The sequence below is a fragment of the Corvus moneduloides genome, chromosome 26, assembly GCF_009650955.1.
Source record: "Corvus moneduloides isolate bCorMon1 chromosome 26, bCorMon1.pri, whole genome shotgun sequence".
Taxonomy (NCBI): Eukaryota; Metazoa; Chordata; class Aves; order Passeriformes; family Corvidae; genus Corvus; species Corvus moneduloides.
The window spans coordinates 2661696-2882021 of NC_045501.1; the positions used below are offsets into that span (position 1 = coordinate 2661696).

A 220326-nucleotide genomic window follows, 5' to 3' on the forward strand; every position below is an offset into this window, starting at 1 on the left:
TTTATTTAAAATCTTTGTGTGTGTGTGAGCGCTGTGAACTTTTGGGTACAGCCACGATTTTCGATAGTCTGACATCAGGTTGTGGGAAAGAACTGAACTAAGATTGGGAATGTTGTCAGAAAATGTTGATTACTGAGGCTGTGGGTGCCTTTGATCCCAGCCCTGCGCGGGTTGCCAGGGCTGGGAGCACAGGTGTGTGTCAGGGAATGGTGTTCCCTGGAGCCAGGCTTGGCGGAGCCGCGGGAGCGTGGGCTCCCAAAGTGCGCTATTAGGAGTAATTGCAGCATGCAGAAACCTCTCTTTAGGCGGTACTAAAACAGCTCTGAGAGTCAGCTCCAGTGCTCCTGAGACTACGTGTTCACTGTCACTTGTCCTTTATCATACAATCATGGAATGCTTTGGGTGGGAAGGGACATTAAAGCTCATCCAGTTCCACCCTCTGCCACAGGCAGGGACACCTTCCACTAGAACAGGTTGATCCAAGCCCCTCCAACCAGGCCATGAGCATTTCCAGGGATACGGCAGCAAATACTTAAAGAAATTCCAAAGTTTATTTGGATTAGCACTCCAAAGTGTTATATATGATGTGAAAGCTAACAGAAATTGTTACAGAGAGAAAGGATTTTCCTGCATGAATTCTCATACTTGTTTAACTTGGCTGCTGCTATTTTTCATGGTTATGGTGGGCTGGTAAATGTCAGAAATATCACAGGAGCAGCTTCCTTTCCTCTCGCTTTTTGTTACAGGCACAGTGAGTCAGAGTTTCTTTTCTCATTCCTTGAGTCAGTGGTGGGACGAGAGGGAAATCTGCCTTGTCACCTCTGTGGTTCCATTTCCTTGTAGCCACGAGTGCCAGAGCCTGGCAGGACTGTGCACAAAAGCACCAAGAGTAGCGGTGGGCTGCCATACCTGTCCATACCCAGCAGCTGCCTTTCAAATGGAAGCATTTCCTTTGGGTTTAAATCCTGCAGTCCTGATCCAGAGTGAAGTCCCTCAGAAAACTCAGTTCACTGAATTCTGCTTCTTGTCTTGACTTTCTCTCCATACAGCCATTTCCCCCTCTTATCTTCATCAAACCTCCTGAAAATGTTGTATTATCCAGTTAGAGAGGATTAATTTCCAGAATTGAGCCAGAATCCACGGGATTTGGGGCCTTGGGAAGCGGGAGCAGCACAGAGCGCCCCCTGCAGGCCCGGCTGCTAGCACAGCCATCGAATCCGAGGCATGAAATAAAAAGAAAAACGTGCCGATTTTTGTATTACTGAAGCTGTTCTTTCCTTGTACGAACCATGTCCCAGGCCTGAGGCTTTAATTTATTTTTGAGAGTGTTTTGAGCAGTTTGTGTCACAAATCCTAATTGGTATTTCCTGAATTGCCATCAGAGGATGCCAGAGAGCCGACCCAAATGGGCAGACACACTGTCTGTCACCCACAGATAAATCTTGTCCCTCGTTCAGAGCTGTGGGACACGCCACTGGAGCAGGATGAGGCTCAACCACAGCATTCCCTCATGCTGGCACTGAAAACGTGTCCCACTTAAAAGAAAGCAGAAGGGATGGATATTTGAGAATGTTCCCAACAGATAAAGAGCACAAATGGCTCCTTTCTGGGATTACAGACATTCTTCCTAGTTAAACTGTGCCTAAAGAAGGTATTTGATCCCAAAGTCCGTTATAGCTGGCTAGTGCTGAGGGGGTTTGGGATAGTCAGCCCTGGTTGATAAGAGAGAGGAGTAAAAGGGAGCATAAGGCAGAGCAGTCTCTGTTACTTGAACAGAGCCGAAGAGTCCTGTTGTGACTCCAAGGAGATGCAGTTCTGCTTTGACTTTACAAACCTTTGTTTCCCAGGGAAATAGTTTCTCTGACTCATCTCTTTCCTGCTGTGCTGAGAATTCAGCTTGGATTGTAACATGGAACAGTCTGATGTCTTTTAAAATAATACCTTGTTATCCAAAACGATGATGTTTTACCTGTCCTGGCTCTCTTTGCCAACCAAAGTGTAAGTGTAAAGCTGTGTGACAGCATAAGAAATGTCTGTGATTCAGGAGGTGTTCAGGGAACAATGAAGCCTGTGAGACCCACCCAGGGTATGGGACAGGGCGGCAGTGGAGTCACTCCCCTGCTATGTGGCTGACCCTGTTCAGCAGCTTCCTCAGCCCTGCAAACCAAACACTTAAATGTGGATTTGTAAGTTTGAAATGGCTGAGATATTTCAACCTTTTTCTTCCTCTGTTGAGCCCAAGTAAGGTGAGCGTGGTACATGAAGTGGGGCAGGTTTAGTAACAAAGCTTGAACCTTGCCTGCACCATGCCATTCTCCACCCAGAGCTCTGACAGCACGGAGCTGGGAATGACCCTACGGAATAAGGGAACACACTCCTCCATTTGGAACTATCAGATAAAAGACCTGAGCTCAGATTTTCCAACATGGCAGGAGGAATAATCCCAACAACTGAATGTTGGGTTAGTAGAACTTTCATACTCCTCACTCATTTCCTGATCTAACCCTTTGCTTTAATTGAACAAGATTAGACAGTGCTCTCATCTGGAAGCTGGGAAAGGGCTGCCTGGATAGGATTGATTTCTCATTCAGTGACTCAAAGGAAAGTGGTTTTGATTTGACAAAATTTTCATGAAATTTTGAGGTTAATTAATCCTGATTTTTCACTTCAGCTGCTGAATTAGCAAATCAACTACTTGCACATCCCTTGCAACATATGCTATGAAAAAGGGGTTCCCCCATCCCTTTCTCTTCCCCATAGGTGTCACCCTTGAGTTTAATGTGGATGCGTTTATTCATCTCCAGGATTTTATCCAGTCATCATAAGATTTAGGATTCACGTATTACTTTGGAACCATATTACATAATTCACACAACCTTAATTTCTTTGTGTATCTCACTTGCTACACCTAAATGTAAATACAATATTAATATACCAAATAGACTGCTGGACACAGAGTTTTCTTTGCACTGCAGAAAGGTAAAGCTTTATTTGAGGAATTGTTGTGCAGTAGAGTACCAAGTGCACTGCAGAGACCTGTGTGTAAGCACAGTGATCACAGTGATGGACAGCATGAGAAGGGAGAAGTAGATAACTTTAGGAAAAGCATTTGGAGAGCAATCTGTGGGTGGGGTACGTCACAGCGCGTGTGGGCTTTGCGTTACCACGTTGTGGGCCGGGCTGCTCCCATGGCACTGATTGGATCAGGGAAGCCCAACGAGTCGGTGGTATCTTAGCACACTCTTGACTGCCCTGTGCAAAGAAAGAAGAAACCATTGCTCCAATAGGGAAACCAAGTGTCTCTTTGCAGCGCTGACACTTCAGACTCATCCACTATTTAAATACCCATTTGTTAGCAAAAGCATGGGAAAGGAGCTTAATCTGTCTCTGGAACTGGAGCCAAACCACTTAGAAATTAAGAGCTTTGATTGTGAGTGGTTTAATCCCTGCTGCAATTGCAGATGTGGAAGCCATAGCACAAGGTTAGTGTGAACAGGAAAAGGGATGAAACACAAAATGTGAAAGCTGTAAGTTTGGATCCTCTTTGGAAGATGTTTCTTACCTGCCTTGTCACTAGATTGACCATGACAGTAGGAACTGGAAGAATAAGAGTGGGAGGACATTCCTCCTCCTTGGAGAGCTCCTTGAGATGATCTGTGAAATGAAAGGAGTTTTAATGAAGGGAACAATAAATACATAGTGACATCATGTGCAGTGCATGTAACAGCACAGCTTTTCCTGTATCTTGCAAATATATTTTTATATATAGTTTTTCATTTCATTCCCTCCAGATGTATTTTCCTAGAAAATTGTAAAAGCAGAGACAGCAAGAGACTATTGCAGTATAATTCTTGTACTCTCACAGTCCAGTTTGTGCTTGTTCCTCTACTGACAGAAGGGATTTCATTACAGTTTGGTTTGGCACAGTGATTCCTCTCATGGAATTCACTGCACACAAACAGGTCAAGAGGAACTGATTAACTCAAAACCTGACAGTAACAATCTCCTTTGTGTTTCCCTTGGTGTTTGACGTGCTTATGAAGTTTCTGATAGACACATTTCAATACAGATGCCGTGAAAAAAAGCTGCTGAATTTAGATTTCAGCTACAGACAAGTAAAATATTCTGCTCTGTCTTCCATGAGTGCCAAGAGAGAAAAGGTTGTGATAGAATTTGTGGCCTTATTTGCAAACAGAGAACGTACACAAGATCCTGCTGCCCCTCCTGCAGCAGTGCCCGGTACTGCTGGATCTCCTGTTCCAGGCGCATCTTGATGCCCAGGAGCATCTTGTACTCCTGGCTCTGACTCTCCACCTCACAGCGGATGCTGGCCAGCTCCTCCTCAACGCAGTTGATCTGCCCCTGGATTTGTTGCAGCATGCGGCCATAGCGAGACTCAGTTTCTGCCAGGGAGTTTTCCAGAGAGCTTTTCTGGAAGGGCAAACACAGGAGTTGAGGAGCAGAGTTCTATGGCTCCCTGCCCGTGCCAAAGAGGGAAGGGCCCGCAGATCCTGCCCACGTACCGTGCTGAGCTGCGCCTGCAGTTCAATCTCCAGGTTCTGCATCTCGCGCCTCAGCTCGGTGAGCTGGTGGCTGCTGGTCTGGATGTCCTGGCTGCTGGAAGTGACCTGCTGATTGACTTCTTGGATCTGCGGAGTCAAACCCCAGAGACACCTTCTGAGCCACAGGGGAGCAGATTTGCTGAATGAGAACTCAAGTCTCCAGGGAGCCTCTCACTTTCAGCCAGTGCCGGTACCAGGGTGTCTGAGCTGTCCCAGCAAAGGAGGCTCCACTCTGGGCATTGCTACGTACCTTCACCTCATACCACTGCTCCACCTCCTTGCGGTTCCTTGCAATGATCTCCTCGTATTCATTTCTCAGGTCGTTCAGGGTCTTTGTCAAGTCTTCTCCAGGGGCGGCATTGACTTCCACGCTCACATCGCCACCAGTTTGGGACTGGAGCTGCCTCATTTCCTGCGGGGAGTCAAGGGAGAGACACAAGAGCACACACAGGTCATTTGTTGTGCTGGGGACTGTGGGCGAATCAGTACCAAGGTACAAAGGAACGATAATCCCATGGCATAAGGTGGGATTGACTTGATATGTGAAGGTGGGAACCGTGAAGAATCAACAGATTATGTCTTTGGCTGTGCTATCTATCATTGTATTTGTCATAGGTTAGCAAGCTAAGTCTCAGAAGTGATGTTCTTCTTACAGCGTTCTCTGTGACCTGACAGAACCTATCAGATGGCCAGTTTGAATAGGGACAATTCTTATCTCACAGAAGATAAACAGTAATGAGTATTTTGGACCAAACCACTACAGTATTGTACCTCCTCATGGTTTCTCTTCAGAGCAATCAGCTCATCCTTCAAAGACTCCAGCTCAGATTCCAGTGAAGACCGAGTGGTAGTGAGACCATCCAGGATGTTTCTAAGGCCATTGATGTCAGCCTCCACGGTCTGACGGATGACCAGCTCATTCTCATATCTGTACCAAAGGAAAGCAAAGCATTGCACATTCATTTCATTACACTGCGTAGGCTTGATCGTACCACTTTAGACAGGGCATCATCCACCTGCATTCATGAGTCTCATAAAATTAATAACAAAAAGAGGCAAGGTTCACAGGGAGGTACTCACTTCATTCGGAAGTCATCGGCAGTCATCTTGCTGTTATCAATGTCCAGAATCATTCTGTTATTGTCCACAGTGGCAGCAATGATCTGCAAAAGGGAAGGTGGAGAGGAGTCTTGTGTTCTAGATTTCCAGGACAAGCAGAAAGAAGACACAAAGCTTTGCTAGAGTGTTACTGTTGGTCTTGCAATTGTTTTATGGAGTAGTGCAGGGGCCACAGAAAGTTCTTGAATTGCCACGCCACAAGGACTGGTGTCTGCAACGTTTTGGCTTTCCAAAGATTTTGATGAAAGAGTATATTGGTGGGGGAAAGAACAGAAGAACATTTATGTTGGGAAATGGCCAACCCCCGTGGGTTCTGCACTCTGCATGTAGGAAGCAGTGTGGGCTTTGCCCGTGATGCCGTAAGTAATCTCATTAGGAAAAAAGTTGATTGTAAGGGAAGACCTTGGTCCTTCCCCCTGCTGTCTGTAGGAGTGTGCAGGGACAAAGAGAGCTCAGATCCTGCCATCCAGGTGCTTTAGCTTTGCACTCCATCCAGCTGGACTGGGTGGGAGCAGAGGAAAGCACTGTGAATCTCACATGGCTGGTTTGGAGCCACCTGCACAACGTGGGATGTACATTCTGTGAGCCAGCGTGTCTGTGGCTGGCGGGGCTCCTGGTGCCTCGGGCTGTGTGCCCGGAGCACGGCCCTGTTGCCTGTGGGCTGCTGTGAGGGTTTGCTCACCCAGGGGATGGGAGGTGCGGCTCAGCAGGTTTGTGCCTGCGGTACCACCAGCACGGCGGTCCCGTGGGCGGTAGAGCCCAGTGCTGAGGATGGAGGGAGGAGGAAGGAGCAAAGAGGAAGGCCTTAGAGGAGAGAAGAGCATGTGGGAGATGGAGGCACATGTACCAGGATGATCCTACCTGATTTTGGAGTTGTTCGATGGTCTGGTAGTAGGAGCTGTAGTCCTTGGAAACGCTGGGAGCTTGTTTCCTGTACCACTCCCGGATGTGGTGCTCAAGCTGAGCGTTCTCTTCCTCCAGCCTTCGCACCTTGTCCAGGTAAGCCGCCAGGCGGTCGTTGAGGTTCTGCATGGTGACCTTCTCATTGCCGCTCAGCAGCAGGTCTCCCCCAGGGCCGCAGCTCCCCGCAAAGCCCCCGCCAAAGCCCCCAGCAAGGCTGCCCATGCTGAGGCTGCCCCCGTAGCCCCCGCAGGCTGCCCCACCGTAGCCGCCCCCGCCGATCACGGAAGAGGCGTAGCGCCGGCAGGACACGGAGGAGCTGCGGCCGCTGCTGCCACCACAGGCGCCTCCTCCTCCTCCTCCTCCGCTCCTGTACGAGGTGCTGGATGTTCTCTTGATGCTGCAGCTCATGGTGAAGGGATCAGGTAGCCAGCCCCAGATGCAAAGCTCTGCACAGCAAGATACAGGAAAGCAAAGTGCAGCGGGCCGTCCTCGCTGGTGGCTATTTATACCTGCCTGGGTGGGTGTCACCTGCCAGGCAGTCCAGCTTCCCATGGGGTTTGCCAGCCACAGTGCTCATGCCAAAAATGATGTGCTAAGGGGAATTTCTTTTGGGGCTTGGGACGGCCCTCCCCCCAGGTACTCTGTTTGCATGCTGATTCACACCAAGCCTCCACTGCAATTTTGGGTGGGTGGCTGTGAGTTAGATTTTGTTGGAGATAGTTTGTTGCTGGCTACTTAGTGAGAGAGACTAATTTTAATAGTTGTTCTTTGTTCTTTGGAGTAATTTTTTTTTGTCCTGAAAATGGGTGGTGAAAGCACCACCTAATCGCTCTGCTTTAATTTCAGAAGTATGAACTCAGACACCCTGTGCATGAGTCTGGTTTAAATTAGCCTGAAGAACTGCCACTTCTGGAAACAGAATCTCTAAGAATTTAGGTACTTCCCTCAAAAAGAAAGCTCAGTGTGGGGACTGTCTCTCAGGGTACTTAGATTGTCGTAAATCACAGTAGAATGAGCTTAACAGCAGCAATGTTATTTCTGTTCTCACCAAACTCTGGTGGTATCACTTCCCGGAAATCCTCCTGTCTCATGCAGAGAGCCATGGGCATGCAATGATGCCATTTTAAAGTTGTGAGTTTTTAAACATTTTTGTGCAAATTTCCAATCACTCAGAGATTATCTAAGCTGAAATACGTGTGTAAAATCTATATGGCTGCATTGGCTGTACCCTGGGAGAGGAAAGAAAGGATTTGGCTTGGCCAGATGGAGGCTGAGATTGTTATTAGCTGGCTCTTGAGGATGGAGGTAGCAGGACTGTTTGAAATACAGACCAATCCTGTTGTCCATGTAGGAAAGGGCACAGTCTGGATTTGAGTGAGTGTGTTTGGGCTGGAAACTAAGGGGAAATTTTTAACTGTGGGAGGCAGCAGGGTCTTTGAAGAGCTTCCATTACAGAAGCTGTGGATGGAGTAGAGAGTTTCAAGTCTGATCTTGGTCAGTTGATGTTTGGAATTTTATCCTTGTATAACAGATGCAGCTGTGATGACCCTCTAGATCCCCCTTACCTTCAGTCTTTTGTCCCTTCGTGCTGAACAACTGCACCATTTCTGTAAGGGGGCAGGTTGTGATGAGCCCTTCTTTGGAAAGGAAACTTCATCTTTAAATAACTTTAGGAAAATGTGAATTTTAAGCCTGAAAGACAAGGGGCCTCATTATGTAAGGGTTGAACTTTGATGGCAATTCATCTCTATTTGGAAGTTACAGTTTACCCGTTCGTTTTGTTGTTGGTTTCTCCATTTATGCTGTTACTCACACACACCCTGCAGTTGTGGCTCAAGCAAGACTTTTTTTCTAAGCCACAATGATTATGAGATCCATAAAAGTTACTAATGCGTGTTATGGCTGACTGAAGAATCATGGAAAACCATTCACCCTCTTTCTTGACACACCACCATCCCCATATCACAGATAATGTAATCCTTTGATCTGCGTAATTATGATTGTTGTTTTATTGGTAGCTCTCTAATTATCTGCACGTCAGAACCAGGTGCTTTGCATATGTATTGAGACTGAGTCATCATTATTAAAAAATAAAAATTATTTTCTCACAGGGTGTGATTCCTTAGTCATATTTTCCTCATTAGATTGTTGCAATGCACTTTTATTCTCCCCTATGAGATGTTTATTGCTGATGGGTGTTAGTGCCAGAGGTGTTGATTTTATATCTCCTCCTCAGCATTGTTGCATCACAACGCTCGACCCAACAATTTCTGACATTTCCCAATGCTGTAATTTCATATTATCACCAGGTGCCTTTTCTTTTTCTCTCTATCCCTCTCTTCTTTTTTTGAATAGGTGGTCTAACCATCCTTACTGCCATAACTGCATCCCAAACACTTCATCTGTAGACTTTCTGTTCTGTAACTCAGGGGTATCTCTGTGTCTCCATGTGCATTTCTGGCCACTGTCCTGTGTACATGGCCCTTGGCCTGAGTTGGCTAAGTCAGTTTGGACCTGCTGATTTACTTCACCAGCCAGAAGAACCAGGTCTGTTCAGGAGCCATTACCTTTCATAGTCCTTGCAATGACAGAAGGAGGTCAGATGTTCTTAGGTAGAAGGTGTTGAGGCTCCTCAGCTTTTCAAAGGGGCTGTAAGAGCTTTGAAATCACATCTTCCCCTGGCAGACCTTTAGTGCACCCCATGGACCTCTGCAAGTCAGAAGTTTGTTTGAAGTAGGAGTGCTGTGAATCCTTTCCCAGTGCTGTTTACTCACTGGGGAAGCTGGATGCTGAGCCCCAAACAGATACTCCGAATTGGCAGAATAACCAAAAGCAGCCTGTGGTTTCCACAGAGGCTGTGATGCCATTACTGGATGTATGTCTTCAGTCACACGAGAGGGAGAGGACAATCCTAGAAACAATTACTGGCAATTAATTGTTTTACAGTAAATGAGTCAAATGTGGTCTTGGTAAGAAGAGTGCTACTCCCAAGAATTTCATCAGGAACTCCATTTGTGCATTCCTCATGTGTCATCCATTGTCCTGCAGCATCGCTCAACCTGTGCATTTGTTCATTCAGAGCTGAAGGATTTCCACATCCCCCCATTCTGGCCTCATCTTTCTCTTATATGACTCCATGGGATGGGCCCATAAACTTGCAGAAGTGTAGACCTACAGAAAATCTTACTAAGTGTGAGCTATTTTAATTCTGCAGTTGTTCTAAGTCATTATTCATAGTCCTTCCAACAGCTGAAAAAGGAGAAATTTAGAGATAATTCCCAAGAGAAATTAAGCTCTTCCAGCAGAGCGATCCTTTCCTGTTCTCTTTCTCTCTACCTACCTCCTGTTACCAATGATGGTCCCTAATTGAATTCTAAATTCCTCCCTGCCAAAGCCTTTTTTTCCTGTGCTGTAGATCTTTTCAGAACACTAAGCAACTGTATGGCTTTTTCTAAGAACATGGATGAGAAGTGAGCACCAGGAGCAGGCAGTGGTATCAGGATCACAGAAATAGCACAAGGTTTCTGGAGCACCTGCCAGCCCTAGATGGAGGCTGTGGGTCTTGCTGTGCCTTTGGCACACCTGTGGTGTGCGTTGTCACTAGGACAGGCCTTGCTCCATCCCTGGGTGGGGTAAGTCCCCCATGGATCAGCAGGAATGCATGGAAGGTGTTGTGCTATCAGCAGCAGGACTCCACAGTGAGCTGATCCTGCTGCAGAGACTGGTGCCCACTCCTGAGGACTCTCCCCAGTGCCACACACTGCAACAAGGCCTCACACTCCCAAACTGGCTCAGAAATGGGGACAGACACTGCAGCTCTGGAGTTCCCGAGAGTTCTCTGGATTAGGACTGTATTTTTGATCATTCTGATGCTTCTCTGTGCTTCTGGAACATTAGAAAGAAGCAAAATAACCTTTAAGTGCTTAATTATATACATTAACTGTAGTTTAAGGTTCCATAACTGTGCCTCAAAAGAGATGTCTCCTTCAGCTGCTTCGGCTATAGTAAATACAGCTGAGACCTGAGTGAATTCTGGCAGCCTCTGGAGACCAAAGTCATGTTTGCATTTGCTTTACATCACTTTCTATACTGTTAAAACCTGAAATGAGCATTTTATTCCCTGTAGACAGGCTTTTATTCACACAAATTCCTGATGTTGGACTGATAAAAGCCAGTTTTTCAACATGAGTAGAAAGTCTCTTTGTGGACACTGACTGCAGGCTGCAGTCAGGGTGCTGTGCTGGCAGAGCCAAGGCATGTGGTTACTGAAAGAAGACCTAAACCAAATCAAACTCTTGTAAGCTGGTTTGATGAAAAAGTGTTTAATTTCCTTACCCTAACAGATCAATCCTTCAGTCTGAAATGAAATGGGAAATACTAGAAACCAGGTTTAATCAGTGGGGAAAGGACCAACAGGCACCTGTAAGTGACACATGACTGATTCCATGTATCTTGTGCACAAGTCAGAGACTGAAAAGGGGCTTCACTGTGATCTTCAGAAAGCAAAATATGTCTAAAGGAGCTGCCCTAATTTAGTATTCCTCTTTCATCTCTAATTTTGTTGCACATTTTATGTTCTTAAGCAGTGAAATATAGAGAATGCCTTCAGTGAAAGGAATGCATCTCTCATTTCTCTTAAGGCAGAATATCAGCCAGCTGCGTGTACTAACAGAAACTGGGTTCTTGGTATTGTATCCGTATTTAAATTGAAATTTCTGTTGTAAAACATTGGAATGATTTTGGTGCATGACACTGAAGGAAGCAGACTCATTGTCTTGCTGTCTGTTTTTCCTAACAGAAGTCAGCAATATGTAATTCTCTGTGCAGCCAAAGGTGTAGAAATACTTGTGAGGAAGCACCTTCATACTGGAACAACCTCTCCTGAGTCACACCTTCCTTCCCACAGGACTCCAGCTGTGATGAGATTAATGGACTCAGATAAGTCACAATAGTACCACTGGGCACAGTTTAGTAAATTAACAGTTAATCTCCTGATAGTTACCCATCATTTGTATTTTCTTTCTCCTTTCACTCATATCATTCATTCTCTTTAGTACAAGTGGCAAGGCAAGGGGCCAGAGAGCAATCCCTTAGTGACCATTAAAAAACAAAACGGTAAATGGTTTTCAGTGTCTCAGGAAGGAGAAAAATTGTGTCAAGGACTGACAACAAGATTTCTGTTTTCAACCTTATACCTCTTGCTTGTGAACAGAGACTTCTGCCAGCCTCACCCAGCAATTCCTTAAGGCAGAGCCTGGTAGTTGTCACACCTCACACAGCCATGCTCACGCTTCCTGATACTTCCTTTCACTCTGTGATTTCATCTCAGCACCATGTCCATTTTCCTAGTGCAAAATGGATTGTCCTGAGACCACGTACCCCGTACAACTGCACAGCCCATATTTGATGGATGATCTGGATAAGTCCCTGCGTGCGGTTGGTTAAATTTATTTTCTCAGACATGTTGCGATTTGCATTGCAGAAGTAAAGCTTTATTAGAGCAGAGTTTCCAGCAGAGCGTGAGCCCTTTAATGAAGAATGATTTGCCAAAGACAAGTTGAATAAACCAAGCATTGCAGGGTGGAGGAAGGAGTGCTGGGGCAGGTGACCAGGCTTGTCTTCCAAACCCTTCCCGCTGCCTCAGCCATGCTGCAGAAACTCTCGGGGGTCTCTCACCGCCCATAGTCGGTGCATCTCAGCTGGACGGTGCCAGGGTCACTGCTGCTGCTCTAGCACACTCTTGACTGCCCTGTGTGAATGCAGAGCAAATCACTGCCCTGAGGGGAAGTCTGAGCGTTCCTTTGGAGTGTAGTTCTTACACTTGACACAGTGTCAGCACCAGACATGCAGAGGCTCCACGCCCAGCAGCACCCTGGGCGCTTTCTCAGAACTGCATTTTTTTATTATTCCAGTGAGAAAAAAAGTATTTCCCATCCCATAAACTTTATAAACTGTATTTTATATTTAGGCAGAGGGAAGAGCAATACTTGCTGTATTTTAACCCCTAATGCCTCTGTGACAGAGTAATGAGGTTTCTCACTCCTGGGTGATGGACCTGGGAACCTTGCCCAACCCAAACTACAAAACTTTTTTCTGACCAAATACATTGCAGCCATTGGGGCAATGTAACCCACTAATAATCACATGCTTACAAAGTGTTGACTTACCTGACATGTCCCCACACTGGGAATGAGAGTAGGAAGCAGAATATGATTGGGAGGATTTCCCACCTCCTTGGAAAGATCCTTGGGAGGCACTGTAAAAAAAAAGAGAATTCATCAAAACCTGCTAACATTGGATATTCAGTCGAAAGAGATACTGATGTAGCTTCAGGGACAAAAAGAATCTATTAGCAAGTACATGAGGATTTCTTTTTATTCCCTTGCTATAATATGAAATACATACACAAGATCCTGCTGCCCCTCCTGCAGCAGTGCCCGGTACTGCTGGATCTCCTGTTCCAGGCGGGTTTTTATACCCAGGAGCATCTTGTACTCCTGGCTCTGACTCTCCATCTCACAGCGGATGCTGGCCAGCTCCTCCTCAACGCAGTTGATCTGCCCCTGGATTTGTTGCAGCAGGCAGCCATAACGAGACTCAGTTTCTGCCAGGGAGTTTTCCAGAGAGCTTTTCTGGAAGGGCAAACACAGGAGTTGAGGAGCAGAGTTCTACAGCTCCCTGCCCGTGCCAAGGAGAGAAGGGCCCGCAGATCCTGCCCACGTACCGTGCTGAGCTGCGCCTGCAGTTCAATCTCCAGGTTCTGCATCTCGCGCCTCAGCTCGGTGAGCTGGTGGCTGCTGGTCTGGATGTCCTGGCTGCTGGAAGTGACCTGCTGATTGACTTCTTGGATCTGCGGAGTCAAACCCCAGAGACACCTTCTGAGCCACAGGGGAGCAGATTTGCTGAATGAGAACTCAAGTCTCCAGGGAGCCTCTCACTTTCAGCCAGTGCCGGTACCAGGGTGTCTGAGCTGTCCCAGCAAAGGAGGCTCCACTCTGGGCATTGCTACGTACCTTCACCTCATACCACTGCTCCACCTCCTTGCGGTTCCTTGCAATGATCTCCTCGTATTCATTTCTCAGGTCGTTCAGGGTCTTTGTCAAGTCTTCTCCAGGGGCGGCATTGACTTCCACGCTCACATCGCCACCAGTTTGGGACTGGAGCTGCCTCATTTCCTGCGGGGAGTCAAGGGAGAGACACAAGAGCACACACAGGTCATTTGTTGTGCTGGGGACTGTGGGCAAATCAGTACCAAGGTACAAAGGAACGATAATCCCATGGCATAAGGTGGGATTGACTTGATATGTGAAGGTGGGAACCGTGAAGAATCAACAGATTATGTCTTTGGCTGTGCTATCTATCATTGTATTGTACCTCCTCATGGTTTCTCTTCAGAGCAATCAGCTCATCCTTCAAAGACTCCAGCTCAGATTCCAGTGAAGATCTAACCAGAGTCAGGTCATCCATGAGATTTCTCAGGCCATTGATGTCAGCCTCCACGGTCTGACGGATGACCAGCTCATTCTCATACCTGTGTCACACACACAGAGACAGAGAAATGGGAAATGAGATGCTGACAGTCAATAGCACACATCCTTCTAAGATCATTATTCCAATAAAACAAGATGACTAAGTAATACCACCCAGGGCAGTCCTCCCTTGTCTTCTGAGATGATGAGAGGGATTTGACAGACATGCAAGGTTCACAGGGAGGTACTCACTTCATTCGGAAGTCATCAGCAGTCATCTTGCTGTTATCAATGTCCAGAAGCATTCTGTTATTGTCCACAGTGGCAGAAATAATCTGCAAAAGAGGAAGGTGGAGAGGAGTCTTTTTGTGTTCTAGATTTCGAGGACAAGCAGAAAGAAGGCTCTAAGCTTTGGTAGGGCCATATGGAAGGGTAACGATCCAGAGTTACTTTTCAGGGAAACTTGTGCTATCACAGACCATCCTGCCAAATCCATGCTCTTCCCTTTCTCAAGATAGGGGCAGTCCCCCATGTGTCCAAATAAGTGTTTGCAGCCCTTTCCATATAACGTACTTCTTCACAGTCTGTTCACTCTGTTTTCTGGGTACTGTGTGATCTGATTGTAATGAAAGACCTTGGTCCTTCCCCCTGGTGTCTGTAGGAGTGTGCAGGGACAAAGGGAGCTCAGATCCTGCCATCCAGGTGCTTTGGCTTTGCACTCCATCCAGCTGGAATGGGTGGGAGCAGAGGAAAGCACTGTGAATCTCACATGGCTGGTTTGGAGCCACCTGCACAACGTGGGATGTACATTCTGTGAGCCAGCGTGTCTGTGGCTGGCGGGGCTCCTGGTGCCTCGGGCTGTGTGCCCGGAGCACGGCCCTGTTGCCTGTGGGCTGCTGTGAGGGTTTGCTCACCCAGGGGATGGGAGGTGCGGCTCAGCAGGTTTGTGCCTGCGGTACCACCAGCACGGCGGTCCCGTGGGCGGTAGAGCCCAGTGCTGAGGATGGAGGGAGGAGGAAAGAGCAAAGAGGAAAGAGGAAGGCCTTAGAGGAGAGAAGAGCATGTGGGAGATGGAGGCACATGTACCAGGATGATCCTACCTGATTTTGGAGTTGTTCGATGGTCTGGTAGTAGGAGCTGTAGTCCTTGGAAACACTGGGAGCTTGTTTCCTGTACCACTCCCGGATGTGGTGCTCAAGCTGAGCGTTCTCTTCCTCCAGCCTTCGCACCTTGTCCAGGTAAGCCGCCAGGCGGTCGTTGAGGTTCTGCATGGTGACCTTCTCATTGCCGCTCAGCAGCAGGTCTCCCCCAGGGCCGCAGCTCCCCGCAAAGCCCCCGCCAAAGCCCCCAGCAAGGCTGCCCATGCTGAGGCTGCCCCCGTAGCCCCCGCAGGCTGCCCCACCGTAGCTGCCCCCGCCGATCACGGAAGAGGCGTAGCGCCGGCAGGACACGGAGGAGCTGCGGCCGCTGCTGCCACCACAGGCGCCTCCTCCTCCTCCTCCTCCGCTCCTGTACGAGGTGCTGGATGTTCTCTTGATGCTGCAGCTCATGGTGAAGGGATCAGGTAGCCAGCCCCAGATGCAAAGCTCTGCACAGCAAGATACAGGAAAGCAAAGTGCAGCGGGCCGTCCTCGCTGGTGGCTATTTATACCTGCCTGGGTGGGTGTCACCTGCCAGGCAGTCCAGCTTCCCATGGGGTTTGCCAGCCACAGTGCTCATGCCAAAAATGATGTGCTAAGGGGAATTTTGTCTGAGGTAAGTAAAAGGCATTACCATTCAGTGCAAATATGTCTTTGTTGATTCACACCAAGCCTGCACTATAATTTTATGTGGGTGGCTCCTTGTTGGATATTTCGTTGAATAATATAGTATCTCTCAGTTTCTGTTAATTTGGCAATATCTCGCTGGTAGCGGCACCTAAGGAAGTCTCTGCTTCATTGTCAGTCTCCATCAGTCTTTATGTTTTGAAACTCAGTAGTTTAGCTTTGGTCTTCCACCTGAGATCACAGACATGATTTGTGACACCAGCTGCCTCCAAAGGACTCTTCATTCATTGATTTATTTCAAATTTACATTAACCTTATAGAAATCTACTTTAATGCACCAAAATAAAAACGTCTAAGACTGCATTCCCATGTCTGTTACAGAAGAAAACTGAACTCTGAATTTTTCACTCTGTATTGAATAAGGTCCTGCTGGCATTCAGCTTTCTCTGAACATGCAGGATGTGGATCACGGTATCTTTTCTCTTCAAAGAAAACTGTGTGTAACAGCCGCAAAACTAACATTGTGCAAGGGAAAACATATTAAATCTTTTCCTATCAAAGATCTCTTAATTTTATTTTAACGGTTTTAAATGGACTCAGAGGAAATTGAGAGGAGAAATATTTTACTTTGCATATTTTCGTAACTATATTTAAATAGTAATGTCTCAGAATACATCCTTGAATTATATAATACAGTGAAAAAATAATTTTGATTAAAAGAGCCAATGATTAGATCTGAAAAAATGTCATCATTACCTGAGCTCATTAAAGTGAAGGGTGTTTTGCAACCATGACAGAATATCTTGCATCACCCAACAGAGAGTCAGAAACACTTGTGTACTTTTTTCCACTGCCCGTGCAATAGGGAATGTGCAGTGAGCTGCTTTTTCCATCTTTACTAATCAAGCGTCTGTGAAACTGAGAAAAGCCTTGAACATAAATAAACTTTTGGATTTCCAGATGTGCATTAAATATCAGCACTGCAGCTCCCATGTAAGAGTCACTGGGCTGTGCAAAGGAAGCACAATAAGCTGGTGGGACCTGCTGTGAATTGCCGCCTCAAAATCAGCCTATCCACAGAGAGTGAGGATGGATTCAACCTAGAAGTGTTTTGGGAAGAGGTTCCATATTACAGAAGAAGAAATAAGCCCACTCCTCTCTCTGGCTGCAGTTGTGCAGATTTGTTCACCCTTGGTAACTCTGTTACCCCTGAGGCGCTGCCACCGTCGCTGCCGGGCTCAGCCCTGGCTGGCAGCAGGGCCGTCCTGGGATGGCACCGGCTCCGGCAGTGCCAGACACGGGGGAAGCTTCTGGCAGCTTCTCACAGAACCCCCCCTGTATCCCCTGCTACCCAAGTCTTGCCACACAAACCCAATACTGGGCCTCATAGATGTCAAATGATCCTGGAAATCCTTCCTTCCCTCCACCTTGGTCTCTCAGTAGCTGCTGCCTCCATTCTGCCCGTTTTAACCCCTTCTGGACTTCACTGTATGATGTGTAGCACTTAGTGCCTGTTGAGCAGCAAAGTAATTAGGAGTCAGGGAAATAAATACTCTTCCAAGGTTTGTTTAAAGCATGGGCTGACATCTGTGGAGGTCCCTATCCCTGTCCCTGTACCTGCACCTCTAGGAGGTGACAGTGCAATTGTCTCCCTCAGAAGGCTCTGGCATAAGCACAATTCATTACTCTTAATCCTCAGATCATTTACCATGAACACCATGGCTCTTTCTGAATGGTGTGTGTGTAGTCCAAGTTTCTAAACTAAAGAAGGAGAAATCAGCATTACCAGAATCTCACTATTCCTGCTCCATGTCCTTGGCAGCATTTATGCAGCACAAACTCTGTTTAACAAGACTGCAAAGGCTCGTTCATGCCAGCACAATGCCAGCACACTTCGGCTTGGTGTGAGTCAAGTGTTTCTGTTTCCCTGAACGGTTTCCAAGTGTTGAGAAAGTTTGCATGGCAGTGTGACGTGTATTTCTGAAAATCGATTTTGTATCTGGTCTCTCAGTCCATACTTGTGTGCGTCTATTGTGTTACACAGCAGTGCTGCTCCACTTCCGTGCAACCCACATTTTCTTTCACTCTCAACTCAACCTCAGAGGCCCCTCCCTTGCATGCAGCCCTGCACCAGCAGCTCAGCATGCAAGGCTGTGTGCAGGTGAGATGTACCCTCCCCCTGGGCAGCCTCACTGGCATTTTGGCCCCTCAGGTCCTGGGATACTCTGGTAGCTATATCCAAAACAGAACGTTCTAGACCCTTTTACGTGTACTTAATTTCTCACAGGTCAAAGGCAATTACTGTCAATTTTAACATTTTATGGAAATGAACTTTGTAAAGTTCCTGTAAATTATATTTCCCTTTCATTTCTTATAATTTCAAACCGAGATCCCTTATCTGTGCATTTCCAGGTTAAGGTTTTGTGAATTGAAACATTTGTTTCGTTTTACAACCACAGCTCTGTCATTATTAGTGTGTTCCTTTGTGGACACTCATGTGCTGCCAACACCATTAGTCATTGAGCACTGAGGCTCTGCAGTCCCTTTAAGGCTGATATTCAACTCTCGGGTCTCAGAGCTCAGCTCATGAGAATATCTGACACATTATTAAAAAACAAAGGCACAGCCCAAGAAGATTCTGATCTGGCCTGACTGCTCAGAAATAGTGTTTTAACTCTAAATTTTGTTATCAACTACTGGAGTGTATCATCAACCTTTCTACGTGGAGGTGTGTCTTGGCATGGCTTTGTGTTTTCTTTTTTAAGTGTTTACACCTACAGAAGGTAAGAAAAACCCCACACAGGATTCTGGTTGCATCAAGACAGAAATTAAATTTTATTAGAGATATTTTCCTGATTCAGAACAACCTGAGTACCAAACAGGTTGGGTCTGTAAAGCAGCAGTTTAAGTGCCAGTGACTGAAGCTGCAGAGCTTTGTGGGCAGAAGCAGCACAGAGCATGCAGGGCAGGGGGAGAGGTGGCATGTGTAACTCCCAGGAGCTGTTCAGAGCATCATCTTTCCTTGGGAATGTGGGGAATGCAGCAGATTTGGGCCAGTTTCTTTTTGAAAGGTCTTGCACTGGAGGATCCTTGATGTATATTCTTAGTCAAAAGATTTTCTTCCATATCCTGTTTAGAAACAAAGCAAGCATGAGCTTCATCAGTGCTGGCACTGAACGTCTGAGCCACCAGTATACCCCAGATATTAGGATTGTGTGGGAGTGACCATAAGCATTCCAAAAGCATAAAGGAGAATTCCAGCATGGAACAAAGGCTGTGGGATTTATGAGGTTCTGAAGAGAATGAGACAGATGAAGAAAACCAGCTGGGGTTAAACTACAGGATCAGCTGATATCATCCACAAAATGGAATAGAAATGGACTGTGTGCTCTGGAAGTGGAGTTGATACTTTGTACACAAAGAGGAAAGAATTGTTAGTAACAGTAAATCTAACATTTCCCAGAAACTTTAGTTTATCCTCAGTACTGTTTGCCTCTGGAAGAGTATGTTGGTATAAATTAGTCAGGATGTGACTGAGAGAACAGTGTGCCCATACTGTAGTTCTCACCTTGGCTTTCACCGCCACTCCTGCAGGACTGGGACTGGGAAGATGAAGAGTAGGAGTGGGAACTGCTGATGCCTCCTGAGGTTCTTCCACCTCCTCCTCCTCCTACAATGCATCCACCGCCACTTCCTCCTCCCATTCCTCCACTTCCTCCTCCCATTCCTCCACTTCCTCCTCCTATTCCTCCTCCACCAGTTCCTCCTCCCATTCCTCCTCCAATTCCGCTGCCACCACCTCCATATCCACCACTCATGCTACCACCTCCTCCTCTTCCTCCTCCAGAATAACTACCACCTCCAGTTCTACCACCTCCCATGCCTCCTCCCATTCCTCCTGATGGGATTCTGCAACGAGAGAGAAAGAAGGGGAAAAAAAAGTTAATCAATATCACTTTGCCATGTGAAGGCAATTGAGCTGCAGCTGCTGCCCAGGAGCCAGCACCTCTCTGGGTCGTACTGCTGGTTAGAACCCAGCATGCACAGCAAAACAACTGAAGCAGTGCCAAACATGATCCTCTTTTTCAACTTCAACTTGAATGCAAGAGCTTTTGCTTTTCCCACATTCTGCCTAGGGGTTCCTTGCAATATTTGGCACATACATCACTGTATGGCTCAAAATCAGAAGAGAATGAAGCTTTAGTTACTCTTTTAGGCACCACTTCCAAGCAGAAGCTGGCACACTGCATAAGTGAAGCTGAAGTAGCTTGAACTTTCAGAAACTTTTATAAAGGTTTGGAAAACTTTGGTTGTTTTTTGCTTTGTTTTGTTTTTTTTTTTTGCCTACAGTCTTTTCCTGCCTGTTCAGTTCCTGGCTTCTCTGCAACCAGGCTCTTTTACATGGGTTTCCCTGTCCAGCCCCAAATCGGTAGTTCAGAATTTCTGCATTAATTTTTCTTCACATGAGCTATATTCTGAACAGAATGAAATATCTCACACCTGGGAGGTGATTGGCCAAGACATCTGCATCAGTCTCATTTCAGTACAAAATATTTTGCAAGTCTCAACTGTTAAATTTCCTGCCGGTGACTGACCCAGCAGTTGGGTGCCACACAGCGCCGTGTTCTGTCAGAGTACGTACACAAGATCCTGCTGCCCCTCCTCCAGCAGCACCCGGTACTGCTGGATCTCCTGCTCCAGGCGAGTCTTGATGCCCAGGAGCATCTTGTACTCCTCGTTCTGGCTCTCCATCTCGCAGCGGATGCTGGCCAGCTCCTCCTCCAAGGGCCCGATCATGCCCTGGATCTGCTGCAGCTGCATGTTATAGCGACGTTCCGTGTCTTCCAGGTTGGATTGCAGGGAGTCCACCTGCAAAGGGAAAACAAAATGCAGTGTTTATGGGAATGTGGTGACTTTAACTTGTTTTTGTGGGAAAACAGAAGATCTTCAAAGATCCTCAGAAAAAAGTGTATCTTTGAAGAGAAGTAATCCAGTATCCCATCCTCCTTGGATGGATTACTTGCTGGGTGTAGCCCTTCTTCTCACATACAGACTGTGTCACAGGTGAAGCAAATGCCTTTCCTTACCATGCTGATCTGTGACTGCAGCTCAATTTCCAGGCTCTGATATTCACGCCTCAGCTCAGAGATCTGCTGGTTGCTCGATTGTATCTCCTGGCCACTTGAGTGGACTTGTTGATTAACTTCTTCCATCTGAAAAATTAACATACAAAATTGAGGCATTTTTGATAATTGGAAAACATTGTGGGGTTATCATAAAAGCATCAAGAAATCAATTCATAAGAATAAAGATGCCATGCAGACTGTTTATTTCCCACAAGCCACTCTGCCAACACCCTGGTAATTCACTGGCTGCTTGAATACAGAGGCTCTACCTGCTTTACCACATAGGTGATATTCCAGGACTGACCTATTACAGGAAACTATAAGTAATTTGAAGTTATTGTTCCTTAAATAACATGTGATAAGTTGCCTTTCACCTGCTGTAAATAGGTCCAGTACTTTGTGAAAGATTTAATTACCAAAGCCCCCCTGTGCTTTACCTTGGTTTCATACCAGCTTTCCACCTCCTTCCGGTTGTTCTCAATGAGCCTCTCGTACTCGCTGCGCATTTCATTTAATTTTTCCATTAAGTTAATGCCAGGAGTAGCATTGACCTCCACATTGACATCTCCACCAGACTGGCTTTGCAGTCCTCTCATTTCCTGAAAAAAAATCACAAAAACCCCATGAGGTTCTCAAAGGGAGAGAGTGGCATCAGTTCAAGTAAAGGGAAGAAAAAGGACATAGATCCTCACACAGCCCATGACTCCAGCGAAAGGGCCTCGCCTGCTCTTGCCATGGAACAATTCTGCCATTCCTGGGGCTCCAGTGCTCAGAGCCAGGCACCACATGCACAGTGACCCTGGTGCTTCCTCCACAGGGTGGTAAGGAATTCTATGCAGTGTGCTCTTTGTGGGAATCTTTTCTTCTCAGTGGGAAATCCCATTGCAGAGAGTACAAATGCTTTCTTTTGACTCCTCTATATATTCTATCCAATTTTCCTTCCATGAGTTCAGCAAGCAAACTATAGTTGGTACTGAAAGCCATTCATCCCCCTTGTCTCACATGTTGACCTGGTGTCTCATGAGACCTGCTGTGGGCAGCTATGCACTGTACACAATCCTCAAAATCAAAGCCATGTTGTGACAAGTTGGGTGATCAAAACCAGTGGCCAAAACCTGGTTACTACTGGTGGAAAAAGCTAGGGGAAATTCTTGGAGTGTTGTGTTGCCTTTAGTTACTGAAGTGTGAAGAAACTTACCTCTTCGTGGTTCTTCTTCAGGAAGATCAGTTCCTCTTTCAGGGATTCAAACTGTGTCTCCAAGTCAGATCTGGACAGAGTCAGTTGATCCAAAAGTGGGCGTAATCCATTGATATCACTTGCCACACTCTGGTGGAGAGTATATTCAGTCTCATACCTGAATGACAGACAAGAAAGAGACTAAAAGTGCTGCCAGACCTCTTTGTTTGGTATCTCAGTTATGGACAGTTCCCATCTTACATCTCTGGTCAATTCTTAAAAGGAAGGACCCCATTCTCTTTCTGTCTCCAATAGCTTTGTTTGATTTCAGTACAGTTTCTCTCTGTGAGATTTATACCATGAAGATTATGCTTACAAATCTACATGCAAGGAAGAAGAAACTTAGAATGGAGTCCCTTAAATGTGTCTCTTCAGGAACTTGCCTTGAGAAAAATAATAATGAAAACCCAAAGCAATCCTTCTCAGAATGTTTTTCCCAACAATTCTCTATTCTGTCATTGGATCCAAGAGTCTCCAGCTTTTACAAAGATTAATTTTCAATGGAAACTCATGGGGATAAAGGGAGGCAAAGTGGATGGAGCCAGGAAGGGAGTAACTCACTTCAGTCTGAAGTCATCCACAGTCATTCTGGTGTTGTCCATGTCAAGAAGCATCCTGTTAAGGTCCACATTTGCACCAACAATCTGAAAGGGAGGGGGCAGGTGTTATTCTGCCAGTTGTCTTTTCAGTCCAACAACAGAGAGAAGAAACACTTATGCACAAGCACCTTGCAGAAGGGGTTTATGGCAATGTCAAGCCTGACTAGATCTGCAGGAGCTACTGAGAGAGATGAGTTTATTGCTTCCAGATAAAAGAAAGTGCCTTTACTGTTAATTTTGGTTTACAGATACCCAGTAAAAATACCTTGTTGGAAAGGATAACTAAATAAACTCTTCATATTCAAAAAAGAAAAAACGAACAAGCAAAAAACCCCAACCAACAAAAAACAGTGGAATAGCAGAATTTCCATTACATTTGAGAACAGCCACATTCATGCAAGAGATACATGACTTAAATGGCTGAGGGCTGGAATGAGACTAACTGCACATGCTGGCTCACCCTGTATATTCACAAAAATATCCAATTAATATGGCAGTAATAGCAGGACACAAGCAAGAATTATATCTGCTGTTCAAGAGTGAAGAATGAGCGAGCAGCAGCCCAGCACTGAAGGGAGCATGGCACAGGCCATGTGATGGGGCACTGGTGCTGATCTGCCACTGCACCCAGCAATGCTTCCTGCACCAAAGACGTGTGCCAGAACACGCAGACAGAAGCTGGTCCCCACATCCCCACACCACTCTGCCTCCTGACTAAAGCACAGGAAGGGGAATATCACCCCAAATGGGGACCTTGTGCTGCATGAGGAAAGTGCCATTCCAATAAGAACCGTTTCCAAGTTAGTGAAAGTACATCATACCTGGTTTTGCAGCTCTTCAATTGTCCTGTAATATTGGCTGTAATCCTTGTTCTGAGAGGGAGCTTGATTTCTGTACCACTCCCTGATCAGCTGCTCAAGTTGGGCATTTTCTTCCTCCAAGCGTCGCACTTTATCCATGTACGACGCCAGGCGATCATTGAGGTTCTGCATGGTCAACTTCTCGTTTGTGGAGAGCAAGCCAGAATCCTCCCCAAAGCCCATGCCACCAAAACTGCCTCCACCATAACTGCCACCACCACCAAAGCCACCACTACCCCCAAAGCCACTAAATCCACCTCCACTGTATCCACCACCTCCATAACTACCTCCCATTCCCCCAAATCCACCCCCTCCTGATCCAAATCCTCCTCCCATACTTCCACAGCTCATTCCTCCTCCGTAACTACCACCACTCATTCTCCCCCCATAGCTACTGCGGCTGATCCTCCCGCAGCTGCCGCTGCTAAAGCCCCCTCCATAGCTGCTCCTGGAGCCTCCTCCACCAAAGCTTCTCCCAGAAAAGCCCCCGCTGCCTCCAGAAGAGGTGTATTTTCTCGAGGACACCGAGGAGTATCCACCAGACCTACCCCCTCCACCACCTCCACCACTGCATCTTCCACCACCACCACCACCACCACCACCTCCTCCTCCACTGCTAATTCTAATGGTACTGCTCGAAGATTTGGTGCCACAGCTCATGGTGACAGCAGGGAAGAGTCAAACCGCAACCCCAAATTTAGCTACACAGCCTGATAAGCTTCAGGACTGCAAATTTTCATCCCCAGCTCTCTCTATTTATACATTTGACACTGGGTGTCACCATCAGGGTGTTTCCTTCTCCCAGGGCATTTACCAAACTTTTTGTTTGTGCCAAGAATAATGTGCTGAACAGTATTTTTGTGCAGCTATCTCAGGCAATCCAGCCCACGGCTGGGCTTCTGAGGCTTGGTTAAGGTTGAACATCTCACTTCTTTTTGGGCAACATTCTTTTTATTTAGTGTTTTCTGGAATAGGTACTTTCTTTGCTAACGTTTTGTAGCTGCTACTGCTCAAGACGGTTGTTTGTTCTCTTTTGCTCTTTCTAATTTTGTGCATTTAAGATTTTCTACACAGCTTATGTTCCATTTCTCATCATAAGTGCTAGTGCAAGAGTTTTATTAATAGGATTGTGTGAGTTGTCTGTAAAGATTTTCCAACTCATGTATCCCTGCCAGCACTCAGAGAACATCTTATTTAATATGAACAGGCTATTTCAAGCAGTGCAAAGGGATTCTTATTTAAAAATCAAAATCCCTCCTTTGTGAAGAAAGCGCTAGGGCAGCACACAGCCAGCCAAGTCCTTGGATTCAAAGAGAAAAATAATATTGGTCTTTTTTCACTAAAGCACTGTTGATCTAAAATAGAAGAAAGATCAAGGATGCTATAATTGTATTTTAAAGTCAACTGTATCCCAATCAGAAGTTGTTTTATTGCAGACAATGATTTAAAAACTAGTGTGTGGGAAGACTTTTTATCATTTAATATAAAGCAGCTCTCTCTCTCTATTGTTAATGTGTCATATATTGTAGATGATAAAGTAATTATATCTACTGTTCTTAAAGCAAAGATCCTTGAGATTATAATAGCATCCTGAGAGAAAAGCTGAAGGACTTTTTACACGAATCAGTAGAAATCAGAACGTTGAGACCACAAAAGAAATGACCCCACACTTCAGTGTTGCCCTGATCCCCAGGAGCTGCCTCTGGATGGAAGGGTTTCCATCCTCACTAGGTAGGTTGGATGCCAAAGATGAGGATGTCTGAAGGCAGATGTGCAAATAACAGCACAACACCAGGTGTGTATAGATGGTCCCAGTTTGCCCAGGAGAACGTGCACGGTTTCCCAGTGACAGCTCTGTTCTGTCTGAAATGTCTTCATCTCCTCTCTGTGGGGTTGTGGAGCCTTTCATGACTGTAGGTAGCTGTGAAATGTAGCAATCTCCCTTAAACCTCAGGTGCAGGAGCAGAGGGCTCGCCTGAGGAACTCCATTTGTGCTCTGCTCTCATTGTCCCAGCCAAGACCTCTTGGAGATGTCAATGCAGCAGAGTCCTTGCTTTCCAAAGGCCGCTTTGGTGGGATATTGATTGTAAATTCAGGATTATTTAGCATTTTCTGACCACATCCATTGTCCTGGCCTTTGTGCCATGCCTGTGGCAGCATTGCTCTATTGCTGCTTACACAATCGCTTTCAAAACCTCCCGATTTTATCTTGCTATTTGATCTCTCAATGGCTGAAAGATGATGAAAGATTCCAAGCACTTTGGTGATGGAATAATTTCTCCTGATTCTCAGCTGGAGGCTGGTAGTGACACCTCAGCAGCATAAACAGTTTCTGGGCTCTAGTGCAGTCTGTTATTGCTGCAGAAAGATGGAGTTTGCTATAGGCAAAATGTTTTTTCTTTTTTTGTGCTGTTTTGCCTCTGGGTTTGGGTAACGTTGCTTTGGTCAGTGAGGCTCTTTGTCACAAACTCTGCTGCGGTGAGTAAAATTGATTATCATGTCCAAATTCCCATCAGTGATTCCAGGGATATTCCTTAGAGATGCTTTTCATAGCTGAGCTAGAAGATTTGTGGGTTTGTTAGTGATAGTGAACACAAAATTCCCTGGAATGATTAAAGGAAGAGTAAAAAATTGCCAAAATAATCTCTTAATCTGTTTCTGTATTTTCTGAGAACCCACAGGGTTTCCTATTTTATTTATTGGTGTCTTTTTCCATGTGTAGCTATTCACTGCAGGGATTTGTCCATACTGGAGAGTTCTTCTGATAAGAGCAAGTCTTATTGCAGGCTTGGAAAAAAAAATTATTATTTTATAAATAATTTTTATGTATTTTATATATGTATTTATTATATTTTTTTAAAAAATCTATTTATATCTATTTATATGTATTCCTGCAGCTGAGAACTGCCCTTGAGATGTTTGGTTTCTGTCACAGTCACTGTGTGTCTCTTTGGAGCAGGACACTGAAGTGCCTGAAAAATACAGGTGAACTATAAATACTTCATCCTCCTGTTAAGTTGCACACACTGAATTCCCTCCTGGCTGATTTTTTAAAAATTTTTTGATTATTAAATAACTGACTGCAAATACTTGTAAGCCAGAGAAGATCTGTTCTGTGCACAGGATGAATTTTTCATTTCTGAGCTCATTAAAAGAGCCTTTAAAGATTTTTGTTCTCTGATGCTTTTCTCTAATGTATTATATGGATGACGTGAACTTAGGGAATTACCTAAAAAGGAACCGTCAGCTTTAGGACTTTGTCTCTTTCCCATATATGATGCACATTTGAATCATTAATGTTTCTGTGTTGATGCAGCATCCATACCTTATATAACATTGCTGTTTCCCAATGGGAGCAGGGTAAGGACCTTTATTACTCCAGCCACCAGCACTGCCCAGCCTGCAGAGTGCCAGAATGTTCTGACTTCTGCTCCGGCTCAGCGCATGCCACGGTTCAGCCCAGCCAGCGTTCCTTCACTCTCTCCCTGTTATTGTTTTCTTTTCAATCAGGCCTCTGTGATCAGTATCAAAGAAGTGTCTCCCAATCACCAGAGTGATGACAAACCCTGGGAGCAGCCCATGCTGCAAAACTGAGAGACTTTTCCAACAGGCTGGAGCTGCTGCGTTCCAAACAGACCTGGAGAAAATGTGTTCTCACTTTTGTGTCTGTGTGCTGAAAAACTGGAACATTTCTCCTTAGTTCAGTGTCATTCTGATGCCTCAGGCAACTGCTAGAGTTTATGCTTTTAGTCTATTTAATGACCTCTTCCCATCACTCTTACCAGAAATTTTTGTAAGAAGAGAGGGTTTATTTTCACCTTGGAGATGGTGTTCACTCCTCATTCCTGCTTCAGCTCAGACTGTTCTAGTGAAATCAGTCATTTCCGAATAAATTTAGGTTAGAGCCAGCAAAGTAATCAAGGACTCCTAAGGCAGCAGTGGGTTCACCTGTGAAGTTTAACACCTCCAGCACTCTTCCAGCACAACCTTTTGTGCAGAATAACCTGAGCCTTCCATGCAAGGAGGTTAATGGGAAGAGCAGCTGTTCCTCAGATCCTAAAAATGCACACATGGGCTTTGCCATGTAGCTGTGAGAGCTGTGGGTCAGAGTGTGAGTGCCCCACAGCTGGGGGCACTTGGCAGGCTGCTAATTCCCTCCTGTCAGCTGTCAGCATTTCTAGCACTTTCTGAGCCACAATCACAGTGGTCCCACTGTCATTTCCCCTGTCTCCTCCAGGGTGAAGGCAATTAGATTGGAATAATTCTTTTTGTTGGTACCAAAACAGAACAGCTGGAGGGCATGGTCAGAACACCTGCCAAGGTTCCTGCCTCTCTCTGGGGTTTGGGTGCCTTGGTCCGTTTGGACTGTGCAGCCTCAGAGCCCCTCGGAGCTGCATGGCTCTGGTCAGTGCAGTGTCCTGCGAGATGGCACATGGAGGCTGGGATCCCGGCCTGCCTGTGGAGGCACTGGTGTGGCACATTCTGTTGCTGCAGCTCATGTGGGGTGGGGAAGGAGGACATCCATGGCATCTGCTGTGGCACCTCCCTTGCAGCGTGGCCCAGGGAGGAATGTCCTACTGGGCTGAGCTCTGTGGAGGATTTGCACGCTCGGGGACAGCCCAGGGGGGCTCTGCCTTTCCCCCCCAGCGCAGTGACATGACACGCTTGCTGTACTCATTCTGCAGCCCATTAAGATGGCCTGGGTAGCATTTGGCAATTAACAGGGATGACAATGAATGTTCAACAAAAGAGACATCAGCACAATATACACACGGGCAATTTGGAAATTACATCTGTGCCTTCAAATGGACACATGGATTGCTTGGGAGCTCTGAAGCCAAACATGCAGGAGTGTGTGCACATGAGGTTTTGCCTAAGGTTGCTCTGAAGGACTTGTTCCAACACGTACCGTAACTGCCTTCTCAGAGCACTAATAGGAACACCAGATAAGTATCTGAATTGCAACACTTTGTGCTCATAAAATTAAAGCTTATTATGCTGATTAATGACTAATGAAATGCATGCAAATAAAAAGTGCAAAGTTCTCCTCACTCCTCAGTATTGCTGCTGCCCCACTTTGAGCCTGCCCTGAGCTTTGACACCTGACACTACAATAGTTGTATTTCTTATTCCTGCTTTGCAATGGTTTGGGTTTTCTAGCTCTGTTCCTCCATATAAGTCTGTTGTCTCAGTAAGCAAATGCCAGTGATAACCCAGGTGCAGATCTTGTAATGCAAAATTTAAAAAGGAAAGAATCCTCAAACTGGCATTTTCTTCCTAGGTCTGGTAAGAAACCATCTAATTTTAGTCTGCTTTTTGTCTGTAATGAGTGCTTATGCCATGATTAAGAAGGGGATTTTGTGAGTTTATTGGTGGTTTGTATTTATTTTGTCATATACCATAACATGCAATAAACCATATTGGGAAGCTGATTTACATTGTAGATGGAAACTCATTAAATGTATAAACATTATAAGAACACCTTGATAAGAAAGCCACAGATGTGAGGTAAGGAAGAAGACAGTACAATCAATGCTGAGTAGCAAAAGTAGTAGTAGTATTATATTATTTATCCTCATGGCTCAGAAATTGTTACTTATTATAACATATCAAAATAAGCATTTAAATCAGCAGCAGAACTGTGCTGAGTATTGCAACATGCTGCGTCCTCGTACGTGTCTGTGCTCAGTGCTGGGTTCTCAGCCCCTCAACTACCTCACTGCCCTTGCCACGCTCCAAATTCCAGTTTCTGCTTTGCTCCCCCAGGGGTCGATTCAGGGGAATTTCTTCTGCAAGGTTAAATGCAGAGATGCCTGAGAATTAGATAACCAGCAGTAAAATACTAAAAGTAAGTTATATTTTTGGAAAGAAGAACCGGAGCAAGAGGTGCCAGTGGTGCCCAGAGCTACCACAGTGGCACAGAGCAGCAAATTCCAGTATGGACAGGCTGCTCCTTCAAGTAAATGGTATCCAACCACCCCAACAGCCTCCTGGGTGTCACTGTGAGGCCAAAGGCCAGGTGATGGCCTGTGAATCACCCTGGGACAGCCAGGAAGCAGGCACTGAGCAGGAACGTTTTTGAGGTTAATCTGGCAGGCTCCCTAGGGGAGGTATGAGAAGCAGGGCTCCTGGATTGGGAGTATTCCTTAATTTGGGCTGCTAGTTGAGTACCCTGAACAGACAGGTCTGAGAAATAGCTGTCACCACCTGCCAGAACTGGAAAATGAGCAGAGCAGTTGGAGAAAGTAGGCTCAGGGGACAGGTAGCAAAACAGAGACAAGTGTGATGCGGTACTGCAAGGGGTTAAAAATGAAGAAGGTGATTTTGCAACAGGTGGGAGTTCGGGGTGTCCAGGCAAACAATCACCACCATTGCTGTGGTGTCAGGCCAGGTGTTTCAGCACGTGCTTGTGTGTGCAGGAGTCCTTCATGCAGGTGAGCTGGTTCCTCCAGCCCCCAGAGAGACACTGGTCAGGGAAAAAAAAATTAGATTTTTTTTGTTTGTTTTCCAATATTAATTCGTGGCTGAGAGCCCAGCATAAGGCAACACTGTGAATCACTGGCACACATCTGCCTCGAACTCAGGAGTTTAGGATTCCCATTCCCACGGTCTCCCACTCAGTCTGTGTTTCCCAACATTCTCCCATGGGTGATGCCTTCCTCAGAGGGAAAAAACAAACGTCGTGGTTGTAAAACTGAGAGAAGTAATCATAGAGTAATAGTTCTGTTGGGGCTTAAGCAGGTGAGGGGAGAAGCGCACAGGAAGAAGGATGTGTCTGTGAGCAGGTGTCGTGTGAGAAACCTTCTGGGTTATTTTCAAGTGAAATTCCCAACAGAGCTAATATTTTAAAGAGGTTTTATAGGGAATAGTCAGTTCCTTAAACCCACCCTCTTGTCCCTGATAGAAGTCAATAGCAGAAGGGTTTTGACTGAGTTTCCATATCACAGGGACCAGTAGAGCATTGCTCCTGGCAGTGCAGACTGCAAAGTTTCGCCCAGTGAGTCTTAAATGGTGAATATGTCACTGAAAACTGTGGGTTTTACGGGTAATCTGACACGTCATTGTGTATTCCACAGGGAGGGCTTGATATTTGTAACTGATTCAAACAAAAATCTCTGTTAAAGGGACTTGGACCAGACATAGATTTCTGGTTGCATCAGAGAGAAGCAAAGATTTATTATCTATTCCAGAGGAACACCAATCACGGTAGAGATTAACTCAGGTAACAGTGATTTGGAAGAGAAACAGATGGAAGAAGCAGACAGGACATCCAGAGAGCTCTGACGAGCCCCTGGAGTGAGCAGTGTTGAGTAAGTTGGCCAAGTGTTCGCTCCTGCTCATGGCAGGGTGTGTTCAGCCGTGCTCAGTAGAGTCTTGCTTGGTCCAAAGGCCTCACTGGGAGGCGGTGCAGTGGAAGATGCTGGTCTTGCTGATCACTCCTCAACCTTTCTAAAACTCCCTGTTGAAAGATGGAGGAAAGCAAGAATTTCTTTGAAGAATTCAGCATTTGAAACCTTATGTTACTCTGTAAGTATCGCCTGTGCAGTTCTCAGTGCACCAGGGCTGTTCCCAGCCTTCTGGAAAGGTCCAGACAGTGTTGGGCCTGAGTTTGTACAGTGTGTGTGCAGATTTACTAATTAACTACATTGGTCTGCTTTTGTTCTCAGCCATGGGAGTGCAAATCACTTTAAATTTAGAGTGGCTGCAGCAGTACAAACCAAATACAGATGAACTTGGAATCTGCATTTATGTGTGTACAGATATTTACAGCAGATTTTTATAAGTTAAAGATAGATGGCACATAATACATTTTAATCCTCCCTACTAAGCATTAATATATGTTGGAGTGTTGCAGGGCAGAGGGGATGTTTGATCAGAGGAGTAAATTTTTACAGAGGAGTTTGCAACGTCTGTGGAGGAGGCTTTTAAAAACTAGAGCTCATTGACACTAAATTTTACCAAATAATCTTCTGTGAAACAAAATCCTCCTGAATTCACTGCCTTGTTTTCAGCATCAGGAGTGTCTGCGCAGTGTTCCTGCTGTCTGCACTGATGGCTTCAGGCCCTTTGGGCGAGAGCCAGCTCTCATGTCTTGACTGTCAGTCTGCAATGGAAACTGTGTTTGGGACAGAGCCTGACTGAACCTGGTCATTATAAGGAATAAATGGAAACCTCAGAGCAGGACCATTTTCCATCTTTTCATAAAAAATCAAAAGTGGAATTGAACCTTTCTGAAAATTACATCTTCCTGCTCCGTTTTCAGGCTTTTGTCTGAGGTGCTGCTAGGACCTGGAGCCTTACCCATTCTCATGTGTTTTATGGCTTCAGACACTTCCTCCATGGTTGCCCCCCTCTCCAGTGTTTTGTTTCCTTCCAGGCAGAGCTTCATGTTTTCAGCACCTCCTGGAACCACAGCCAGGAAATCAGATGGATCAGACCTTTTGGTCGCTCTCCATCTTTTGCTACTTCAGTATTTTGCAGCCAATGCCCATTATATTTTAAATATCTGGAGTGTTCCAACTATTCTACCCTGCTTTAACCAACCCCTGCTTGATGCCAGTCACATTTCTAACCTCTGACTTCCCTAGTTCCTTGCATACTTTGGATTTGTCACTGTTTTCCCTTTTCCCCCTCCATTTCCTCTTTTCACCCATCCTCTGACACAACCCTTCCTGCCATCCTTCATGCTGCTCATGTTGATTTGTCACTGTCTAAGAACAAATGTCAGAGTAACCTTAAAACAAGATTGGGGAAAAAAAATAGCAAAAATATTTCCTGGAAGGAAGTTGCTATATCCTTTCCTGCTATTCAGAGAGAATCGTGAATGGCAGGATGTATTTTTTAATTCCATTTTTACCTGGGCTTTCACAAGAGTTGCCAGGCTGGGACTGGGAAGATGAAGAGCGGGAGAGGCAGGATTTACCCCCTCCTCCTCCACCACTGCCACCTCCTCCACCTGAAGTTTTACCACAGGTTCCTCCTGTTCTTCCTCCACTCCCTCCTCCTCCACTTTCAGAAGAGGAAGATCTTCCATAGGATCCTCCAGTTTTTCCTCCACTGCTTCCTCCACCTGAGGACCAACAGCTTCCTCCTCCACTACTTCCTCCATGACCTCCTCCTCCTGAAGATCCACTGCCAGCTCCTCCCTGTGAAGTGCTGTAAGGAGGAAGGGGTGTGTCATTTCTTTCTTACCTTTCATTTTTCCAAATAATGGCACTTCTGGATGGTACTTAGGGGAAGAAATGGCAAACTGCAATTCTAAATAATTTTGTAGAAGTACAGCTTTTTGTGCTGCCAGCTAAGATTTAGATTCCATGTTAATTCTTGTGTTTGTAGTAAATATGTTGATGATTAATCACTTGCACCAGTCCCTAAGACAAATTTTGCTGCTATCCTCTTTTCCTGATTGCATCGATGGAAAGTTAATTAAATGATGTCTGTACCTAATGCCCTGCTGCCCCTCCTCCAGCAGCACCCGGTACTGCTGGATCTCCTGCTCCAGGCGAGTCTTGATGCCCAGGAGCATCTTGTACTCCTCGTTTTGGCTCTCCATCTCACAGTGGATGCTGGCCAGCTCCTCCTCCAAGGGCCCGATCATGCCCTGGATCTGCTGCAGCTGCATGTTATAGCGACGTTCCGTGTCTTCCAGGTTGGATTGCAGGGAGTCCACCTGCAAAGGGAAAACAAAATGCAGTGTTTATGGGAATGTGGCAGGATTAGATCATTCTTGTGCCCAACATGAGAAAAATCCCATGTGCTGTTGGATGCGCCAAGGATCCTCACTGAATGTCACAGCTGACCTCCTGGCATCGCAGCAGCTCCTGAATTCTTTGCAGATCAGGGATCAGGAGCAGTTGTTACCTACCAGACTGATCTGCGACTGCAGCTCAATTTCCAGGCTCTGAAATTCACGTTTGAGCACAGAGATCTGTTGGTTGCTTGCCTCCATTTCCTGGCTACTTGAGTGGACTTGTTGACTCACTTCCTCCATCTGAAAAATTAATGTACAGAATTGGAGTTTCTGAGTTTTACTTACAGTGCCAACAGGGCAGTTTATCATGGAACCATCTGGAACACAACAATTTGCAGAAGGGCCACTGGTAGAATGGGGCTGTTAAACTTGCTTATGTGGCTCTGCCAGAACAATTCAAGCCCATTTGTGATTTACTTCATTTTGACCAAAGGGACTCTACCATTATTTCATAAAAGCAATGGATGTTGTGTCATTCCTCTACAGGAAGTTCTTACCAAGAGCTGTCACCATTTACCTTGCCTTCGTACCACTTTTCAACCTCTGCACGGTTTTTCTGAATAATAGCTTCGTATTCTTGCCTCATCTCATTCAGTTTTTTCAGCAGATCCTCTCCCGGGGCAGCATTCATCTTCACATTCACATCCCCATTGGACTGGGACTGCAGCAGTTTCATTTCCTGTAGAGAAAATCCAGGCCCAAGGACAGTGAACACAAATGGAGCCTTTCAACGACATATATACATCTATATCTATATTCGGGGGGATTGTGTTGCAATTATTTGGCCTTGCCTTTCCAGTCATTGCTTGTTGAGGGGGCTGAGCTCAGGGGCACCCTGGCACAGCCTGGCCCTGCCCCTTGGTTGGTGTTTTGAGCACAGGATGTCACCTTCCCACATCTCCAGTGTGCGTTTCAAGGAGCTGGCTCTTACCTCCTCGTGGTTCTTCTTGAGGTCGATGATCTCCTCCTTCAGAGACTCAAACTGCATTTCCAGGTCGGACTTGGTCAAGGTCAGGTTATCCAGCAAGGGCCGCAGGCTGTTGAGGTCACTCTCCACGTTCTGCCGGAGCCCGCTCTCCATCTCGTACCTGCGCCAGGGACAGTGCAGAGAGGTCAGCCCTGCTCCTGGCACCTCAGTCCCCCTCCTCCTAACATTATTTATGGAAAAGTTCACCTATTCCAGTATCAGTCTTGTGTCTGTACTTCAGAGCATCTCTCAACAATCAGGAAATCATCAGCCAGTACTTAACATTTAATAATTTATATTACTTAATAATGTAAAGTTATTATTCTTTATAATAAATAAATGTAAATTTTAATATTAATATCAATTTTTAATATTAAATATGTTATGTGCTCTTTCATCTCTTTCTACTGCAACTTTGTACGGGTTCCATCTATCTGGTTAACCTGATTTTAGTGGCAGAAAATCCCAATTTTTATATTCTTAAAAATAAAACTTTTTAAAGCTCTGGCTCTGTAGCCATAGGCAGCATTTCTGTCAAAGATCACTCTAGAAATTAAAAATTTTGAAGTTTCACAAATTATTTCAGTTGTGCTGCCACAGAAGCAGGAGGAAGCCAAGTCCCCGTGGATTGATATTTGTTTATGGAATGAATCTATGAAACTAAGTTCAGGAAAGCAGGAGGAAGGAAGTCAGTGCCCAGAAAAGAGCAATATATATTTACTTTATTCTAAAGTCTTCTGCAGTCATCTTTGTATTATCTAGGTCCAAAAGTACCTTGTGGGTTTCCACAGCCGCAATCAGAATCTAGAAGAGAAACAACATGTTAGGAAAACATTCCCTGAACCTCTCGGTCTGTCAATGCTTAAACTTCTTCTGGCAAAGAACATCCTACCTGTTTTTGAAGTTCTTCAATTTTTTCGTAATAGTGGCTGTAGTCCTTTGGGCCAATAGGGCCTTGCTTCTGGTACCATTCCCTGATTAACTGTTCAAGCTGAGCATTTTCCTTTTCCAAGTTCCTGACTGTCTCCATGTAGGAAGCCAGGCGTTCATTAAGGCTCTGCATGGTCAGCTTCTCGTCGTTGGAGAGAATTCCTACATTCCCTCCATAAAAGCCACCACTGCCAAAGCTGCCACTACTGAAACCAGCACCACCTCCACCAAAGCCCCCTCCAAACCTTCCCCCAAAGCCGCTCCCACCTGACCTGAAGCCTGTTCCCATGCTGCTGTGGCCCATTCCCCCTCCATAGCATCCACCACCCAGTCTTCCTCCACAGCTGCTGCTGCTCATTCCTCCTCCGTAGCTACTGTGCCTGCCATAACCACCACTTCCCCCACTACAGCTGCTCCGGGAGCTTCCTCCACCACAACTGCTGCCAGAAAACCTGCCACCACCACTCGTCCTGGAAGTAATTGTCCTTGAGGAGGCCGAGGAATGCGAGCTGCTCCCTTCACCCCCTCCACCGCTGCTCCCTCGCAGGCAGCTTTTCAGGGGCTGCTTGGAGCTGCAATTCATAGTGGCAGCAGGAAATAACTCAGCTGAAAACTCAAAGCTGGTCTTACAGTTGTTCTGGAATCATAGCTCCAAGTTCCAGCCGGCCTCCTCAGCATTTATACCTTAGACAGTGGGTGTCGCCGTGGAAGGGAGTACCTGCTTTCCATGGGCAGTTGCAAGCTCTAATTTGCCAAAGGGAGATGTTGGCAGTGTCAGGAAGCTTAACCCTTCCTCTAAGTGTTTGTGACCATTTGTTTATTAACACAAAACATGTAATTTCTGTTGGGTGGCTCTGAATTAGGGAGATCTCTGTTGAGATCTGGTACAGTGGCTTACAGTCATCCGAAACAAACTCATCCCACTCACCTCATCCTGATCCCATCCCTCTCAGCACAACAACACACTGCCACAATACAGAACAGCAATGGATGTTCCTGTCTCTCTTCTAATGCTCAGATATTTGTCAGGAATTCTGGCTAATTTTTTTATAGCTAACTGATATTTTCATAGGTTTATGGTTATCCTATACTGTATGCTCCTTATTTTTAGTCTTTTATTGCTTTATGCCTTTAGAAAGCCTATTGCAGGATGCATGTTGTAGGTACACAGAACCACTCTGACTTCTTTATAGTATCTCATAAAAACTCAGTGAACAATGGGAAATATCACGTGTCGGCCATTATTTCAATCACACCTCTGTAATTGTGTTTTATAAATAACAAATTAATTATGAAAAATGGTATTACAACAACTACAGAACTGCTCTGTGTCAGGCTGAAGGAAGGAAGTGTGGCAGGTTGTTGCAGGTACAGGATGGTTGAAAGACCTGGGAAAGCTTTGTGGCTTGGGGCTGGTCTCTCCTGACGTGCCTGGGAGTGTCATTGGTCATGTTCCTGATGGGAATTCAGAATTTTATCAAGATGTTTTCTCTATGCAGCACAAATACAATACCTGGAGGAGAAAGGTAAAGTTCCTGGTTTGGATTAAGTCAATAAACTACATTAAAATAGCATTTTTTCTTCAGATTTGTTTTCCATTCACAGACACAACATGAACAAAAGTAGGAAATATTTGTATCTTCCATTTTCTTCTTTTAGGATCTTTTAAGATTAAGGTCTTTCCTCAATGCAGTGGATAGTTCAGCTGCACATCTGCCCTGGGAGCCCTCACAGCACCCTGAGCCTCAGACTGTGACATTTCTGCCCTGGGTACCTCTCACCCCTTTCCTCCTGCCCGGGCCCGTGATCCTTAGCAAATCCCAGTCTGTTACCTGTTGCACCTTGTAGAATTGGAACTTGTGTGATACCCAATTTCCTGTATTGATTTGGGATATTATTGTTTTCTCACTCAGCCTTTGTGATGGTGGTTGTTGCTAATTAAGTTTTGTTTGTTACAGCAGCTGTTTATGGAAACAGCTTTTGGTACAGGCCCCTCCCAGCACACCCTGGCCCACGCAGAGGACGTCTCACATTCCACCTGCTGCTCCACTTCATCTCTGAAACATCTGAGGGAGCAAGGCCTCCCTGCATTGTAGGAATTTAAATGGTTCACTACAACTCTTGGTGGAGTCTGGGGGATAATTTTCTCCAGTGAGAAATCCTTTTCTCCCTAAATGAATGAAATTCTCTTCTATACTTTCAGCTACTTTGGCTCAAGAAGCAGCTGGGTTATGTCCCATTTAACTGTTGCTTTCAGCTGCTGACACCCCTGATACAGGGACATGGAAACAAATGTATCTTGTTCTGAATAATTCTGCAGAAGGGTTTTGTTGGTTTGTTTTGGTTTTTTTTCCCTGGAAAGATGTTTATTGCGTCTTTTGTATCAGTCATTCCTTTTAGGAAGACCAACCTTCCTGTCTTCCCTTAACAAAAGAACATTTTTTGATGGTTTGAATATCAGTGAGGATGCTTGTGTGCAACTTCATAGCTTCATTTTTAATACATGAAAAAGAGATTTAATGCCATTTTTTCCCTAGAATTTGAGCAGGCAACATACTTCAAGAATGAAACTTAGCTCCTTAAAACTGAAGAAGCCTGACAGATTCATCGTGTCTGGAAATCCTGGCCAGGATCAGAGATAGAAGTTATGGAACAAATGGTTCCTGAAAGGAATGTTTTATTTCAGAGCTGCTGTAAGGTGGAAGCTTTTATGAAGTTTATGAGGTGGTAATTTTGTCTGCAGTTATGTCTCATAGTATTGTCCAGGCCCTTGCAACACACTGAACTTCCTGTGTGATCTTAGATGATGTTTCCAGCAAAATCCAGAGATGCTGCTGAAGTGCAGCTGGAGGCCTGGGAAACTTTCATATAAAAGCGATTGCAATCAACTCTGCAGGAACTGGAAGGATCTGCAGGGGTACCTGTGAAATGGGACAGTGAAACGTCACAGAATCTGGGGCTGGTGCTGCTCACTGCAGCAGAGCCAAAACCTGGGCAGAGCCAGACTGGGGGAGGGAGAAGGACGAGGAGGAGGAGGAGAAAGATGTCTTGGAGGCAGGTGGCACCACAGTTGTTTGCAATGAGGCCTCTCCCTTTTCCTGTGATGAAACTGTTAGAGCTCCTGCCCAAAGAGGAGGGTGGACTATTTAAGCCTGAACGGCTCACCCAGCGCTGGCAGGAATTGTCCCAGGATGGGCAGGAATTCACTCAGCATTTCAGTGGCAGGGTTCCTGTGTGCTCTGCACAACCCAGATGTGTGCTGGCTGAAGCAGAGGCTGCGGGAGAATGAAGCCCTTTTCCTTTGGGAGTGTGGCAGCAGAAAGGGGCTGGGGCATAGCTCAGGCTGGGGGTGTGGGTGAGCACACACCGGCTCCTCTCAGCCCCCAGCACCACCTTTCCCAGCTCCACATCCACACCGTCCCCACTGATGTGTCTGGGAGAAACCACCAAGGCTGCTGAGCACATTTGTGGGGTCACAACTGGACTATTGTCCGCATTTTTGGTGCTTCACTGGGATCCTTTTCCATCCTTCCTACTTCTGGTCAGGTCTTGTCAGGAAAACTCAATTCTTGTACATTGCTACACAGAGAAAAACTATGAAATATCTACCTGGGGAATATGGCTCATTCTCGTAATTATATGTTATAAACTAACTCCCATTATATGATCATCAGGTAGTTTTATTAACACTGGATAACCCCATAGGATTTCTCCATAGTAGAAAAGAAAGCCAGGCCGTGCAGTGTGACTGTGTTGGAAGGTGAACATCATTCTTGTTTGTACTCTGCTCCTTCTTCCAGTGAGATTCAGCTGCCTGACACTTAGCATGAAACTGTTCTTTTCTCCATTAAAATTTAAATGATGAGGATTTTTTTCTTATCCAATAAAAAGCTAGATGTTTGAAAACTGAAAATCTGATTTAGATCAGTTGTAACATATTGGAGCTCAATCATATTTATTGTTTTAATAGTGGCCTTTACTGAGAGTTCTAAGCAAAAAGTCATTCCTACCCAACAATTCCTAATTGTTCACTCTGTAGTGAGGGCACAATGTGTTTGGAATCTTTTTTTTCTCTCCCCACTAGGCACAGCTGTGGGTGCCTGGCAGCAGTTCCATCCAGAAATATTTGAGGTTGAAATGTTGTCAGTTCCAACAGTTTCCAGTGAAAAGTGTGATTTTCTATACATGTATTTTTGTAATTAGAAATAATTCTGTCAAAAGATGGTGCCTCATTCAAACCATGACATCCAGGCATGGGGCTCCTCACCAGTGTGCTTGGGTTCGTTCCCACAACCCAGAACATACAGTATGGTTTTAGATCTCACTGATATTCTGTGAAAATCACCTGCAAGTGGTGGCTTTGGCAGTGCTGTGTGAAGGGCTTGACTTGAGGATCTCAGAGGGATTTTCCAACCTAAATGATTCTGACTCCTTTATGCCAAAAACTATTTAGGCTTTTTTTAAGTGAAGGGTTTTAAAATATCTGTTTTGAAGTGAGAGAGTAAGACCCCGCCTCTCTGCGCTGTTCTGCAAGACAGGGTGTAATCTTGGCGTCCACCCACACCCCAAGGTGTGTGGTCACAGGGAATATCCCTGCAATCTGTCCCTGTTGTGTCAAATGGTCCTAATGCAGCATGTTCACCCACTGGTCAGTTAGAGCTGGACTCGGCATGGGCAGGTGACCTGCTACCCTCCAGGGAAGGGCAGTCAAGAGTGTCCAATCCAGCAAACATCCTTCCTTCAGGAAAAAGCGTAATTCCTGCCTGCATTCTACCTGATCTGTTACTCATTCGCTATTGCAGAGCCGAGTAGTGATGAAACATTAAAGAGCACCTTCAAAAGCTCCACCACCCAACAGAGCGATGGTGGTTGTGATAGGAGCAGTAATTAGGTGAGTCAGAGCCATAAGAGACTTTCAGAGCACAAACCCTTTGGTTTGGAACTGCTTCATTGTGGCTCTAAACAGCTCCTGGCCCAGCTGACTCTCTGGGGTCTCAACTGCTGCTCCATTGGCAGGACCCTCATTAGGAAAGGGTCATTACAGCACATTTACAGCCCCTGAGGCCACCGTGGGTTTCACTGTGCCCCCACCTAGCAACACAATGCAAAACATTCCAGTGCCGCTTGGAAAACAAACAGGTATTAGCAGATAGGTGAGCGAGTTTCAGCCTGGCGTCCATCCCACGCACCCCCACACCGGAGAACATCTGGGGTCTGTGGGAGGCAGGGGGACACCTGCACCATCCCTGAACAGTCACGCACAGAACCGGGACATGTCAGCCTCACTACGAGTGTGACCATTAAATACCGGTGGAGCTGGAGCAGGATGCCGGGGCTGGTAGCGCGTTCCGTGTTCTGCGGCACTGGGGTGTCCCCAGTACATCCCGCAGACACCACTTCGCCCGGCTGCCTCTGCTGGGAGGGGATGAGCCAAGCCCCCAGCTCCGGCTTTGCCGCTCGCCTCTGCCGCGGGCGCCCTTCGGCAGCTCGGTGGGAGCCGAGTGCCCTCTAGAGAGCAGCGCAGGGCCGGGGATCATTCAGCTCCTGCATCTCCAAATAATCCCGTGTGGTGGAAGGCAGAATGTGTCGGGATCCCTCGGCTAGGTGGGCACAGGGCTCGGTGGGCACAGGGCTCGGGGGCACAGAGGGAGCGCTGCCCACCCCACTGCAGGGCAAGGGCTGGGCAAGGGCTGGACCCGGCTGAAATTGCTGCAGACTGGATCAATGCATTTTTATATAATCTTATTTTAATCACGTATTATTGTACTTCTGTTGGATAGGCTAACAGCAACTACTTCCACTTAGACCGTCAGGATTAGCGCGTCCACAAACTTAGTGTCTCTGAGCTTCTTAGGAAATGTGAATCCCGCTTTTGGCAGAATCTCAGACTTCGGTCTCAGATAACGCGGTGTTTGCACATCTGGGGCAGAGCAGGGACCGGACAGGCCGGGGCCAGGCCGGGGGCTCGGGACCAGGACACTGACAGGTCAGCGTTTCCTTTGGCTCTGCCAGCTGGGAACAGCTGACACCTTATGGGGAGAGCTGGGAAGTGCCAAGATTTCCCAGGCACTTTCTCCATTTCCTTGTTCTTCAGCACAAGAAGCATTTGCATGTCAGTCAGGATTATTAATTATTCCAGCTTTATTTCAGCTAATTATTCCAAATTTTAATGTGACTTTAAATACAGAAATACAGTGCTAATGGCAAACCTCTGCTTCAGACTCGGTTCAGACTGGACAGGTTTTGGATTGGCCAGTTTTGCCCTGTATTCTCAGGCATGTTCAATGTCTCTGTCCTCTGGAAAAAACAAAGTAAAATGAAACAAAACAAACCCAGGATAATATTTTAAGTTTCTCTTTCCTCTGGGAAAAACAACCAAACCTAACCCAGTGTAAGTATTTTCACAGGTGCTTCAGGTAGCTATTTCAGTCTGTGGTACAAGAGGGGCAGTGCCGATGGAGCAGAAGGTGAAAACTCAGGTGCCAAATTCCCAGGATTTTAGTTTCGATGAGCATCTGCCTCTCGCTCCCGGAGGATCTGATTCACACTGTTCTGCTGGGAGGAGCGAGCAGCAGCTCCGGGGCTTTGTTCAAGGGTTTGGGCAGCTGCAGGGAGAAATTCGAGTCTGGGAAGATCAGGAGGTGACCCTGGCCCGTCCCCACGATGGTGCGGTGTTGCCGGCAAGGACCCCCAGTTCCTCCCCGCTGTCGGGATCAGCATCTCTGGTCCCGGCGCGGCCGCTCCGGGAGCGCCCGTCCCCGCCGCCTCCCGGCCGCCAGGGATCACTATTGTCCCTTCTCCGCTTCCTCACAGCCAAAACTCCGCCCTCCCTTTGCCCCGTCCCGGCTCCCGGCTTATTGCGGCGCAGAAACCGGCCAGAGCAGCGGTAGAAATGCTCTTATGCACGCGTGTGGCACAGTCAGGAGCGGGGCTTGGGGAAATGAATTTGCTTTTATGTTTCAAATATTTTTTAATTTCTCGGCAAAGGTGTCCAAAAGATTTCACACGTGTTTAGGTGTGCGAATTCTTTGTGTCGTGTCACATAAGGTACAAAAATGGCTTCCAGGCCATCAGCTCTTCCCATCCTGTGGGTGTCTGCACAGCTGTGGATGTCCAACCACGCCTTGGCTATCTGAAGAGCAGAGGAGGTTGCTGAGAACATTTGCCATCTCAGCACCTGCTGCTCTGCTGACAGGCACCCAGGAGAAGGGGCACTGTGCCCCCAGGGTCCCCCCCAGGCAGTGGTTTGACACAGAGGAGGTGGGATTCGTTCTGCCGAGGGGCAGCACCACTCGGACATGCTCACACTGCACTAGTCCGGGAGACAGGTGGGGCCAGGAGACGCCTGCTGAGACGTGTGTGACAGACATCATGCTCCCCAGCACCACCACATCTCCCAGTTTAACACCTGACACATCTGGAGAGAAGCTGGAGATGTGCACCAGAGGTGGCTGCTAAGGTGGTACCTGTGTGTGGATACACACCTGACTGAGCCTTGGCACAGCAATTTCTGTCACTGTTCTTTCACTGACGAGTTCCAGCTCTGCTGGCCTGTCTGACTCCTCCTGTGTCACACAGGAATGGGCAACACCTGCCTCAGGCTGTGACAACAGGGAAGAGCTGGACAAGACCTGCCAGGTCAGTGAGGCCATTCTCTGGCTCCCACTGGCAAAGCAGCTTTGTTCCCAGTACAGGATGATCCTGACCAGTTTAGGTGCCCCTTGTTGATGGATCAGCACCTGGTGTTCAAAAGGAACTCAGTTTCAGACACAGGTTCTTGATTGCATCAGGCAGAAGCAGAGTTTTATTAGAGACATTTTTCACCAGCAGGTACATAAGTGACCTGACTAACTCAGGTAACTTCTAGAGGTTACAGCATTGCAGAACAGAAGAGCAGAACAGAGGAGGTGGCTCCTGACACCCCCTTTAGCTACGTGGCCAAGCATCGCTGAGTTACTTCTACTTTCTCTGCACAGAGGGTGCAGTGAACACGGAGTGTTCCTGGGTTGTCTGTGGGTTTCCCTGTCACCTTCCAGTCCGTTTCTCCTTAATCACAAATTCTCCTGCAGGTCACTGGAGAGAAAACACAGCAGCATTATTTGATTGAAACACAAGTAAAATCCTTCAAAAAGCAGAAATCGGATCTATGTGGTGCCCTTGATTCTGGAATGCACTGCTAAGCTGATGCAGTTGGCAGCAACTCAGGAAACCCCACAAGTTCCCTAAATGATTTGCTTTAATGGGAATTTTCACTTGTAAAGCTATAGATTTACTCTTTTCACTCTTTCCAGATTCTTTTGCTAAGCTTTGGCTGTCATCTTCTTTACTTCTTCTTCCAGATCTTCCCTTTATGCCTTATTCCCCTGGCCTTCTCTTCTGCATTTTACCTCTCCTTCTTGTCTCCTGTTTACTTCCTGCATGTTCATGTTCCATGTTCAGTCCAAGCTCTCTTTAAACCTATTTCTCAGTGACACCACCACTGTAACACATCCCCCCTGTAGCACAGTGACTCTGAGAGGAGGCCAGCGACATGTCCTAGGAATGTGCTGCCTCCTGGCCTTAGTGCACAAGGAAATGAACAAAGCCAGTTTTCCTTTTGTGAAAACACAGCTCTTACCTTGTATGTCTCCGGTCTTGCAGGGCGGGACCTGGGGCTGGCAGTGGGCAGCTGAAGTTGTTGTGTAGGTGTGGCTCGTCCTAATGACCCCTCCACCAGTTCCGATTCCTCCTCCGTGACTAGTGGGATAAATTTGGTGAGAGAAATAGGGACTTTTAGAACTTCACATCACTGCTGACTACATGACAGAGTCTCAAACTATGGCCTTTATGGGGGTTACAGTATTTTACACTATATTTTCTTTCACTTTCAGAGTGGCTTTGCATTTGTCCTCCCCCTTGGCAAGGACAGTTCTCACCCATCTCACTGTAAAAAAGGGACTGTCACCAATGCTGACATAATGCCAGGAGTGACAGTATTGTCACCAGCAGATTTGGTGTTCTGCTTTGCAGATCCCAAGGACTGACATTTAGTTCTGATTGGAATGTTCATCATGAGGAAGTTGTTCATGAGGCAACTTTTTCATCTCAGAGCAAGCCTTAAGAAGGAGTAAAGATCAGGTTGGATACCCAGTCTGTAATACACATCCTTGATATTTTCATTTATTCTCTAGAATAAAGTACCTCTAGAGAGGTACTTACATGAGGTCCTGCTGTCCTCCTTCCAACAAGCACCGGTAGGTCTGGATCTCCTGCTCCAGGCGGCACTTGACGTCCAGTAAGGTCTTGTATTCTTGGTTCTGGCACTCAATTTCCGCTCTTATTTCAGCCAACTGCTGCTCCACGCACGTGATTTGGTTCTGTAGCTCACCGAGAAGGGTGTTGTACTGGCACTCTGTTTCAGCCAGAGATGATTCCAAGTTATTTCTCTGATAAGATAAGATAAGCAAAAAACCAACAGTCATTTAAGTGTCACCCTGCAGTTTGTTATTTCAAATCCAAAAATGAACGAGCCATTCACCACCTTCGTGCTGGTTGGCAGGTCTGGCTGTTCATGCTAAGAAACACAGCAGTAACCAGTCAGAGCTGTGAGTCAGCTCACCACCCACCTGGCTGAGCTGGGCTTGGAGATCGATTTCCAGGGTTTGCAGTTGGCGTCTCAGTTCAGTCACCTGGTTGTTGCACGTCTCCACTTCCTGACCGCTTGTAATAACTTCCCGATTCACCTCCTCAATCTGAAATCACCAATCCGGCATAAAGAGCTTCAGGGGATATCTGGGTACACTGAACTTGCTTTTACAGGAGCAGAACATGGTGAGCATTCAGCAAAAAGAAACAGGGAGCAGGGCAGGTTCCCTGTGCACACGGTGTTCCCACCGGCTCCACTGCTTGTTCATTTTAATGGGCTATTAAATCTCTTTAATCCAAATGGGGGATATCTCTGTTCCAACAACACACCACAAGGCCTTGTGGCAAATGCTGCTGTTCCAGATGGGACATAACAAACTGGTCAGACAGGCCTGTGGCTCCTGTGGAACACAGCCTATAATGAGTGCTGCTCTCGGGCTTCGCTGAGAGGCAAGAACTGGTTATTGTCTCCATGTCTGGTCTCTGAAAGGCTCCTGAGCCCGGGGGTGTGTGTCAGTCTGGTTTGCAGCATAAGTGTGTCGCTTACCTTGCACTCGTACCAATCCTCGACTTCCTTGCGGTTGCGCGCTATCAGTGTTTCATACTGGCATCTCAAATCCTCCAAGATTTGCCTGAGATCAGGTCCAGGGCAGGCATTGACCTCCACACTCACGTCTCCAGTTGACTGTTTCCTCAGGCAATTCATCTCCTGGAAATAAATGCCAGATCAGATCATACTGGCTTTTGGAAGGCAGCACAGAAGAGCAAAACTCAGTGGCCAAGAACTGCCCTCCCTGCAAGATTTTCTTCCCTGCTGTGGCTGTGAAAGGCACTGGAGGATGGTGCAAGTGTTTTCCCAGCAAATCTGTTGGCTCATTTCTTTCTTCATCCACTGGAGTCAGCAGCACCTTTCCACCCTCTGGCACTCCCAGTGTCAGCACAGCCCCGGGAGCAGCACTGCCCCTGCCAGAGCTCCCTTCCCTTCTGAGACAGAGGGGTCTGAGCCCAGAAAGTTTGGTGGGAAAGCTGTGGCCTGAAAGTGGATAATCTTTTAAATTCCACAGTGGCGAAGTTTTCTGCCAAGGCCCTGGTGCTCGTAGGGTTAGGGCAGGACCTACCTCCTCATGGTTCTTCTTCAGGCAGCAGAGCTCCTCCCGCAGCGACTCCAGCTGTGCCTCCAGGTCAGACCTGCACAGCGTCAGCTGGTCCAGCACCTGGCGCAGCCCGTTGATGTCGGCCTCCACGCTCTGGCGCAGGGCCAGCTCCGTCTCGTACCTGGGGTGTGTCAGAAAGCATAGATTCAGGATGGGGATGTCCCACATGGGCTCTGTGCCACAGGATCTCCTTTCCCAGCTCCATGCTTTGCCCTGCATTTTGCTGTCCAAGCTGAATGCACCATGCCTTGGATTTCTGCACCACTTCCTGTCTGTTATGTGAAAGCTTTTCTTCCTCATGTTTTTTCTCTGCTCCTGCTCACTGTGTATTTGGTATCACTTACTCAGCTGCATTTCTGCTTTGTTGATCCCATCGGCATTGGTCTGGGGCGAAAATGGGCCACTCCCTGAGGTGCCCGTCCCCAGCCTCACCACAAACGCCGTTGCTAAATGTTTTACCCAAGAACACTAATTAAGGGAGGGCTGGTGACCAGGAGCAAAACGCCTTTCATCATCCTGTCCTACCGCAGTGATGTGGGGAGACGTGTCTGGAGTCTCTATAATTAGTGCTCTGAGCCTCCCAGGGAGGTGGAACAGAGCAGGGGGGAGGCAGCAGGTTCACAGAGGGGCACTCACTTCACACGGAAGTCGTCAGCAGCCATCCTGCTGTTATCAATGTCCAGGATGATCTTGTTGTTATCAATGGTTGCGCAGACAATCTGGAAAACAGCAAACCATGAGAGATGTCTCCCGTCTCCTGTTCTACTCTACAGGTCTTTCTGCATTGTAGTTAGGTAGCAACTCTTCACAATTCCCTTTTTCTGTTACCTTCTTACTTAAGTAACTTTGTCCCTTCAGCAGAGAAGTTGAAGGTGGTGGCTTTGCCTCCTTTACTCACAGAAGAAAAGAGATAAACCACGTAGAGCTGGGAATTAAAGAGTTGTGAGATGGGACTTCCCAGTTTCAAGATCTGAAGGCAAGTTCTAAAGATGCTTCAAAAAATGAACCTAAAGAACCTTCCTTAAGATACTAAATCTCAACTGACATTCAAGCTGGCATGTTCTGGGCTTCAGACTTAAGGACCTTCAGGGAAGATGGTGGGAAGGTGTCTTTAAGCCTTAGGATCAGCCATAACTTTCATTGTGGACTTACTAATATCAGGCTGTTTGTGCCACTGTGACAATCAGTTTCAATTCTCAGCTTTTCTCACCCAGATTTTATAATGTTTCATTTGATAAAGCATTCAATATATATGTTTTTGATCATTCCATAGCTCGCTTTGCTTTTCCTGTGGGGCTGACACCACTACGTTTCCTCAGAGTACATTGCTAATACCACATTTACAGTTGTATAATCAAATACAATGTACCAAAACATCCTTTCTCTTTTTCAGAGTGTTCTCCCACCCATATGACCTCGCAGCACCCATCCTTGATGTGCCCCCACACTCAGCAACATCATAGGGGAATTTGCCAAAATTTCTGTTTGCAAAGACATTCAGAAGCACCAAAGTTCCCTCCAACAACTGCAGTAGGTTCTAAACACAAATTCAGCAGTATGCTTTCAAAAGGGGAGGAACAACCCAGAAATTCAGCAGTATGTTTTCAAAAGCGGAGGAACAACCCAGAAATTTGGCAGTAAGCTTTCAAAAGGGGAGGAACAACCCAAGGGGAGATTACCTGGTTCTGAAGATCTTCAATCTCTTTGTAGTAGCAGCTGTAGTCACGGGGCTCGCAGGAGAGGCCCTGTGTTGCATACCACTCTCTGATCCTGCACTCCAACTCAGCATTCTCCTTCTCCAAGCACTTCACTTTGTCCAGGTAGGAAGCCAGGCGGTCATTGAGGTTCTGCATGGTGACCTTCTCATCGCAGGATGAAAGCAAGCAGTCGCCACCAAGACCACCAACAACCACACCACCTCCAAGGCCAAACCCAAGGCCATTGCCATAGCAGTTGCCACCTCCATAGCTCCCACCAGCCAAGCTACCAACACTCAGTCCCCCTCCATAATTCACTCCACCGCAGTAACTCCTTCCAGAAAAACCTCTGCCACTGCCTATGCCATAGGAAGAAATCCGTGCTCCACCACCACCACCAATGATACAGCTGCCACCACTGCTCCTGCCTTTGCTAGATACAGTAATAGTCTCCTTAATGTTGCAACTCATGGCGACAGCGGTTGGAAATGCAAGCAGAAGCCCAAAGCAAGATGCACAGCTTGATACGAAATCAGACTGCGAGCTGTCCGTGGCCGCCGATCCCTATTTATACCTTCCACAGTGGGTGTCACCACTGCTTCTTCTTCCCATAAGGCTGGCTACTCCAGCCATTGGTGCCAAGAATAATTTCTCAAAGGGAAGTTTCCTTTCAAGAAGCCTGGTAGACAAGGAAGATACTTTACATGTCTCTTGCTAATTTCAAAAATACATTAGCAATAATGTTTTATGAATCATCAGCTTTTTGTTTATGATGCAAACTTACAGCATTAAGCCAGGAAAAACACTGTCCTAAATTACATAGCAGGAAGAAATCATTAAAGGTTATTGCATCAAAGAGCTCTTTATCTCTCATTAATTTATTTTCATTTTATTTTGAGTTGAATAAGCAGTTTTCATGCAAGGTGCTGAGGTTGGAATATGTAAGATGAAAAAGAAAGAAGAAATACTAAGTTTGCTTTTCGAATGATGTATGAAGAATGATGTAAGAACTCTGGAAAGATCAGAGACACAGAGATTAACCTTTAAATCTCTCCACTGGCAAAATGACAAATCTGAAACACTCTGCTGCAAGACAAGTGAGACCAAGGAAGGATCTCTTAATGCAGACGGATGAAAGGTTCTTCATACATGATTGTGGCTCTCCAGTAATTCACAAAGGATTTGTTTCATTATGTGGAGAGTGCAAGGGAAGGTAAAAGTGTTTTAAATATTTCCTGTTGTTCAGTGAAAGATAATTTCTGTACTTCTCCTCATTATGGATTGTAATTGTTGCTGGGAAAGGGTGGTTTTGAAACAGTGGATGGGAGTGGAAACATCCTATGGCCAATTTCTCTGTCAATACATACTGCATTTTAAACAGAGCTTTGGGATAGCTGTCCTGGGACATATAAAGACAGAACTGCTGACAGAGCTGCAGAGCAGTCACTGCCCTGGGCAGTTCTACCTGGGCTGGAGCTGGATTTGGTACAAACAAGAGGCTCTCTGTCAGTAATGTTTCCAAATATTAACTAAGCAAGGAAAAGAAAAAGTAAGAATCCTTTCACACTTTTGTCATCAAAATTCAGGCTGCGCTTCTTTTCATGTGATGTTTTGCTGACACTCCAGAGCACTGGCCTTCTCCCTAGGGAGCCCCTTTTCCAGTGGCCATGGAGCAAGGGAAAGGCATTCCATGGCTTTCTGAACCCAACTGTTCCTTGTAAGAAATTCCCCAAATCTCCTTCACCAGGAAAAGTGAGTTCAAACTCTTGCTGAAATCCTCACTCAGTGTCAGGATTGTGGATTGGAATAGCTATTGTTAGGGCAGGTATATGATCCCATTTACTTTAGGACTGAATTGTCCCAGTATTCATGAATTTACTCATCATTTTATTGTTCTTACTCTTATTTCTGTTACAAAGATGTCTCCCCTTTTCTTTGCCTCCTTGGATGTTCCTTATCCATGCCATGAAAGGCAGAAGCATTGCAGTGATATCTCCAGCAGGCTGGGGACAGGTGTGGAGAGGCTTCCCAACGTGATTTACTCCAAGACAAAGCACTCACTGCTGGCAGAGCTGCAGCTGGACCCCGACACGGTGGCTGTGTGTCAGCCTGCCCTGTCTGACGCACCGGGCCTCCCTCTGGCCCAAAACACACAGAAACAAAGCTCAGAACAGGTAAAAGCTCTAATAAAGTTATTGTGTATAGGAAGGAATTGCTGGATTTCATTCCTAGGACAGGAGAACATAATTGGGAGTCAGGGTGTGGTGGCAGGAGCGAACCGAAACTGCTGTAAGCTGCGTCGCTGGAAGCTTCGCCTGGTCTGCGGATGATTCCTCAGGAGTTTCCCAACAGCTGTCTGCAGCAAGCATCTCTCCTGAGTGAGCACACATTCCTTCCCCAGCTCTGCAGTTATCACACGGGCACATCAGTGTAGTGCAGGCAGAAACACGGGATGACTTGTACTCCGTAGGAGTGGACGGTGTCTGCACCCCAGGGATGCTCCTGCTGCTCCGAGACACCTCGGTCCCCTCTGCCCCTCACACCTCTGTGTGCCTGCAGCAGCCACCTGTGCCCAGGAGCCTCTCTCTGCACACACTTCCCTCTGTCTTGGTATTTTTCCTGTTTATCTCCAGGAAATGAGGGCACTAGTTAAACTGAGACAAAATTAAGTAATTGTTCTGAGACCTTAAAAAATTAAATTAAGCTTTCCCTCATGTTTTCATTCAGTTACTTGAACTCATAAGCTTCCTGGGTCTGTCTCATCAGCACAAAGAAATAGGGAAATCTTATGGAAATGTAGTTTCCAAGATTTGCAGCTCCATAATTTGCAGCTCTTTAATAAATGACGTGTTTCCAGGATGTTTTCTGCTGGGGAACTGTTAATCACAACCTGCCTCTCTTGAACTGCCTTCCAGACTCATCCTAACTTGTAGGTCCACAAACAACATCACAGCATCCCAAGAGCTGAGGCTGTTCCTCCCAGGGCTTTCCAGAGGCACATTCATAATTTCTGGATCATTAGAGTCTTTCTGGCCATGTCATTAGGTCTCTTTCACCTCTCAGGAATTCAGGACAGCTCCTTTGTGAAAGTGCATGCTTTAGACCTGCTGGATGTGGTGAGAAGGGTGGGAAGGTCTTTGATGCGAGCCCAGAGAATCTGGAGGAGCAGCTAGATGTCAGTAGCAGTTCGCAAGAGGAGGAACCAGCCCACAGCTGGTGGGAATCTGCTGGGGCTGCCAGGAGAGACTGGGAAGCTTTTACATACCATAGGTAGCCAAGAGTTTCCAGAAGACTGGAAACTGGAAGAGTCTCCATGCAGTGTTTTTATATTTTTAGAAACAAGAGGTGAGGACTCATGGATTGGGAAGGATTGAGGCCAAAAAGGGCAGCAGTGGGTTATCTCACTGTCTGTCTTTGCACTGAACAAGGCAGGAGGAGACACTGGGAATGGAAAGGGAAAGATCTGCTTTTCAACTTCTCAGCCAGAGCTCTGAGAACAACTGGAATATCCATTGGAGTCCAACGCAAGGAAATTTGCCATTAGAGCCAAAATATGTATCTCTTTTGATCTCTTGTGAAGCACTGGCCATACCTGTCTACTGAAAGAATTGTGCATCAAGTCTGGGACTTCCTGTAGGGCTGGAACTGAACTTCTAATAAGCCTTAATTTAGTCCTGGTTTAAAAACTTATACCTTTGGCCACTCTTCTGAGTCATTGCAGGTGTTCCAGTGCTGCATTATCTTCTCTTGCCCATGGATAGTATTAAACTTAGTGTCTGGTAGATGAAATAAAGAAATATCACTGAGACATCTCTCTGTGGCCTCTCACAACAGAAGGACACCTTTCACCTGCTCTCCAAGATATTAGTGGTTGAGCTTCTTCAGGCACTTGCTACCATGTTAAGTCTATTTCTGTATCATCAGAGAAATTGGTGTCTCTATAAAAGAACTGGCAATCGAAAAGTGTGCCACACTATACTGTATGTACAGTCCTGAAGTGGTTTTGTCTTTGTACCTGTTCTCTTCCTGCCCTGAGTCTGGCTGTTCCATAACCTCCAGCCTTTGATGGAAAAGGAATAACCAGGAGTTTTGCTTTACTGGGTCATCCCACAAGTGAATGTGACTCTGTAACAGCCACACCACAGTTAAAACCACCACTGCTTGGCATTCTGGACCAACAAGTTAATCCTCAGAACACCATCATAATACTTTGAACTGCCAGTTCTCTAAAACCAGAGTGACTCTGCCAGCTCACTGTGCCCCACGGCTGCTCTGGCAGGTCAGCACCAGGACAAAACCAGCTCAGCACCAGCTACATGGCTGCTGATCGAGGCCAAGTGTAATCGAGTGACCTGCCTTGCTTGTGACAACTGGGTGGCTCTGGGTGTTCAATAGCCCTACCTGGCTTTTTTCTCCATTCTGTTCTCTGTTAAGCTGCACTTTTTCAGCTCCCACCCTGCCCTCTGCAGCTCCCCAGACAAGGTGTGTTTAACGCAGAGATGATCTTTCAACCACTCCTGATTTTCAGGTCGAAACTCTTGGCAATCCGAGGATGACCAGTAAATGACTCAGTCACTATGTGAAAAGAGAGGAGATAAACCTTTTGCCTCCAGTCCTTTTCCCAATGTGAAGATTCCTATAAAATGAAAGGGATAGGTTGGACAATAAGCCATGTCAGCAGAAACTGAATCAGTTGTGGGAACCAAGATTTCATCCTCAACAGTCCCCAGGCTGGGAGATGGAGCATGAGAGGGCTCAGCCCGGATGTGTCAGCACTAGACTGGGACCAAGGCAAACTGTCTCCAGATGTTCCATCACTGACTTTGGAAACTCTTCTAAAACTGTGTTTTAGCCCAATGCTGTGTGAGAAGGACACAGGCCTCTGCCTGACCTGCGGGTCCATGGGGGTCAGGGCAGGTGTCACACAGGAATGGGCAACACCTGCCTCAGGCTGTGACAACAGGGAGGAGCTGGACAAGACCTGCCAGGTCAGCGAGGCCATTCTCTGGCTCCTACTGGCAAAGCATCTTTATTCCCAGTGCAGGATGATCCTGACCAGTTTAGGTGCCCCTTGTTCATGGATCAGCACCTGGTGTTCAAAGTTTCAGACACAGGTTCTTGATTGCATCAGGCAGAAGCAAGGTTTTATTAGAGACAATTTTCACCAGCAGGTACATAAGTGATCATAGCCCTGGCTGACTACAGCAACAGTCGTGGTGCTGGGCCACACAGACTGGAATAGCAAATAGCAAAGTAAAGCAGAATGTGGCCCAATGCTCTGCTCATCCCTCTGACACATTGCTTAGCACGGCTGAGCAACACAGATGAGCACGCTCCGTGCTCTCTGCAGACACATGCAGTAAATATTCTCTCTCTTCATCCATAGCTCTGCTTCAGGCTTCTCTTGTTGGATATTCTTGTTTCTCTGCTTAATCACAAATCCTTCGGCAAGGCACTGGAGAGATCAAAGGAAACATTACTGTGTTTATAGCAAAAATAGATTCTTTCCCACACTGGCATTCCCTACACGTGATCGTTTCACAAGCCAATTCAATTAGAATTTCAGATAAATACTGCCCCTTCCTGGGAAGATCTGATGGCTCCTGCCAGCCAGGCAGATGGATCTGTCACTGGCTGCAGCACGGGCTGCATCAAAATGCCGAAAGGTGGAAGCTTCAGACACTGCTCCAGCAGTGATCTGGATGAGGGAATGGCATTGGGGTCCATGCCAGATCAATGCCCCTGCTCACGTCATTCTCCTGGACCAACTGTCACTATATTTCCTTCTTTCCTTTTCAGTTTGGCTGGAAGTTTCCCCTTGAATTATGACTAGTAGTTATCTGCCAGTATTCCCATGATTCCCACTTTTTTTTGCCCACCTGATTTCTGAGTACTTTTCCTCTCTCCTGCTCTTTCCTTTGTCCCACATCTCACGTCAGTCCTTTTTCCATGTTCTCCATGGCTTGCCTGCCTGCTGGCTCTGTCCCTCTCCTTTCTATCCCTCTTCCCTTTGGCAATTCTCATGCATCCCAGCAGAGTCCCAGCTCCCAAAACCTCTCCTCTCAGCCACTCCTCTGTTGCTCCTGTCCTGTATTTCCCAGGGGCCCCAAAATAAAACTTTCAAGTAGCACCTATAAGCTACGTGGGAAAGATTTTTCTTCCAGCCCATCAGTGTTGCATTAGAGCAGAGACTGTGGAAATGTTTAGAGTGGGACTGTTCTTACCTTGGATCTCCGCAGCTGCACAGGATGGGATCTGGGCAGACGAAGTGTAAGTGTGGCTTGTCCTAATGATGCCTCCTCCTCCTATTCCACTGCTTCTTGCAACTCCTCCTCCTAGACCTGAAGACTGACCAATTCCTCCTTGCTGACTGAGGAGACAAGAAAATAACATTTTAGTAAGGGAAATGACATATAAACTAGAGCTACAGATTTTCAGTGTCCCTTTTGTTCTCAGTCTGTTTCCCTTTTTGGCAGAAAACTGGCAGAATGTTGCAGTGACCATTCTCCTTGTGGCAGCAATTGGCACAGGGGAGGAAGCAAGTCACCATCATGACACCAGGCAGCCCAAATAAGTCAGTAAGTGAGAAGGAGCTGGGCAGGTCCTTCACTTTGCTCTTATGTTGCAATAACCAGGACACAGGTATTTTATTATATTTTTTTTGCTGTGTCTCAAGCCCACTTACATAAGGTCCTGCTGGCCACCCTCCAGCAGGCAGCGGTACGTGTGGATCTCCTGCTCCAGGCGGCACTTGACGTCCAGCAGGATCTTGTACTCTTGGTTCTGGCACTCCATCTCTGCCCGCAGGTCAGCCAGCTGCTGCTCCACACAGGTGATCTGGCTCTGCAGCTCAGCAAGGTGGTTGTTGTAGCGACACTCTGTCTCTGCCAGCGAGGACTCCAGGTTGTCCCTCTGAGGAGTGACATGGGACATAAGACAAATATAGGCAGGAGAAACACTGCATTTAGCTATGACTTCTGTGAGATGGCTGAGGTTTGCAGCAGCTCACACTCACCTGGCTGAGCTGAGCTTGGAGATCGATTTCCAGGGCTTGCAATTGGCGTCTCAGTTCAGTCACCTGGTTGTTGCACGTCTCCACCTCCTGACCACTTGTAATAACCTCCCGATTCACCTCCTCAATCTGAAATCACCAATCCGGCATAAAGAGCTTCAGAGAATGTGCAGTGTAAGTTGGATCAAGTATTAAGGAAAGAGCAGAGAAGTTAGAAAGAGCAAAGACATAAAATGAGAAGGGTTTGGGTGAAAACTCTCCTCCTAATGGTAGTATAAACCTGGCTGGTCATTCCTCTTTCTCTTCTAATAATGCTGCTTCCAGTTCTTCTCACCACTTACTGCTTTGTAGAAAATTCCTGCCTCAAGTCCCTCCAACATGCAGAGCTTCCCTCAGCCCATGACAAGGATGCAGGGTGGTAGTGTCCCTCCCTTGTGTCACTTGGTCAGTGTGAACCAATGCTAAACGTTCTTTCAGTCTGTTGTGTGGTTTTTACATGCAATAAATCCCTGCGGGACCATCGCCTGGGTGTTAGCCAGGGAAAAGTCAGAGCTATGGGAATTTACTCACCTTGCACTCGTACCAATCCTCAACTTCTTTGCGGTTGCGTTCAATCAGCGTCTCATACTGGCACCTCATCTCCTCCAGGATCTTCCTGAGGTCTGGGCCAGGGCAGGCATTGACCTCCACGCTCACATCTCCAGTCGATTGCTTCCTCAGACAGCACATTTCCTGGAAACACCATCCAGATCAGATCAGATTTAAAATAAAGGAAAAAATAGAGGGAGCCAAGTTCCCTCACAGGGAGCAGGGCCCTGCAGAGCCCCTCTCTGATGGACCTTCACTACTCCTGGGCCACATGATGGTATCCATCAACTACGGCCCTCCGCAGCAGCACCCCGGGGTTATGGATCCCACAGGAGCGAATGCTTTGTACAGGAGAGGGCAGGACCTACCTCCTCATGGTTCTTCTTCAGGCAGCAGAGCTCCTCCCGCAGCGACTCCAGCTGTGCCTCCAGGTCAGACCTGCACAGCGTCAGCTGGTCCAGCACCTGGCGCAGCCCGTTGATGTCGGCCTCCACGCTCTGGCGCAGGGCCAGCTCCGTCTCGTACCTGTGAGGGAGGAAACAAGAAAGAAAGAGCAGTCAGTGTCTGACACCACCAGTGTTTCTGAGCTCTGACAGGAAACCCCAAAACCTTCCCCTCTGAGAGACAGCACATGCTGGAACAGCAGCCTGGCTGAACCCTCACTGCTCCCAGTCTGCAGATCCCTTCTGCTTCTTTTAACCTCTACTCAAAACCAGCTTGGCATGCCAAACTTCCCCTCCTGGAACTGCCCCTAATTAGGGCAGCTCTAGAGGCAATGGATGAGAGAGTTCTGCACAGCCTCCAGCCTGTCCTGGGTCACAGGAGAGCAGCTGAGAGCTTTGAGGGCAGTGACAGAGGAGGGGACAGCCCCGGGTACTCACTTCACTCGGAAGTCGTCGGCTGTCATCCTGCTGTTATCGATGTTCAGAATGATCTTGTTGTTGTCTATGGTTGCACAGACAATCTGGAAAAAGAACATTTGTTCCTGGTCTCTGCTCCATGTCCTTGGGCTCAAGGCACCCATTGCCTGCTGCAACCAGACCCTCTTCCTCCCTCTCTTTTTTAAAATCCTGGGTATCAGGGATGGGGAGCTGAGGGGTGCAGCACTCAAAGGGATGTTCAGGGAAGTGCAGTGAAGACATTAAAATGATAAAATTCGTGGTTCAGGTGCAGAGTCCAGGAGATGTAATTACTGTCCAGCACCTGCCACAATCCACCTCAGCCTCTTAAATCTAAATCTTATGAGATTTAAAGTTTTATTTGAAGAATTAATGACAAGCCTGTCTCATTCTGTTCCTTTCCTGGATTCTTTTCTCTTTATTCTTTGTGCATTGATGTCCGAAATTTTTGCCAAACACTTTGCAAAAGTTTTTAATTTTAAATTGCCCATTCCAAATGTGTTATGGCAATGTTCTCTTTTTTCTTAGTTTTAATTAGATGCCCTATATTTCCCAATTCTACCTGAAAGAGTAAACTAATAAGAAAAAGGAAATAAAGTTTAACTGGAATTCTGCAAGAAATAGAGTTTAACTGGAATTCTGCAAGACTGATGACAATCATATAAATTCAGGCAAATTAATGTGATCCATTATTTATTTATCTTTTAGTTCTTTTCTTGCCATATATCTATTTGACCACCTCAGCACAAACTGAATTAAAAAAGACCACTGAGCCCATCCAGATACATTCCATGAAGTAACATTTTCCCCTTCAATATGTGTGATGAATAAAAGCACCAGAAACAGCCCAAACCCTCCAGTTTTACCTCTGAGCTCTGAGCTTTCCACAGGCAGATGCTGTAATGGCTGTTTGCAAAAAGCAAATTTTACAATTTTACAACAATGATTTGTTACTCCCAATAATGGACCCAGTTATGAACCAGCACCAGAGAGAGCCTTGCAAGGGAGAAAGCAGCTGAGAAAGGATGTTACCTGGTTCTGAAGATCTTCTATTTCTTTGTAATAGCAGCTGTAGTCCCGTGGCTCACAAAAAGGGCCCTGCTTGGCATACCACTCCCTGATCCTGCACTCCAGGTCAGCATTCTCTTGTTCCAGGCACCTCACCTTGTCCAGGTAAGAAGCCAGGCGGTCATTCAGGTTTTGCATGGTGACCTTCTCGTCACCAGAAAGAAGAATGCCATCACCAGCAAAACCACCTCCACCAAGACCCATACCCATGCCACCTCCCATGCCACCGCCAAAGCGAGCACTGCCACCACTGAATCCCATGCCTGGACATCCTCCGAGGACAGCGGCTCCTAAGCCACCTCCAAAGTTTCCACCGACCAAACTGCCAGTGCTCAGTCCTCCTCCGTAATTCACACCACCACAGTAGCTTCTCCCAGAAAACCCTCGGCTACCGCCTATCCCGCAAGTTGTGTATCTTCCAGAGGACACCGAGGAGATCCGCGCTCCGCCACCACCACCACCACCAATCACACAGCTGCCACCGCTGGTCCTGCCCCTGAGAGAGCCAGTTGTCTGCTTAATACTACAGCTCATGGCGAGGCCCAGCTGCAGCGCCAACCCACAGCCCAAAGCAAGATGCAGAGCGTGATACTGAGTCCGACTGCAGGCTGGCGGCTGCCGCAGGTCTCCATTTATACCTTCCAAAGGGGGTGTCACCTGTGGGGTGTTTCTTCTTCCCACGGGGCTGGCTAGTCTGGCTGTTTATGCCAAGATTAAATAGCCCATAGGCAGTTTCCCTCTAGAAATCCCAGTTCACAAGGAAGATACTTTACATGTCAGCAGCTTATTCCAAAAAGTAAAATAGTGTTTTATGAGTCATCAGCTTTTTGTATGATGCAAACTTTGCAACAAGTCAAGAAAAAAAGTTGCCCTAGATTATGTACAAAGAAGAAACATTGGTATTTATAACATCAAAGTGCCTTTTATCTTTTATTAATTTGTATTTATTTTATTCTTAGTCCAATAACCATTTTTATATCACATGCTGTGGTAGAGCTTGTGAAACGAAAAATGGAAAATGAATAGAATTTCTCACTTCTGAAAAGTGTGAACAGTTGTTACTGTAGTAGTGAACAGACCAGGGACACTGTGGTGTGGATGCTGGTCACCTGGCACAGCTCTAATACCTGCTTTACTCTGGGATTTCCAAAATCACTGAGGTAAATCCCCCATCAATTTAGTTCCCTATTTATGGCTTAAATTTCTTTAGTCATGCAAACACAAGAAGTCAAGTTGCACACACTGCAAAGCTCAGTGTCCCCTGTGGATGTGTGACACAGGGGTTGATGTCACCTGCAGTGTATGAAGGACCTTGCTGAAGTTATTTTTCAATTGCTTTAATTGCTGTCCATGCTTTCTCAGTTTGTGGTGATGGTAGATAAAGAAAGAGATGACAGGAAAGGGAGTATCCACAGGCGATATATCCAGATCCCTGGACTCAGATGTGACCCCGCGGGTCTTTGCCATTACTAAGATTGTGCTGCACACTGAATAAGAAGGAGAAAAGCTTTCTGCATTTCTTACTGAGTTTGTCGGAGCAGTAGCAGGCGTCAGCACAGCCTGGCTGGTCAGGAGAGCACAACCTCCCAACCAGGCAGGCAGCAGCCAAGGGAGCATTCGGAGAACTGGCTCCACCAGTGCCAGTGTCCTTCTCCAGCCGACTCCGTAATGAGAGGATATTCTGCTCTCCGGGGGACGACGGCTTCTGTTCCCTACAGCGTGGAATTTTCATGCAACTCTTACTCACAAAGCAGCCTTTGACTCGAGGATGTCCATATGTACAGGAGCAGTTGTGATAGATCCCTGTTGGCAGCGAGGGTGACACTCAAGGAGCTCTGAGAGCAGCATCACCTCCGGGAGAAAGAGCAGAGAAAACCCACACTTGTACCCTCAGCCACCTCTTTACTGGTGGGAAGTTGATGACTGCTGTCACCATGGTAGGAGAGTGTCCCCAAGCCTGTTTAGATAGGATTGTCTTCACACCAGCATGAGTTAAAGCTTTCCACTCTCCAGTGGGATAATTTATTTCTTTACTTAGATCAAAAATGATAAAAAGCCGCCTACCCAAGGCTGGCAGCACCCAGGAATATTCATTATTCGTATGGTGCAGGGAAATAACTTGCTTAAGGACAGAGCTGAAGTCTGTCGGAGCTCAGATTCCTCGCTGAGACTGCAGTGCCTGAAATACAAGTCCATCCTCCCCCTAGATGCAGCCCCCATGCTCCCCACACAGCCTAGACTCACAGTCGGGAAAATCATGAGCAAAAAGGAGGAGAGGAAGCAAATCTGGCTTTCATCTGTCATTTTGAGGAATATAATTGAAGACAGGGTGTGGCTGTTGGAGCCAACAAAAATTAATATAGTGCTTGCTTGGAGCTTCGCTTCAGCTGGGGAGGTTTTCAGGAGTTACCCAAGAGCAACCTGCAGAGACGAGGCTGGGGGTGCCTTTCTTTCCCTTGTAGAATGTTTAGGAGGAGACATTGCAGATGTTGGGCATTTCTCTACGGGTGGGAATGGAGCACCCATCCCTCCCTCCTTCAGCAGTTCTCTGATGGGAAGAAGGAACAGGTCTTGCTCCACAAAACAAACAGCAGCAGCACTGTACAACCTTTCACTCATGTCCTGGTGGAACGATCCACAGACTCCCAAACCCCATTTTACCAGTGAAGATTGGACATGACTATACAATTCTTCTGAAGAACTCATATTTGGGATGCAATGGCATTCTTTGGAGTTTTTCTGGGCTCCTGCCAATTTCACTGGGACATGGAACATGTGTCTGATACAGCAAATGCACCCAGAAGCCAGTCCCTGGCTAACCTGACCATATCCTAAAAACACACCATGGTGTTGTCCCGCTCCTCATGGCCATGTCAGGGCTCCAGGGCTCAGCACCGAGACAGGCAGAGGCTGTGTTCCCTCAGTACTGGCTTTTTTTCCCCACTAAACTGATTTCTTTACCTCCACTTTTGTTATTATTGTATTCCTATAGCCTTGGGACACAGCCTTGGGCCAGAACACAGGGAAAGGACTGTGCAAGTCTAAGACATAAACGTGTCCCAAAAGGATTTACAACCTCAGTGAAGGACTGCAGGAAATAAACGGTTTCATGCAGATGGAAGTGCAGGAAACCACAACAGCCCTCAGCCAGGACGATCAGCAGTGGTGACACACAACGTCAGTGCCAGTGCTGCTGAGTCTTGTGGGCTTGATGGACGAGAAGAGAGAGTGCAAGTGGAGGAAGAGGGGATAAGGGTGAATATTGGTGCACAGGGATGGAGGAGGCAGAAGGATGCCACATTCGCAAGGGGTGCTGTGGGCAGGACAGTCTGGTCCTGTGGGAGCTGTGGCTGTCGCTGTGCCCAGCCTGGTTCCACATGCTCACCTCGCTTTGCTTATCAAAGCTGATAATGTTTTCTTGTGTCAACTACAAGAAAGGTGTGTCTGGTTCTACAGAACTCTGCTTTCATAAGCATTGCCTCGGTGATGTTTGTGCAACCACACTGGAATATGATTTTATCTTGTCACTTGTAATTACCATTAATAATTTGCATAATGGCCATTAGGCATCACTTATTAAACATTTCTTTGATGTGATACTGAGCCGGCTCCAGGCCCCATACTCCCATCTTTCAAATGCAGACTACAACTTTTTCCTGGCTAGTGACTCATTGGTTTATACCACCATGTTTAGCCAGATCCTGTAAGGCAACTGAAATAATTACCACAGTGGGTTTGGTAACAGCACAGGCTTAAATACGCCTCGGAGACCGAGAGAATGACTCTGCTTCAGTTTCTTTCTTGCTGAGTGTTCACATCTGCAGACTCTGAGCATCTGCAGTGCTGAAGGAGAAGTTCAGCAGGACATGGAGGTGGACACAACCAGGTTTCTTCCTACTGAAGTTCAGTCTCCCCTGATTCACTTGATGAAGGGTGTTGGATCCTTCCAGTGCCTGCCAGATGCTGACAGTGCAGTCAGGCCTCCGGCACATGCATCTCTGGTGGCACTGAAGGTTATCATGGCAGAGGAGAGTCCGGGAGAATTTGTTAGGACAGATAGGAATAGTGATGGGTGATGAAACTACAGCAATTCCACTCTGCATGGAGAGCTGAGCATGGCACAGGATGGGAGGAAAACCAAGGCTTCAGCCTGTGGTCTCTGCTGCACAGCCACAGGATCAGCCTGACAACCTGGAGTGTTCTGGTGCTTCCTGTGCTCAGGCACCGTCCAGTGGTGCAACAGCGCCAGGCAGGTAAAGGTGCAGGGCAGCCAGGACTCCCCAGACTGTCTTCTTTTATCTTCATATCATACTTGTACTAAAAAGTCTCTTAATTTCAATACACTTTCAATATGTGGCTCATACTGGCAGTTTAGTTATATTATTCAGTGCACTGAGCTGAAAAATCTCCTGTTGGGTTACAGCAGCAGTTTGCTCATCCCTTGTAATTCTTTACAAATGTTACACAAGCCAATAGACAAAAATCTAAACCCCACAGATAGTTACTGTGGGTGTTAGACTGTACCTGCCTGCATACTGTATAAAACAGGCTTTTGTAGAGAAATTACAGTTTATGCATCACACCAAAACATGGCCTGCTTTTCCAAACACACCGTGCCTGTAATCAGAGATAATTGCCTGTGCTGTGCAGTCTGGAACTCATAGCTGATTTCCAGCATTGGTAATTTGCAAAACTAGTTGTTTTCTTCCCATTTCTTCACTGATCTCTTAAACCTCTGGTGTGTTAACTCCTCAGGGATTTTCCCTGATGGTGGTGTGATTCCCATGTGCCTGCTCTCTGTATGACACAGACACATCTGCTGGACTGTCACAGTACATTTCATTGCTTACCAGCCCGAGTGCTGATACCACCCCCATCTCTCTCTGGGGCACCCACCCTTGCTCTTTGTTTCCTTGGGTTCCTCTCTCCGTCCTGTACCTTCAGCCCAAGTCTCTCTGTCTTGAAGATACTCATTTGTTCTTGCTTTACAAGATTTGCATGTTACAAGAGGACAGAACGAGCTCCTATGGGCTGCACAACCCTGAGCTGTGTGGGGAACACGGCAGACATTTGCCTGCAGTCCAGGTCCCAGGTCATTCCTGTCCTGTTCTCCCATGCACTGTGTCCTCTGCATTCCATTTATCTTCCCTTCCCTGTCTCTTCCTGTGCTGTCTCCACAGCCGTCATCATTTCCCATCGCTGTCCGGGTTATAAACACTGGGCAGGGAAGGCAACGTTCTATTTCTGCACAGATGCAACACTCAGAGCTGCTGTGTGACCTCAGAGCTGCTGTGTCAGCACCAAGCTGGGTTAAATCGCCCCGAAATTCTCAGCGTAATTAGTGCTGCGGGAATGGGACATGCAGAACTGAGCAGGGAAACTAACACAGAGCTTGTCCAGGAGCTCATTAGAGCAATTACTCCACAGGGCTAACAAGTGTCCTGGACAGAGCCCAGGAAGAGGCCATTCCAGAACTGTCTGAGCTGTTTCTCTCTTTAGAAACAGGCACTAATTCAGACTCATCGTATCCCCCAAAGCCTTATTGTTAGAAGCCTTCATGTCAGGCCTCTGTCTAAGGTTAGTCATCAAACCCCATCCAACATTTCATGAGAGAAAGGCTGCCAGAGCCCCACAACAAGGAGCAAGGGTTGTGCCACCACTCCCAGCCCATCTGACCCATCGCTCAGACACTGCTGCCAGCAAGGAGGGACAGGCTGGATCCTGAGCCTTGGCTTGCACATGCAGCAAAATGCAGTTGTGTTCCTAAATGTGTTTGTCATTCCTTTCTCTGGGGTAATAAAACACCAGCAGCCTTTTTTTTCCTGGCTGTTTATTGTGTCTCACTTTAAAAAAAATTCTCTCCCACATATTAATTTGTCTCACCCTTTTATCTTCCCACATGTTGCCAGCTGGTTCTTCCTGTTTGCCTTTTTTACAAATCCATTTAAAGGTTCTTTATTTAGTGTTTTCTCTGGGAATTGTTTTCCTCCACCAGAAGGGTGTGGAGAGTCCAGCAGAGCCTGGCTTTCAAAATTCCTGCTTTGGTATTATTTGAGAAAACTTGTTGTCCTTGATTTTGTCCTGTGAGTGTGCATCTGTAATAACTCAAAGGTGTTGTGTAGTACATTATACTATGTGATATATTATATTATATTATATTATATTATATTATCACACGCCTGCTTTAGTGAAGACTCCCATTTCTTTCTGAGGTCTCTCTTGGTAGCAGACTGTCAGTCAGACAGCCCTGAGACTCCCTCCCTGCCCTCTGCCCAGCCTCCCTGGATGTTTCTTTCCTCACCACCTTCTGCTTCATGTCTTGGCTCATGCTTCCTCCTCTGGTAGCAAATATCCCTTTGCACAACATTGTCTGGTCCTTTTCCTCCACCCTCCATCCCCATCCTCAGCCTCTGAGTTCAGATGGAGCACTGATGGGAACATGGCTTTTTTTCCTTTTTTCCTGTAGTGATATCTGTGTGGATGGAGATTGAAGGTGGATTCGTAACATTTTTTTTAACACTTGTATATTGATTACTTGTCAAAATTATTTCTCAGGTTCAAGGCTGTGTCAGCAGGAGTAAAGTTTTATTGGAGACAAGCCTTGGTCGCTGTTAGAGAACTGCCACAACCCAGGGGAGCCTGAGCGAGGGGCAGTGGTGGGATCAGAGCGGGGTGGCCGGGAGGTGCCATCCTGCGGAGTCCCTCTGACTGCTGCTGGAGCACAACTGAGAACTCCCAGGTTATTTTTGCCTTGTTTTTCCAAATGACTTATTCTTCAGAGAGCTCCTCAGGGGATGTGCAGTGGGGCTGGCAGGGACTCTCTGGTCTGCAGTGACCTGAAGGAGAGTGGGAAGAATCACTTTTTCAGGGAGGTCTGCATCCTGTGCCTTTCTCTTACACCCCTTTGCTTTTGTACTGATCTTTCTCTTCCCCTCTTCTCCCCAGCTTTGCTAAATTTTTTCCGTGTTGAAAGACTTGCGACTGACTGATTCCCCTGCCAGTTCCTCATTCCCATGTTGTGCAGAAAGTCTTACTTAAACACACATTTACTGCTGGGCACCCCCCAGGGTCAAACATAATTTCTGCGCTGAGGTGTATAAATAAATATCCCATAGCTGTATCCCCTGCACTGCTTCCCACCATCCCTTGCCACTGCTTCCCAGCACAGCCCAGTTAATCCCAGTGCCCTACCACCAACAGTCACAGCTGGGATCCTGAGTGTCTGGCTCCAGCCCAGCCGCTCTCCAGGGTAAAGCCCCTCCAGCCGCTCTTCATCACCCAGGAAAGGGTCATCCACCTTGGAGACCTCTCATGCTCCTGTTCCCAGGTACCCAGCACTAAAGAGGCAGCTCACGGTCCCACTTCCCCGGAGGCCCCCTCACCTGGCAGACCCTGGCCCGCGCAGGGCTCAGGGCAGGCAGGGCTGGCACAGGCTGGCTTTCAGCCCCGCGCTTCTCCCGGCTGATGTGGCACCGACTCCTCTTCCCGCCGACCCTCTGAGGAAAGAGACAGCTCTGGACACCCAGGCCCCCGGCACTCCCACCCTGAAGATCTCCCCCTGCCCTGCTCACTGGCTTTAGCTCTGTCTCTTCAGTCACAGCTGCTGTTCCCCCTCCCAGCCCCGAAGGTCAGCTGCAGCCACCATCCACCCCCTCCCACCTGGCTTTTGGCAGCTGATGCTTTTCCACCTGACTCTAAGGATTACCCCGGGCAAGCACTAACAGTGCCACTCCAACCCTTGCAATAGGTATTTTGGAATAAAAACTGACTTTTCATGTAACTAATTTAGGACTGGAGAGTCCAAGGGAGCCCACGTCAGGGCACCACCATTCCAAAGCCTCCTTTTCCAACAAAACAGAAGGAGTAGGTGGGTGCTCAGGCCAGTTTTGTGTGTGTGCAGCCATGTCTGGGATTAACAGCCTGGCTGTTTCAAAACCTCAGTCAATGGGAGGCAGAGCCAGCTGCTTTGCATACAAATTAAATGTTCCAAAACTTTAATTAAAATTGTTGTGTGAAACTGAAAATGTTTAGATAATTTATCGTTTCAGTTAATTTAACTGCTAGTCCCTAATCCTGTCTCACCTGGCAAGCCAATAAAACTCAGTTACATGACTGTTTGTAGGAGACCTTGCCCAGCGCCTGGTGAAGTTGCCTTTAAAGAGCTGCTGAACTGTGCCAGGAGCTGGGACAGCTTTGGGGGCTCTCCCAGCCCCTTCCCTGGCCCAAGAATGGTCTTTGGTGTGCTCCCTGGACATTTATTAGAGCCAAATCCTCAGATGCCTCATGGCTTGCTAATCAGCCCTGTCTGGTAACAGGTCAGCACTGGTTCCTCACCACAGTGTTGCTTTTACTACCAGGACCACGAATTTTCATATCCCTGCAAGGCAAAGCACAGAGATTTTGGGGTGCCCAGCTCTGTTTGCGTACATGATGTCGTGCTGGCCACCCTCCAGCAGGCAGTGGTAGGTCTGGATCTCCTGCTCCAAGCGACACTTGACGTCCAGGAGGGTCTTGTATTCCTGGTTCTGGCACTCCATTTCTGCTCGGATCTCAGCCAGCCGTTGCTCCACGCAGGAGATCTGGTTCTGCAGCTCAGCCAGGTATTTGTTGTAGCGACATTCGGTCTCCGTCAAAGAGGATTCCAGGTTTTCTTTCTGAGAATAGAACGAGCACACAGGTGCCTGGGTTTGCTGTGGATACTACCTTGGTCGTGAGAGCTGGAGCTGTGAATCGTCGTGGCATCACCTACCATGGTGAGCTGGGCTTGTACGTTGATCTCCAGGGCCTGCAGCTGACGTCTCAGCTCAGTGACCTGCTTGTTGCTTGACTCGATCTCCTGGCTGCTTGTGACAACCTCCAGATTCACCTCCTCTACCTGCAAGGTCAGAAAAGAACAGCCCTTTCCTCACCTCCCCGGTGCATCTCGTGGTGGCCAGGACCTCCCCACACCCCGCAGCGCCCTGAGCATGTCCAAGGCTGACACTCTGTTTATTCCATTCTGACCCTGTGACACCATGGTGGCCCCTCTGCCACAGACAGGACACAGAAAGCGGGCAGTACAGTTAGATCTGTGCATGTCTGTGACTCATCCCTCATTTTTCTCTTTCCCCCCACAGCCAGGGCTGGGTCCCACTCTGCGTGGACGTGGTACCTTGCAGGCGTACCACTGCTCCGTCTCTTTGCGGTTGCGCTCCATCAGGGTCTCATACTGGCACCGCAGATCCTCCAGGATCTTCCTCAGGTCTGGGCCAGGGCAGGCATTGACCTCCACACTCACATCCCCAGTCGCCTGTTTCCTCAGACAGCTCATTTCCTGCAGGGAGTATGTGACCATATCAGTAATATCCATCCACCCTTTGGGGGGGCTTTCCTTCTTCTTCTTAATTCCCTAAGAGAGCTGACCTCCTCGTGGTTGGTCTTTAGGCAGCACATCTCCTCCGTCAGAGCCTCACACTGCAGCTGCAGGTCGGTCTTGCAGCTGGCCAGCTGGTCCAGGACGGGCCGGAGGTTGCAAATGTCAGCATCCACGTTCTGCCGGAGACCACACTCGGTCTCGTACCTTAAACCACAGGCAGCAAAGAAAGGTCAGCATGTCAGCAAAGCAGGGCAAGGCCTTCACTTGGGGGAAAAAATTTAGGATCAAGTTCTTTCGCTTCAGACATGCAGTGCTATGAACATTGTCAGTGGTATCAGAGATCTGCATTTTACTCTGCAGTGTGACAGGCAAAGAGTTGGGATTTCCCCATCACCACCCCTCACCTGCCCTTCCATGGGCCAGCAGGGGACTGTACTCACTTCACCCTGAAGTCATCAGCAGTCATCCTGTTGTTATCAATGTTCAGAAGGATTTTGTTAGTCTCCATGGCTGCACACAGGATCTGGAAAAGAAAACATAAGGAGAATACGTGGGCTTGCAGCTTCCTCTGGCTCCAGAAGACCATGGAGGAAACACCTACCTGGGGTGTTTTATAATCATTCCATATATTGAGGTTATTAATCAGTTATGTGGCATCACAGCAGAGAAACCCATATGCCAGGTGGGTGGACCCAGCCTTGCTGAAGCATCAGTGCTGAGTAAATGCAGTCCCCCTCCCACAGACCATCATTTCATATAAACCCTGGCTTCGCCTGCCCCTCCAGAGCCACTGCCTCTGCCCTTCAACAGGGCTCTGTGCACATGTGAAAGCAAAGCCCAAAGAAATACTAGGATTTTCTTGACAAACAAGTATTTACCTGATTCTGAAGGTCTTCAATTTCCTTGTGGTAGCAGCTGTAGTCCCGTGGCTCACAGCTGGGCCCTACCTTGGCGTACCACTCCCTGATCTTGCACTCCAGGTCGGCATTGTCCCCCTCCAGGAGCCGCACCTTGTCCAGGTACGAGGCCAAGCGGTCGTTGAGGTTCTGCATCGTCGCCTTCTCATTGTTAGCGAACAGGATCCCATCCCCGCAGCCAGCGCCAGCCCTGGGGAAGCCACCACCACCTCGAGTGCAGATGCCTCCACCGCTGAATCCCAGGGCAGAACAAGCCCTCTGGGTGGCTCCGAAGCTCCCACCAGCCGCACTGCCAGTGCTCAGCTGCTTCCCGAGTAATCCCTCGCTCACACTGCCACCGGAGAAGCTGCCAACCACAGCACCCAAGTCATAGGCAGCGTGTCTCCCCGAGGAGGCAGAGGAGACCCTCCTGCCAGTGCCAGCCACGTTGCTGCCCGCACTGCCCCTGCCCTGGGCGCAGGTGGTGACGACCTGCCTGACAGCACAGCTCATGGTGCGGGTGCAGAGCCGACAGAGCACAAGGCAAGTGCTCAGGTCGCTGCAGGATCCGACTGTGATCCCTCTGTCCCCTGGTCCTCTATTTATACCAGTCCCTGTGGATTGTGCCACTGGAGAAGGGTTGTTTATTCTTCCTCCTTGTGACCTGGCTAGGAGGTGATTTTTTTTTTTCAGCCGGAAATAATTCCCCAAAGGCGTTTGTCTCCAGAAATCCCACAACAGAAAGATGCTTTGGTTAACAGAAGCGTGTTTCAAAACTACATCAAAAATGTTACTTCCTGAATCATCAGGTCTGACTTGTGATGACAACTCAACAACAGTGACACAAAAACCCGACGATACCCAAGAGTGCCCGGGGAATGAAACACCACAGCAATTATACATCCCTGGCGTGGGCGAGTCTACACGGAAAGTGAAAGGTGTGGGAAAGGCATCCTCTCTGATGGAGCCTGTTCGACCCCTTTGTGACCAGAAGCGAGGGTGTCCCCTCACTCAGCTGGCCTCAGTCTCTGGGACCAGGGCCAGGAGACCACTCTGGGCCATGTGGCAAGGGTCTGTTCTGTTCCACGTGGCCATCGGTGGAGTGAGGCCCTGGTCTGGGTCATTAGACCTCAAATGCTCTAGGAGAGCACAGAGGAATATTGCACTGGAATGTACCAAGGCTGGGTTGTCCCTTCTCTTTATTCTACATCCATCAAAACATCCCTTTGCAGAGGTCTGGGTTGCTTTGCTGCTTTCAAGGGTAGACAAAATAGTCAAATATTTACCCAAAATACCAAAGGGTATTTCCTGGGCACCGAACACTGAATATTCACTGCCACACAGGATATTTCATAAGGTTTCTGAAACAGTAATGTGGAGAACTTCAGGAGATGCATGACCCTACAGAGGTCTGATCCAGTTCCAACCAGCACCATGAAAACTCCCCAAACACAATCTAGGTGTTAAATTTAGAAAGGACAAAAGAAAAGATCTTTTAAAAAGTTTATTAAACTTATTATTTAGTACTGGAATGCTGAATTGAGGAAGAATGAAAATAATTAAAATATTTTGTCATCTAAATCTATCATTTTATTAATAACATTAATATAGCCATGCTAATATTGGCTGGCTCTCACCCACGTGTGGTTCAGTTGTGGGTTTGGCATCCAGGTCACCTGGACACGTGTCATAAAGAATGTGTCAGGTGCAGCCTGGCTCACAAATACTGCTTCTGCCATTTGGGCAAGTTCATTAAGCTTGATTTTATCTTGACACTGCAAATCCAGCACTCCTGAACTGTGGGGTGGTTCTGTGGGTGCCCATCCTTTGTTAGAGCCATCATCAGGAAGCGAAGCTGGTGCCAGGGTGCTCTGCTGCCGCAGCGGTGGCCAAGCCCTGCCTGGAGCCAGGGATCAGGGTCAGGCAGGGCTGCCTGGAGCCCACCTGCAGCCTGGCCACAATCATTCCTTTTTCCATCAAAGAATTATAAAATTACTGCTGAGAAAACATTTAATTTCATTTAATCGAGATTTATGTGGTCCTTCATTTTCGAAGGGCAGGTTGGACGGGGCTTGGAACAATGTGACCTAGTGGGAGGTGTCCCTGCCCATGGCAGGGGGGTAGAATGAGATGGTCTTTATGGTTCCTCCCAACTCAAACCATCCTGTGACTGTGTGATTTTTTTTCAATGAGGAAAAAACCCACAATGCATAGAAGGCTTTTCTCCAATTTCTGCAAAGTAAGCAGAGATGTCCATGTTTCTTTCTTACTTTTGGAACTGCAGACCTTACCAAAGGTGATGAGAATTTCTACAGCTTTTGTAAAGGAGAACAGTGATTTCACTCATGATTTTCCTGGAATTGTGTGTTCTTCATGGCAGCTCTTTTCCTTTCCAAAATTCAAATTTTTTTTAAACCAGCTCTTGCTTTTACATGAGAACAGACCTCAAGCCCTGCCAGAAGTCACAGGCGTCATTTTATTAAAGTGATTTTCACTTTGTGATGAGGAGATCTGATGATGATGGGATCTCCATGCCTAATGGAAGGCTCTTTCCAGAATTAACTTTGATTGACTTCCTGGCTGGAGTCTACAGATGGAAATTTACTCCCCACATCCTTGCAGGCAGCCAGGGGCGATGCTCTGATGCGCTGTCCTTGGCTGACTTGGGAGCCCCTCGAAGGCAACGCTGTGCCCCAAGGAAGGAAAAGGAGCAGAGGAATGACAGGGGAGCAGAGGAATGACGGCACACGAGGATCTCCCGCGGGCATTTCAGGAACAGCAGCGCAGGTCTGACCAGGAAAAATTACTACTTCAAGTAACAAATGAGCAGAAGAACCTCCCCCAGGTGAAGGTGTTGCTCCCACATAATAAGCTTTGTAAAAAAAAGAAAGGAAGGGATTATACTTCAGGTTTCCGTCAGCGTCCTGGGCTGTGTGATGGAGAGTGGGGTGGTGGCAGAGGATGGATGTGCTGGAGTTATTCCCGAGAGTCCTCTACAGCAGAATTATCAGACTCAACAGGGCAATGGAAATGAGGAAGATTAGATTTCCCTGGAGGGAAATCCTTTGGGAGTCTCAGGATATTTTTTAAGGCTTAAGACTGTTTCTTAGGCTAATGCAGATGAAGTATAATGTGCCCCCTAGAAGGAGATCCAGCATTTCACGTTATTACAAATACTCCCTGAACCACCAGCTGTTTTCACATCCAAGAGGACTTCCCTGGAGACTCGATGGCTCAGACAAGGCACCAAACCCCAAGTACCTGCTGGTGCCCAGGCACAGGGAGGGCCAGGAGAGGAGCTGGAGCCAGGCACTGCCAGCACCCGCCAGCCTGGGCAGGGAGAGGCTCATCCCGAGGCAGCCCGAGCTCCTCTCTGCTCACTGTCAGCTGAATTTCCATGTTACACCTATGGAAAATCCTGGTATTCTCAATTTACAAACTATTTACAAAGTATTTACAAAGTATTTGCTTATCTGGCTGGTGATGTACCTGTCACGCCACTTTCTGTCAGCCTGTTATTGGCTGTACTGACACTGATCTCCATTTCACTAGTGACACCAGGTGCTCCAGGGTCTGATCCCAGCTTTGCAAGTCGCTCCAGGCAAATCGTTCAGCTCCTCCAAGCCTCAATTTCATGCTTTGTAGGATGGAAACAATAATAACAACAATCCTCCTCCTCGAGGGCATTGTAAAAACAACTGTCTGAGAAGCACATGGGGCTTTAAAGATTGGAAAGATGATACTTATTTCAGTATTATTCATTGTCAATGTTCTTGCTATTTCATATTACTCTTGACACAGGCACATCCCATAGATTTCTCTCTGTGTCTCAGTCAAGAAATAGTTTCCAAGGACATTCACAGTTTCCATTTTGCATTTTGTTTTCCATTAAAGTTTCACCATCATTCACTGAGGACTTGCCTCTGTAACTCCCAGCTGAATCCTAACGAGGCTTTTCTTCCTGTGCTTGCAGCTTGCAGCAAATCTGAAAAGTGCTCTCCAAAACCAGTGTTTGTCCATCTCTTGGAGAGACAATTTGTCCATGTTTCGCAGACACAAATGTGCGTAGCAAAGAGTAAATAACAAGCAATAGGTTACCTAATAGCTCTGTGGTATTTTCCTTCTTTAGAGCACTGTAAAGTCTCATAGGGATCACTTGTGCTGAGCTTGGACTTTGCTCTTGCCTGCCATAACAGCGTTACACTGAGCTGTATGTGGAATTAAAGCCTTTTTCATTGGTGCAAATATACGTTGATGAATATCCCTGATACGATCCTCCCAGGGGAACTGAATCCATTGACTACAAACCAGGTTCTTCCATCAGCTCTCCCAGCTGTTCTCCCAGCTCTCCTCAGGATTTCATCTCAGGCTGCTCCTGCTGACAGATGTAAGTATCTCAGCATGGGGTGACAGATACCAGAGATGACTAAGTGCTCTGCTGGATCAATCTCTCCCCTGTGCCCTTTTGGCTGCAGAAGGGGCCATGTCTCTGTGCTGCCAGAAGAGCCAATTACTCTTGGACTGATGTCTTCTTTTAGTATCCTACTTATACTTAATCAGTTATATTTGTTGTTTGCAGAAAGCTTTTCTTTATTCATACACTTGGGGCATTCTGCAGATGGTTCAAGACTTAAAAAGCTGCCATTTACAACTAAAATACAACAACTCTCTTCTGGTGATGCCAAAAAAAAACAAACAAACCAAATAATGAGCACATGAGCAGTTTGCTCAGGATTTCCAAGCTGCAGCCTTGCCTGCTGCCAGAGAGTCTGAGATAGCTTGAGGCTCAGGTATATTTTTGCTGGATCTGGTTTTCATTTTTGAGATAGCTCTGGTTCACTTGCCCTGGAAAACTTCCTATTTCTCCAAGGAAGGTGTGTCATTCCAGCAAAGGGAGAAGCACAACACAGTCCATGAACTCTGCACTGTGCTGTGTCTCATTTCCTGCCCTTTTCTGTAATTGCTGAATGATGATACAGAACGATAGTATCTCACACTCCCTTGTCTGGAAAGACCTGGCAGGTTCCCCACTTCTTCGATCTCCTTTCCTCTCCGTTGCCTGTCCTGTCATGCCCAGCGTGACATCATCAGCTCTTTCCAAACTTACTGGGGCCAGGGAGCACCCTGGGAAGTGCTCAATGGGACCATAACGCTTTGGGGAGACTGAGGGAGAATGAATGAATCACCCAAATGATGAGCGAGCTGAGCCTCAGCTGCAGGAGCCTCTTGTCTTTTGTTATAAGGGAAGCTGATTTAATGCAAACTGTTCCCTTTCCCTTTGATCTGAGCCCCAAATCTGTATCCTTCAGGTGTGGGATGAACATAAGCCCATGGACAGGGCTCCCAGCTACCATAGACTAGAAAGCATGAAGCTGGATCGAAGTGATTCCATCGGGTTTTGGATTTAAAACAATTTCCTCTCCTCTCTGGCCGTCCCTCTGTCGCTCTCCAGCAGGCGAGTGGGCACAGGCACAGCCAGAACCTGCTGCTGCCCAGCTGTGTCACTAATCCTGAGCGGCAGCTCAGCCTCAGGCGGCGTTTCTACCTCACATGTTTCAGGAAGGGTTTCAGCAGTGATCTGCTACACACAACAGCAATAAAAATTATTGCTACTCATCCCCGTGCGGATTAAGCAATGGTTACTTTAGTTCCTCTCAATTGCAGCCCTGGGGCAGCATGAATAGCCCTGTAAAATTTTTCATACCTGATAGTGTGATTTAAAGGCAGTCAAAGGAGACAGCAGGCCTGTAGGGATGAGGTTTGCCAACCAGGCGGACGCTGGGCTCATGTCTCAGAGAGAACACCTGACAGCAGCAGTCTTGGTGAAGCCATCTAAGTTCAGCTTACAGGAGACGGTGACTTTTTGTGATCCCATGAGTTAGAGAACTGAGCTGTATTTTAATTATCAGTCCCATGGCACCTTGACCTCAAACCTTATCTTTCCATAATTGCCTTCATTTTGTATCACACAGTTTATGTCTTAGCCAGTCCCATGTACTTACAAGCATGGAATTCATTAGAAAAAGTTGTTTCCAATTATGTTTGTCCCTGGCAGAACCCCTGTCCCTCCAGGTGGAACCCATGTCCCTCCATTCCCCCCCCTCTCACTGGCTTCTTGTGGTTTCTTAGGACTTTCCCTGGCATGAACACAAAACCCTGAGGCTTTGAGGGATCACGTGTCAGTGACAGACAAGTCTGCAGTTGCAGGAGCAAGGAAAAAAGCTTTATTCAGTATGTCCAGAGACACCTGCATGGAATGAGGGCAACACAGGCAGCAAGAGCAGGTGAAGGGAGCATTCTGGGACACAGCCTGACCACGCACAGCCTCAGGCACTGCTTAGCTCAGTTTGCTGCTCTCCTGGGCCAGGGGCTGTCCTAGCGAGTGGTGAGTGCAACCTGCTCCCGGGAGGAGACCACCTTCCCGTCCTGCACCTCCTCAACGATCGTGCGCACCTGGCGGGATGATGTCATGACTGCAAAGAAAAGGGAGACAATTATCCATGGCAGGAAGGAGGGAAATTTCGTAACACATTATCAGATATTGCACATTCTTCAGGAGCTGGTGGAAATTCCACAAGGGAATGGAAAATGCTGTTTAAAACAACCCTACTTTGACTGGGAAGGGGAAAGAACCAGGCTGAGAGGAAAGGAGGGTTCTTACCATCTCTGCCAGACTGTGAGGACGTGGTGGAGGAGTACTGGGAGGAGATGCTACAAGAGAAGCACAAAACCAAAGAGATGTTAGGGACAAACATTGGTTGTTGCTGTTAGCCAGGCTCTGTGTTCAGGCAGGAGAAAAACAGAGAAGGCCCATGGAGGTGAAAGTGTTGCTCCACTTGGCCTTTCCTGAGGGACAGAGTAACCATGGCCCTTTCCAGCAGGGAAAGGGACCCAGTGCAGCATCCCACTACAGCCAGAAACCAGGGGCAGAGCACTGGGCATCCATGGCTGGTGTGAACAGAGAAACCAGCCCTGAAAGCTGTGACTGGACTGAAGCCCCAGGCATTTGGTGTCTATCACCCATCTCCTCCCACCCACCCACCCAGCAAAGCCCCTCACGCACTGGGCGTCCTCGCCCTCCAGGAGCCGGCGGTACGTGGCGATCTCCTGCTCCAGGCGGCACTTGACGTCCAGCAGGACCCTGTACTCGTGGTTCTGGCGCTCCATGTCGCAGCGCAGCTCGGCCAGCTGCTCCTCCACGCTGGTGATCAGCATCTGCAGCTGGGCCAGCTGGGTGCCGTAGCGCGCTTCGGTGTCGGCCAGGGTGCCCTCCAGGGCCGCTTTCTGTGGGACGGGGACGGGCTCAGGGGGCAGCCGGGGTGGGCACAGCCCTGCGCCCCCCGCCCCCGCCGGCAGCCGAGCCCTCGTACCGTGCTGAGCTGGGACTGCAGGTCGATCTCCAGGCTCTGGATCGTGCGCCGCAGCTCCGTGATCTCCGTCTTGCCGCTCTGCAGCTGCTCCGTGTTGATGGCCACCTCCCGGTTCAGCTCTTCCGTCTGCAGCGAGGCAAAGCCGTGCCCTCAGAGCCCCAGCAGCGGGCACAGCCCCTGCCCTGCGCCCGCTGCTCGCCGCCAGCTCCTCACCTTGCTGAAGAACCACTGCTCGGCATCCCTGCGGTTCTTCTCCGCCAGGCTCTCGTACTGCTCCCGCATCTCCGCCAGGATCTTGGTGAGGTCGATGCCAGGAGCAGCGTCCATCTCCACACTGATCTCCCCACCCACCTGCCCGCGCAGGGCAGTCATTTCCTGACACAAAAAGAGACACAACACGTCAGAGTGACCTGGCATCTTCCCATCATGAGAAATTTCTTATTTGCAACCAGCACAGGAGCCCCACAGATCTCCTGGAGGTCTGAAGGATTATTTCTCTCCCCCTTCCTGCTTGAGTGTCTCCTGATGGCCCTAATTGCAGAGACTCCTGTGCGTTTGGTCTGACCCTTTCCCTGGTGCACAAGGAACGTTTGTAGGTCCCAATTTGAGCCTGACTCCGTGCTCACCTCCTCGTGGTTCTTCTTCAGATAAGCCAGCTCCTCCTTCAGGTTCTCGATCTGCATTTCCAGGTCAGCTCTGGACAGGGTCAGCTCATCCAGGACGCGGCGCAGCCCATTGATATCGGCCTCCACGCTCATGCGCAGAGCCTGCTCCGACTCAAACCTGGGGACACACACACAGTTGCATACACCCACCTGATACAGCATTTTTCCTGTCTTTTCCTTCCCCAGCTCAGTGTATTTCTCCCAGGAATCTTTAATTCAATGTGTGTGCACAGCTCTCACAGTGCAGAAATATCAGTGCGGTGCCCAAATTTCCCACTCCAGGGGAGCAACCCCAGGTGCAGGAAAAAAAAGCCTTGAACAGCCAGGCTTTTCTCCCTTTTCCACAAAAGCTCTCGGAGGTGTTGGACTCACTTGGTTCTGAAGTCGTCTGCTGCCAGCCTGGCATTGTCGATCTGCAGGACGATGTTGGCATTTTCAACAGTTGCAGAAAGAATCTGATGGGGGATAAGTGAAAGAGTTAAAAAGTTGTTTCAAACACTCTAAGTGATCCCATCCAGAGAAGGGCTGGAGCAGTGCTGCGCCTCCTGCCCGTGGGGCTGGATTTCCACACGGGCTCTGCAAAGGCAGAGATGGGGTGCTCGTTTACATCTCCCATCAGCACAGATTCAGTCCTCTGAGAACACTGCCATGGGCACATGGCCCTGCCCAGCTGGCATCTCCAGGTGCTCACACCATGCTGAGCCCTGGCAGCACTCCAGGCTTTGGGAATGGGAGCAGCCCAGCTAAGAAGGAAAAAAGGGTTGAGGAAGGAAGGAGTGCCTTATGCCTGCATCATTTGGCTTTCATAATTACACCTGAGGTGCAAGTATTTGCTCTGGGATTATGAAAATGATTGGCCATTTAGTGAGCAGGAATTTCTGTAGCCACAAGCTAATGAAAAGCTCTGAGTTCTCCTGCTTCAGGGATATGCAAAGAATAATCCAGGAATATTGATGTGGTCATTTCCTAGCTGTGGTGGAGAGGGAGGGAATGGTCTGCCTCCCCCTGGAGCAGGAGCAGAGGGTTTCTGTGAGACCCAGAAATTCATCACTCAAATCCAGAGACAGCTCCTGCCTCCAGATGTTTCTGTGCTCCATCAGAGCACACCCCGATGTGCTGGAATCTGCAGAGGAGCTTCCTGCATCAAGGCAAGCCCTTTCCCCCAGGGTGAAGGCCAAGAAATTTTAGGAATGTGATTTCCCCCAGGGGCTGACCCTGCCCCATTTCCCAGGAATTTACTCTCACAGACCAGGTATGTCATTGCCCAACCACCCACACCTCATTCCCTCAGTGAACCTGAGCTCACTTGGGATGAGTGATGAGGGCTGAGGGATGGCGGGGCAGGGTGGGGCAGGCAGATTCTGGTGTTTTGGCCAAAGGACTTTTAGACAAAGGTCTAAAGTCATCCAGGGAGCTGCTAAGAATAAAGAAATTACCTTGGCCATGATTTCATCTGCTGCATTTTAGAGCAGGGCACACACCTGATTTCAGCACCTACTACAGCCCTATGTGTTCCAACCCTGGACTGGACTTGTGTCTGTAACTCCCAAAGAACAACCATCCCATAGGACAGTTTCTTTCTATTTTAACTTCTACCTTTAGCCTCCTCGAACGGTAGGGGAAAAAAATCTGATTTGTAGGGTATTTGTGAGAATGACTATTCATCTTCATCTGCATATCACTCAGGAGTGAATAGGGCCAAGAAACAAGTCCCTGCCTGCTGAGAGCTTCATCAGGAGCTTAACAGGTAGCAACTATGGGGCACAAGTGGGGCAGGAGGTGACAGTGTGGCAGCAAGTAGCATCAGGTAACCTGAATCACTGTCTGACTCCTTTCCTGCCCCACCTTTCTCCCTACACTGGAACAGTCAATAGAAGCACCGTCCTGGTGCCTAGTGATCTGCTGCTCATAGTGACTGTTATTCCAAAGCTCTGGTTTTCATTTCAGACTAATTGCCTGCCATTTGATAATCCTCTTCCCTCTAGCTGTTAGGAACAAGGTCATCTCTTTACAAGCGACTTTGATGAAGATGTCACATTAATCCCAGCATCCTACCTTGTTCCTGAGCTCCTCGATAGTCCTGTAGTAGGGGCTGTAGTCACGGTCAGGACCAGGTCCCTGCTTCTTGTACCACTCCCTGATCTTGACCTCCAGGTCGGTGTTGGCCTCCTCCAGGGCTCGCACCTTGTCCAGGTAGGCGGCCAGGCGGTCGTTGAGGTTCTGCATCGTCTCCTTCTCCCCCGCCGGCAGGATGCCATCGCCGCCTCCAAAGCCTCCTCCAAAGCCGGCCCCAAAGCCGGCCCCAAAGCCGGCCCCATAGCTGCCCCCAAAGCCCCCGCCGAGGGCCCCTCCTGCGCTGCTGCAGTAGCTGCCCCCAAAGCCACTGCCGAGCCCCGAGACCACGCGGGAAGAGACCGAGTAGCTGCCAGAGCCCCCGTGGACGCTGGGGGCCCTGTACCCTCCTCCCCCAACACGCACGGAGGAAAGCCTGCTGGAGCCTCCCCCCAGGCTCCCGAATCCCTTGAGGGACGTGGAGGAGGAGTATTGCCTGACAGTGGTGCTCATGCTGGAGGCTGGAGGTGGAGAGAGAGGCGGCTCGGCAGCGCAGCAGCAGCAGCAGCAGCAGCGAGTGCTCGCTCTCCTGCCTCGGGGCCCTTTATAGCCCGGCCAGGAGGCGTTGCCACACGGGTTTTTTTTTGTTGCATTCCCGGCGATTTTCATCACTCACAAAACCTGAGCCAACTTCCAGAATCGTCATTTTTGCCTTTGTTCTATTCATGCTTTTTGTCATATTCCACTAGAAGCTTTTTCTCTTACAAAGGAGCCTTTATGCTTCTTCCGTTTCCAAGTAAATTGTCAGGTGTGATTAAAAGGAGGAGGCTCCTTGCTCAGGGCTATGATTTAATTCCCTCTGCACTGTGAGCTTTGTAACAGAGCAGTGCAGGCAGCATTTGAGAGAGTAGCTCAGCATCTCTTTTACTGTGGCTTTTTGTCCCAGCTACAGATTCCTGTCCCTGCTTGGGCTGCACACACACACCTGCAGGGACAGCAGCCGCGGTGTGAGGCCCTGAATGCACCTCCACAGCCCCGTGAGTACAATGGTGCTGGAAGGAACTTGGCTCCCAGTCCTGGAAATGCAAGTCCGCTCTTTTATCTGCAGGGAGAGGGATGATCAGCAGTGAAAAAGCAATGAAAAGGGAATTCGTGCTCCAGGGCTCACTGGAGTCTTCACTTCAGAGACCACCCAAGAGTAGGGGACTGTGGAAAGGCAATAGGATGGTTTGTGTTCTTTGTGAACAAACACTAGCAAACCATCCTAAAAGGACAGGGTATGGCTGCTAGCTAGAAATTATGAGATGTCCAGGAAAAATGTGGGATAGCATAAAGTAGATGAAGGACATAAGGAAAAAGCTGCTGGTGTGTAAGCCCTGTGAACAGGAGCACAAAGCTGACAGTAGCACAGATGGACAATTCTGTCTGTTGTGACCAGGCAGGACAGCTTCACTGTGAGTTTGGAGTTTAAGGCTCCTATATAAATGGAGCTTTACAAGAGACAGCGATTTTCTCTGGTGAGCGAAAAGGCTCCAGAACGGAGCGCAGTGGTGTGGTCAGGCCCTGCTGTCGCCTCTCCGTGCTGACCCACAGGCAGAACCCACCAATCCAAGTGTCCCTGGCTCATCGTGCGGGGTGTGGAGGAGAAGGGATTGCTCATGTGTGCACACAGTGGATTGTTGGGCCGTCTCTGCAGACAGGCCCCAACAGCCCCTTCCCAACAGCCAAGTTCTTCCTTAGATCATTTGCCAAAGGAGGGGAAAGAGGGTATGGAAGGAAGAACAAAGGTACATTGCTGAGGAGCTCATAGGGCACAACTCCCTCCCCTCCATCTGCAGAAAGCTGGAGACGGTACAGGAGTGGGATGTGTCCTTGGAATATCAGGAGTTGGCTGCTATGGAGAAGCAGTTCCCTATCTTCCTATTTGCCACTGGTAAATGGAGACAAGTCCATGCAACTTGGAGATCTGGAGGATCAGAGTCTCCTCTGTGTAGGCTCTGGCCTTTTCTGTCTCTTGGAGTCAGCATGTTCATGTCGTGTGAGCGCCAGGCACGGGGCCAGGGGACGCCCACTCGCTGCTCACCCTCCCCAGGTGCAGATGGAAAAGGTGCAGCAGCGCGGGGGCGGCAAGGACGTGTAACTCCCAGGAATGTGCTTCGTCCCCATCTTCATTTCCTCACCTTTGCCCGGGCAATGCTGTGGTTTGTCCTCTCTGATTGCAATGGTGATGTGGGGAAAGGGGAATGTCAGAATGAAAACCGGTACAGAGCCCCTGGGTGAGTCCAAATGCTCAGCCTTGCCCTGAGCAAAGCCCCTCAGTGGTGCGGGGTGTCACACTGTCACACGGTCACCCAGCACTGTATGTGTCACACAGGTTCTTCCTGTGTGGGGAATTGCCTTTTCTTTCATCTTTTGTTTGCCACTGAACTGCTGTGCATAAAAATACACATTGCCCAAAATATCTGTGATACTTTGGTAATGCCACGGGGCAGCAATTAAAACCATCAGCGTTAATTAAGACTTAAAACTACATTAACCACTCAAGAATGTTATTTCCATGACCTCCCATTGAACACAACCACAAGGACTGCATATTGTTTCTATCACACTCTTTGAAGTAAAAGGCTGAGTATTAAACCAGATCCTGCCTCTGTTCTTGAGCACGTGCACGCTGTGAGCCCATTTTTAATATATTTCAAAATCGGAATTCCAGTTCTACGGCATAACAGTAGCTTCATGGTAGCACAATGGTGTTTAAACCTACAATTCGGTCTTACTTCGGGGGAAAATGGAGGTGAAGTTCTGGCTCCAAAATGGCATATCAGCAGACACAGATACTACCTGGATAAAACCACTTTTATTTATGCCTCTTTTTTTATGTTTATAAAGTTTGCCCTGGAATCATAGAAAAGTTCCCTAAAATGAGCTGAAAACCACACGTTAATGTCTTTTTCTAAAGTGATCTTTTCTGTCAGAGGAACTCAGTGTTGCCTGAGCAGTCAAACCATGTTTCTGGACTAAATTCCCACTTTCTGAGACCTGCCTCAAGCTGCCACTGCCTGTCAGCGTGAGCCACCCCTGCAGCTCCCTCCTCAGCGGGTTTCCTAAGGTCAGGGCTAAGTATTAATGCTCGAGGCAGGAGAAAATTGACATATATTTTCCACACCTCTCTCACACTGTGCAGTAGCAGGAGTAATTAAAACAGGGGATTTCATTAGCAAAGTGTTATTTGTTGTTTCTATAGGAACACAGGTGTGCCCAGACTTTTACAGGAGGAAAATATACAGCAAGGGTGAATCCCTGTGCTGGGTGTTGCAAGGGCAACAGCCAGAGGGGCACAGCCATGGCAGGGGCCTCGGAGGAGCTGCAGGAGGTGTCGGTGCTCCCTGCACCACCCATGGGACAGCGGGGTCCCTAAAAGGTGACCTGGAAAGGGGGTGTGGTCGTGCAAGCTGTGTCTGTCCCGACCCTTCTCAGGCATCTGAGCTTGAGTGTTTCAACCCTGCCTTTATCCAGCCCTGGGACATGAATTCCCCCAGGGAGAGTCCCCGAGTTGCTCTGGGCTCCTTCCTCAAGGCTGTGGGAGCAGAGGGAGCACAGTCTGCAGGACGGCGGAGGTGCTGGGGCTGGGAGTGCCTCAGGTTGGGAATTGTGCCGCTACTGCCCCGTGGATCATCCATGATGCTCCATGGGAACGTGCAGCAGCCTTTTTCCCGACCCCACTGATCGTTAGCATTAAACCTCAAACCCGAACCGTGTCTCCTCCGGTCGGTGGATGCTGGGGGTGCTCGGGGCAGCCAATGCCCCACGAGGGTCACGGGGGTCTGCTCCGAGGGGGCAGGGGGGACACAGCCCATGGCGCTGGGCAGAGCTGCAGGGCAGGGGCATGGGGGGCCTCGAAAGCGTGGAGCCCTGCCAACCTGGCTGCGGGGCAGATGATGCACTGCAGGCATCATTCCAATGTTTGGGGGAAAATAAACAATTCTCTCTTATCTTCTCCTGAATTCCAGACGGATTTTCTGGAGAAGGGTCATAAAGCCGTGTGGCCAGCTCTGCTCTCGCTCTCACTTAGTCGCGTTGCTCTGATTCACCTCATTGATTTAGAAGTTGGATTTATGAAGTAATAAATGTGTCAGAATGCAGCCAAGAATGTGTCTGAACTGGCTTTCCAGGAACGCAGGGCCAGCTGACGGCAGTGGGAACTGCTGTGTCAGGAGCAGCCACCGGCAGCCGGGGAGTGCCACAAGAACTCCCAGAAGAATTTTAATCCTTTTGCTTGCACAGACCATACCCTCCCCTTCCCATCACTGTTTTCCTCACCCTTCGGTGGTGCCTTTGGAAGCAGGAACAAAACTGAGCTGATTTTTCCTGTCTGGAGGGACAGCAGCCAGTGGATCCCTGCCCTGCCTGCAGCTTCAGACCATTTGACCCCAAAGCTTGGGATCCAGAGTGGGGGGCAGCTTCTGGGGCAGAGCTCAGAGCTGGGGGGTGGCATTTGCAGGGTCCTGCCTGCATCACTTGGGCTTTGTTGACTTGCTTGGCCTCGCTGGGTTAAAGCTTCAGTGCTGCTGTCACTGGGCATTGCAGCAGGAGAGCAGCACTTTGTCTGACCTGTGAAACACAGGGATTCTCACAGGTTTCACCTCCCACCATCTGTGGGATCAGTTCCTTTCTAGACTCCCCCCCACACTCTCTCCCCTGAAGCTGCCAGGTCTCAGGAGTTACAGAGGTGTGGGCGTGCAGGCCCCACCATCGAGGTACCAAGGATGGAGAATGTTGCTCCTTCGAGGGAGAAGCTTTGTCCCACAGCTGCAGGAGTGGGACAGCCTGAGAGCATTTAGACCAGACCTTGCTTTGCAGGACTGCAGAGACAAGCTTTATTTGATTTCTGTGTGCAGCACAGAGCTGACAGAAGGGTGAGAGAGGGTACGGCAGGGGGTGATAGTGGGAGAAGGTGCTTTTTATGATCCATACAGCAGGAGCACACCAGCTGGGATCTGCTTTGCTGTGCTGGGTGAGGTTTGCAGCAGAACAGGCAGTGCCTCAGTGGGCAGCCTGTGTGATCTGCTCCCGGGAGGAGATCACCTTCCCATCCTGGACTTCCTCGAAGATCGTGCGGATCTGGCGGGTGGTTACTGGTCCTGCAATGGGGAAAGAAGGAACCATTATTTCCATGACAGCAAGGAGGAAGTGTGCTAAAGATCTTTGTCTTGAAGATTTATTACTACAACCACCACCTCAGAAACCCAATATAGCACCACATTCCCCCTGCTAAATTGTACAGATTCAGTCTGCTCAGATAATTTCTGACACGTGTTTTGGTATATCGTAAAAATGGCTTATATCAATTCACTTTTGGGAAATATAACAAAATAGTAACTTTAGTAGAAAAGTAAAAGGAGTCTGAGCTAAGAAGGTGGGTGAGGGTATGAGAGCTGTGTATGATCAGAGCTTCAGCCAAGACCTGTTCTTACCTTCTTTCACAGGCTGCGAGATGTAATGGGAAGACATGCTATGGGAGGAGAACAGAGAAAAGGTGGTGACAAACAGGAAAAGAGTGAGTAATCTCCTAGACAAAATCATTGTTTAAACCCTGCCTTTATTTCTTGTACCAATACACGACTAAAATGCTTCTGGAAACTGCCAGTGTCACAACTGAAGGAAAAAACTGGTACAAATGGATGTGTGACACAGGGATTCAGACACCAGTGCAGCACCCATCCCAGCTGCAACAAGCAGCAACTGCTCCCTGCCCAGGATCACACAGACATGGGAAGATTGGAGGTGGAAGCCAGCGGTGCTGCAGGGCCATTGTAACCACTGGGCTGTTGTGGACTGGTGAGACTGGAAATGGAGACCCTGTTGCATGCAATGGGTCAGGGAATGGGCTGAGAGAACCCTCTAGGGGATGCTGGTGGCTCATTTTCTGATTTCTTTGCTATGACCCGTCTCCTCCCACCCACCCGCCCAGCAAAGCCCCTCACGCACTGGGCGTCCTCGCCCTCCAGGAGCCGGCGGTACGTGGCGATCTCCTGCTCCAGGCGGCACTTGACGTCCAGCAGGACCCTGTACTCGTGGTTCTGGCGCTCCATGTCGCAGCGCAGCTCGGCCAGCTGCTCCTCCACGCTGGTGATCAGCATCTGCAGCTGGGCCAGCTGGGTGCCGTAGCGCGCTTCGGTGTCGGCCAGGGTGCCCTCCAGGGCCGCTTTCTGTGGGACGGGGACGGGCTCAGGGGGCAGCCGGGGTGGGCACAGCCCTGCGCCCCCCGCCCCGCCAGCAGCCGAGCCCTCGTACCGTGCTGAGCTGGGACTGCAGGTCGATCTCCAGGCTCTGGATCGTGCGCCGCAGCTCCGTGATCTCCGTCTTGCCGCTCTGCAGCTGCTCCGTGTTGATGGCCACCTCCCGGTTCAGCTCTTCCGTCTGCAGCGAGGCAAAGCCGTGCCCTCAGAGCCCCAGCAGCGGGCACAGCCCCTGCCCTGCGCCCGCTGCTCGCCGCCAGCTCCTCACCTTGCTGAAGAACCACTGCTCGGCATCCCTGCGGTTCTTCTCCGCCAGGCTCTCGTACTGCTCCCGCATCTCCGCCAGGATCTTGGTGAGGTCGATGCCAGGAGCAGCGTCCATCTCCACACTGATCTCCCCACCCACCTGCCCGCGCAGGGCAGTCATTTCCTGACACAAAAAGAGACACAACACATCTTCATGCAATCCAAGAACCAGCATATAAAATGTTCCTTTTGAGGAACACTTTAGGAGAGGGAGCATTTGGGGCCTGATCAACAGGGAACAAACTGGGGTCTTTGCTCCATGACCACAAATAAAATAATTCAAATTCTTGAGAAATCCCCACTGGAGTTACTTCTCCAGAGAATAAAGCAGAGCCTGTAGCTGGTTCATTTCTCAGGGAACAAACCTTTCCAGCCAGAAGCTGCGAGGGTTGTTAATAAACCTCTAACAGCCACAGTGGGTATTACTGACATGGCAAGTGGTGAGTGGGAGTTCTGCAGGCTCCAGGGAGAATGTGCTGCTGTCCAGAGTGTATCCCCTCTGCTGCCTCACCAGCACTTCTCACCTCCTGCCCAGCAGTTCAGAACTCAGTGTAGCCTTAAAGGCTGGACTGGAACTCAAGTTTAAGGGCCCAGGGTGGCCTTTTTAGAGCCCGACTCCGTGCTCACCTCCTCGTGGTTCTTCTTCAGATAAGCCAGCTCCTCCTTCAGATTCTCAATCTGCATCTCCAGGTCAGCTCTGGACAGGGTCAGCTCATCCAGGACGCGGCGCAGCCCATTGATATCGGCCTCCACGCTCATGCGCAGAGCCTGCTCCGACTCAAACCTGGGGACACACACACAGTCAGCAAAGCTGCACGAGCTCCTGCCAGCTGGGCACACAGCACCCGGGTTTGCTGTTTGCTCCCTCCACACTGCTGTTGGCATTGTGGCAGTACTACATGGCCCCATTGACCACTTTCCTATGGGGAATGCTGAGGAAAGTGGAGGAAAACTGATAAAAAAGTGTCCACCTGAGTCCATAACATCACCCTGCTCCTGACACCACCAGGCCTTGGTACTGGCCCTGGGCTCTGCACACACACATTAGGTGCACAGAGAGGCACAGGGCAAGGTTTCTGCACAGGAGAGGCTGTGCCACAGATGAACAAGCAATAGCAATAAAATAGTGGGTTTGGATGGAAGCAACGCAATTCCTGGGTGCCTGTAAGACTGAGATAACCATCTGCTTTGGAAATTGCACCCTCATTTTGAAGGCTTTGCTTCCACATTGCCTTTCTAGGGTTTGGATGGGATTTTCTCCTGATTTCATCAAACTTCCCTGCACACTTTACTCTGTTTTTCCCTGGAAATGTGGCTTACTTGGTCCTGAAGTCATCTGCTGTCAGCCTGGCATTGTCAATCTGCAGCAAGAGGTTGGAATTGTCGACTGTGGCCACCAATACCTGGGCAGTGAAAGATAAAGTGTCAGGAATTCCTCCTGGCTGAGTGTTGGCACAGGAACAACAGTTTTGGGGAAGTTTGGCATTTCCTTAGCAGAAGTGTGTCTGGAATCAGGACAAGTGAGATGCAGCTAAGACTGACTGCAAGAAGCAAGTTACTCCAACCTCCCTTTCCAAAAATCCATCAGTAAATGCTTCAAAAGGAGAGTGAGGCCACATAAGATGTGTGAGACCTGATGGTGGCCTTTGTCCCTATCCTTCAGGGCAGGTGCTGATTGTGATAAGGTCAGAGGGACCAATGAGGTGTCTGTGCTTGGCACACCTTGTTCTCAGATGGATTTAATTTGTTGGCAGCAGAAATGGATCAAAAGGCAGCGAGCAGGTGCCTACAGATTCTGATTTTCATATTACCAAAGCAGGAGCAAATAACCCACACTGGGAGGAGATTCAAGTCAGAGTTCAGGAGAACTCTGTTGAGGACGGGGAGGAAAACGGACTCCCTGCATCCTTTGCCAGCACTCCTGCAGCTCCAGCTGTACACGGCTTCCGGAATTGCTGGGGGCAAGTCATACATGGGAAGTAACAGAGAACGATGTAAACTTGAGCATTTCCTCCAAAATGGTATGCTGGGACTCAAATCAAAGGGAGAGGAATCCCCCCAAGCTGCCTGGGCTGGGGCCTTTGCACCAATTCCAGCCCTGGGGCAGCAAGTGCTGAAAGAGGCAAAAAACCTGTTATTGGACAGTTCCATTTTTTTATCATCTAAATCTCCTTAGTAGGAGGAGCTGAAACAAGTTTGCAAATTCTTTGCCTGAATGTTTCCAAACCTGACATCAGTGTTTCACAGTTTGCCCACAGCTGCAAGTTTCCCTGAACCTTCATTTTAAACTCCCAAGAACACACATGATCAGTGCAGACTTGTCTGTATTCTTCATTTTTGTGTTACATCCTCTTATATCTGTTCCTCCCAGTGGAAAGCTGCCACTTGTCCCAGTTACAAGGATGTAACCAAAAGCTGACATTGAGACATTTCCAGCCGGGCACTCCACATATGCCACTGGGACACTTTTTACGACATAATTAGTGCTGACTAATTACAGAGGTAACAGTCATTGTTTCTGCTTCCTCTCTGACACACAACGTCCCACTGTGTTAATCCCAGCATCCTACCTTGTTCCTGAGCTCCTCGATAGTCCTGTAGTAGGGGCTGTAGTCACGGTCAGGACCAGGTCCCTGCTTCTTGTACCACTCCCTGATCTTGACCTCCAGGTCGGTGTTGGCCTCCTCCAGGGCTCGCACCTTGTCCAGGTAGGCGGCCAGGCGGTCGTTGAGGTTCTGCATCGTCTCCTTCTCCCCCGCCGGCAGGATGCCATCGCCGCCTCCAAAGCCTCCTCCAAAGCCGGCCCCAAAGCCGGCCCCAAAGCCGGCCCCATAGCTGCCCCCAAAGCCCCCGCCGAGGGCCCCTCCTGCGCTGCTGCAGTAGCTGCCCCCAAAGCCACTGCCGAGCCCCGAGACCACGCGGGAAGAGACCGAGTAGCTGCCAGAGCCCCCGTGGACGCTGGGGGCCCTGTACCCTCCTCCCCCAACACGCACGGAGGAAAGCCTGCTGGAGCCTCCCCCCAGGCTCCCGAATCCCTTGAGGGACGTGGAGGAGGAGTATTGCCTGACAGTGGTGCTCATGCTGGAGGCTGGAGGCGGAGAGAGAGGCGGCTCGGCAGCGCAGCAGCAGCAGCAGCAGCAGCGAGTGCTCGCTCTCCTGCCTCGGGGCCCTTTATAGCCCGGCCAGGAGGCGTTGCCACACGGGGCTTTTCGACACCCCTGACAGCCAGAGCCAAATTCCAGAATCATCATTTTCCTCTCCTTGATTTCACATCTTTTGTCACATCTCAGCAGCAACACTATGGCTCACATGGGACTTTCTTCCTCTTTCCTTTCCGGCACCTGGTGTGATCCAGGTCCCTGCTCAGGGCTATGTTTTGGCATTCCCAGTGTCCATTCCAGCTCTACTCGCTGCTCTCTCATGAAGTAACACAAGGGAATCCTCTGTCATCCACCAAGTCACCTGCAAGTATCATTGCAAAAATCTACAAATCTATTTATTTGTTTTTTAAAAGCATCTAAAGCCAAGGAAAGCTGCTGACTTAAGAGCTCTGAGCATCCATAATCTTTATATGGGCCAAGCCAAAGCCAAATGGAAACTTTCCTGTCAGGACCTTTATCGCAGGACAAGCACAGACCTGGCAGGATTTGTGTACTGATACAGGATTTGGCAGAAATCTTATAGCTCAAAAGAGAATAAACTCCAGCAATTTCTGTTTATGTACCAGTCTGAGCTGAATCTCCCTACGGAGACTGGAAAGTCCCTGCAGTAGTGGTGTTTCAGTCGGTTTAAAGGGCAGATGAGTAATGTTTCCCAGTGGTACCTGCTTTGCTCCATCACCTTTCCCAAATCCCACAGAAACAGCCTGTGACTTCTAAAAATGTGTAGGAGCTAAAAAATCCTGTGCCACAATTTCTGCTCTCTCAACACTGAGGCAGGGTTTAATGCTTAAACATTCTAAATCAGAGGAGAGGGACTGAAACTCCATCGGACACCCACAGCCAGGGCTAGTTACTCGCAATTCCTGATGGGAAGAGAAGGATCAATCCTTATCAATGGGAAGACCGTGATCTGTCTTTATCAATGGGAAGAGTAGAATAAATCCTTATCCATAGGAAAAGTATGACCAATCCTTATCAGTGCTTGTGCTCTAGGCTTTTTCCTACAGATTTGCAGCTGAATGCCAGTGGTAACTCAGCAGGACCAGCATCACCTCTGTCAAAAGTGCTGATGGGCAAAGCCCAACACATCCAGCACTGGGGGACCCTGCAAGCCCCGAGGGTTTGACCGGGCCAGCACAGAGGGGAGGGACAGTGCTGACCACACTTGCCCCAGGCTACTGAGGGACTAAGCAGAATGATTACAGCAACACACCTGGACAGGTATTGGCATGAAAAAAAAGCAGCAAAGAAGCAGGAAATGAGGCACTGCACTGTTTTATTCCTTCCTGGGAAAAAAGCCCTTCACTGATGCGACGCCAGCTCTTGCTGTGTGCAGTGGAAAATCGCACACCCAGCCCGGCTTGCCTGGCTCCATCCATGGCATTCTCAATAAAAGAAGTTATTTTTGCTTTTCGCAGAGGTGCCTGTGAGGTAGCGAAGGAGTTATAGGGATTAGGAACCCTTTTGTGTTTTCCCTCCCGTTGTGATCTCCTTCCTTCCCAGCCCCCTCCGGCTGTTTTCACATTATAATGCACTTAACTGATTTTGGAGGTGCTCTGATGTTCCCAGAGCCTCACCCTCGGTAATTCATGGTGCCTCCTTTCTTTCATGTTCCCCGAAGGACACAATAACAACAAGGCTTTATCTGCCTCCTGTTAGATCTCAGGACTTCACAGCAGTCACACTCCCTTTAGCAGCTCCAGGAGTGTGGGGTGACTTTCTGGGCGGCCACCAAGCTTAACCAGAGAGAGACTCTGGATCCTCTCAGTCGAGGGCTCTGCTCTCTGGACAGCACTGCCTCACTCCCGTGGGCTTCAGATTTCTGACTACCCAAGCTGCAAAATCTGGGAGTTTGAAATGCACAAGTTCCTCATCCCTCAGAGAGCTGGGGAAGGAGGCACAACCTCCTGGGCACAACCTCCTGGGCACAACCTGGTTGGCAAAGAGCAGAATGAGCAGAGGACGGTGCTCAGCTTCCAGCACCATCCTGGGGCAACCTGGCAGGCGGAAGATCAGATGTTCCTGGCCTGCTTCCCTCTGCGGTGGGGGGTACAGGATTACCCAACAGCCATCGTGTGAGAGCTGTGCTCCAGAGTCATCCCAGGCCACCCCTGCTCCCAGTTCTTCCAGATGTGCTCCCTTTGCTCTTGTTTGCTCCAGCAAACACCCTCCTGCTCCAGGCAATTCCCATGTTGGCCCTGAGCCTCCCACATGGGCTAAAACCTGTGCTGTGAGGTCTGACCCCCCTCAGGTCACCCGCACATTTTAGGCCAAGTTACAAGTCAGCCTGAAGGTGACAACTGCCCTAACATGAGGCAAAGCCCTTCCACAGCCCATGGGCTGGGGAAACCTGGACTTATGGCTTTTCCTTCTGTATTATCACAACCTCAGCTCATGTTTCAGTTCTTTTACCGTGTGTGGCAGATGTCAGACAGACTATCTGGAGATTGTCCTGCAATATCAGCTTTTCCCTGGTCTTTTTCAACCAATGCTTTTGCTGGTCAGCTGCTTCCCTGGCCCCTGACTGAGCTCCTGAACAACAATCCCACACCAGCCCCACTCTGACATCAGGAGCCCTCAGCACAGAGTTCCCCTGCGCTGGCTGTCAATGGGACATCAGGATACAGAGGAGCAGTACTGCTTCAGCTATTTTATGTACCAGAAGAATTCAATCTCCCAGGCTCTCCTGAAGCTCGCACCCACAACAAATTCCCTTGAGATAAAAGAAAAAAGGAACACATCATAATGCTCGGGAGATGGTATCGGCGTCTGTTCCAGCAAGAAGCATGCCAGAGATGCTATCTCTGCCTCGTGTGCTGCAGTGGGGAGGAAAGAACTGAACTCCTCCGTTTGCTTAGGAGGGGAGGTGACCTTACCTGTTGGGGTGACCATGCTGCACACACAGTGCTCAGAGTGGGGAGGGCTGGTGTGAAACGGCCATGGTCAGTGTGGTGCGTTTGCCTCAAACAGTAACATCTAATTGTGCTTTTAATGTCATGAATAAGAGCTAATTAGGAGTCATTGGGTTTCCCCTGTGGGCCAGCTTCTCCCGAGTGTGCCTCCCACAGCAATTCCCAGCTCAGTGGGAACTCACTGAAGGTTGCAGCCCTGGGAAAGGTGTCTCCTGCGTGTGAGGAATGGAAGGGACAGGCTCTACCCTTGCTGATGGGTTTGCCCTGTAAGTCTGAACAACACAAAATAGGTAACAAATATATCAAGGTGCGGAGTGACATATGATGTCTTTGTTTCTATCTCAGCTGTCGATTCTTTACCATCTGCCCGGACATGTCCTGACGGCCCCCTACATTTTCTGGAGAAAGCGATCCCAGATCCTATTACCATGAAAGGAAACAGTGGCTGTGTGTGCAATGGAAACTCCCTCTGGGCAGCGCAGGGCACTTTGCCATCAGCCAGCGAGCCGAGCCTCTGCTGCCCAAGCTGCAGGGTGAGGGTGATGCCCACCCTATTTAATCCCCTCCTGCCCACCCCAAGAGACTGAGAGATGGACAGCACAGCCCAGCCCAGCTGCTGCAGAGGGGAGGAGGCAGCAATGGAGGCAGTTGGGTGAAGAGGAGGACAAGGGGAGCGACTCTGTATTGTCCTCCAGGCTCCAAACTGGAGCAGTGAAGCCAGACCTTGCTGTGCCAGTGGGACCCTTCAGCTGCCCCATTGGTGGCCCCATATCAGGGCCACTCTCCTCTCCCTCTCCCTCTCCCTCTCCCTCTCCCTCTCCCTCTCCTCCCATGAATGTGGAACAGGGTGATGTTCCTCCATTTGGCCCAGGTCCTGAGTGGTTTGCAGAGCATCAGACAAGGTCCCGGCTCATGGTGTTTCATGAGCCACCTCCACCAGTGAGGGCCATGCTGGGGCACAGATCTGCTCCCCAGCAGGGACACACTCTGCCTGTTTTGGCACAGTGTGTTCCAAGGAGACCCCTTCAATGGAGTGATTCCCGGGGAATCAGCACTGCTGACAGCCAGTCCATAGCTCCGCTGCCCTTCTGAGTGGCCAGGCAGCGTGGGGCAGTGAGGTTCTCTCCGCTGCATTCAGGGATCATGGACCCATCTGGCACGAGATGGTCATTCCACGATTGTCAAAGCTCTTCCCCCAGTCCCACTGCAGGTGTTCATCCTCATGGCCACCCAGGCACTGTGACAGCCCTGTGCACTGCCAGCCCACTGCAGGCTGAGCACGGCCTCTCTGCTGGCACATCTTAGCAAGGAAGATACTGAACAAATTGTGATCACACCAGTCCTGTCTCCAAGGGCTGGCTCAGCCCTCTTGCCTCTGCCTGGGGACAAGGGACCCATTCCAGCAAGCCCAGCACTGCACAGTTTGGCTCCCTGTGGGCTGTCTCCAGTGATGTGACAACTCGTACAGTCCAGCCCAGGCTCTCAGGCAAGTGACAATGTGTGGAACCATGGACCACATCTGGGGATTCCCTGGTCCAGAGCCCAAGGGACAAGCTGCTCCGACACCGTGTGGGACCAAGGCTCTCCCTGTGAATCTCCCTGAGCTGCAGTCAGAGGTGTGACCACAGTCACTCTGGTGGGTGGAAGAAGGACAGACTGACACACCTCAGGGTTCGTTTTACTCAGACAGAAGAATATTCATTACGTCTGAGCAGAGCCAAAGTCCCAAGCCACCAGGAATTGCTTGAGCTCTATCTCCACAGCAAACTCCAACCTTTGGAGTTTCCCACGTTAGTTTTTCAGCATCTGTTTTCCAGGTAGCAGCAGCTCTTGCATTTTCTCATGTCTCATTCTTCGGTGTGGCAATACGATCACACCCTGTCTGCTCATTCCTCTCCCCTCACTGAGCACAGCAGAGCCAGCAGCAAGTCACACATACATTCTGCTGACTGTGGGCAACAAACAGTGGCTCCCACATTCATCCTTCACCCACACCCGTTGCACCCCCAGGGCAAGGTCTTCAGCCGAGTGGGAATCCCGGCTTGGGACACCCGTCATGGTGGTGGTGGGGTGAGGCAGGTACCAGCATTGCCCTGGGGACACTTGCGCTCACAGAAGGGAATCGCAATTTAATCCCCGTTCTGGGGTGAGGCCAGTCATGCCAAAGGACCCCAGGGGGATATGACAAACCTGCTGGTGGTGACAGGGACTCCACCAGCCCTATGATTCCTCCACAGGAGCCTCTGCTGGCATTTAGTGCCCTCCTGCATACAGGCTGTGTCCCGGCCCCATGCAGACCCTTCCCAGCAGCACAGCCCCGATGACCAGGAGGATGGGCAGGAGCAATGGAAGCAGCCCCCACAGACTGTGATTTCCAGCTCCTCCTCAGTGGAACTCCAGCTCTGGGCTCAGTCCCCTCTGGAAGAGGGCTGTGGCCTGGCCCCTCAGGTAGGACTAACACTGCTGTGTGTTCTGGATCTCCCCTGCCCTCCCTCTCTCTTGCTCCTCAAGGGCTGATGGTTGTGGCAGGTGCTGCCTGTGAGGCTGTGCCATGGCCTTGGTGCAGCAGGGCCTCATCACCTTGTGCACTTGAGACGACATTGGGGCCATGCTCCCAGGAGGCCACCACAGCTGCTGGGAGGGTAAGGGGCTGCCCAGCCCTTGTGCTGGGGAGATGTACCCCAGAGCAGTCCCTGTAACCGGGCTGTGCTGTCGCTTCCCACACTATGGTAATGACTTGGCTACTTGTTAATCTGTACTTGGCAGGGAGTTTTATGGAGTCATTAACAAGACTGAAACAGTCGGTGCCTACCAGAGGCCCCTGGCAATAAACCTGCCCCATCCCTCCCTGGCTTCCCCCAAGGACCTGAGCCCCCCACCCACAGCCCTGCTAAAGCCCATGTCAGGACCCCGTTCCCACTCCTGCTCCCTTGCCATGCCCACGGCACTCCTGGCCACGGGCCACTGCTCCACCCTGGAGCTCTAATGATACTAATGATTTTCTGAACACGAGTTGGGAGTGCAGAGCCAAGGCCCATCAGCCGTGTCTGGCAGGAGGCGATGGCTTGCCTGGACCTGGCACATGCTGGCCCCGCTCTCGCCTGGAGCGCGGTGAATTCTCCAAGATGTAATAGTAATTACATGTCGCAGCTCTGTAATCAGCTTCACCTCTGTTATTACTCTGTTAATCCGAACCTCTGGCTCAGCCCAGTGCTGCGGGACCAGTGGGTGCTTGGGATAAACTCCATACCCTGCTCAGTGTGTGAATGTGGTTCTGTACCACCAGGGCTGGGCTGAGACTCTCAGGCAGAACCGAATGGTGGGACCCCAGTGGTGCCAATGGTCCTGGTGTCCCGATGGTCCTGGTGGTACTGATGGTCCCAATGGTTCCCATGCCCTGGCTGCTCAGTAGTGCCGGTGGTGCTGGTGGTCCCGATGCCCCTGTGATGCCGATGCCCCCCACCCCGCGGGAACCCCGGGTGTGATCGGACTGCAGCTGGACAGCTGCGCTGCGACCTGCCCCGGAGACCGGTGCTGGGATCCCTCTCTGGGCTGTGGGCTGGTGCAGAGAGACCCGGTGGGACCCCTGGGGAGCGGGGGGATCCGAAGGGACCCGCTAAGACCGGAGGACCGGTGGGACCGGGAGGATCCGGGGGTCCCGGAGGCACCTGGTGGGATATCGGTTGGGATCCGAGGGTACCCGGTGGGAGCGGGAGGATCCCGGGGTCCCGGTGGGAGCGGGCGGGACGCGCCGGGCGGTGCCCGGGGGCGCGATCGCTGCGCACGGGCGCTCCCTGCTGGCAGCGGAGGGCGCGGCGGGACGGGGCGGAGCGCGGCGGGGACGGGGCGGGAGCGCGGGGGTGCAGCGAGGAGTGCGGGGCAGTTCTGGGGTGTGCAGGGCTGCTGGGGGTGCTAATGTGTGCAGGGGTGTGCGGGGCAGTTCTGAGGTGTGCAGGGCTGCTGGGGGTGCTAATGTGTGCAGGGCTGTGCGGGGCAGTTCTGGGGTGTGCAGGGCTGCTGGGAGTGGTAATGTGTGCAGGGGTGTGCGGGGCAGTTCTGGGGTGTGCAGGGCTGCTGGGAGTGCTAATGTGTGCAGGGCTGTGCGGGGCAGTTCTGGGGTGTGCAGGGCTGCTGGGAGTGGTAATGTGTGCAGGGATGTGCGGGGCAGTTCTGGGGTGTGCAGGGCTGCTGGGAGTGCTAATGTGTGCAGGGTGTGCGGGGGATACTGGGATGTGCAGGGCTGCAGGAAGGTTCTGGTACTAAGGGGGGGTACTAAGGTGTGCAGGGGTGTGCACATGTGCCCTGTGGGCAGCCGATCCCTGCCTGCATCCTGCCCGCGCTGGTCCCCGCGCCCCAGCAGCGCCTCAGTTCCCCAGCAGGGTGGGCAGCCCCCGGTGCCGCTGCCGCAGAGCCGGGCCCGCGGTCGGAGCCGCCGCACGGCCGGGGCGGGCGCTGAGCCGGCAGCTGCGCCCCGCTGGGCAGAGCCGGGCGGAGAGGGGAGGAGAAGGGCGTGAGCAGGTGTGTAAGATGAGCACACTCGTGTGTTCGCCTGGCGTGCGCAGTTCTGACTCGCACCCGGGGCTGATCCCCACACACAGGCTACGGGGAGAGTCTCGCTGGCACTGGGCACTGCCGGGGAACACGGGTCTTGGCAGTGTGGACCCTGCTCTGCTGCAGCCCCGTGCCTCTGACCGACTCCCAGGTGCACAGCACAAGGGTGAGAGCCCGGGCCGTGGCATGTGGGAACCGTGCAGGGCTCCTTCCCGAGTGATCCCCCCTGGGGATGCCCCCAGCCCCTGGCCCTGCCACTGTGCACTGCTCCAGCTCCCACTCCCACTCCAGCTCCAGTTGCACAGGCTCCACTGAGATGGGTTGGACCTTGTCAGTCCTGTGCAATGGCTCTCAGTTTTGATAGCCCCATGAGCCAAGACCCTTTGGAATCTGCTGGCCCACAGCTGCCAGGAATATGTCCACTGGCCCAGTGATAACGTCCCAGGGATGATCCCTGTGGAATTGGTCATGGTGAGGGACACCAGGGGCACAGACCAGACCGGCTGTGCCCTGCATGGTCAGACCCCTCACAGAGTCAGGCAGGCACCTTTCGTCTGGGTCTGCTGAAACCGTGGGACTGGGACACCGCTGGGATCCCAGCACAGGCAAGGCTCTGTCCCCCGGGGAGAGAGCAGTGTCTGGGTGTTCAGTCACCCCATGGGATGTCCAGGCTGGAGAACACAGGGCCCCACACCTGCATGAGCCCAGTGGTGTGCACCCACCCAGCACCCCGACTGCGGGTGCTCCCCTCTACATCATCCACCTCGCTGCCCCCGCGGTCCCCGTGAGTCATGGAATGCATTCCTGGGGCAGGAGGGGACATGTGCGCTGCAGGAACAGGCCAGGTGGGTCATCCTCTCCCTCCCACGCCCGGGGCAGGGGCGGCCCAGCTCCAAGCTGAAACTTGTCTGACAGTAATTACAGGGGAGATGAAGACTTCAGAGGATTCACATTCCTTTTGGGCCACGCCTGGGAAAGAACTTTCACCATCAGCCAGCTCCTGAGAAATAACTTTCCACCTGCGTGGCCCAGCCGCAGCCCTGCCCAGGGAGCCCAGTGGGACTGGGGCGCTCCTGCCAGCCCCATTTTGGCTTTGTTTCTCTGCAGAGAGCCCCGACCCCTCTCCTGCTGTCCCAAGAGCTCCCTCAGGCCAGGGTGCTGGTGCCTTCTTTCCCTGTGTGGGGTCAGTGCAGCTCAGTGCACAGCACAGCTGGGGTCTGACCGCCCTTCCCTGGGGGTCAGAGTAGGTGGTTGTGGTGACTGGAAGCTGAGGGGGATTTGCATCAGTGTCCCCAAGAGATTGGAGCCACATGGGTGGCCAGTCAGGCCCTTCCGTTGGAGCCTTGTCAGGCCCTTTACCTTTGCTTTGGCTGGGGACAGCTCCCCAGTGACTGCCCAGGACCTGGGGCTTCGACTCAGTGCATTGTGAGGAGCTGGGGAGACTTGGGGGACACGTGAGACTCCCTGGGTGAGGGACCATATCTGCTCAGGGCACTCCTGTCACCCACAGCTGGCACACAGCCTTCCCAAATTACAGACTGGGCTGGACCCACCAAGCCCCTTGGACATGTTCTGTCCATCCCAAATGCTTAATCAGCTGGGAAAGACCTGGGATCCCTGTCCCCTGAGCCTCTCCCTGTCAGCCATGCACATGGAGAGACACAGGCAGCCAGTTCCTGAACCAGCTTTGCCAGAGCCTCCTGCCTCCTCCTCCAGCTGCCACTGTGTTTCCCACCCTGTGCTGGTGACCCCGCTGTGGGATTGCTGGGAGGCTGGAACTGCTGTCCTGCCACTGGCCCTGGCCAGACGGTGCTGCAGCTGCATGGCAGCAGCTGTGGAAGGGATGTGAGCCTTGATCAGAGTGCAGGTCTGTGCTTGGTGCCACTCCATGGCTCGTTGGCAGCCCCAGGGACACAGGTCACCCCAGCCAGGCCAGCGTGGCACATGGCGCAGCACCAGCATTGCCAGCCAGGCAGCAGCTCCTTCATGTCCTGGGCCTGGGAGTCGAGCTCCATGCACGGGGTGTGAGTCCCATGGCCAGGGCTGACCAAATTCGCACTGTGGGTCCGTGCCTATGTCCCCTCCCCTCGTCCCTTGCATTGCTGATGGGGCACTGGGACACCAGCGCTGTGGGGGTTCAGAGCATCATCTTTTCAGGGTCCCGGGGCTCTTGGCTGCAGCCCAGCAAGGGAGAGAGGGGGCATTTCAGCCTCCAGCACACCCCAGGAGCTTCTGGGAACAGGAAGCGTCAGCAGAGCACCAAGTCCAAAGTGTTTTGCAAGTAGAAGGGAGCGGGCGGTTTCCTTATTTGGCACCGCGGCGGCGGGGCGGCACACCTGGCTGGGGCACACCTGGCTGGGGCACACCTGGCTGGGGCACACCTGGCTGCGGGCACCGCCTGGCAGCGCCCGCGAGGGCGGCGGCGCTGACGCGGAGATGGGAACGCGGGCAGGATCCGCCTCGCTAATCACAGCCCAGCGCTGGGCGTGGGGACAAGCCGCGGCAGGGACGCGGCCCTGGCAGCCAAAACAACGCCGGTGACACGCCTGCAGCTCAGCTCAGCTCAGCACACCCAGCCTGGGGGTCTCCTGCCCTGGGGCTGTGTGCTGGGGGCCGCTGGGCAGCCCCTGTTCCCTGTGTCGTGTTTGTTTCCAGTGAGGCTGACGGGCTCAGAAAGAGCCCCTGAGCAGGGAAGGCTGTGGTGGGGAGTTTAATTCCTGCTCCTGGTTCTGGAGTGAAGGAAAAGGGAGAAATGCAGCCAGAGTCTGCCCTGGAGCAGGGGGGTAGTTGGGTCCCAGGAGCCAGGCAGTGCCCACCTCTGATCTCAACCCTACAGGGTTTGAACAAAACCTGGCCCCAGCCTGGTGGGAACCTGCTGTAGGGTTGAGGGGTTCAGGGTCAATATTACCCACACAGCTTCAGGGCCAGTATTAGCCCTGGCACCCCAACCCTGGGTTTCCCTGTGCCCCCAAAACCCACTTGATCTGTCAGCCCTTCCTGCCCCACACCGGTTCAGCCGCTGTGGCTCTGGCTCTGGCAAGTGCAGGACCGAGCCTGTGGCACAAGCACAGCAAAACCTGCCACAGAGCCACATGCTGAAAGGCTCCATCTTGACCTGGTTTTCCCAGGAAGCTCCATGCCAGGGGGTGAGTGCAGTGGCTGCCAGGAAGGCCACGCACACAGCAGCTGAGCAGTATTGTTACATGGAAATGCCGCTGCTTAGGGGTCCCTGACATCTCATAAGCAAAAGAAGGGGCTGTTGCCGAGTGGTTTTATAGCTGCACCCCCAAGACAGTGCCTGCTGAGGTTTCCCTGTCCCCCTGCCAGGCTGGCACTCACTGGATACCCAAATAAGGGGCCAGGCAGCTCTGGGATAAACACACTGCTCCTGCACCTTTGGGGTGCCAGGGGAGCCCCAGGAGTGTGAGCAGGCACAGGGGGCTTGGCAACTGCACAACATGGCAGCAAACACGAGCTGTGGCTCTGAAGGACCTTGAGCACCCCAGGGACTGGTGTCCCCTCGAGTGTCCTCTGCCACTGCAACCTGTGCCCTTCCCTGACCAGCCTGTCCCAGTGCCTGTCTGGGCTTTGGGAACGGGGGTCCTGGGACCCCTGAGTGTGGCCATCCCGGCCCCCTGCTCCCAGCTCCAGCTCCCGGCCTGGCAGGGGAGTGCCATGGCCAAGTGTTTTGTAAGAGGCAAATCCCTGCAGTGCCAGCATCATGCCGGGACGGGCAGCTGGGCTGGGCTGGGGCTGGCAGCATGCGGGAAGGAGCCCTGGCCCACGGCCAGTGTTTGGCCCCCGGGGAGTTGGTGTAGGCGGGGGATGAGTGTGCCTGGCCTTGGGGCAGGGAAGGGGCCGGGCTGTGGCTGGAGCTGCGTGGGGATGTGCTCACACCCCGCACAGGTTTTGCCTCGTAAGTGAAATACGAACTGGAGTGAGGCAGGTGCTGACCAAGGTGTTCAGCCTGACCTGCCCCTCTCTCTGCTCGAGTCAGCAGAGTGGGGACAGCTCTGCCCTGTGCTCGCCATTTCTGCTGCTGTTACCCCAAAAATCTCCTGGCCCTTACCCCAGGATCAGCAGGTGGTGGATTCAGCCTGGTGTCCATCCCCTGTCACACCAGGGCAGGATCAACTGCCTGAGCTGTTTGGCAGCCAGGCTGGTTCCTCCCTTGGCAGGAGGTGAGGGGCACGGGGGCAGTGCACAGTGGGCAATGATTCTCCGGGGAGGGCAGGAGCTGCTCTTCCCATGGGCTGGGGCTGCTCCTCTCATGGGCCTCGGAGCCCGTGGACATGGAGAGCTGCTCAGTAAGGCTTGTACCCTCTACCCTTGCTGTGCCATGACAGGGGACTCTGCTGTGATTCCATCGTGTCAGGCAGCATCAGCAGCACAGGGCAGGAGTCAGGGCACCTGGGAGGAGGGTGTCACTGTGCTTTCCAGTGCATTCAGGTTATTCCCACTGCTGGGCATCCACCATGCACCCATCCTGTATCCAGAGATGTTGCCAGTGCTGGTACTGGTGGTGAGCTGGCACATGCCAGGAACCCAGCTCAGGAGGGCCCTGCCTGGCACACAAGATTCCAGCAAAGGTTCATCTCAGAGTCTCTCCATGGCCCGAATTCTCTCCCTGGCATGGAGCAGGGAATTCCCTCCAGAATGGAGAGGAGCTGCCTGGCTCAGGCAGAGTGGAAGGGCAAGATGAAAGCAGGGGGCTGCAGGGCAGGACAGCTGCATTGCACTGCAATGGATCATAGAATCATGGAATCCCAGAAGGGTTTTGGTTGAAAGGGACCTTGAAGCTCATCCAGTTCCACCCCCTGCCGTTGGCATGGACACCGTCCACTAGAGGAGGTTGCTCTAACCCCCATTCAACGTGGCCTTGAACACTTCCAGGGATGAGGCATTGAGAATGGATGGAGCAGGGCTGGAGCCATGCAGGGCAGCAGTGGGAGATGAGTTATGTCCCCAGCTGGACTCCATGTCCCAGTCTGCTCCTTGGCCGTGCTGAGCCTGGTACCTTTGCCCCTTTCTGTGGCACTGGAGCAGTTCTGTGTCCCATGGCCCAGGTGTGACAAACTGCAGCAAAGCAGTGTCTGGCAGGAGCAGCTTCACTGGCATGTGCAAACAGACTGTGTGGGGCTGACAGGCAGTGCTGCCATGCAGGGATGATCCGTGCTCCTGGCACGGCCCGATGCCGAGGCTCTGAGTCAGCCCCGCCCTGGCTGCGCCTGGTGCCAACAGCTCCTGAATCCATCAGGAGATATGGAATGAAAATCTTATCATGGCTGTGCCTGTCCCTCTCCCAGCTGCTCGAGGTGCCCTCGATGCCTGATCTGGGCCCTTCCACTGCAGAAAACCCTCTGGACCTGCTCCCTGTCACTAGCAGGGGCCAGCACTTGCTGGGGCTCCCAGAGGTTCTGCAGGTGTCTGATGGAGAGCGGAGCCGTTGGCCTGAGCTGCTCCCACCCTTCCTGGTCTTTGTGATCACTGTTCCCGTGTCGGGTTTCCTCCAGGCTGATGCCAAATCCCCAGCTGAGGGCTGGGGCTGTCGGACCCCAGTGACCCCCACAAGGTGGATGTTTATTCGATACATTCCTTGCGATGTGAGCACGGAGTGATATCTGCGCGGGGCATCGACCTTGGCCAGGGGAATCCCCATGGGTGGAGGAGAGAACCCATGGGAAAGACTCAGGAAATGGCCGGGGCTGCAGTGCACAACACCCCTTCTCTGCAGGAAACCCATGAGGTCTCCAAGATCCTGGAGGTCTTCCCTGAGAGAATTCCCCAGCACCGGCCCGGAGGGACAGAGCTGAGTCGCTCCATCGCTGGTGCACAGGTGCCGGCAGGGAGGGCTGCGCGGGCAGAGCCAGGTCCCGCTCACCTGCCCCAGGTCTGTTCCTGCTCACCTGCCCCAGCAGCACGGCTGGGCTCAGCCTGTGCTTGGAGCTCTCCTGGCACCTCGCGGAGAGCAGTGGAGTAACAGGAGGGAGGGAGAGAGGGAGGGGGCCCTGCCAGGGGAAGCGGGAGCTGAGCGGTGCGAGGGAGGGTGAATAAATACCCTTAAACGCAGTGGTTGTAACACACCTGGGGCCACGTCAGTGCCTGGAGGTCACTGGGTTGACAGGAATCGGGATGTGCCCATGGCCGGCCCTTGCTGTGCACGCAGGGGAGAGGCGTGTGGGACCCTCTGAATGTGTGTCACACCATGTCCAGTGCCTCCATCCACAGCGTCCGACAGCCGGGACCACAGCGAGCATCGCGCAGGCCCCGACTGTAGGTGAGCAGTGGCCAGTTCATGCAGCACCCCGGGGTCTGCAAATGTGAGATGTGAATGCCAGGAATAGTTGTGTAAGGAAAAGGAACGTAGGACTTGATCAGGGAATCCCTGCGCTGCCTCGGGCAGCCAGGCTCACCCTGCTGCTCTTTCCAGGAGCAGGTTAATCACCAGGGCTGACGCCTGTGAGTGCTGCCCGCACTGATTAATGGGATCAAATATCCATCAAACATCCAGCTCATCCTGAATCCCCGTCAGTGCAGTCACACAGAGGCTGCAGGAGGGATGTTGGAGGAGAAAAGCTGGTTTCTAGGAATGTCCCGGCCCGGAGGGCATTGCTGAGCTGCAGTAAAGCCGAATGCCAGGATGATTCCTTCCATTCTGCTGCACTTCCCAGGTGGACTGGGATGGTACCAAGACCCCCTCACCTCAGAGCACATGGTGAAATGGCCTTGCAGGACCCAACAGAGAGAGACCTGCAGTAAGCACAGGCTTGTCACCCACCAAGAGCCCCCAGGAGTCCCAGGGCCACTGCTGCGGGACCCCCACACACAGCCTTGAGTTGCATCACACTGTGGTCTCCAGGTTTGTTGTCTGCACACACGCAGGGGTACCCGGGAGCATTTCCCCATGAGATCCCCGGGACTGGCAGGTGCTGGGTAGACCCTGTCCTCACCACCAGTGCATTTCCTTGTTGCACGGCTGCGTGTGCCACTCACTGCCAAGGAGCACAATGGTCCTCAGGAGCACCCCCAGACCCCAGCACGACTACGATGCCTTCGAGTTGATGCCATGATGATTTTTTGCCTTTTCTTTTGTACCCCTTTTACACCCTTTTTACACCTTCTGTATTCTTAGTGCTTTTTGCCTACATTCTTGGCCTTGTTTGTCAAGCTAAGAGACTAAGCATCTTAGAAGCTTTGTAGCTAGGGATCAGTGTGCCCCAGACCCCAAGGTCCTCTCCAGAACACATTCTGTAAACTAAGATAGAACCATCCAGGAGAAGGTTCCTTGGGGAGGGGGGCTCACTCGAGCCTCTGGTTGGGTAATTTTTGACAGATATGCTAATTAGTAAGACCTATAATGTTATACCAGATGTTTTGTGTGGTGTGCATTGCAGTGTGCATGGAGGTGCATTCGACCTGGACGTAGTGCACCTAAGGATCCTTAAAATAAGTACCAAGGTAAAATCCCTTTTTCCCTTCTAACCGTGTTTGACTCTTGATTTTAAGACCAGGAAAAGGCATCACAGTGAGCAGTGACAGCACAGGTGTCACAGGACGCAGGCGGCTCTGGGCTCCCTCTGCTCCTCCTGCTGCCCCTGAACGGCCTCTGGCAGCTCCCCTGGCACGGCCACGGCCCCACGCACCGGGGCTGCTGCGCCGGAGCCCCCGCACAGCCCGGGGGGACAGCGTGGATTGTCTGCCAGGCGCTGGGCACGAAGAGACGGCAGCAGCTCGGAGCTGCCTGCCGAGCTGCTCCTGCGGGAGACCGGCATTGCCACCTCGTGGGGAGCCGCGAGCGGCACCTCCTCGGGCAGGACAGGGCGGCACCAGCACCCAAAGACGGGCAGAGGGGAGGAGGGTGCCGGGGCTCAGCCGCGGGGCCAGCCGAAGCCACTCATGACTGCAGGTGCCAGCTCTGAATGCTGCTCACAGAACAAAATCGGATGTTAACACTTCCCAGACAGTGCCCAGCCCTCACCAGTGATGGGTTCAGCTCTGGTGTCTGACACACACTCGCCTCTTCTGGTGTTGGACCAAAGGCTCTGGGGGCCCAGTGACGAGGACACAACTAGGATGTGTTGTGTGGACTCTGCAAATCTGAAGTGACACTGATAAATCGACTCTCTGGGGTATCCTGGTTCAGCAGCAGGGCCAGTCTGCCCAGAGCTGACATCAGACTGAAGGTACCAATGGCTCTGCTCGAGTGTTTGGTGTTGAATATGAAAAGCCGCCCTTTGGCTGCAGTGAGGACTCAGAAATGCCTCCAGCAGAAAGATGGAGTGCAAACCTCTAATTGCTTCTCCTGTCTGGCTGCTCCACCATGCGGCTGCTAGAGACGGCTCCTTCTCTGGGAGAGGAGGAAAATATGATCAGAAAAAGAGGAGAGAGAAGAACCATCTGCTTGTTCATGGTGGTCGTGGAGCAAATTCGCATTCTAATAAAAATTTCAGCCAGTTCTCCAGTTGCTCTGTCACACATAGAAGAGACAGATGCTTCAGAAACACCAGAGAGATACAAATAGAGCAACGCAAACAATTCCCTCTGCCCGGTGCAAGAGAAATCATTTGCCTTTATCTTAAATAAAAGCCCCAAAAGAATGATGCAACATCCGACCCGTGTGGCGTCTGCCAGAGCCGCAGATGGCAGCAAACCCAGCTGCCAATAACCTGTCAAACCCACATCGTGCTTCTGAGATGGCGCCGAAGCAGGGCAGGAACACCTACACAGGGAGCTGGGGCTGCAGGGGATCCAAACGGAGCTGAGGGGCTCCAGATAAAGGATCTTCAGCCCAGCAGGCCCAGGCTTCCCCGGGACAATGTTCCCGCTCCATGGGCAGCTCTAACCCACTCTCAGAGGAGAGCTCACACTCTGTCTGGATCTACGTGGCTTTTGACCCCATTAATTTCCAGAGATTTACTGTCCTTCGTATCGGGAGTCTCAGGGTATTTTTAGCACCCGTACCACGTCTCCAAGTGGGATGTGATGTTCCTGTGCCAGCAGTCCCTGTGCTGTGCTGAGCCACAGCAGGGAGACACCCTCCAGTTTGGGGGGTTTATCCACGGCAGCACCGGGAAAGCCATGGAATGTCTGTGTTTAGCAGCTCAATCCAAACACTGTGAGCTAGGCTCCAGGCCCTAAAATTAGGACTCAGGAGCAGGATTAAACCTGAGATCACCAGTTCCCACTGACCCTGGTTCAGGCCCTTTTGGGCTCACTGCTCTCCTGAGCTGACTCCCAAGAACACCTTTGTCTCTCATTACAAAAGGACAGGGACTGCCCCTTCCCAAGCACTGGGACTGGGGTTACTGGGATGTCCTGACCCACCCAAGCCTTTGGGACCCCCGGCAGCCAGGGTGGGATGGGCCAGCGCTCACGACAGACAGCAAAAGGAGCTGAGCTCACCCTGCACAGGCTGAGGTTTGCCAAGGCCTGACAGACTGAGCTGAGGTGCAGTAAGTGTCAGGGGACTCATTTCCCTCATTTAAAGAGAAAAACCTTCCTTTGCTGTCAGATTCTGGTGACACCTTCAGCATTTCCCTTTGGCAGCAGAGCCCCAGGCCCACTCCAGAACTGTGTGTCCTTCGAGCATCTCCGTGCCAGCAGCCTGGAACAGCACCCTCCTCTCTGTCAGCACGTAGCTCCCTGCATGCTGCAGGTGCGATGCCACCGTGGGGACAGCCGGTGACAAACCCCTGGGAACAAACCCACATCCACGGGCGAGCTCTGAGCATTCCCAGGCTGCAGCTCCAGCAGGAGCCGTGCCCGGAGCGCCGCAGTCGCGGGGTGGTGACCAGGCTGTGCCGGGCTCTGAGAGGCCAACCCAGGCTGAGAGGGCCACCCTGGGCTGGGCACAGCGGTGTCACCCCAGGCTGGGATCACTGCCTGTTCCTGACACCGGGAGATGAAGCGCTGGACCGGCAGGACCTGGGGCCTCTCCACACGCACGGGCAGCCAGGGAGACACCTGGAGTGGCCACAGGAGCCCCGGATGGCTCTGGGCAGCCCTGGGCAGCGTTGGGCTGTCGTGCCGGATGGATGCGATGGATGAAGGGATGGGAACAGGCAAACTGCATCTGGCTGCCCCCGGCTCCTGCGGCCATCTGGAGGGTGATGGTCACCACCGCTGGACAATGTGCGGCCAGTGAGGGGTCAGTGAGGGGCCGTCAGGAAAGGGGTTCAGTCTTTTGAGGGTCCCAAGGGGATTTTGGAGGGGGTTAGAGTGCCCCAAGGAGATTTTAAGAAAGTAGAGGAGGGGTTGGGGGTTTTTGGGACTCCCGCAGAAGTTGGGGGGTCCTGGAGACGTTTTGGGAGGGGAACAAGGGTATCTTGGGGAACGTTGGAGGGTCCCAAGAAAATTTGCGATGTCTAGAGGGGATTTGGGGTCCCCGTGAGGGTCTCGAGGGCTACCCTGTTCTTTGGGGGGAGTCCCAAGGGGATTTGGAGGTGTTTGAGTGGTCCCGGGGAGCATTTTGTGGTTCATGGGGGTATTTTGTGGGTGTCGGGGTGGGGGGTGGGTGTCCCAGGGGGATTTTGGTGGTCTCGGAAGGGTTTTGGGGCCCCGGGGGGTCTCGGGGGCGGCGGGGGGGAGCCGGGGGGTCCCGGGGGTCCCGGCTCCGGCCCAGGCCCCGCACTGCGCACGCGCCACCCCGCGCGCCGCCGGGCCCCCCTTCCGCGCATGCGCCCCGCTCCCCCAGCACCCGCCGGGGCGCGGCAGCGTTCGCCCAATGCGTCCTGACGCCCCCGCGCGGCGGCCAATCACAGCTCCCGTTGGCCGTGCGTGATGACGTCACGAGAGGGCGGTATATAAGCCGTCGGCGGCAGTCCCGCCCCCCTGACAGCGCCTCGAGCCGCCGCCGCGAGAGCATCCTCCGCCCAGAGCCGCTCCCGCCGCCAGAGCCTCCCCCGTCGCCGCCGCCGCCGCCTCCGCCGAGGGAAGGGAAGCGTATCGTATGTCCGCTATCCAGAACCTCCAGCCCTTCGGTGAGGCCCTTTGTGCGGTGGGGCCGGGGGAGCGCGCGGGCCCCGCCCCGGTCCCGCCCCGTGGCGCAGTTACTATTCCGGGCCCGGTTGCGTCAGCCACGGAAGGGGGGGGGGGGGGGTGGGCGGGGCCCAAGCGTGACGGGCGGGCGCGGCGGCCAATGGGGTGGGGTGGGGGCGGTGCCCGCGCGGGACGAGCAGGCGCCTGGGGGCGGGACCGAGGCGTGACGGACGGGCGCGGCGGCCAATGGGGCGTGTCCTGCGCGTGACGGGCGGGCGCGGCAGCCAATGGCCTGGCGGCGGGGGCGGGGCCTGACGGCGCTCCCCGCAGACCCCTTTGCGGATGCAAGTAAGGGTGATGACCTGCTCCCGGCCGGCACTGAGGACTACATCCATATAAGGATCCAGCAGCGCAACGGCAGAAAGACCCTCACCACAGTCCAGGGCATCGCGGATGACTACGATAAAAAGAAACTGGTGAAGGCCTTCAAGAAGGTAGGGCTTCGGGCCTGGGAGGGCAGCAGCCACGCCCAGCAGGGATGTTTATATGGTGCTAAGGAGGTTTTTGTGTCTTTGCTGCAGAAATTTGCCTGCAATGGTACTGTAATTGAGCACCCCGAGTATGGAGAAGTGATTCAGTTGCAGGGTGACCAGCGCAAGAACATCTGCCAGTTCCTCGTGGAGGTAGGACACCTTTGGCCTGCTGGTCACTAAAATAAACATGGGTTTTTTAACACGGGTCCCTGGGTGTGGGCGGCGTTCAGATGCACAGAGGCGTCACTCCATGCTGTGAATGCATTTTCTGTCTTGCAGATTGGACTGGCTAAAGACGACCAGCTGAAAGTCCACGGGTTTTGAGTGCCTGTGGGCCACTGGAGCTTTATGCAAGATTTCCTTACCATGAAATTCCCACCTGTCCCTTGTCATAAGTTTAAAACCAGCCGGTTTGTGTAATGTAACGATCTTGGGTCCACTCTTGATCTGGACTGTTGTAATTGGTGATGTAATAAACTGACACGAGCCCATGCTATCTCGTCTGGCTGTCCCTCATTTCCCAGAGGTAACGCGGGCGGTGGCACCATCCAGCCTGAAGCCAAAAGTTCCAGCTGTTCCCAGCTAAGCCCAGGGATTCGGCCTGTCCTGATGGCTCCTCAGTCCAGCTGCACTTCCATCCTGACAGAGGGGAATTGTGTCCTGCCTGGTGTGAGGCCCCGTGCCGTGGCACAGGGACGTGGTGCTGTCCTCCTGGGCAGTGCTGGCTCCCAGAGGCAGAGGGATTTGGGGAAGCCTGGCTTGGAAGGAGTGACAGAAGAGTGACCTGGAGGCCAATGGCAACAGTTCAGGTGCTGGTACCTGTGAGCCCTGAGGTACCAGGCACATGAAGGAACGGTCCCATGGCTTATTGTGGCAAGGGCTCGATGTTGGACTAACATAAGGAGCATCGCTGGAGCTGGAGCTGCAGAGCCTTGTGTCAGTAGCACTGCTGCCTCGCACCCTGTGCAGTAACATGGCTTTGGTTTCATTTCTAATGTTTTGTTGTAATGTATTTGAAGTCTTATTTAAATAAAACTGGTTTTCAAAAGCCTGTGCGTGGTGGGTTCCATTGCTCCCAGCAGCCAAAGCACCTTCCCCTCTTGCCATCTGTGCTGTGGCCTCAGTGCTTAGGGGCCCGGTGCAATTCCCTGCTCTGGGGGCTCCTTGGGGCCCTGGGGGTTGTTCCCCTCTCTGGCCCAGTGCAGAAAGAGGAAGCTGAAATCTCTTTGCTCAGTGTTTGCTGCTCCTGCCTGGAGCTGAGGGAAAGCCGAGGAGTGGGTGGGTGCTGAGTCAGTCCCTGCCCTGGCTCTGTAACCCTCGAACAGGCCCCTGTGCTGGTTGTGTTCCTGTAAGTCCCGGGGTCAGCACTTCTGCTTCCCGAACACTGCTCTGGGGAGGAGGGGGAGGCGCTGCCACCCGGGTCAGGCTCTGCCACAGGTCAGGGGCTGAGTGCCCTCTTTACTTTCTGAGCTCAAGCTCAACAAGCAAGAAGGAAATCTCAGTAAAATGCACTGGTTGAGGGCAGCAATGGTTCTGGGGGCTGGTGGGTGCCTCCTGCGCAAGAGCAATGTGAAATGCACTGAAATGCCTAAGAGTGCACAGGAAATCACTGGGTTTCCCTCCCACTTCCCCCAGCCCATCTGTCCTGCAGCGGGGAGGGCTCGAGTGTCCTGGGAGGCTGCTCCCACCCTGGTCACCTGCTCCTGGCAGCCCTCAGAGCAGGTCACGGCTCTTCATCCCCTGCCACAATGACACCCGTCTCCCACGTGCTGCTCGGGAGCACCGAGTTCACTTTCCCGGGAGACTTTGCTCTTGGAAACCAAATTGCTGCAATTACGCAAAGCAGCTTCGAGTGCACGGAGGAGGCAGGTGACCTCCAGCCCTGCCCATACCTGTGAGTGACCTCCAGCCCTGCCCATACCTGTGAGTGACCTCCAGCCCTGTCTGTGCCTGGAAGTGACCTCCAGCCCTGCCTCCACCTGGAAGTGACCTCCAGCCCTGCCCATACCTGTAAGTGACCTCCAGCCCTGTCTGTGCCTGGAAGTGATCTCCAGCCTGCCCATATCTTGGGGAGCAGGTGCTGGCAGTGCCAAGGCCGGCACTCACACCAGGGGGTGTTTGTGCCCACAACCTGACGCAGCCCAATCTGCTCTGCTCTGCTGCTGCTGTGCCAAGAATTCTCGTGCCCCCCGTGTTGGAGCACATCCAGCCCGGATTTCTCCCTGCTGGCTTTGCCAAGCTGCCCACAGATTTGGCGGCTGCCAGGACAGCTAGCCCCAGCCAGGCAGGAGTGAGGGGTGCTTGGTCCATCCTCCAGCTTGACCTTTGTCCACCCATAGAAGGACCCAGCCCGAGTGCCCACGGGCCCGGTGGCAAACCTGCGTCAAGGCAATGCCAAACCCGTGGCCCTGGAGGGAGCGGCCGCTGTGTCCCCATCACTCTGATGACTCATTTGGTCCAGATTGAGCCATTAAAACCCAGAAATTGGAAAACAATTTGTTTGTTCCTTGTGCAGTGCACTCGGTGGAGCGAGCAATCGATGGCCGCAGGGTGCCGGGCACCGCTGCCTTCCAGCCATCCAAAGCCCATTTGTTTCGGGGCTGTTTGAGGAGCACCGACACGGCTCGTTGGGAACGCCGTGGGGACACGGGACAGTGACGTGCCCCAGCCCAGGATGTTGTTCACGGCGTTTATTGCAGGAGGGAGACAAATGGTCTCTACAAATACACTGATGGGGGGTCAATACAGGCAGCAGGAACCGTCAATATCGAACGAGGGAGTGGGTGGCGACAGACGAGGATCTTCGGGGGGCTCTGACAGCGAGCAGGGCCCACTCCTTCCACAACACCCCAAAACTTCTCAGGGTGCAGGGAGAGATCCAGAGCTGCAGAATGGGCTGCTCCAGGGCCTGTGTCCTGGTGAGGGGCCTCACACACACACAGACACAGCCCACCAGGTCTGTGCAGCCCCCAAACCCCCGGGGGCACAGAGCCCTTGTGGCACAACACACGTTACAAATGTGTACAAACACCTGGGTGTCGGTGTGTGGGTACATCCATGTGTGTGTGTGTGTGTGTGTACAGACACACAGATACATCTGTGCTCATGTAATACAGGTATGTATACACACACTTGTTTATGCACGTATATACCTGTGTGTTTATATAGATATATACATATATATCTATATTTATATGCGTAGATACGTATGTATGTATATGCATTATGTATAAATGCGTACAGATTTAGATATATGTGTACAAATATACATATATATACATAATCCCAGAATCATTTAGGTTAGAAAAGACCTCCAAAAATGCATATATGTATGGATACATATATATAGAAAGAGATATGTCATGGTATTCCTTATGCATCCATCTCACTGCACACACCCTTCATCACTCCATGACATACAATTACCCCATGCAGTCGTCATCTGTATAAACACACACGTGCACACGTGTGTCCATGCCTGTAGCTGTATATCTGTGCCCACGTGTACCTGTTTACATAGATGCATAAGCCATGTTATCTATTAGAAATGCATACATTATATATTATCTGTATTTTGTGCTGTATAGAATGTTATATATTATACTGTATTATTTATCCATTTATATATTCATATATATACACACCATTGCAGTGTATTATACTGCATAGTTGCTGTCTATTAAATAAATATAATAATAATAATAGTGTCATATAATTATAGTATCATATAATAGCAGTGCCCACCTAAATAAGTACCTGCACTAGTGTATGTGTGTAGGTATCACTGGGGCTCTAACTGTGCATGTGGATGTGGGGGTGCCAGGGGCGGGTGCCTGTGAGTGTTCAGCTGCTCGCAGAGCTGGCCTGGTCTGTACAAACGTGCAGCCAAGGCACCGTGCCCTGGTAGCTGCACCTGGGTTTGTGTTCACGTATGTCCATAGACAGGCAGACCTGTGTGCATGTGTAGCTAGGAATGTATATGGACACGTGTGTCCCTACGTATGTGTGCATATGGATACGACTCTGTCAAGCTGTGTGTCTGTGTGGTGTGTGTGTCTGTGTGTCTGGGAGCACACACAGCTGCCCGAGGGCCCCCCCAGGGGTGGGTGGATGTGTGTGGAGCCGCCCTGGGGTGTGGCAGCCCCGGCAGCGCCTTTAAAAGCGGGACTGAGCTGGGGTGATGTTGGAGAGAGACACCCGCTGAGACACCCACCAGGACACCCACCGGGACACCCTGCTGAGCCCCAGAACCCACACGTGAGTCTCACAGGGCTCTGGCACTGTCCAGAGGTGACTTGGGAACCAGCTGGGAGACAGAGATGGAGAAAACTTGAGGAACAGATGGGAGGGACAGAGCAACTTGGAGACCCACTGGGAGGGACAGAGGGGATCTGGGGCCTCGCCATGCTCTGGGGATGAGAACCCTGCTCCCCAGCTGTTGGAGTTCAAGGAGGATCTGGATGATGCTCTTAGCCACGTGCTTTAGTTTTCAGTATCCTTGCAAGGAGCGAGGAGTGGGACGCGATCCTTACGGATCCCTCTGCCTTGACTCCGATTCCAGGGGAATTGGGGACCAGCCAGGAGAGAGGGATGGAGAAGACTTGGGGAGGAGATGGAAGGAATGGAGGAGACTTGGGGACCCAAAGGGAGGGACAGAGGGGACTGTGAACTGGCCATGGCCTGAGGCTGAGTGCCCAGGCCACCCTCAGCGCAGGCTGAGCATGTCCCCGTTCGGGGGCTGCAGCTCCCCCGCTTCCCCAGCCCTGTTCAGTCTCTCCCCAGCCATGAAGGTGATGCTGTGCCTCGGCCTCCTCCTCGCCCTCGCAGTGACCACCTGCCAGTGCCGGCCAGCGGCAGCGGCGCCAGGCACCAGGGGGGACCCCCAGCAGCCCCCCCCCAGCCTGGTCCGGCGGGACTGGCCCCAGTACCTGTCCCAGGAGCAGCAGCACCTCTTGTCCCAGTTCCTGCCCCACATCCTCACAGGTACTGGGAGCTCAGGGTGGGCAGCCCTCGGGGGGCACAGCCCGGCCCCTGTGCCAGCTCTAACTGCTGCCTTTACCCTGGCAGAGCTGAACAACAACAAGGCCTTTGTGCATGAGGACAAGGGGATTGAGGCTTTGCACGACCACTACTACCCCGACTGGATGGACTTTGGCCGCCGCAGTGCTGAGGACGAGGCCGGTGCTGCGTAGCCGCTGGGCTGGCCTGGCCCCACAGAGCACCCGCACACTCAGTGCATGTCCTTTACCACAATAAAACTCTGGCACTATGGCCTCTGCACTCCGGGCTGTGCTGGGGAGAGCCTGGGAGGGTGGGCAGCAGGGATTTGCCCCCAGCCCCACAGGGATGCACAGGGCAGAGACCGAGCTGCTCACAGCAGCAAACACAGAACGTGGCAGGAGACGCAGCACACACGAGCTGCTCTGTAAATTCACATTTATTTTCCAGGGGATGGGGCACAGCTTGGAGGGAGGGACACAGCTGGGGGGAGCAACAGCTGCGCCCCCAGAAACATCCCAAGCTGTGGGTACTGCTACTATTGCTACTCAGTGGGCAGGAAAGAGTTAAAACACCATTCCCCTAAAAAGCCAGTCCAGTCCAGGTGCTGGCCAGGGGCCCAGCCAGGGTGCAGGGGTCTTGCCCTGGCCCCAGCGGGTTGCCCCAGGACCCACCCAAGCCCAGACTGAGCGTTGCCCTTCGCTGCAGCATCTGGACAGCCCCAAAGGGCCAAGCTGCCCCTCGCTCCACAGCCAGGCTCAGCAGAAGCAGGAACAGTTTTTATTGCCAGAAACTGGCTCCTGTGAAGGGTCCATACTCCCCAGCAGGGACGGGGTCAGGCAGCACCCCCTGTACCCCCCATCCATGGGGAGCAGTGCCGGGTTCTGTCCTTGCAGCCAGAGCAAAGCTCCCCATGCTGGTGCCAGGAGTGCTGACAGATTTGGGGCAGCACCAGCAGCTGAAGCTTGTCCTGTCTCCATTCCCCCATGGATGGGTGAGGAAGAGGATGTGTCTCACCCTGAGCCTGGGGGTCTCTTCTCCAGCAGCTTCACTTCCGGCTGCCCTGGGCCCCTCTGAGCCCTGGCCGGGTGTAGGACGTCTCCCCTCTGGCCACCACCTTGTCCAGCCCCAGGCGCTGCAACTTCTCCACCAGGTTCCAGCTGAAGATGCTGCTCCTGGGTGCGGGTCCATCCTGACCCCTGGGCACAGGGGAGGGATGGGGCTCAGAATTCTGAGGGTCCTGGGAGTGGAGTGAGGGGGCCAACCATGATCCAGTCCTGGGTGCCAAGTGGGAATCTCGCCCCAGCAAGAGCCTGAAGAGTCCCATGGGGGTGCTCGGGGGTCCAGGGCCAAGCGCCAGTGTGGGGGGAGTCTGTTCTGGTGAGGGGCTGCCGAGGCTCAGCCCCTCAAAGGGCCCACAAGAAGGCACGACGGCATGATACAGACTGGAGGAGAAGAGAGAGCAGAAGTGGGGATCAGTTGGGGGACCCTGTCCTGGGGGATGTTGCTGAAGAGGCCAGGCGTGGCTGCGGGCAGAGCAGGACCCGCTTTTCCTCCTTCACCTAACGAGCCGTGGGCTACAGGAGCCTCCCACGCTGCAAACTGCTCAAGCAAAGCTCACAGGGGAGTGCTGGGGGCTGCTCCTCAGCAGCCAGGAGAGATTGGGACACAGCCACTGCTCCACAAGCATTTCCAGACACCAGGGTTTTGTCTAACAGTGAACTCCAGCTCATGCCAACCCCCAGCGAGCCTTGGGGGGGCTCATTAGGGCTAATCACCGGTGCTCATTAATGAACGGACAGCCCAGCAACCGGCTGGGAAAAGCTCCTGGCTGCTGCCCAAGTGTGGAGGAAGGAAAGCTGTGTCTGTTCCCCAGAGTGCCAGGAGCACTCGCTGCTCCGTGCCCGGGGTGCTGCCCCTCCGGGCGAGCCCACCCGAGGAAGGCTCTCCATCCATCAGGGTGCTGCAGTGCAGAGGAGGGGGGCTGATCCCAGCCCCGGGCACACAGACACCCCAGCAGCCAGATTTGGGGATGTTTCTTAATGCTGGCATCTCTCAGAGCATCAGGGGCTGCAGGCGGCCCCCGGCCTGCCACTTCCTCACGCTGCAGGGAGCCGGGCACGGGGGCGAGGAGGAGAGAGCTCGGGGCGCACAGCGGGGCGGGGGCTGGTGCAGGCAGCGCAGGCGGCGGGGACCACGCGCCTTACCTGGGTGTCACCGTGGTGAGCGCAGTGGTGGGGTGGAGGATGTGGCAGGTGGTGATGGTGAAGGTAGACGGGGTCTGGGGGAGGTTGTTAACAGAGAGGAACACTGGAAGGGACAGGAGACAAGGGGTCAATGGGAAGGGGGGCAGGACACGGGCGGAGAGCAGGCGGGACAGCCAAAGCTGGGCTGGAAGCTCCATGCACAGGGCACAGCTCCAGCAGCAACTGAGGTGTGGTGCCTGCTCAGAGGGGGCAGCGAGCACAGGTGGGACCAGGAGATGCCGTCTGTCCCAGACCTGCCCCTTCCAGCCAGCCGAGGGGCAGCAGGGGCTCGCCAAGGTGATGGCAAGGGCTCATCCCGCCGGGGCTGCCCGAGAACAGCCCTTGCGCAGCTGCAGGCGGAGCAGCCCCGCGGGGACAGCGGGGTGGCAGGGACAGGCTGCTGCAAGAGGGGAGAGCACGGCGGGAGGCGAGGGGCAGCCTCGACTGGAGGACAGGGGCATTGCGGGAGCTGCGTCCCCACGGTCCCCTCACCCCACGCTCACCCCTGGGGCGCTCCTTGGCTTTGGCGGGTGTTGAGGTAGGGAGCAGCTGGAAGGAGCTGGCATCCACATCGTCCTCCTCCAGGTCATTGAGGCTGTACACCTCCTCCAGGTCGATGTCCAGCTGCCTGAAGTCTTTGGTGAGCACCCCGGGCCGGGGCACCAGGATCCCACCCAGGTTGGGCTGTGCCAGCTGCTGCCAGTGGTGGAGTGTCACAGAGCCTGGGGGGGACACAGCCAGGGGGAACTCAGGTGAGGGTGTTGGACCCTCAGAGCACCTGCAGCTCTGCACCCCCTCTGCCCCTCACCTTCCAGTGGCTTCACAATCTGCAGTTTGTCAGGTAAGTAGGTGAGGGAGCCGAGGGAGAAGCTGGAGCCAGCAGTGAGCTCTGAGCCCCCCGAGTAATTGGTGCCAGTGGAGACGATGCTGCCCTCGGGGGTGAGGAAGCCACTGGAGCTCGCCCCATCTCTGAGCCGCCAGAGCTTGCGCTCCCGCTCGGCCTCGAAGAAGGAGCGCTCCTCGGAGACGTGGCTCTGCTGCCGCACCGACAGCCGCTGCACCGCCGCCTCCAGGTCCTGCCGCCCCGGGGCTGCCCGGGAGTCCTCGCTGGCCCCCTCGGCCCTGCTGGAGGGCACAGCGTTAGGCTGCCCGGGGCTGCAGTCCCACACTGCACCTCAGGCTGTGCTGGGCCCCAGCCAGGCCCTGCTCTCCCTGCCCCGGGCTGGTTCCTGCTCCGGTGTGACCAGCAGCTCACCAGCATCCCAGCTCCTGTGCAGGGGCAGCCGCTGTCCCACCCGGCCCCATTTCCCCTCCACCCTGGCACTCACCGGGCACCCTCCGAGCCGGAGCAGTTGGTGTGGGGGGTGCTGGCCCCCCCAGAGTGGGCAGCCGACAACTGCTTGGAGCCTGGAACGTGGTGGGGAGACTCAGAGCAAGACCTGGCTTTGGCTGTCTGGTTCACGGCCTTCACTGTCTCGAAGACGCGCTGGTAGCTCCTGTGGGCAGGAAGCGGGTGGGGGTGAGCCGGACCCTCGTCCCATGGCACAGCAAGAGCCACCGATAACAGCACTCACTTGTAGTCCGAGGAGGAGCTGTCTGTCCTCTTCCTCATCATCCCCTTGATCTCAGCAGCCAGAGAGTCCTGGGGACAGGGGTACGCAGTGTCAGTAGGGGGGAGAGCAGGGGCCCCCACCCTGCCGCCCGGACCCCGCGCTCACCACGGGCAGCAGACTGGCCGCGCTGTAGCGGCTGACGGTGCTGTTGGGCATGCTGCGGCTCCGCAAGCTCTTCACCTCCTCCTGGGCTTCCTGCAGCATCCCGCCGCACTCCGCGTACTTCTCCTGCAGATCCCGCAGCTGCGGGGACACGGGCACAGCCTGAGCACGGCCCCGGGGGTAGCGGGGCAGGACCTCCCACCAGGTCGGACACTCACGGCTTCCCCCGGGCTCACCTCCATCCGGAGCTGCTGCTGCACCTCCTTCGCCGCGGTCAGGTGCTGCTGGAGCTCCTCCACCTCGGAGCCGTACTGCGGACAGGAGCGGCCAGGTCAGGGCGCTGTGCCCGCACCCCCTCCCCCCGGCACGGGCAGGGCACCCTCACCGTGCGACACTTCTGCTGCAGCTCCGCGACCTGCGCCAGGAGCTGGGTGATCTCCTCCTGCTGCCGTGCCGCGTCCTCCGCCCTGTGCGCCAGCTCCTCCGACAGGTGAACGACCTGCTGGCTCGCTTCGGCTGGGGGAGGGCCGGGGTCCGTCACCGCCAGGGCACGGGCCCCAACCCCAGCCCACGCAGCTGGGCAGTGCCTGCCGGGCGGTGCCTGCAGACCCCCGAGCCCTACGTACAAAACTGCTCCACGCAGTCAATCATCAGCTGCTGCTCCTGGTCCTCGTACTGACAGGTCTCCGTGGCGATGTTGGTGGCCTGGGGGAGAGGGTTGGCGGGGCTGAGCATGACAGGCAGGACCTCCCGTCTCCCCCGGGGGCAGCTCGGGTCCCCCCATTGAGAGCAGGGCATAGGTGGGCACTGAGGGGCATCCGTCAGCTGGCTCTGCTCACCTCCATACGGAGCTTCTGGTTCTCCTCCTCCAGGCACTTGAGTTTCTGCTGCAAGGTGTCGTACTGGAAGTACTGCTGCAGGGACAGCGAGGACTCGTGCCTGTGCAGCCTGGGGACAGCAGGGATGGCACTGAGCACCCGCAGTGCGGGAGTGCGGGCAGGATGGGGCTGCCCACCCAGACCCCTGCCCATTCCCCCAGCTCCCAGGCACCTGCAGCAACCAAGCTCTGTGGGGTTGGACCCACAGCCACCAAGGGAGGGAAGGGAGTGTGGCCAGTGCTGCCCTAGGGATGGTGATGGCTCCTGCCCAACACCTCTGCACAACCCACAGGAATAGTTCTGCCCCAGGTGAGTGGCAGGACAAGGGCTCCCACTCACGGTGTGGAGGTGGTGGTGGTGGGCTCGCTCTCCTCCGTTGTGGTGGTGTAGAAGTGGAGAAGGTCGTCCCGCATGGAGACCTCATGGCGCAGCTGCGCAATCTGGAGAGACAAGGTGCTTCAGGACACGGCCCAAGGGGACCACAGCTGCCCCCAGGGGGGCATGCAGGGGGCCAAGACCTGTGCCCAGGAACTGTTACCTCCTCTTTGGCCAGTTCCAGCTGCTCCTCCAGCAGCTCATTGCGCTCGGTCAGGCTCCGGTTCTGCTTCAACAGGGACTGCCCAATGCGTGCTGCTAACTCCAGGTCCCGCTCTTTCTGCAAGGGGCAGGTCTGCCTCAGCTGGGATTCATCCCTTCCCCAGTCCCTACCTACCCCTGTGTCGCCAGGGTCCCACCAGCCCTCACACAGGTGGGATCTTCAGCATACCTCATCCAGCAGGTTGGTGACAGCATCGATGTCGTGGTAAGTCTTCGTGATCCTGACCACCCGCTCAGCGCACAGGACTGGGGGAGAGGGCCAGAAGGTGAACTCCCACACTGCTCAGCACTGTCCCCCCAAGGCTGCTCCAGGCTGGTCTCCAAAATGGACCTTTTCTCTGCTGGGCGTCACCTCGCGCAGGCAGAGGCGGGCAGGGATCCCCACAGCCGTGACATCACCATGGGAAATGAGGGGCTCACACCCAACCCTGCCTGCACCTTGGGGTGGCAAGAAAAATGCTGGGCCCCCTCGCTGCCCCCATGACCTCAGCACAGGCACAGTGCCAGCCCCACTGCAGGACTCACAGGCAGAAAGGAGGGATGGGGAAGGGCAGCAGCAGAGACAGGATCGGAGGTGACATCTCCAGCAGAAAGCAGGCTGGAGCTCCAGTATAAATAGCTGTGGGTGGCACCGTGCCGAGCCGGGCTCACAGGCGGCGTCCCCTCCAATCTGTCCCTAGCCCCCTCCCCCAGATCCCCCCCGAGAAGCCAGCCCTGCCCTAGTTTCTCTCTGGGGGAGGGGATGCTGCAGCCCGCACCCACCCGATGCCCCTCCAGCTGCACAACACAACGATCCACAAAGCAACAGAGGCAGAGGCAGCTGCGGACAGGACGCTGCAGGAACGGGCAGCTGCCCACCACGCCAACACCACCGCGTCAGGCCGGGCCCCAGCTACAGCTCTGCCTCCCCCCGCTGCTCTCTGGGCCTCTGGCAGGCAAAGGAGGTGCAAGGATGGAGACGTCGGTCCCCGCGGTACGGATCCTGCCAACTGCGCCCGCAGGAGCTGCCAGGCAGCGCCGGGCACGCACCCAGACGGCGGCGCTGGAGCCGTGCGGTGCGAGGGAGCCGCGAGCAGGCGCAAAGCCCCGAGCCCTGCCCGCACCCCAGAGCCTGCTTACAGCCCGGGACCTGCTGTACCCCGCACCCTGCCCACACCACACAGCACTCACGATGCTCTTTCTGATGCTCTGCTGCCCCGAGGATGTGTGCCTCAGTTTCCCCTGGCAGAGCAGCGCTGGCTGTGCTCAGGGCCCCCCACCCGCGTCCCCAGTCACAGCCACCCCCCAGTCGTGCATACGAAGTGGGTTAACGGGGAAGCTCAGCCACACAAATCCCATTAGGCCTCCCCAGCTGGGGTTGTGTAATGGTGAGTGTGTTGTCATGGCAATGCCCCCACTCGCCACCCCGGTCCCGTCCACTCCTCACTGCCCCGGGTGCTCCCCCACACCCCAGAAGGCACGTACCCCAAACACGTCCATGGGAAAAAGAACCAATCCCAGCCTCACCCCCCTCCCTGCACCCCGACAGGACCCGCTCTCCGCGGGGGTCCCCAACTGCACCTCGTCAGGCCCCTGAGCCATTAATTGGAAATAATTAGAGCATGAGCATCGTTACGGTTGGAGCGAGCGGCTGGCCCTGGGAGACGAGCCTGCAGCGCTGGCAAACATGTAAACATCCATCTGCGGGCCCGATCCGGCGGTGCGGGAGGGGAGGACCCCATTCCCACGGGGGGAGGGACGCCCTTCCCCACGGGCACACGCAGACCTGGCAGGGCCCCTCGCCCCGTCCCTCCGTCCTCTCCCCCCCACTCCCGGTGGGGGGACAGGTTCCCTTAGGGTCGGGGTGATCCTGGGGGTCCCCAAGGGACCGGGCGGCGGCAACCCCGGGCCAGAGAGCGGCGAGGGAGACCGGGGTTGCGGGAACGTACAGGTGGGAAACAGACGGCACCTGCCGAGGGAAGACCCTGCCCTGACCGCTCCGGACCAGCCCCGGCCCCGGCGAGACCCCGGCCCTGACCGCTCCGGACCAGCCCGGGGGAGCCCAGCACTGCTGCAGCCGCATCCCGATCCCCATCCCCGGGGCGGGACCACCCGGGCCGCCCTCACCTTCCTCCAGCTCCCTGGCGATGGGGTCCGCGCCGCCGCCGCGCTCCGCGTTCCCGTTCAACTCATCGTAGGCGGCGGGGCTGCTCCAGATCTCCATCGTGCCGAGCCCACCCAGCCGTGCCCAGCCCAGCCCCGCCGAGCGGAGCCGCTACGGCCGTTCCCTCCCCTATTTATAGGATCGCCCCGTCCCCGCGCACCTGCCCGGCGCATCCCCCAGCGGCGAGGCCGGGGCTGGGGCCGGGACGGGGGCGGGGTCGGACGGGAGCGGAGCGGGGGAGATGCGGGGATCGGGGGATGCCAGAGGCTGTCCAGGAGTGCCCGTTCCCCCCTCTTTCCCGGGTCGCCCCAGGGACACGGTCCCCATCAGGCACCCTAGGACCAGGCTCCTTATTGGGGCATGCACCAGGACAATTCTGCTCAGCCCAGGGGGGCTGGTGCAGGTGGGCTCTGTGTCCCACCTCTTCTCCCAACTCACAGCCCGGGGAGTCTGGGCACACGGGCCCCCATGGGTGGTGATGACTGCTGAGGGGACACTGGGGGTCCCTGAGCAGCAGCTCTGCAGGGTTCATGCTATGGGTCTTGCACAGCCAGCGGCTTCTGACCCTTGGGAAGGACAGGGAGAGGTTTTGAGCCCTTCACACAAAGTCATGACCGTGGAGGGCTGGGGTCCCTGTGAGGGTCAGGGTACATTTTTCTGGCCAGCCCTGCTCTGCCACCCCAGGCCTGGTCCCCCCATCATCACCCACATCACAAACCCTGCACCTGCAGTACCAGTGCTGGGACCTGCCAGGTCCCTGAACAGGGAAAGGGTTTTTCCATCCCACTCCAGTCTTTCCATTCACCACCCCTGGCTCAAAGCATGGGCTGGCATGAGCCTGGTCCCCTCCATGCCCCACTCAGGATGCCCCACACTCCCTGGCTGGGACCCTCTTGTCCCCGCAGCCACACTGATGCAGAAGCAGCACAGTAGCAGGAAAACTGAATAAATCATGGTGCTGAATTATGGAGGAGCTGGCAGGCACGTAGCACAAGCCACGTGGGTATGATGCTGGTAATGCCAGCATACTCCATCCTCATCACCTGCCCCAATGCCCTTCCTTGTTAGCACCCAAATAATCCGTGAATGGGTGCAGCTGAAGCTGCCTCTCACCATCCCACATCTTTGCCTCCTTGACCCCTACCTATTGAGATCCTGACCCCAACCACATCCTGCTGTAACCACCAGCCCCCTCCGGAGTGGGGACTGGAGCAGGTGCCCTCAGTCCCAGCCTCTCCCTCCTCCTGGTACTGGTGCTTCCCCTGGTGAAGTCTGGGATACAGCCAGCACCACCAGCTGGGCACCCACCCTCCAGGGACCCCAAGGACTCAAGCATGCGTCTCAGCATGGACAGGCAGGAGCTGCTTCTTCGTAATCCCCTGCCCCAGGATTTGCTCCTCTGGGCAGGTTCCCTATGCCTGCACAAGCAGATTACAGGGGGCTATTTCTGACGGCAGCTTAAAGGTTTTGGTAAAGGAATGACGCCATGGGCCCCCTCTGCAGCAGCACATGCCAGGGGCACTGGAGGCCTGGGTATCTGTGACCTGCAGGAGTCTGGGACTGAGAACCACTGGCCCCATGGAGCAGGGATAGGGTGCTGGGCTCCTGTGGTGGTGTGTGCTCCCTACCCTATGGCACAGAGACAGGGTTTGGGGCTCAATCCCTTGTACTGTCACTGCAGGGGGCAGTGCTAATGGTGGGGGCACACCTCACCACCTGCTGAGCAGAGAGGGGAGCAGCCAGAAGGGGAAGGCTGCAAGCACAAGCAGGGCATGCTGAGAATTCACCCCCAGCCCAGCCTGGCGTGAGCAGGTGGGTGGAGGCCTCAGCCCCATCTGTCTCCCACTGCCCCACATCCATCCCCCAGCCCTCTGCTCTGATCCTGTCCCCATCACACGCATGGCAGAGGCAGAAACAAAGCAGAAATAATCCGTCTGTGCCCCCCGCTGAACCCCAGCCTCACGCCAGGAATGGGCCACGTCACAGTGCCATGGGCATTGCCCCTGCCTGGCCATGGGGGCTGCAGGGGTCTTCCCCTGGGATCCCCACAGCTCTGGGGGCTTTGCTGGCAGCCGGGGCCCCAAGCCCCGCTCCAGGCTGTCATGTCTGAGGGAGCAGCAGCCCTGGGATTCCCTGGCTTTCACCTTCTGCCAACCCAACCAGTGTCCCACCCCTGTGAGCCAGAGCACAGTGCAGAGGAGCAGGGACATGCAGGGGGTCCCGAGAAATGATGGGGGCTCTCTCCCAGCATCTGGCTCGGCTCAGCGGAAGCTGCTCCCAGAATTAGCCCGGGATGTTCTGGGTGAGGAAATCCAGCCCGTCAATCTCATTAGCAGCGATTAGCTCCCAGGCTGTCCTCGCCGTCATGACCCTGCGCAGACGCTGGGCCTGTGCCCACCACCCTCACCAACCCCGCCGCCCTCGCAGCCCACGGGCACTCACGGAAGTACTGCAGGGTCTCCTCTATCTGCTGGGGGGTGAGGGGGGCTATGGGCTGTGGGGGGCCGGGGGGGACTTGCAACCAGTCGCTGTGGTCGTAGCCGAAGACGGTGTCAGCCCGCAGCGTGTAGCGGGGCAGCTGCTCGCCCAGCAGGCTGATAATCTCCACCTCGGGGACATCCTCGCTGCACAGCTCTAGGGACAGAGGGACACGGTGTCAGCCCGGGGTGAGGGGCATATGGGGGGAGTGGGCTGCACGGGGGGTTGTGGCAGGTGGGCACATCCTGCACCCCCCAGCCCACTCTGTCCCCTCCGGATTTGGGACTGGTGCCACCAGCTGGGTCTGTCCCCAGAGCCACTCGTGTGGAGACTGGGGGGTCCCCCGCAGGGTGGCACTCAGGGACCCTTGCCCCAGCTCTGCCCTGCTCCCCCCTCATCGCCGCGCTGTCTGCGGGCAGGGTCCTGCTGCCATCTCCTGGCCACGCTCTGCCCGGCCGAGCGGCGCTGGGGACAGCGGGCGTGGGATGCAGCGTGGGGTGAAGGATGCCGGGACAGTGGTTCATCTCCGGCCACAGAATGGGGACAGGATGAAGGAACAGCCCAAAGCAGACCCAGCTCCTCACCCCGCTCGCCCCGGTTCCCCCAGGCGACCCACTGGCACCCCCGGCTCTACCCACCGGTGATGGTCGCAGCATCACGGTGTGTGCCCGTGTCTGACCCGTGGGACACCGGGTTGGTGTGGGGACAGGCAGCGACAGGTGAGTCCGGGCTGGGCTGGAGGTGGCAGGCGGGTGGGCTCTGGCTGGGGAGGGTCTCTCGTGGGACCGGGGTGTCCAGTTTGGCTGGCGTTACGTGGGGGCCTGGCTGCCATGGGGAGAGGCACCGTCCGCCCTGGCTCCCTGGAGCTGCGCTGGCGGGCAGCAGAGTCCCTTCTCCGGCTCTGCCTGGGGGGAAGGAGCTGTTGGGGTGATGCTCTAGGGATCAGGGACACATCCTGAACCCCCATATCCCCCAGCATCCTGCTGTAGGACAAACACCTTCCTGGGAGGCAACATCTGCCAGCCCGGGGGCCGGATGGCATCTCCAGGGCTCAGGTGTCCCTGCTCCCTGCCGTTGGGACAGGGGAGCTGTGGGAACAGACTCCAGCTCAGCTCCGCCCCTGGATATGGGGCAGGTTTAGCAGAGGCAAGGGGTCAGCGTACCTGCTCTGCGGTGGCTGCTACGTGACGCGGGGGGCTCAGCACCAAAGCAGCGCCAGTGCCGGACAGGACAGGACCCTGCCCCGCCCCGGGGATTCCTGCTGTGGAGCGAACAGGGAAGGAGCTGTCGAGCTTCCCGGCAATGGGCAGACACGGGAGTGGTGCCAGCGAGAGCCCTGGGGAGCTCCACCTCGAAGAGCAAAGTCCACCTGTGAACCTCCACTCTGTCTGCACCAGGATGCAGAGCGGGGACCTGCCGTGCAGTGCAGGGCAGGGCTGGGCAGCATCTGCGGCTGCCCCAATCCAACCATAAACACATCATGAGACGGGCCATAAATCCAGCATATCCCTGCTCTCCTGCCACCTCCAGTGGCACTGGCTCGGGCTGCAGCCACTGCTGGCACTGCTGCCCCTCTGCCCTGTGGGGCAGGAACCTCTGCACAAGCCCCCTGCCCCATCTCTACCCCTGCTCCCACCTCTACCACCTCCCCGTGGGGGCTGTGGCACCAGCAGCCCCTCGTTCCTGGCTGCAGGCTCATGCCAGGGCATTGCTGCCCTCTCTCCTGGCACAGTAATGTGTCGCTGCCACATGCACAGCACCCAGACCAGGCCACCCTGCACCCCCCCGGCACACAGGGACGGCGCGAGGCAACATGCAGCTCCCAAAGCACACCCACAGCCTTCCCCAGTCCTCTGCCCCATGGCACTGGGTCCGCTAGACCTCGGGGCCCAATCCTGCACCGCGATGCCAGGAGAACAGCTCCCCAGCCCCAAGCCCTCAGACCCTCTTCTCCCCAGAGAGGGACAGGGACCCACCGTGTGTAGGTGCCGCGCTGCCGCTGGCTCCGGGGAGGGAGCCCGGCCGGTGAGTCAGCTCAGCCGGGAGTGCCAGAGCCCTGCGTCTGCTTTTGGCCCAGCTCCTGCACGTACATTCACTCTCCTCGGGGGAACCTTGTTCAGACACGTGCGAGCAGCTCCCATCGCCCGCTGCTCCCATCGCCCCCCACTCCCATTGACCCCGAACCCCACTGTCCCCCCTCCACCAGCGTTCGGCTGCCGATGACCCGGGGACCTGCCCCACGGGAGCTGGGCGAGAGCAGGACGGTGCTCCCGGCACCGATGGGACAGGGGCCAGGAGGAGCAAGGTCCCGGCTCAGTCCGCCCCGGGTTACCTGTGCAGACTCGCGCCTGCTGCTCCCTGCCCTGCCCTGTGCCGTCCTGCAGCTCCTGCCCGGGCACCTCCCGCGGAGCGGCTGAGCGCCGTGAGAAGGGGAGAGACGAGGCAAATTCTCCGGGGGCTGCGGCAGCCGCCCTCTGTGACACCCCCAGGGGACGGGTGGGGACCGGCTGGGCACGGCCCGGGGCTCGCCCGCGGGAGCTGCCCGGAGATTTGGGGTACCCGAAGGCAGCCTGGGGGAACGCGGGACACCATGAGAGCCGGACGCAGAGCGCACCCGGTGACAGCGGGCACCGGGTGCGCCCCGGAGGTGGGGCGGGACACCGCGGGAGCCGAGGGCTCGGTGCGCCCGGGAGTGCGGGAGATGCCGGGTTTTTCCCAGGGCGGGGAATCCCCACACACGCTGGGCGCTGCTCCTGGCGCGGCCGTGGCTGCGGAGCCCTCGGATATCGCTCCCGGGCCCTGCCGATAACGAGAGCCGCTCCCCGGCAGGGGCGGAGCGCGGCCGAAGATGCCGGGACCCGCAGTCCGTCCCACCGCTCCCGGAGCCCACCCGGGGATGCCGCTCCCTGAGGACCCCGCAAGCAGCTCCGGTTGCTCTGGTCCCGGTGTGCTCTGGCTCCGCTTCCCCCAACAATCCCGGACATGTCCGCTGGCAGCTCTGCCGCAGTGGGACTGGGGATACCGGGACGTGCATTCCTGCCCCAACGTGCACGGGGACCACATCCCTGCCCACGGCTCCAGGATGGCTGCAGGACCCGACCCCTCCTAGGGCAGATGTTCTGGGGCATCTCCAAACCCGCTGGCACTTTGGGGACAGCCAGAGCTGACAGCAGGAACACCCCTGTGACCCGCAGCAGGGCTGACTGCGAGCCACGAGGTGGGGCCCAGGCCCCCATTCCCGGCGCACAGGGCTGGAGCCAAGGCCTGTCACTGATTGTCTCCTGCTCTGGCAGCAGCCACAGCAGGCCCAGGGCTGTCTGGCCCCCAGCCTCATCCCACGAGCCACCCCAGACCCATTGCCCTTGGGAAGTGCTCTGGGTTCTGCTGGGACTGCCCGGAAAGCAGCTGTTGTTTTGCTCATCGCTGGTGCTGGCACGGGCTGCGGCAGGAAGCAGATCCACTTCCCCAAGCACTGGGGTTGGCTGCGGCCACGGCGCTGAGCTCAGGCAGGATGTTCCCCCCAGTCCCACTTCCCAGACCAGCTCCTGCTGCTTTGTCCCCGCTTGCTCCTGTCCCAAGCACAGCGCATGAAGCTCGGTGTCCTGCCATGCTCTGTGGCAACCCGGGCCCATGGCCAGGCAAAGCAGGTGCCAAGCATGGGAACGAGCCCACCAAGAGCCCTCTGCCCCACGGAGGGACTCACCATGGGCCCACAGAGGGCGATGGCTTCGCCTTCCCCTGGCTGCCCCGAGGGACCGTCCCCAGCCGACAGAAGAACAGGCTCAGGGCAGCACGGGGCTGCAGGGGTTATTTTATTCTTTGCTTTGGTCTATACAAAAACAACTTACAGAAATAATAAAATCTTCCATTCCTGACCCACACTCCAGTAACTGTCCATCCCTTTCCAGCTGGAGCGTTAAACCACCATCAGATCTAAAGCCTCTTTAAAAAATGCGTTAGATAAGGGAGGAGGGGATGGAAACACACCACTCACCAAAGAGAAGGGAAACGGGTTAAAATGTGCAACAAAGATCGGTACAAGGACACAGTTCCTAATGCTGGAGTCACTCCTCTATGGGGACTGGCAGGACAGGGACACGAAGTCAGCTCCCAGTGGCTGATGGGAAAGAATTAAACCTCAGACACCCCGAAGGTCCTGGGACACGGACCCTTTGCTTTCAGCAAACTCTGGGTTGGCCTGATTCAGTTGGAGTTTGCAGGAAGCAAAGGGTTTTTTTTCATGTCAGATTCCTCTCCTAGAACACTAACACGCAGAACAAATCGTGGGGAAGTTAGAAAGCACAAACTTAAAGACGGCAAAAGCCGCTGGCACCATATTAAAAATAAAAAAGAAATATATATTCATAGAAAAGACTATTTTGCCAAAGAAAGATCACTAACGGTGCAGGGTTTGTGTTTTAAAGCTTCAGAAACAGTATCTTGGATGCTGGATGCAGCAGTAGGTGCTCGAAGCAGTCCCAGGAGGAAGGACCTTCTCCACAGACCCACAGCGAAGAAAACAAATCGAAAAATAAAACCTCTTGTGGGAATGGAAAAGTTTTGTCTTCTCAGGCACTTCTGTCTCCCAAGTCCTTCTCGCGAATGCTCAGCTCTGGGGCCACCCTCTTCTGCATGGAGAGAACACCTGCAGTGGCAGAGAACTCCTGTCATCCACCGAGGGGCGATTTGGGAGGAGACCGGAGCCTGAGACCCCCTGAGCCCACAGCTGATGGGGACATTGACCCACGGCAGCGCCAGGGACCCCGTGGCGGCATCAGGGACCCCCCAGCATGCCAGGTGCCATCAGCCAGCCCTGCCTCCCCCAGCCACTCATCCCGCCGCAGGGCTGAGCCCCTGTCCCAGGTGCGCTGGCAGGTACCTGGTGCGGGGCTGCGGGCAGGTTAGGCGAGCATGTGGTCAGCGAAGGGCGCTCGGACGCCGTCGCTGTAGGCATCCATGGGGTAGTCCCCATCCATATCCATGTGCATGTCGATGGGGTCCAGGGGGATGTCACCCGAGTACATGGGGCGGTACCCAGGGTCCAGCTCTGCAGGGAAGGGATGTGGCAACCTCAGCTCCCACCGGCCAAAGACTTCTCCAGATCTCAGCCACCTCCTCGCCCCCACCCCACCGCCCGGGGCAGCATGTGACAAGTGGTGCTGCAAAAGGGACCCCCCACTCCCTGGCCCAAGGGCACCAGCCGTGTGTGTGTGCTCCCTGGGAGCTGAGCATCCCACCGTGTACCCCCCATCCCCAGCAGACTGGGCTGGCACTTGACTGGCAGCCACCTGAAAGAGGTTCTAAAACCAGCCTGCCTTGGTGACATGAGGCAACTGCCCCCCCAAAACCCAGCCCACGGGGAGCCTGCAAGCCATACTCACCATCTGAGTAGGGCTCGTTGATGGGGATCATGCTCTGAGCCTACGGAAGAAGGTGGCACAATTGAAGGGATTCATGCTCACGATGCTCAGGGGCCATGTGGTTGGCAAGCCCTGTCCCAGTGGGTGCCATGACCCAGGAGCTGAGGCCACAGCCCACCCACCTCCCGCCTCCCACTGTTTGACTGTCACTACTGCCTGAGCTCTGGCTGGAGGTGCTGGCAGCAGCTTTTGGAAGCAGAATGGGGCCATCCCCTGAGGCCCTGGCTTCCCCAGAGAAAAGATCTTGCTGGGATGCTCACCGCTTCCCAGGCTGCTGGGTCATGCTTGAAGAGGGAGTTGGTGAGCTCCACGGAGACACGCTTCCTGTAGTCAGGATTCTTGTCCTCCGAGATGCGGAAGAGCACAGCGGCCGCATAGGTGGCTGTAGGGATTGGCAGCAGCCTCAGCTCCTGCTGCCAATCCCTACAGCCCAGAGTCCCAGAAACCCCAGCTGGGATGGTGCCAGGAGAGCCCCTGGCACAGCCCCTGGCATGGCAGCACTCACCTGTGCCCTCATTCCGCGAGTGCAGCAGCTCCATCAGAGGAGCCGAGGCCCCCTCGGCATCGATGGCATCTGCTGCCTCCTTGTCCTGGGCCAGCTCGCACAGCACGCCGGCTGCCACGCGCTGGATGTTCTCCACCGGCGAGTACAGGAGCTGTCAGGAGAGATCAGCGGCCGTGTGAAGCAGCCAGCAAGGAGCCCTTGTGCTCTGGGCACGTTCTGATCCATGGGGCCATCAGCCCAGGGCTGCAGCTCCCTGTGCAGGCTGGGCAGGAGGTGGCCCAGTGCAGCCCCCGTGTCCCCACAGGCCTGACCTGCACGAAGAGAGGGATGGTGTTGAGGCGGAAGATCTCCATGCGGTTCATGGGGTCCCGGGCCAGGATGTGCAGTGCCCCTGTGCAACCCTCCACGATCTCTTCCATCTTCACTCCATCCTGCCAGGGAACAAGAGCTCAGCCGGAGCCCCCACATACCGGGGCACAGCCACCTGAAGTGTGGGCACAGGGTACCCCCGGGGACAGGCTGGGTTTTGGGGTGCCAGGCTGTGCTGGGAGCAGGGCAGGGGGGTGGGGACTCACCGTGTAAGGCTGTTGTGTGCCGGCAGCCACGTGTCGCTGGGCGTCCTGGTGAGCCTTGACCAGCAGCTGGACCAGGCGGGGGATGACAGCGGCCTCCTGCAGCGGGGCATGGTTGGCCGGACACAGGGCCAGGTTGCGGATCAGGCCTATGGTAGCCTGGAGGAGAGGAGGAGGGAGGAGAGATTTGTCTCAGCTGTGGATCAGAACAGCATGTGTTCCCCAAGACACCCACTGGCTGGACCCCTCCCCATCTGTCCCACCCCATCCCCTCTGTGGTGCAGGCTGACTCAGCTGCGCCCAGCACTGGATCCATCCCCTCCACAGGCTGAGCATTGATTCCAACGAGCACCGGGCACGAGCCACTTCCATCATCAGGCGCTGTCAGGGACATGACCCAACAGGAGCAGCCACCATCACTCCATGCACGGCACCAGCTGCTGACCCCCTCAGCAGCCCATCCCACCACGGAACAGCAGCCGGGTGCTCGCTCCAGCCCAGGCACCAGCCTCATCCTGCCCCCAACCTCCCTCTGGCCCCTTACCTTAACCAGCGGCCACTGGTTGGGCTGGTTGAGGAGCTTGACAATGGCAGGGATGCCGTAGTTGAGCCGCACCGAGTTCTGCGCCATCTCGGCCTCGGGGTGCCGGCTGGTGAGGTGCCGCAGGGCGCAGACGGCCGGCTCGGTGATGTCCTCCTTGTCACCTGCCCGCAGAATGGTGTGGATCAGGGCCTCCACCCCGTTTGACTGTGTCACCAGTGTCTTGTTCTTGCTGTTGTTGCAGGTCAGGTTGGAGAGGGTGCCAGTGGCACAGGTCAGCACATTCACATCATCAGAGCTCAGCTGGTTCACCAGGATCTTGAGAACGCCATCCAGGCCCTCCTGCAGGAATGGGGACGGGAGGTGAGAGCAGCACACACAGCCAGACCCAAGCTGCAGCCCCGCATCTGGCCCCACGTGCCCCCAGCAGGCAGCAATGGGCGGTGTTCCTGACTCCCACACAGCTCCTTTTCCATCCCCCCACGGCTCCTTTTCCATCTCCCACAGCTGGAGCTGCTCCTTCACGGTGAGCCCCAGCCACTCTGATGTGCAGTTTCACTCAGAGTTTAATGTCTCCAGCAGCTTTTCCCTGCTGGAATCACACTTCCCATGCCCCCGCCAGCACTCCCCACATGGTGACAGAGTGACCCCAGTCCTGGCCACGCTGGCCAGCAGCCAACAGAGGGACAGGAAGGAGTTAAAGCGCCACGACCACGTCCTCCTTCAACCCTTCAGTCATCAGAGCCAGGGATGGTTCTATGACAGCCAAAATAGTTTCCAGGCTGCATCAGAGCTAATCCACATGGAGCGGCCCCAGCAGATGGGAAAACTCATCAGGAGGCAGCAAAGGGCTGGAAGAGCAGACCCAGAGCAGGGCTGGGGTCACCTCTGCACTGGCTGCAGGGCACAACAGTCTTGGCAGCTGCTCTGCTGGCAGCTCCCACAGGAGCCGGGCAGGCGGCCAGCCCAGGCCAGGCTGACAGGGCTCCCGAGCCAGAGCAAACTCCGGCGACACCCGCTGAGTGACCGCAGTGGCCTCGGCCCCACACTGGGGACACGCAGGAGTGCTGGCAGCCAGCTGGCATTGGCAGGGCCACGGGCAGTGAGCAGCCCACTGTGAGGCAGGGCAAGCCCTGCTGCAGGGTAACTTGGGCACAGCGGGGCATCCCCTCACCGCGCCAGGCACACGTGCTGCTGCAGCTCATGGAACGGGGAACACACAGCTTTGGACTCAGCCTGGCATGAGCAGCCCAGCACCCGGCACGGCCACGGCTCCGAAATGCGGCGCTGAAGCACAGCCAGGGGTCCCGCAGACTCACCTGTTTGGTTGCCACGTCAGAAAGGTTCCGCAGGGTCCACAGGCAGTTCTGGACCAGCCTGGGGCTGGAGCTGGTCAGGTGCTTGCCCAATGCCTGCATGCCACCTGTAGGGAAGGGGACAGCCCTGTGAGCACCCTCAGCCATACCAGCAGGAGGACGAGTGAGCGGCAGCAGGGCTGCATGGGCTGGGCATTGGCCAATGCTCCTGTACATGGAGCAGTCTCATGGCTTGGCAGAGGCCAAACGTGGTGTGTGAAGAGCTCTCGGACAGCCAGGATGGATCCTGCCCACACACAGTGCCAGGAACATGCCTCAGTAGCCTTCACAGCAGGAATCCAGGCCAGCACAGGTGGCTTCACCCGGCTGTGCCAGACATCTGCCCATCCCCCAGACCCACGGCAGGATACATCCTCAGCCGCATCACCCTGACACCACCATCCATCCTCCTGCAGCTCTGCCCCAGCCTCTCTTACCAGCCTCAACGATGGCAGGTTTGTTGCTGGGACACACCGACAGCACCTTGAGCACGCGGCTCGTGGTCCAGAGCAGCTTCTCATAGTTGTAGCTGCGCATGATCTGCACCAGGGCCTGGGGTCCTCCGTTGGCCAAAATAATCAGCTGCAAGACAGAATCCCAGAACAGTTTGGGTTGGAAGGGACCTTAAAGACCACCAAGTTCCACCCTCCACCACAGACAGCAACACATTCCACTAGATGAGGTTCCTCCAAGCCCCGTCCAACCTGACCTTCAACGCTTCCAGGGATGGGGCACTGAGAATGGAGGGTTGGGGTGTGGCAGCCCTGGGCTGCTGGGACTCCCTCTCCGGATTCCCCAGCTCATGCCAGGACACAAGCCAGGCAGGAGCTCCACCCCCTTGGCATGCAGGAATGCTCCGGTCACCTCGCCAGGGACACACGAGATGGTGGGGTCTCCACCACTGCCTCCTGCACATCTGTGAGGTGCAAAGCTGGGCAACCACCCCCCTGCTGCCCTCCCCATGCCGCAGTCAGTCTGGGATCCCCATCCCACCTTGCTCTCCTGGTTCCCGTAGGCCAGCAGCTGGAGGCAGTCAGTGGTGATAGCCAGGAACTTGGGGTTGTTCTTGTTCAGCAGGGGAACCATCTTCTGCAGCCCGTCGGCCAAACGCACGGCCATCTTGGCCCCCTCCTGGTACAGCAGCAGGTTGTGCAGGGTGGTGATGGCGTAGAAGAGAACCGACTCGACGGGCGAGCTGCGGGCGGGCAGCACAAACCACATTAGCGCAGGAGCTACACCAAACTCACCAGGCTGCAGTAGAGCTCCCAGGGCTGCCCCCGAGCCCAGCATCCACCAAAACCCTTCAGCAAGGCCCCATGCAAGCCCACCGTGCTGCATGGCCCCAGGGAAGGGACACGTCAGAGCCTGAGCCCCATCTCTGTGGTCAGGGCAGGGGGGGATGTAGCTGCTCCCCTCCTCCTGCCCCCATGCAGGCTCCTTACGCAGCAAACCCTAGGGGTTTTCACAGGCTCACAGTCTCCCACTCCCTTGTTTTGGTGAGCAGGAGGACCCATGCTGAGGGCAGCATGAGCCCTCCCTTCCTCTGCTCCCAGCCCAGGAGGGGCTGCCAGGCTCTGCCATCCCCCCTGGAGTCCCCACCACCACTGTGTACCTCAGCATCCTGACGAGGGCCGGGATGCCACCAGACTTAAAGATGGAGAGCAGGCCCTCGCGGTGGTGCGAGAGGTTGTGCAGGATGCTGGTGGTGCAGCGGGCGGTGTCCAGGTCGCTGGTGCTCTGCATGGTGCGGACCACGGCCGCCACGATCTGCGGCGACTGCATCAGCGCGCGGCGCGACGCCTCCTTCTTGGAGAGCTGGTTGACGATCATGGCTGCCTTGCTGACAACCACCTGGAGGGAGAGGAGCCAATGTGTGGGAAGAGGTCCCACAGCAAGGACAGGCTGCAAGGTGACATGGGTGGGCAGAGGTGGGCTCAGTCCTGGTGCAGGGTGGAGGCAACCAGGAGTTTGGCCAAGAGGAAGGAGATAGACATGGCCACAGAGCCTGACAGGGATGGGAGCCCCTCTGTGCAGCAGCTGAAAGCCCAGAGACACCTACAGCAAACGTAGTTCCTTACCGGGTCCTCATCGTTGAGCAGCTTGGTGAGCTCCGGGATGGCACGTGTGGCCAGCTCAGCATCATCCTGGTAGTTGATGAGGTGCACAATGGCTGACTTCAGCATCTGGGAGGGCTCTGCCAGGCGCTGCACATTGGTCTGCTGCCCCTCCAGCTGGGTGGTGATGAGAAGCGAGCGGTCCTCCACTGTCTCGGGGTACATGGCAGCCCGGACACGCTGGGCACGGGTCATGGCCAGCTGAGCCTCCATGTCCGCTGCAGGGGTGGACAGGGAGGCAGCGTTAGGCTCTCTCCGAGCAGTGCTCCCAGCCCTGCTTCCCAATCCCAACTAGATGAGCAAGAGCTTAGCGCAGTAACACCGGCCACGTCAGCAGTCCCAGCACGCTCTGCACAGAGCTGGAGCTTCAAAGCGTAAACAAATACGGCAGCACAGAGATAAGACAACACTCAATTAGGCAGCATGATGAGGCAGTTGTCACACAAGGCCCATTAACTAAAAAATTAAGGATATTTGCAACTTGGGACCAGCTGGCACTGGAAAAAAGGAGAACACTGAGGCCTTCCCCATCGAGGACGCTGAGGTGTGATACTGCAGTAGCCACCCATGGTCCCCACCTCTGCAGCAAAGGGACTGCACAGGGTCCTGTGGGGGACTCTGATCCCCGCGGGAGCTGGCAAATAAACCTTCCAGGGCCTATTGCTGACAGGGAACTGCACAGGCAAGCAGAACAAACCAGCCCCCTTTGAGGGGATAAAGCTGGGGGAAGCATCTCCTTCGCTGCAGGCTGCGGCTCCGTGTCGTCCTTGCCTCAGCGGGAGAAGCCGTGGCAGTGGCGCGGTGTTACGGCACACACTGGCAGCTCTGTCAGCCACACTGGGACAGGCTTCCCAGCAGGCAGACAGGCAGTAGAGCAGGTGGCAGATCTGTGGGCCGGGATCAGCTGTTCCCATCTCAAGCCAACCCGCTGGCGCGCTCGGATGTGTGCGCAGCTCAGTGCCAGCGCAGGCTGGCTGCACCACCCCCGCACGAGAGCCTCTCGGCGCTGGGAAGGAGGACAGGAGGGAGCGTATTTTAGGCAGCAACAACTCCCAGGGTGTGGAAGCCAGCGTGGAAGAGTGCCCAGAAGCAGCATGGCTACGGGGGAGGAAGAGGAAGGCAGGAGCTGAGCAGCTGAGCCCGCGGATGTGCTGGGCCCCACAGCCCCTTACCTTGTGCTTGGCTCTGGCCCTGGTTCCCTCCTTGGCAGTAACTCGTGGTGGTCGTCTTCTTGATGGTGTACTGCTTCCCATACACCTCGTCATCGTCCCCGAGGCACTTGCTGCTGACAGAGGGCACCTGCGTATTGACGCCGGAGTGGATTCCGGAGTCGTAGGTGTAGGTCTGCTGCCACTCCGTCACCTTGATCGGCTGCTCCATCATGTTCATCACCTCCATGGCTGCTCTGCGGGGTGGAGAGGGGAGAGTTTACATCTCCAGGAGAGCCCAGGTTACCACAGGACCCTCTTGCCCCTCTCCTGCCCCTGAGTGGCACGGCAGCCCCCAGTGCAGCAGCTGGCCCCTGTGCAGCCCACGAGCAGATGGAGCCGATCCCTATCTGCCCTCCTCCCCCACAGGAGATGAAAGGCGGCACCGGGATGACGAACCCAAAGCTCAGCACTTTGTTGCTCGTGTTCAGACATGAACCGTGGCTGCATCTCACAGCGCTGTGTCTCACAACACCGTGTCTCACCACTGCCACGGCCAAGGTGTGGGCAGGCTCTGCCTGGCACAGTGGGACACCACAAGCTCCAGGGTCCCCTGGCTGCCCATGAGCTTTTTTAAGACCCCTTTCCAGAGACAGGACCTGCAAAGAGCCGGAGACACGCCAGGAGCTCCAAGCTCCATATGGCTGGAGCTCCAAGCATAAAATGAACTTTTTTAGAAGCTTCCTGGGACACTCCTAAAGCACCTAAAATAAGCAGGCAAAGCCACTGGCTCAGCTATCCCATGGGTGCTCAGCACCACAGGCGCCCACGGTGTGGTCTGGGGCTGGGCACTCCCCACTCAGCACTGGGACAGGGCAGCCCGGCACATCCCAACACTCAGGACAAACCAGCCAAGGTTGCTGCGAGCAGGGCTGGGCTTTCCTTGTCTTTAATTTGGGGATACAAGGGGAGGGAGGATGGCTCACGGATTAATGCCTGAGCTCACTCAGGGCTGTGAGTCACCAGCCCTGCATCCAGGCCTCCGGCACGGCCTGGGGGGATGGAGGCAGGCAGGGAGGGAGGGTCAGAGGCAGGCAGGGAGGGAGGGATGGAGACAGCACCCGCCCAGCCCTCCGCTGACCCATCACCCAGGCACCCGCCAGAATTCCTATCCCTTCCCGGCCGCGCAGGAGTGGAATGAGTCAGAGTTTCAGAGGCGATAAGCAGCGAAGGGAGCAGCTGCCGCCCGGCATACCTGGGCGCAGCAGCACCCACTTCCAAACAGCCTAATTACCACCTGCACCGGCCCCGATTCCTGCGCCGGGCTGGACCGGGGCGGCCGCGCGCCCCTGGCTCCGCTCCAGCCGCGGGCACAGCACGGAACCCGCAGGGACCAGCCGGGCTGGGGCGGCAGCCTCGGGCCCCAGCACCCTCCTGGGGGAGCGAGGAGACGGAGCTGAGCCCCCCGCCAGGCCGGCGGCTGAGTCAGGGCGTCGGGTGGTGGCCGAGGACGCGGCTCCGTGGGGCGTCCCGGCGGGGCACGGCGCGCACGGGCTTGGCACGGCTCGTCCCACCGCTGCCGGCTGTTCCCAAGGAGCGGCTGAGCCCTCGGCAGCTGCACAGGCCGGCGTTCGCAGGGAGGAATCCCAAGCCCTCATTCGCGGGGGCAGCGGCCAGATGGGAATCAGAAGCCCCGCCACGCTCGTCCCCCCCGGCTGGGTGCATCCTGCAACCCCCCGCGTCCAGCCCCAGCCGCCTTCCCGGAGCCGCGGCAGGGCGCTGCTCCTGCCAATCCGATATTTTTTGAGCTGTCAAGCAGCACTGGCAGACTCAGAGCAGCTATAATGGGCTGTGCATAATGCACGGTGGTCAGGCGATGGAGGGACCCGCTAATGGAGGGCGGTGGAGGCAGGGCCTTCCCGCGGCGGGTGGGAGCTGGGACAGGATCAGTGGGGCAGGACAGCGTGTGACACATGGTGCCAGGGGCGAGAGGAGAGGCAACTCTGCTCCCCACCCCGCGTCGCAGCAGGGATGGGCCGGGAGAGCCCCAGTGCCGAGCTGGGAGTGCCGCGGTGCTGCACACCCGCACTTGTGTGCTGCTGCATTGGTATTTGGGAGGGCAAGTCCTTCAGCTGGCTCATCCCGGCCATGGTTGGCAGAGTCTCCAAATTGTGTCGGGAAGCTCAAAGAGAAGCAATAGTCATGCCTTATGAAGTGTGGAAGCGGTAGGCAGGAGAGGGCTCTGTGGCACTGACAGGGCACGTCACCACGGTGCAGGAGCTGGGTGAGCCGGCACCCATCCCACATGCAGAGCCCCAGCAACAGGGCCCCAACACTCCAGGCAAACACTGGAAAGCTGACCTGGACAAGGTGGGCAGGAGGAGAGAAAAGATCACACGACCAGAGCCAGGGCAGGGACCCCGGGCAGCAGCAAGACAGATCTGGCAGGGGCTGATGCTGCTGCACCACTGCTCAGCAGTGACATCCACTCCAAAATTTACAGGCATCAGACAGGCACTTAATTTTCCAAACCTCCAGCAGCTGGGCTCAGACACCATACAGAGCCTTGCATTATGCATGAGCCACCCCTTCCGTCTGCACCGCGGCACCCAGGGACATCAAAAGCCAGCACAGCTCCTCGAGCTCAGACATGAGCTCTGGTGATCGGCCCCAGACAAGCTCCAAGCAGGAGAGCGGGACCAGGAGCCACGGGCACTTCACTAAACACAGCATTTGTCCTTCCCCTGAGCATCCCCCTAACAGCGTTTGCTCATCACCACAGGGACCAGAGAGGCCAACAGCACCCGAGCTGACAGGGCCAGCGGAGCAAATGTCAGACACTCCTATGGTGAGCAGTGACATTTTCTGAACCCTGTGACAAGCGTGCCCTGCTCATCACCCAGCGAGGGGCAGACACTGACACAAGCTTCTCCCCCATCCTCCACAGCCTGGCTCTGTCCTCAGGTGTCCTCTCTCCTCCTCAGCAGACTCAGTGACAGCGGCACCAGCATGATGGTTATACCTGGCTTCACCTTATCAGGACCCATTCCCTGGCAATGCTTCTAGGGAAGTGCTGTAGCTGGGCAGGACCCTCATGCAGGAGGGAGAAGCAAGGAGTTATTTCAGGCACACGTGAAAATACCCACACTGGAGGGTCAGCCATGAAGCAGGGGGCATGTCTGGGTGGGCTCCAGCCCTCCCACATCAGGCCTGTGGGCAGGACAATTGCTGCTGAGCCCAGCCCTTATCTTCCCCCCCCCAGGCTGGCAAAGCAGGAAGGGGAGAACAGTGAGGGCAGAACAGTGCCACCAGACCTCACCTGAGCCCCACTCCACACAAACCTGGACCCCAGGGAAACATGACTCGCTCCTGGGAACAGTGAGAAAATCCCCCAGGAAACAGTGGGGCAGATGGGGGGGACCCCTCAGAGGGGACAACAGGTTTGGGGAGAATCTCCAGCCTGCTCCCACCCTATCTTAGGGAAGGGGCCAAGATACCTGGGGGGCTTCAGCTATGGGATGCAGGACAGGCAGGGGCTTCAGTCATTCAAGCAGGGCACTGCCAGGAAAACGTTAATCCCTCTCCCACCACTTCCCGCAGCCAGGAAGGCAGAGGAAGCTCCCGCGGCTGTCGGGCACCGGCCAGCGGCTCATCCGCCCCCAGAGCCATTTGATCGGCGTCCAAGCAGCACCGGCCCCCCGGGACACCGTCTGCGGAGGAAGTCTCTGGCAAACATGCAGCCCCAGGCCTGCCTAGCCCTTCTCACCAGCTGCTGTGAAGCCTTCAGCCTCACCAGGCAGGACACAGCCGGCAGACAGGGCTGAGCTGCCCAGAACACCAGCAGGAAAGCCACGAGCACTGCTTCATGCAGAAATATCTACTGCCCAGGGGCTTCTCAGGGAGCAGCAGTCCCTGGGGCGAGCAGCTGTGATCCCCAGTGTGGGGTCGCTCCAAAGGGAGCAGGTGGGGGGCACAGGGCACCCTCACAAGCCCCAGGCAGGGGCTGTGCAGGACCAGGCACTGGGTCCCAGGGTCAGTGGGTGTGAGGGGCAACCTGAGCTCATCACGTGCAAGTGTGGGTGCCAGCAGGGGCCTGCTGGAGCCCCCCCAGAGCCCCATCCTCACTCACACCCTCCAGGAGCAAAGTGCAACACTACTGGGGGGGCCCCTCATGCAGCCGCAGCATGTGAGGGGCTGAGCTTGGTGGTGGGAGCGTGCGAGTGGCTGCAATTACAGTCACTGAGGTTTTTAAGGAAAGGGAAGAGGCAGTTAAGGCAATTCAATAAATGCAGCACAAGAAAAGACTCTATTTTAGAAGCACTTACACTACACACAAGCCATCTCCGGTCCCCGCTTCCTGGAGCAGCCGGGGATTAGCAACTGCCCGCTCAGACAGCCCTGGCCTCGGCAGCCACAGCAGAGTCTTCCCACAGACAAGGGCACGCAGAGCCTGATGCACTCTGAAGAGATGCACCTTGAAGTCCCCCAACACCCACAACCCCTGGCCAAAGCTGCTCTGAAGCGACACCAAAGGCTGACGAAGCTGGGGCAGCCGCTAACGAAGCCCCTGCAGACGCTGTACAAAAGCTTCAGTGGTTTTGAAGAGGATCCTCAGGAACACACAGCAGGAGCAGACAGAGAAAGGAGCTTGTCAAGACCTCACCCGCATCAATGGGAAGCGTTCGAGTCAGATCCTGGCACCAGGAGCCCTTTCAATGGGGCTTTACAGGGAAGATGAGTGGAAGAATTCAAAGGAGAACGAGAGCAGCTTGAAGTTTAATGAGGAGGAGACAGCAGTGGGGGATCAGCCTCTCGTTAGAGCAGGCAAAACCACTGGCCTGGCCTTGCACACAAAGGAGCCCATGGCCTTTGTGCATGGATGTTCCCAGGTCCAGAATGTCTCCTCGCTGCCCCATCAGCTCTGACAACTTCGGGGCACTTCACAAGGGCAGTGGGGTGCGGGAGCTTCAGATCCAGGCGCCTTCACTGGAGGGGGCTCTAAAACCTTTTTTATATTTCATCTACCATGGTGTTGTTACATCTGAGCTGCTGAATGTCCCATGCAAAGTCCCAGCTCCTGTTACTGGGGGTGCTGCACACCCTGACCAGGCTCTGGCAGCAGAGCAGCCCCAGAAGGCGGCAACTCTGCCACGACCTGCTGCGCTCAGCTGATGCTCTCCATCAACCCAGAGCATGTCCCCAAAATGCCTCGCCCGCACCTGAATTAACAGCTCCTGACAGCTCCAGCACACGCCAGGCCCAGGCTGTGATGTTTTGGCACGTCACATCACAAAACGACACAGTATTATCCATCAAGTGCTCTCCCACTGCAAGCGCACGCACAGCACTGGGCATGACACCCACCCCCCGCTCCTGTGCAAGGGGCAGTGCCCGCAGCAGGACCCTCAGCCCAGGGAAGGTTTTCCCAGGGACACTCACCTGCCAAAGACCCATTGTGGGGTCTCTGGCAGCGCATCCCCCTCCCCACATCCCCAGTTGCTGGCACAGACATCTCCAGCTGCAGAGGCACCAGGAGCAGGATGACCCACATGGGTTCATCCCTTCCTCAGTTAGAGTTTGCCGATTTCATTAGAATCGTGTCAGGGAAAGATGGGAATTTGCCACTTGTCCATGGAAAGGCGAACTGGCATGGTGAGATTAATCACAATTACTCCATCTGGATAAAAAAATCAAAATCATTATTTTGTTTCAATGAGCACAAAGAACAAGTTGTTCTTTAAGAACACTATAATTGCAGGCTCTGGACCTTGCAGGCTGTTCCCAGCTCCAGCCACGGCATCCAGGACGCAGGGTTTGCCACCTGGCCCTGCCAGAGGAGCCAGGACAGTGGGGAGGGGCACAGAGGTGCTGAGCCCCGGCTTAATTTCTCCATCCGGTTGCATTACAGCTGCAAAGTTCAGACGCTTCACAAGAAATTATCACCAACAGCCGTCAGCACCCGGCCTGTTGGAGCAAGTTAATGATTTGTCACCAGGGCTCTGCCCGCGCGTCACCACGATTACGGCAGGCTCTGCCAGCAGCCAAAGGTCTCTCCCCCCCGCGCGGATGCACACGCGTTTTGTCCAGCCACCCACCCCCAAAAGCCACACGGGACCCCAGCGCATCCACCCCACAGGTTCTGTGCCCCTCGACAGCACCGGGGCAGCCCCCCTGGAGGGCACTGCCACCGCCACCCCCTCCCAGTCTGATCAGCCAAGCGTGGGATATTGGGAAAACACCGAGCATTCCTCCGCCACCAGCCCCGGGTCTGGGAAGGAGGCCGAGGACTCGCTGGGAACAGACAGCACAGATGTCACGGGCTGCCCGACAAGCCCCGGCAGCCGCGGCACAGGGCTCCTGCCCTGTTTCCAAAGCGATTCCGGAGCCGAGAGTCCAAGGCGTGCCAGGATGCCTCCAGGCCCGCCAGCAGCCGCAGCAGAACCCATCGAGGCTGGTGTATTTAGAAGGGTATTTCAAATCTCTGCTTAAATAGAAACATCTTCACCTCCCCCCCGAAGCGATCGACGAGCCGGGTGTGGCTGCAAAGCCAGCCCTGTTTAAGCACAGACCTGGTGTTCAGGTCAAGTTTTAAGCTTTTTTGGAGAGGCTGCACCTTCCCACCGCCTTGCCCACCACTTCATCAAATAGTGTCCATGAGCAAAGAGGGGTAAAACCAGCCCTCCCAGAGAAGAGAATGCGATTCAAGGCACCAGCGCAGCCCTGGTGTCCTCCCGAGCTGCCATCCCCAGCTGTTTCCATTCACACAGACCCACTTGGGACACCCCACAGGACTGAGAGTGACCACCTACCCCCAGCTCTGAGTGATGCTGGGTGCCCACACACCCTGTCTAGATGGGGAAGCATCATCTGAATTCCGAGGTAGGCTTTTACTACTGTAATAGATACTACATTTCTTTTTAACTTCTGTTAATTAGAAACCAGTCTAATGTAAACCTTCAAAACCAGCAAAAGCGTCGGTATAGATGCTGCAATTAAAGTTCTGCAAGTTCTCTACGCAGAGGCTCTGCTCCCCCAGCCTGCAGAGCGGGGCCAAGGGCAGCTTCGCTCCCAGGCTCTGCCATCTGCGAGCGGCAGCGCGCCCGGCAAAAGCGCCGTCTTAAATCCCGGAGATCTGGAAGTGTGATAAAAAGCCAAATCCCATCAAGCGCTCCCACACCAAACCACAGTCTTGAAGGGAAACCGTCCTCCCGGGAACGAGCTGAGCTGCAGGAGCCGTGCAGCTGTACCGCAGTGCCTGCCCGGCTGCGAGGGCTGAGTAAGGGTTTCAGGTGGGGGAAACAAAGGGGTGAGTTAATGGGATTAGGGCAGCAGCGAATGAGACACTGAAATGCGGCACCGGGACCACAGGGGACATTCCCCAAGGTCCCCGGCTGCAGCCCGGCCACGACTCACCCGCGCTGCCGCGGAGGCTCCAGGCACGCTGCACAAACTACTCGCACACCCAGCCCCAGGAGACCCCTCCCAGCAGCCCGGCTCGTTCCCCCCCCCCACCCCCGGGGATGAACGCGCTTCCTGGAGCCGGCAAGGACACGGCACATCGCCCAGACAATAGAATGTAACGCCATTGTCTGAGGGAGGGCCCCGCGCGGCCGCCCCACCTTCCCCAAGCGCCCTGAGCTCTGGGGACCCACGGCTGTCCCTGCTCCCGCACAGCAGCCACGGTGCTAGGAGGGAGCAGCCACCGCGGCCAGGAGCTCTGTGCCTCCCCGTCCTGATGGCCAACTTGTTTAAGCCAAATTAGCAGTAAAATGTGTTTTTCATGACACTTCAAGGAAATCCTCCAAAACAATGAGCGATCACAGGCTTCAGATGCGCAAACACAGTTCCAGTGGGTGCCCTGCACCCTTCCAGCCAGCTCCGACACCGACAAGGACACAGAAATGGACCCCTATAATTTTCCCATCGCCGTTTCCGGCTGGGCCGGACACTCCGAGAGCGGAGCCTGGAGCAGCCCCCGCGGACACTGCACCTGCCCTGGATGCGGCGACAGCCCGGAGCAAACGCCCCCGGCACCGCTCCAGCCCCATCCCCGCGGCAGCTGGCAGCGAGACGCTGCGCCCCCGGCTCCCCACCAGCCGATGGCAGACGGACACCAGACCCGCGAGCGTCGGGGCTGGCACCAGTGCCAAAACCAGCACGACGTGGGCTGGAGCAGGAGGTGAAGCAACCGAGGGGGCTGTGACACGGGGCGTCCCCAGCCCCCACCACCCTTCTGGTATGGGGAAGCTGAAAGGGAACATCAAATCAGACATGGGACTCACCCAGGCACTCCAACAGCGTTACGGGGAAGCCGGGGGTGCGAGGACTTACAGCCTGGCTGGAGAGGGTGCAGGCTGACGCCTTCACACCCGTGCAGGCACGACGGTGGCGCAGGTCACCCTGTCCCGTCCCCAGCAGCAGGCGTGCCCTCCTGAGCGTTCACGCTCCTCTCCCAGCACACGTCTCCCCTCGTTGCCCGTATGACAGCCCACGTTTGCCTTCTCCGGGCAACTCCCAGCAACATTTCAGCATTATCCTTTCATCTGTGCTGTAAACCTGATTAATTAAGCTAATCACTCAGCGAACGCAATTAGAGCGCTCTCTCCTCTCTAAACATCAGACGAACAGCCAAGTTTCGCTCCCCCCGCCGTTTCCCGGTGCGGATATCCGCTGCCAGGGGCTCAGCTGGGACCCCCCGTCCACAATGTGCCCAGCACCCCTAACCCGCGGGGGGCTGTCTGGGTGATGTCAGGTCACCCGCATCCCCCTCTGCCCTCTCAGCCCCCAGATCCCACATGCCCGGCGGTAGGCGAAGGGTAGCCCCGGCCCCGCGGGTAGGGACGGCGAAGCCGAGGCGTTCCGCGGTGGCCTCGAGAACAGCACGCAGTGTCCCCAGGTGTGACTCTGGGCACGGAGCAGCCCAGTTTGCGTAAGAGCCCCACAGCACCGGGCGAGCGCCGTGCCAGGGCCTCGCCCGCCCAGAGGCAGCTCCGGGCGGGGCCGGGGATGGGGACAGAGTCGCCACCTCACACCGGAGCGCGGAGCCGCGACTCCTAAACTGGCTCCCGCGGCACTGGGAAGGGGTTGGGACAGCCCAGGGCAGCCCGGCCGCCCACGGGAGCCCCGGGGACCCGCCCAACTGGCCCCGCGCGGGACCGGCCGAGCTCATGGGCAGCCCTGCCCCAGACGGCGGCAGCGGAGCCGAGCCGGGACGCACGGTACTGCGCGGTCCGGACACTCGGGTCCTCCCCGCCCCGGGCGCGGCCGCTCCCCAGCCCCGCACGGCGCAACCCGCACGGCGCCGGTGCACCTCAGCCCGGAACGACCGACGGCCACAGCCCTGGCCCCGTTCCGGCCGCTCCAACTCCACTCACCGAACCGCTCCCCGCCGCGATCTCCGCCAGCCCGGTCCTCCGGACCCGTCCCCGCTCACCAGAGCGATCCCTGCCCGGTTCCGCTGGCCTATCGCCGCTCACCGTCGCCTCCCCACGCCCGATGCTCGCTGACTCGGCTCCAGTCACCGTCGCTCCCCGTGCCCGGTGCCCCGCCCCGCCCCGCTCACCGTCGCTCCCCGTGCCCGGTGCGCCGGCCCCGCTCACGATCGCTCCCCGTGCTCGGTGCGCCGGCCCCCCCACCGTCCCTCCCCGCCCGACCCCCGGTGCCCCAGCCCCGCTCACCGTCGCTCTCCGCCGCCCGCCCGCTCCTGCCCGAACAAAAGGCGAGCAGCGCCCCGCGCCCCGCCCCGCCCGCCGCAGGCCCCGCCCCCGCGCCGCCCCGCTGCTATTGGCTCCCCCGCACGCCCATCAACCGCTCGGCCCGCCGGGCCCCGCCCCCGCCGGAGGTGTTTATCCGCTCCCCATTGGCGGGGGCGCGGCAGCCCCGCCCCCCTCCCGCAGCTGATTGGACAGCGGGGCGGGGCGCGCGGGGCGCGGCGGCGGGAGAGGAAGGGCGCGGCAACGAGGGGACCACCTGGGTGACGTCATTGGGCGTGGCCAGGTGGGGCTGGGGCGGGGCCGGGACCCGCCCCTGGGCAGGGCCGGGGGCGCGGAGACCCCCCCGGGCCGTGCGGGGACCCCCGGGCCGTGCGGGGACCCCCGGGGCTGGAGCGCGGGGGCGGCAGGAAGAGGCGTTCGGGAAGGGCTCGGGGCTGCCGGCGCTGCGTCACACCGGTCCCGCCGGACCGGTCCAGCCGGGTGCTGCCGCCGCGTTCCGGGCGAAGCCGCCGTCATCCAGTGGCCGAGTCATCCATTGGATAGGTTCCAGCCCACCTCGGGACCCCCAGGTGTGGGGAGTAGGAGGATTCGACCCCGGGTGAGGATAAGGAGGGAGTATCCTGCACCCCCGCTGCCTGTACGGTCCCCTGCCACGTCTGGCTGTGAGCGCTGCCAGGCGGGGATTCTCAGCTCCGGAGGGAGGTGAGAGACAGAGCTTCCAACGCCCCGGCAAGAAAAAGGGAATTCATCGCTGAGCGCTGAGCGGGAGATCCGGAGCACAGCGAGAGAGCTCCCGGCACAAGGAAATGGGCACACGGCACAGCACGGCAGGACATGGCAGGGCAGGGCACAGCGCAGCTGAGGTGTCAGCCAGAAATCTCATTCATGCTCCCTCTTGGTCAAGGTCGAGGGTGTCAGGGAAGCGCAATGATGCCTTCACCGTGTAACCCATCGCTTCCTGCGGCCTTGCCCCTGCGTCCCCCTGCATCCCATCTCCATGTCCCTAATCAGTCACTCTGCATCCCATCTCTGCACCCCTGGCACTGCCCCGCAGCTCGACTCTGCGCGTCCTGGGGGACAGGATGGTGGCCATGCTCATGGTCACAGCCCCTGCTGGAGTCACACCACCGCTCCCAGAGCTGCTGCTCCTGCCCGGCACTCCCAGGAGTGATGGATGCAGCCAGCACCTGCACATTCAGTGGCTGCAGGTGGGAGCAGGAAGCGACCCCGGGCACCCCAGCTCACGGCTGCAAGGGGCTTTGCCTGGTGCCAGTAGGTAAGTGGGAGCAAGGAGCCGTCTTCTCCACGTGAGTGTGGGGCTGGGAAGGGGACACGGTGCCCAGGTGTGTGTCAGAGCAGGGCGGAGGCCCCGTCGGCCCAGTGCCACCCTCGCCCAGCTGTTGGGAAGATCCGTAGGCCTTTGTCCTCTGGTCTGCGGTGCCAGCGCTGGGCTGAGTGCTTCCCGCTCATCCTTGCGCGAGTGCCGCTGGCCACACCCCACCGGGCTGGCGCTCCCCACCCGAGGTGGCTGTGACCCGTCGGTGACAAACCCCACTCCTCCCAAGTGATAGGACAGCCCTGCCTCGGTGCAGGGGTGCAGTGGGTGCTCCCTCCCAGTACTGCTTCCCCAAGCCCTGAGCTTTGCCCACGGGTCTGGGGGCTCAGCCCCTGCCCTCCGCCCAGTGCCCTGCAAAGCTGGAAAAGCCCCGGTGAATAGGGGCTCCAGGCAGGACAGGGTGGGGTGCTGGCAGCCTCTTGCCACCCCCTTCCTTCCATTCCCATCCCTTCCCTCCCCCGGGGCCAACGCTGTGATTCAGCCTCTCAGTTTCAGTCCTCACAGCCAATTTCCAAGCCGAGCGGGAGCACGGCAGGGAGGAGCGAGCGGCCACACGCTGCCCGACGCCTCGTGCCTAGGACTGGCACAGGCTTGTCAGCACCAACGGCGACCCCCAGTGGGCCCCAAAACGCCCTGATGCAGGCAGGAGGGCGGTCATCCCACCCTGACACCCCCCACCTTCATCGGGAGATGCAGGCTGCACCCTCTGATCCTGGAGCAGGATGATGCACCCGCAAGGAGCACTGTCACAGCGATGCACCTCCAAAACACCCATCAGGTCATGTATATCACACCCCACAGACCCATACGGGGTAGGACACACTGCCCTCTAGTCCCCTGCAGCTCCCTACCCCACCTGACAGCCTCCCCTGCACAATCGGGGGGTCATGGATCCCCATAAGGCTCCCAGTGTGCTTGTGGCCCCCTCAGGGAACCCACAGCCTCACAGGAGCCTGGCTGCTCTCATGGCCTCCATGGGTCCCCAGCCCCACAAGTTCCCCCCAGGTCACCTGTGGGGACATCCAGGCTCAAACTCATTCCTCCCTCTCCCACAGCAGGGCCTCTCCCACCCTGAGATTCTGGATCCCATGGTGGCAGCACATGGAAGGTGGAGCCAGCCATGAAAAGACCAGTCTGGATTTTATTAAAAGTTCAGCACCAGTAAATATATAAAAAGAGCAACTGTGCAAGAGGGGAAATCTTAAATTAACGGAGCTTAAGGCTAGAGAGGGCTGGTGAGGCAAAAATTCAAGGCACAGGCAGGGCACGGGCACCACAGCCTCACCGGGCTGCAGCCCTGTGGTGACACACGGACGTGGCACACCGGGAGCCCCCTGTAGCACCAGGCCGAGGAGTCCGAGGGGACCTGGGCTATGGGAGCTGGCAGATTGCCTGGGAGGCCGGAGGAACAGGAGCAGGACCCTCAAGGAGCCTCGGGGAAGGGGCAGGACCAGCTCCAGCAGCACCGTGCATTGCTCCCAGAGTAGGGGCAGCCCCCTAAGCCCCTCAAGACAACACAGAGGTTGATCCTGATGCATCGTCCACAGATCCTGGGGAGCAGCTGACGGACACAAAAAACCCCAGTGCTGTGGGGCATCACTGCTGGTCAGGGCTCCTGGGGTATTGGGGGCAGAGGTGGCCCAGGGGAAGCTCCTGGGCAGGCAGGGAAGTTCGGGGCTGCTGGTGTTCCACTGATGGGAAGTGGGCTGTGCCAGGGCAGCAGACATCCAGGTGGCAAAGGCAGCCCTGCTGCAGGATGCTAGGCAGGATCGGCCCTTCCCCACGAGTCTTTCTACCAGTGGCTGGGAGGAGCCCAAAGCCCGACATTCCCGAGATGGCATCACAGAGCCACCACCATCCAGCTCAGCTGGTGCCGGGTGCCCCTTCACCTGGCTCATCACAGGATCTCTGCAAACAAGGAGAGTTTGGTGGCACCAGGGATGTGGGCAGCAGACCCCCCCACCCTACAGCACGGCCCCCAGCCCTGCTATCAAGAACCTTGGTCATCTTTGTCTCCTTTGGTCTTGGGCTCCTGCCACCACTCTGCGAAGAATCCCTCCTCGTAGTCACCTTCGCCCTCGAACTCGCCATCAGAGGGCAGGTCCAGCACCTGTGGCCCCTCACCGCCATCCACCTCCATCTGCAGCACGGAGGGCAGGAGGAGGCAGGGGGGCTTAGTGGCCTCATCCGCAGTCTCTGCTCCAGGGCTGGTTTGGGGGGTCAGACCCCCCCACCTGAGGAAGGTCCCTGCAGCACCCACACACACCACCCAGCACCCCCATAAGCACCCCCTTAAGCACCCATCGGGGCCATCAGGTACCTCGTCATCATCCTGCAGGTACTGCCGGGCGAATTCCAGCATCTTCTTCTGGGCGGCCGTCTGGTTGTGGTACCGCACGGCTTCCTGGGCACGGCGGGGGAGAGCGGCTGTGTCAGGTGCCGGTCAGCACAGAGCCAAAGGACGGGGGGCTGGGGGGTCCTCACCGGCCGTGGCTCGAAGTCCTCCTCCCGCAGGCGCCACCGCTCGCGGTGGAAGCGGTAGTAGACCAGGTTCTGCTGCATCACGGTGTCCCCCGGGTCGAAGAGCATGTAGCTGGAGACGCTGCGCACCGCGTCCTGCACATCGTTCACTGCGGGGAGCAGCGCCAGGTGACACAGGGGTGACATCCCTCCCGGGGCCCACAGCACCCCGGGTGCCCCGGGGCACAGTCCCCTGCTCCCGCTGGCACTCACGCTTGTAGTAAGCGAACTGCAGGTAGTGGTACATGGTGGCCACAAACTTCTCCACAAAGTAGCCACCCACGTTGGGAGTGAGCTCGGTCTCGCAGTCCACCTTGCATTGCAGCACGCTCACAAAATGGTCTGGGGGGAGATGTCAGGTGCTGCACCCCTGATCACCTCCCCAAGTCTGCCGTCCCCCAGCCCTCCACTACCTGCGATGGTGGGGTAGAAGTCCTTGAACTCCTGAAGCTCGTAGGCGCCCTCACAGCCAGCCAGACAGTCCTCGTACGCCTTGTAGTACTCGGCCAGTGCCTGCTCCATGTCGGCTGCGCTGCTCCGGAAATCCCCGTTGTTGTACAGCTTCACTGACCGCACGAATATCAGCTGCCGAGGACCACTGCTTAGTGAGGAGAGCCGCTTCCCTCGGGGTTTGGCAGGACCAGGTGTGCTCCAAGCCCTGGGGAGCTTCTCTCCTGCCCCAGCCCCATCCCCTCCTTACCTCATAGGGCTGAGCTTCCAGGTCGACCAGGTATTCATCCACATCCAGCATCGTCCTGTAGTAGTTCAGGTACCTCAAGGTCATCTCATGCTTGGGGTTCTTTTGCAGGAAGGTGTGGGCAGCAGACACAGCTTTCTCGATCTTATTTGACTGTGGAGGGAGGAGGAGCTGATGCAGAGACCTGAGCCAACACTGCAGCCAAGGGGGCCTCAGCACCCAGCCAGACCCCTGGGCTGCAGGACAGAGGAGTGATCCTTGTGAGGAGCAGCCCTGAACCCACAGTGCACAACTGTCTGCTGGCAGCGATGAACAGACAAGATCTCGGAACAGGGACATTGCAGGTAACTCCAGCCACACCAACCTCCCCATCTGTGCCCATGTGGGCGCAGGGACAGCTCGGCCCCTCATGGGCCCCCACATCCAACCAAGAGTGATCCATGTGGTGTGAGGTGGATCCACATGGTGTGGGTTTGACCCACACATCCCCTCTTCTCCAGCACTGCCACCAAACCTGGCCAGCCACCCCTGCTGCTTTATGGGCTCTCAGGTTGAAGCTTCAGGGGAGTGAGACAGCAGGGAGGGGGGTGGTTTGGATGACCCATCCACGAAATGGGTTTGGGCCAGAGCAGCAAGAGGAAAATGCATTAAGGATGAAGCCAGGCTGTCCCTCGCTGCTGCCAGGTGAGTGGGGCTGCAGCACTGAGCGCTAAAACAGCACCCACAGTGGCAGGCAGCCAGGGACCAGGACTCTGACCAGGGGACTGTCCCCTGCCAGAGACACCCTGGCCAACACATGGGCACCCCAGGGGGATGCCTTATGAAACCTCCCTCCACAAAACCTCCCTCCACAAAACCTCCCTCCATGTCTGCACTATGAAGCTGAGCAAGTCCTTCCTCCTGATGGAGCATCCAGACACGTGTCCCATCACAATGACAGAGGCACTGGACCCTCCAGCTCAGGCCCCTCAGCTGGGACAGCCCCTGTGCCCTCTCCCCAGGCAATGCTCTGCCTGCCCAAGGAGACCTTGGAGGACCAGGGCAACACAAGGTGGGGTAGAGAGACACAACCACAAGGGCTCCCCAGTCATGGGTACACCCCTCACGTTCTGCCTGATGTGTCCCAGATGATGCTGACGTGCCACAGCTCAGGGGCAGGATGGAGGAGCTGGTGGGGAATGCCAGATGGGGAGGGAAGGAAAGGGGAAGCACCTGACAGCAGGGTGCAGGATGGGGGGAGAAGGGTTCAGGGGGCGCAGGGATAGAGGGGAGTGGGGTTCAGAGGGCGCAGGCTGACAGTGTAGGAGGGGGCACAGGATGGGGATGCAGGATGGGGGTGTTGAAGAGGAGGTCTAGGATGAGGGGCACAGGATGAGACACGGGAAGGGGTGTGCCCAATCGGGGGCAAAGTGGAGAGGTGCAGGATGCAGGGGAAAGGTCAGAGTGGTGCAGGATAGAGGAGCAGGACCCCCCCACTCCTGCCCCCTGCCATTTGCATCGCCTCACCTTGAAGAGCGCATAGTGCAGATACTGGTAGGGCTGGCGGCGCTGGAAGTCGCGCAGGGTCTGCGCGGGGGGGTAGCGCAGCTGGAACACGGGCAGCTCACGCTTGCAGGCGCGCAGGCAGCCGGCGCGGAGCAGCAGCCGCTCGAAGAGCCGCAGCTCTCGCTCCCACTCCCACGCGGGGTCCCGCTCCCCGCGGGGCTCCTCGGCCGGATCCTCTCCCGCGGGGGGCTCCCCGGCGCAGCGGCGGTGGCAATGCGCCTCGCTGTCCCGCAGCAGCCTGTGGAGCCGCAGACTGGCCTCCAGCCCCTGAGCGCTCTCCGCCCATTGCGCATCCGCGTACTGCTCCAGCGCCCGCGCGTAGGCGCGCTGCAGCGGCTCCAGCGCGGCCGCGGGGAACCCGCGCACGCTGTACTGCTCGTACTGCGCCGCGCACAGCCCCGCCGCCAGCACCGCCAGCAGCAGCGCCGGCAGTGGACCCGGTACCGGCACCGGCACCGCGCCGCCCATCCCCGCTGCCGCGCACTGCCCGCGAACCGCGCAGCGTCCCCGCACCGCCCCGCGCAGCGCTCCACGCCGGGCCCCGCGCAGGGGGCGGGCGGCGGGGTGGGCGGTGCGTGGCGGGCGCGCAGGGTCTTAGTGCGGCTCCGCCGGCCCCGCGGGGTGCGCGCAGGGGCTGCGCGGGGCGCTCGGGGGGTGCCCGGCGCTGCGCACCACGGAGTGAGTTCCTTCAGTGGCACCGTGCGCGGGCGGGCCCCTCCGGGCCGGCGGTGCCCGGAGGTGTCCCCGCCGCTGGCCGGTGCCAAGCCCGAGGCTACACGCCCTGTGCCGTGCCAGATGCCGGCCCCAGAGCTGTCCCATGCCAGGCCTCGGCATGGCCACACTGGCCCCTGCCCAAACCCAATGCTTTGTCGCTGGCTGGACGGTGGCACGGAAGGATGGATGTCACAGCGCGGGGCAGGAGCCAGGACGCTGCTGAGGTTTCTGCCTGCGGAGCAGAGGCTGTTGGCAGTGCCCAGTGCCACACACGGCTGTGGTGCCACCACCCCTGTCAGCACTCACTTGGTGCAGAGTGAGGCCCTGACCCCGTGCCATGGGGAGAGCCCCGAGTTCCCTCAGGCTGCTCCAGGCAGCGCTGAAGTTGCTCAGCCCCGGTGGGGTGTGTTGGGGGGCTGCAGAGCACCTCGGGGCTGAGCTGAGGGAGCTGGCAGTGCTTTGCTGGAGCTGTTGCTCTCACTGGTAGCACTGAGCCCCAGAGGAGCTGGGTTGGGGTTTGGGTTCAGGTTCAAGGCCTGTTGCATTTCTCACCTGGCACTTGCCAAAGGCTCTTGCCACGGGACCTGTTTCCTGCTGATGGATTTGGGGAAGCAGGGATGTGTGGGCAACACCTCCGTGAGCCTTTGAGGCTGTGTTTGTCTGGGAAGGACTGCTAGGAGAGTTTCACTTTTTAAATCATTGCCATTCAGTAAAGGCTCTGCCAGCAGCAGACTCGTTATTAAAACACTTATTTCCTTTTATTTACTCTCCTGAACTGCTGGGACTGGGCAGCAGCATCTTGGGTCAAGTGCAATGACCTGGCAGCGGCAGAAGGAGGAAGAGAAGGAGGAGGAGACACAGCAACTCTAGGACCTGGGGCCAGGCCGGGCCTGCAGCCGCACAGCCGCTCCCCAATGCCTCCGTCAGCTTTTCCTTTGGAGGAGGAATTGCCCAAGGAAAAAAAAAAAAAGAGAGAGAGTAAACAATGAGAGGAGGAAAAAAAAAATAAAGAGGAGAGTGAAAAAAGAGGAAAAGGGAAGAGAGGGAGAGAAAGAGAAATAAAAAAGGAGGGGGAAAAGAGGAAAAAGAAAAGAGGGAAAAAGAATAGCCCCTCCCGCCGTGAATCGTTCTCTGCCGCGGTGTCAGCTCTCGGCGCGGCGGGGGGAGCGCGGCGGGGCCCGGACACGTCTACAGAAATTCCAAGAGGGCCGGGCTGGGCGGGCGGAGGGGAAGGGAAAGCGAAGGCAAGGGGCGTCCCGGGCAGGAAAGGGGCGTCCTGAAGCCCCCGCCCTGCTCCTTCCCCCCGCCGGGCCCTTCCGCCGCCTCAGCCCCAGCGCCATGGCCGTGGCCCCGGGCAGCCGCTGCCTCCTCCTCCTCTTCCTCCTCCTCCTGGGCATCTTGGGGGTCCCGGCGCTGGGCGACCCCGGCCCCCTAGAAGACGTGGTGATAGACAGATACTATATTCCCAAAATCTGCCTGCGGGAGGCGCAGATGGGGGATTTCATTCGCTACCACTACAATGGGACCTTTAAAGATGGCAAAAAGTTTGACTCCAGGTATCGCCTGCGGCTCTGTGCCGGCTGCATGCGGGGGGCAGCGACGCCGGGACCCTGCATGCCTCCCCCAGCCCCTAGCCCGCATCCCGGGGCAGGCAGGCAGCTGCGGGGACCCCGCATGCGTCCCCCAGCCCCGGGGCAGGGGCAGCCAGGCCAGAGCAGGCTGCTGCCTGCGCCAGACAACGCCCAGACCCTCCAGCTTTCAACCCAAGGAGGGCTTTTGGTGGGTGCTGGGGTAACACAGGGAGCCCTGTACACGTGTCAGCCTGGGCGGCCCGGCCTGGCCTGAAGCAAACCCCCAACCCAAGCTGCAGCCCCTTTCCGTAGCCCCTGCCCATGCTGCCCCACCAGGTCCCGCAGAAGCCCCCAGCCCTCCAGGGAGCCTGCTCAGGCTTCAGCTCCGCAGAGCTGTGGGATAGCCTGTCCCGGGCGCAGGCAGGATTTGGCCCTAATTGGGACGTTCTGCACTCAGGAACACGTATCTGCATGTGCTGCCCAGGCAGGAAAATGCTTAAAGCACTTTGAGACGTGGCAGCGGCGAAACCCTTCATTATCCCAGAGGCTTTGCTCTGCTGGGCTCAATGTCCCTCGGCCCCTGCATCGTCCCTGCTCTGCTCACGCTGGCTGGAAATCAGGGTTGGAGTTGGGGCAGCCCCTGGTTTGCAGCACCATGAGCAGGGAGGAGAACTGGGGGCACAGAAATAACTGGGGCAGTGCTGGGGCAATGTACCATGTAGCACCATGTAGCAATAAAAATTTCCCAGGCAGGTGTTTTTTGGAGCTGTGGAAAGCAAAGGCGTTCACAGTTTGATGTGTGTTATCTTTCATGTGAGAATCAATGGGGGAGAAAATAACTGCAGTGGGAACCTGGGGACACTCACTGCTAAAAGAATTCTCTGCCAGGAGTACATCTGCTGCCCCAGTAGTTTCTTGGAGTATTTTAAGGTTTAAAAATAAAACCAAATTTGCAGTTTAAAAATGAGGCTGGGATGTCATCTTTCCTTCTCAGTGCATAAAGCCCCAGTGTGCCATTTGCAAAATTATTTGGAAGCAGCAGGAAGCCCCAGAACTGCCGGCCTCCAGCCCAGCTCAGTGGGTGAGATCTGGGGATGATGTTGATAGCTTCTGGGGGTGCAGGGTCAGGTTGAAGTCCTGACCAGTGCCCCAGGGGCCAGCTGCCCTCCAACAACAGGGTATTGAGCCCACCAGGATCCATGTTTTGAAGCTATGGGCTTTGCCTGCAGCACAAGGACTCGCAGGCTGTGATGGGAGACCTGCACCCCGGGGAGGGGGCAGCCCTGACCCCCCACTCTGCCCCACCTTTTTCCCACCTCTGATGGATCTGTCCCTTTGCCCCAGCTATGACCGAGGGGCCACGGTGGCCGGTGTGGTGGGCGTCGGGCGGCTGATCACGGGCATGGACCGGGGGCTGCAGGGCATGTGCGTGAACGAGCGGCGTCACCTCATCGTGCCGCCCCACCTGGGCTACGGCAGCATCGGCGTGGGTAAGGGGCTCTGGCACGGGGGGCTGAGGGAGCAAACCCCTCAGGGCTAGTGTTAGCAGGGACAGGGCTCCAGTGCCCCCCTGGTAGATGCAGACTAAGGGTGGCTCCATGGCCAGGGCAAGTGGTGCTGAAGTGGGGCTGCCCTGGGAATGAAGGGTCCTGCCCTGGCCAGACTGTGCTGCTTGCCCAGGGGCTGGCACGGGTCTCCAGTAGCCCTGAGCAGCGATGGGTTCAGGGGAGGCTTCAGGGGACAGAGCCTGTGGCTGGCCTGGGCTCCGTGTTGGTCCCACTTAAGGTGCTCTGTCCTTGCTGCTGCCCCTTTAGCGGGGCTGATCCCCCCAGATGCAACCCTGTACTTCGATGTGGTCATGCTGGACATCTGGAACAAGAATGACAAGCTGCAGATCACCACCCTGTCCAAACCTGAGCGCTGCAACCGCACGGTGGAGAACTCGGACTTCGTGCGGTACCACTACAACGGCACACTGCTGGATGGGACCCCCTTCGACTCCAGGTATGGGCCACTGGATGCACCCTGGCCTCAGGACATGGGGCTGTAAGGCTGGGATGTACCCTCTGCCTTGACATTGAGCCACTAGGGGTGGCTGAAACCCAGAGACACCGGCCTGGGCACACAGTCAAAGCAGCCTCACCCTGTACTCCCCCCTGGCTCCCCAGCAGGGCTGGTGCAGCTCCCTGACCCCCCAAACCAGCTTCTGGCACAGCACAGCCCTGGCTGGAGCTGCTGGTGTGGCCTCAGAGCCATCCCCACTCTCATTCTCCACCACCAGTTACAGCAAGGGCAGCACCTATGACACCTACGTGGGCACCGGGTGGCTGATCAAGGGCATGGACCAGGGGCTGCTGGGCATGTGTGCTGGGGAGAAAAGGAGCATCATCATCCCCCCGTTCCTGGCCTATGGGGAGAAGGGCTACGGTGAGCCAGGCACCACCCCATCGTGCCGCCCCTTCCCTCCCATCTCTGACCAGAGCCCCCAAGTGCAGTAGGACCCTCCTTCAGGCTGACCGTGTCCTCTCCCAGGGACCGTGATCCCACCGCAGGCATCGCTGGTGTTCAGTGTGCTGCTGGTGGATTTCCACAATCCCAAGGATGGTGTCTTCCTGGAGCACCTGGAGGTGCCGGAGTCCTGCAAGCGCCGGGCTGTGACCGGGGACTTTGTCCGGTACCACTACAACGGGACACTCATGGACGGGACACTCTTCGACTCCAGGTGTGGGAGGAAGCGGCCGCATGGGGCGAGCCCCTGATGTCCTCTCCTGCCCCACGGCTGCAAGAAAAGGCTGGAGAGGGGACAATGGGCATGAAATGGGCTAAAAAGGACAATATCTGTTTGTTGCATCTCTAGGAGCAAGGTTTGGTTCCTGGGGGACCAGGAGGGGATGGGAGAAGGGGTGTGGGTTGGGGTGTGGGGTGTAGGGGCTGGGGGGGACTGATGGTGCTGGGGGTTCTCTTGCTGCAGTTACTCCCGCAATCAGACCTACAACACCTACATTGGGAAGGGCTACATCATCCCCGGCATGGATCAGGGCCTGCAGGGGGTCTGCATGGGAGAGCAGCGGCGAGTGGTCATCCCCCCACACCTGGCTTATGGGGAGAACGGCGCAGGTAAACGTGCAGAGGGCTCTGAGGGACGAGCACATCGAGGGATGTGGGAAGAAGCAGGGAAAGGCTTTACGAGCCCTGCAGCGCTCCAGCAGCTCTCCTCATCCTTCTCTTCCAGGAGATAAAATTCCCGGCTCAGCTGTGCTCATCTTTGATGTCCACGTCATCGACTTCCACAACCCTGCGGACCCAGTGGAGATTGAGACCACGTTCCGGCCCGAGGGCTGCAATGTCACCACCCGAAACCGGGACTTTGTCCGCTACCACTACAACTGCTCCTTGCTGGACGGCACCCGGCTCTTCTCCTCGTGCGTGCCCCGAGTATTCCCGTCCTTCCTGGGCCCAAATCCTGCCTGGCACTGGGGGTGGGCAGGCACCGGGCAGCACGGGACCATCCGCTCTGCAGCAGGCAGCAGTGGAGCATCAGCCGCAGGGCAGCAGAATGGGGCAGCAGGAGGAGGATTCAAGGGACACAGTGGGATGGACGTGGCGATGGCATGAGGGTGTGGAACTTCATGGCATACCAGGATGGAGGATGTGGGATTCTGGGCCATGGTGGGATGGAAGGGTTGGGATTTCAGGGCTGCCCACTAGATCTGAGGGACTTCTCTCACCTGCACTGTTTTCTCTGTGCCTCCTGCAGCCACGACTACGGGAAGCCCCAGGAGGTAACTCTGGGGGCCAACAAGGTGATCGAGGGGCTGAACAGTGGCCTCCTGGACATGTGTGCGGGGGAGAGGCGGGTGCTCATCGTCCCCCCACACCTGGGCCACGGGGAGAGCGGAGGTAGGGGAGCGGCGGCCGACGTGTGCAATGCAAATTGGGGGGTTCAGCCTTGCTGGGCCCCCGCTGGGCTCCATCCCCCCTTGCCCTGCCACGGCTGTGGGGCTCAGGGCCAGGGCTTTGCCTTGCTCCCCGTGGTGCTGGAGCCTTTGCTGTGTTTCCAGCCCGGGGGGTGCCTGGCAGCGCCGTGCTCCGCTTCGAGGTGGAGCTGATCTCCATGGAGGAGGGGGTTCCCGAGGGCTACCTCTTCATCTGGCATGGGGAGCCGCCGGCCAGCCTGTATGAGCAGATGGACCTCAACAAAGATGGGGGGATCCCTGCTGATGAGGTGAGTGGGTCCCACATGGTGGGGTGCAGGAGGAAATGGGGGCACAGGGGACCCCACCCCAGAGAGCAGCACTTGAAGGACACTGCTGCCCCTGGGCACTTGGGAGCCTGCAGAGCTGTGCAGGAAGAACACTCCAGCCCAAAGCAGTGCTGCTGGGTGCGGGCAGTGTCCCCGAGGGCAGCCTCTGCTCCAGTCCCTGCCTGTCCTTGGCGTTGGCCGTGGTCTCCCTGCCCTGCCCAGTGCTGGCTGCGCAGACCCCAGCAGCATCTCTTCCCTCTCCCCTCTCCAGTTCTCCACCTTCATCAAGACCCAGGTGGCGGAGGGGAAAGGCCGCCTCATGCCCAGCTCCGACCCGGAGAAAGTCATTGCCGACATGTTCCAGAACCAGGACCGCAACCAGGATGGGAAGATCACACCTGATGAGCTGAAGCTGAAGTCGGACGAGGACCAGGAGAAGATTCATGAGGAGCTCTGAGGAGCAGTCCCCACTGTTCCTGGAGACAGGACTCATCCTGGCCATGTCATGGCCAGTCTCCCACGCCGGGAATCTGCCCCTGCCCCTCCCAGTCCTGCAGGGGGGTGGGTTTTGATTTTCACCTCTCATTAACTGAGGGTATTTTGATGTGTTTTCCTGAGCAGGAAAACTCAGCCCCCAGCTAATAAACCCAGACAAGATGTCCCCTCCCTAAGCCCCTTCATCCTCCACCACTGACTGCAGGTCCAGCTCCAGCCCCCCTCACCTGTCCATGCTGCCTCAGGGGGCAGGCAGGATGTAGGGGGGCTCCCCCTCACCTCCACCACACCATTTTGTAGTTTAGGGTTGGGGTTTGGGTTTTTTATAGGCACACTTAGAATTCTTTAGAGAGAGGAAAGAGAACCCTTTTGTCCCAGTCCCTGCTCTGTCCCTGCTGCCATCCTCCCTGGTACGAGAGGCTGAAGGGGGCTCAGGTTCCCAGGGTGAAACCCCGATACTCTGCAGGCATCTGCTGTTACATAAGTCTGGCAAACCCCTCATCAGCTGGGAGAAGAGAAACAGACCCTCGTCCTCCAGCCCTCAGGGAGCAGCATCATCCCCCTCCATGCCCTCCCCACCTCCCAGCCCCCAGTGACTGAGACAAATCAGACCAATTTAGTTTCGAGCCTAAATGCAGGTCACAGCCTTGGGAGTGCTCAGGTTCTCCGGCTGGGACCAACACAGCTCTGGTACCTGCCAGCTCCCAAAGCCTCTGCACAGTCTGTCCTCCACAGGGACAGAAGAAACACAGAAGCACAGCAGTGCAGAGCAAACCCTTCAAACGGTGACTCTGCCTTGCACCAAATAAATAATTCCTCCAGGTTTCCAAGGAGTTTGACTGTGTCTGGTTACTTTGCCATGAAACACTTCCATGTGTTGGGGTAGCGGCACAGGGACCAGCTTTACCAGTGCCCAGGGGGATTCCAGGCTCCAGCATCTCCTGGGTCTGGCAAAAGAAACCAGAATTCCCCCCTGGGATCCTCCACTGAAGCCAACAGGACTTCAGCTCCAGCACCCAGTGAGGGCTGGGGGGCTCTGATGGGATGAGGAGCTGGGGAGCAGAGGCAGCTGCCAGCACCAGCCCCCTCAGTGCTGGGTACAAACCACCCGTGACCCAGCTTTAGCCAATTATGCTTTTATTCAAACACAGAGAACGAATCTGCTCTTCCCAAAGTCCCACATAACCAGAGGTTATACAGAAATAAAATGGCTTTTTCCTATTGCTGCTCTGAGAGCCCAGGATCAGCCCAGAAATTTAGTACACAAACACGGTCAGGTAAAACATTCCTTAAAACCCAAAATTCTGCCACTGGCCTCTCCTCCCCCATGCCCACCCCTCCTCCTCTGATCCCTGGCAGACGAACTTACTTCTGGCTTTGGGCAGCAGCAGCAGCTGAGCTCCAGGGCCTTCAGGGACGGCTGGTAAAGCATTTTTTCCACAGTAAGAGCTGTACTGGTGCGAGAGGGACGGGTGAGCTGAGACACGGGGCCAGAGAGCTGCTGGTTTACATGGGGAATGTGGGGCTGGGTGATGTGATGTCCAGCAGGGCCACACCAGCCCAGCGGCTGGACTGGCACCAGGGTCAGCCTGGGAGCTTTGAAGCCCACAAAAAACAGGACGAGAGAGAGACTTGCTTTCTTAGCCAGGGACACAGTGACACATCTAAACCGGGTCTGTCCTCGGCCCACAGTGAACTGTCTCCATTCCACCCCCAGTTGCTGAAGCAAGTGCAGAACATCTCTGTCTGAAAGATGGAATGGTTTGTCGTGGCCTCAGGAGGTGGAAGCTATGAATTCCCAGTGGGATGAAGTCCAAGTGGGATAGAGTCAGTCTGGGCGGGAAACTGCAGAGTCAGGCAGAGTTAGAGTAAAGGGAACGGAAAAGCTTCCTCCATCTCAACTCTCCTGCTCCAGGGCTGGCTGAGGGCATTAGTGAGGTCGGGACGGAGCCCAGCCAGCACCAGCAGGTCCCCTCCAGCTCTGCCACAGGAAGGACATTCCCTGCCCAGTGCCTGCTGTGTGGCCGGAGCTGGGACACCTCCCCAGCTCATGTCTCGGTGAGGATGTACCGCAGAATCCCATTGACCACGTCCAGGGTCTCGTCACTCTCCAGCACAATGTCATAGGAATCCAGGTACTTCCCTCTCCGCTCTTCCACCTGCCAGGACCGTGAACAACCAACAGCTGAGGGTGAAGACGTTGCACCCACAGCTTTCACTACCCAAAAGGGGGTCAATAACTGCCCTGACCATTTCCCAGACACAGCAGGAGCTCAGCAGACACTCCCAGGTCCCTCCGCACACCCCACAGGAGCTCGTACGAATCTCTCACATGCCCAAATCACTGGGGCAGTCCCCTGCCCCTCCCTGCTGGCCCCAGGCCTGGCACCTGGGGAAGGCTGCTAGGGAAGCACCAAACTGCTCCTCACACCCACCTTGTCATTGAGAAAGCCAATCTTGAGGATGTTTTCCACATTGGGAACGCCGTCTGCCATCGTCAGGTCACCCATGGAGTCCCCCAGCAGGATGATGCTTGTCCTTGTGCTCACCTGCTGGAAGTACCCCGTGCCCTGCAGCACGGTGTTGTTCTTGTTGTAGGTGTGGATGAGGGGTCCCTTGAAGTGCGTGAGGACTCCCTGAGCACATGGGACAGACAGGCAGACAGCTCTTAACCTGATGGTATCACTGCTAATCATGGCCCAGCCCTCAGTCCCAGCCCCAACCTCTCCCCTCACACACACAGATGCAGTGCAAGAACTCACATCATCACTGAAGTCCATGTAGTTGGACACCACGTTGACATTGGAGTAGAAGACGTTGGCCTGACGGATAATCTCTTCCAGGATATCACCAACGCCAGCAGAGAAGATGAACAGGGGGACGTTGTTCTTATGCAGCTGATCAAAGAACTCCTTGAAGCCATCCCTAGAGCAGGAATGTCCATTGCACAGGGCTGTGTCACCAGCCCCCAGCACAGTGCCCGGTGCCCTGGGCTGGCAGCATGCTCAGCCCAGCTCCTGCTCCTGCCCAGCACTTCCCAAACAGAAGCACACGGGTGAGCTCTGCAAACAGCGTAAGCTCTCCGTGGCACCAGCGCTCCCGTGGCCCTCCCTGTGCAGAGAACCCCAGAGAGCTCTGGGTGCAGCAGCTGGGCGGGCACTTGTGGGAACACAGAGCACTCCAGCCTTTTGCCTGGCATCTCCTGAGCACATCAGCCCAGAAATTTAGTACACAAACACGGTCAGGGGCACAGGGCACAGCCTGCCCGGACATACCCATGCGAGTGGGCGCTGCCAGGACCCACGTGGGAGATGTGCAACAGGTTGGACTGGTTGGGAGGATGATCAGACCAACCTGTGACAGCCTCAGTCTGCCAGGACACAATTCCATGCAGAAGTGGAACTTGGGCTCATAAAAAGCCATCTCCTCCCCGAGCCTGGCAGCACCCTGGCAGAACCCAGCTCCACGAGCCAGCCTTAGGGCCGCAGCTGCCAGGTCAGCTTTAGCAGCAAGTTCTAGCACATTTTTGTCCTGTGGGTGAAATCTGCTGCTGAGCCAAGGGCCTGCATAAGGCCTGGCAGTTGCAGTGCAAAGAACACATCTCTGCTGGAAGCAGGGAGCTGCGCGCTGCCCCTGCACCCCACCCTGCAAATGGGGAGCTGTGCCCAGCACTGGCCCCTCAGCTGCTCCTTGCCAAGGCCGAGAGAGGGGATAGTGATTTCAGAGCAGGAAGGGAGCAGCCTCCAGCCAAGGAGCGAGCTCAGGCTGTGGCTCATGTTCTGACTTTGTTAGAACTCAGCCCAGGGAGCAAGTGAGGGAGGCTGGCACTGGTCACGCTGTGGCGTGGTGACAGCACAGAGACCTGCACGGGCAGGAGAGAAGGGCTGTGGGCAGCCAAGCTGTACCTCAGCATCACATCCCTGTGCCCAAACCTCAATACCGCATCCCTGTGCCCGTACCTGAGCATCGCTTCAGACTCTCGGACGATCTGGGCTATGTCACTTCTGTGGATCTTCTGCTGCACCAGCAGCTCATGGGCCTTGGTCCACCTGGGGAAAGGCAGCAGTGACAGAGCTCCCAGGCAGAGGCCCTGAGCAGTCAGAAACAACAACTAAACCTTGCAGGATTGTTGCCAAGCACAGGGATGATTCAAGCCTCATGTCCTGTAGGACAAGGTCAAGATCATCACAAACAGCACTCACCACTCCACCATGAGGGGACATTTCTCTTCCAGGGTCTGGTTGGGATCTATTTCAATGGGATAGTAATAGTGGAGCAGATCCTTCAGCTGGAGTGTCACACAGAGGGAAAAAGAACAAAGTGAACATCAGGTCTAAAGAGACTATAAACAAAACTAGCATTTCTTAAATCATCCAAAACACCACTCTTCCTAAACACAACCAAAACTTTGTCACTGAGCATCTTCCCTCTGAGCACACCTGGAACTCTTGCCAGCCTAGCTGGCTCTCACCTTGCTCCAAATGCTGCAGGTACAGACACCCCTCCCCTTCCTCCTTCCATCAAACTGTAACACCCACAGCTGCACATGCAAATTTGAGTTCCCTTTTTAACTTCTCTGTCACTGCTGGCTGAAATGCAGCCTGGGCACTTTCCCACTCCATCCTGGCAGCCAGCACAGCTGGGAGAGCTGTGACACCAGCCAGTGCGACCTCCTGATGACGGGTGACAGGTACAACAGTCACCGAGCCAAGACATGGTGCCTTACACACAGCACCCACCTTCTTCTTGCCATCCTCACTGATAACACGGCTGGTATCAAGGATATCTGCAAAGAAAACAAAACACCAATGATATAGCACAGAAATATAAAAAAAACTTCCTAACAGCAACTCCTGCAGTGCTGGCTCTTCCCAATACAGGCTGTGGTGACACCACGACCTGAGCACAGGCTCGCTGTGGGGTCCCATTGCAGTGGCTCCCACTGTGAGCCCGCAGCAGGCACCGACTGCAGAGCCTGGCCCAGCCAGGACAGCAGCCTCAATGCCTGTGGGCAGTGGGATGAAGGCAGCCAGCCCAGGAGTTGGCTCCTGGCTCCTGCAGCGGGCAGTGGGCAGCTGGCACCACGCAGTGAAGCCCAGAGCTGCGTGGAGGACAGGATGGAGCAGCCAGGCTTGGCAGAGGAGGGCACAGAGGATGACAGGAACCACGTCAAATACAAACACAGAAACCAAACAGAACTAGTGACAGTGAAAACAACACTCACTGTGCGATGTGGGGCAGCGCCTGCCATTGCACCCAAACCTGCTCAGCGTCATGTCAAAGTCAGAAATGACCTGGAAGAGGGGAGAAAACCAAATTCGTGCACAACCCAGTGCATTCTGCCCTGGCCAGAGTGAACCCGAGGTGCTGCCAAGGTGCTGCCACCTGCGAGAACGTGCACCCGGCACCACCGGTCTCCCGTGGGCACAGACTGGCAGCGACGACGTGGTCGCTCCTACCAGCCGCGAGGCAGATGATGTCCTCACCCTCCCACCCCGGAGCTCTTATCGGCACCGAATGGCTTCATCCTGCCTGGGCGGAGCAGGGGTTTGGGGACTGCCGCAGTGTTACAGCCTCATGACTGCGAGCCAAAAGGTCCGTCCGGGGGTAGCCGCCAGCCCCGTCCTCCCTTTCCTCTGAGGCTTCTCCCCCTCCAGCTGCACCCCTCGCCGCAGGTGCTTCCTTGCGGGGCTGGGAGAAGTCAGGCCGGGGCGGGGGACGAGGAAGGGGCAGCTGAGAAACGGACCGAGCACGGGCGATGCACCGCCTGCCCCGTGGTACCTGCAGCTTGGCCACCCCCTGCTCCCGGAGGGACTGGATGATCTCCCGCACACGCTCGGGCTGCCGGATCCGGACCGTAGCTTTCTCTAGCTCGGGCACCTGCAGGCAGAGACCCCGCTCGGTGCCGCCCCGGGGCCCCCCCAACTCCAGGGGGACCGAGACCCTCCAGCCCCCGCTGTCCCTCCATCCCGGCCGCGCTCCCCCGCCCAGCGCCGGGCTCCCGGCCCGCAGCCCCGCTCACCATCTCGCCCGCTCCGCTCTGCTCCGCTCGGCCCGGGCCGCGCAGCCGCGGGGAGGAGCGGCCGCGGGGGCGGGACCGGAACGCGGCCGCGGGGCCCGGGGGGACGGGCGGTGCTCGGGGGGCGTTCGCGGGGTGCTGGGGCCGGGGAATCCTCCCGCGCTCCGCCCCGCGCCCGACCGGCGACGGCGGTTGCGTGTCCCTCGCGACGAGCCAGGAGGGCGAAAGATGCATTAAAAAAAAACAGAAAGAAAAAAAGAAAAAAGTCACCGGCGGGGCCGTTCGTGCCCGCAGGGCTCCCGGCACTGAAGCACTCCGCAGCCCCGGGAACACTGAGAACAATGAGTCACGGAACACTGGCGGGGGCAGAAGCCCTCAAAGAACCATCCCGCAGCATTGCCAAGGCCACCACTAACCGATGTCCCTAAGTGCCACATCCACAAGACCTTTAAACCCCTCCAGGGGTGAGCATCCACCATTACTGCCCTTGGCAGTGCCAGGGCTGGACAGCCCCTCCGGAAAAAAAGTTTCCAAAATTCCCAATAAACAGCCTAAGCCTCCCCTGGCACAACTTCAGTGACAAAGCAGTGGGGACAGTGTGTGTGACAGCACTGTTACGAGCTGAACTATACCTCAGCTTCCTCCTAGGCGAAGTGGCACAAGACCCTTCAGCAGTGGTTCACGCCCACATTTTGGGGCTGTTATACGAAAATTTTACAGGAGAGTTATTACTGAAGAGTTGCCAGGGGATCGATCACATGGCTGGTTTTGCTCCAAGCACCCATCAACACGGTCAGGTCCGGGACCCAGCATAACCCGGGCTGCAGGGAAGCAAAGGCTGGGGGCAACCACAGAATGCTGGCCCCTGCATCTGTGATGTCATTATGGGGCACAGTCCAGAACCAGCAAGGGGGTTCAGGGCTGGATGTTTGGAGACAACACCAGAGTGCTCCACACACCTCAGCAAGGTCCACTGCCTCTGGTTCCAACGTGGGGGATAGCTTTGCACCCACCAAATATTCATCCTCCAACATGGAGCGGAAGATGAGCGATAGGAGTTGTAGCATCTCCAATGAGCTCCGCCTGGAAGGGAGATTCTGTGATGTGATCATCAGTGTGGATGGGGTGGAATTCAAGGCTCACAAGCTCATCCTCTCTTGCTGCAGTATCTACTTCAGGTCAGTACTTGAAACACAAGGGAATGGGGACAAACAGTATTCCCTGATTGAGGTCATCCTGCCTCAGCATGCCTCCAGTACTTCCACCTGCACTGAACCTCTCATCAAGCAATTTCCCGTACTCCTCAGACCTCCCTGAACACCAGGATTAATCCACAGCCCAGCACATATCAGTGGTTCTGCCAGTGGTGTCGGAGGAGCCCCAGACACAGCGCAGGGCTGGAGCCTGGACAGCCTGGGGGCAGCTTTGCCTTCCCCACACCCTGTGATTCTCTGGGGTTCAAGACCAAGTGTTGGTGCTGCACCTGGGTTGAGGCAACCCCACCTTGGTATCAATTCAGGCTGGGGGATGAATGGATTGAGAGCAGGCTTGGGGAGAAGGACTTGGAGTGCTGTTGGGTGAGAGGCTGAACACGCCCCGGCTGTGTGCACTGGCACCCAGAAACCCCCCATTGTCCTGGGCTCATGTCCACAGTGTGGGCAGCAGGCGATGGGGGGATTCTGCCCCTCTGCTCCTCTCAGACAAAACTCCCTGCCCTGCTGCCTCCAGCTCCAGAGGCTGTGTTTCCTTTTCCAAACAACCAGCAAGTAAAACATTAATCAATAAACCATGGAGCCTCCCAGAATGGCTCCTACCAGTGCCAAAACTGGTGCCTTGGAGGCGGGGGGAACACAGGGGATCCAGGGGCAGGGTTTAACACAGCAACACCATATTTTCAGGACTCTGTTTACCAACTGGGACAGCGCAGACAAGATGGTCTATCAAATTCCTGGCATTTCAGCTGAAATGATGGGTCTCATCATCAATTACGCCTACACCAGGACAGTACCGATCACGGAGGACAATGTCGAGAGTTTGCTTGCTGCAGCAGATCAGTTCAATGTCATGGGCATCGTCAGCCTGTGCTGTGAGTTCCTCAGTTCCAGGCTGTGCTTTGAGAATTGCATTGGCATTTGCAGACTCACTGACTATTACCACTGCCCCGACCTGCGCGCAGCTGCCTGCGTGTACATCCTGCATCACTTCGAGGAGGTGTCCCAAGTGTCCGAGGAGTTCCTAGACCTCTCCGCCGAGGAGCTGGCACACATCATTGAGAAGGATGAGCTTAACGTGCGGCGAGAAGAAGCCGTGTTTGAGGCTGTGCTGAGGTGGATTGCGCATGACCCGCAGAACAGGAGGCAGCACATCGCCTGCTTGCTCAGCAAGGTGGGTGCAGTGCACCTTTGAAGCTGTCCCCAAAGGCTGCTGAGGGGGAAACCCTCAGTACTAGTGCTCCAACCTCCTCCTTGCATGTTTCAGGTTCGACTGGCACTCCTACAGTCCGACTACTTCATGAACAACGTCAAAGCTCACGAGTACGTGAAGGACAATGCCAACTGCAAAGATCTCCTCATCAGTGCCCTGTCTGAAATCTACGACCTGAACTCCTATGGCCAGAATTCCTCAGTCAACTCCAACCCACTCACCCGGCCACGCCTGCCCTACGCCATCCTCTTTGCCATCGGCGGCTGGAGCGGGGGCGGCGCGACCAGCGCCATCGAGACCTACGACAGCCGCACTGACAAGTGGCTGAACATCCCCTGGGAGCAAGAGAGCCCCGTTGCCTATCATGGCTCAGCTTATTTGAAAGGCTACGTCTATGTTATCGGTGGATTTGATGGCACAGATTATTTCAACATCGTCAAACGGTTTGATCCACTCCAGAAGACATGGCAGCAGGTAGCACCCATGCACTCACGGCGCTGCTATGTCAGCGTCACCGTTGTGGACAACTTCATCTATGCCATGGGAGGGTTTGATGGGTACATGCGGCTCAACACAGCAGAGCGGTATGACCCAGACACCAACCAGTGGACCCTGATCACCCCCATGCACGAGCAGAGGAGCGACGCCAGTGCAACCACACTGAATGGAAAGGTAAACTAACCCCAACTAAGAGCAGCTGGGGTTGCAGCATGAAGAGAGTTCACATAAACCTTCACTAAATTCGTAACACTTAAATTCGTAACAATTCATTAAATCCTGGAGCTACAGATATAAAGCAGCCTGCCTGGTGTGGCAGAGATGTGACCAGGAGCACAAAATCTCTTCCACAGCTGCTGCCCACCTGCTGCCCGACAGCCCTTTTCCTGGCCATAGGTGCAACACCAGGCCTGTCTGCTTCATGCAGCTCGGAAAATCAAGAGTCTAGGTCCTGCTGGCATCAACTCTTTGCACTGCTGCTACTTCAAACCCAGGATGACAAGACCATTCCCATTCTAAAACAAAACACCCCAAAAATCCTGCAACACCATTCATTTTCTCTTCAACATATTTCCTCACTAAGGGCCTAACCACCCCACTCACACTTTCCCACCTCTCCTGTCCCCAGGTGTACATCTGTGGTGGGTTTGATGGAGATCAGTGTCTCAGCTCAGCTGAAGTGTTCAACCCCACCACAAACCAGTGGTCCCTGATCGCCCCAATGAGCAGCAGGAGAAGCGGAGTTGGGGTGATGGCGTACGGGAACCAGGTGTATGCGGTAAGGGCCAACACCACCCAGCACTGCAGTCCTGTGGGTGGCTGCAGTCCCCAGACCTCCAGGGTGGCCGTGTGTTTACATGAGGTTTAGGGAAGTCAGGAGCCAGAATGGTTAATGCACTTCCCAAGAATATTATCACCCATCACATGCTTTTGGGTATGAAAATGGTGTTTGACAATATTTAAGCAGCTGCAGCAAAGAACATAATTTCTGCCACTGCCAACAGCACCAGCAGCACAGAGCAGGGGCTCAGGCCTGTTCATTCATTGTTTATCTTCTCCATGGACTGCATCCAACCTCTGGAAAACTGTCAAAATTGACAGTTGCATAAAGTGCTTTGGAAAGCTCCTCAGAGTGCAGGCAGCAGACTGCAATAAGCAAGAGCCATGTTCGGAGATCTCGTGTTCTCCACCATGCTCAGCCTGCAGCCAGGGAGGCAGGAGCAGTTCCCATCTCAGGGGTGCGTGACAGGATCTGGCTGAGGAAAGGCCCCTTTCAGCTCTGTCCCTTTGGTGTTCACAGGTTGGAGGGTTTGATGGGAACAACCGCCTCCAGAGCGTGGAAGCGTACAACCCTGTCGCCAACGCTTGGGACGCTGTGCCCTCCATGCTCAATCCACGCAGCAACTTTGGCATTGAGGTGATGGACGGCCTGTTGTTCGTGGTCGGGGGCTTTAATGGGTTCAGCACCACCGTTGCCACTGAGTGCTACGAGGAGGACACCAACGAGTGGTACGACGCCAACAGCATGGGCATCACCCGCAGTGCCGTCAGCTGCTGCGTGGTGCCAGGGCTCTCCAATGTCATGGAATACATTGCCAGGCAACACTACTACCACCAGCACAGCTCCTCCACGGACATCTTGTTCACCAGTTCATCTCGGAGCTCGCCGTTGTAAATAGTTCCCCTTAGCTAGGAGTGTTGTGATCAGCCATCACTGGATGCTTGTGTAAATAGTTCTGCGTACCTAATAAAGTCTTCTGAGCATCCCATCACTGGATGCCTGTGTAAATAGTTCTCTTTAGGTAATAAAGTCCCCATGGCAGCAAGGGAGTATGTTCTCTTGTTCAAAAATAGAAACAATTGTAACAGGCCAAAGGGATCATTAGGATTTAAAACTTTCACTAGACAGCACCGCTGAACCTGAGTATCAGCCACACCCACACAACAACTTAAAAAAATCAAAAGCACAACAGAATGCTAGAGAAATAAAAGGTTTATTTTCATTAATTCACCTCTTACAATAAACTTTAGTACAGTGTATTTAAGGTCAAGAACAGGACAGCAGGATCTGTTTCAAAGGGCTTATGACACACACTACTTTACCTCACAGGTAAGGACAGGAGTGCTGCTCCCTGGCAAACTGCTGTCCCTCTCTTAATGTGCCAGGAGAGCAGAGCTGCTGCAACCTACAGTGACATGGATCCACGAGGAGAATCTGGCTATTAATGGTTATCAAACAGCTCGTTAGTTCCACACTCTACATTCATATTAGTAACAGGGTTAGATCCTCAAGAGCACCTGTTTTATCAGATTCCACCCAGGACTGTCAAACAGGAGATGGCTTTTACCCCAGCCTAAGGTGGACAGAGCTGAAAATAAATCCAAGCCACTTTCTTTACGCTTGCTTTTCAAAGCCCATTGGATGTTACAACATCCTGTTACAAGGCTGTGTTAAGAATAACATAAAAAGTTGTAACTCCTTGGGACTGGGTTTGTTGTCAGCCACCAGGGCATTCCACAACACACAAGATGAGCCAAGACTCTGGATTTTAATATTTACTGTAATAGAGAAAAATGCCATTGCAATAGTCAAGCAGAATGCTGGGCACAGTCGTTCACAGCACATGTAACATCGGGCCACCTGCTTCAACTCTGGAGTGGTCTCCCACTATGTGCAAGAGAGTCTTATTAAAAACACATACAACCCCCGGGTACCAATGGATTATCCAGGTAGTTATAAAATATTATGTACACAAATGGCCCCTGGGAGTTACTACAGCGACTGCCAGCACTTGCCAGGTGCCAGTGGTACTTTGAGCAGAAAGTCAGGATATCACTCGTGTGTTTTGGGGCAGGTATCAGGACAGGTGTAGAGGTATGATTGTCCTACAGAGGAGGAAAACTCCCCCCAGTGTCCTTTTCCCTTAGTGAGGCCAGCAGTCAGCCTTCTTACCCCTACTGAACACACACTGGGATCCTGCTGACAGCTGACCAGCCACTAGAAACACACGGGAAGAATTCCCAGGCTTTTGTTTATGGGATCATTTGATAAACACCCAGCAAGCTATGGTGGTCAAGGGCCACAAGGAATTGTTAGAGATTCACGGGCTCATGGGCTAAACTGCAGCCAGAGCCATGAATGCAATTCTCCCAACACCTCAAGTGATGTAAGGGATCGTTTGACCTATCAGTCACAAACCACATCAGTGCCACTGGTCCACTGGAATTCAAAGCTAAAAAACCCCAACTGCTTAAAACTATCTCAAAACAGGCAGAGCAAACATTAAGAGCAGCCTGCGCTGCTGCCAGGCACCCCCAGAGCACACAGAGGGACAGCACGGCACACACGGCATGCGGCTGGCACACACGGGTTACCTGTCCAGGGATGGGGCTGGGCTGACACTGTCTCTCAGTGGAGTGCTTTTAGTAAACGCCACAGCTTGTCCGTCAGCCCAAAGTCCTCCTGGGGAGTGCAATGTCAATTTTACTTCGAAAAAGCAAGACTGCAAGGTTTGTTCTCGCCTCTTTGCTGCACAGTGCCATGCATTAAATATTCAGCTCCTATTCCAACTTAAAGAACCATCTGGGTGTTTCTCCTTACAAATTGTCCCTATTCAATGATAGACTACAAGAGGACTTGGAGAGAGCTGTGGTGATGTGACCTACCACTCTCCAGCTGCCTGTTAAATCCCTCCAGCTGGTTCAGCAGGGTGGAGGGCATGAACTCCTCTCCGTTGCTTTGGTGCAAAGTCTGGGAAAGTATCCTAAAATCAGCTCCCACAAATTGCTGTTACATTGATGCACTAGAGCATTTGCACACTTTATCACAAACTGCTGCAGGAGCAGCAATTCTGCACCTACTCCAGCCAGCCCTGCAAGAGTCCATGAGCCAGACTCCATGGATCAACCCCCAGCCTACAGGCCTGCAGCAGCTGTTTGGAAACAGTCACCTGCAAACATCACCTTAAACTCACCTATTTCCTCTTGCATGAAGCCAGCAGCATAAATTTCACCTGCTCCAACAACCCAACAGGCAAAGAAAATACAACATGGTTACCACAGAGGAGTAAACTGAGACAAACTGTTCAGAATTTCAAGTTTGGTAGTTTTTTTAACTAAGGCTGGACACTCTCTCACAAACAGACAAGTTATTGATATCAAAGTAGCCCATGAACCACAAAGTGGAGCATTAAGGGACGTACACATCAGAGAAACCTTTACACACCGAGCGGTGGAAAGACTTACCCCGAGTTTCAGATATGATCTGGGCTGCCTGTTGAACTGGAAAAGGAGAAGGAGCAGCTCAGAAAGCAAAATAATTAAAACCAAAACAAACCCCAAAATGGTTAAAAGTCCTTTGCAAAGATGTCACCCACATCAAAACCACCAGCAAATCATCAATGAACCAAAAACAGTAACAGATTTTCCAGAAAGGTTTGTCTACACAAATTTTGTAATACCCAGGCTACTCCTCCCATTCCCTTCCCTAAGATCCTGAGTAAGACTGCATGGGAAAACCTGGAACATTCAAATGAAGGGAAGGATGGGGAGAAAAGGAGGTAGGAAGTATGCACTGAAACCATTGGTAAATGAAAGGCTTCTGGAGCTTCCTGGACTGGGGAGAATAAGTGCTCAGTGGGACAAGTAACTGAGAAGCAGGGATACTCCAAAGGGAATATTCCACATTCTGTTCCCTGGGAGTGCAGCGGGAAGCAACCCAGAGCCAACCAGGCCACTTCCATGTACAGCCACCTCAGAACGCCAAAAGGTGTTTAAATGAACTTAAATCCCACCCCCACAGCAAGTGGGGAAATTCAGATACTTGGAGACTCTGAAAGCCCAGCTCTCCCCCCTGCAGGAGCACTCGTGCCAGCTTGGTACAGAGCTGCAGCACAGCTGCTGGGAGCCCCTTGGGACAGCACACGGAGGGCAAAGGTTTCTGATTGTCAGAGACAGGCTGGGAACAGCAGGGGCTCTTCCATCACTTTTCACTAGAATTAAAACGTGCAACATTTGAGAAAAGACCTATGAGTAGCTCAGGTTTCACTATATTCCCGTGAAATAATCCCACCCTCGCTGATCCACTCTGACAGGACTGAACAACCAGTGTGGGTGGGTGGCTCATCACTGGTTGTCACTTCTTCACTCAGGCTGTTGACCCAAGTTCTTAAGTTTGAGTCAGAGACAGACTCAAACGTGCATATACACCTGAAAAAAATCCACTGCCTCAAGCTCTCTTTTAGCAAGTGTCGTGTCCGACCAATCATCCATTTATAAACAAACTCTGCAGCCTCTCTACAACACACAGATAGAAAATATTTAATACACATAGAAACATCCTGAAGTAGTTTCATAAAGAAAGATTGTGCTTTTGTTTCATACAGAACTATTGCACTTGCCTCCAGCTTGGGAAAGCCAAGTACACCAACACCAATCCTGTGAAGTTTAGTCACTGAGGAGAGAATCAAAGGAATGTCAAGAGATAAGTGCAAATGAAACAGGTGCTTTCAAGCACACACAAATGTAACCACTAAATTATTAAGAGAGAGATCTTTGATTTTCCAAGTAGAACTGTTAGAGACTAACTCTACAGAAATCCTTGGAACCAAAGATCTGAGGAGAGAAGTGACAGGCTTAATGTTCCCGGAGACATTTCACAGCCCGATACAGGCTACAGCTTTTCCCTGGGCATCATTAAGGAATACTGTTGGATTCACGGAGTGTCTCAATTACCACCCACCCTTCACTTCTGAGCTTCTGAATTTTCAGGACACAACAGATGCTGGTTTTATGCATCAAATCCAATCCACACCCTCATGAATTATAAACACACATCAAGCCTAACAAAAGGGTTTATTTCCTAGGCTTATCAGGAGCGATACTGCAGACACTAGCACTCGATCTGGGAGCGTGGCATCCTCCGTAAGCTCAGGGAGTACCGGTGTATCTCCTGCATCTGCCTTTCCTGCATTTGCCTTATTCTATCTTTTTGCCACATGAGATTTTGTGGCATGGGGTACCTCTGTGTTCCCTGCAGGCACCTGAAGGGGATTCTCACATGGCAGGCAGTGGCTCTGCAGCGGGGCTGCGGCATTGGGGGCAGGAGCATCCAGCGCTTCCGCTCAGCGCAGTAGCGATAGGCCTCCTTCCTGTACTGCTTGTCAATGTCATCACTGTTCTTCCAGCCTCCGATGATAAACACGTCATCTTTGTAGTAACAAATAGCTGCTCCTTCAATGCTCAGGACCTCAGGGGGCAAAGATTCCAGGATTTCATCCGAGGCCCTGCTGGAGATCTTTCCCTTGGCCTCCTCGTTGTCTATGGGGTAACTCTTGGGGCAGCACGATGCCGTGTGGTAGAAGTTGGTGTTGGCAACAGACATCTGGAAGGAGCAGTAGTTGTCGATGAGGGGCAGGGACTCCACGTCCTGCCACTGCCTGGTTTCAGCATCATATCTGATAATAACGGCCCTCAGCCCGTCCTCGCTGTCACTGTCAACTGGGGTGCGGGCGGCCACATACACAAACCGGTCTTCCACGGAGACAGCTTTGACATCCCGCAGGATCTTTGGTGCCGACTCCAGGTTCAGCCATTTGTCCTGCTCAGGATTATAAATGGCCACATCTTTAAAGCCTGGACTGAAATTGCCGTGTCCACCAATACTGTACAAGTTGCCTTTCACTTCAGTAAGGCCAAAGGAATGCTTCCTGGTGATTAGATTTGAGACCTGCTCCCAAATATTTCTGTTTGGATTGTACCTTTCCACAGTCTTGGCAAACCCTGGTTCCATGGAGCCAGCCACATACACGTAGGACTCTGTCACGGCCACGGCATGCCCGTCCAGGTGGTTGTGGATGTGAGGCAGGTTGACCCACCTGTCCTCGTCGATGAAGTAGCCCACACACTCACTCAGGTAGTCGCCGCCCTCGGACACGCCGCCAATCACCATGATGACGTCCATGTTCTGGCCGAAGCGCGGCAGCAGTGCTGTGGGACAGGTGGAGTGCTGCAGGTTCCCAGACTGCAGGTTCTCAGAGCGCAGAGCATGGCTCTCCACAGCCTCGGACACCAACTTCACACAGTTCTCATTGCTCGACACCAGCCGCTCAGATTTGACATGGCGAGTCAGGTACGTGGGTTTCATCTGAGACAATCTTAGCAGCTTAAAGAGATCTTCAAAGTACCTCTCTCTTTCCTCAGGATTTTTCTGAACCCACTTCAAAACAGTCTCGAAGAGGATTTCTTCAGAGTCCACCGTGATCTCCGAGTCTGAGAGCCAGTCCCGGACAAGGTGAAATGGCAAAGTGTAGAACTCCTCATCTTGGATCACTTTGTGGAAATTTCTCCTGATCATATCCTGTGCTTTGAGTGCCAGCTGATTCAGGGAATACATGTGGGCCAAGCTGTGAATCGCCACACAGTTAGAGAGGTTCAGTTTCTTCTTCAGAAACTCTCCACAGAAGTCCTTTAACCGGGTCAGCAGAAACCTGCAGGACAAACAAGGGAGTTATACATCCCTGCAGGTGCTCAAGGCCAGGTTGGACGGGGCTTGGAGCAACCTGGTCTAATGGAAGGTGTCCCTGCCCATGGCAGCGGGTGGAACTCGGTGAACTTCTAAGGTCCCTTCCAACCCAAACCAGTCTGTGATCCTCTGACGCCGTGGCCCGGTCCCCGCCAGCCTCCGCCCCGGCCGCACTTACCTGTCCGCCATCTCCAGCACCTCATGGACGTTGCCGGGGCTCACGCGGATGGTGCCGGTGTACATGAAACCGATAACGGCCTCCACCGTGTCGGGGTCGGGGCCGCCCTCCGAGCTCCACTTCTGCAGCTCCACGCGGCCCGAGCGCGACTCCGCGAACCCCCCCGAGAGCAGCGGCGTGAAGTATTCGGTGGCGGCGGCCAGCACGGACCGGTGCGCCCGGTACTCGCGAGCCATGCCCGCGCCGCCGAAAGCCAGCGTGATGTCGCAGTACAGGCCGTGGCGGCGCTGCTCGTTCTGCCGCCAGGCCAGGTCGGAGCAATGCGCCGGGCACCCGAACTCCTCCGCCTCGGCGTCCCCGTCCGCCCCGCCGCCGCGCGGGCCTCCGCGCTCCGCCTCGACCGCCGGCGGGCCAGGACCGGGGCCGGGACCGGGACCTGGACCGGGGCCGGGCTGCGGCTGCGGACAGGCCGCGGCCGCCGCCATCTTGTCCGACATGGCGGGTGGGGCGCGGCGCTGCCCCCTGGCGGGGAGAGAGCGCCGCTGCACGGAATGGCGGCAGCGCCGTGAGGGGAGCCGGGAGCGGGGCAGCGCCCAGGACCCGCCGAGACGCCTCTTCCGCTCAACTCGGGACCACGATGGATCCCCGTCCCCTCAGTCCGAAAGCCCCCGGGACCTCCCGGGACACCGCGTCCCCTCAGCCCGGAGCCCTCGGGACTTCCCCGTATCCCCCATCCCCTCAGGCCGGGACACCCCGGGATCTCCATCCCCTCAGCCCGGAGCCCTCGGGACTTCCCCGTATCCCCCATCCCCTCAGGCCGGGACACCCCGGGATCTCCATCCCCTCAGCCCGGAGCCCTCGGGACTTCCCCGTATCCCCCATCCCCTCAGGCCGGGACACCCCGGGATCTCCATCCCCTCAGCCCGGAGCCCTCGGGACTTCCCCGTATCCTCCGTCCCCTCAGGCCGGGACAGCCCCGGATCTCCGTCCCCTCAGCCCGGACCCCTCGGGACTTCCCCGTATCCCCCATCCCCTCAGGCCGGGACACCCCGGGATCTCCATCCCCTCAGCCCGGACCCCTCGGGACTTCCCCGTATCCCCCATCCCCTCAGGCCGGGACACCCCGGGATCTCCATCCCCTCAGCCCGGACCCCTCGGGACTTCCGCGTATCCTCCGTCCCCTCAGGCCGGGACAGCCCCGGATCTCCATCCCCTCAGCCCGGAGCCCCTGGCACCCGCGTCCCCTCAGCTTCCCCGCCGTGGGGGCGGCCCCGGTGCTGCCGGTGCCCCGTGCGCCATCGGGCAGCTCCGGTACCACGGACCAACACGCAGGCCCGGCTCCACTCGGAGCCTCTGGCAAGCCTGACCATTTTCTTCTTCCCCGTGCCCTCCCTGGCTGCACCTGAGGAATCAGGAATTCTCTCACTCCAACCAAGGTCCACGGGGTTGTTAATTACAATGAAGGGAGCTGTAGTCGGTTTTTTCATGTTTGCTATACACAGAGTGCAGTTCCCTAACTCTGGTATAATGCTATAGCCATCATAGCTAGTTTATGTCCTTCTCTTTATTTCCTACTTTGCTAAATTTTATCATTTCGACCTACACTGAAACAGGCAAGGTGAAGTCTGTATGCAGTTTGATTTTTATTTCTCCCCGTTTAAGTCACCTGTAACAGACCCTGAGGAGTAATTGCTTTGAGGCTTGTTATTTTGCCAAATGAGAGCTTGTTACACATGCCCTTAGACACTATTTAGAACCAACCTGCAGAAGCCACACATAGAAAAAGAATAAATTAGTAATGTGTATTTATTTGAGTTTGGTTACAATACACAGACAAGGAGGACACTGAAATTATTACTGAGATATTTTTTCAGATAACATGAGTGACAGTGCACAGAGCAGCAGTCAGAGTAAAGGAAATTTTTGCATAAATACAGACACTTGAGTACAGGGATTTCACAGTTTTCACAGCAGTATGTTACAACTTTACACTTTAAATTACTACACCAGCTTGAGTAACATTGGTTATACATCAGCAGTGGTCCCAGGGTTCAGGTACAGTCAGACCAAGGATAAGAACATGATAAACAAATTGAAAAACAACCAACAACAAAAAAATCCAAAGTCATGGCTTATGGGAATGACAGGCACGTTCCCCTCATGGGAAAGGTACAGCTTGGTACCAGAGTTATGTTCAATAAGGCGTACCTATGAGCCAAACTCTACCCCCCAAACCCTAAATCTCTTCTGGAAACAAAATGAGAACAGGGGAAAAAAAAAAAAAAAAGGTGAGAGACAGTATTAAATACAGCAGGTAACAGAGGGAATAGCACAAGTTTTGGTTTTATTAGAGTAAGTTTCTATCCTTATAAAACAGTCACTTTGCACAGTTTGACCAGGCAGCTCAACATCTCTGTCCCAATGACGGTCCTTATACATCACAGTCCCACCGTGGCTGACCCCTGGACAGGCTTCTGTCCTCGTGCATTCCAAGGCAACACCAGCCTCTCACATGGTCATGTGCTCCGGTAGGACATAGGATATGTCATCCCAGGGGTGACGGTACAGACCCTGCTTCAATCTCTTCTGGTCCAGGTAGTGTCCTGAAATGGGAGTGGTTTGTGTTACAAAATTCCCATCCCTCCTCTTAGTCTTTGCCTTGAGTTGGAGTTCTGGAGTGCATTGAATGGCCCTGCGTTTCAGGTTTGTCTGGTGTTCCTGGGGCAGGGCAGCCCCAGGAGGAAGGAAAGGGCAGGGAGGACACGGCAAACTCACCAATGAATCCCATACTCCTGCCCAGTACAAAAATGCCATTGAGAGCTCCTATATCAATATATTCATCTGCTTCTTCCCTACAAAAGAAAGGAAAATAAACGGTTCCTGGTAATCATCTATTTAAGGAATCAATCTCAGACAAGCTGGCACTTGCTCTAGTGCCAGAAGCCACACAAATTCCCATGACAGCTTTCTGCTCCCAAAAGCCAAGCCAGGCTATGTTTCCTTCCCAGTATCCTGGAATTCTGACCCCCAGGAGCTGGCAGTGCAGCCTCATGGCAGCATGATCCAAGAACAGCAGCCCCAACACTCACCGTGTGAAAGAGCCACAATTCCTGAGCATGTCAACAAAGGCCACTCCAATAAAGCCATCTACATTCAGGATAAGGTTTGGTTTCTGAAATAAAACACACCCCAATAAGGATGTCAACAGTGCAAATGGTGTTCACCTGGCACCTTCCACTCTAAAGGTGACTTGAGGGCTGCCTGTAGCTGGGGACACACCAGCCCAGCGACAGAGAGGCTGCTCAGCAGCCTGAGCAAGAGCCACACTTATTTGGGGCTGGTTTTCCAGCATTCCCATTGAGAGGTCCCTCGGGTCAACCCCCATGAGGCTCCCTGGCATGGGCCAGTGCATGCGCCAAAGCCTCAGATTTACACCCAGCAGTGCCAGTGTGGACAGTGGCCACACAGACGATGGTTTGGCTTGTTCAGCATTTTCCTGGTAGCCAAATGTCTTCAGCCTTTCCAAACTGCTGCTGTACTCGGCCTCAACTCTACCCCAGACACAATCCCCAGCAACAATTTATGAAGCACTGCACTGAAAATAGAGCTGAGCCCCAATCACTTTCCCTTCCCATGAAAACCAGTGCCCAGAGCAGTTCAATACTGGGCCTTTCACCTTGGAAGTTGTGATTTTTTCTACTTCAAGTGCGTAGTCCAGCAGCGGAGTGGCTGGGAAGTGCTGCTTCACGTAGTCCTTGAGAATCTGAACTCTCATGTCAGGGTTGTTTATCTGCAAGTTCAGAGCACATTACAGTCAGTGATGTTGCCTCTTACAGATATTCTGCAGATTTGGGAAAATTTGGTCACTAGCTGCCTCTGAAACTTGCCAGCTTTCTTTCCTTTGTTTTTGCTCTCCCCCACCCTTCCCTAAAAATCCCTCCAGTTTGTCCTAATGCAGTTTTCTTACTGATTTCACTCGGTGTCCAATGCCCATGATCAGCTTCCCTTCTTTCTTCATCTTATTCACAAACTCCATGGGGATAATCCCGCTGTCAAAAGCTTTGCTGAACATTTTGGCTGCGGCATCCAGTGCTCCCCCAAACCGGTCACCCTGGGTGCAGGACACAAAGGCAATTACAGCAAAGGACTCCACAATTAAGATACAAACCCAAGATTATCTCCCCCATCCACTCTCTAGGTCCCTGTGGCATTCATGACATTAGAGTTGGGCAGGCACCTTAGAGAAAGCATCTGCTTATCTCTCACACGAGTGCCAATTTGGAGTCAGTGCATCTCTGCTAGAGACAACATGGGGGAAAATGCAATCCAAAGTCTGTTTTACTAACACTTGTCAGAGTTCAGGCAACCAAACAGAGTCAACACTGACAGCAATTTGGCTGCTACAAAATATTTCTAGACTCAGGATACAAACTAGTCTGGCTTACTGAAAAAATGGACCAGATTTGAAACAGAGGACTGAACTGTTAAGAGTTGAAATTCAAGGTGTGAGTGGACAGACACCACCAGCCTGTGACTCTGCAGCCAATCCAAAAATTAATAGTAATAAAACCTAGAAGAGTAATAGTAACAAATCTAAACCTCCTGGATGTCAGGTACTCACAATAGTAAGAAGGCCTGAAGTGAGGCTTGAGACCAGATCTTTGCCAGCCCTGGCACAGACGATGGTGTTGTGGGCTCCAGACACGGCCGGCCCATGGTCTGCTGTCACCATCAGGCACATCTCGATGAACTGGCAGGCGTACCTGGGTAACCTGGGCACAGACACCACATCAGTCAGGGACAGAACACAAATGCAAATGTTTGTAAAGTCCCTTGTCTCTCCACAGTTGAGGTGACACAAGTAGAGAGAGTGTGCATCAGGCCTACAACACAGAAATTCCCTCAATGCACCACAAGATTCATGGGAAACTTCATCCCGAAACTAAAACACACTGTATGCAGCCCAAAATGCTGATGTGGTGTCATGGAAGGAATACAGAGATGGCATTCCAGTGAATCTACCTTCACAAAGGAATCCTGGAGTTACTTTTTTTGCTTAAAAGTCTATTAATAAACAAGAAGAACTCCAAAGAATCTTATTCACAAACTCCATGGGGATAATCCCGCTGCCAAAATTTTGCTGAACATTTTGTGAAAAGCTTGTGAGCTTTCACAAGAGCTGCCTCACCTCCTCTGAAACCAGAGCAGGCCTAGAACCCCTCCAATTCCCATCTCCTCTTTGAAGACCTCAGTGATGGGCATCCCAGCATAGATCAGCTCCTGTCCTCGCTCGTCACAGATGCTGGTCATGAAGGAAGCTGGTTTGCGAATCAGTCCCAGCTCCTGAAATTGCAGCATAAAGACAGGATGTTAAACAACCCACACCAGCAGAAAGAGGCAGCACAGGGCAAAGTGGGCAAACAGCAACACCTCAGGCTTGCCCTTGGAGCACCTTCCACAGCCCAGAATCAGCACAGGAAGCAGCTCACAAGTAACACTACAAAGCACAAGGTATAACCCCAATGTGGCATCCAGAATCACAGCAAATGCCCTGTCTGGTTCCAAGGAACCCGAAAGCAGGTAAACCAGCACAGCTCACCCTTGCCCATGAGTAATCCATTGGCACAGTTGGAGGAGGCACTTCCTCAGCTGGTTCAATCACTCTTTTGGCCACAAGATCCTGGTACACAGACCTAGGGAAAGAATCTATTCAGTAACTTTGGTCCTTCTAAGAAATCCAAGAGAGGTGATCTAACCCAGACCTTAAAACCCCACAATGAGTAGAAGTTGCTTTCCTTAAGCAGAAATATATTCCCTACCAGGCCAGAATCAGTGCCCTGACAGCTTTTGTTCCCTGCTGAAGGTGCCCTGTGAGTGTGACTTACTGAATGACCTCTCCCAGCTCATCGAAACTCCGGGGAACAAACACTCCAGCTTCCTTCAAGGCTTGATTCTTTGCTACAGCAGTTTCGGAGGCTTGGTTGGCACAAGCTCCTGCATGGCCAAACTGCACCTACAAACAGGAGAAGAGAGAGCAGTAAGGAATATGGGCTGTTACACCTGCAGAGAGTGGAACAGAATAAAGCCCTGACTGGGAACACCAGTGGCTTCCACATCTGCATCCTCTGGGCTGCCAAAACTCCTGGTTACAGTCAGAGCCAGCAGGGCAATCACAGGGATGTTCTGACCGGGAATCACTCCAGGCTCATCCATTCATGTTCTGCCTCCCTAAACTGCCCCACTTCAGAACTGCTTAACATAGATCTTTGCCACTCCCTCTCCAGAACAGGCAGCTATTGGAATTTGTTGCTTTTCCTGGGATCTTTAGGCTCCCTTCCCCTCCCAAGTAAGCAGAATCCCCTGGAAATTTCCCATGACAGAACTACAGAAGCACAAGATACCTTTATCGTTTATATTTATGAACTTTTGCACGTTAAAGTTACTACTGCCAGTTCTGGAAGGTTTAGGTACAATGAGAAAAGTTGTGTTTTTCTTCCTATTGTGGATATATCCTTATTTTGTGCATCTGCGCCCATATTTGCACATACCTCTGAGGAGAACATGGTGGCACAGGTACCAATGCACCAGCACACCACTGGCTTGGTGATCTGGCCTTCTTTAATGCCCCTGCAGATCTTGTACTCTTCTGTGCCTCCAATCTGCAGGGAGAGAGAGAGATGGTTCCAAACTGCACTTTTGATAAAACCAGCTCTGAGACACACACAGAAGCATTGCTGGGATTTTTTTTCCTTTTTCACTGAATAATGGCTGAAGTCTCAGAACAAAGGTTCCTGACTTTTTTTTTTTTTTTTTTTTAAGTAGGGAAGACTGTGCTTGCCTGTGGAATACATTCAATTTCTTTTGATGAAAGCAGCAAGAAATAAAATTTGGATTATTCAGGAAGAGTAGAAGTAGCTGCTATTTAGCATCCTTGCAGCCAGGTCAGTTGCTTCCAAAACAAAAACCACACATAGGTATTTCTCAGGTAGTGAAGTGGTCTCACTCACCTCCCCCAGTACTACAATCATCTTCACTCCTGCAGTATCCTGATAACGCAAGACATGATCCATAAAAGTTGAACCAGGATATCTGTGTGCAATACAGGGGAAATGGTTTTATTTCATACTTTTCTGAAAGAAAAACTAATACCCAACCTGTCCCTTCTTTCTCCAAATTACCAACAATTCTTCTTGAAAACCAGTGTCTGCAGAAGGTGCCAACTCGTACCTGTCTCCTCCGATGGCCACCCCCTCATAGACCCCGTCGGTGGTTCGGGAGATGATGTTGTTGAGCTCATTGGACATCCCTCCAGAGCGGGACACATAGGCCACGCTGCCAGGACGGTACAGCTTCGATGCCAAGATGTTATCCAGCATGCCCCCTGTGTTGCCTATTTTAAAGCAACCCGGCTTGATCCCACCAACCTACAAAGGAATTAGAGAAAGGTGGAAAGCCTTTTAAAATCATGAAACTGAGAAATGCTTGTATAAGGCAGCCTTGTACACACAAGGGAGGACAGCAAAGACATTAAGATGAGAGACTAACATGCACTTCCTGTGACTGAAGACAGAGTGCATTGTAGGATACACTTCATCCATCGGAGGAAGCTGATCTACAGGTTAAGAAAGACAGGAGAAGACGGCCATCAGTACTTACAGTTGCAGGCCCAATGATGGTGACTCCCTTTTTATCAGCTGCCTTGATCAGTTTGCGCGTCAGGGCCTCCGGAATGCCCTCGGCAATAATGGCAATGGTGCGGATCTGCAGCAAGAGGAAGAAAACCATTGGTACCCCCAGGAGCTGCCCCTTGTCAGGCCCCTGAGAGGTCATACTTGGGAGGTCACTCTGTGCACTCTCATCCAGGAAGGCCCAATGCATGAATCTGCAGCTGCCTGATCTTCACAACAGTCTCAATGCTCCGGTCAGGGAATTTTCTCCCCCTTGCACATCAGAGCAGCACTGTATTTTGATCAGCCTGAAGTAGCTACTGCTAACCAAGAAGCACCAAGTTCCTCTTAAATTGCAGCATTAGGATTTGCCAGGGACCCCCAGTATCCTCCTTACAGTTTGTGAGGGGTTAGAATTGGGGATTATGTACTAAGTCAGAAGACCAACACAATTTGCTTATGCCATCATGGTTTAAGAAAGACTGGTACCCTGCTGACAGGGTCTTCCTTCTTCTCTTGGGCTTCTTCTGGATCCTGTGCTCACCTGGGGATAATTCATGGTTTCCACAGTGCTGTCATAGGCAGAGCGCAGAGACGCAAAGTTGATGAGAACGTCCACCTCTGGGTGCTTCCTCATGGCATCTGCCATGTTCTTGTAGACTGGGATCAGGATTTCTTTGTGGCCCCAGTAGAACTTCTGCCTGTGGTCACCACTGTGGAAGAGAAGACGGGAAAGCCCTGACCTTAAGGCTGCTGGAAAGGCAAAGGGACACAGTGCATGCAGACAGAGGAGTTTACAAACCCCATTCTCAGCCCCCGAGACTGACTGAGACACTCACGAGCACGTGAGCGTGTGTGGGGAGGGACCATATGACAGCAGAAGGTTCTTCAGAGAATAGGACAGAGCAGCATATGGAAGGAGACGGGCTAATGGGGACAGAGGCATCCAGCAAGATGTATAAGCTCTCCCACAGTGAAGTTACCAGAGCCTTAACTCTACTCCAAGCTGGAAGACAGAATGAGGCACAGAAAGAGTAATGAATGAGAGGCGTGCAAAGCTGTGTCACTGGGCTGGTGCTAACACTGGACTGGGGGAACAGGAAACTGGTATCTGTGGTGAACAGCCAGGACAGCAATGGGAGGGCCAGTCAGCTTCCCAATCCTGCTACAGTGGGACTCTGCCCATCCCACAGACACTGGAGGGGAAAGTTTCACTGTAGGTATTTCATAGACAGTAGATGCTCTGACTGGAACTGCAGTGAAGTCTGACTGGGCAGTTATTTAAGCGTGTGGATACTGGCTGCGCTCCCATACCAGTACCTTCGTGACAGAACATTCCAGGTTTTGCCAGCCTGGCTCCCTCCAAAAGGTCAAGTAGAATCAGATAATTACAGGTAGCCTTAAACTTTAATCCCTATCGCTTTTTCTTCCTTAATCAACTGCAGCACTGCCAGGGGCTGCCACTCACCTACAGACATAGCTGTGCCTGCACTCAGTACTCCAAGGTTTGCACTTGCTGAGAAGTTATTACAGAGCTGCAATTACCATCAGAGCTGCAGAATAATTGTCAAGAGAAGTTCTCTGCAGGACAGAGGTTGATTAGACATCAGCTCTCCAGGATGTCTGTAAATACCACAGGAATGAACCAAGGCTCCTGCCTGGCTCTGGGCTCCCACCTCACTGTACTGGAAGTGACAGCTACTGTTTCCCTTCTCCCTACTCGCCCTGTCCCACAGGGAGACCCCCCCACACTGAGGGGGTACAATAAAACAGCTCATGCACACCCCAAGAGCCCCTCTCATCCCTGTAGGGATGACTAAAAGAGGGTGAACACCGCAAGGGAACTCTCTATCCAACTGAAGGATCCACAGGCTTCCTGCGTGCTAAGTGACCACTGCTATTGGAGAGAATATGAACAAGATTTTTTTTTTTTAAATTTTGTTTGGCTACATACCTGCTTTAGTCTGTCAGCAGAGCTGCTACGATTCTGGATAATATTTGGAGGGGTAATTCCTGCTGCTGCAGGCACAAATTAAGGTGTCTCAGACAAGCACACAGACAACAGCAGATGAGTGGAAGGAGCCTTACACAGCCTGCCTGCCTTTGCTGGGGGCTGGGAAGAAGCCCAGGTAGTCACACCTGCCTTACTCACTGAGTGAAGAACAGAATTTGGACATCTGTTAAAAGCGCATGAAGTGGAACTTCAGTTCTGCAGTGAACATTAAGCTGTTTCAACAGCGCAGCCCAAAATCAGTGACTGAAGGAAACAGAGCAGCCTACAAAGCCAACCCAGGGGTGGAAGGGAGCAGAGGAGAAGGTGTTCTCAGGATGGAGCAGGGATGGAGACCAGGGCAGAGCTCCACTAAAGAACCGCAGAGACTCAGAGAGGAGGAAGGTCCCAGAAGAGTTGGAGGGAAATGGAAAAGCGACGCAGTCACAGGCTACTTACGTGAACGGATAAACCATGGCAGCCACTGAGGGCTCATCCCGGGAGCAAATGTAATCAAAGTCCAGCATTCCTTGGACAGCCCGGGTCTGCATCCCCCACACAATCGCTTTGGTGTGGCGGCTGAACAGTGTTGTGGCTTTACCTGCTCGGAGAGGGGAAAAATACCAAACCATGTTCAAACTGTACACCCGAGCAAGACACAAACTGCAACTTTGCCAAATGCCTGCTGAAAGGCTCCTGGATGAGTGCATTCCCCCCACCCCCAAACTGAACCCAAGAGATGAACTGCAGTTTGCAGGATGGAGTAGTCACACTGTCCAAATTAAGGAAGAAACTGTAGATGAAACAGCAACCCCTTCCCTGGATTCTGAACACAACAGCCAGGTTTTGGGGTTCACAAAATGGGCAAGCAAATCATAGGAGGGAGACTGATATAGGAGAAGAGAGAAGTGAAAACTGCCTCTCCCTTTCCTCTCATGGACCTTCCATCTTCCTCCCAGTTTTCTTATGCAAAGCTGAAGAGAACTTAGAATTTCCTTTATTTATTTGCATGTAGCCCACAGTCTGGGCAAACCTTGAGAAGTTGGTCAGGGCACCACAGTAGAATGACAGGAAATTTAAAAAAAAAAAAAAAGGCAGGAAATGGTGGGAACAAAGGAAGTAAAGGAGCTCAACATACTAAGGTTTTTCTTTCCCCCTTTTTTTTTTTAATGATCAGAATCCAACACAAACTTGATGACTCCAAGAATTTATATATGGCCCAAAACTCAGCTTCAGGGGACAGAGTCACAGGAAAAACAAAAGTTCAGCCAGTGAAGATGGACTGTTGGCTTAAAGTCTATTTACACCACTTGTCACAGCACAACACTGAGTCTCTCCTTCTGACTCCAGGCAGAATTAATTTTAAAACTTGTAAAAACTCAGAGCTGGTCAAACTTGGGCTACTGCTGAGTTCTTTCTGGATTTGCATCAAAGGTAAATAGCACTAGGGATTAAACAGGACCATTGTTCCTCTGGCTTCAACAAAAAATCAGTCCTTGCCCTCCAGCCCTACACATTCACAGTTCAGATTCACTGCAACATGACTTGTCATTAGAGAACTGCTTACCCTGAAAATTCTGTTTATCTTGCAGGTGCCTGCAAGGGGGTACCATGGGTACTCCCAGGAACACCAAAATGCAGACCCAGAGAGGCAATGCTGCTTGTCTGAGAGCACACAAGCAATAATCCAAGAATTCCCCTTCTACTGTCCCTCCTCACGATAAGGGAGGTAACTTGAAGCTCTACTTTGCCCCAAGTTCAGCAGTTTATTCTCACCCGGCACAGAGCCCAACAGAGTCTTTAAGTCCCAACAGAGTAACTTCACTTGATGCCTTAGGTTTTAACTTTCATATTTTTCAAATTCTGTAGTGCTTAGTGTGTAACTGTGAAGTTTCTTGTAACCTGTTAATTTCTGCTCTCTTCTGCTAGGTAGACATAACAAAGCCTCTCCGGGCCTGCTCTTCAAGGACACCCAGACTGTCCTAGGCCCAAAAAGTATAAACCAAAGAGCCTGTAAGGGGGGCAAGTGGAGGGGAAATTACATCATTAAACTGAAGCTTTAATTGGAGAACTAACCCTGATATGCAAATGAACCAAACCTATAAAAGTGTGAAGAACTCGTAACCTGTCATCCACCTTGGGGTCCATCTTGGCAGTAGCCTCTGGCTCCCCAGGGTGTACCTTTGAAGGCCTTTCAAATAAATACCAACTTTTACTCCCTTACTCCTGTCCAGTCTCTGTTTCTAGGAGGCCTCTTAAGGCATCACACTGAGCACAAGCTTTAATAGTTTGCTGGACTGATAAGGCAACATTTAGTTCATATGTGACTTTCTGTACTTCCCAAACCTGATAACCAGGGCCCCTGAACTACTTTGTTTCCCTTTGAAATAAGATACCAGTTATTGATCACAATGAGTGACTCCTCCTTTTGGAAGGCAAAGGGAACAGAGCTTTTCACCAGGCGCCTCAGGCTGTTCTTCTCTGTGATGGTTGTGGGGAGGAAGGGAAGAAAAAACAGTTTGTTTGAGACCTGGCCCTCTCTCCCCCAGAAATAGGAAGTATTTTTGCAAAGACATATGTGATCTGCACTTGAAAAACCAGATGAGAAGTTCACATGGTGACAGCTAAATATGCTGGGCAGGAGGGAAGGACCAGACAACACAGCAAACTTTTGGAGAGAAAAAACAGCAACAAAACCAAGAACTAAAAAAATCAGCTGCCAGCGAGGCCAGGCACATTCAGCTGGTCACACAGGTCCTACCTGAACCAGGTCTCGAGGCTGGAACTGAATCTGTTAAAGAGAGAATCACTCATGCAACAATATGACAGAGCTGGCTGCTACCAGCCCACTGGCCAGGCACCCAGGGAGGTGCTGCAGCAGCCCTCCTCTCCACAGCACTCAGGGCTTTTGGGTTTGTTCTTGTTAAAAACAAGCAGACTGGAGCCCTCTCACTGTACTTCCTCTTGATGTGCTGTTTCTGAATATCCCAGCTTGGAGCAACTCTGACTCCGTGTGTATGAGCTCATAGCACAAGTGAGCTGCTAAAACACTTAACTACACTCAAAGATAGGCAGATACCACAAAACTGCTTCCCTTTATATCTAGAAAAAAATGCATTTGTCTCATGCCCATCCTGCCTTTGGGAACAGCAGAGCATTGCCAGCAGCATTCCCAGGGCTGGACTTACCAAGAGGTGCTGTTGGTTTTGCCTTCTTAGCTGGAGCAATACCATCTGGTTTGGACTCAGAGAAAGAGGCAGTTCTGCTCGGTGCTGGAGTCTGAAAGATTCAGAAGCCAAGTCAGTGAGGGACAGTGCTCCAGGTATGGCCTGGAGCAGAGAGGAGGAGACGGCCTCACTTTGGCTACACTGGTCTAGTACAAAGAAGATGAGTTTTCAGATAGGACAGTTTCAGTCAAGTGACAGAAAACTGAATGACCCAGTGGGTTCAACAGTCACATTGTCGGCTTTGAGAGGCCACATTTTCCGCACAAGTGAGATGGGCATTGCGGCGGCCTCTCCTGATAAACTGCACAGGTAGAGTCACGCTGGTTTTCCTAAAGCTTCCTACAAACCCTAGTGGCCAAAATCCATTTCCAGCCTGTCTGGACAGAGGCTGCTGCCTTCATGAGGCTCTTCACCCATGTCCCCTTCCACAGTGGGGAAGGAACTCACCGAGGGGCTGCCGCTGGCGTTGAGGAGGAAGTTGGCGGTGTGGGCTGCGGCGGGCGGCTGGTTGGGGATCGGTCGGTGGCCCAGCGCCATGCCCACGATCGCAGTCATGTGGGTCTCCGTGCCAAAGACATGGATGGGGATCCCCGTGGTCTTCCCTGTGGATGTACACAAGAGCAGTCAGCTTCCTCAGGGGGAAGCTCTGCCAAAGTGAAGCATTTAACCTTGAGAAAGCTCAGCAGAAAGCAAGTGGAAGAAACCAGACGCAAGAACAAGACTTAAGGAAAAGCTTGGTCCTTACCAACTTCTCCCATGACACGTAACCCTTCCTGGTAGTTTGGGCCTCCTCTTCGTACAAAGATCCTCACCTCATGCTCCTTCAGAGGGCCTTGGTAATCCTTAATTGCTCTCACAATGCCCTAAAAGAAACACACAGGACGGGTGACCCAGGCAGCCAGACATTTACCCTGTCCCATCATCTCAGGAACTCCTGGAAGAGATGGGCTATGAGCCTCAGCCAAACATGGAAGTGGGAAGAAAGGTCTGGGGCTGACAACTGGGTGTTTGCTGATGTTTGTGACTGGTCACTTACTTTAAAGGTGGCTGCTACATTGGTGAAGTTTGCAATGCTGCCTCCAATAATCAGGATCTTCCCTGTGGGAAAAAAATATAGGTAAATAAAACCATTTCAAGAGCAGAGTACTCCAAGATTATGAAGCAGTTAAGGAGAAAGTGAAACAAAGCTGCAGAGTAGCCAGTTGTGTTTAGTAGAAAAAAAAACCCTAAAGCAGTTGTATTTAGTAGAGCCTGGAAGATAAGAGCTTTGTACCAAGCAAGAATGTTTGATAAGGATCTCTCAGGCCCCATAGAAAACCACAAGTCCCCTCTCTGAAGCAAGAGCTGACAGAGGTTCTTTCAGAAGGCAGCAGTACATTGAAAGCTCTGCCAGCGAGAGCTAAGCAGAGTAACAGCCCAGATCTGTCCAGGTTTTTCTGCCAGACACAGCTTCACAGCTTTGGAATTGCAGCGTCTCCCTCACCTTCTGGGTGCTTCTCTCGGGTCATGAGGGAGAGGATGGTTTTAGCGTAGTCGTAGGTCTGCTGCTCGCTCGGGGCCCCTGAATATTCCCCGTAGTTCGCCAGTTCATTCACACCCCCCAGGTCACAAATGGTGTCACTGTAACAAAAAAAATTACCTATTTAAGAGATTAGCTATGATTTGAGTCACTATAAAGGTCCTAAAGTATTCCAAATCCCTGAGGAAGAGAGGGACAGTGCTGTCTACTGAAAACAAAGCTGCTCTCCTCTTGGTACCAGTGACTATTAATCTTGTCATGCTCCCCAGACACAAACTCAGTGACCACCACAACAATCATATTACGCTCAACAGCCTCCAGCCAGCTTGTTTCTTTAGAAGTCAGAAAGGAACTGTATCTCTGCAAGAAACTGTATGTAACCCTAACCTTCCCAAAATTAAAGTCCCTACGGGACACTGTGTTCCACAGCCTGGTGAGAAATCTGCACAGCATCTTCATTCTGAAGAGATCGCAGTCACAGTATGGGAAAAATGGCTTTAGAAGAGCTTACTTTCCAGAGGCTGCAGCAATTATGCTCTCCCAGCTCTTTAAATCCTCCCCCTCTGGAAACCTTGCTTCCATTACCTGTACACCACTGAAGCACCACCACCAGCCACCATGGTCCAGATCCTGCCTTTGGGGTTCAGGATCGTAAGCTTCAGGCTGGCCCCACTCTTGGCATCCAGGTCAGCAATGTAGGCTTCCTGCAGAGAGAGCAGCACAACCTCAGCTTCCTCCTGCACCTGCCTTTTCCATCCTGAGGGTTCATAGTGCTGGGTGCATTTGGACACTCAGAGCAATTACATCTCATCAGCTACAGCAGAGGGACAGCAGAGCTACAGACACAGCATTTACCAGGGACAGAGGTCCTGTGCGTCCATCCCTCCATCACAAGACAGTCATAAAATCTGAACAGAACTGCAAAGTCTGTTCTGGCCTTATCTGAGACTAAGACCTGAGGAAATCTAAAAATCATCTCACCCACGGTGACCACTCTGGCTGTGCTGCAGCCAGGAACATAATCACTGAGAGCTGTAATTTGGCTCAACGTGGTGCTCCTGCAGCCCAGTGTGCCAGGCTGCTGAGCAGCACTTCATCAGTGTTCATTAACATTCCCAGCAAAGACTCTGCCATAACAACCTTCCCAGGGACTTGGAGATGGATGATTCAGAGACAAAACCTGAACTAATCCTTTTAAGAGCAAATTGAGTTGAGTGTTGGCATCCAGCAAGCTACATGGAAAAGAACAGCTAAATGGATTTCCTGGCCACAGTACAAAAAACCTTCCAATTGAAGCATAATTGTAATTATTAAAATGAGAAAGTCAGGACAGAAATCTTTTTAGAGGGAAAAGAACAGACCCCTGAAATAAGTAACAGAATAATTAAGGAGAGAACTGTACTTCCAACAGCCTCTGAAGCTGCTGGGACCCATATCTGGAGCAGTGCTTGTGCATCCAGCAGTACAGACCCAGGGAATTTGGAGAGGGAAGAGGCACTGCTAGACAAACAAAGTGCTGCCTGCAGGCCTCATCTTGTCCTCGCTTTTTGGAAAAACGGGTGTATTAACAACTTCTTACTTAAAAGTTTCAGAGATGGTGATTATTTTCTCTGGATTCACACTTGGATGCAGCATTTGCACACAGCTGCTGCTCTGCTCTCAGAACTGTCACTGAAACACTGAGGGAGCATCAGCTCCCACAGGGCTCCCAGTAACCACTGCTCTAGCAGAAAAAGTGATGCTGAGGGGAGCAACATGGGCAAGAAACCACAGAAGGAAGCTCTGCATGGGTACAGAGCTCTGGCACACAGCTGAGGAAAGTTAAATACCAGCCTCCATTAAAAAAAGTCAATTCTGAATTAAAGAACTGACCAAACAGAGCTGGAAAGCAAACCCAGTTCAGAGTGTGATTCTGAGCAGTCCTAGGACCACAGCTACCTGTGCACAGGTTATCATGGACAGCACTGCCAAGGTGACACAGCAACAAAACCACTGGAAACCATAATGCCACAGGCATACAAGCAATGATGAATTCAGGACACAATGAAGGAATTCCATCTGTCACTTGCCTCAGGGTAAGCTTCCCTGCCAAAAGGAGGGGGGAACTCCACATCCCCCCACTTCACTTTGCAGATGTAGTCAGCCGTCGCGTCAATCTTCGCAGCCAAATCAAGGATGTAAACACCATCCTTAGTCACCACTGCAATGAAAAACATCACAATTAGCTCTGGCTTGTACAGAGACAAAGATTTACTCCAACATGTGTGATCTCCACGCAGAGATCATTGCAAAAGCTGGGAGACTGCTGTTTCCCCTGGCACTGGGCTATATCTACCAGCTCCAGCAAATTCCCTGAGGAATTATCCAGTAATTGTGGCCATGGTCCAGACTCTGTCTCAGGGGCTGTTTTGTTCTAACAATGATATTTTTACATTCTTCAGTTCTGCCTTAACATTCCTTTCAAGGGAATTTTTCATTTCCTCATTTTTAATTCACTGAATGAACAGCTCGAAGACATATCACTGCCACTTCCGTACTTCTGCACATGGCACCTAGTGCTGTTGTGAATTACAGAACCCAGAGAAGGATCAAGAACACATTCCAGTATTTCAGAACAGAAAGTTCTGCTCCCAAAAATATCCATTACCTAATGGATTGATCTCAAGGTACGTAAAATACAGATCTTCATAAAGGTTGAACAGGCCACAGATGAAGCTGGCCAAGATGCTGTAAAAAAAAAAAAAAGAAAAAGAAAGTAACACAAGTTAATGAAAGCAGCCAAATCCAAGTACAGCCTGCTCTGTTCGTTGGTATTAGTGGCAATCTGCAAATCTACTTGGCATCAATTTCTTTCATTCTCATTCATCTTCTCTGGATGGAGCCCCGGTGATGGATGACTCGAGGGAAGGAAGACCTTCATGACTCATTTTAATTACCCTCCACCAAACTCTGCTGAGGACACAGTTGCTCACAACTGTCAGAGCTGTGCAGTCTGATTTATCTCCCCACAAGACAGAAGCGCATCATTGCCTCCCTGCTGAAACCCATCTTTGTCAGATCTGAGCTTCGTTAGCTGTGCTGGGGAGGAGGCTGCAGTGAACTGATGGAGTGACAGGCTCCTTCAGCCCTTCAGTACTGCACAATGTCAGCAAGGATTACGCTATGTTTGGAAAAATCATGACTCATATTAGGATAACTAGGTATGGGCATCTAATTGAGGGAGATGCAGAAGCCTTGAGATCTACAGATAAGCCTGCAGGAGAAAGAACAGGAGAATAACTTTGGAGACCAGGCCAGAGCAAGGGAGAGGGAAGTTCTGAATTAGCAGTCAGATTCACATCTCGTCACCATTTCACAGAACAAAAGAAACTTCTATGCTGGCACAAAGGATCAGAATTCCGTACATGTCTCCAGTCTCAGGTTGAGACCTGAGCAGGCTGACAAGTGCTGCTGCCAAGTAAAGGCTCAGCACTAGGAAACCTTATTTTTGGGTTTTACAGGCAGCTCAGATAAGTCAGAGAGCTTGGATTCAGGATGCATGGCATATTCTGGAGAGCAGCAAGAAGGGCAGGAGAGTGAGCTTCAAGGTGAACAAAACAGATGGATGTGGCACTGAGATAAACAGAGCAGCTACTGCACGGCTGGTCCTTCCCAGAACTGCATCTCTACTTACTCCTTCTTGTCAGCTGGTGCATGCTGCAGGAGATGCTTCTTCACATCCGATTCACTGAGCTTCTCATCCACTGCCATGAGCAGCTTCTGAGCTTTGGCATCCACATCTCCCACATCCACACCCCCTTCATGGTGGAAGAGCACGTAGTCTCCCTCATGGGCAGCATATATGCATACGTAGAACTCTTCCTCCTGCGCCACAGAGCAGGGACAAGCATTAACCAGTGACACCCAGAGAAGACCCTGGAGAGGTTCTCGTGCCAATGCTGGGACTGGGGCAGCTGAGGCCACCATCAAGCTTCCCAAGGAGCAGCAGTGCTGAAGTGGCCCTAACGCTGCCCAGGGTGTGCACCAACACTCTCAGCTCAACAGCACATTCCCAAACTCCTGCTTTCTCCACTGTGCCAAACCAGCTAAGCATGCAAGTCCAGAGAGATTTAAAAGCCCACTTTAATGGTGTACTAACCTGTTTGTGAGGGACGAAGGGTTCAATCAGAAAGTTCTTTAGGATTCCCTTCGCATTAGCAATCTGGGGACAGAAAACAAGGTAAACACCCATAACCACTTGTCCAGCACATTTGTGACAGCATAAGGAAAGCTTTGAGAATTAATCAGCACTGCTCTAAAATTGCTCCCTCTCCACTGTGCCTCCTGAGGAGCCACTCCTCCCTCTCCAGCACTGCATTCAGCACTGTCACCCCAGGATATCTGGTTACAGGAGTCAGTCACCTTCCCCATCTCCTAACAGGACAGAGGGGTATCAGAATTACACCAGGACAGCTGCTCTCCTCTCTTGTCCCAGAGACAGCACTGTCACTGGGCCCTGCTCAGCACAGTGAGACACAAGGGCTTGAGCTGCTCTTGGAGTAGTGGAAAATTCAGAAGTGAGGAACTCCTGAGCTAGTGGCAGGAGTAGAGGCATCAGAGTACTGCTCACCCTGAAATGGTATCAGGGAGCACAGAAGAGCAAGAGAATCCTTTAGCCTCTTATTATGGGTCCAGGAATTGCTCAGTGTAGGCACTTTCCTGTTATCCAAATCCACGTTTCCAGGCTCAAGAGACATTGGGGGATACCCCCTGCTCCTCCGGACACCAGTGGTCCCAAGCCTGTGGCCCAGTCCTTGCTTTAGATATGGTTGTTGTATTGTGGTAAAGGAGTAATTTCCACACCCATCATTTTCCCAGTGGGGAGCACTCAAGACGCAGTTCCTGCTGTTTCCCAATCCTTCAGGCAACCACACCAGCTCGGAGCTGGAGCCAGCGGCAAATCAATCCCAGCAGGGCCAAAGGCATAAATTCCTTGAGGCAGCACAACTCCATCAGCTCCCAACACACGGCAGCAGGGATGGCAGGCACTTCATTATCATTAGCATTGCACTCTCATTCCCAGGAAAATAAATATTACAGGGCAGCACTGAGTTAAAATAAGGACCTGAAGTAACACTCAATCATCAGCCAAAACACACGGGGTGGCTGCAGTAGAGGACCAGTTTATGACAACTTTTATACTGTCCTGGGAACAAAAGGGAAGCACTCACCGTGGTTTCCTGGCCCAGGCGCTGCTTGAGCCAAGCCTTCACCTGATCCAGAGTGAGATTAATCCCAACCAGTCCAAGCTTCCCACGTCTCTTGATGAGCTGATCTGGCTTCACCACTAAACGCTACAAAGGTTGGGCAAGAGATTTAAAGGAAGTAGCATTAGAAAGTGACTTTGGTCAAGTGGTTCTCTGCAGATAGTGAAGCAAAAACCTAAATCAGATCTGCACAGCACATGTCCTTGCAAAATTCCTTTAATCTTAGCAAATCCAGCTCCTGGTACAATATGCCTGCAGGTTCAGGTTTTTTTATGCTGTACTTTGAGAAAAGCTGCCTTGTTTCTGCTCAGCTGTGAGCAGACATCAGAGACTGAGCCGACAGTTTGTTCTGGCTTTTTTTGATGAAAAAACTCAATAAAAGTCATGGCAGACACAGTCAGTTGCTCACAAAAAAAACCCCTAACAACTCCTGCTGTCACTACACTTTGCTTATGAGACTGGCTAGGGCCAGGGTCATGCACATTTCAGCCAACTGATACGCACAGAAAGCTGCTCCTGGGTTACACACATCTCTAGCTTGCAAATATCTTTTTAAAAAACCAAACTATAACTGGGTGTCATTCTCCTGTACTGCTGATATGTCCTGGAACTCCAGCAACTTAAGAGCCAGAACACATCGTGTTGCAGTACAGGACACTGAGCATGGTCTTTTGCCACTCAATGGTGGTTCAGTTACTGAGCAAGATACATGTAATATTCTGTAACTTCAGTTGTTACACAGGATGTGTGGTGCATTGTCTTATGAGACCTTGCCCAGCTAGCTGCAAGGGTCTATGTGCCCATTCTCACGTAGCCAGCTTCTCAGATCAGTAAGCTGCAAAGAATCTGTATATCCTGAATCTATATGTCCCTTTTCACGTAACCAATCTCTCACAATGGTCTTGCTGCTGGATCCTGAAGCCCTTTCCAGCCTTACAGAACCTGCCTTAAAGGCCCAAGAGCATCCTTGCTCCCTTTTGGCTTCCTGCAAGGCTTTTAGAAGCACTGCTGATCTCTTCCTGCAGTTCACTCAGGCACTTGAGCATGGAACATTTAATTAGTGCAGGCTTCTATCAGTCAGTCAGTCAAGGACTATGAGACATTCATGTTCTCCAGCCAATGACTTAATATAATTAACCACTGGAAAGGAGCCAGCTTAGACAGCTAATAAAAAGAGCTCTGGGTATGTTTTTTCTACAGAAAGTATGAGGATATGAGACACAAAGAGAAAAGATTTTGCACTGAATAATTAAAAAAAGGAAGTTCTCCCTGACCTTTTGCTTGGATTCAAGAAAACTAAGCAGTGTCCTTACTGGATATAAAAGCCAGACACAGAGAGAGCACTCCCTGATTTCAGAGAGCAAGACTTTGAAAACAGGGACTGACATTTCTGTCTGAACCAGCCTCCTTTACCTTCTGTGCAGTTATGAGCAACTTTTTCACAGCTATCTCTGCTCGTGTATTTCACAGTCTTAAAGGAATAATCGGCCCCCCAGATGATACTGAGCCTTGAAGAAAGGTTTGTTTCTTCATCAGGGTTGGGAATGACTGTGGCAGAGCAACAATAGCAACCAGTCCTTTGGGAAGGATCTGGAGCAGTGCTCAGGTGCTCCAGGAAGGCAGGTCCTGCTGTCCCTGTCCTTACCTCGCTCAGGAGCCATGGGTGGTCCTGTGTGAGCCGTGCCCAGTCCGTGGCTGGGGTGACCCGGGCATACTTGAAGCGGTTCTGGATGGCAGAGGACGTGCAGATGTACTTGTACAAGAACTCCTTCCCCGTCTGCTCAGAGATGGCTTTGGCTGACATGGCTACCTAGTCTGGATGGGGAAAAAAACCACAAATCCATCAGGAACAGAGACCTGTTCTGGCCAAGAACTCCACATCACTCAGCTCAACACAAACCCGAAGCAAACCAAAGTCTCCCTGTTACGCATAAGATCATAAAACTCCCCTGATAAGCAAGAACTATTCATGTTACTAAAACTTCTACCCCATTCCCCTGTCACAAACACTCTTTTCATCCAGCCTTGTCTGCAGGGAAAGGCAGAGTCCCTGCAGCTTGTCCCAGCCACCAAACCTTTCCTAAATCCACAGCTTGGAGCATCCCCTCATGTCCAGGGCAGTGCCCAGCTCTCTCCAACGTTGCAGCACCCCGGGTTTGCTGCTGGGGGGGTCTGTGTAACACACCTACCACCTCTCCTGGTGCAGTTCCAGGGAGGCAACCCCTCCCTTGCACCCACTCCTCTAAGGCATCATGTATTTCCAGCCCAGCCTGACAGCAGACACATCAGCAATGCCCATCCCTTTTCTAAAGGGAAAGGAAAACATTGCCAGGATTACCAAAACCTGAATAGGTTACAACATTGTTTTCTCTTGTTTCAGAACCAGGTTTCTTGGAAAGAGCTTCGCACCTGAAAGAATAAGATGCTCAAGACAACAAAGATTAAGGTTAGACTGTTTGTTTTGGTTTGGGTTGGTTTTTTTTTAAGAAAAACTCCTAATTCAGTCCCTTTCCTATGGACGGTTTTCTTCTCTTTTCCAGTATATTCCAAACTGATGTAAGCAAATGATTTCTGACCTCAAGGGTATAACTATTCTTTTTGATATGCAGCAACAAAGTCATAGGTGTCTAAGATGCATTTATTTTTAGCTGTCATAAACACTTATTTAAAAGAATACTTCATCCCAGTGATCCTGTCTGCATGTGTCACACATCAGAACTGAGTGCTGTGATCAGCCAGCAGGTTTGGTACGTCTGGGGGGTCAGACTGCTGACAGGGAGGCTCAAGCAGCAGCTCCTCCTGCATTTTGAGTAGCTGGGGTCATGTCACTGTTCCTCAAGCACAGCCAGTGTGGCAGGAAACAAAAGCACGCTTGGGATGGATTCTGGGAGAGCTGCAAAGCAGAACTGCACCAACACAGAAAAGAGGACCTCAGATGCCCTCTGAGCACCTGGACAGCCAAGTACTAGAGCAGCTCAGTAAGACTACCTGCCCTCGCAGAACAGATACCCCACGTCAGACCCGCAGAGGGAAACAGTTTATGAACTCCAGTTATTTCTTAAGCTGCCCTCTGGGTAATAACCATCAGTAATCAGCTGGGCTATTCATCCTATAAGCAAACACAGTACAGCCAGCGATTAACTAGCCATAACTAGAAATAAAAAACTTTCTCCCTAGACCAGGAAAAAGTTAGTCAGAGGCAGGTTACATTCCCTGAGCTTCCAGAACCAAATAGGTCAGACTGAGTTAAGTGCTATTACTGAAAGCTGGTAACTAAGCTTAAGGACCAGCAGTCAACTTTGCCACTGACATACTTTCAAATGCAATTCCAGGGTTAAAAATCACAAAGGCAAAGCTACAGAAGGGGCAAAAAGACAAAGAACAGCAGGCCTGCTTTCAAAGAGTTCTGATGTAGAACCTGAACACGATTGCAGCACAGCTCCCAATTTAATCCCATTTCAAAACGGGATCAGACGATGTTTCTGCAGCACTCCATCTTTCATCAGAATCAACCCCCACTCCTGTCACTAGAAACACTTGATCCTAACACCCCTACTGAAACAGCCCCTGTCGGTTTGTTAGCCCAGTGCCAAAGCCAAGGTGGCCCGAGAAGAGAGAAACTCTTGTGAGCAGCCAGAGGAGACCAAACCCCAAACCAACACCCCAGCCTGATCCTACAGGCACACACAGACATGCTCCCACAGGCACCACGCCGCTGCCCGGCCTCAGAGCTGCACACACACAAGTCATCTGTACTGCAGAGCCCAAAACTTTCCATTGGAATTTGTACTTTAAGCAGAGCTATTTCTGAGAGCAAACCCTGCTCCTGCAGTACCTGCAGCCACAATTTGTTCTGCCTGGGAGGAAGCTGTAATACTCCTGCTTCAAACCCCTTCGAAATTCATCAACTCCACAATCTGCTCAGGGCCTGTCCCGGAGAAACAGGGTCACATTTCACTGCAGCACAAGCAGATGGGTAAAAGAAAATGGCAAACATATTTCTTTTAAAAACCCAAGTATTTGTCATTTCTCCAGGGTGCCACAGAGCCCCGGAACAGCACTGCAGAACTTCAGTCCACATTTAAAAATTAAACCACTTAGGCTGATGCTGGTTATGCCAACGAATCTCCTGCAATTGCAGGAAACTGGACCCAGGGTGTCCCTCAGGTCTTATTAAGTCTAGTCCTTAAAAAACCTCAGTGGGAACAAGCGACATTTCTTAAACCTGAGGGACAGAAAGAGGAGCTGTTCCTCTCTCAGAACCATTTCTGGTCATTTTTATGCTGCTCCATTCCACTGCTCCTCTGGTTTCCCTCACAACTTCATCACCTCATTTTTGAAGTAACACTACTGGGGTAAAGAAAGGAAATTACAGAATTCTTACAATAGCAGTAGATGAAAAATAACATCCTTGTGTCATGGCAACAGAACAGCAGGAATGAGGCTGTTCTGACCTTATCTGCCCGAGTTTCACATTTCCTAAACATTAGCAAGTCTTTAATCACACCCCTCACTCAGTTTTTCCACCGTTCCTCATGGGACAGAGAGCACAAAGCAATTGCTTCAGTCTGCTGAACTGTTCAGCTAAGAGATCAGCAGGAAAATAATCCATAGGGCATCAGCAATTCCTGGCTGTGTGTGCTCGTGCAGGTCCCTTGACAATCAGGGAGACAGGATCAAAGCAGGTCCATTAACTCGCTGCATCTGTTCTGCAAACACCAGGCAGGGGGACAGACTCATGTCACTCATGTCGGCAGAGGAACCGAATCTCCCCAGTTTCCCAGGAATGAGCCAGGTTCAAACTCTTATCTGTCAGAATAATCTTATTTTCAGCCATGTTTAGCACCTGCAGTGCTGACCAGTGCTGGGGAGAGCAATGGCTGCACCTCTGAAGAAAAACCCAAGAAAAAAATCCCTTTCTCTGCCCAAAACACAAGCTGTAGGATAACAACGTTCTTTTCTGTTGCTCTGTTCAGCATTCATTAGCCAAGACTGACCTGCAATTTTCTCAGCACTTCAGGTCCCAGACCTCGCACCCACCACAGACAAGGGCAGATTCATGTCAGCAGCACAAGTGCCACAGATTTCCATGAATGATTGGCGTTCATTTACTAAGGCTCCAACACAAACAGCTTCCCTGCAACACCTCATTGACCCTTCTCTTGCCATCCATACCCACCAATTCAAAAAGAGCTGGATTCCAGCCTTTGCTAGCAAGTCCAGAGCAAGTAAGACACATGGATTAGATCATATTTTTGGGAGCTCAGCAGCACGTATTCCCTCAAAACATCACCTGTCAAATATATGCAAAGAAGTTGATGCTTGGAGAAAGTTCCCTGAGTGTATTGACAGAGAAAATCAGTGGGATGGTGACAAGGCAGGCAAGACTCCTCGAGCTGGATGTTGTGTTTGCTGTGACACAACTGCTACACCTGCCCCAATATATCAGCAACCAGCTGAAGAGGGCATGTAACAAATCCAAAAGAAACACGGATGGAGAAAAAGGGAGACATTCCTGACACAGAACCCAGGTAAAGTCTCCCTGACTCCCAAGAGATCAATGATGTGGTACTGTTCAGAGTGACAGAGTCTGTTCTGCAAGGGGAGAGAAAGTAAGGCAGACATTGATATAGTTTGTTTTTCTTCAGACCAGAAGAAAAGATGTAACTCGGCTTCACCAGTCTGTGTTCACACAGAATATGCTGCTCACACATGGAATTCTCTGAGATCTGGATTAGTACCGTCCTCCAATCTCACCCGAACGATGTTTCTGCAAGGAGGAAAGGACTCCCTCCCCAGTGAAAGCTTGACACCCACTCTCTCAAGAATTGTGTCAACAAACCCACACCGTAAAGCAGCCTCCCCCCTCCATCCCGGGTCATTTATTAACATAGTTCAAGCCCAGCCAGTATTTTCAGCCCATGGCAGCATGAAAAGTTACATCAGCTCCCACCTGCCAAACGCGTGCATTTCATCAGAGGATGGTGAGGGCTCAGTGCCGTGGCCAACGGGAGGTCATGGTCCCGCACCTGTGGTTGGGAAACGCTGTGCGGGGTGATGCAAGGAGGTGCTGCATGCCCAGCTCTGGGGGAGGCTCCCTGCACACATGGAATCTCTGAGAAAAGCACGCAGCCAGGGAGGAGCACGGACTGGTTACATGTGGGTAACTGAGAGCAGCAGACAGGCTCCCCACAGCTGGCGGGCACCCAGTGCCACAAGGGGGGAATTTGGGAGTTCTGTCATTAAAGATCATCTTCTTCTACAGCCTTGGGGCTCCTTAACAAGCTTACTCCTTAAAGCACTTGCCCAGTGTACAGCAGTAACAGGTTCCCTGGCCATCGTGGCTGGGCAGGACTTCCAACTGTGGCTGTCCTTGCTTAGGAACCACTTCAGGCAGTGCTAGAACAGTGGGAAGAGCCCTGATACCCAGAGAGAGAGCTGCAAAGTCACACATGCAGGAAACCCAACAGGGTTTGGCACCACAGAGCTGATACTCTGACCTCCAAACCCAGTTAGGGATCAGAAAGAGTACAAACAGGATAGTCAGGGTGCACCTCAGTTTCCAGCCTTTAGACACTACTGCAGACAACAGAGTGTTCAACCGAGAGAAGGGAGAGTCTGTATAGCAGGGTGAGAATTTCGAAAGCAGCAAGACAAACAGGAGGTGTTTGCAGGCAGCAAACAGGAGAGCTGGAACACAGCCAGCTGTCCCGGGAAGGGAGCAACACACGGGCTGTGCCCGCTGCTGCTCGTACGGCCACAGCGAGATCCCGACGCCGGGCTGCTCCTCCAGGATGGCCACGAAAGGATTTTCCTTACGGCAGGGAATGCAAGTGCTTTGACCAAGGCCCCGTTGGACCAGGGGCGAAAAACGCGTAAAGCCGGAGCCCTTTCCCAGCCCCTCGGTAATCTCTGCGCTGTGCCCACCGCACACTGCCCGTACCCCAGAGCCGCCCCGGCCACCGGGACACTAGCGGGCGTCAGCACCGCTGCGAGGAGACTCCGGCGGAGCGGCGGCGGCGGCGGCGCCCGCAAGGTCAGGGGCGGCCGTGCCGGTGGGAGCGAGGGGCTCTACTCCGGACCGTACCGGGACGGCCGGCCCCCGCTCCCGCCGCACATCCGCTACTTGAGCGAGCCCGCGGCCCTCCCGCGGGCTGCGGGCCGCTCCCGGAGATCGCCCGCCCTACCGCGAACTATCGGGGCCGGGGCCGGCCAGGATCAGCGCGGCTCCCGGCCCGTCGACCACCCCCACTCCCGCGCAAGGCGCGTGGGCGCCGCGGCAGCGCCAGCAAAGCGGCGGCGCGAGGCCCCGCCATGTGCCGGGCAGAGCCGCAGCCATTCTCCGGGGCGGGTGGGCCCCGCCGCAGCGGCGCAGCCGCCCCGGCACTCACCTGGGCCCCGCTCGGCCGCTCTACCCCGATCCGCTGCCGCTCCGGCCCCACTCGCGTCGCCGCCACCGCCTTTTGTTCGCGGAGCGCGGCCTCCCCGGCCCATCGGGCTACGGCCGCCGCCGCCTCCCATTGGCCGCCGCCGCCGCCGCGTGTGCGTTGCCTGAGCGCCCGCCGCGCGCCCATTGGCCGCCGCCAGTGGGGCGCGGCCGCGCAGCCTTGTGGGAGCCGTAGTTCCGACACGCTCGCCCCGCCCCCGGTGGCGCCCGCGGCCCTGACCCCCCGCGCTGGACCCGCCGCCGCTGATGTCACCGGCCATGATTACGTCAACAGTCCCCCGCCCAGCGGTACCGGCGGCAGGAACGGGGCTCCTTCCCCAGCGCCAAGACATGCCGAGAAACCTTCCACGGGCGTGTTGTGGCTGCGGGGACGGGCAGTGCCCGGTGGTACCCACGGGGGAGTGGCGGGACCGCCGGAGCCGGTTCACCGGTGCCACTGCGGGCGGCACCGCTGGAGCGCGATCCCTGGGAGCAACGGGCCAACGGGAGCGGGACGAGACCGCTGTGACTCTCACGGACCCTCCCGAAGCACCGGGAATGCTCGGGGAGCCGGGTGTCCTGCCTCCCCCCTGCTCCGTTTCCTCACCAGCCTCTCAAGGCGGCCGCCACGGCTCTCCTGCTTCCTAGGAATACCCATCCCACATTCACTTTTTCCCTGGTATTTCCAGCCTGTGACTAACGTGCTCATCAGAGCGCCGAGGGAGCACCCGGCGTGGTGTCTGACGAGAACAGGCGGCCTTGCCCCGTGGCCGGGGCTGCCGTGTCCCCATGGCAGCGTCACCGGGCTGGGCACAGCCCTCACACTGCTCCTGTCCACCCCGCTGGGGACGGCGTGTCCCACTCGGCGGTACCAGTGCGGGAAAATCTCCCTGGAAAACAGTTACCGAACGCTTAAGCTGCCTGAAATTCTCTGCCCGGCCCCCCGGGGACGGGGTGTGTCAGCTCGGCTTCCCACCCCAGAGCTCGGCCGTGGGTGTCTCCCCACCCTGGCGTGACCCCCACCCCGCCTCCCGCCCCCGCGGCTGCCGTCCAGAGGGGCTGGGCCAGGGCCAGGGCAGCCCCGAGCGCGATCGGGAGCCTGGCAGTGCTGATCTGCCTCGTCGTGACTTTAAATGTCATCGGTTCCGAGCGGGACAGATGCCCCCCCGCCCTTACTCTGAGTCACTTGGCAGGAACAAAGTGTTTCAAGCACAAATCTTGGCGCAGGGCCTGACCCAGCGCCAAAATAAAGTCAGGACTGAAGAGCTGATAGGAGTGACCCAGCAGCATTTATTTAGCCAGGACTAGCCCCCTCAGCGCTGAAACCGCTACCGGGGCCAGCCGCGAGCACCAAACCATTATCGACTGTAGGGAGACGGTGGCTGCCCTCGTGTTGCGCCTGCGGAACACACGCGAGTTACCCGGCGGGGCAGAGGAACCGGCTCTGCCCGGCGTTCGGCCACCGCCGAGGCACCGCGGCTGTACTGAGCGGCTGCGCTCCTGGCAGGGCCCCGGGAACGCGGGTGCAAGAACAGAACCCCACGGGCACGGAGTCGGGTCAGCTCAGAAGCTCGGCGAGGACCCGCCGGTAGCGAGCGCCGCGCCGGAGCCGGGACCGGGCCGGAGCCAGGACCGGGACACCGGGAGCCCACGTGGGCACCGTCCGGGCGCGTCCGTCACTTCCGGGGCGGGACAGAGCACCGGAAGCGGCGGTTGCCCGGTTACCGTTGCTCGGCAACGGCGCCGCAGCGCAGCCATGGCGGAGGATGAGACCTTGCCCGTGGTCACTTTCGGGAGTCTCATGACCGAGGGAACGGCCCTGAGCCGGCGCGGCCAGCACGACAAGGCTCTGGGCTGCTTCAATGACGTGAGGGCGCCGCGGCCCGAGGGCACCGAGCTGCACGCGGCCGGGAGGGGCCTCGGGGTGGGGCCGCCGCTCGGTTCAGGCGGGGGAAGAGGCGGGGGGGGACCCATGGAAAGAGGGGAAGGCACGGAGGGACGTGTCCCCAGAAGGTCTCGGCACGAGGGGGTGACCCAGACAGGGCAGTTCAGGGACAGGGCAGCGCCTGCAGCGTAGAGAACCTGTGAACAACAAGAGAACACTCTTATCACTAAAAACCTTGTGGTTTTGTCCTCATCCGTCGTCAAGATCCATGTGGGAACTGTGCAGGTGGCATCAAATACCTGCAATTGTGTATTTGTGGTGTTGAGCCAGCACTGGTGACATGTCCAGTGCTGGTGACATGTCCATGTCTGTGGTTCCAGGCGCTGAAACTGAGGGCAGGAGACAAGCACTGCCTTATCACCCGCTCCAAGTGTTTCCTGAAGCTTGGAGACACAGAAAACTCCTTGAAAGATGCTGAAGCCTCGCTCAAAATTGACAAAACATTCCCCGAGGTAACCAGCTGAAGTGGTAGGAGGGGGGTGGCCAAGGGCTGGCCTGGATCTGGGAGACCCTGGAGGGTCTGAGGCAGAGCTGTGAGGAAAGAGCTCACTCCAAACACTCCTGAGATTTCTATTGCTCTCGGAGCTGTCGAGGTGCTCAGGCACCTCCAGGTTTGGGGTTTAATGTATGCAAGTTGTTACAGCCCTGGGCTCTCACTTCTGCCTGGCAGGAGTTACTTGAGATCCACGAAAGTTTTCCCTCCTTTTAATAATTTCGTTTCCCAAATGTCATTTTAGGGGCTTTACCAAAAAGCAGAGACACTGTACACCATGGGTGACTTTGAGTTCGCGCTGGTGTTTTACCACCGAGGCCGGAGGCTCCGCCCAGATATACACAAATTCCAGCTGGGCATCAACAAGGCCGAGGAGGCGATTATCAACTGCCTTGGGAGTAAGAAGTGTCACTTTCTGGCCCCCATGAGCCTGGATGACGCTGTTCAGGGCCCAGCTGATGGCAAATCAGCTCTGCAAGTGACCCAAGAGCCCCACACCAGAGTCTCTCTGCTTCTGGGGCCATGTTATTTGTGGCAGATAAATCCAGAAGCAGCAGGAAGCACCACAAAGAGCCAATCTTGCTCTTTTTGTCTTTTGTTCTTTACTTCTGCCCTGTACATACACAGTGTCTGATCCCTTTAGTTCTGTAGGTAAGTCCTGACACTCCATTTTCCAAAATCATCATGGAAACATTCCAGGGAATACAGACCAGAGCAGCTCATCTCATCAGCGACCTGACTGTGGCCTCCCAGTACATGAGGGGAGCTGACAAGAAAGTTGGAAATACTATTTACAAGGGCCTGGAGTGCCAGGACAAGGAGGAATGGCTTCCCACTGCCCAAGGGCAGGGTTAGATGGGATATTGGGAAGAAATTCTTCCCTGTGAGGGTGGGGAGGCCCTGGCACAGGTTGCCCAGAGCAGCTGTGGCTGCCCCATCTCTGGAAGTTTCCAAGGCCAGGTTGGACGTGGCTTGGAGCAACCTGGTCTAATGGAAGGTGTCTTTGACCATGGGAGGTGGAATTCCAGGGGATGGAACTGGATGAGCTCTAAGGTCCCTTCCAATCTAAACCATTCAGGGATTCTATGATCCTATGATCTACCTCCAGCACTAATTACAGAATCCATTTTGAGACCTTTATCCCTGTATTCAAAGTTTGGAAGGAAATATGCCATGCTACCTCAGACTGGCCTCCTCAAATCCTGACTCTCCTCCAGTTTTCATTGCACAAGAGCAGTGAAACTGTTGACTCTTGTAACGAGCTCTGCTTTCATCATTCGTGGCTCAGATCATTGAGCAGGTCCTGTAGAGGCAGGAAAGGCCAAGGACCTCGTGGGGTTCAAAACAAACTGAAAACTTGTCCCTTTTCCCTTAGTTTTTCTCTCAGCTCTGCTAGCGGGCATGGACAGGACGTGCCCCACTGTGTGGACCAGACACACCTCACCTGGGGCTGCCACCTCTGACACGTGAGTGGAGCACCCATGCAGGGCTCATCTGGGGCTGCCAAACCTGTCTGGCGGGTTGGAACCGCTCGGGTGGATCCCGGAGCCTGTCCCTGCCCAGCTCCTGACATGCCCCACTCACACCCTACACAGATCCCCAGATAGGCCAGGGCCTCCCTCTCCCAAAATTTCAAAATTTCAGCCCTCCCCCAGTGCCAGGGATTAACATGTGCCAGTGGTACCAGAGCCTGCAGCACTTTCATATGGGATAGTTATTTAGAAAACAGGGAAGATTTCCAGATCTGGCTTGCTTTCCTCCATTCCTTCTGCTTCCTGAGCTTAGGACAATGCTCAAATATCATCACAGCTCCCACCTGAAATCTTCCCAGCTCAGTATCCCAAGCCAAGAACTCTTAACCACCTTTGAGCCCTTGGGCTGCAGGCACAGGAATGGATTAAAAAAGTAGAAAACTTACTTTAAATCAGTCAATAGCTCTGAGATGCAGGGAAGCATGGAAACACGTCAGCACGGATTTAGATGTTTGAATAGTTGGGAAATGCACACACATTAACAGGGTCCATCCCCAAACTGCTTCCCTGACTCTGCTTTACCTGGAAGGATCAGGAACACCTGCTCCCGTAATCCGCCTGTGTTCGTGCTGCTGGCCTGGGCTATGGTTGTGCCTAAGGGAATTCTGCAGCAGCCTTGGAAGCTCTGTCCTTCCCCCAGAACAAACAAAGAGCTGTTCCTCACTCTCCCTCCCAGGGTGCAGACAGATGGTAGAACTGGGCGTCAGTGAAAACACAACGGGTATTTTGCCCTAATCAGTGCGCAAACCTTTAAAATGCCTTTCTTTCAATTTTATGCTTCAGCTGTGATCCCCCAGAAGAACCTGCACCCTTCTCCTTCTTCAGTTTCCATGCAGGATGTACCCTGTCTGTAGGAATATTGCAACAGGAGCCCCTGTGCTGTGTGAATTAAAATCCCAAGAGGAGCTAGTGGATGAGCTGCATTCCCTGCTTCCCGAACACACCAACACCCGTATTCCATGGGAAAGAGTTAGAAAAGCTTTGGTTGAAACCAAACACTTTGGGCTTGGCACCTTGATGGGCATTTTACTCACAACACCCTGCATGGCTGCTGTAGGCCACTAACACAGACTCCTCTGTGTCTGCAGATCCATCCGCAGTGAAGCTGGAGAACACGGAGGAGCTGTGCTTCGTGAGCAGGCAGGCAGAGGTACAGCATGGGGCTCTTTCTGAAGAAGCTTCTAGAGTTGTTGTAATGCTAAAACTGCCTGAAATGGGCACCTGAGGGGTGACAGTCCCCACAGGGACATGGCTGTGGGAGCAGTGGGCCTGCTGAAGGGCCTCTTGAGGATTAAAACACACTGGCCCATCATGAGAGTGTTTCTCACCTGCTTCTAATGCAGGTCTGGCTCAAGCCACCCAGAATTTAAAGGGGAAGGCAGAAGGGCAGGAAGAGTCACCATGGAGTAACAAAACCCAGTTTGGAATTTCTTCTCCAGCCCATATCTGGGGGTGTTGCCAGTCACCCATCTGAGGCTAATGAGTAACAGCCCAGAGGTCGAGGAGGGTACAGTGAGCTCCAGTATTGACTTTGGGTTTACCTGATGTTTAAGGGTCACAGTTTTGATAATGGACACTTTTCTCTATTGCTACACTTTTGGGTGCTCCATTGCAATAGTGTCTTGTTCCTCTGAGAGGCCAGAACTAGTTCTTGCCCTTTCTATAACACCCTTGTGGTCCCCAGGGAGCACAACTGGCTGCAGAATTTCATAGCCAAAGCAGCTGGTGAGACACTGACTTTTTGCTTTAATTTAAAAAAGAAGCTGTCTTATATGGAGTGTAAACAGAATGCTGCTCATCCCAGTGTTCCCCACTGATGTCCCCCAACTCCTTTTGCTTTTTTCTAGCTGCAGAGAAAAAAAGACAACCAGCAACAGCAGAACAAACCAACTAAGGATCAAAAACGGGCGAAGAAGCAGAGTCCGAAAACAGAGCGACAGCTTCTGGGAGAGCTTTATGCTGACAAGGCGTACCTGGAGAAGTTGCTCAAGGATGAAGGTGTTTCTCCTTCTCAGCAGATTCTATTTTTCTTTCATCCTTTTAAAAATGATTCTTTATTTCTCTTCTTCTTTTATATCCCTGTGACTCTTCCTTAGTTGTACCAGAGCTCACATAGCACATGGTGCTCTCAGTGGTGGGGACACAGGCAGGTGTCAGCTCATGGGGCTGTGACTCTTCTGTGGGTTTGTTATAAATGCTGTTAAGGTCAAGATGCAGGAATTGGAGAAGTATCTTATTTTAGAAAAAGGCACACAGATGATTCTCCTTTAGTCATATTTCTAGGGAACTTTTCACTCAGAAATAGAGAAGTGCTTAAGATTTGGTCTGCTCATAGGTTTTGTGGTATTGCCAGCATTAATTATACATGTGGGCGGTCTGGTTTCCAGGCAGGTAAAAGCCCTCTCAGTTTCCATCTGCCAGCCTGATCCACAGCACTGTTCAAAGTGCCCTGTCAATACAGATGTGCCATACAGATGTTCTGTCCCAGAGAAGAGCACAGCTGGCTCTGCTTTCTGGGCCCCTTCTTGGCTCTGATCAGCAGGGAAGGGAGCAGATAGAGGGCTGGAACACCAGCTCAGCTCACTGAACCACACAGGATGGGTAACAGAGTTTTTTGTTAACTCCCCCATCACCTCAGCTCTGAGGAGCACGGGACACTTTCATTTCCAGCACTGTCTGTGTCAGAGCAGGAAAACGTTCCCAATCAATTCCCCACTGAGCTGCAGCTCAGGTCTGTTGATTCTCACCTGGGTTCTACCTTATCTTATTTCCAGACTTGATGCAGAGCAGCACAAGGCAGGGGATCAAAGTCATGGACCTGGTTTTGGATGGCATCTCCTACCTGAACCACCGCCGGGACTTCTGGCAGCAGCAGAAGCCGATGTACGCCCGGGTGTACGAGCGCAAGCTGCTGCGGCAGGGGAGGATGCAGGACAAGAAACGGAAATCATCTGACATTGGCAGATCCATCGCAAAGGATATGGAGGACATTGAGTTGTGTAGGTTCCTGGCTGGAAGCTGAGTGCCTCCCACTGCTTTGGGAGCTCTAACTATTCCCAAGCTTTGTCTGAGGGTAACCCACTTCACCAGGTCTCACTTCCTGGGTATCACAGAATTCCAAGATGGTTTGGGTTGGAAGGGACCTCGAAGTTCACCCCATTCCACCCCCCCGCCATGGGCAGGGACACTTTTCACTGTCCCAGGTTGCTCCAAGCCCTGTCCAAACTGGCCTGGAACACTTCAAGGGATGGGGAATTCACAACTTCTCAATGTCTCTGTGTCACACTCCAGTGTCAAACTCTGCTCCCTGTCCCCAGGTCTGGCCAGAGGCTCCGCTGAGGAAAGCTGCAGGAAAGCTGAGCGTATGCTGAGAAAGATACAAGGGTGGACAGAGGAGGAAGTTCCCAACAAGAATGAACTGATTGGGAACCTCCACAGCTGTATTGGGAATGCACACTTGGCAATGGGACAGATGGAGGCAGCTTTGCACAGCCATAAGATGGATCTGGATTTTGCCAGGAAGAAGTAAGTTCTGGGTAGTTCATGTGGGTGGGGAAAGGGGAAAGTACCTCTGTGGGGGTGTTTTAGCATTAGGTTATGTAATTATCACCTGTGAGTTTAACAGGACTACACATCCAGCTCTGCCCAAGTATTAGGGTCTGTGGTGACTTTTTATCTTCATTATTTCAAAAATAAGGAGCCTGAAGCAGATTTTTAAGGACCCACGGCACAGGGCACATTGAAACATCTGCTGAAGCAAAGCAAAAGAGCACAAGTCCCAGTCTCAGCACTTGAGCCTTGAGCAGGCACTTCCTTCTCAGGAAGATCAGGCTCACCAGTTTTCTGCTACATTTTGTCTTAAACCCCTTTTCATACAGACCATTAAGCATGGCTTGAAATAAAGGTCTCTTCCAGGTGCACTTGCCTGTCTGCACTGGACACATCCCACGGCTCTTCCAGCTGAACCACAGAGGAGCAAAATGTTGTCTTAGATTTAGCAAGAGTTTGCAAAGCATAGCAGAAAACATGGAACAGTGCCTTGAAGTGAAGTGATTTGGGATTTATTTTTGTCAGTAGTGCACTGGGCTGTCACAATGTCACTGGGTGGTTGTTTCTCAATTTCAAAAATCCTTTTGGAAATGAATGTTGGTTTAGGAGAAGGTTGCCTCTCTCCTGGTGATCGCACTCCCCGAGTGCGCCAGGTAAAGGCAGGAATTGGCAGGAGATTCCTGGGTTTGGGATCTCTCTACACGCGAAGTTGCCTTTAAGGACCGGCGGTGACGGGCGGGCCGCGCCCTCTGGCGGCTGCACCTGGAGACGCCGCTAATGACTCGTTAATGACTCGCGTTAATGACCCCGTGAAGGGGGTTTGAACTGGATCTCACCCCAACCGGACTGTGATTCCATGACTCCCATCACATTTATCTGCTCCTCGCATAGGCTTTTTCATCTCTAAGGTAAGGGTAGGCAGAGCCGCTTCTGAAGCTGAGAACGAGGATAATTAAGAAAAAAATTAAAGCCCACAGGCTTCATTATTACAGAAGGAGCTGCCTGTAGCATGGAGCAAAGCTCAGTCCAAGCACAGGATCAGGGCTGGTGTCAGGAGCCTGCAGACACACTACAGATGCCTTTTTGGGTCTGTTGCTTTGAAAGACAGAAATCATCCATGAGTGTCAGGGACACAGAGGGAAACGGAGGCAAAGAAAAGTGGAAAGATTTTCCCAAGGACTGCCAGGTTTGCACAAAAATTAATAATAATCAAAGGCAAAGCTAAACCATTTCCCATGTGTCTCATGGAGTCAGCTGCCAGACCTGTAGATAAAATCAAAAATCAACCTTGATTTCATGACTTTCAGCCTGACCTGGGCCCTTTACTTCCCAGTGCTTCCCTGAGGGCATGGGGGGCACCAAAGGGACCATGAGGCTGAAGAAACCCAGAGTGGGTGAGGAACAGGACAATGTCAGTGCCACAATCCCTTTGTCTCCCCACCGCAGCGCTCTGACGGACGCCGTGTCCCGGGCCCTGGACAACATCGGCCACGTGTACGCCCGAATCGGCAGGTTCCAGCAGGCCATCAACACGTATGTACAGCCCAGCAGGAAGGACATCGGGGGTTGGAGTGACCCAGGTCACGGCTCTTCAGCCGTGTGTTCTCACTGCAGCTCGATCTGGGGAAATTTTCACACCTGAACCCTTTGCTATCAAAGCAGTGATTGAGTCGTAACTGTACCCAGTGAGGGTTGGTAAAGATATGTCTGTCTTAATCTTCTTGAAGCTGGGAGGAGAAGATTCCACTGGCCCAGTCCAGCCTGGAGAAGGCCTGGCTGTTCCATGAAATTGGACGGTGCTACCTTGAGCTGGATAAAGCTGAAGAAGCCCAAGATTACGGCCAGAAGTCCCTGCAGTCAGCAGATGAAGACGGAGATGTGGAGTGGCAGCTCCATGCCACTGTGCTGGTGGCACAGGCACAAGGTAAAGATGTGGGCACAGGTTTTGCTCTCAGGGTGTAGAAGCTGGTCTGAAAACATCTCTGGGATTTAACAGCCAAAGCAACTGCTCAGTTCAAGACTGGCTTGATTAATTCTTGCTGTTCTCCTGATCCTGGGCTAAACCAGCGGATATCCTTGTCTGTTCCAGTGAAATTGAAAGATCACCGTTCTGCAATCATGAATTTTGAAAGGGCTCTGGAGAAGGCGAAGCTTGTGCCCAGTGAAGCTGCTCAAAATGGCATCATTGCGGTAAGGGGGCTGCTGCGGGGAGGAGGAGCCCTGGGCAACATCTGTGAGGAGCTGTTATCCCAGCTGGATACTCCAGCCAGTAATGCCATAGAAATGCAGTAGAAATGCAGTTTTACAGTAGGAAAGGACTTCATAACGATAGCAGAGAGCAAAAGAAAACAGGGAAATATTGGGTATGTAGCTGCATTTCTGGGGCTTTCATAAGAACCACATCCCTTTCAGGCCTTGGATAATGTGAGCAAAAGCTTCATTGCGGAGCTGAAAAAAAGCCACAAAGAAGCGATGACGGTTCCCTCACAGCAAGGTACTTGTCGTTCACACCTCTGCGCCCAGAAATGGGAAAAAAAAAGCACTTTCCTGTTCAGCACCTTAGAATTCCCACAGCACCCATTTCCTTGCAAGTATTGAATTAAAAGCTTGGTGGAAGTCCAGCATTGCTCCAGCTGCGCTCCCAGATCCGGCCGTGCCCAGCTTAGAACGGGAGATGGCGGCGTTCCCTGAGGGTCCCCTGCAGCCCGACACTCCAGCCCTGCCCCGGCCCTCCTGGGGTTCGGTGGGGGGATCCTGGCAGGGCTCTGTGCCCGCAGCCCCCGGGGCTGGTCTCCTCAGGCCGTGCAGCCCAGCACCTGCCGTCCCAGAACGTAGAGGGGAGTGAGAGATTCCTGGTGAGGGCAAGGGAGTCCGGGGGTCTTTCTCGTGCGCAACTGCTGAGTGCTAGAACGTGGCTTAAATTTCCTTTTTCCTTCCCAGATCGTTCCATCAGCAGTGAAAACGTAACAATTACCATTGAGAATGTGGAAGAGAAGGAAAAAGAGGAACAACTCACGGAGAGCCAAGATGAAAAGCCAAAGGATTAAAAGCCAAAAGAGGAAGCCAGAAACGAAATAGAAGCAGATGGAAACATTAAAGAGGGGGAAACGGACAAGGAAATAAAGGAGAGCAGTGGGGGAAAGTAGAGCCGAGGGGGGAAGATTAAATAAATATTGAATAAGAGCCATACCTAGCACTGGAGTGGTGTGTCCCTAGCAGGGAAGAGCGGGTCTGAGCCGCCGCCGTACTCAGAGCGCAGCCTCCCCCCGCCTTGTACCCCCCTCTCGCGGCCCCGGCCCCGCCGCGGCTCAGGACGGTCCCGGCAGCATCCCCGGGACGGCTCCTCCGGGAGCTGCCGGGCGGGGCGGGGGCCTGAACCCTGCGGCCCCCCCGCCGCCCCGGGGAGGGTTCGGCCCGGCCCTCGGGGGCGGGCGGGCCCTGGGGCTATGAAAGGAGCCGCGGCCGCGGCCGCCCCAGAGCCGCTTCCCCGCCGCGCCGCTCCGCACCGGCGGCCGCCCCGGAGCCGCTGCCCTCACCATGGTAAGTGGGGCCGGTGGGATGGGGACTGGGATGGGGACTGGGATCGGGATCGGGACCGGGATCGGGACTGGGATCGGGGCCGCCGCTCCGCCCGGGCAGCGGTTCCGATTCCCAGGAGGGCGGAAGCGCCGGCGGCGTCGCCGACACGTGCGGCTGGGGCTGGGGCTGGGGCTGGGGGAGCGCGGAGGCGGCCGGGCCCCGAGAACGGCCCCGGGGGCCCGTGGCTCCGTCCCGGGGGTCCCGGGACACCCTGGGGGCTGGCGGGGCACGGGCAACTCGGGTCCGGGGGCGATCGCTCCCTCCACGCGAGCCCCTGTTCCGTGGGGAGCCGGACACAAGCGGGAGCTTTGTGGAGGCGGCGGGGGGGCCGGGCCCGGCTCAATGGGAGATTGTCCGGCGAGACCCCGCTCCTCCGGGCTCTGCGGAGCCTTTGTCCGCCCGGGCCGGGCCGTGAAGGCGCCCGTTGTCCCCGAGCCGGCGGCGAACAATGGCCCGGGGGGGCCGCAATTGTTCCTTTGTTCACGGGGCTGAAAAGCGCCTCAGTCCCCTCAGCAGCTGCCGCGGCAGAACAGCGGCCCCGGTCCCCGCCCGCGGGACAGCCCGGTGCGGGGACAGCCCGGCCCGGGGCCACCGCAGCCCCGGCTCCGGCCGTGCTGTCCCCTGGCAAGCGGGGCACCTGCGCTGCGAGGAGGAGCAGCGCCCCAGGTAACTCAGCGGCTTCCTCCTGTGTGAGCACTTTGAGCCCCGAGGCCGCGGGGAAGGCAGCACGGGGGTCGCTGGGGAGCCCGGAGGTCCCTGCTGCTCTCGGGGGCCCGTGTGTCCCCGCCTGGGTGCGAGGCTGCAGCTGACCCCAGGACAGGCAGTGCCCGTGGGAACTGTGGGGTCCTGCTCCCAGGGCATTTGGAACCAAACCCATCTGCACCTTCTGGAATAAAGAGACGGGGAAATTCAACACGTGAAAAGTGTTTTTTTTAAAACAGCATCACTCCGCAAACTGGAAAAACATTTTTCTGGCCCAGGCAGAGCATTTATGTTTTATGTAAAACCTCTCAATTTTTGCGTCAAAGGCAAAATTCACTCCTGAGCATCACTCCCATGATCTTTGGCTTCAGCAGGTCCAGTGGATCCCAGGCTGGACTGGCCTACAGGCAGCTGGGGAGGTAGAAAGTTCATGTATTGACCCAAAAACAGTGTCTGCCTCGTTGATGCTATTGAGGACTTGCACAGCTGAAGAAATCTCTTGTTTCCTTTCAGTCCCATGTTTTCCCAGGCCCTACAGGGAATTAATCTGGGATTCCACTTACCAGAACTGCTGGCAGGAGGGGAGGGAGAGCCTGTGCCAGCTCCCAGCGGCATTTTCCGCTCACTGCTGCCAACCATGAGTGTTTCGTTTCCTCCAGCACTCAAGGTTTCACTTTCGAGTTCTACCTAGCAGCTGCTGGGAGGGGTTTGGCTTTCCTGTAAGCTATCTCAGTTGCTCTTCCCAAGAGGAGCCCGAATTCCCTCCTGCGAGGCGCTCGGCTGCTGATCCTCAGCGCAGCTCAGACAGAGACAGCGTCACCCCTGCTGGCTGCTCTAGGAAACAGCCTCTTCCCTGGGAACGGGGTTTGTGATTCAGGTGAAGGGATGAGAGCGTGGCAGCTCTCAACCTGCTGGGACTTTCGGTTCCCGTTGGGCTCCTCCACGGGTCCCTGCCTTCGCATCCGGCAGCCACAGGGTTTTGTTCAAGCGTTCAGACTAAATGTGCCACAGGAGGAGCCCTGCCTGGGCTGGGGCTTTGTGGCAGCTCATGGTGCTTGAGAAACCCCTTCCTGGCAGGGCAGGGCTGCAGCTGCTGAGGCCAGAGCGGGGCTGAACCTTCAGCCCTTGGGCGGGATGCAGGTCCCTGCTGTGGGACCAGCCAGAGCAGCTGTGGGAGGAGGTGTCAGCTGAGCAGGGCACCCAAGTGAGGGAGTGTGGGGGAGATGCTCCCTGTGCCCCATCCTTCCCACTAAAGGTGCCAGCAGGGCCACATTGTCTCTGGGGTTCCTGCCCTGCAAAGTGTTTTCTCTTTCCATTTCAGAACAGAGGTTTCTCCAAGAAGAGTCACACTTTCCTGCCTAAAATATTTAGAAAAATGTCTACTCAATCAGCGAAAGAGAGGCCTGAGAGTTTGCACTTCCCATTCCTGGACGATGAAGACACCATCTCCACACTCAAAGAATCCAAAACCTTTTTCATCCTCCGGGGCCTGCCCGGCAGCGGGAAGTCCACCCTCGCCCAGGCCATCCATGATCGGTACAAAGATGCCTGCAAGGTCATCTCTGTCGATCACTATAAAATTACACCGTTAATAAGAAGCTCCATTCCCGAAGAGTACTCCAAGGTGGATGAGGATCTAGTTGACTATTGCAAACGGGAGATCAGTGTCATCGTTTTGGATGACACTCACCACGAGCGGGAACGGCTGGACCAGATCTTTGACATTGCTGACAAGTACCGGTACAAAGTCATCTTCGCCGAGCCCAAAACCCCATGGCGCTTGGATTGTCCCCAGCTAAAGGACAAGAATCAATGGAAACTATCCGTGGAAGAGCTGAAGAAGATGAAACCAAGCTTGGAGAAGGAATTCCTCCCCATGTATTTTGGGTGGTTTTTGAGCAAAAGAAGTTCGGAGATCCTGAGGAAGGCTGGCCAGGCATTCCTGGATGAGCTTGGGAGTCTCAAAGCTTTCAAAAAGGAGAGTAAATACTGTATGTATTATGTTGTCTTACCACGTTTTTACCTGTTGATGTTAACAAGTCTGATCAGCTTCTAAAGTCAATTTTTAAAGCTGTCAACAAGAAAAGCTTTGTAAAGCTACTAATCTGGTGTTCATAGTTGACAAAGTTGCTTTTGTAAGTAAAAATAAATTGAAGAGTTTTTCCCAAGTTTGTTTAGCTCTGGCCCCACAGGGCACTGGGCTCAGGTGGCAGCAGCAGGACATGGGGTCCTGGGTGTCCCCTGTTTTGGAAAGGCTGAACAATCCCATCCCTTAGGGGACTCTCACGTCATCAGGTTTAAGATGAGCCACGGTGATGCACAAAAGCTTCTGTTCTCTGGCTCCATCTGTGGAGAGCCTGGGAGGAGGGAGGGGTTTGGCTTCCCACCCAGTGCTCCCCCAGCAGCCAGAGAGATGAGAAGGCTGGGGTAGGGAAGGGAGTCGAGGTGGGACTGGGGCTCCTGATCGGGAGGATCAGGACAGTGACATTGTTTACTTGTATCTGCAGTTCCTTCTGCTACCGAGGATCCCAAAATAAAAATAGATCTCACCAGCTACTTTGTGAAGAGGCCGCCTGGGGTCCTGCACTGCACCACGAAGTACACCGAGTTTGGAAAAGCAGCCGGAGCTGAGGAATATGCACAGCAGGAAGTGAGTGTTGGGGTCCCACCTCCTCCCCACACCCCCTGTGTCCCCTCCCTCCCCAGAGGGGTGTCCATGAGCCTGGGGAAGGGTTGGGGATGGGCTTTGCTCTGAGTCAAGAGGCCAAATATAGGGACAGGAACTACGACCACGTGTTCTGTGCAAGAGAAAACACAGAATTGTGGAGACAGTGATTGTTTCCTATTTCCAAACAAAATACTCCCAGTTTCCCCGATCACACATGACTTCCAGCATCATCTCTGACAGCTTGAGTTGAATGATGATAAATTGAAGTATTTACATTCCCAGATCGATTATTTCAGAACACATAAGCCCAGGTTAAATATTGGAAGGACAGAGATGTTACCAGCTCCGAATCCACAGAGCTGGGACATCAGGCACCGACCTTCTCCTTGCTCTGGGTATTTTGACCATGTCACAGCGAGAGCTGCCATGAGCAGCCACATCCCCAAGCCTGGGGGCAGTGACTGCAGGGCAGCGCTGTGAATCCCCACCCACAGGCACTAATGCTGATCCATGTGCGTGTCCCTCTCCTCCAGGCCGTGAAGGCTTCCTATGGCAAAGGCTTCACCCTCTCCATCTCGGCGCTGTTCATCACCACAAAGACTGTCGGGGCTCGCATCGAGCTGAGCGAGCAGCAGCTGCTGCTGTGGCCCGGGGATGCCGACAAGATCCTGTCCACGGACAACCTCCCGCGGGGCAGCCGGGCCCACATCACCCTCGGCTGCGCCAACGGCGTCGAAGCCGTCCAGACCGGGCTCGACCTGCTGGAGTTTGTGAAGCTGGAAAAGGCAGGGAACAAAGGGGAGCAAGTGGGGGAAATCGGAGGAGGGAAACTGCTGTATTTTGATAACGGTATGTGGATGCTTGTGCTGTCTAAAAAGATTGATGTGAAGGCGATATTCTCGGGATACTATGGGAAGGGAAAACTCGTGCCAACGCAGAGCACCAACAAACGGGGCTCTGCCTTTAGCTCCTGCACCATCATCTAGGAGCACGGGCAGGGCAGCTCCTCGGCTTGTTTTTAAAAGGCAAGTAACTCCTGTAACCTTAAAAGTGTAAAGAGAAATAATTCTACCTTTACTAAAGTCAACCCTTCTGCCCACCCCAGTGTGAAGCCTCTGGGGAGTTATTGGCCTCAGAAAAGGAAGAAAACAAGCAACTCCTGACTGAAACGGTCACAGATTTTAATGTGAGTTTTGGAGGGAACCAACTGGGGTGTCCTGCTTGTTTTCTTCCTTGGAGAAAGATCAGCTCTGGGCTTTTATCGCTCCCCTCTGAACCACAATCGTTCGATCTTTACCTGTTGGCACTGACCAAAGCCTGCCAGTCGCTGGTCTGAAGCCAAGGGAACTGCAGGATGTCCCTCCCCTCCCACACCCAGGGACTGACATCGGCTGTTCTGGCAGCCAATTACAGGGTCAGACCTGGCAAGACCCAGGCATGGGTCACTCCTGTCAGGAGTCCTGTCCTTACCAAGGGTTTGGTCCCTAAGGACAGACCTTGCTGAGGGCAGCAGGTCCTGGCAGCCCTAATCGCAGGCCGGTCCCGCAGCTGCCCAGTGGGCTCATCCCAGCTCCCGTCCCTCACAGCAGAGATGCTCTGGGGACAGCCAGGAGGAGGGCACTGTGCCAGGTGATGTCTTAAAGACACCAGCCATGGACTTAGGGGGAATCAAGTGAAACATCAGGACAGGGAGCCAATTCCTGCAAAGCAGCTCCAGCCACTTCCCTCCACCTGAGCTGGACCAAGCACCATCCCGTGTCCTGTAGGGAACAATCCTGCCTTGGCAGGGAGTGGAAAAGATGAACTAACATCTTTTCCATCTTATTTGATAGAAACTAAAATCATGTCTGAAGTACAGAACTGGACTTCATGCAAGATTTTACTCCCTTCCTCTAATGCACTTGAATGTTAAGAGTTAGGCTGGAGTAACCCCGTAGTGTAGGAAGCGGAGGCACTGTAACCACGTAACTCACGTCTGCTCGAACCTAAACCTCGGCTGGAAGTTACTGACCCAGAACTTCTGTCATTAAATCTGTTTTATTGAAACTTGGGTTTGTGCTCTGCCAGGCCCTGTCCCAGCAGGGCAGTGGCTCCTGGGCATTGTTTAACACAAAGCTCCACTAACAGCCCCAGGTCAGGTCCCAGCTCGACCTCCTGCTCTGGCTCAGGGTCTGGGGAGCAGCAGAGTCACATTAACCCACACTAACACTGTAAATACTGACTGTGTTTGAGGCGTGGCCTGGGCTGGGGCTGTCGCTGGGCACAGCTCACCCCGAGTCCAATGCTGCCGGCGCAAGGAGCGTTTCTCCTCTGAATGTTGAGGCCAAAAGCAGGGAGAGCTTTGGTGCTTGTCTGGTACCAAACACTCTGCCATGAAAGCAAAATACTTCCTGCTGTTCCAAAGCAAAGGATTAAATTCTCATTATAACATGAAAGAGTGAGCTATAAACCCACCCAGAGCACCTGTGACCCTCCATGGAGAAACCCTTCCAAGCTTTCACAGTGGCAGCAGCTGAGTGCCCAAGGCTCAGCCAAGGCCTCTCCTGACAGAACCTCAAGGGTTTGTTCCACCAAAGCTCTGTAAGGTATTTGCCAGCACTGGCTCAGGGGCCAGCTGAGCCCACACCCCCAGCACCCAGGTCACTCCAGCACTGGAATACTCAGCTGGAATATCTCCTTCATCTGCCTGTTCAAGAACAACAGTGACACTGTCGTCGTTTGAGTTTTTATTAGTTTGTACATCATATACAGTTTATAATAAAGTAAAACCGATTGCATATGGGTCTGCTCAGGCTGATTTCCCATACAAACACGGCATCAGGAGTTCTGCTAAGGAAGTAAACAACAAATATTCACATTTTTACCATTCACATCCTAGAAAGGTCCAAGAGGGACAGTCGGTACCGATGCGGAGCCCGGCTGGGAGAGGATGAGGAGTTTGGCAAAGCAATGGGACAGTGATTGCTCCATGCAATTCCCCTTTCCTCCCAGGGAAAGGTTGAGCTATGTACACTGAGGTAAACATTCCGAATTCCAATTCAGATAAATACGGCAGCACAGGGACAAGCTCCTCTCCAAGTGGCTTCGCATCGGTGCCTGGATTTGTCCTGACTATTCCGTAATGCTGTGACACACGGGCACTGCGGGGCTCAAGGTGCTCTCACGTGGCCCCTTGGATGCCACCTCACACCATGCTGTTCACACGAGCCATTAAGGGACAATGGGGATGGGGATGGGACAGTTGGACAGGCTGGGATGGCAGCCGGGCTGCTTGTCCTGCTGCAGGCTCCCCACGGATCCTGCCCCCCTGGGCCACCCCTGGTGCTCCAGCTCCGGTGCAGTGTCCCAGCTCCCAGCCATAGACCAGAGCTGTCCCTCCAAGCTCAGATCTGGGTAAGGAAAAAGCCCAGCACTGCTCCAAGAAGGGATAACCCCATCCATGACGGTGGGAGTGGAGAGAGCCAGGCCTGGCCAGGAAGGCCAAAGCATTTCACATCGGCTCCCACAGTCATGCAGGGACCCACAATGGCCCCTGAGCCAAGGGCAGGGACAGCCACCAGCTATTGCCACCTGCCCCTGTCACAGCCCTGCCACAGCTGCCTGGGGACCAGCACTGCTCCAGGGACATGGGTAGGTGCAGCACACAGTTGTCCTGTTCCCTGGAGAAGGGGAGGGGAGAGGACAAGGCACAAATTTAAATAGGATGAAAACCATCCACTGTAAATAAGAGAATATCTGGAATTATTACTGAAAGTGAGGAAGTCATTTGGAAATGGCAAAGCAGCACATGGCCCAACCCTGTGGCTGTTTGATGGCTGCAGATCCAGGGCCAGCGTGGCTGGACAGGGATTGGCACCAGCCTCTGTGTCAGTCACACCATGACAGCCCAGCAGCATGCACTCTGTATGTCAGCAGACAGAGAGAGCAGAGGGACCCACTATTCCATGGATAATACTCTTGTCCCTGAACAATTTGTCTTTTTCCTGTTTTCCAACTTGGATTTCTGCATTTACAACAGCCAGCAGTCATCAGCACTGGGGATCCTGCTCACTGAACGCTCACAGGATCAAAAACAAACCAGGTAGGTTCCTGTGCAGCCAGAGCAACAAGGAGCCTTAAGAGGGTGGCCAGAACCTCCTGAATGGACTTCAAAGCTTTCCAACCCAAGGGAAAGCCTAACAGCCACGCAATTCCTGATCTCCCTGCCAATACTGCAGTCCCACAGCAGAGCTCCCACACGCCAGCTCTGCCCACAGCCACACTTCTCACACATCTTCTGTAGTTCACAACTTTCCCAGAGCCGCCAACAGCCACTTGCCAGCTCTTGAGCTGTTCAGAGCAACTACTCCCAGCTCGGCTGGTGGAAAACGCCCCCTGACACACTAGCCCGGTCTGGCTCTCAGCCACAGCAGCTCTGCTCCTTCTTGTTCACAGCAGCTCTCACAGCACCAACCATTCCTCCTCAGAGATCCTGGGCAGGAGCTGCCAGGCTGAGAGTCACACCAAAGTGTGTCCATCCCACCATGCCTGGGCCTTTGGCAGCACCACTGCCTGCACCTCCGTGTGCTCTTTGTCCTTCTAAAAACAGCGCAGGCACAGCATCGCTTGGAGATGCTCATTCGTGGTGCCTGCAGCAAATCCCTGTGGCCGGTGGCTCCCATGGGGCTGCGAGTGGTTGGAGCATTGGCACTCAGCTTCCCTGTAGCTACACACAACCACAACCCACAGATAATATCCTGGAACCACTGTGTGTGGAGACAACACCCCAAGCAACGCACAGCTGAGCCCATTTTTTTGGAAAGAAGCAGAGTTTTGTCTCCCCAAGCCATGCTGGGACATGGTGGAGGTCACTGTGCCACTGGACACTGCTGCTGCCCTGAGGTGCCAGGTGCCACCAAGCCCTGCTCAGGCCTGCTCTGTGCCAGGGGGAACAGGGACTGCACAGGGCCTATGGCAGCGGGTTGGACTCGATGGCCTTCAAAGGCCTTCCAGCCCAAACCATTCCATGGGTCTACACATTTGCCTTCGCTTTGATTCACGTAACTACGCTCTGTAGAAAATCTTGGCACTCACCATATGAATATTTAACTACATTAAATCATGCATTCATGTACAGGTTATAAATAGCTGCTGTATACATTTTCTCTCCCAGAAGCAGAGCCATTCCACTCCTGTGCTCCAAGGAATGGGCTCACTCAGCTTGGAGAGAAGGAAGGGAGGAAGGAAGCCGGTCACGCTTCCCTAGGGCAAGGGGAAATGAGAATAAACCCACTGACAGACACAGGACATGGCTCTGCTCAGCAATGGGAGACTGAGAACAGCCCAGACTGTATGGTGACATCAACACACGCACAGGAAGAGACACCATGGATCCAAAATGCCACTAAACAGGCCTTGTAAACTCTGATTTACAGTGCCAGGAAAGCTGAGGAAGCATCAATGTGCATAGACCAGTATTTCAGCTCCCCAGGTACTCACCATTTCAGAGCCTGAAAAGTGCCAGGACCCAGCTGCTCTCGGTGCACCTGGGTGGCTCCATCCCTCACACCGGTGTGAAGGACGTCGGAATAGACGTGGGAGAGTTGGGTTTTTCAAAGTATTACTCAGCACTGGTTCACTTAGAAAGCTGAGTTTCAAACAAGTTGTAAAATACTCTATTCTGCAGTGCTAAAATTTAAGCCCTTAAATTTTCCCTCTACGAAAGCAGATTGTCAAGAACCCTCACCAAACACCACGGCAGGACCGTGACGGCAACGTCACCGCTGGAACCGCCGGGACCTCGGGGCCCCACACCGGTCCCTGTCCTGCTGAAGGACACACACAGCCCTCGGAGGGAGGAAGACAAAGACGTGGCATTCCCAGTGATCACCTCGTGCAATGAACTCCCTGCAGTGTTTGTTCTGCCGTGGGAGGGTCAATCAGGCGTTACAGAGTCACTGTGAGGGTCTCTCTCGGCACAGCCCAGCCTGTGTGCACAAACACCCATTGTCCGAGCAAACTCCGGCCTCCAACAGCCCCCCGCTGCCGGGGTCAGCCCAGGATCCTGGCCACAGTCCCTCACTGAGCACCAACCAAGGACTTCCTGCCATAGCCCCACTGCCTCTTGCTCCCCTCACACCCCAGGCAGAGCACAACCTCCCGCGACTGGGCCTGGCAGCACTGTGCTCCAGAACCCACCATAGACGGGACTGAACTCACACAGAGCACCTGGACAAAAAGGTGCTGTCCATGCTCTAGAGAAAAGGGTGGA

At 53.5% G+C, this 220326-nt stretch overlaps 20 protein-coding genes and 3 long non-coding RNA genes across 33 annotated transcripts; 8 read left to right on the forward strand and 15 right to left on the reverse strand.

Annotated features, from left to right (window-relative positions):
• Positions 1-2958: 2958 nt before the first annotated feature.
• On the reverse strand, positions 2959-7071 carry LOC116455949 (keratin, type I cytoskeletal 15-like). 2 transcript variants are annotated; one of them, XM_032134346.1, is made up of 8 exons: positions 6543-7070; positions 5643-5725; positions 5334-5490; positions 4813-4974; positions 4524-4649; positions 4205-4431; positions 3563-3654; positions 2959-3252 (listed from the first exon to the last, which is right to left on the reverse strand). In XM_032134346.1, exons 1-8 carry the CDS (start codon positions 6990-6992, stop codon positions 3233-3235), a joined length of 1317 nt encoding a protein of 438 aa, XP_031990237.1. In that variant the 5' UTR covers positions 6993-7070; the 3' UTR covers positions 2959-3232. The 2 variants fall into 2 exon arrangements, with proteins under 2 accessions (XP_031990237.1, XP_031990236.1); XM_032134345.1 differs by lacking the exon at positions 2959-3252 and having other exon boundaries at positions 3312-3654; positions 6543-7071.
• Positions 7072-12048: 4977 nt separating this feature from the next.
• On the reverse strand, positions 12049-15677 carry LOC116455952 (keratin, type I cytoskeletal 15-like). Its single transcript, XM_032134350.1, has 8 exons — positions 15154-15677; positions 14306-14388; positions 13959-14115; positions 13598-13759; positions 13309-13434; positions 12990-13216; positions 12752-12840; positions 12049-12333 (listed from the first exon to the last, which is right to left on the reverse strand). Exons 1-8 carry the CDS (start codon positions 15601-15603, stop codon positions 12314-12316), a joined length of 1314 nt encoding a protein of 437 aa, XP_031990241.1. The 5' UTR covers positions 15604-15677; the 3' UTR covers positions 12049-12313.
• A 2947-nt stretch (positions 15678-18624) lies between these two features.
• On the reverse strand, positions 18625-24371 carry LOC116455947 (keratin, type I cytoskeletal 13-like). Its single transcript, XM_032134342.1, has 8 exons — positions 23603-24371; positions 22744-22826; positions 22144-22300; positions 21383-21544; positions 20907-21032; positions 20462-20688; positions 19388-19728; positions 18625-18948 (listed from the first exon to the last, which is right to left on the reverse strand). Exons 1-8 carry the CDS (start codon positions 24299-24301, stop codon positions 18923-18925), a joined length of 1821 nt encoding a protein of 606 aa, XP_031990233.1. The 5' UTR covers positions 24302-24371; the 3' UTR covers positions 18625-18922.
• Positions 24372-24442: 71 nt separating this feature from the next.
• Positions 24443-30899, forward strand: LOC116455955. The gene is made up of 2 exons (XR_004244502.1): positions 24443-26119; positions 27152-30899. It is a non-coding gene; the product is annotated as an uncharacterized LOC116455955 (long non-coding RNA).
• Positions 30790-35953, reverse strand: LOC116455948 (keratin, type I cytoskeletal 10-like). The gene is made up of 9 exons (XM_032134344.1): positions 35252-35953; positions 35081-35163; positions 34324-34480; positions 33910-34071; positions 33507-33632; positions 33085-33311; positions 32499-32797; positions 31943-32044; positions 30790-31100 (listed from the first exon to the last, which is right to left on the reverse strand). The coding sequence occupies exons 1-9, from the start codon at positions 35870-35872 to the stop codon at positions 31075-31077; spliced, it is 1803 nt and encodes a 600-aa protein (XP_031990235.1). The 5' UTR covers positions 35873-35953; the 3' UTR covers positions 30790-31074.
• A 7110-nt stretch (positions 35954-43063) lies between these two features.
• On the reverse strand, positions 43064-48351 carry LOC116455953 (keratin, type I cytoskeletal 13-like). The gene is made up of 8 exons (XM_032134351.1): positions 47747-48351; positions 46704-46786; positions 46032-46188; positions 45461-45622; positions 44895-45020; positions 44488-44714; positions 43907-44025; positions 43064-43362 (listed from the first exon to the last, which is right to left on the reverse strand). Exons 1-8 carry the CDS (start codon positions 48233-48235, stop codon positions 43337-43339), a joined length of 1389 nt encoding a protein of 462 aa, XP_031990242.1. The 5' UTR covers positions 48236-48351; the 3' UTR covers positions 43064-43336.
• Positions 48352-52882: 4531 nt separating this feature from the next.
• LOC116455951 (keratin, type I cytoskeletal 19-like) lies at positions 52883-57943 on the reverse strand. The gene is made up of 8 exons (XM_032134349.1): positions 57296-57943; positions 56246-56328; positions 55733-55889; positions 55347-55508; positions 54780-54905; positions 54450-54676; positions 53989-54134; positions 52883-53219 (listed from the first exon to the last, which is right to left on the reverse strand). Exons 1-8 carry the CDS (start codon positions 57863-57865, stop codon positions 53194-53196), a joined length of 1497 nt encoding a protein of 498 aa, XP_031990240.1. The 5' UTR covers positions 57866-57943; the 3' UTR covers positions 52883-53193.
• Positions 57944-63895: 5952 nt separating this feature from the next.
• On the reverse strand, positions 63896-68163 carry LOC116455954 (keratin, type I cytoskeletal 19-like). The gene is made up of 8 exons (XM_032134353.1): positions 67565-68163; positions 67127-67209; positions 66734-66890; positions 66483-66644; positions 66081-66206; positions 65759-65985; positions 64714-64827; positions 63896-64167 (listed from the first exon to the last, which is right to left on the reverse strand). Exons 1-7 carry the CDS (start codon positions 68093-68095, stop codon positions 64740-64742), a joined length of 1374 nt encoding a protein of 457 aa, XP_031990244.1. The 5' UTR covers positions 68096-68163; the 3' UTR covers positions 63896-64167; positions 64714-64739.
• Positions 68164-73778: 5615 nt separating this feature from the next.
• LOC116455950 (keratin, type I cytoskeletal 14) lies at positions 73779-87361 on the reverse strand. 2 transcript variants are annotated; one of them, XM_032134348.1, is made up of 8 exons: positions 77673-78225; positions 75990-76072; positions 75579-75735; positions 75166-75327; positions 74953-75078; positions 74646-74866; positions 74244-74293; positions 73779-74055 (listed from the first exon to the last, which is right to left on the reverse strand). In XM_032134348.1, the coding sequence occupies exons 1-8, from the start codon at positions 78180-78182 to the stop codon at positions 73958-73960; spliced, it is 1407 nt and encodes a 468-aa protein (XP_031990239.1). In that variant the 5' UTR covers positions 78183-78225; the 3' UTR covers positions 73779-73957. The 2 variants fall into 2 exon arrangements, with proteins under 2 accessions (XP_031990239.1, XP_031990238.1); XM_032134347.1 differs by lacking the exons at positions 73779-74055; positions 74244-74293; positions 74646-74866; ... (3 more) ...; positions 75990-76072; positions 77673-78225 and adding exons at positions 82523-82810; positions 83144-83181; positions 83658-83878; ... (3 more) ...; positions 85535-85617; positions 86785-87361.
• An 18302-nt stretch (positions 87362-105663) lies between these two features.
• Positions 105664-106844, forward strand: EIF1 (eukaryotic translation initiation factor 1). The gene is made up of 4 exons (XM_032091674.1): positions 105664-105817; positions 106146-106309; positions 106397-106498; positions 106628-106844. Exons 1-4 carry the CDS (start codon positions 105787-105789, stop codon positions 106670-106672), a joined length of 342 nt encoding a protein of 113 aa, XP_031947565.1. The 5' UTR covers positions 105664-105786; the 3' UTR covers positions 106673-106844.
• A 459-nt stretch (positions 106845-107303) lies between these two features.
• Positions 107304-111622, forward strand: LOC116435366 (gastrin/cholecystokinin-like peptide). 3 transcript variants are annotated; one of them, XM_032091672.1, is made up of 3 exons: positions 107304-110605; positions 111120-111331; positions 111416-111622. In XM_032091672.1, the coding sequence occupies exons 2-3, from the start codon at positions 111133-111135 to the stop codon at positions 111538-111540; spliced, it is 324 nt and encodes a 107-aa protein (XP_031947563.1). In that variant the 5' UTR covers positions 107304-110605; positions 111120-111132; the 3' UTR covers positions 111541-111622. The 3 variants fall into 3 exon arrangements, with proteins under 3 accessions (XP_031947563.1, XP_031947564.1, XP_031947561.1); XM_032091673.1 differs by having other exon boundaries at positions 111131-111331; XM_032091670.1 differs by having other exon boundaries at positions 107304-111331.
• Positions 111623-111767: 145 nt separating this feature from the next.
• Positions 111768-119559, reverse strand: HAP1 (huntingtin associated protein 1). Its single transcript, XM_032134397.1, is given in 18 exon segments — positions 111768-112791; positions 113554-113656; positions 114096-114314; positions 114401-114717; positions 114921-115088; positions 115167-115234; positions 115311-115448; positions 115544-115618; positions 115693-115823; positions 115934-116012; positions 116147-116255; positions 116525-116625; positions 116724-116840; positions 116952-117028; positions 118889-119026; positions 119029-119116; positions 119118-119171; positions 119173-119559. Coding segments are annotated over 18 exon segments (2664 nt in total). The 5' UTR covers positions 119458-119559; the 3' UTR covers positions 111768-112394.
• A 1298-nt stretch (positions 119560-120857) lies between these two features.
• Positions 120858-125661, forward strand: LOC116455985. Its single transcript, XR_004244514.1, has 2 exons — positions 120858-121371; positions 121823-125661. It is a non-coding gene; the product is annotated as an uncharacterized LOC116455985 (long non-coding RNA).
• JUP (junction plakoglobin) lies at positions 125195-142802 on the reverse strand. Of its 4 annotated transcripts, none has more exons than XM_032134398.1 (15): positions 142736-142802; positions 133083-133315; positions 131875-132128; positions 131409-131647; positions 130790-130991; positions 130234-130378; positions 129761-129864; positions 128445-128783; positions 127904-128059; positions 127640-127759; positions 127329-127479; positions 127084-127205; positions 126785-126824; positions 126283-126450; positions 125195-126048 (listed from the first exon to the last, which is right to left on the reverse strand). In XM_032134398.1, the coding sequence occupies exons 2-14, from the start codon at positions 133306-133308 to the stop codon at positions 126305-126307; spliced, it is 2244 nt and encodes a 747-aa protein (XP_031990289.1). In that variant the 5' UTR covers positions 133309-133315; positions 142736-142802; the 3' UTR covers positions 125195-126048; positions 126283-126304. The 4 variants fall into 4 exon arrangements, with proteins under 4 accessions (XP_031990289.1, XP_031990292.1, XP_031990291.1 ...); XM_032134401.1 differs by lacking the exon at positions 142736-142802 and adding an exon at positions 142535-142558; XM_032134400.1 differs by lacking the exon at positions 142736-142802 and adding an exon at positions 142492-142513.
• Positions 142803-145228: 2426 nt separating this feature from the next.
• Positions 145229-149374, reverse strand: P3H4 (prolyl 3-hydroxylase family member 4 (inactive)). Its single transcript, XM_032091656.1, has 8 exons — positions 148831-149374; positions 147328-147477; positions 147041-147212; positions 146841-146969; positions 146592-146737; positions 146428-146511; positions 146106-146247; positions 145229-146015 (listed from the first exon to the last, which is right to left on the reverse strand). The coding sequence occupies exons 1-8, from the start codon at positions 149335-149337 to the stop codon at positions 146005-146007; spliced, it is 1341 nt and encodes a 446-aa protein (XP_031947547.1). The 5' UTR covers positions 149338-149374; the 3' UTR covers positions 145229-146004.
• A 1475-nt stretch (positions 149375-150849) lies between these two features.
• On the forward strand, positions 150850-156725 carry FKBP10 (FKBP prolyl isomerase 10). Its single transcript, XM_032091655.1, has 10 exons — positions 150850-151139; positions 152499-152644; positions 152969-153158; positions 153436-153581; positions 153687-153876; positions 154126-154271; positions 154387-154576; positions 154912-155054; positions 155216-155379; positions 155669-156725. The coding sequence occupies exons 1-10, from the start codon at positions 150922-150924 to the stop codon at positions 155852-155854; spliced, it is 1719 nt and encodes a 572-aa protein (XP_031947546.1). The 5' UTR covers positions 150850-150921; the 3' UTR covers positions 155855-156725.
• Positions 156726-157012: 287 nt separating this feature from the next.
• On the reverse strand, positions 157013-162160 carry NT5C3B (5'-nucleotidase, cytosolic IIIB). The gene is made up of 9 exons (XM_032134356.1): positions 161915-162160; positions 161674-161772; positions 161117-161186; positions 160632-160678; positions 160095-160180; positions 159852-159941; positions 158655-158817; positions 158328-158528; positions 157013-158051 (listed from the first exon to the last, which is right to left on the reverse strand). Exons 1-9 carry the CDS (start codon positions 162143-162145, stop codon positions 157941-157943), a joined length of 1098 nt encoding a protein of 365 aa, XP_031990247.1. The 5' UTR covers positions 162146-162160; the 3' UTR covers positions 157013-157940.
• Positions 162161-162853: 693 nt separating this feature from the next.
• KLHL10 (kelch like family member 10) lies at positions 162854-166508 on the forward strand. The gene is made up of 5 exons (XM_032134355.1): positions 162854-163089; positions 163810-164296; positions 164390-165007; positions 165462-165611; positions 166134-166508. The coding sequence occupies exons 1-5, from the start codon at positions 162944-162946 to the stop codon at positions 166506-166508; spliced, it is 1776 nt and encodes a 591-aa protein (XP_031990246.1). The 5' UTR covers positions 162854-162943.
• Positions 166509-166808: 300 nt separating this feature from the next.
• KLHL11 (kelch like family member 11) lies at positions 166809-173045 on the reverse strand. The gene is made up of 2 exons (XM_032134354.1): positions 172534-173045; positions 166809-172320 (listed from the first exon to the last, which is right to left on the reverse strand). The coding sequence occupies exons 1-2, from the start codon at positions 173028-173030 to the stop codon at positions 170724-170726; spliced, it is 2094 nt and encodes a 697-aa protein (XP_031990245.1). The 5' UTR covers positions 173031-173045; the 3' UTR covers positions 166809-170723.
• Positions 173046-174321: 1276 nt separating this feature from the next.
• On the reverse strand, positions 174322-199687 carry ACLY (ATP citrate lyase). Of its 3 annotated transcripts, none has more exons than XM_032134428.1 (29): positions 199574-199687; positions 193828-193992; positions 192147-192269; positions 191075-191137; positions 190610-190800; positions 189584-189663; positions 189006-189136; positions 187522-187640; positions 186901-187037; positions 186454-186515; positions 186163-186280; positions 185865-186019; positions 185379-185469; positions 184952-184981; positions 182650-182791; positions 180745-180913; positions 180190-180294; positions 179761-179957; positions 179541-179622; positions 179082-179192; positions 178419-178546; positions 178133-178226; positions 177722-177876; positions 177155-177305; positions 176501-176644; positions 176210-176323; positions 175623-175705; positions 175309-175385; positions 174322-175136 (listed from the first exon to the last, which is right to left on the reverse strand). In XM_032134428.1, exons 2-29 carry the CDS (start codon positions 193984-193986, stop codon positions 175042-175044), a joined length of 3306 nt encoding a protein of 1101 aa, XP_031990319.1. In that variant the 5' UTR covers positions 193987-193992; positions 199574-199687; the 3' UTR covers positions 174322-175041. The 3 variants fall into 3 exon arrangements, with proteins under 3 accessions (XP_031990319.1, XP_031990318.1, XP_031990320.1); XM_032134427.1 differs by having other exon boundaries at positions 193828-193997; XM_032134429.1 differs by lacking the exon at positions 184952-184981 and having other exon boundaries at positions 193828-193997.
• A 1191-nt stretch (positions 199688-200878) lies between these two features.
• LOC116435314 lies at positions 200879-206359 on the reverse strand. Its single transcript, XR_004236764.1, has 2 exons — positions 205552-206359; positions 200879-201690 (listed from the first exon to the last, which is right to left on the reverse strand). It is a non-coding gene; the product is annotated as an uncharacterized LOC116435314 (long non-coding RNA).
• Positions 201345-210314, forward strand: TTC25 (tetratricopeptide repeat domain 25). 2 transcript variants are annotated; one of them, XM_032091555.1, is made up of 12 exons: positions 201345-201475; positions 201874-202005; positions 202291-202444; positions 204667-204728; positions 205426-205576; positions 206353-206577; positions 206896-207103; positions 208574-208660; positions 208855-209051; positions 209217-209317; positions 209540-209621; positions 210068-210314. In XM_032091555.1, the coding sequence occupies exons 1-12, from the start codon at positions 201365-201367 to the stop codon at positions 210172-210174; spliced, it is 1617 nt and encodes a 538-aa protein (XP_031947446.1). In that variant the 5' UTR covers positions 201345-201364; the 3' UTR covers positions 210175-210314. The 2 variants fall into 2 exon arrangements, with proteins under 2 accessions (XP_031947446.1, XP_031947447.1); XM_032091556.1 differs by lacking the exon at positions 209540-209621.
• A 247-nt stretch (positions 210315-210561) lies between these two features.
• Positions 210562-216853, forward strand: CNP (2',3'-cyclic nucleotide 3' phosphodiesterase). The gene is made up of 4 exons (XM_032091557.1): positions 210562-210667; positions 212730-213399; positions 213916-214058; positions 214610-216853. The coding sequence occupies exons 1-4, from the start codon at positions 210665-210667 to the stop codon at positions 215060-215062; spliced, it is 1269 nt and encodes a 422-aa protein (XP_031947448.1). The 5' UTR covers positions 210562-210664; the 3' UTR covers positions 215063-216853.
• Positions 216854-220326: the final 3473 nt, after the last annotated feature.

What these genes read in the sequence shown, in the direction of transcription:
- FKBP10 (XM_032091655.1), top strand. Translation starts at nt 150,922, where the DNA reads ATGGCCGTGGCCCCGGGCAGCCGCTGCCTCCTCCTCCTCTTCCTCCTC. An exon ending in GGGACCCCCTTCGACTCCAG is followed by an intron (nt 153,159 to 153,435) that starts GTATGGGCCACT and finishes CTCCACCACCAG; the next exon opens with TTACAGCAAGGGCAGCACCT. An exon ending in GGGCCACGGGGAGAGCGGAG is followed by an intron (nt 155,055 to 155,215) that starts GTAGGGGAGCGG and finishes CTGTGTTTCCAG; the next exon opens with CCCGGGGGGTGCCTGGCAGC.
- LOC116455947 (XM_032134342.1), bottom strand. Translation starts at nt 24,301, where the DNA reads ATGAGCTGTGGCACCAAATCTTCGAGCAGTACCATTAGAATTAGCAGT. An exon ending in TGCAGTCACAGATCAGCATG is followed by an intron (nt 20,689 to 20,906) that starts GTAAGGAAAGGC and finishes TTCCCTTTGCAG; the next exon opens with GTGGACTCCCTGCAATCCAA. An exon ending in GAGGGGCAGCAGGATCTTGT is followed by an intron (nt 19,729 to 20,461) that starts GTACGTACTCTG and finishes CTCTCGTTGCAG; the next exon opens with AATCCCATCAGGAGGAATGG.
- LOC116455953 (XM_032134351.1), bottom strand. Translation starts at nt 48,235, where the DNA reads ATGAGTTGCAACATTAAGGAGACTATTACTGTATCTAGCAAAGGCAGG. An exon ending in AGGATTGGTACGAGTGCAAG is followed by an intron (nt 45,021 to 45,460) that starts GTAAGCGACACA and finishes TGGTGATTTCAG; the next exon opens with ATTGAGGAGGTGAATCGGGA. An exon ending in TCCAAGCCCAGCTCAGCCAG is followed by an intron (nt 44,715 to 44,894) that starts GTGGGTGGTGAG and finishes TTATCTTATCAG; the next exon opens with AGAAATAACTTGGAATCATC.
- TTC25 (XM_032091555.1), top strand. Translation starts at nt 201,365, where the DNA reads ATGGCGGAGGATGAGACCTTGCCCGTGGTCACTTTCGGGAGTCTCATG. An exon ending in TCGTGAGCAGGCAGGCAGAG is followed by an intron (nt 204,729 to 205,425) that starts GTACAGCATGGG and finishes GCTTTTTTCTAG; the next exon opens with CTGCAGAGAAAAAAAGACAA. An exon ending in GCTGGTGGCACAGGCACAAG is followed by an intron (nt 209,052 to 209,216) that starts GTAAAGATGTGG and finishes TGTCTGTTCCAG; the next exon opens with TGAAATTGAAAGATCACCGT.
- ACLY (XM_032134428.1), bottom strand. Translation starts at nt 193,986, where the DNA reads ATGTCAGCCAAAGCCATCTCTGAGCAGACGGGGAAGGAGTTCTTGTAC. An exon ending in GCCATGGTTTATCCGTTCAC is followed by an intron (nt 180,914 to 182,649) that starts GTAAGTAGCCTG and finishes TCTCTTCCACAG; the next exon opens with TGGTGACCACAGGCAGAAGT. An exon ending in GAGCTGGGAGAGGTCATTCA is followed by an intron (nt 178,227 to 178,418) that starts GTAAGTCACACT and finishes TTCTTTCCCTAG; the next exon opens with GTCTGTGTACCAGGATCTTG.
- LOC116455949 (XM_032134345.1), bottom strand. Translation starts at nt 6,992, where the DNA reads ATGAGCTGCAGCATCAAGAGAACATCCAGCACCTCGTACAGGAGCGGA. An exon ending in TGAAGAGAAACCATGAGGAG is followed by an intron (nt 4,975 to 5,333) that starts GTACAATACTGT and finishes GACTCCCCGCAG; the next exon opens with GAAATGAGGCAGCTCCAGTC. An exon ending in GAGGGGCAGCAGGATCTTGT is followed by an intron (nt 3,655 to 4,204) that starts GTACGTTCTCTG and finishes TTCATTTCACAG; the next exon opens with ATCATCTCAAGGAGCTCTCC.
- LOC116455952 (XM_032134350.1), bottom strand. Translation starts at nt 15,603, where the DNA reads ATGAGCTGCAGCATCAAGAGAACATCCAGCACCTCGTACAGGAGCGGA. An exon ending in GAGGGGCAGCAGGATCTTGT is followed by an intron (nt 12,841 to 12,989) that starts GTATGTATTTCA and finishes TTTTTTTTACAG; the next exon opens with TGCCTCCCAAGGATCTTTCC. An exon ending in CCAGTGTGGGGACATGTCAG is followed by an intron (nt 12,334 to 12,751) that starts GTAAGTCAACAC and finishes GCATTCACACAG; the next exon opens with GGCAGTCAAGAGTGTGCTAG.
- LOC116455948 (XM_032134344.1), bottom strand. Translation starts at nt 35,872, where the DNA reads ATGAATTGCAGCTCCAAGCAGCCCCTGAAAAGCTGCCTGCGAGGGAGC. An exon ending in TTGAAGAACTTCAAAAACAG is followed by an intron (nt 35,164 to 35,251) that starts GTAGGATGTTCT and finishes TTTCTCTTCTAG; the next exon opens with ATTCTGATTGCGGCTGTGGA. An exon ending in TGCAGTCGCAGATCAGTCTG is followed by an intron (nt 33,312 to 33,506) that starts GTAGGTAACAAC and finishes TTCCCTTTGCAG; the next exon opens with GTGGACTCCCTGCAATCCAA.
- LOC116455954 (XM_032134353.1), bottom strand. Translation starts at nt 68,095, where the DNA reads ATGAGCTGTGCTGTCAGGCAGGTCGTCACCACCTGCGCCCAGGGCAGG. An exon ending in TAAAGACCAACCACGAGGAG is followed by an intron (nt 66,645 to 66,733) that starts GTCAGCTCTCTT and finishes TACTCCCTGCAG; the next exon opens with GAAATGAGCTGTCTGAGGAA. An exon ending in AGCAGTGGTACGCCTGCAAG is followed by an intron (nt 66,207 to 66,482) that starts GTACCACGTCCA and finishes CTGACCTTGCAG; the next exon opens with GTAGAGGAGGTGAATCTGGA.
- LOC116455950 (XM_032134348.1), bottom strand. Translation starts at nt 78,182, where the DNA reads ATGAGCACCACTGTCAGGCAATACTCCTCCTCCACGTCCCTCAAGGGA. An exon ending in GCAGACGACTTCAGAACCAA is followed by an intron (nt 75,736 to 75,989) that starts GTGAGTCCAACA and finishes GTGTGTCCCCAG; the next exon opens with GTTTGAGTCGGAGCAGGCTC. An exon ending in CTGGAGGGCGAGGACGCCCA is followed by an intron (nt 74,294 to 74,645) that starts GTGCGTGAGGGG and finishes CTTCTCTTGTAG; the next exon opens with CATCTCCTCCCAGTACTCCT.
- LOC116455951 (XM_032134349.1), bottom strand. Translation starts at nt 57,865, where the DNA reads ATGAGCTGTAGTATTAAGCAGACAACTGGCTCTCTCAGGGGCAGGACC. An exon ending in AGGATTGGTACGAGTGCAAG is followed by an intron (nt 54,906 to 55,346) that starts GTGAGTAAATTC and finishes TGGTGATTTCAG; the next exon opens with ATTGAGGAGGTGAATCGGGA. An exon ending in TCCAAGCTCAGCTCAGCCAG is followed by an intron (nt 54,677 to 54,779) that starts GTGAGTGTGAGC and finishes GTCACTCCTCAG; the next exon opens with AGGGACAACCTGGAGTCCTC.
- EIF1 (XM_032091674.1), top strand. Translation starts at nt 105,787, where the DNA reads ATGTCCGCTATCCAGAACCTCCAGCCCTTCG. An exon ending in TGGTGAAGGCCTTCAAGAAG is followed by an intron (nt 106,310 to 106,396) that starts GTAGGGCTTCGG and finishes TCTTTGCTGCAG; the next exon opens with AAATTTGCCTGCAATGGTAC. An exon ending in TCTGCCAGTTCCTCGTGGAG is followed by an intron (nt 106,499 to 106,627) that starts GTAGGACACCTT and finishes TCTGTCTTGCAG; the next exon opens with ATTGGACTGGCTAAAGACGA.
- LOC116435366 (XM_032091670.1), top strand. Translation starts at nt 110,764, where the DNA reads ATGAGAACCCTGCTCCCCAGCTGTTGGAGTTCAAGGAGGATCTGGATG. An exon ending in CCTGCCCCACATCCTCACAG is followed by an intron (nt 111,332 to 111,415) that starts GTACTGGGAGCT and finishes TTACCCTGGCAG; the next exon opens with AGCTGAACAACAACAAGGCC.
- KLHL11 (XM_032134354.1), bottom strand. Translation starts at nt 173,030, where the DNA reads ATGTCGGACAAGATGGCGGCGGCCGCGGCCTGTCCGCAGCCGCAGCCC. An exon ending in GTGCTGGAGATGGCGGACAG is followed by an intron (nt 172,321 to 172,533) that starts GTAAGTGCGGCC and finishes TTTGTCCTGCAG; the next exon opens with GTTTCTGCTGACCCGGTTAA.
- JUP (XM_032134398.1), bottom strand. Translation starts at nt 133,308, where the DNA reads ATGGAGGTGATGAACATGATGGAGCAGCCGATCAAGGTGACGGAGTGG. An exon ending in TGCTCAACGATGAGGACCCG is followed by an intron (nt 131,648 to 131,874) that starts GTAAGGAACTAC and finishes CTCTCCCTCCAG; the next exon opens with GTGGTTGTCAGCAAGGCAGC. An exon ending in CTGACGTGGCAACCAAACAG is followed by an intron (nt 128,784 to 129,760) that starts GTGAGTCTGCGG and finishes CCATTCCTGCAG; the next exon opens with GAGGGCCTGGATGGCGTTCT.
- CNP (XM_032091557.1), top strand. An exon ending in CAAAAAGGAGAGTAAATACT is followed by an intron (nt 213,400 to 213,915) that starts GTATGTATTATG and finishes TTGTATCTGCAG; the next exon opens with TTCCTTCTGCTACCGAGGAT. An exon ending in AGGAATATGCACAGCAGGAA is followed by an intron (nt 214,059 to 214,609) that starts GTGAGTGTTGGG and finishes CCTCTCCTCCAG; the next exon opens with GCCGTGAAGGCTTCCTATGG.
- NT5C3B (XM_032134356.1), bottom strand. Translation starts at nt 162,145, where the DNA reads ATGCATCTTTCGCCCTCCTGGCTCGTCGCGAGGGACACGCAACCGCCG. An exon ending in TGTCCCCTCATGGTGGAGTG is followed by an intron (nt 159,942 to 160,094) that starts GTGAGTGCTGTT and finishes GCCTTTCCCCAG; the next exon opens with GTGGACCAAGGCCCATGAGC. An exon ending in ACATGGACTTCAGTGATGAT is followed by an intron (nt 158,529 to 158,654) that starts GTGAGTTCTTGC and finishes CCATGTGCTCAG; the next exon opens with GGAGTCCTCACGCACTTCAA.
- KLHL10 (XM_032134355.1), top strand. Translation starts at nt 162,944, where the DNA reads ATGGAGCGGAAGATGAGCGATAGGAGTTGTAGCATCTCCAATGAGCTC. An exon ending in TGCTGCAGTATCTACTTCAG is followed by an intron (nt 163,090 to 163,809) that starts GTCAGTACTTGA and finishes CCATATTTTCAG; the next exon opens with GACTCTGTTTACCAACTGGG. An exon ending in CAACCACACTGAATGGAAAG is followed by an intron (nt 165,008 to 165,461) that starts GTAAACTAACCC and finishes TCCTGTCCCCAG; the next exon opens with GTGTACATCTGTGGTGGGTT.
- P3H4 (XM_032091656.1), bottom strand. Translation starts at nt 149,337, where the DNA reads ATGGGCGGCGCGGTGCCGGTGCCGGTACCGGGTCCACTGCCGGCGCTG. An exon ending in TGCACTATGCGCTCTTCAAG is followed by an intron (nt 147,478 to 148,830) that starts GTGAGGCGATGC and finishes CTCCCTCCACAG; the next exon opens with TCAAATAAGATCGAGAAAGC. An exon ending in CTTCTACCCCACCATCGCAG is followed by an intron (nt 146,970 to 147,040) that starts GTAGTGGAGGGC and finishes ATCTCCCCCCAG; the next exon opens with ACCATTTTGTGAGCGTGCTG.